The 247,563-nt window shown below is 36.1% G+C and overlaps 25 protein-coding genes, 2 long non-coding RNA genes, 1 other non-coding gene and 1 pseudogene across 50 annotated transcripts; 23 read left to right on the top strand and 6 right to left on the bottom strand.

Annotated features, from left to right (window-relative positions):
• Positions 1-2,349: 2,349 nt before the first annotated feature.
• LOC121255360 (K(+) efflux antiporter 3, chloroplastic-like) lies at positions 2,350-13,479 on the top strand. 4 transcript variants are annotated; one of them, XM_041155637.1, is made up of 19 exons: positions 2,350-2,723; positions 3,587-3,973; positions 4,498-4,599; positions 5,474-5,554; positions 6,626-6,727; positions 7,273-7,350; positions 7,992-8,060; positions 8,197-8,247; positions 8,549-8,662; positions 8,740-8,841; positions 8,928-9,062; positions 9,925-10,106; positions 10,200-10,335; positions 10,846-10,917; positions 11,019-11,120; positions 11,316-11,477; positions 11,763-11,852; positions 11,960-12,121; positions 12,705-12,917. In XM_041155637.1, exons 1-19 carry the CDS (start codon positions 2,697-2,699, stop codon positions 12,795-12,797), a joined length of 2,247 nt encoding a protein of 748 aa, XP_041011571.1. In that variant the 5' UTR covers positions 2,350-2,696; the 3' UTR covers positions 12,798-12,917. The 4 variants fall into 4 exon arrangements, with proteins under 4 accessions (XP_041011571.1, XP_041011572.1, XP_041011573.1 ...); XM_041155638.1 differs by lacking the exon at positions 12,705-12,917 and adding an exon at positions 12,586-12,698; XM_041155639.1 differs by lacking the exon at positions 12,705-12,917 and adding an exon at positions 12,468-12,554.
• A 2,214-nt stretch (positions 13,480-15,693) lies between these two features.
• On the top strand, positions 15,694-22,649 carry LOC121255398 (probable sphingolipid transporter spinster homolog 2). Its single transcript, XM_041155698.1, has 16 exons — positions 15,694-16,168; positions 17,403-17,534; positions 17,941-18,042; positions 18,869-18,973; positions 19,060-19,135; positions 19,716-19,790; positions 20,018-20,120; positions 20,196-20,261; positions 20,513-20,588; positions 20,726-20,823; positions 21,031-21,107; positions 21,242-21,355; positions 21,550-21,669; positions 21,990-22,118; positions 22,224-22,302; positions 22,507-22,649. The coding sequence occupies exons 1-16, from the start codon at positions 16,050-16,052 to the stop codon at positions 22,638-22,640; spliced, it is 1,605 nt and encodes a 534-aa protein (XP_041011632.1). The 5' UTR covers positions 15,694-16,049; the 3' UTR covers positions 22,641-22,649.
• A 2,454-nt stretch (positions 22,650-25,103) lies between these two features.
• LOC121255470 (soluble inorganic pyrophosphatase 6, chloroplastic-like) lies at positions 25,104-29,691 on the bottom strand. Its single transcript, XM_041155816.1, is given in 8 exon segments — positions 25,104-25,279; positions 25,421-25,547; positions 26,289-26,387; positions 27,367-27,548; positions 27,659-27,682; positions 27,685-27,758; positions 28,218-28,378; positions 29,268-29,691. Coding segments are annotated over 7 exon segments (882 nt in total). The 5' UTR covers positions 29,517-29,691; the 3' UTR covers positions 25,104-25,279; positions 25,421-25,454.
• A 111-nt stretch (positions 29,692-29,802) lies between these two features.
• Positions 29,803-45,039, top strand: LOC121255397 (probable protein S-acyltransferase 23). Of its 3 annotated transcripts, none has more exons than XM_041155696.1 (13): positions 29,803-30,344; positions 30,698-30,838; positions 34,088-34,200; positions 34,961-35,040; positions 36,108-36,271; positions 41,979-42,120; positions 42,213-42,312; positions 42,507-42,564; positions 42,948-43,025; positions 43,156-43,254; positions 43,595-43,673; positions 43,768-43,916; positions 44,549-45,039. In XM_041155696.1, the coding sequence occupies exons 1-13, from the start codon at positions 30,114-30,116 to the stop codon at positions 44,735-44,737; spliced, it is 1,623 nt and encodes a 540-aa protein (XP_041011630.1). In that variant the 5' UTR covers positions 29,803-30,113; the 3' UTR covers positions 44,738-45,039. The 3 variants fall into 3 exon arrangements, with proteins under 3 accessions (XP_041011630.1, XP_041011631.1, XP_041011629.1); XM_041155697.1 differs by having other exon boundaries at positions 29,856-30,344; positions 34,085-34,200; positions 36,108-36,245; positions 42,112-42,120; XM_041155695.1 differs by having other exon boundaries at positions 29,856-30,344; positions 34,085-34,200.
• Positions 45,040-46,251: 1,212 nt separating this feature from the next.
• Positions 46,252-49,116, top strand: LOC121255452 (transcription factor bHLH18-like). 2 transcript variants are annotated; one of them, XM_041155793.1, is made up of 5 exons: positions 46,252-46,409; positions 46,540-46,618; positions 46,886-47,428; positions 47,822-48,190; positions 48,476-49,116. In XM_041155793.1, the coding sequence occupies exons 2-5, from the start codon at positions 46,583-46,585 to the stop codon at positions 48,548-48,550; spliced, it is 1,023 nt and encodes a 340-aa protein (XP_041011727.1). In that variant the 5' UTR covers positions 46,252-46,409; positions 46,540-46,582; the 3' UTR covers positions 48,551-49,116. The 2 variants fall into 2 exon arrangements, with proteins under 2 accessions (XP_041011727.1, XP_041011728.1); XM_041155794.1 differs by having other exon boundaries at positions 46,257-46,409; positions 46,540-46,625.
• Positions 49,117-52,611: 3,495 nt separating this feature from the next.
• On the top strand, positions 52,612-52,685 carry TRNAV-AAC. Its single transcript has one exon. It is a non-coding gene; the product is annotated as a tRNA-Val (tRNA).
• Positions 52,686-53,005: 320 nt separating this feature from the next.
• LOC121255416 lies at positions 53,006-55,538 on the top strand. Its single transcript, XM_041155719.1, has 3 exons — positions 53,006-53,234; positions 53,330-53,680; positions 54,540-55,538. Exons 1-3 carry the CDS (start codon positions 53,040-53,042, stop codon positions 55,344-55,346), a joined length of 1,353 nt encoding a protein of 450 aa, XP_041011653.1. The 5' UTR covers positions 53,006-53,039; the 3' UTR covers positions 55,347-55,538.
• A 1,605-nt stretch (positions 55,539-57,143) lies between these two features.
• Positions 57,144-61,093, top strand: LOC121255352 (receptor-like protein kinase 7). The gene is made up of 2 exons (XM_041155624.1): positions 57,144-60,225; positions 60,413-61,093. The coding sequence occupies exons 1-2, from the start codon at positions 57,666-57,668 to the stop codon at positions 60,823-60,825; spliced, it is 2,973 nt and encodes a 990-aa protein (XP_041011558.1). The 5' UTR covers positions 57,144-57,665; the 3' UTR covers positions 60,826-61,093.
• A 10,237-nt stretch (positions 61,094-71,330) lies between these two features.
• LOC121255431 (proline iminopeptidase-like) lies at positions 71,331-78,018 on the top strand. Of its 5 annotated transcripts, none has more exons than XM_041155736.1 (11): positions 71,331-71,517; positions 71,947-72,157; positions 72,670-72,768; positions 72,850-72,960; positions 73,055-73,117; positions 73,190-73,283; positions 73,972-74,069; positions 74,802-74,903; positions 75,147-75,260; positions 76,456-76,530; positions 77,824-78,018. In XM_041155736.1, the coding sequence occupies exons 1-11, from the start codon at positions 71,387-71,389 to the stop codon at positions 77,926-77,928; spliced, it is 1,203 nt and encodes a 400-aa protein (XP_041011670.1). In that variant the 5' UTR covers positions 71,331-71,386; the 3' UTR covers positions 77,929-78,018. The 5 variants fall into 5 exon arrangements, with proteins under 5 accessions (XP_041011670.1, XP_041011671.1, XP_041011672.1 ...); XM_041155737.1 differs by having other exon boundaries at positions 71,333-71,510; positions 71,955-72,157; XM_041155738.1 differs by having other exon boundaries at positions 71,372-71,510.
• A 1,204-nt stretch (positions 78,019-79,222) lies between these two features.
• Positions 79,223-83,580, bottom strand: LOC121254159. Its single transcript, XM_041154115.1, has 10 exons — positions 83,299-83,580; positions 82,401-82,465; positions 82,260-82,321; positions 80,817-81,878; positions 80,669-80,738; positions 80,463-80,585; positions 80,252-80,374; positions 80,090-80,140; positions 79,747-79,961; positions 79,223-79,656 (listed from the first exon to the last, which is right to left on the bottom strand). Exons 1-10 carry the CDS (start codon positions 83,441-83,443, stop codon positions 79,398-79,400), a joined length of 2,175 nt encoding a protein of 724 aa, XP_041010049.1. The 5' UTR covers positions 83,444-83,580; the 3' UTR covers positions 79,223-79,397.
• Positions 83,581-87,410: 3,830 nt separating this feature from the next.
• On the top strand, positions 87,411-91,693 carry LOC121255399 (squalene monooxygenase SE1-like). Its single transcript, XM_041155699.1, has 8 exons — positions 87,411-87,764; positions 88,768-88,879; positions 89,091-89,265; positions 89,625-89,793; positions 89,949-90,167; positions 90,277-90,552; positions 90,788-91,066; positions 91,247-91,693. The coding sequence occupies exons 1-8, from the start codon at positions 87,519-87,521 to the stop codon at positions 91,352-91,354; spliced, it is 1,584 nt and encodes a 527-aa protein (XP_041011633.1). The 5' UTR covers positions 87,411-87,518; the 3' UTR covers positions 91,355-91,693.
• Positions 91,694-94,724: 3,031 nt separating this feature from the next.
• On the top strand, positions 94,725-105,044 carry LOC121255410 (LL-diaminopimelate aminotransferase, chloroplastic). The gene is made up of 10 exons (XM_041155714.1): positions 94,725-94,972; positions 95,179-95,258; positions 95,569-95,636; positions 96,155-96,271; positions 96,770-96,832; positions 97,504-97,608; positions 97,800-97,850; positions 103,625-103,945; positions 104,040-104,246; positions 104,515-105,044. The coding sequence occupies exons 1-10, from the start codon at positions 94,893-94,895 to the stop codon at positions 104,806-104,808; spliced, it is 1,386 nt and encodes a 461-aa protein (XP_041011648.1). The 5' UTR covers positions 94,725-94,892; the 3' UTR covers positions 104,809-105,044.
• LOC121255524 lies at positions 97,860-102,841 on the top strand. The gene is made up of 3 exons (XR_005938783.1): positions 97,860-100,174; positions 100,389-100,597; positions 102,024-102,841. It is a non-coding gene; the product is annotated as an uncharacterized LOC121255524 (long non-coding RNA).
• Positions 105,045-106,236: 1,192 nt separating the features above from the next.
• Positions 106,237-109,039, top strand: LOC121255478 (protein FAM133). Of its 3 annotated transcripts, none has more exons than XM_041155829.1 (4): positions 106,237-106,736; positions 107,275-107,448; positions 108,225-108,480; positions 108,603-109,039. In XM_041155829.1, the coding sequence occupies exons 2-4, from the start codon at positions 107,280-107,282 to the stop codon at positions 108,925-108,927; spliced, it is 750 nt and encodes a 249-aa protein (XP_041011763.1). In that variant the 5' UTR covers positions 106,237-106,736; positions 107,275-107,279; the 3' UTR covers positions 108,928-109,039. The 3 variants fall into 3 exon arrangements, with proteins under 3 accessions (XP_041011763.1, XP_041011762.1, XP_041011764.1); XM_041155828.1 differs by having other exon boundaries at positions 107,231-107,448; XM_041155830.1 differs by having other exon boundaries at positions 106,244-106,391; positions 107,231-107,448.
• A 923-nt stretch (positions 109,040-109,962) lies between these two features.
• On the top strand, positions 109,963-115,899 carry LOC121255446 (splicing factor YJU2-like). Of its 2 annotated transcripts, none has more exons than XM_041155788.1 (9): positions 109,963-110,241; positions 111,147-111,433; positions 112,128-112,277; positions 112,684-112,818; positions 113,052-113,117; positions 113,880-113,930; positions 114,046-114,171; positions 114,835-114,916; positions 115,597-115,899. In XM_041155788.1, the coding sequence occupies exons 2-9, from the start codon at positions 111,236-111,238 to the stop codon at positions 115,830-115,832; spliced, it is 1,044 nt and encodes a 347-aa protein (XP_041011722.1). In that variant the 5' UTR covers positions 109,963-110,241; positions 111,147-111,235; the 3' UTR covers positions 115,833-115,899. The 2 variants fall into 2 exon arrangements, with proteins under 2 accessions (XP_041011722.1, XP_041011721.1); XM_041155787.1 differs by having other exon boundaries at positions 109,964-110,241; positions 115,588-115,899.
• A 187-nt stretch (positions 115,900-116,086) lies between these two features.
• Positions 116,087-121,446, bottom strand: LOC121255461 (phenylacetaldehyde reductase-like). 2 transcript variants are annotated; one of them, XM_041155806.1, is made up of 6 exons: positions 121,068-121,446; positions 120,302-120,471; positions 119,687-119,878; positions 118,292-118,454; positions 116,536-116,722; positions 116,087-116,397 (listed from the first exon to the last, which is right to left on the bottom strand). In XM_041155806.1, exons 1-6 carry the CDS (start codon positions 121,186-121,188, stop codon positions 116,253-116,255), a joined length of 978 nt encoding a protein of 325 aa, XP_041011740.1. In that variant the 5' UTR covers positions 121,189-121,446; the 3' UTR covers positions 116,087-116,252. The 2 variants fall into 2 exon arrangements, with proteins under 2 accessions (XP_041011740.1, XP_041011741.1); XM_041155807.1 differs by lacking the exons at positions 116,087-116,397; positions 116,536-116,722 and adding an exon at positions 116,732-116,907.
• Positions 121,447-128,677: 7,231 nt separating this feature from the next.
• LOC121255420 (DUF21 domain-containing protein At2g14520-like) lies at positions 128,678-133,888 on the bottom strand. The gene is made up of 11 exons (XM_041155724.1): positions 133,329-133,888; positions 132,226-132,302; positions 132,043-132,126; positions 131,619-131,732; positions 131,425-131,511; positions 130,787-130,926; positions 130,601-130,688; positions 129,743-129,816; positions 129,448-129,572; positions 129,098-129,366; positions 128,678-129,002 (listed from the first exon to the last, which is right to left on the bottom strand). The coding sequence occupies exons 1-11, from the start codon at positions 133,504-133,506 to the stop codon at positions 128,922-128,924; spliced, it is 1,317 nt and encodes a 438-aa protein (XP_041011658.1). The 5' UTR covers positions 133,507-133,888; the 3' UTR covers positions 128,678-128,921.
• Positions 133,889-140,144: 6,256 nt separating this feature from the next.
• Positions 140,145-146,786, top strand: LOC121255474 (probable pectin methylesterase CGR2). 3 transcript variants are annotated; one of them, XR_005938779.1, is made up of 8 exons: positions 140,145-140,466; positions 142,289-142,432; positions 142,655-142,694; positions 143,046-143,087; positions 143,987-144,361; positions 145,380-145,435; positions 146,019-146,241; positions 146,659-146,786. XR_005938779.1 is itself a non-coding variant. In XM_041155825.1 (7 exons), exons 2-7 carry the CDS (start codon positions 142,310-142,312, stop codon positions 146,163-146,165), a joined length of 783 nt encoding a protein of 260 aa, XP_041011759.1. In that variant the 5' UTR covers positions 140,145-140,466; positions 142,289-142,309; the 3' UTR covers positions 146,166-146,435. The 3 variants fall into 3 exon arrangements, 1 of the variants encoding a protein (XP_041011759.1); XR_005938778.1 differs by having other exon boundaries at positions 146,655-146,784; XM_041155825.1 differs by lacking the exon at positions 146,659-146,786 and having other exon boundaries at positions 146,019-146,435.
• Positions 146,787-148,771: 1,985 nt separating this feature from the next.
• LOC121255424 (protein trichome birefringence-like 13) lies at positions 148,772-151,694 on the top strand. Of its 3 annotated transcripts, none has more exons than XM_041155728.1 (6): positions 148,772-149,302; positions 149,404-149,581; positions 150,228-150,368; positions 150,594-150,714; positions 151,062-151,196; positions 151,318-151,694. In XM_041155728.1, exons 1-6 carry the CDS (start codon positions 148,885-148,887, stop codon positions 151,579-151,581), a joined length of 1,257 nt encoding a protein of 418 aa, XP_041011662.1. In that variant the 5' UTR covers positions 148,772-148,884; the 3' UTR covers positions 151,582-151,694. The 3 variants fall into 3 exon arrangements, with proteins under 3 accessions (XP_041011662.1, XP_041011661.1, XP_041011663.1); XM_041155727.1 differs by having other exon boundaries at positions 148,778-149,318; positions 149,399-149,581; positions 151,318-151,598; XM_041155729.1 differs by having other exon boundaries at positions 148,996-149,318; positions 151,318-151,598.
• Positions 151,695-151,870: 176 nt separating this feature from the next.
• LOC121255432 (branched-chain amino acid aminotransferase 2, chloroplastic-like) lies at positions 151,871-156,443 on the bottom strand. 5 transcript variants are annotated; one of them, XM_041155743.1, is made up of 11 exons: positions 156,189-156,336; positions 155,986-156,133; positions 154,979-155,054; positions 154,360-154,540; positions 154,008-154,184; positions 153,783-153,914; positions 153,353-153,442; positions 153,135-153,251; positions 152,832-152,927; positions 152,199-152,311; positions 151,871-152,124 (listed from the first exon to the last, which is right to left on the bottom strand). In XM_041155743.1, exons 2-11 carry the CDS (start codon positions 156,065-156,067, stop codon positions 152,010-152,012), a joined length of 1,179 nt encoding a protein of 392 aa, XP_041011677.1. In that variant the 5' UTR covers positions 156,068-156,133; positions 156,189-156,336; the 3' UTR covers positions 151,871-152,009. The 5 variants fall into 5 exon arrangements, with proteins under 5 accessions (XP_041011677.1, XP_041011678.1, XP_041011676.1 ...); XM_041155744.1 differs by lacking the exons at positions 155,986-156,133; positions 156,189-156,336 and adding an exon at positions 156,338-156,443; XM_041155742.1 differs by lacking the exons at positions 155,986-156,133; positions 156,189-156,336 and adding an exon at positions 155,321-155,969.
• An 11,026-nt stretch (positions 156,444-167,469) lies between these two features.
• On the top strand, positions 167,470-168,175 carry LOC121255509 (basic form of pathogenesis-related protein 1-like). Its single transcript, XM_041155872.1, has one exon. The coding sequence runs from the start codon at positions 167,547-167,549 to the stop codon at positions 168,024-168,026; it is 480 nt and encodes a 159-aa protein (XP_041011806.1). The 5' UTR covers positions 167,470-167,546; the 3' UTR covers positions 168,027-168,175.
• A 4,629-nt stretch (positions 168,176-172,804) lies between these two features.
• Positions 172,805-173,330, top strand: LOC121255347 (basic form of pathogenesis-related protein 1-like). Its single transcript, XM_041155607.1, has one exon. It carries the CDS (start codon positions 172,805-172,807, stop codon positions 173,282-173,284), a length of 480 nt encoding a protein of 159 aa, XP_041011541.1. The 3' UTR covers positions 173,285-173,330.
• A 7,623-nt stretch (positions 173,331-180,953) lies between these two features.
• On the top strand, positions 180,954-181,484 carry LOC121255346 (basic form of pathogenesis-related protein 1-like). Its single transcript, XM_041155606.1, has one exon. The coding sequence runs from the start codon at positions 180,954-180,956 to the stop codon at positions 181,431-181,433; it is 480 nt and encodes a 159-aa protein (XP_041011540.1). The 3' UTR covers positions 181,434-181,484.
• A 4,374-nt stretch (positions 181,485-185,858) lies between these two features.
• Positions 185,859-187,869, bottom strand: LOC121255345. Its single transcript, XR_005938769.1, has 2 exons — positions 187,493-187,869; positions 185,859-186,142 (listed from the first exon to the last, which is right to left on the bottom strand). It is a non-coding gene; the product is annotated as an uncharacterized LOC121255345 (long non-coding RNA).
• A 9,200-nt stretch (positions 187,870-197,069) lies between these two features.
• LOC121255344 lies at positions 197,070-197,554 on the top strand (annotated as a pseudogene).
• A 1,259-nt stretch (positions 197,555-198,813) lies between these two features.
• LOC121255343 (pathogenesis-related protein 1-like) lies at positions 198,814-199,740 on the top strand. Its single transcript, XM_041155605.1, has one exon. The coding sequence runs from the start codon at positions 198,935-198,937 to the stop codon at positions 199,457-199,459; it is 525 nt and encodes a 174-aa protein (XP_041011539.1). The 5' UTR covers positions 198,814-198,934; the 3' UTR covers positions 199,460-199,740.
• Positions 199,741-201,105: 1,365 nt separating this feature from the next.
• LOC121255339 (pathogenesis-related protein 1-like) lies at positions 201,106-201,948 on the top strand. The gene has a single exon (XM_041155601.1). It carries the CDS (start codon positions 201,281-201,283, stop codon positions 201,764-201,766), a length of 486 nt encoding a protein of 161 aa, XP_041011535.1. The 5' UTR covers positions 201,106-201,280; the 3' UTR covers positions 201,767-201,948.
• Positions 201,949-229,225: 27,277 nt separating this feature from the next.
• On the top strand, positions 229,226-229,967 carry LOC121255340 (basic form of pathogenesis-related protein 1-like). Its single transcript, XM_041155602.1, has one exon. It carries the CDS (start codon positions 229,311-229,313, stop codon positions 229,788-229,790), a length of 480 nt encoding a protein of 159 aa, XP_041011536.1. The 5' UTR covers positions 229,226-229,310; the 3' UTR covers positions 229,791-229,967.
• An 812-nt stretch (positions 229,968-230,779) lies between these two features.
• On the top strand, positions 230,780-231,667 carry LOC121255336 (pathogenesis-related protein 1-like). Its single transcript, XM_041155599.1, has one exon. It carries the CDS (start codon positions 230,848-230,850, stop codon positions 231,367-231,369), a length of 522 nt encoding a protein of 173 aa, XP_041011533.1. The 5' UTR covers positions 230,780-230,847; the 3' UTR covers positions 231,370-231,667.
• The last annotated feature ends 15,896 nt before the right edge of the window (positions 231,668-247,563 follow it).

The following is a 247,563-nucleotide window of genomic DNA, read 5'->3' as shown; positions in this document are numbered from 1 at the left end:
TTTGTGCTAAGCAGCATATATATATGTATGAGTATCTTAATTCCTGAATAATGACTGTATAAAGGCTCTTCCAATCTCTATTTACCGAGTATTTTCCTCTCCATGGCTTGAGTCCCGAATAGACAGGCTGTCATGAAAATAAAGAAACTTAAAAGTGCAAGAATAAAAAAGGGACATTCTTTCCTCTCCTAAGACATCGTTTGGATAAAGAAATTATATTAATTTATCTTATTTTATTATTATAATTTTTTAAAATTTTTACACAAAATATAATAAATAATTTAATTTTATAAATTTTAAAATAATAATAATATTAAAAAATAATATTATAATAATATTTTATTTAATTCATTTAAAATTATTTTGTTTCATCTCACCATCTAAATAAATGAGTCTCAAGTCCTGCCTACCAAACATGGAATTTTGGGTTAAGAAAAAAAATAAAATAAAATGAAGTGGATTTTATTCCCATTCATAGCATAACAGGTCATTCTTGCAACATATTGAATTCGCCTTTTATAAACCGTCATGTTTTTCATATTTAAATTGTGGGTATCTTTCGGAGCATTTAATTTATTGGTATTTTGATTAATTTTTAATTTAATGACCAATGATCTTATTTCTGATAATATTTACCTTCCTCTTCTTACAAAGCAGTCAGAAAATAATCCTTCTTTTCCTTCTAAAAGAAAAAAAAAATAATGTATAGTTTTTGGTTTTGTTTTTTGGTATTTTTCAGGCTAAATAAGAGAGGATCGTCATTCGGGTCTTTCCAGTTGTCGTCCTTTAATACGCGCCCCACCGGGATGATGCCCAGCTGCCGATTTTCAAGACCATTGAATCTAGCATCTATCGGAGTGGAGCGTTTCCTGCACGCATAGGAAGTAGTTCCGGATCTTGTTAGCGCATGGCCATCACGCACCATCGATGAGCCATTTGCTGGCACCATGCTTGGCTTCTCTAGAATCCGTGACTTCGGGACTTTCAAAATTGATCGTTGGCTTTTCTCGCAGAGTGACTAATGTCCTGTATGCGCCACTGCGACACATTGTGCACTGTTCATCTATTTTCGTTTCAATGTTGTTGTTTTTATGTTTTTTGTTGTTCTGTTTCAATTTTTTTTTTTGTTCCGTTTCAGTGTTTTTTTTTTTGTTGATCCGAGTGAGGTGTTAAGCCTTTGGATCGGATGCAATCTGGCTAGGAGCTATTCAAGAGTGGCGAGCGATGTTACGCCCAGTGGTCTTACGACCAGTGCTCATGCGTAGATGCCACCTGCATAGTGGAGACTATTTTGTCTATGCGTGAGCTGGGTGTTCGTGCCGTCGAGGCTTGAGATGCCGATGCTTGAGGTGTGCGTGACGTCCAGGGTCACACCAGTATTTGTGGTTCTGTAGTTGTTAATGTGTTTTATTTGAAGTTTTATTTGTTATTTTAGTTATTAATAAAATAGAAATAAGCTATTAGATTTGGTATCCATGGCAGTGTTTCATACTCTTCCTCCTTGAGAGGACAGATGGAGCCTTTAAGTTTTATTTTACAGAGTTACAGAATGATTTCTCTGTTAGGAGAGAGTTTGATGAAAAGTTAAGACAATATCAATCACAAAAGAATTTGTGTGTGGGGAAGCCCTAGAGCTGATGTGTAGTTTGACTTATAGTCTGTATTTTCTATATATTGATAAGTCACAGTTGTAATTTCAGTTCTTTAATGAAATGAGTCTGTTTCCATAAAATAATAATAATAATCTCTCTTTCCCATGAACCTTCATGTAAATTTCATTTTTAAAACATCCCTAAATTTCAACTCATTGGCACGTGATAAATCAGTGTTCAGTGTTTCAAATACCGTACCGTACCGGCCAGTACAACCTGTATTTGCCGTACCGACTACTGGTCTGGTATAAGTATTGTCTATATTTCGTACCGACCTAAATACCTGCCATACATGCCTATATTTCGGCCCTTACCGACTTGTATTTTGGCCTTTAATTTTAATTTTTTTTTTATTTTTTTAAACTAGAAGCTCATTTTTTGACCTCCAATTCAGATTAGACTATTTATAATTTATATATATGTATTTATATAATATATATATATACTAGTATTTTAGAATATAATTTATATATATATTTATATATATAGAATTTATTCATATATCGACTATTCTGAAACGATACTGGTATTAAAATATTTCATTTCAGTATCTTAACCAATACGACATCCGATACAGTATTTAAAAGATTGTGACAAATACAAATTGTTGTTTTTGTTTCAGATAATGACATGGTGGAATCACTTATCGCCACGTGGACATTACGTCAGCTTGTAAAATTCAGCCGGAGAGGCTAGTGGCCAAGAGCAAATTCATGCTCCGGTCCGGGCGTGCATTTCCTCCACAAATACGCTCTGACTACAAAAATTCATCAAATCCTTTAGCGTCTCTCTTTCGAAGTTCGAAACTCACAGAGTTTGAACGTGTGCGTTTTTCATCCTCAATTTGAGCCTTTTGTTTTAATCATTTTGGTGGTCGTCCTTTTTTGGAGCCGTATAAATATAGCCAAAGCTTAAATCGTTCCCTTTTCTTCCCCACGAGATATATGCAATTTTATATCTGGGTTTGTCAGTAAAACCGAGCAAATGCACTGTAACTACTTCAAGTTAGGAGTTCTTGCTTCATAAGCCGGAGCAGCGAGCACTATGTTGGAGTCAATTCTTCGTTGCCAGGTACCATATATTACGCCAGATTTTTAACACCTTACTTGGCTCAGTTCCTGTTTAGCATTTCTTGTGCTTTCTTGGCTAGCCATATTCGTTTTCTATGTTTTTTTTATGCTATGATGGATTTTTTTTATGTTTCATGGAGCTTTAATTGAATTTAGAACTATTGACTTTATTCATTCAAGAATAGTTCATCTTAACGTCATATCTGGACCTTAACTACTTCATCAACTTCCCAACAAGCGCCTATAGCTTTCTACTTTTGCTTAAAATTAATTAGAGCCCCTAATAATTTTGATTGGGTGAAGTGGGTAGAATACTGAATATCCGTTGAACTTCTTCACGCCATGTTGTGTGTGTGTGTGCGTGTGTTTTTTTTTTTTTTTTTTTGGGCGTAGAATTTTCTGAATTCTCCATAATTGCAAATCTGGTTCGCCAATGGAATAACTAGAGAATTAACACGGCCACAGGTTTTGAATCGTTGTTTGGAATTAATTTGTAAATGCATTAATTTTTCTTCCTAAATTGTATGTAATTTGGTTTTGGATTGAACCCCGTATTCAATATTTCTGAGAAGTTAGCTAGTTCTATGATGGTCAAAGTTAACATTTTTCAATGGCAAATGTTAAGTTAGATCTCTTTTATGTGCTCGTGCATTTTATCTTTTCTTTGGAAAAATTTGCAGCAATTGGCGCATGATGACATCATGATACTCACTATCTCAACTTTCGTTCCTGATTAACTCTTTAAACGCATTTGATGATTTACACTTGTTCAATCTGAGTAGAATATAATTATCTGTACTCTATCATTATATATAAATGTATTTCGTTAATACTGATCTATTTCAATTGTTTGCCCCCTTGTAGGGATATGACATATTCAAACAAAAGAGCCCAATTGGGGCTTGCTCCCATGCTACTTCACGACTTGGTGGAAAATATATTCAAATGTCTTATTCCCGTAACCAGCAAGTGTGTCTGTCATCATATGCCATCAATTATAGGATGAGTCAGAGTTCTCTTGTTTCAGGATATTTTTTTGGGGGTGTGCATTCATTATTTCCCTCGGTATCTAATTGGGGAGGATTCTGTTTTAACCATAGATTGGCCCCTTGGGAAAGATCCCGGGTATGTGCAGCAATTGATGTTGCCAATGCTGTTGAGGTCATTAATGATTTAGGTTCCGATACCTTGACATTCTTAGCTGTGACTGTCTTGGTTGTTCCGGCCTTCAAGATCATTAGAGCTAGCCCTGTAAGTAAAACTTCAGTACTTCAATCTTTTTCTTTCAAAAATTTTACTCTCTCTCTCTCTCTCGTGCACAAACACAAGACATATTATTTTAAGGTTGAGTTATATTTGACCTATGCTCTTTCCTAAAGGTTTAAGAATATAAGGATAAGCATTGAGAAAGAACCCAGCTCAGCCACACAACCAGATGAATGTTATGAGTGGTTTTATTCTTAAGCAAGATATCTAACATGAATTACTTAATTTGATCTACCGTGGTATACATGTATATACTATATATAGCTATATAGTTAATACATGTATACAAATTACTTGATCAGTCAATATTGCACCGATATTAGAATGTATTATGCAAAAGAATACGAACAAGTAAGCTGCTTAATTTATATGCACATGCATACTTCCTGCAATTAATGGCTTAGCAAAGCTCATATTTGAATAGAGTGTGGTAGAATTAGACAGCTGCAGTAGTTATTTAGTTTATTATTTCAGTTCCCTACTGAATTTTTAGTGCTGATCCTTTGCAGATACTTGGTTTCTTCTTTGGGGGGATTGTCCTCAATCAGTTTGGCTTGTTTAGAAATCTTACTGATGTGAAAGTTCTGTCTGAATGGGGTATTCTATTTTTGGTAAGCTTAATCGCTTTGGGTGCAACTTATAACTTTTAAACAGATTATCACTATCACCACTGTGTTGTAATTTTTATTACTATATTTAACCATGGCAAAATGACAATTTTGTCATCATTATCATTGTCCTTAAAATAGAATAAATGTTCAAAATCAGAATACACTGCATTGGAGCTTTTTGTAGTGTTTTATCATTATCATTGTCCTTAAACTAGTGGTCTCAAATTATGTTTCCATACATGTCTCCTTCCAGTCTTGTGTGATGAAATGCTTATCATTCTATAGCCCTTTCCCCAATAAGGGGAACTTTGTTTTATCCATACTGCATAGTTGAGACCTGAACAAGCAATTTGTTTTATGTCAAGTCAGGGAATGATTCACGTACCATTTAGTTCTTTCATATGCTGAATTTGTTGTTTCTGCTCTTTTTCTTGGTGCAAACTCTCATATGATGAGATTTTAATCTATTGGAAAACATCACTTTGTAATATTTGTTCGATGCTTAACCATGAATGCATCTGCCTTCGAAGTATTTTTTCTTCAGTAGATAATTGCTTGCACCTACCCATTGTACTGAAGGTTAGGGCATTGGGACGTATTTTAGGTCTCCTGTGCTGATTTGTGAGAGCTAATACCCCCAAGAAGATATCTGGGAATGTTTTTAGCTGAAATGTTCATCTTTGTTGCATGACTTTGTGGATATGTATTTCTTGATTCGGATTTTGAACTGTGAGTCTTTTTAGAAGTAATTTTTTAAGTCTGAAAAATTGAAGGCTATAATTTGAATAACAATCACCTTGCCCACTTGTAATAAATACTGTGCCATCTATCTTGATTATCATTGATTTTTTTACCAATAAATGTAATGTTTCAGCTGTTTGAGATGGGCTTGGAGCTTTCATTTGCACGCTTGAAAGCTCTTGCAAAATTTGCCTTTGGCATGGGATTGACTCAGGTATGATATTGACAAAAGCTAAGATCTTATTGTCCAGAGGGTAGAATATTCTTGCAAATCAGATGGTACATACGTTTCTTCTGTTATTTAGCATTATTGTGGAACATCAAACATGACAGTTGTGAAATAATTATTTATTAAGTTTTTGTGACGTACATGATATGAAATTGCTGGAACCTTGAGATTTTAATAGATGCATCAAAGTTTAATTTTGCATATAATTGATTATTTCCTATTCTTGGAGTTTTATTTGGTTGGCATCAACAAACACTAGAAGAGTATTGTGCTTGCATTTGGGCAGCGAATGGCTTTTAAAAACTTGTTGTCAATACTGGGTGCTGTTTGGAGCGAGAAATATATCTTTTTGATAAGATCTGGAGTTGGAACTCAGTTTTCTCATGCTTGAAAAAAAAAATTGCTTTAGGGATATGTTTTTGGTTGAATGTTCTGAGCATTTTTGTTTGGCCATGTTCAAACCTAAAATGCTCAAATTCCAACAAGGAACCAGTGGATATTTGCAATATTGATTGGTTGGCTGGGTTGGATAAACTACTCCTAGAATTGATTATGAAAATTTCTTGCTCAAGCAATTAGCATAGTAGTTTGAGGTCCATATATATAGGTTTCAAGGTCCATGATCAAAATTCTCTCTTTTCTGTTTCCTGTATTTGTATGGATGTAACTATTCAGCTTCCCGTTTACTCTGGTTCATTACTTTTGGAAAATTACGTAATTAACATGGCAGTTAATTTCTTTGCCGTAAGCATTAACAGAAAAATCCCATGAAAGATGAGTTAACTGGGTTCAAAGAAATATTTCATTAATATTATTAGAAGTGTACCAGTATATTGTTCAGTAAAGAATCCCCTTGTCTTAGCTTTGTCATACCGTATTCCATACATGTGCTGTTTCTTGTAAGTTTACATATATAGCTTGCATTTACTCTTTACGGGTTGTTCTTGGAGTTGCGTGGCAAAAATAATCAAGACTTCTATGAATTCTGGGCGAGTCTCTAAATTGATTAACTGATCTTTGTTTACCATTTTGTTTTTCAAATCTTTGCCCTTGAAGGTTGTGTTATGTACTCTTGCTTTCACAGCATTTGAACTTCCTCCGAATGGGGCCATTGGAACAAGAATTTTGGAATTTCTTTTTCACTCAAGGCCTGATTTGGTGAGAACTCTTTTTTGAGATATCTTAATATTTCGCATGTACTCACATTTTTTTTATCGCTGTTGTTTTCCTTTTTTTATTTTCACCTGAATTTCATGACAGGGGATTTTCATGCTGTGACTTGCTCAACTTATTGCAACCTGCATTTGCATCAAATCCATGTTATAGAATAGAATGACAATATTTTGTTTGGAATTGAGTCCATAGGTTTACATGTATAGATGTGATACCCCATTCTGATAAGTGATAAGGGTAGGTGGTGTATGAGATCACACATTGCTTAGGAATGAGAAGTTCTTGCTCTTTATAATGTTCCAATGGGGCTCCAGTTGTGTTATTGACTAGTCCTTTTGGAGTCTAAGCCATGTGACTTGGGCCTTCCATTGGGGTGTTACAATAGATTAGGCGAGTATGTAGTTTTGCTAATTATATGTATCGACCTAGTCGAACAAAAGCCTTGCTACCGTAACTATCTTCTACATGTTCTATAGTACTGCTAAAAAAATGTTGCTCTATTAATATCTAGTTTAACTTTATTGTTACAGGTCAACATCAGAAGCATTGACGAGGCTGTAGTGATTGGTGCTGCTCTCTCTCTGTCTTCCTCAGCTTTTGTTCTGCAGGTATTCCTAGATTAGCTGATATCAGCCATTATGGAGAAAATGTTAATAGCTAAGCTTAGGTTCACATTATGGAAAGGTTCCTATTGAAATTTCTTTTGTCATGATGAAACTTTAAAGTTCCAAAAAGTACAAAAATCTCTTGCATATTCATAAATAATAACAATGGGCACCCAATGGAGCAATTATGTTGGCTTGCTTCTTCTGATATTATGACTTGATTGTGAGCTGGATCATTTGTTAGTTTTTTGAGGCATTATGAATATTTGGGAAATTGCACTACGAATCTTATTTCTTGCTGAAGAATTTATAACCGAAACAACCTTACATCTTGAGAGATGGATCCTTACTATTTGTCCATTCTTGAACTGAGCATTTTAATTACTTTCTCCATGTAATGGGATTTGAAACTGGAGGTTAAGGATGGTGCAATAAACTGCTTCTACTTTTGGTGAGGTGATTTACATGGTGGCAATAAGAAGTAGATTTGAATCTTAATGATCAAGACAAGTTCAAAACATTGATAAAGGAGGTTGGATATGTAATGGATTGTATACGTGCTGACATGTTTTCTGTTTAATGGATATGCATCATGGCAAATGATACTGGACTATAATTTTGATCTTACCTAGTATAGTATTTAGCTTCTTGCAGAGAAAGGTGAGCTCCCAACAAGATTTGGCTCAGCAACTCTTGGTATACTCCTGTTACAGGTTCTACTTCAGACTCATGCCTGGGCTTATGTTCCCTTTTACTTCCCCTTCTGGATTTTGCTAGGGTTGTCTTTGCAAAGTAGACCTCACAGTATGATGTCAATAACTTTTGGACTTCCCACTGGTTGATTTGCAGGACATAGCAGTTGTCCCGCTTTTGGTCATACTTCCAGTGCTAGAGAGCCAGGTACACAGGAACTTACTATGAACTTTAAGCATACAATTGCTTTTAGTTTCGAATACAATTTTCTTTAATGTTCACCGATGGTAGAGCTTTCCTTGTTTGAGATGGATGCAACATATCTTCTATTCTATAAGCCTATTAGTAGTCAGTAATGCATATGGTTAATGAATTTGTTAATCATATTTTCAGGCATATTCCCTTGTAGTTCTATTTTTGTTATTTTATGCTGTGTTTTTATTCTTTTGTATGTTGTCTTCTCACATATAATGCGATTCATTGACCCTGCACTCCGTTGTTTTTGCAGAATCTGGTAGAGGAAAGTATTTGGCCAATGCTTGCTAAAGAAAGTTTAAAGGCTTTAGGTGGGTTGGGTCTGCTTTCTCTTGCAGGAAAGTTCCTTCTCAGACGAGTTTTCGAGGTGTGTTTTCTGTTTACTTATTAAGGACCCTAAACACCTTTGTATCTTAGAGGCAATAATATAGTTTGTCTGATTAGGTTGTTGCAGAAGCGAGAAGCTCAGAGGCTTTTGTTGCTCTCTGCCTACTTACCGTTGCTGGGACTTCTCTTCTCACCCAGAAGTTGGGCTTCAGTGATACGGTTTGATATCGTTACTTAAGCTTGGAGAATTGTTGGGATCGATATTTTCAGTTTCCATCCATTGATAAAGTTTGATCAAACTGCAGCTTGGAGCTTTCTTAGCTGGGGCACTATTAGCAGAAACAAATTTCCGGACACAGATTGAAGCTGATATAAGGCCATTTAGGGGTTTGCTTCTAGGGTTATTTTTTGTCACTACAGGGACATCCATTGATATGCAGGTATAATAGTTATTTAACATCATGATTGTTCCTTAGATCTTCTACTTTCTTGGTTTTTGTGTATTTGAATTGCAATTTAGTAGGATGAGAAACTGAGTACATATGCATAAGGTTTTTGTCTTACATTATGCAAGGTTCTGGGAAGGAATATAATTCATCTGGACCAGATGTATGTGCATTTTGATTTTTATTAACTCATTATGATATATTCTATGGGTTTCATTTTCATAATAGTGAGTGTTATCCAATGGACATAAAAGAGTGTAATTGAAGTGGCTGACATAAATAAAAAGTTTACGAGGCCTTTTATCTTATTCTTTTAACCGTTTAAGTAGCTCTGTTGTCTAGTGGAAGATTGAAAAACATGAAATACATGAGAAGTCATAATTTCCGTTGGCCTCTGCAACAAGGAGACACATTTTATTTATATTTGGCCCTAATATAAGTAAGTTTATTGATGTATTCATATTTTCAAAACTCATAATATCATAAACTACTCCATTATACCGATTATTGGCCGAGTTTGCAGCTCTACAGTGGTTAACCCTATGTGGCATCCTCTCACATCTCCCTTTCTCATTTTTTATGGTTTTTCCAATTTATTTGAATTGTTTAAACATTCATAATGTTGGCCTACCGTATCACAATGATAACTCTCTCTTCAGCCTTATCGCCCACTCTGTCTCATTATTATCAGTAATTACAATTATCAAAGGAGAAAAAAAATGATTTTGGATAGCAAACTTAAGAAACTCTTCATTTCTCTCTCTCTCATCCCTTTTTGACAATATGCTTTAAAGTTAAATAATAAAAAGTTAAAATTTAATGGGGGTCTAAGCGTTGTGCTGCTCTTTCTTTGCAGCTCCTTTTCCGAGAGTGGCCAAATGTGCTTTCACTTTTGGCAGGTTTGATCGCCATCAAGACGCTGATCATAACTGCAATAGGTCCCCGTGTTGGACTGACTATCCAGGAAAGTGTGAGAATAGGATTGCTTCTATCTCAAGGAGGCGAGTTTGGATTTGTAGTTTTTTCTCTTGCAAACAGGCAAGTCATATGTTTGTTCAATTTATACCTATTCACAGACTAAGCATTTGGTTCTCTTTTTTTTCCTAAAATTTTCTGTGTTCTCGGAAGCAGGCTTGGTGTGCTACCTCTTGAGCTTAACAAGCTGCTCATAATTGTTGTTGTCTTGTCAATGGCATTAACCCCATTTCTCAATGAAGCTGGAAGAAGAGCTGCTGAATTTATTGAGGATAAGTCTGATGCAGATGATGTATGTCCAGGTTCTCTGTCAGTATATTGATACAATAGATGACAAGGGGCAACCATGGTGGACATTGATTTTGTTGAATTAAGTTCTCATATAAGGACTGAGATAGGATGCAACTTAGATGCCATGCGTGGACATGAACTAGTTAGTTTAGGTTCCAAACTGTTTGCATTTTTGTGTTCTCTCTTGTATTATGAGCTAGGTGTTCTCTCTTGTATACACTCAGTGTACTTGGTTTCACCTATTGATATTAATAAATTTTTACTTATCAAAAAAAAAAAAAAAAAAACTGTTTGCTTTTTTGTGCATTTTTCTAACCCTTCTTTTCACTCTGTTCACTGCTTTTGCATCAAATAGTTGAAGTTACTAAGTCTTAACTATCACTGATTTGTAAATATGTGTAAATATTCATACAACACCAGTTCTGCTGACTTGATAATTACAGATTCAGTATTTTCCCATTTCTTCAGTAACATTTCAGTGTACCTCAATTGAAATATGAATATTTTACAGAAAGCTGTTGAGATGGGAAGCTTTGATGTCAGTGAGCCCGTGGTCATCCTTGGGTTTGGACAAATGGGTCAGGTAAAATAATGAGTATATGATAATAAGTTTCATTTTCACGGAATCACTCATGATCCCAATGAAAATTTTTTTTGTTCTTATTTTGAAAAATTCATATGCAGGTCCTTGCCAATTTCTTGTCCACCCCATTGGCTTCTGGATTAGATGGTGATGCTTTGGGAATGCATTATGTTGCCTTTGATCTTGATCCTTCTATAGTGAAGGTAAGCAAGATTTGTTAGGCTTACAAAACTGTTTTCTTCAGTTTGACTCAGTTCCTCTTTGTTTTATGTTAATTAAGAGATAGTGCAAAGCAAAGATATCTGGGGTAGCTCCCAGTGTTGATCTGAAGGGCCCTGCCTTGATGAGGTTCCATGTAAAAAGAAGAATATATAATTTTTTTACTATTAAGTTAACAGGCATCCAGAAAACTTGGCTTTCCAACTCTTTACGGGGATGGGTCACGCCCAGCAGTTTTGCAGTCTGCTGGTATCTCTTCTCCAAAAGCTGTCATGGTTATGTACACAGGCAAGAACAGGACAATTGAGGCTGTTCAAAGACTTCGGCTTGCTTTCCCTGTGGTAATCCCCTCTCTCTCTCTCTCTCTCTCTCCTGCATGTGCGTGTGATGCCCTAGAATAGCATGTGTTGGTGAGAAAACCATGACAAACATGATTGGAGAGTCAGGTCACTACAGAAAGCAGAAAGACTGAAAAAAAAAATCCATGCTGGTTTACTTAGGTGCCATATGAGAGTATTTGTTATTGCATAAATTTTATTAAATTACTGCAGAGTTAAAATTATATTTGTGGTCTTTATTTTTGCTGGTTTGATTGTGAGTCTCATAGCAAAAAATCTATCAATCAGATCCCAATTTATGCAAGAGCTCAGGATCTCGCGCATCTTTTAGATCTAAAGAAAGCAGGTGTGACAGATGCTATATTGGAAAATGCAGAGGTATTAGCAGATTGAATCTTTGTTTATCCTTTTGGACTTTTAACTAGATAGCGTTCCTATGGTTTGGCGTGGACAGGCTGACTAAAGTGTTCACATTATTAACGCAGACAAGTTTACAGCTGGGCTCTAAACTTTTGAAAGGACTTGGTATCATGTCTGATGATGTAAACTTTCTCAGTCAGCTTATTCGTGACTCCATGGAGCTACAAGCTCAAGATGCACTCAGAAAAACTGATGATCAAGAATTGGATATCATGAAGCCATTACAGGTACTTATAATATGAAATCTAGCAATTTGGTTCAATGCAAGGTCAAAGAGGTCAGTCTGCAAACAATTTTCAATACAAGGAACTGATCTGTACTGACTTTTCGTCGCGCTGTTAACCATATTTCTAAACAGATGTCCCTGTTTGGGACTGTATTTTCCTTTTCAGTTAATTATCTTGAATTAACATTGGTGACAAGTTTGATGATTTAAGTTTGATATAATGCCGTATGGCTGTTCCTTTTTTCTTAGGCATCAGAAATTACTCTGTTGCTTTAAAATTGATTCTGTGCTACTAATTTAGTTTTGCTTATTATTTATTAGTGGTACTGATGGGTTTGATTGCTAAGGTGAGAGTTGGTGACCTAGTTGGTGACCAAGCACCCATTCTTCAACCACATCTTTCTGTGCTACTAATTTAGTTTTGCTTATTATTTACTAGTGGTACTAATGGGTTTGATTGCTAAGGTGAGAGTTGGTGACCTAGTTGGTGACCAAGCACCCATTTCTTCAACCACATCTTTCTGTGCTACTAATTTAGTTTTGCTTATTATTTACTAGTGGTACTAATGGTTTTGATTGCTAAGGTGAGAGTTGCTGACCTAGTTGGTGACCAAGCACCCATTTCTTCAACCACATCTTTCTGTGCTACTAATTTAGTTTTGCTTATTATTTACTAGTGGTAGTAATGGGTTTGATTGCTAAGGTGAGAGTTGGTGACCTAGTTGGTGACCAAGCACCCATTTCTTCAACCACATCTTTCTGTGCTACTAATTTAGTTTTGCTTATTATTTACTAGTGGTACTAATGGTTTTGATTGCTAAGGTGAGAGTTGCTGACCTAGTTGGTGACCAAGCACCCATTTCTTCAAGTACATCTGAAGACATATTATCAAGGGCGAACCTGAGGGATGCATCTCGTCTTTTGGGGCTTCAAGGAGAAGTAGATCAAGCGACATACAATACTGAGCTCAAGGAGTTTGAAAATTCAGGCAATGGCGTTTTGTATTGTGAACTGGATAAAAGTTCACCAGTCAAGTCTGAAGATGCCGAGGGAGAGAAAAATATAGTGGATCCGTCAATCCCTTGCATAGCAGCTACAGATGAGTCTTAAAAACTTGCAAACTTCAAATGCTCTTGACTCCTCTCGCTCATTCTCTGGTGTAAAAAAATTCATGTTTTTTGGCAAGTCCAACAGTACAGACTCACAGACAGTAACAAGCTAAACATTGTTAAAAGGGACAGGGATTGATCAGGCAAAGAGAAAAGAGAGGCCAGTCATTTTTTGGATGAACCACACCATGTATATTGTGTAATTTGATGAAAATACTCGAGAGTAATAAAAACTTTACCTTTTCGCTTCCTTGCGTGTATCTTCATTTTTTTGAAATTTATGTTCCTTACTAGTTTGGGTACTGAGAATATCTCACTACTATTCATTATTTTATTATTATTTTTCATATTCTTTTCACTACTATTCAATATTCTGTCGTTATTTTTTCACTGCTATTCACAGAATACCTGAAAATACCTCACAAAATAGGCATTGAAATGCTGAAGGAAAAAGTCAGGTACTTCAAGTTTTTGTGATTGAATTCTGCAAGAGTTTCTGAGAACCAAAGAAAGAAAAGGAGTTGAATTGGAAGTAACACCACAAGCAAGGGAGCAAGTCCCCTGATGTGTGTGTGAGAGAGAGGTAGAGGCAGAGAGGGAAACAACAATCAGAAAGGAGACGAAACTACTCGGAATAAGAGGCACAAAGCCTTAGCCACCAACGGTCTCGAACCAAATTTCAAATAATATCCGAATTACTAATATATCCCTGATTTCTTAAATATCAGTCCCTCCCGGTTTTTTAACTGCTGAACTCCAGTAAGGTAAACTCACACGTCTAATTATCACAATCACTCCAAATGACTATTGTTATCAAAAGTAAATCATGTGTTTTCAATTAAAAGCTCACTCTTTTATTGATTGTAATCCTCACGATTCATGCGTAATTGATTATTACTCTTTTAGAAGTTACGGCATTTAATATGATTTTTTTTAAACAAAATATGATTTTTTTTAAACAAAATATGATTTTTAGATAGCGTGTGTATGAATATATAAAGTAGAATACTTAGGAATAACAATATATGACATGACCTGTGAACCCGCCATGAAATACGCGGATTTTGTATTTAATATAAATGAATTTTGGTCAAAATAGATTGACTTGATAAGATACGATTATAAATGGGTTAACCCACGAAATTGACAATTAACTTGTATAATATGAATAAATTATATTATCAAATTTTATAAATGTTAATTTAACATGCATTTTTTTGGGATATAATACTAATATTAATATTTGACTACTTGATATTTCAATTATAATTGTGAATGATTTATATAGTTATCTTTATATTATATATGAAATATATGAATTGAGAAAAAAAATAAATATATGGGTAAACTTAACTCATTTACATGAAGCAAATTAAATGAATTGAATGGGTTAAATGGGTCACATCCAAGCTAATCCAATAAAACTTATCAAATGGGTTAAGTATGTCAGATTGTTCATTATTTGTATGAGTCGTGTTAAAATTTTAATGTCTGGTCTGTTTAATTAATTGTTCGTTATTTATATGAGTTGTGTTAAGATTTTGATGTTTAATCTAATACTCACGACTTAATACGATATGAACGAGATCTGCATACTAGAATTACCATCCCTAATGTTACTCTCCTAATCATAGGCAAAATGAGAGTTTCTCTTTCATACTATGTTTAATGATTTCATTCTCTGAATTTTGGAAAGAGTTTTGTTATGTACAAGTAAGTTTGCGTATCAATCTGCGTATTAATATTGTTACTTTCATATTCTAAATATAAATTAACATTATTTTCAATAAAATTTATTTTATGATCAATCATATTGAATAAATGTATATATTAATGCACATAATCACTTACAATTAAAATTTTTCTCTTGAAAAAGGTAGGTAAGAAATAGAAAGTCACTCGGATGGTATTTGGGGGTTTGGGGAGTTGGGAATTGGGATGCTTTCTTGCAAGTTCCAACCAGTAGGTATACTTCTAAACAAACATCGTTTAAATACAAACCACTACTTTAACAAAGTGCCCGCTTTTGTTTGAAAATACAGATAGATAGGTGCAACAGACACACATTCGACTCATATTAACTTTGTTACTTAAAATAGTTTTTTTTTTTTTGTTTTTTGTTTTTTGTCTGTCATGTGACGTGCATAAAATTAAATTTTTTTTTTTATATAAATCTCATATTTTATTTATTTTTTTAAAAATAATTATACGATAATTACATAATTTACAATTACAAATATCATCTATCATATAATGTTATGATAAAAGTATATTATTATTCGTAACCAATTGGTTAGAATCAATATCGGAAATATCGGGGGGATATTCCTCCACTTTTGTATCTTATTTGGAGATGCTTAGATCAACGGCTGATAATCAAAACGTGGAGGCTCATAACCTAACCTTGTAAACCCTACACCACGTGATTAGAACCGAAAAAGAAATCTAGTTGTAAACAAAGTATCCTAAATCCGTATGTCTTTGGGCGAGAAAGACAGCTTCTACCACAAAGATCTTGATCAAATTGTCCTCCTTATCTTAACACTCCGTTTCCCATCAGTTTTCTATTTTCATATCAGATTGGGAAAGCAATTCCCAGCTCACAATATGTTTGTTTCCCCAGAATTTGACAGCGGAAAAAAAACTTCCGAGGTTTATAAATAAACATAGAAATTCCGGAGGTTGATGCTCCCCTCTTTTTTATTCAAACAAGCACCCACTCTTCCTCTTCCAACTACCGGTCAAAACCCATAATCGAAATAGTTATAACTGTTCATTGTTTTTTTAATATAATTTTTTTTTTCGTTATTATTCTCATTTATGGCACTGGAGAAAGGACAAGCAAAGCCTTCAGAGGAATCCAAGCCTTCGGCTGAAACAGAGATGGCGCAGGGAACTCCTACCACTGCTCCCACCCCTTCATGGTTCACGCCCAAAAGGTATTCTCTTTTTTTCCTTTTTTCTGGGGTACCTCTTTGGTCATTGAGAAAATTGGGAGAAGAAAAGAAAGAAAATTTGGAACGTTTCGGTTTTTTTTGGCGGCCGGGGGGGGGGGGGGGTGTTGTAATGTGAGTGTCTGGTATTCAGGCTTCAAATTTCTTGTGTATTGATTACAGAGAGAATGTAGCAGTAGGACGTGGTTATATTTTATCGGTCCTGAGGTAACAGCTGAAACAAAAAGGATTCATTCATTTGGGCCAAAATTTCTCTTTTGGATTAGTTTTTGTGTTCCAGGAAACCAATGTCAATGTGCAGAAACTTCAAAACGCGAACTTTGATTTTGATGTTTGCTGAAACTGTGTTTGGTTGCTGAGAAAATTAAATAAAAAAAAATGTTTTCATATATATGCCTGTTGTTTCATATGAATTGGAGGAAAAGGATGCGGCATATAACCACTGCGTAATACAGTTTTTTTGGGATCAGTGAATTCTCATATATTTACAATTTATAAACCAAGATGCTGTAGACCTGATATTAAAACTTAAAATTTATTTCCTGTTCAGGCTCCTCTGGTCAAATTGGTCTCTAGGCATTCATTGAATTGAAACTCCGTCCAGTACAATGGAAGATTTTTAAATATACTAATCTTGAAATTGTTCCCTACACATTTATATCCCAAGCTTCACTGAGCATTTGTGTTCTGCATGTTTCGTCTGACCACTTTTTAGAGGTTGACATTGATGGGTTGGAGCACATGTTTCACTGTTTCTTTATTGAGTGTTCAGTTAAGTTAATCGTTGGATTTGATAAAAAGGCATTCTGGTATATCATAGAATGATGCATTCAAGAAAAATGATACTTCTCCTGTACTTAATTGACTGACTCCCCAGCCCTTCTGGCTTGGCTGGGGGTGCTTTTAGGTACTAGTGGCAGAATGATGGCTGTTATGCTTTTGAAGTTAAAAGTAGAAGGCTGATTTATTAGATTGTCAAAATTAAATCTCTGTGGATGTGTTTGTATGTGCAGCCCTGGCTTTTTGTGCCAAAACAAATGGTCGCCCGAAACTTCTTGAAGTTTGTGTGTGGGTCTATATGTACTATTATTTGATTTAATTCCGAGCTTGTGTTATAAAGATCTTGACATTCAAACTTCATTATCCATTTTAAAGATTTCACAAATATCATTTTTGTTGATCTTGTAATATACTAGATTTATTTATGTTGTTTTTGCAGGCTACTTGTTATCTTTTGTGTGATTAACTTGATAAATTATGTGGATCGGGGAGCAATAGCAAGCAATGGTGTGAATGGGAGTCAAGGAACTTGCACAAAAAGTGGCACATGCACATCCGGTAGCGGAATACAGTAAGATTATGCTAGGGGTGCTCATTCGAATCTGTGAAAGTATTCCTTCCTTTAGCATCTGGTTGTGACTGTATATCAAAACAGTTTCTTTTTTTTCCTTCTCCTCGCTGTTGTATGTGATCATTTGACAGCAGCAACATTCATCTGTTTCCAAGAATCATGCTATGCAATAAAAATGAGAAAATTATTTGTTAGTTCAATATTTTGCTGTTATCCTTGTCCAGATTTATGCAGTCTGAAAATTACATCTGCTCACTGTAGCTACTGAGTGATTGAGGTTGTGTGTGCTGGTGTGCATGACTGTGGATAGTCATGGGATGTTTGATTGGGAATTAAAATTATGGACCATCTACTTTCTCAAGAATCTTAAATTTCTTTGCTGATTTTGATTCCCTATTGTATGTAGGGGGGAGTTTAACTTGAGCAATTTTGAAGATGGAGTTCTATCATCTGCTTTTATGGTTGGACTTCTTGTGGCTTCCCCTATATTTGCATCATTAGCAAAGAGGTAATAACCATTTCGTGTTGCATAGTTGGCAACCTATCTCATTATAATTTATTGAAATAGTAATGTAGTTTGAAAATTGGGTTTCTAATATGTTAGAGAGAATTTATCATTCACTGCAAGCATGTAACTCTTTTTTTTGCTTAAAAAAATGCTGCATTATACAGATAATTGGAAACTGATAGTAAATGCACCACCTAAAACAAGGATGATATTTTGATGATTGTGACAATGATGGCACATCATACAAGTTGTTAAAATATGCACTCTAACTTGATCATTGAAGGGGTTTTCAAAATCTACTTATCGAAAAAAAAGGGGTGTTCAAAGTCTAGGCAAGGTTCCTGTTTATCCTCCTTGAGGTTGACATGTCTTATATGTAATGGAGGCAGAACTCTTTCAGCCTTGTTGTAGATTGATAGGGAAGAAGTTTGATTCCTTTTTTGTTTTGGCCTTTTTCTTTTTAACTTTAGTTTTGTTTTGGATTTAAACCTTGTATTACATGCCAAATGACTTTTTTTTAGTGGATCTCTTTCAAGGTTTTATGTTTTAATCAAATTTTGCGGCATAAATTCGTTTAGGGTTATTGAACTTGGATTGTGAATCCAGGCTTTCACTGCAACCATCTGTGCATTTCCGTTAGGTTTTTTCTCCATTGCATATTAATTTGGCATTTTTAATTAATTGATAGCGATTGGAGAAAGAGAAAATATTTGATTCTTTTTTGGGGTCTAAATTTTTTTGCCTATGCCAAAATATATCATTCCAGGTTCTGATCATTAATTAAATTTCTTAAGAATCCTAAATTATTTTTATTGAAAATTTGCAGCGTAAATCCATTTAGGCTTATTGGAGTGGGACTTTCGGTTTGGACTTTAGCTGTTGTCGGTTGCGGTTTGTCGTTTGATTTCTGGTCCATTACAATCTGTCGCATGTAAGTGGCTTACTTATAATTATATGTGTACACACACGCACAACATCAAGTCATCTAATGTACTTTTCATTTCGGTCTTTTTATAGGCTGGTTGGTGTTGGTGAGGCTTCATTTATAAGTCTAGCAGCACCATTCATTGATGATAATGCCCCAGCTGCTCAGGTTTCTGTTCGTTCTTTTTTTCCCCTTTCCCTTTTGAGTATGATTGGCATTGCATGATCTGTGCTGTGTGCTGTACTAAGTTTAAGGCCCTTTAATCTTTGGATGTAATGATTCTGTGGCAAATCAAAGTTAAAGCACCATCTGCAATTGTGCTAACAGTTGCATGTCTTCCAATTTCTTTTATTTTCTGTGATTGCATCCTGTTTTACTGGTCAGCTGCCATCAGAAATTGTGTTGCACTTTCAGTTTGGACATTGAGGCACGAACGTTTTAAATACTTGCCTTTAGACCGAGTTGTTTATTCTGATTAGGAGGGTGGAATTGGGATGGGATAAGATGGCTTCCCTTACTTTTCTTTGTGCTTGAGTCAACACCGTTGTTTTTTGCTAGGTCAAAAACAACATTTTTTTGTTCTTGAAGGTTTGTTGGAAGATTCTTATGTAAAGATAAATTAATTTTGTCATTAGGAGACTGATCATAAAAATGTTGTAGTCATAGTTTTCATGGTCTTACACTCATTTTTTTATTTTACCTGTTTTATCTGCTTGGACCTCCTTCTAATAACCTGTATTTGTGTCAGAAAACGGCATGGCTTGCAATATTTTACATGTGCATACCAACTGGATATGCACTTGGCTATGTTTATGGTGGATTGGTAAGTCCATTTAAGTAATTGCTCTATGATTGAAGTCCACTGTCAAGTTTGAACTCCTGATTAATATTTAATTGTAAAATCATGAGAATTATGTGTGTGAGACCATTTTTATCTCCTACTACAATTCACATTCTAATTGCTGTTTCTCACTTCTTTCCATATCCTTTATGTTGCCTTCTCTGGTCTTATTGAGTTCAATGTATTCGTCTTTTGTTTTTCCTATATAGGTTGGAAGTCATTTCATTTGGCGTCTGGCATTCTGGATAGAAGCAGCTTTAATGCTTCCCTTCGCTATTCTAGGATTTGTGATGAAGCCTCTTCAATTGAAAGGTGCATGTTCCTAATGTATTCATTTATAATCCTGCAATCATTTTTGGTATGTTTCTAAACAACTTGGGGATGCAGGATTTGCTCCCACTGAGTCAAGCAAAGCACTGGCAGAGGTAGAGACAGCAGCCTTGGAGGTTCAAGGTGCTGCATGTTATCGTTATGATGGCATTATCCAGTATCTGCTTATTTTACTTTTCTGTGAAGTACTTCATCCACTGGGTGATGAACATCTTATTCTTACTAGCAGACAAGGATTGTTTCTTAAAGCTATTCATATATCTTATGTAGTGAAATATAACAGGAATCTGCTCTGTTGATTAGTTTTATATATAGAGTAGTTCTCTTTATTAGCTCTAATAATTATTACTCTGATTCTCAATGCATGGTTACAGAGGCTGCAGTTGGTAATGATGGAGCTGCATCCACAAAGGAAAAGTTCTGGGATAAGAGCTCATGTGAACCTGCCACGTGAGGAGCTTCATCCTTAAGCTCACATGGTGTTATTTATTATTGAATGCGATTCATAGGCCTTTATACAACCTGTAATGCATATATACATCTACCAAAATATTTCATATATTGGTTTTCTGATTATTTTATGGCAGGGTGAAAGTTGCAACCAAGATTTCCAATCAAGTTGCAAGATTTATGAAAGATTTGAAAGTGCTTCTGCTTGAGAAGGTGTATGTCATTAACGTTCTAGGTATTTTTTTCACCTGCTTTACAGCAACCTTCTGCATATTTAGTAGCTACTTTCATTTAATAAAGTGTGTTGCTCGATAAGTTACTCCAGAGAATTTCATCCTTGCTAGTAGTGATTTTCATTTTGGTATATTTGAAATGCAATAATTTAACATGTTGCTTTCCTCATTCTTTATATTAACGATCTGAAACTCTGAATGACCCTTAGGTTACATAGCATACAACTTTGTCATTGGTGCATACTCATATTGGGGTCCTAAGGCTGGTAAAAACATATATAATATGGTAAGCTGTTACCTCTTTCATTTAATTTCATAAGATTTGCATAAATAAGATGTACTCATTAAATTTCAACAATGTAGCCCCAAGATGCAACTTGGTGATCTTGCTGCACTATATAAAGTTCGTTATTTTTGCAGAGCGATGCAGATCTGATATTCGGAGGGATCACAGTTGTTTGCGGAATATTTGGCACATTAGGTGGAGGCTTTGTTCTCGATTTTATGACAAACACCATTACAAATGCTTTTAAGGTAGGTGCTTTTGAGTTTAGATTAAAGGTTCTGGGATTACTTTCGTGCTGTCAGGACTCAGGGTGCCTTATTAAAGTTCTACTCTATTTATTTACCATGAGAAGCTGTTAGATACTTATTTCTTTTGAATCACCATGTAAAAATTATTTCAGCTTGCCTCTGCCACTAAATTCTTTACTTGCCAATTGTTGCAGCTTCTTTCAGTGACAACATTTTTTGGAGCTATATTTTGCTTCAGTGCCTTTTGTTTCAAGAGCATGTATGCTTTCCTAGCTTTTTTTGCCGTTGGTGAACTCCTTGTCTTTGCCACTCAGGTATTTTCCTCCTCGATGTAAAATTGAATGTTGGTTGACTCGTTGAATTTGTTCAATGCACAGCTATTACATACTTGCATTAATTACAGGGTAAAATAAAGTGCATCTGATGAATGATTTTTTTTTTTTTTTTATATATATGAGATATTAATGAATGATAAACTATATGATCTGCTGGTAGTTAATTGGTAGCTGCATTCTTGATCTTATGGTTCCTAAGCAAACTGAAATATTTTTTATTGAAAGAATTTCGTCTATATGTCTTTTTTCCCCGACAATCTCTTTATGTACAGGATTTTTTTTTTTTTTTTCTTTTGCAGGGACCTGTAAATTATATATGTCTCCATTCTGTTAAACCAAGTATGAGACCACTATCTATGGCTATTTCTACTGTTGCAATTCACATCTTCGGAGACGTGCCTTCCTCACCTCTTGTTGGAGTTCTCCAGGTTTGTCATATTTGATTGCTACATGTTCTCCCCAATATAACTTGTTTCATTATAGAAAGCAATGGACTGATGCACAACTGGCCTTGCTTTGGAATTATCATGCAGGATCATATTAACAACTGGAGGGAGACTGCTCTTATTCTAACAGTGATTTTGTTTCCAGCAGCCGGAATTTGGTTCATTGGTAAGTTCTTATTAGTTATTTTCCTTTTCTCCATACAAAGGGAGCATTCATATCTACTGATAATGAATGGCGGGTGCGGCACCGAAGTTCCTCGAGTAAAAGAGTAGATAGCATTTTGGTTCATTGGTAAATAGTGGGGTTATCCATCTACAATTTGAAGTTATCTCAATTACATGAGACCAATATGTTCTATTACTGCTGCAGGAGTATTTATGCGCAGCGTGGATAGATTTGATGAAGAAAGCGAGCATCGAGTTATTGCAACTGATAGGACAAACAGAACACCCTTGCTTGAAGGGAAGATGGCACAAACAACACGATCTACAGCTGAAGTTTAGAATTTTTTTTTTTTTTTTTAAAAGTTTGCATTATCCTTTATTTATGCCAGCACTTATGCTTTTTCTTTTATGTAAATAACGACCTGGTGGTTTAAGATGGTCTTTAATCTTGTCCCAGTTTTGGAATGAATAAGAAAGGCATTTGATTTCATAAAAAGAAGTGTAAATTGTAATTTTAAGTTGATATTAAATACCTAGAGCTATCAAGTATCCAAGATGATGTCTTCTGCCCATGAATAGCAAAGAATCAACCTTCCTTGCAATCTTCACATTATCAAATGTCTATAATTGAGGCAGTAGACACATGACATGGTTGATTTGTAGGAGCACTCAATTACAAGGCCACCCCTAGTTCACAAGGAATCAAATGCTTATTAAAAGTTAAGCCAATCTCTTAAATCTACAAAATGGACAATAAGTGGGGGTTACAATATTTATGGTAGTTTGACAGTAATGTGTCTATTGATATTAAAAAAAAAAAATGATTTAATCACAATTTTTTTTTGCAAAAATAAACTTATAAGTTGGCAGTTGACGTAGATTAATGTGGTACGTTAGATTATAAAGTTATTCTTATTGTAAAATAGATTTAGCATATTACATTATGTTAGTTTATAAGAGTATTCTCGATAGATCTTTTAAAAATATATCTAAAAGCTAAATATGTAAAATTTTGTCCAAAAATCAGATCCATTAGATCATGTAAAACTCCTCTATACTGTTCATCCGGTGAATAATTTATTATTATTATTAATAATTTATTTTTATTGTTCATTATTTAAAACATCTCTATTTTCTTTCATTCTCTTCCACAAAATATCTTGAAAATATTTTTGTAAAATGATTTCATTTCGTTATATTTTGATTTTATTTTTAATTTTTATTTGATTTATATATTTTTATTGTGTATAGGACGGAATTATCACATTGTATATAAAAATATACAGCAAATACCAAAAAATATAAGGATATTATAAATTTATTGATAGTTGAAAGAAATATTTAAAAAGAATAAAAAAATATTATTTAAATAATATAAATAAATAAAATGATATATTATATATTATAAAAATAAGTATATAAAATAAAAAAAAGTGAATATTATCGTAAAGGATACGAGCATTGGAATGTTTTTTGAACACTACCATACATCAGCCGCATTGGAACTTTTTTTGAGTTTACTTTTCCATAACATCTCTCTTGCGCCGTGAATTATAAGCAGAATCCGTAGTCCAAAAGCATGCTTATGTAGGATGCTTTATACGTAAGCAGAAAACAACGTACTTCCCGAAACAACGTCGCCCAAAACCACAGGCAACTCTGATATCGGGAATTTCTTATAAATCAAACGCTACGCACCTCACATAGACCAGTGCAGTAGTCGTATGCCAATGGATGATTGATTGAACTATCACCTAAAACCGACGAAGCAACACCCACAGATTCTTTTTTTGCCGGTTTAAGATATCTCCGTCTCTCCTTATGATTCAATCTGTCACCTTCTTTATATATATATATATCTAGATTTTTAACGGTATATATCCATGTATATTTCCGTTGATCAATGGCGCCAACAGCGGCAATGCTCATTCTATGTCACCACGGCAAATCAAATTCCCCTGCATCTCTTCCTTCTCGGCCAGTACCACTACCACCTGCAACATCTTTTCGGCTCAACCTGATCTCGGCACTGAAACGGTTTTCGTTAGAAAAAGTCATCTGCAAAGCAGGACCGGATGACAAACAAGAACATGGTGTTGTAACTGTTGACCCTTCTTCTGCGTCGGAGAATGACTTTGAAGAAGCTCTTCTTCAACTCAGTTGCTGGTAGAGAGCGTTTGCGTACGTGGCCTACCACTTCCAGGTCTGGCTTGTTGGGGGCAAGGCTTGTTCTGCGTACTCAACGATTGTCTGTATAACAAACTTTCTTGCTAAACGTATATATCTTAGATCAGCTGCAGTTTTCTTTGTTCTTTACGAGCTGCTAACATAGCGGTTAAGGTTGCGTTTGGATAGGGAGGTATTCTATGTATTTTATGAATAACAATAAAAAAATAATAATAGAATATTAAATAGTAGTGAAAAGTAAATAAAAAATAATAATAAAATAATAAATAGTATTAAGATATTCTGAAATTCTCAGTACTGTTTGGATAATGAGATATTTTATGTATAAAAAATAATAATAGAATATTAAATAGTAGTAAAAAAATAAATAAAAAATAATAATAAAATAATAAATAATTTTACGATATTAAGAAATTCTCAGTACTATTTTGCACGTAAAGGTTTTTAGATTCTAAAAAATCCCGAATTGCAGGTTGACTCTTCCAAATAAATACTTGCAAACAAAGAGCTTTGGCTCAAACATACGCAAAGTATTCCCTTCCGGAAAGAACACGTGGGCATAGCAATAACCATGCATTACATATACGAGGCTAAAATTTCCAACTGCACCTTTAGTGAGAGGGATCCAGTATTGACCTCTTATATTACTGGCTTCTTCTCAATTTCCCATCAGGTAGGAATGTGTACTTACTGAAACTGAAAAGCAAATTTTAAGGGTGTTCATCCGGGGGGTGGGGCGGATCCGGGTATAGCAGGGTACCCGGATCTGCCTCCAGGTGAACACCCCGCCAGATGTTTCAGAAGATAAGAGAACTACAGATGAGTGACGCATTGTCTCTATAATGGAAAAAATGACCGCCTCAACATAATACTTTACGGTGGGATCGGGAAAATTGACTTGACATGAACATGATACATCACCAAACGGTACACTGTAGCACACCCACTTGCAGTCTGCCAATGTATTTACACAAGTGAAAGCTCTCCAGCAGGAACCGATCTCTCGACAAGTTTAGCCCAGGACTCGTTAGTCTCAGCGATGACTTTAAGAGCATAATCCTGTTTATCAGGCAGAATAATTGACACAAAAAAAGCACTATTATAGTATTATATGATGGGAGAACATGCCATGGTAACATTTATAATAGAGAACTGCTATATACACAAATAAATTACACAAAATAAAACCACAAACTAATGTGGTTTCATGGGATTTGTTAGATCTACTTTACAATAAAAGTAACTATACAATCTGACGTACCACATCAAGTCATATTAGTTTGTAGATTTATTATTATGTAATTTCTTTGTGTCTAAAGTATTTTCCTTTATTATAATAAGAAGGACGATGATGCTATGCACTTAATGTATATTATTATAATGCAATGTACTGACTGTACTCTTCTTATGAATCTTGAAATGGTTTGATCCTGTAGCGTTTTTTTTCAAAGATAAGGTAAAGAAAGGCAGTAAAGCTCATATGAAGACTTGACCAAAATCTGCAGCACCATATTCAAGAATCAGACCAAATCTCGGGCAAAAGGATAACTAACAGCTAGTTCAATTGATAGTCCCTATTATCAGTTACTCTTAGGTATGGGAAGTAATGTAATGACTGAAGGAAAGCCCAAATCTCGTCTAAGCTTCTACTAGAAAATAATTGGTCAATATTATAAACTGAAGCCTCTTAGAATTATTATAAAGGGCAGAAATGTCTCTATCTCATACAAAGTGGGGGATCGCATTCACCACTCCCAGATGCCAAGCATAGAAAACCAGAGAACTAGAAAGAAATAATACCTTGTTAGCTGCCTTGTTTCCAAGACCAAACTTGGTAGCAGGTTTTCCATCAGGAATCTTGTAGTCTCTGAACCAATCCCTAATTGCAGTGAGAGTTCCCTGAAATAACCATCAGATTAGACCTCATAAGTTTTCCTTAATTTGACAGGAATTGTATCTAGGAGACGATGCATCATTTTTTTCTTTTTTTTAATAAGAGACAGGCACTAGTTTTCTGCCTTTTACCCTTCGGCTATACTATGAACGAATGCTTGAAGTAGTTTCATTCTAGCATATAAAACCTCGATTTTTTTTATATCATTAGCAATTTGTTCATAGATAGATGTGTCCCTGAACAACGTGCTGGAGGGGAAAGGATTAACCATGTTGATAGTAACTTCACTATTATGCTTATGAGATGTATAAACCACAGACAAATTAGCTGAAATACTCAACCCAATAAAGCCCGGTTTCAACCTTCTTGGTTCCACAACATGAAATGGTTTACCACCATTCTCCTTCGTATGTCTATATCTTTCTTAAATAATGTTACCTGTATGTAAGCTTTATAATAAACTTGCAGGTCTCAATTTGAATTACAAGAACCACTTTGATGCAATGTCAAACAACTCTGCCATCCATATATAGACCAGCCAACTAGTCAATTGTCGCATCCGCATTTTAAGAAACCTAACTCTCTTCCACACTCATCTAATTTTACAACCTGGATATCCCTTTATCTTCTTGGTGAATAATGATGTATCACCATGAGATTTATGCCAGCCACAATTCATTCTGCTTCCATAGAATGAACAATTAATCCCAATTTTCCACATTGATCCCATACTATTAAAACTTAGTTAAAACTACCTTTAAGGCCATGACTTCTTCGGAAACTTTCTGGTTGCTACCTGATCTAGTTACAGACATGATATTGTTTCATAAAAAGTTACACAATTTATTACCATGGTGAGTCTCTTCTATAAGAAACCTGACAAGGCCAATTAGAGCAAAACTGATGATATTACAACACTGGGCACAATGAGAGAGGGAGGGGCTGATTTGGGAAAATGAGTCAACACTTGGAAAATGGGCATACCACGAAATGCTTCTCAACATCATCGATGTCATTCACAAGAGAAGCTCTTGGATCATCCAACGAAATTGCAATTATCTTCCAGTCAAGCTCACCTTCATCAATCATGGCCAAAGCCGCCAAGGGCTTGACTTTAAGAATTTGGCCAATCTTTCTCTGACTTTCACCAATCTCGACGACATCAACTACAGGTTAAAAGAAAACAGAAAGGACATTAGCCTTGACTGCTGTGTGGGACCAAAGATGAAAAATATACAAGAATAGTCAAACCCAAAATAATTGTGTGGTCATATACCTGGATCATTATCCCCCAATGCCCCTCAACTTCAGAGTTAGCAAAGGATGGGTCTTCCCATGTTTGTGGAAGCAATCCGTAATTCCAATTTATATTGTATCTAACAATCATATAGCAAGATGATTCAGAATTTAGATCTCTAGGGAGTTAAGCTCAATAGTTTCAATGTAATAAAGTTTCTTATTACTTATAAAAAAAAAAAAAAGGATCGGCATAAAGTGATAATAAACCTGAGTCTGGGTGAAGACAGCGGGTTTATAATCACAACTAGCTTATGTATAATCTCTAGGGAGTTAAACTCAAAAGTACAAAGATAGAAATAAAGTCAGGTTTATCATTATCATCAACTTTTTCCCAAACAAAAAACTCTCTATGGAAGATAGCAACTAGTGAGCACTGACACTAGCTGCTTTCCACATTCACAACTAGGGCTTTGTACGCTCAACCAGCAGTTGAGCTTAGATATGCTTGCATGAAAATATATATGACCACAAATAAAAGCACATAAATTAGGATTAGCAACATATCTCAGAAGAAAAACTAAAATATCGAATCTTACGGATAGTATCGAAGCTTTCCCTTTTTTGTATCCTGCTTTATGGGAGTGAATGGCTCATCAGTGGCAACCTCCATCTTTGCACTTGATTCTTTGGGGATTTCAACAATAAAGTTGAAAACACCGTTTCCCAAGTGCAGCGGAATATCATGCCAAGGGGAAACCTGTTACAGAAAGAAATAACTTCTTTAAATATTAGCAGGTAAAGACAAGAAGAAAAGTTGTTTCTCTTTTATCTTACAACAACTTATCATTTATTTTCTTACTCCATCTTTTCCAAACAGAATAAAAAAAGGCTAAAATCCATATCAGAATACTGAATTAATGGGAGACAAGAAGAGAGACCTCAATTCGGGCCAACAACTATATTGGTTATGCAAAAATTGTTGCTTCTCCAGACAAGAAGTACTTAACTTGTTTTCTCTTCCTACTTTTGGCAACCACCACCTTTCATTGAGATTCTAAAGAGAAACCGAAGGAAAAAGGGGAAAGGAAACAACTTGAATATTGATGTTATGTTTTGTGTTCTTTTGCATTTCTAAAACTAACCATTCACCTCATTCAGAACTCGATTATATTTTTCATTTCCTACGTCTTCAAGGTAACCAGAAGCGCTTACAAAGATCGTAAAACTCTATTCCATGTCAAACACCTATGGAGCAATTGGAACCAGAAAATCTTTCTCTTAACAACTACCAAGATAAAGTCATACTATACTTAACTTGCTAGGAAATCAAGGAATTGGAAAAATCTGATACCAAAAGACATAACTTCTCCCTTTTCCTCGTGCATTTTCTCGACAACCAACACAAATATTAGAACGGTAGAATTAAGCAAGCATAAGAGCTAGTTTGTTCAAAACTATAGTTAATCACCCATTTCCCACATTTCCTGTCAACCAATCAATGCGCCAAATGACGGTTCAATAGATGAATATTCAAACTTGGATGGATATATCACAATCGGTTTCCCATAGATTCAAAACTCGAAATTCTTTTTATATTCCGGTTTTATCGGGACCAAACGAGACTCAAGAGAATTGAGAGAAAGTACCTTCTTGCCGGAACTGTCAGAGAAGAAGAGCCTGTAGTCTAGGGTTTCGGGCGGACCCTCCTCTTTGATCTGAACCTCGGGGTTGTAAATAGCACTACGAGTAAGCAACCTCTTAACCGAAGCTACCCTCAAGTTCTTGAAACAGAGGCTGTTGCCGTAAGGCGCATGTTTCAAGAGGAACGGCTTCTTGAAGAGCAAGCAAGAGGCGTTGGCGTTGCTCGCTACGGCAACGGCTCTCGTGGCCGCCATGCTTGGCTTGGCTCTGGCTTGGCTGAGAATCTTGACTGTGAGACTGAAGAGTAGTGAGAGCCACAGAGAAGATGGTCAGCGAGTGAGTCCAAATGATAAAACTTCGGGTTTTACGTTTTTTTAATGGTAACGTGGCACCATCCGATTGGGTTGGCCGAAGACGGTACAGGCGGTGTTTGAGGCCCCCGTTGAACCTGGACACTTTTGTGACTACTGTCTACAGTTATAATCTCGTATTGGAAAAATAAACTTATTGATTTTTTTTTGCGCAAATAAAAAATACTACAATTATTTTTTGCAGCATATAAAAATTAAAAATAATCGATAAAGATTGTTCTTTGACATCCCTGAGATCCGAGATACCTCAGTCTGTCTAATTTCACAAGCATTACTTGGTATTATTTGATCAGGTACAAGATCTTTCGCACACCTTTTGCAATGGCAAAGAAGCTTCTGTAAGTTCGAACTTGAGCAGGAAGACTACGCCTTTATAGCTGATTCGCACAAAACGATCAGCTATAAACCCTAGACCTCCCCAATTCTCGTTAACCCTGATTCTTCTCCCGGTTTATTTGCATGTGGGGTACCTCAAAATAAATGTCTTCGTCCGAGATTGAGGTTGTGTCATCGGACTCCAAAGCCCCGCAAAACCCGAGCGGTGTGGCTGTGATCGACGTTTTCTCCGCCTGCGCATATGGGGATTTTGAGAAATTGAGGAAGTTCGAGGAAGACGGCGCCCCTCTCTCTCAACCCGACTCGAAGGGGTATTACGCTCTCCAGTGGGCCGCTCTCAACAACTTCCCTGACATCGTGCAGTACATCATTGTGGTATTCTCAACACTCCCGGCATTTGTGTATGTATGCGTGTATGGCATGAAAATCTTCTGAATGGAGGAATTCTTTGGCGGTCTTGTTCCAATTAGCTGAATTCGTGTTATAACTGAAAAACAACCCGACCTTTATGAATATATGTGTTAAGAGATGGATTATGTAGTGGTTTTGTTGAGGTTGGTTTGAATTTGGGTTTCACTAGAAAAGGAAGGAAAAAAGATAATTAATTTAGAATAATCTGTTGTGGTTGATAAAACATATTTTATGCATTTATTATTTGGATTGCTGGATTATGGAGTGGGTGGGGTTTGATATAGTTGGATATTCTGTTGTTATTTTTGTTGGTGAAGCATGGTGGAGATGTCAATGCAACTGACAATGTGCAACAGACCGCTCTGCATTGGTCAGCGGTTCGGGGAGCCATTGCTGTCGCAGATGTGCTCTTGCAGAATGGAGCTCGACTTGAAGCAGCTGATGTAAATGGGAATCGGGTAATTGTCTCATTTTTTTTTTAATTTCTTCTTTGGAATTTGGGGTTGGTCATTTTGTGTGTAAATAACTAATGGTTGCTTTGAAATAAGTATTGGAAATATTATACCAGTGAAAATGATTAGGATACATGCATCTCACGTTTTCATAATAGAGTTGTGATGAGATTGTGATTCTGGTTGTCCTGCTGTTATGGACCATCTTTTAATGTACACAGGTGGGCATAATTACAAAAAAAAAAAAAAGAAAAAAAACTTGACACAGGCATCCATGATGATATGGGCATGCACCTTATTGCACATGCGACGTTTTGGTTAAGCTTCACATTGTACATGCAATTAAATAAATAAACAAAACTGTTAGGAGGACAATGTATGAATATTGCTTCTAAGATAATGATGGTTTACAACATGATGAATTGTGATTTTTACTTTGCTCCAAAACTATAAATCCAATGAACTCAAAACAACTTATTGTTCTCATATATCGCTTATAGACCTTCCTTCAACCACTCTTCTGGAGTATAGTGAATATTGAGGATCTTGAAACCTGATTTATAAAGGTATATCATGCTCAAGATTTTTCTCTGGCTGCATGAAGATGAAAATAGAAAGCCTAATGTAGTTGGAAAATCTATATGAAGTTTCCCACTCGCGACTCTGATTCAGCTGAAATTTTCTGTTTTGTGTTATTGGCCTATTACAACCAGTTGAAGCTTTAACATGCAATTTCAGGTTAAATCTTTTCCCCGTTCTTCAGGAAGTTGAGAATTTTGCAAGGGCTAAACGGGATCCTCATGGCTGATCTTTAATAGTTTGGAAAAATGCTTTTTAACTTGAGCTTTATTCCCAATACTTTGATGCAATCTGCCAAATAGGTACCAGCTTTCACCATTATTTACAACCCTGAGCTCCGTGAGTAAGAAGCCTCAACTGTTGTTGAGCATATGTTTTTTTTTTTATAAGTAAGATGAAAATTTTATTGATACGAAAGAAGTAGGCGAAGCCCGTGCACACAAGAAGTATACAAAAGAACACATAAATACATTCTAGGAACCAGAAATTATGAACAGAAAATCATGAACACTAGTTCCGTTAAGCACAATAGCTGAAAACCAGAGCGGTAAAGTGTGTGCAAAAAAGTTCTGAAGTTCCTCCATTTTACACTCCCTATCTTCAAAGCAACGAGTATTCCTTTCCATCCAAATACACCACATAATGCATAAAGGAATCATCCTCCAAACTTCAACCACTTGGGGACAGCCTTGAATCTCCTTCCAACAAGCTATTAAATCCACCACCCTCAAAGGCATAACCCAAGCCACACCAATTCTTCTAAAGATGTCATCTCACAACACTCTTGACACCTCACTTGACACCTCACAATGCAATAATAAGTGATCCACTAATTCTCCATTCTTCTTGCACAAATAACACCACTCCATAACAATGAGACCCCGCTTTCCTCAAATTTTGAGCATATGTATGAAGTTATCTACAAAGTTAATAAATGCATAGATATATTGGTGATAGGTTATGTAAGGACTCCAGTTTGAAAGTGAATTTAAATAAATCAAAGATGGTTCCAATTGGAGATGTTCCTAATATCCGACAGCTGGCTGGCACATTGGGGTGTAAGATAGCTTCATTTCCTTTGACGTACTTGGGACTTCCGTTGGGGGTGGCTACGAGGGCATACTCTTTATGGGAGACGGTGATTGAGAAGATAGAGAAGAGATTAACGGGATGGAAGAGAATGTATTTATCGAAAGGCGGCAGGATCACTTTGATGAAGAGTACACTCTCTAACCTGCAAGTGAGGTAAACCGAATTGAGAAACTCCAACGTGACTTCTTGTTGGGTGGCATGGGCGAAGAGTTCAAATTCCATCTAGTGAAGTGGGAAACGGTCTGTCGTCCTATCTCCAATGGTGGTTTGGGTATTAGAAATGCGAGGATCTTTAATCAGACTTGTGTAGATATAACAAGGAACTGGAAGCCTTGTGGAAGGTGGTGATTGAGCATAAATATGGAGGAAGCTGAGGGGGATGGAGTACTAATGAAGTTAGAGGAGCATATGGAGTGGGGTTGTGGAAACATATTAGAAAAGGATGGGGGGTTTTTACTCCTCACACTTGACTTCAGTTTGGGGGGGGGGGGGGGCTTCAGGATTAAATTCTGGAAAGATATTTGGTGTGGGGAGATCTCCCTACAAGTTGCCTTTCCTTCGCTATTCCAAATTGCTAATGATAAAGATGTTGCAGTGGCGGATGTGATGGGGTTATTAGGTGGACAGATACATTGGGAAATCAGTTTTAGTAGAGCAGCTTAAGATTGGGAGATGAACAGCTTTGCTGATTTTTATAGCCTCTTGTACTCCGTTAAACTGAACAATCAACAAGAAGATGGTTTGTGGTGGTCACCCGCCGGGAAAGGTGCTTTTTCGGTTCGCTCTATTTATAAGGTTCTCACCCAAGAGCCAAACTCTCATTTTCCTTGGAAAAGACTTTGGAGACATAAGGTACCTTCCAAAGCTGCATTTTTCGTGTGGACAACATCGTTGGGTAAGATCCTCACACCTGATAATTTGAGGAAAAGGAGGGTCATCATAGCGGATTGGTGCTGCATGTGTAGGGGAGGGGGAGAGTCGGTGGATCATCTGCTATTACATTGTGATACAACAAGGGCTTTGTGGACTGAGGTGATCGGTCGAGTAGAGTCGGCTTGGGTTATGCCAAAGACTATAGTGGTAGTGTTGGCCAGCTGGACAACTATAGGAGGTTTGCAACAGGTGAAAGCGGTTTGGAAGATGATTCCTATATGCATCATGTGGTGTTTGTGGTAGGAGCGTGATGCGAGGACGTTTGAAGACAGAGGGAGATCACTAGAGGAACTTAAAGCTTTATTTTACAGTACTCTATGTACCTGGGCCATTGCTGTTGATTTCAATGGCATGGACCTACATGATTTTCGTATTTCTTTGGCACCTTCTTAATTAGGGCACTCAATGTCCTTTTATTTGTATTTGGATATGCCTTATTCTTTGATCAATAAAGTTTTGTTTACCTATAAAGAAAAAAGGTTATGTAAGGAACTTCCTTAACCTGCTGAGTATGGGTGAAAGACGTTCAATTCCAATTAACTTGGTGTTTTGTAAAAGTGAGTGCTTAATGTTAATAGCCAATTTATTGCTTGCATGTCATTGGGATATATCTTCAAAAGTGTTATTCATATACTTGCATGTTTACTGCAGGCAGTTCATGTTGCTGCCCAATATGGACAAACAGCTTTCTTGAATCATGTTGTTGCAAAGTATCAAGCTGATTTTGATGTACCTGACAATGAGGGGAGGAGCCCTCTTCACTGGTATGTCTATAAGCAATGAATTGTAATATTTTCATTACGACTTGAGCTTTGCAGTTTGTCTTTGACACTGTTTTCTATTGGGGGGATGGCACAGGGTATTTGATCTTGCGCATTCTTTCTATATATATTTTTGTTTTCCTTCTAAGGTAAATTCAATAAACGAACCTGTACAGTATTCCCCAAAAGGGTTTATGCACTCAACTCGATTTCTGCAAGCACTTGAGCAAGTGAGCTAAGCCTTCAATTTAGTGGTTTCTAGATCATGAAATTTGTTACGTCAGAGTCATGGAGCTAAGTAAAAGTACAATTTGGACCATCATTGAATATTCTATATTATTCATCTTTGTTATGGCGAATCTCCTGTATGATAATTTAAATGCAAGTATTTCATGTCTGGAAGAAATTTAGTGCAAATAAATGGAGGTGTGATATATCATGATAGACGTAATAGTTTTGTACAAACTGGTACTGGGCTGCTGATTTACATGTTTAAATTTTGATTTTGTTTCTTAAAGGTAGGAAAAAATTTGATTGTATTTTAATTCTTAAGGAAACTGAAAAAAAAAAAAAAAAAAAAAAGAAACTATCAAAAACTTCTCAAGGAAACTTCGCATCTGACTGTTAGATCAAGTTTTGGTCAACTGTTCTTAAACATTTAAATTATGAGGTCATTAGATTTGGTATTGTATAACTTGGAAATATAGAGATTTTTCTAAGCTGATTAGGTGAAAATGTATGCTTCTCATGTTTTCAAAACCAGGGCTGCATATAAAGGATTTGCAGATACAATTAGATTACTTCTATTTAGAGATGCATGGCAAGGCAGACAGGATAAAGACGGCAAGTAACTCAGAGATTGATCTTGGAACTGGTTTTATAATTTTATGATTTCTCAATTATTAATTTGATATTCCAGTTCAAATCCAGTTATAGTGTGATTCTGGAAGTTATATAGCAGGATGAGGTAGAATTCCCTGATAATACTATTCCAATTCTTTGATAGCTGACAACATAAAATACCAACAGTGGCAATTATTAATTTATGATAAATCTCTAAATACATTTTCATTAGTAGAAGATATATTATCGTTAAATTGATTTACTTTATATTTATAGTATAAAAGAAAATATAAAACAAAATAAATATCTGTTTAACTATAAATAAATTTATTTGGTATAAAAGAAAATACTCTCTTATGGAAGTTTGATCGAGTTTCTAATCATAGTTCAGAAATGTGGAGGTGACTTTGCCCTATTTCAGGATGAGTGAAGATAGATATAACCAACCACCACCCCCTAAAAAAAGAAAAAAAGAAAATGAGATATTTAGAAGCTCACCTTACCCAACTGTGACATCCTTTCATGGGGCTCTCCATATGTCTAATGACTATTATATTAGTTAACTTTGTTTTGTTTTAGTTTAGAATTTTTGGGTAAGTTGGCATGTGTAATTGCTTTGCGGTAGAAACACTAATGGCTATGCAATTTCCCTGACATTATTGTAGAACTGTATTTTGAAAAAAAAAAGAAGAGGTTTTCCCCCCTTTTTTATGAGTAAAATAATTTCATTCACACACAATAGGAAATATGAATATTAAAACAACGTGGAGAACAGGAACCAAAATCTAGTTACGCCCGATTGTACTTGATTTTTGAATTTTATTTTATTGTAACTCCATGATTCACATAGATGCAAATAAATAATGAAAATTTTATGCTCGAGGTAAGGAAAAATCTTGCAATTGATTGAGTACTTAGCCAACCTAGAATATAAATGCATGGATAAGATATTCCAAGTACTACACCAAATTTCTGTCAAAATTCGTGTTGATCTACATTTCAGTGGCTTGGACCATTTGTAAAAGGTGGCTTCGGAAATTGTGTTAATGTTGAATATCATATTAAAGGTTGTACCCCTTTGCACTGGGCTGCAATAAGAGGAAATGTGGAGGCATGCACTGTGCTCGTACATGCTGGCACGAAACAGGAACTAATGGTGAAAGATAATGCTGGATTTACTCCTGTTCAGCTTGCATCTGATAAAGGTCATCGGCACGTTGCTCTTTTCCTTGTACGTATCTTTGTAGTGATATTGCCCTTGTTTTTATACTCCTGTACAAAGGAATTCCAAGTTAGAGTTTTAGATATGAGTAACTGTGATTATCTGAGGTTTAGTGGTACAATTTTTATAATGTGTTCTGGACAATGAATTATGAAGCTCGCTTGGTAAGAACTACTGGGAGAAAAAGTACCATATTGATCCACATTAGCAACATGTTTATCTGGAAAACCAACACCTGTTATCATAGACATGTCTGTGCTCACCAGCTAATTGTACACAATGCCCAAATTCATTTTTTTTCCTTCACGTTTTTTTTTTTATAGGTAATAAGTTAATTCATTGATAGAAAGATAGGCATAGCCCAAGTACACTAGGAGTATACAGAAGCATACACCTATTTAGGAACTAGAAACAGTTACAAGGAAATCATGGAAGCTGAAACCATTGAAATCTAAAGCTATGGCCCACAAAAACAAAGTCTTCTAGAAAAAACTACAAAACTCTTCCAAGAAACGTTCATGATCCTCAAAAAGTAGCTCGTTTCGTTCACTCCAAATACACCAAAAAATACAAATAGGGGCCATCTTCCATACGCCTGCAATCTATGGTGTCCAGTGATCCCTCTCCAACATGCTAGTAGTTCAACCACGCTGCTTGGCATTACCCATGCTACTCCCAGTTTGCTGAAAAAATAATTTCATATATCTCTGGCAAACTCACAATGTAAAAGTAGATGGTCTGCCGTTTCACTGCTATTTCTACACAAACAGCACCAATCCGTGAGGATTTAACCACGTTTTCTAAGGTTATCAATGGTCAAAATCTTCCCTAAAGCTGCTGTCCAGACAAAGAATGCAGCCTTGGTGGGTGCTTTACTCCTCCATGTGTTCTTCCATGGGAAATTGTGCCTTTGTTGCATGGTAATAGAGTCATAAAAAGAACGTACTGTGAATTTCCCTCTCCTAGAGAGTCTCCATACCATCGCATCTTCAGTTGTGGCCACAAGAGTAGCATTATACAACAAGTTGAAAAAGTCCACCAGGACATTCACTTCCCAATCATGAGCCTCCCGAGTAAGATTAATATTCCACTCATGGGAACCTTGATGAAGTACCCGTAGATTGGCCGCCATGGCTTCCTTATCCTGAGCAATGCTAAAAATTGTTGGATAAGCATCCTTCAAAGTCGTGTCTCCCACCCACATATCCTTCCAAAAGCTGATCCTATTACCATCTCCCAAGCACAACGAGTATTACTAGCAAAAGAGTACCAACCTTTCCGTATGTACTTCCATAGTCTCACTCCATATGTCTCCTGACCCTCTTTAGAACACCAACCCCCACCGTTCACTCCCATACTTCGTGTCAATCACCCCTTTCCATAAAGCTCTATTCTCAAACTTATAGCGCCACAACCATTTACCTAGTAATGCCTTGTTGAAAGCCCTCACATTTCGAACCCCCAACCCACCATCCCTCAAAGGAGAACAAACGTTGTCCCATCCCACTAAGTGAAACTAAACTCATCTTCTATTCCACTCCATAAAAAATCACGTTGAAGCTTCTCTATTCTAGTTGCAATGCTAGCGGGAAGAGGAAATAAGGATAAGTAGTACGTAGGAAGATTGGATAAAGTACTCTTAATAAGTATAATCCGCCCCCCTTTTGATAAATACAACTTTTTCCATCCGGCCAACCTACGCTCAAATTTTTCCAGCACCCCCTCCCAAATAGACTTAGCTTTAAAAGTAGCCCCCAACGGACGCCTGAGCTACTTCAACGGCAGCGAAGAAACCGCGCAACCCAAGATGCTAGCCAACCCCCTAATATTGCTTACATCTCCAACCGCTACCATCTCCGTCTTGACAAGATTAATTTTCAGCCCAGATACAACTTCAAAACTGAGTAAGATGGCCTTCAAAGATTGGATATGTTCTGCATTGGACTCACAAAACATCAAGGTATCATCTGCAAACAAAAGGTGAGAAATAATGGTAGGGCCGTATGAAGCTCCCACTGAAAATCCTGAAAAAAATCCTCCCCCTACTGTTGTCGACACCATCCTATTTAGTGCTTCCATTACCAGGACAAATAAGAGAGGTGATAATGGATCATCTTGTCGTAGTCTCCGCGAACTATTAAAGAAGCCCACATGATCACCATTACCAAGACCGAGAAACAAGCCGTGGACACACAATGCCTTATCCACATCCGCCATCTTTCCCCAAAACCACATCTACTCAACATATATATATATATATATATATATATATATCAAGAAATCCCAATTAACGTGATCGTATGCTTCTCCATATCTAGTTTCCGTTGAACTAGATATGGAGTCCATATCAGGTCAGGGACTCCCGACCTGATTCTGCTATCCAAGCATTCATTGACGATTAGAACTGAGTCTAAAATTTGTCTCCCTCTCACAAAGGCATTTTAGGATTTAGAGATAATCTTTTCCATGACCGTGCTCATTCTATTAGCAAGGACCTTTGAGAATATCTTATACACACTGCCCCCGAGACTAATCGATCTAAAGTCTTGTACCTTTATTGCACCGGCCTTTTTTGGGACGAGAGCAATAAATGTAGCATTTAAGGTTTTTTCAAAATTTTCCATGAGTGAAAAATTCCTGAAAAACCAACATAACATCCTCTCTCACCACCTCCTAACAAGTTTGAAAAAAAGTCAAAAGTGAAACCATCCGGGCCTGGAGCTTTATCTTTATTCATTTTCCTGATTACTAGTATTACCTCTTCCTCTTCAAATGGTCTCTCAAACCACACCATGCTATCTTGATCAATGCCCTCAAAGTCTAGGTCGTCTACTGTAGGCCTCCATGTATGAGGTTCTGACAACAAATTTTCAAAATGGCCAGCCACAAAATCCTTCATCACGACCTGATCAAAGGATGCAACTCCCTCAATGTTCAAGGATTCAATGGAATTAAGCCTTCTATATGCATTAGCCACTTGGTGAAAAAACTTAGTGTATTTATCCCCCTCCCGAAGCCATAGAATCCTTGACTTCTGCCTCCACGAAATCTCCTCCATTAGAGTCAATATTTCAAATTCAGAAACTACTTGTTCTTTATGGTTGTTCTCAACTCCTACACCCTCCAAGCTTTGTAACTCTTGGATCAAGCTCTTCTTCTGTAAGGTTACATCACCAAACACCTGTTCATTCCATGTCTTCAAATCCATATTCAAAGCTTTCAATTTCCAGGCCAACACATTGCTTGGATTGCCCTCAAATAAGTAGGAACTCCACCATTGTCTAACCAAGTCCATAAAATCCTCCTTTTTTAACCACATATTCTCAAACTTAAACGGCCTTCTACCCCCTGGAATACCACCACCATTGAGCATTACAGGAAAATGATCAGAACATATCCTCGGGTGTCTTTTCTGGCTTACATCTGGATATTGTAGCTGCCATGAAGGGGAAATGAGAAATGTGTCTAGTCTTTACCAAGAATAATGATTAGACCAAGTATACTCACCTCCCATTAGGGGTATGTCCATAAGACTTGACTCAAAAATGAAATCCGAAAAATCCACCATAACTTGATTTTGATGTCCCTCCCCTGATCTTTCGCTGGAAAATCTTGTCACGTTAAAATCTCCTTCAATACACCATGGAGCCTCCCACCAAGAACATAGCCCAGCAAGCTCATCCCAAAACATCCGCCTTTCACTATCCAAATTAGGACCATATACCCCAGCAAAGGCCCAAAGGAAACCATTGTCAGGATTTTTAAAGAAACACCCCACCAAGAACTCCCCCATAAACTCATCCATGCTCTCTACCACCCTCTTATCCCACATAACCAAAATACTACCTGAGGCCCCATTCGAGGGTAAGTCCGTCCAACTTGCATATGGGCAGCTCCATATGCTCCGAATAATACTTTGATTGATAAGCTTCAACTTTGTTTCCTGCAAACAAATGTTGTCTACCTTCCGTTGCCTTCATAAAGCTCTTATTTGAAGGCGTTTATTAATCTCATTCAGCCCCCTAACATTCCAACTCAATATTTTGGGCTTCATTTATCAACTGTACTAACCCTCCCCTTGTTTCTTCCATGACTCGCACTCCCCTCCTTTTCATCATAATTAATGGACCACATCAGCCTCTTTAGCTCCCTATCTCTTCTTGACCCTACACCATGTTGTCATGCCTCAATGGCTATAATCAAAGTCTCAAACTGCTCTTCATAGCCCACACACGAGATCCCCATACAGCTCTGAAGTTCCTCTACCTTTTTCAATATCCAGTCCGAGGAAATACTAGGAGGAACCATGCTTAACGGGGTGGGATCCTCTCCTTTAGCCTCCTCCCCCTCTGTTGAATATTTGTAGGTGTCAAATAATGTCAACGTACCTTCCCCCTTGTCTCCATGAGCCAATTCTTCTCTAGCTCTCTCAGAACCGAGAGCCATTTCTTCCCCCACGGCTTTATTTGAATCTGGGCCAAAGATGACTGTGACCCAAGGCTTGCCGTAGAAGACTGAGGCACCCCACGAAGAGACGACCCTCCCAGAGCAACTCCAGAACCATCAACAACAGACCACCACCTGAGACGCCGCAGGCCATCGCCCCTATCTATGCCGGACACAGCTCAAGACTCAAGCCCGATGAGGATGATTCGGGCATCTCTAGCATACCCGAAATCCTGGATTTTGGGCCCTTCTCTTGCCAAACCCGGCGTGGGCTTCTGCTTAGGCCCAGCCCACTTACAACCTTCTTCCCCTTCAGATCAACCTCACCTCCTTGGCCCACACTCCAAGCCTGAGGCCCATTAGTCTGAGCCTGACCCATCTTCGGTTGCCCACTAGTCTGATGCTGATCCTAAGGCCCACTTGGGCCACAACCCACATCCATGCCCAAGCCCACTCCCAGCCCTTTAGACCCCTCTGCGCACCGTGTCATCCAAGCTATATTAGCTTGTAGCAAATCAACTTGGCTTTTCATTTTCTGTAAAGCACGAATCATACTTTCCTCATACAGACCGACAACACCTTTGTCTACCATCCGCGTCTAAGCTTCTACAGAAATGGCGGCAACCCTTTGCAGGCCTACCCTTCTCTAGCCTGCCGAAGTGTCAGAGTAATGGCTAACCCTACCACTACCTATGGGCTGTAGCACCTCCCTGTAAGATCGAGATGGAGGTTGTTGTGGAGGCAGGGAAGAACCTGCACAACCAGCCACCTTTAGCGCCTCCACCATCTTCCTCCACACCCTTACTTCCCTGTTCTCTGGAATGAACAAGAAATTTCGATCCCCCCCCCCCCCCCAAAAAAAAAAAAACTCCATCAACGCCATGAAGCAGCCTCGTGAGTTAAGGCGATGCTGAGCAACATATCCTCTGTCACCATCTCAATGGGCAGAATAATACCCCTGCTTCCCAGCCTTCAAGCTGTCCTCCAAGGCTTTTAAGAACCACCTTGCCGTGCCTATCCCCAGACTAATCTCTTTCACCACCTTCCAACCTTTCTCTGTTATGTGAACAAACCTCCCATCCCTTACTATCTCAAAAGCCTTGGATTCAAGAAACACTAGTTGCGAAGGACCCATAACTCACTAATAGCAAACACTCACTCAAACGTTTATATTGAGTTTACCTTGTTCCAAACTTGGTTGTCAGTCTTTAAATTGTTCATACCTTATAATGCATTGCACATGATCATAATCTTTTTTTTTGGGGGGCAGTCTAATGCACAGCGGACTCACAGCAACAACAACCGTGTAAACAAAATTTGCCATGGAAAGATGGCGGATATAGGTTATGCACCTATTCTATTCTGCATTATAATAATTCTCGTGGTTCTCTTCATCAACTCAGTTCTTGCAGGTAAATAAGCTATTTTTTTGCAATTTCCTTCCAGTTGCAGATGGAGGTATGCTATATTGTCAATCATGACTGAATTTTACTACTTGTGCTAGCTCCTAATCTTACAAAGGTTACTGCTGTTGTTGGACTTTGGGGATGGACTGCTGTTTCTCTAGCGGTTGTTTCACTGATTATGTTCTACAGGTGTAGTAGGTAATCTCGTGCTCTGCCATACGTCTGATTTACCATTAGTAGTTTTTGGCATTTGACAGTTATCTCATAGCGCCGTTTTCTAGACATGGTGTAATACTTTTTTATATATCTAGAAGAGTGCTGCTACATGGAGCTTGTCATTATACCATAAAATCTAAATTACCTATGTGACATTCTCTGGTTGTTTGGTGCAGTAAAGATCCCGGTTATGTAAAAAGGCAGGGAGATGTGGGTAGTCATAAAGATACAGAGGTATGTTCTATCTCTAATGCAGTGCATGTTTCCTATTGTACTATGCGGCGTATTACAATAAAATTGCTTACTTCAAAGTCAGGTTATGTGGATTATATGTGGATTATTCAGATATGTTTAGTTGGATAATAAAAAGGGGATAATATTTCGGGTTTTAGAGTTCACCACCCAAATCTGAATCTATTATTTAGTGGACTTCCTGTCCTGTTGTCCAATTCAATCTGTCTACACCAAAAAGTAAATGATACAGCTGAAATATATTAGACATAAGAGTCTTAAGTTATATTCTATTCTACTTATAAAAAAAAGTTGTATTCTATTCTTTGCTGTGGGACTGTGTGCAGATGTAACTGTATTCGAAATGATATTCTGATCTTCTGCAGGATCTTTTGTTGAATATTGATCTAGACAGTTCCCCTTTATGGACTGGTAATTGGTCTCAATTATGCCCTACCTGCAAGGTTTGCTTGATGAACTTTTTATTTTCCAAGTTGTTTAGATAATACTCTAAATGTTCTTCTATATGCATATAAACGATTGAGTTGCTGTCTTGAATAGTTTTAGTGTATTTTATCAATTCCTTCTTTTCAGATAATAAGGCCTGTTCGATCCAAGCACTGCCCCACATGCAAGCGATGCGTGGAACAGTTTGACCATCACTGCCCATGGATATCTAATTGTGTTGGGAAGGTGAGAAGTTGTACTAAAACTATTTAGTCCAAAGAAAAAAGGAAAATAAAACCTTGTGCTGGATTCATAAGATTGTCTTTTTGTAAAATAGGTAAGATACAGGTATTAACAGTCGTATCAGTAAACTATTCGTATTTTGTTGTCGAAACATCTTTTTTGGGTTTCTTACATCTTCTCAGTTTCATCCATTCCTTCTGTTGAATAAATAGTGCAATAATGAAAAAATAAGAAGCTATATGTGATTCTGCTACTAAATTTGCAGCCTTAGTGTTTCCTTTTTTCTTTTTAATCCCTTTCCTTTCAATTAGCTTCACTATCACCTTGATGATGCATGTTGCAGAGGAACAAGAGGGACTTCTTTGTTTTTCTCTGCCTGGGAACTTTGACATCATTTCTTGCTGCAGCAGTTGGAATTCAAAGTATGGTGTTTTAATCTTAGCTGGTTCATATATTTTGGTATATGTTTTGTCGTTTTCATTTTTGGACTAGATAGCGTCCTCGTTTTTGTCACAGGGATTTGGACGGAGACACCAGTCTTGCCAACTGAAGAAACATGGATTCATCATGTGGTAGTTCAACATCCTGGTGGTGTTGCTTTTTTGCTCGTGGACATTATTATTTTTCTTGCCGCCACTGTCTTAACTGTGTCACAGGCCACACAGGTGATTTAATAAACCATTACCAACAGTTTCTTGAAGAATGCTTATAACAAAATGTTTATATTCTCGAGTACGCTGCCTGGGAGCATGTATGTACACACACTTGTTCATGTTGACCAAAGGATGCCATGGTATGTGGGTCTGTGGAAAATTGACCAACTGCATTGTCTGAGATTGGGAGACTGATTAGTTGAATAAAGGATGCCTAATTATGTTATTGTACAGAAGAAAGGGATGAATAGAAAGATTGGGATTATAAAATTTTAGGTGCAGTACAGTTAAGGCGTGAGCTATTATGTCACAAAATAGCAATTTCTGGTCCTTGCTTAAATTCATGAAGTATCTAACATTTTGGAGTTCTAACATACCATTTTTTACTGTTGCACCCCCCAATCTAATTTTGGGGAAGTAGAACAGTTATGCATAAATTTATTTCTATATTAGTGTCAAATAAAATTTATTTTGATATAAGCATACATGTAAGATGCTAAAAAGATATCTGCTAACTCTCAAAAGTTTCGCCTTGAAGTCTTCATAAATATGAATCTTATGCCATCCTGATGTTTCCAGTTACTGTCTTCAGAACTTCCGAGTGGTGATTAATTGTTAATGGATTGTTTATATTTATAATGCAGGTAGCTCGAAATATCACCACCAATGAATTAGCAAATGCCATTCGTTATGGGTATCTTCGTCGTCCAGATGGGCGGTTTCATAATCCATATAACCATGGGTGCCAAAAGAATTGTGCAGATTTTCTTATTCAAGGCTACACAGATGATGATGAAATTGCTTGGCCACCATTACAGCAAGTTGCTAGGTAGAGTTACTGTCATGATGTGCAGGTTTACAGCCAAGCTTGGTTTCCTAGTCTCAATCATGGTGGCCGCCTCCCTCTATCATGGGTCCTGAATCTGTTGTTGTATAAACCCTTGATCCGTTAGGGATACAACAGTCCAATTTATAGTTACCCATAGGTATTATTGATTACCATCAGATAGAAAAGAAATAGAATATTTTTTATTCTTGTACAATGTTCTATCCTGTATTCCAAAATTGACTTCAAGGAACCTGTTTGTACAAGTTCTTTAATAATGGGAAAAATGAAGAGATGAGTGTAATTTAACAAAGCTCCATTGGGAAACTCGTGTAGTTTTTGAACTCGCAGGTGTTTTGCTTCTTGTCTCCCCAAGCTTTTGGACTTCTAATTCTGTTTCAGCATTTGCTACTATAGTTTTAACATTACCATTATAACCACTGGATCTCTTTTGACGTTTTCGCCCGAAATGAAACACAGATTATATATTACCATAATTGAAAGAAATGCAACACAAGTAGAAAGTCTTCCAAACATGCCTTCGAAATGTAATGAGAGCTATGGGTGGATTAACACGAGTCTTGAAATTTGGTTGATGTTGGAAGTTAGGTTGATGTTGATGGAAGCTAGGTTGCATGCATGGAAGTACTTTCTAGATTGTTGGCTGGACCCTTTTCTCTTATGTATCCTGATGGTGTAATTGCTGAGGGCTCTTGATATCAAAATGCAGCTATGTAGAAATTAGAAATGAAATGGTCGGCCATTTCACACTTTACCAAGTCCACCTTTTGCCAACTTTTGTGGAGGTACTGCCCATATAGCAGATCTTGCGTTTGTAATCAACATTGTCAAACTTAGGCCTCTGCCATTGATCTACCGACTTCAGCAACGTCAGCAACTTTTGATTCCAAGTTTCTCGGATTGTTTTCAAAAGAATATATGTCCCTGTTCCAGTTTGAATTTCTTCATACACCACTATTTCTTTGCATACCTTGTCATCCAGTTTAATCATGAGCCGACCTCTTTATGAGTCGGTTTGACAGGCCACAGTGACTCAACAATCTGTGCACTTGGCCACGAGTCACCACTGTATTGGGTCAAACTATACAAAGTCAAACGAAACTTTTGGAATTAAAACCAATTATTTTGTAACCTATTTTTATAGATGACACGTCTGAAGTCACATGGGATTAAACTGTTATGGGTTGGGTTACCAGCTTTCTGTGTAAACATATTGGCTTTGATTTTGAATGTGAAGGAAGAAAATAAGATGGCGGGGGGTCGGCAGCTTTATGATAGAGACTTTTGTGAGGGGCCACATGTTTAGGATTAGTGTGTAGATTAGCAAAGGATTGAATGAAATTTCAGCGGCTAGTTGGTGAAGCTTCCTCCTAAAAGTCCACAAAACAACAAAAGTGATTTGCTTATGGGTTATGATGAGTACCAATTTGTCAGCTTGAAGTGACCCGCTTGGATATAATAAGTGATTTTCCTATGCATAATTGCAATAAACAATGAGTATCAGAATGTCTATGGCCAATTAACAACCACCCGTGATAGAGAACGTGCAACTATAATCCTCTATATAATGAACCAGAACTGCCAATGTTGAAGAAGCTGACAGTCTCCATCCTCCAGTGGGCACAAGGAAAAAGGAAAGCTTTGGTCATTACTGAAAGGTGAGCTTTCTTATTACCGAGACTACATTCTTAGCAACACTTTTGATGGCCTGTTTGTTGTTATTCGGAGATGGGATTATTAGAATTGAAAACCCAACTAATCAGCTTCAATTGTTGACTTCTCATACAGGCTTCTCCCTTGAGCTCTTTTGATCAATAAAGGAGTTCTTCTAATGGAGATTTCTTCCATAGGAGGGTCATCTGAACTGGTAAGGGGTAATGTGCTTCTGCAATCATGATTATCCATGAAATCTAGAAGCACTTCTGCAACCTTTATGGAGTTCTATGAATAAGGATGTTACTAAATTTTTGTTTTGAACAATATTGTTGGTATTCTATATACTTTGACTGCTTTAACAATTTGGAACTTACTTTGGTTTCTGACATGGTTTTATGAGTGATTCAAGTACTCTGGAGCAATTTGAGCATTTTCCGACAATAAGATAATGATAACGAGGAAAATATCAAATTTGCAGGGTATGGAGGATCCTAGGTTCATCAATCAGTGGCACATGAACTCTGTCGATGAGCTCAGCTTACTGCCACTAGCAGCTACATTTGGAGAGAGTTTGCAACACTCATTCACTCATCCAAACTTCAATCTCAAAAACGCCATGGCAACAACTGAGACTGGTACTGACATACCCATGAAAAAGCTCAAATCCAACGGCTGGAACTCTTACAAACTTGAAGATGCATCATATCCACAACTTCCCCCTACACCAAGCGTTCTATCATTTGCCAATGCGAACTACGCAAATCAAATGGGGATTGTAAAGCCAAAAGAGGAGGCAGTATGTTCCCAGAGCATGAATACCCTTCCTTCTGATATTTTAATTTCTCAAGGTTCCTTGGGGAACCAAAATTATGTATTTAAGGCCTACCAGGGTGGTAAGAGGATTAGCACAAGCACCAGACTTTCTCAAACACAAGATCACATTATAGCAGAAAGGAAAAGGAGAGAGAAGCTCAGTCAGCGGTTCATTGCTTTGTCTGCTATAGTTCCTGGCCTAAAGAAGGTATCAGATTCATTAAAAATTATGTTTTCTTGATGTTGCCTCTTGGATTATTTTGTTCTCTTGTTTATATTTTTATTATCCTCGATTTGATAGAACAAAAAAGAAAATGAGATTAGAAAATAAAAACTTAGCTTTCAAACAATACATATATGTAATTGGACTATACCATCTCTTTGACTACATCCTCTTGGTATCTTATCTAAATCATCTACCAGCCTTGTTAAACCGCCTCTGTATAAAATATATCTTGTTTTCCTTCTCTGTCATTTTCAGTTGTAATTGTTCAATCAAAATCATCTGAAAAAGGCAAGAGATTAGTAGTACATAATTCTAACACAAGTGTTTCTGCTAAAGAACTCTCAATGCCAACTCAAATTTTCATGCTGTTGACAGATGGACAAGGCTTCTGTTCTTGGTGATGCTATTAAATACCTGAAACAACTGCAAGAGCGAGTGAAGACACTTGAGGAACAAACTACGAAGAAAAACATAGAATCAGTGGTCTTTGTAAAGAAGTCACAACTCTTCGTTGATGGTGACAACTCCATCTCAGGCTTCTCCAGCGAACCGCTCAATGAGCATCTACCAGAAATTGAAGCAAGGTTCTGTGACAAAAATGTCCTCATAAGAATTCACTGCGAGAAAAGGAAAGGAGTGCTAGAGAAATCGATCACTGAAATTGAAAAGCTCCACCTAACAGTCATTAATAGTAGTGTCATGACATTTGGGAGTTCTGCTCTTGATATCACTATTATTGCTCAGGTTATTTCTTAAATTCTTCCATGGACCGAATCTGGGAATTTCCAACCACAAATCTTTAAAAGTATAGTAGCTTCTTAGAGTGGAAATTCAATACTTTTTCGTGCTCCTGGCCTAAATCCTACTTTTGGAGTTGCAATGAAAAGATTGTTGTTGTTCATAGGTCTCAAAAATGAAAATATTTGCACCAAATGAAGCCTCAAACACACACACACACACACGACACGCAACCAGAATTTTTCCTTTTAAAAAGTTCTCCCACATGAATGTCCTCTTAACATTGTGCAGATGGATGAGGGATTCTGCATGACAGTAAAGGATCTTGTGACGAATCTGCGCTCAGCTTTTGAACTTATCCTGTGAAACCAAGTTGCAATTTCAGCTAAGATGTGGAATAGACACTTTCATAGTTTCTTTGCTGCTGCTAGAAGCTTCAGAAGACTAGGAATAATCCTCAAATATACAATCGGTCTTTGTCTTATCTTTTTACTTAATTTCTGCTTACAGGGCCTGTAATGGTGTACCATCTTAGACCACTTATTTTTAAGCTTATTTGCTGTGAGGTCCATTTATTGGGTGGGTTTTTTTTTATGTTAATTTTTGCATGGTTAAATTCTTGACCATGTTAATGACCCACCTGTTTCAAAAGAGTGGCATGACAGCTTGTTTGGGCTTTTTTTGTGTGTGATGTTGAAAGAATGTCAACTGAACCTGTGTTGTGTCCCCTTCTCTCCTGAAGTGGTTGAAGAGGGAAAATGGTTTTTTAGTGTAGACCAGCAGGCCTCTGTTTCAGTAGTTGTTGCTTTGTCATGTTTTAGAGGCACCTTGAAAGAAAATTCTTCTTGGACCCTCTTTTCTCCCTTTAATGCTGTAATGTCATTGGATTGTAACAGTTAAGTTGATATAATGCAATAATTGTGACTTTTTATGCATCTTCCCTGAATTATTCATATGTGCAAGAATGTCAAGCACAAACTCGAAATATTATGTAATGGCCATTGTGGAATAAACATGTACTTGAAGACAACAGGTCTTAAGATCTTAATGCTAAATTCTTGAAATGATAGCCATTTCAGCTGGTAAGTTCAAGTTAGTTTTTAACTGTCGAATCTGACAGAACTATAAATCACACACAACTGCCTTCTGCTCTAGTCTCTACTTCTTCCTCCTGATCTCTTCAAATTGTTGCAAAGCTTTACTGAGCTTCAAAATCTCAGTGATCATTGCAAATGTTTGCAGATATTCCTTCCTGGCTTGCAAGTGTTGCCGTGGTACTTCGTGCTGATGATGGTTCACACCCTGCTTCACTGTGTGACAAATTGTGTCTTGGTAAAATAAATGAAATAACTAGGAGAAAATCCATTAATTCATAATTGAGAGGGACAAAAGCATGACATACTGAGGATAGAACATCTTCTCATTTTGACAACTTTTGGAGTATATTGAGAATGAAAGCAATTAATTTGGTATCAATCACACCAAGGTCATCATATCTGTGGAAAAGTAATGAAAATACAGGAAACACAACAAACTTTTCTCCCAACCACTGGCGTTTGGACATAATTCAGCCTATAAGGTCACAAGGGGCACCTAAAATTTAAAATAGAACTTCAAGGTTATATGTATATAATTGACATCTCTTGTCCTGTGTGCTAGAAGATGCCTTTGTACTAAAATCTCTCTGCAATTATTTTCAGTTTCTGTCTTCTTTTTTATAATATGGTTGTCGTGATGACTAAGCTACTTGGGCAACAAAACAAATGAAATGAAATGATATCCTAGTAATCACAGATATAACAGTTGCACATATACGTACCTAGTAGGCCAAGGATCCGGTGAATCATTCATGCCATTAAGTTGAGAACTAGGGTTATTACCATGTTGAGTGAAACGAAACTGAGTTGGTGTCTGATAATGACTTGGAAAGAGTTGACAGTCCTGAAAATATGGAATATGATAAGGGTATCAAAACGGGAATGACTGTTGCTTGCATCAACAAACCATTTTGTGTTGTCTCAGTCCCCACACAAGATTATGATCTTCCTATGACTCTCTCTCTCTTTTTCTCTAACTAAATAGAATTATGTTTTCCTTAATTGGAGAACACTGAGATTCTTCTGAAAATAAAAGGAAAAACATGCAGTCGTGAAGTGTGCAAGAGCCGTGCAGTCGCTTTGAAAAAGAGTTGGGTCCACTATTAAAAAATTATTATTTTTTCATGTGGGTCCCATATTTATTCACTTTTTTCAAAGTGATTGCACGGCGTTTGCGCACTCACGACTGCAACTATTATTTCTCCATTTTTGAATTCTCTTAATACATAGAAAAATACTAGAGCCGTACTGTCATATAGATTGATTACAGATTTTTTTTTTTTTTAAAAATGTATACCTTTCCAAGTGGTGTCAAAAGGATTATAATTCCAAGAAGAAAATATGCATGTCGATTATTTGAAACTTACTGAACATTATCAGCTTTTAATATTTTTCAATGGAATTGGCAAGATCCCAATGAATATGGGACCCTGTTTGGTTGGAAACAAGCATGCCGAAGACAAGAGGATCAAGCAGAACATGATGCCAATACTGGATATATATACTGCTTACAACTAAGAAGAAGGAAAAACATTCCTACGTTAGCATTGACTGTACCTTGAAGCTTGTCTGTTTTGTGTGTGTGTGTGTGTGTGTGTGTATGTGTATTCTACTCATTCAAATTGAAGTTAGATGCGATATTCGACCTTGACCTTGAAGCTTAGACGTTAGACAGTACTGCTGCATGCCGAACTTATACGAGTTCCAGGTCAAGTAGCACTGTAAAACTCCATTGATTTTAGGGTTATGAGCAGTGCCATGGATCGTTTTCAAAGATTTGAAAATCGAAAGCCTGTCTCACTCTTTTCTACGTGGCCTTTTAGCTTTGAATTCTACAACCCAATATATATATTTATGCACCTATTCTTTTGACTTTATTGGGTAGCTAGACTCGATCGTTTAGTATTCATTACTGATTAAGGAAGCAACTAAAATGGGTTTTCAAATCAAGAATCTTTATTAATTTAGTACTATCAACCCTAATTTCCAGTTTTCTTTTGAGTACTGGAAATAATTGGTCATGTGTTCTGTTCCGTTGAGGAATATTAATTGTGGACCTTAATGATCATCAAGCTTTCCTTGGCTGGTTTTCAAATAATTTAATTTTTCTGTATGGATGTATAACAAATCACCGGCAAACTCAGTGGGGGAAAGCTGGAAGCGTGTTGATTTTCATGGCTCTACTTGGGAGAACTGTTGGCTTGGTCTTTCAAACAGGATGTCATAAAAATACATATATATAGGATTGTATATATAATATTGTATACATACATATATATATATATATATATATATATATATATATAATATAGGATCATGCTATAGTCACAGCTTCCAGCTCCCGTTGGGAGCTACCGTTAGTTATGGAAATTTTTTTTTTTTTTCTTTCATACATGTATTTTTTAACACTTTTAAATATTTAAAAATAAAAAATAAAAAATTACAGCAGTAGAATGGAGCGGTGAGAGTAGTATTATATATATATATATATATATATATATATATATATATATTATTCTCTTGTTTTTCTTCGCTACAAGTGTGCTTAAGTGTACTAATTTGTAAGGTTTCTACGTCTTCCAAGAAAAAATAGCGAAAGTATAAAATTGTTGAAAAGGCATGAGACTTAAATAGCCGGAAGGAACAAAAATGAAAAATGATATGAGAGATTCCATCAAAGTAAATCGATAAACGGACATGGTTTGATATGGTATGTTAGATAGCTTGTGACTATAGCATTTCTATAATTCAATGTCTATTATCTTGCACACTTGTTCCCCTGCAAGGTTAGATTAGAGGGGAAAAAATAGGATAGGGGATAGAAATCTGCCACTTTATAGTATGTTTAGAGCTAAGAAATTAACACTAATTGATATTATGCATTTTAATTAGTTTTTTTTATAGAAGTTATTTAAAAATATATCACATCAATTAGTGTGTTATAGATGATCAAATTCATGAAGATAATGATATTTCTATAAAAGAAAATACTCTGAAAGTGGGAATAAATCATCGATGCCAATAAATATTAACACCAATGCAATGCTATTGTAATTTTAACAAATATTTTTCGGAATGAAAGGAATGTTTATATTTGGGCCTGCCAGTTAGAAATCGAGCCTCGGAAGGAGTGACCGGAGAGGCCCATATGGCTGTAGATGGGCCCATTGCAAACGATATTTTTCCTGAATGGGAGGAATGCTATATGAGCCTGAAAATCAGATATCGAGCTAAGAGGAAGTGACCTTAAGGCCCATCTACAGCCATACGGGCCTTGAGGCATTAGTTAAATAGCGTGAAATAAATAAAGCTTTTACTAATCGAACTGACGGTGTCGTGGTGTAGTTGGTTATCACGTCAGTCTAACACACTGAAGGTCTCCGGTTCGAACCCGGGCGACGCCATTTTCTTCCTTTTTATGGCCCTGTTTTGTACACAAATCAATCTGACCCATCAAACGGCGTGGTTTTACATTTTCTCAATGGTCCTCCCTCACCGGCCTCCTAGTGGCTAGTTCGTTACTACCACGTCATCTAACCGATCTTCATCGCACATCACAAAAATAACTTCCTTCCGCCAACAAATCCCGACCAATCACGTTCCTCTCTCGCATCACTTCCTCCCTTCCCATTGGACCACGTCAGCACCCCAAACCGCCACCCCTCTTCCAGAACCATCACTGGCCTCCCGTTATTGTCCTTCTTAATTTTATTTATTTCTTTATTGTCAAAACTTTTCCTAAACATAAAACCCTATATATGCTATGCTATAATTCGCAACTGGAAAAAAGCCTCCGGTGTCTTCGAGAATCAATCCGATCGATCTCTCCGATGGCCTCTAAATCCCTCGCTTTCCTATCAGTCCTCTTCTTCCTCCTTACCATCCCAATTTCGTCGTCCTCGGCTCTGCATGCCTCGTCGGATTTCAATGTTCCCTACCCTAAAGCAATTGCTGTAAGTGAAACACCCCCCACAGAAATGAGTTGTTTAAAAAAAGAAAAAAAAAATTGAATTTTATTCATTTGTTTGTTTATTCCAAATCCTTGTAGGACTTGAAGGAAGCGATCGTTAAGGGACTAGGGTTTCAAGCGGATGATTTTAAGGTTTCCGGGTTCGATCTGAGGGATGCCCAGGTGGGGCATTCGGTGGCGTACGAATTCGACGTGGAGGTTGACAATAAGGTCCTCCCCTTCAAGCTTTTGGAGGATGTGAACCGCTGGGAGTACGTGGATTTGCCGATCTTCCGGGTGGAGGAGCCGGGCCGACCTGTTGCCGACCAGAACGGGCTGGTTGAGAGGGGGAAATCGGATCCCGGGTTGCCAGTTCTCGCTCCGTTTCAATTGGCTGGACCCATGGAGCTCTGGATTCAGGATGCCAAAGATATGCGCCTCTCGCTGCCGGTGAGTTAGTTTTTCTATTTACATTTTTATGTCGATTTGTATTGTTTTTGCGGTATGATCTGTCATTTGATCAATAAAATTTTCTTTACCGATCAAAAAAAAAAAAAATGATCTGTCATTTTAGATTTTCCAATGAATCATGTAGCACAATATGGATGATTGGGGTGGATGAAGGTTTGTGAGAACATCTCTAGTCATTTTTGGAGTTTTGAATAGGGAAAGAATGTAGATCAAATGCTTGACCGAAGTTTCAACATATTTTGATTCCTGCAAGTTTGTATAGAAGGGATGTGAAACAACTGGTGTTCTGTGGTGTTTATAAATTCGTACCTGTCGGCCATATATCAAATATGCATCTCTGATTTTTAAGGGTCTGAATGGACTTCCGAACTTTTATTCAATCCTGCATGTGAGAAAATAAATTTCCATTGCATGAATAGCCTTTAAAATTCTTCTGTCAAATAATGGAAATTCATTTTAGTTCATATTCTCTTCATTATTTATGGCTTTGAACTGCAGTGTGCGTCATATATATTATTGCGAACTGGGATCTTATGGATGTAATATCTAGGGGACTGTAATATCTTATATCTAAGATGGAAAATGTAATATCTTACTTTTCAGATGACATTGAATGATAAATAAAGGATAAAAAGGAAAACATACTTGCGTATTCATAGAAAAATAACTGAGTTCATTTTAGGATCTGTAAGAAGTCCTCTGACACAATCTTTGGAAATTTTGTATTTTGATCGCTAAGTAAGAACTTGATTGATGGGAGAAATAGGCATAGCCCTATTGCACAGGACACAATTTTTGGAAATGCACCATTGATCTTCTTGTTTATTTATTTCTGCAGCATGATGTGGATGCCGGTGTCTTGAAGAAAGTTGTTTTAGCAGATGGTGCAGTTGTTACTGTCAAGGGTGCTAGGTCAGTAAGCCTACGTCACCCACTTGATCTCCCACTCCCATTAAACCGAACCCAAAATGGATTTGCCTCTGGTCTTCTAACCTTGGCGGAACGGCTCCGCCATGCTTCTCGCGCTCAAGGTGCCCCGCTCCTTTCCCTTCGCATTGTTGGTCCTACCTCACTTACAAGCCCTGCCTCATCTTCGTCCTCTTCCAATAACAGGCTCAAGCTCAAGCGCCTTGCGCCAGGGCTTGTGGAGTTATTCTCACCATCAAAGGCCCTTTCCACTATTGATCTTGAAGAAGAAGCCACCCTTCTCACTCCAAGTCATTTTACGACTATGTGGCCTCTTGCTTCTGTCAACGGCTCAAACTCAAACTTGCTTGGTTTTGAGGCATTGCTCTCTTCTGTGCTGGGTCCTAAGGCCCACAAGAAAGGTTCCTTCAGGCTGTTGAAGGCAGACGTGTCAGCTCAGACGTTTCTAAAGATAGGTTTTGGGGTTGAGAAGAAGTTGAAAGAAGGAGATGGATTTGATTTGGTGGATTTCCCCGCATGGAGGACGAAGCCGGAGAGAGTGAGCATGCATTTTGAGGTTCTGGCAAAGGTGGATGGTGAGAAGGTTGTACCGGAGAAAATCACACAAGTTAACCCCGTACTTGTGGAGGACACTATGGCACCAAATCTGGTTGTGGGGAATGTGACGATGTCAAAGACCCCTATAGTTCATCCTCCTCCCGACCCTTTCACCTTGTAAATTTAAGGAGGGGGTTTAATTTTGTCTGTGTTACCGGAAGGAAGTGTAAAGATGAAAGCCTTGATTTTTTTTTTTTAAATATATATATATATATCTATATATATATATTTATATAACGTGATGAGGTAGAATAGACGAGAAGTCAAAACTGTAAAAATTGTTGCAATATGAAAGTTTTTTTAATTTGATCTATGATGGGGGTGAGACACACTTCCAAATTTACTTCCAACGTTACGTTGAGCAATCCACTTCCCCTTCCCACCCACCTTATTCGTTGTCTTCACTAATAAATGCACATGCTGTACAATGGCTTCCCGACATCCTCTGCCACATCTTACGTCTCCACCTCTATCTCCGACCACTCTACCTCACTCCTAGGTCACTTCCACATGCTGAAGATGGTGTTCAAGGATAATGCGTACTTAATTGACCTTGGATTTCCAATTCGCGCTAGTCGCGACACCCACATGCTCTATTTCCTTTCATCTCTCGGAGTCGGGGATTTCACTCTAGGACAGTTGGGCCACTGGCCCACAAATTAGGTCCAGCTTTGACTCTAGGCTGGATGTTTAGACGAACTGCACTGCATCTACATAGTTCCCTGGGCTGTTAAGGACTAGGAAGTAGGAACTCCCCAAGTTACCAGATTTTGACTTTGACTTGTACTATCTTTTTCTTAGATCAGAAAATTCACTCTAGTTCTGGAAAACGAAATGCGAAATACATATCGAATTATTGTGCATGAAATATGCCACTTGTCGACTTACTACGTCATGGGGCCGTGCTCTCGAGAGAGAGGTGTAATGGGGTAGAACTTTTAAAAGTTTCGACATCATTTATTCATCTATTTTTTTATTATCTTCTCATCATTTTATAATGATATGATATTTATTTTATTTTATTTATAAATTTATTATCTAATATCACATTATGAGCTGATGAGAATTAAAATGATGAGTGGCATTACTCTTATAAAAATATTGGTACGCCCTTATCTACCCTATGTACATATAAAAATTATATTTTATTTTAAAATTAAATCATATAAATATAGATTTATTTGACATCGACAACCCTTCTATGAAAGTTGGTGGCATCTGTCATTCACAAGGTGGAGAATGGAGACTCCAATATCAAGAACCTAATAATCCCTTTTATGTTCCTATTCCCGTTTGCCTACCATCCTACCCCAGGAACGTCGTAATCACGTTTGCCTTCCCGGAAATATCTAATGATAGTGATGCTCTCATTTCTTTTTCATTTCGAGATTTCCCACTTCCCATGCATGGTTCATTTACTTGAGATATATGAATACTATAGTAGCAATTTGCTTGGTCAAGCATGCACCCATCTCCGTCTCTATTTAGCATCCAAGCAAAGGCAATGCCGATTGGTATGTGGATGTATGACTTTTCCTAGAAGATAGTTAGTTAAACATCTCCCTAAAAAAATATTCATTGGAAGTCTCGCTTCTTCTGTTCTTTCTCTTTTCCTGAATTTCTCTTTTATGCTATCACCTACCCTGTTCTTACCACTAAAGCTTGTCTACGGTGAGCTTTTTTTCTCTCTCCTTAGTCAAGAGGATCCTGATCACGGTGGGTGCCGGAGTCTGATCAAGATGGTCCAAGGTTGACTACATAACCAATTGCCCAATTTTAGTATTTTACACGTTGAAAAACATACATACTGAGAAGGATAATGATAAATTTATTAATTTCTATCACCTGTTTATTACTCTACCGTCTATTTGAAATTTTTATTTTTTTTAGATATTTTTTAATATGCATAATCATTAAAAAAAATTAAAAATATATATAATTTTATTAATAGTCATTTTTCTAATTATTAAATAAAAATAAAAATAATAAAATTAAAGAAAATAAAGAGAGAGGTAGATGGTAGGAGGAAAGTATTTTTGTTACCACGTAATCACCAGGGTTTGTTACACGTGGCGGCCACGGAGAAGTCGGTCAAACATGGTGGCTTTGGTCTTCCATGCTTTACTCCACCGCGTTTACTTTACTCCACTCACAAGGCAGACAGACAAGCCAGATGAAGAAGTCAAAGATGTTAGGCTAGATTCACAGAAAAATACTAATATACGTATAAAAAAAAATGGACTACGAAACTTTGCGTACCAGAGTTCTCATCTCCCGACTCCTGTTCACGTGTAGAACTTCCAGCTTTAACAACTATACCAACTCTCCGACCCCCAAGTCCTACGTTTCCCTATACCACTTGCTGCTACACTGACCAAAACCAAGACTAGAACCAGCACAAGAACAAAAAACCACCTCCACCACCCTCACACTTCACGGCATGTCGGCCAACCAATGTTTGCAGCAGCGGCCGCCTCCAGTGGTGCTCGTATTTCTAATGTTTTTGAGCCTGATATCTTTCTCCAAATCAGATGAGCTTCAACCACTTCTCGAATTCAAGTCTGCTCTCCAAAAGTCAAATACCAATGTTTTCAGTTCCTGGACACAAGGTAACTCCGCTTGCAACTTCACTGGAATTCTATGCAACTCCAATGGGCTTGTCACGGAAATCAATCTCTCCCAACAAAATTTACATGGGATGCTTCCATTTGATTCAATATGCTCGCTTCAGTCGTTAGAGAAACTCTCTCTCGGGTCCAATTTCTTGTACGGTACCATCACTCAGGACTTGAAAAATTGCACTAGTTTGCAACATTTGGACTTGGGTTACAATTCATTTTCTGGACAAGTTCCTGACTTATCTTCTTTAGGCTTATTGAATTTCTTGAATTTAACCAAAAACGGGTTTTCTGGGCCATTTCCATGGAGATCACTGGAAAATCTTACGAGTGTCGCTTTCTTAAGCCTGGGTGACAATATCTTTGAACCAAGTCCCTTTCCTGTGGAAGTCTTGAAGCTTGAGAAATTGTACTGGCTTTACCTCTCAAACTGCAGCCTCGAAGGACTAATTCCGAAGGGTCTAGGAAACCTTACTCAACTCATAAATATTGAGCTTTCCTGGAACCAATTGTCCGGCGAAATCCCGACGGATATTCTAAAGCTCAAAAATCTTTTGCAACTTGAACTTTACTATAACTTATTGACCGGAAAACTGCCGGTTGGATTAGGAAATCTTACGAGTCTTGTAAATTTTGATGTGGGTCATAACAACCTCCAAGGCAATATTTCGGAGGTGAGATTCTTGACAGGGCTTTCTACTTTACAACTCTTTGAGAACCAGTTCACAGGGGAGGTTCCAGAAGAGCTTGGGGAGTTCAAGAAACTCGTCAAGTTGTCGCTCTACAGTAACAAGTTCACCGGTTCTCTTCCTCAAAAGCTCGGCTCGTGGTCAGACTTCTATTACATTGATGTTTCGGAGAATTTCTTGAGCGGTCCTATACCGCCTAACATGTGCCAGAATGGCAAAATGATTAAACTGCTTGTGTTACAGAATAGTTTCACCGGTGGAATCCCAGAAAACTATGCGAATTGCTCGTCTTTGATTCGGATACGGGTGGCAAACAATTCTCTTTCGGGTGTTGTTCCGGCAGGGATATGGGCCTTGCCCAACTTATCCATACTTGATGTTTCTATGAACAGTTTCGAAGGTCCGGTGGCATCCAATATTGATAAAGCAAAATCTCTTGCACAATTATTTCTATCAAACAATCGCTTCTCTGGTGAATTGCCTTTGACGATTTCCAAAACCTCGGCTTTAGTCTCAATGCAGCTGAGTTCTAATCAATTTTCTGGTCAGATCCCAGCAACAATTGGTGGGTTGAAGAATCTAAACAGTCTACATCTAGATGAAAACAATTTTTCTGGCTCTATACCGGATTCGTTAGGCTCATGTGTTTCCCTCACCGACATAAACCTCTCTGGAAATTCACTTTCAGGCAACATTCCAGCAGGTCTTGGATCTTTGCTTACTCTCAACTCCTTGAATTTGTCCAATAACAACCTTTCTGGTGAAATTCCTACCAGTTTGTCATCACCAAAACTAAGCCTTCTTGACCTGTCAAACAACCAGTTGATCGGCCAGATACCTGAGGCTCTGTCCATCGAAGTCTTCAGTGACAGCTTCGATGGAAATCCAGGCTTATGCAGTCCGAATTTCAAGCATTTCAGGCTATGTTCATCGGGTTCCAGAACAACGAGCCATCATCTCTGGACTCTGATTTCCTGTTTTATTGCCGGAGCTTTGATTCTGCTTGTTTTGCTATGTTTCCTATATGTTAAGCTAAGACATAATAACCTTGATCGTCCATTGAAGTCGAATTATTGGGATATGAAGCCGTATAGAGTAATAGGCTTTGTAGAGAATGAAATCACTGATGCCATAAAAAAGGAAAATCTGATTGGGAAAGGAGGCTCAGGGAATGTGTACAAGGTAGTATTATCAGATGGTAAGGAACTTGCTGTAAAGCACATTTGGATGTCCGATCCAGGTGACCAGAAAAATTGCCAGAGCAGCTCGGCTATGCTGAGAAAAAGGATTTTCCGGTCAGCAGAGTATGAAGCTGAGGTGGCCACATTAAGCTCACTGAGGCACGTGAACTTGGTGAAGCTCTACTGCAGCATCACAAGTGAGGATAGTAATCTGTTGGTTTACGAGTACTTGCCAAATGGGAGCTTGTGGGATAGGCTGCATGCTTGCAGGAAGATTGAGATAGGATGGAAGGTGAGGTATGAGATTGCATTAGGGGCTGCTAGGGGATTGGAGTATCTGCACCATGGGTATGATAGACCAGTGATACACCGCGATGTGAAATCAAGTAACATTTTGCTGGATGGGGATTGGAAGCCAAGGATAGCTGATTTTGGTTTAGCTAAGATTGTCAATCCTGGTGGAGGGGATTGGACCCATGTTGTTGCTGGGACACTCGGATACATTGCTCCTGGTAAGTTCCTTCTCCATTGTTCTTGTTTTGTTTCATGAAATGCAAGTGGATTCAAACTTAATGGGTCAGCTTAGGATGATGACTACTAGGATTGGAAATTACCAGAAACAATGTAGTTCTAGCATTAATTGCACTGCTGATTTTTCATTTGATAATTGATTATTTTCCTTTTACTTTGTTGGTGAAGAATGTGCATATGCATACAAGATAAATGAGAAGTGTGATGTCTATAGCTTTGGGGTAGTACTTATGGAGCTGGTCACGGGGAAGAGACCGATTGAGCAAGACTTTGGAGAGAGCAGGGACATAGTCTGTTGGGTATACAGCCAAATGAATAGCAAAGAGACTCTTCATTACTTACTGGACTCGACCATCTCTGAGGATCTAAAGGAAGATGCAATAAAGGTGTTGAGAATCGCAATCCATTGCACGGCAAGACTTCCAAGCCTAAGACCCTCCATGAGAATGGTAATTCAGATGCTAGAAGAAGCTGAGCCATGTAAGCTTACCAACATCATTGTCAATAAAGAATGCCAAGATAGTTCAGATGAGAGATGGAAGAATATAAGCAGGGCCCGAGCCCTTGAACTTGAAAGTTAAATTTACTCAGAAATTGATATTCCCTGCTCAATGAACAATGAAGCTAGTTCAGAAAGCCGGGATTTGGAGCAGTGCTATCAATTTTGAGTTCAGCTTCGTCAGAGTGCAGATGGATTAATGAGAGCTTAAACTAGGTAAGAAAGTCCGAACAAGAAGTTAAGAAAGGGATTGTATTTATTTTTATTATCTCTGCTCTCGTAAGAGAGAGGAAGGCTTTTACATTGTATATACATGCAATAATCAGTCTCACATCAAGCAAATTATATCATCAAGGTGTTTTCTGCTTGAAAGTTTGATTGGCAAAGTACAAATGTGCTGTCCACTCGAACTACTTGCTTGGTCCAAACTTTAAAAAACCATTGGATATGGCACTACTCCATACCAATTCTATCGATGGTTGGTTCGGGGAGAAATAAGATGAGAATTTTGTGAATGATAGTAAAATAGTTTAAATTGAGTATTTTTTAGATTTTGGAAAATGAGAGAGAAAAATTTAAATAAAAATATTATAAAATTAAAATATTGTAAGAATATAGTTTTATAATATTATTTTTGTTTGGAAATTTGAAAAAGTTAGAATTGTTTTTTATTTTTTATTTGAAAGTTTGAAAAAGTTGTAATAATTAGTTTGAAAATGTTGTATTTAAATTATGTTTGTAAATAAGATAGGGATGAAATAAAATGAGATGAGATGAGAATTTTGTGTCTTATCTGAGGTCCCAAACAAGCCTGTCATCATCTCTTTTATGTTTCCCAACATGAATATCACTGGCAATTATTTGCTGGTTGAAATTCAGTTATAATATGTAAATCAGGTGTACAAAACTAGATGAAAAGAGGTTAGGGGATTATTCTCAACATATCACAAGCAGGGTGTGTATGTATTTCATAGGAACTAAGAGCATCCATAAAAAAAATCAAGTATATATAGAATGTATGTTGGAAAGTAAAACCAAAACACAGGAAAAAAAAGGAGAAAAATAACTTGATTTTTCAGCAAGAATCCTAGAAATAGACCCTTCTACACGTTCTGGTTCTGGAATTATAACTTGCTTAGACAAAGGGCATAATTTGAAACTCGGGCCGATTGATGATTATACCAAATTTTTTCTTGAGAAATGATATTTACAGTCGTGGAGTGTATAAGCGTTGCACAATCATTTTGAAAAAAGAGAAAAAATACAGGATCCATATAAAAAAATAATTTTTTAATAATAAACATCACTCTTTTCAAAAAGATTGTGTAGCGTTTGCGCACTTCATAACTGTATCGAGCGTGCTCCTATTTTCCTACTCAAGATTGGGAAAAAAAAATCCCCTAAAGATCTTATACAATGCATGCATCTCTAGAGCCTTCAAAGAGCATCACTTTTCAAGTTCAATGGTCTTTTCTGAAAGAGTTATGCTATACAACCTCCTATTGTTCCCTTAACCTCCACACACCAGCTTATATGACGTTTAATTTAATTTTTTTTTAACTTTAAATATGCATGTTGGTAGATCCAAATACCCCCCCCCCTCCCCCACGTTCTATAGATCCAAATTCAATTCAATTTCCCCCACCCACCCTCACGTTCTCTCTCCCCCCCCCCCCAAACTTCTTGTTCTTTTGCTGGTCTCACCCTCCGCCTGCATTCTTGCTGCCGACATCATCACCGTTCGTCGTCTACTTCCGGCACAGTGTGGCTCCGCCGTCAAGGCTAACAAAAGTTCGAAGCTTCTCCGGTTTCACCATTTCTACACAGCTTCAGTCCTTCACTGGGATTCTTATTGCCGACACCCACCGTCTGTCGTCTGGCTCTGCCAACAAGGGTAAGAAATGAAAGAAAAGGTTTTTTATATTTTTTTCTTTTCGTTTCATCTCTCAATTTATAGCATTACTTATCTTGTGTATTTTTGTGTTTAATGGATCTGCGATTTTGTGTTTGTTTGATCTGTATTTTGTGGAGTTTTTGGTTGCTAACGTTTTGGGTATTTTCTCATCCGACAATGGCATCAACTGTCCATAGCAAGCATAAATTTCGTATACCATGCCACACAATGCATCAATGTGTTTTTTGGTTCCTAATTTTGTATACCATTCACTGGTTTTTGGGTTGTTGATATTGTATACTATTCACTGGTTTTTTGGTTCCTAATTTTGTATACCATTCACTGATTTTTGGGTTGTTGATGTTGTATACCATTCACTAGTTTTTTGATTGCTAATTTCGCATACCATTCATTAGTTTTTGGTTTGTTGATGTTGTATACCATTTACTGGTTTTTTGGTTGTTGATAACATCTGAAATTGTGTAGCTAATTAAATGTTAAATGGAACCAAGATTTAGTTACCAAAGGAACATGTTCTACTTGCTAAGGTCAACTCTATTGGTGAAAGGAACATCATTTCACCAATAAAATTAGTTAAGTTTAGCGATTTTAAAATTGATTTATGTAATAAAATAAATCTAAAAATGATTAAGACATAGCTACGGTCTTGAAAAAGTTGGACTTTAAAAACTATATAGACTAAAATAATAAACCAAGATATTCATATTCTTCATTTTCAACTTCTCTAAGGCCTTATTGGATGTTGCTTCTGAGATGATGATTAGTCTGTGATTAGTCTAATGCCTCAATTGGATGTGTCTTTTATTGTTTTGCTAGAAAATTCGTTGCTTTTGCATGAAGATACTTAATAAGGAAGTATAAACTTTTTTACTTCAAAGATTGTTAGCCATTAAGTCTTCACAGCCTTTGAATTAAGCATTGATTGAGAATGGAAAAAATATTGATTTGCTTACAAAAGCTGTGCAGCCTAAGATCATGAAGCAAGTGTAAATGAAATTTTTTTAGTGCAAGACATGCCAGGTTTTTTGCCAAAAAGCAATAAAGTTTATGTGTAAGCAGAGTTTCCACTAGCAAGAAATTAGTGAAGTACTTTTTATCCTAGCGGCTGAAAGCATTAATCTTTTTAACCAGTGGTTGAACTCATCAGCTAATTGTCCATTTCAAGATTGGGTATCTCAACAAGTTGTTGTCGTATTCAACATTGATGCGATCTTTTCAACCAAAAGTATTCACAACATGCAATTATTATATGCTGAATTATGTTAGTTTGATCACTAATTATTATTGAATGTGACATTGCGTACTCTTTTACAATTAAGTTGTTTTGGTTGCTGATATTAATTGTTATTCTCAAACTTAATTGAAATAGCGTGATGAGTGAAGAGGAAGATGGAAGGTCACCCATGCCTTTGACATCGATTTTACCGAATCAGGTATGATACATATTGGTTAGTTGAAAATGTTGTTAATGTTTTATATTGCAACATTAAGTTAATGCATTTTTTACACTTTGTTATAGGGATATTATGGTCTACTAAATCCATACTACCCGCCATATATGTTGCCATCAAATACATATCCAAATCTATATACGTACGCTTGGGGTAGCCAGGTAGACATATTTATTTTATTATTTTTTTTAGTTGCATGTATTCGAGTCTTTATAATATAGTGTGTAATTTCAGCCTACAATGATACTACGTATGGACCAACTATGCCTTATCCTCTGTCGAGTAATCCTGAGATTTTGAGAGAAGCTCAAAAGATATTATACAGGTGGTATTTTTTATGTTTTAAAAATGTTTCTTGTACTTGTGTGCAATGGAGTCTTTATAACATAGTTGGGTAATTGCAACATTTGGCAATTCCACCATTTCAATCAACTATGCCCTATCCTCCTTCGAGTAATCTTGAGGAGTTGAGACCGATTCAAGATACGATCAAGGTAGTATGTTTTTATGTTTGAAAAATGTTTTCATGTGCGTGCATGCATTTGATTCATTCTAACGCAGTGGGTATTTGCAGCATCCGACGATGCCATCATGTGGACCAACTAAGCTCTACCCACACTGCCCAAGTCATTCGTCAACTATGTCATTTAGTGTTGAAAGTGAAAATAATGTTGGAGGTACATTACAGTTAAACGATCAAACTTTGTCATATTTCTTTTTGGGACACTTTGTGCCCAATAAGTTAATTTTAAAAGTATATAATAAAAATGCTAATCTGAACGTAAATATTATTTTCAGAAACTTTATCCGACATCAACATAGAGTCGGATGTAATGGAGGCGAATAAAGTATCAGATAATGATGAACGAGTTGAGCCTCCAAAATCTGGTATGGTGTTTACAACTGATAAAGAGGTTTTAAGCTTTTAGCATATTACAAACGATATGCCAAGCAATAGGGTTTTTGTGTTATCACAAAAAGGATGAAGAGAAGTAGATGAAAGGAGTGAAGTATGTGACGATTGGATGTGCACGTGGCGGCAAATATTATCCTAGCCACAATAATTTATCAAAGTTACGACCAACAATTAAATTGGATTGTAAGGCGAAGGTAAATGCTCACTTGATGAATGGGGTATGGGTTTTGACCATTGTTGATTTTGTTCACAATCATAGTACTGTCAGTCCATAAAAATCTAGATTTTTTAGATTTCACAAATTTTTAGATGAATACAGTTAGAGGATGCTCGACTTGAATGACAGAGCGGATATTCGAATGAATAAGAACTTCCAAGCACTTGTGACTGACGCTGGGGTGTTTGAGAATTTAAAATTTCAAGAGAAAAATTGTTGGAATTTTATTGACAAAACTAAACATTTGAGACTAGGTAAAAAATGTGGTGAATCATTGAATGACTACTTTAAGAGACTGGAGGAGATGAATGATGGCTTTGTGTTCGTCATGGATGTGAATGACGAGTACAAATATAGGAATGCGTTCTGGGCTAACACAAGAAGTCGAGCGACATTTGAGTATTTTGTAGATGTTATTACGTTCGATACGACGTACCTAACAAATAGGTATGAGATGACATTTGCTCATTTCGTTGGTATCAATCATCATGAACAATCCATACTGTTAGGGGCATGTTTGATTTCAAATGAGGATACAAGTACTTTCGTGTGGTTATTTGAAGCATGGTTACAGTGCATGAATAGACGAGCACCCAAAGCAATCATAACCAACCAAGACTGGACAATGAAGAGTACTATTGCCATTGTATTCCCGAATAGCTGTCATAGATGTTGTCTCTGGCATATAATGCAGAAACTGTCCAAAAAATTGAGATCCCACTCGGAATGCAACGTAAGGTTAGGAATGTCATTTAAAGTGTACTCTATGATACACAGAGTTGTGAAGAATTTAAGGAGAAATGGGGCCAATTACTTCATAAGTATTACCTTACTGATAATGCATGGTTGCAGGGATTGTACAAGGAGAGGTCATTTTGGGTACCAGTTTACTTGAAGGGTGTATTATGGGCTGATATGAGCACTACACAGTGATCTGAAAGCATGAACGCCTTCTTCAATGGGTTTGTGCATTCCGATACGACATTGGAGGAATTTGTCGATCAATTTGATAATGCTCTAAAGAATAAGGTAGAGGTGAAAACGACAGATGATTTCCAACTCTTGCAGCCAAATGACCCCATGTGTATCATCATTCAAAATTGAGAGACAGTTTCAATCATTGTACAAGAATGCGAAGTTTAAAGAGGTCCAACAAGAGGTTTGGGGATGATTCTATGTACAAGGTTGCATTTCCACATTCGATTGTAAAAATATTCAAGTACTCAGATTACTATAATGAAGAGGAGTGTGAAGTTAAATACACGTGTGCCCTGTTTGAAATCAAAGGAATTATCTATAGGCATGCATTTAAAATCTGTCAAATGAAGTACATTCATATGCTGCCAGAGAAATATGTATTGGATTGATAGAGAAAAGATTTAAAGAGGAGATACACACTGGTGAAGAGTAGCTATGATGACTTGCGGGTCAATGCGGATGCATGCCTATATGACCTTATGGTTAAAAGATGTCTGAGATTGGCGACGCGTGTATCCCCAATTGATGACCATGTGAATGCGTTTTTGCACCATCTGGATGACTTTGAGCACAAGTTTGCAGGATTACAACTTGAGTCTGGTTCAACCAAAGTGAAAGAGAACATAGTTGCCGACAAAGATAAGAAAATATTAAGCTCCCACGTAGTTTGGAGGAAAGAGAGACCGCCAACAAGAAGAAAGGTTCCGATGGTGGAAAAGTTTGGAACAAAGAGAAAGAAGAAACATGTAGAAGGTTGTGTTCAAGTACTTATGTAAATATTAGATTATATGCATATTACTTTCTAACATATATTCATTATTTTTTTGTCAATTTAGACTAGCAGAAAAATATTTGACGACGAATCACAATATGGTAACCTCTCAGAATCACAAGTTTGTGATAGTGTTGACGAGGTTGTTATCCCAATCCAGTGCAGTATTCTAAAACAATCAATGCCACCGGGCAATAATGAGGTGTGAGGTTATTTTTCACCTTTATAAATCTTTTTGAAATCTTCAAATCTTGATGTATTTATTTTAATTTTCTAACTTTACATATCTCCAGGAAATGTCATGCATGCCCCATGGGATTTAGTGCAAATCAGTGGCCAAGTTTGAGCAACAATTGGTTTAGATGAATTGGTGTAACAAATAAGTAAATGTGTATTTGTACGTGGGTTTAGTTTTTACCCATAGTTGCGCACGTGTGACTGTGTATTTGTAAATAGGTTTAGTTCTTATACCTGGGTAAATGTGTGATTGTAAAATGGTTGAATAGGGTATGAAAATTATTTTTGTAATGACTTACTAGAGCGAGATGGTCGATCTTATACATTACGAAATTATGGTGGCCTTGTAAATGTGTAATATGTAAATGAAATTCTATTGATCTTGATCATTTATGAAAGCAGATCAATCTTACAAGTTATGGTTGTGAAGGAGCCCTGAAGGGTGTTAATTTCTTTAAAGATCAGATTATAGTTGTAGTTAATGTTTTTTTTAGTTGAAGAATTGATGCTTGTTATATTGCTGGTGATTTACAATTTATTGGATGGTTATGAGAAGTTGATGGTGGTTATGTTGCTATTGATTTACTCCATGGGCATGTTGCTTTCCAAATATTTTTTTTAGTTGAGGAATTGATGCTTATTATATTGCTAGTGATTTACAATTTGTTGGATGGTTATGAGAAACTAATGGTGGTTATGTTGCTAGCGATTTACGCTTTGTTGGATGGTTATGAGAAATTGTTGTCAAGCTATAATCTTTAGTTCTCATGTGTTCGTATGCAAATTCCTTTGAGGGGGACAAAATCCATCGCTAAGTATATTTGATCTTTACCAACATACTAAGTAGCTAGACAAAATGTACGGCTGGCCTGAGATAAAATGATAAAAAAATAATAATATAATAGAAAATGAGATGGAAAAAAATTATAACTATTATTAAGGATTTCTTTCGCATCAAAACCACTTTCATCTCAAGCTCTAGTTATTGGTAATTGCAGGGATTACGTCTGCACCATGACAACGTTTCATGCCCATCTCAACATTTTAGCAATTGATTTATATAATGCAAATGAAATAATTTACACAACTACCAGACTCAAAATGCCATTATATTTTTGGACTTCATAAATCGAGAGCTGCTTACTTGTATATTGATCACACATATTAGATTACATTAAGTTTAACAAAAATAGATTAGATTACATTTAAAACAATCCTCATACATTCTATAGTCTAATCCAACCAAAAACTATTACAAGAAATACAATCCAGTACAAATAAAACAATATACGTGCACCCATATTCTCTACGATCCGCCTTTGAAGTTCATCTTCTTGCTTGTAAAACTCATTCTCTCTCTATTAGTTTATCTTTTTTTCTTAACTTCATACTCATGCAGCAATAAATCATCATCCATCTTCCGAACTACATTCTCTCTTGTCAGAATTTTTTCCTCTACCAATTGCAGTATATCTGCCCATATGAAGAATTTACATCTTGCATCTCCCTACGTAGAATTCAAGAATTTCAAATTTCAAATATAACAACTTTGTACATGCATTCAAAATCAAGGAAAAAAAATATATGAGAAATTAGTTACCGTGTTATAGTTTGGGCAGATATAAAATTTCCTTCCAGGATTTTTTTCGGTGTGGGAGATCTTTAATGGTGCTTTCAAACCACACCAACAAGTTGGTTTGTCCATTTCAAACGCATCAATAACATATGACAAAGATTGACTCAATGACATAGGTGATCTACATGATGATTGACATACCGAATGCTAACTAGATTTTTCCATCATGAATATATCACTCAAACATATCCAACACAGCCTCATCATTTGAGAGTGCAAGATTTTAAATCAGGCTCATCATATATATTGTTGGACAATTTTTGGAGAATTGGATGTTTTGGCCTCATAAATAATTGTGTAATTGTCTCAAAAAAATAAATAGATAGTACACTTGCAGATCGTGATATCAACCAAAAACCCAAATAAAAGGGGGGGTGTGAGGAGCAAGCCACTATAAAATCTTAGTGGCTTGCAAAAGTTGTAAATGTTGGTTTCTCAAATTATCATCTGGATATGAATCATTTGAACTTTATGTATATTAGTGATGAGAACAAATAAAAATTGGTATAGTAAAGCTTGTCTAAAACAAACTGAGCATGAACATCATATATAAATGAGTTTCATACTTGCCTAATGAGTAATGACTTGGTACCTTATAAAGTAGATGTGGTGTTGAGACCTTTACATCAATTCTCTCGATTGAGTTAATCCAAAGGTGCTACTATTATTCATTCTCAAAAAGAATCTACCTTATTCTCTGTCCTAAGCATCAAGCCCATATCTTGTCAAAGGAAATTCACATGGCTTTGTTTCTTGTGAAAATGATAAATTTCCTCTACTTTTTTGCTCACAATTAATTCTACTGCTCACATACCCATACACTAAGAAGTTCATATTTTCTCCTATGTGATAATGCTTTGAAAGTTATTCACATTGAAATAACTATTGATAAAAAAGAAGCCTATCTTCAAGTGTGGTAGCTTTAATTTAATTTATTTTTTATACTTTTCCTCAGTTGGGCATGAATTTGATTATTATTTATCATTTCCTTTCTGTTTCACAATGCACAGTATCCACGAAAAGCAACTTTCACCAAATTACACAACAACCTCATCCTTGTACAAATAAACTTAAGTACAAATAAAAAACTTAGATAAAATCTACACAACTAACCAAACTACACTATCAATGTATACTAGAAAAAACTTAGACAAAATCTACAAAAAAACAGTGAACAATATTCCTACACAAAATCTACCAAAATAACTTGAGCACAAATAAAAAATTTAGACAAAATCTACACAACTAAACTACACAATCAGTGTATACTAAAAAAAACTTAGACAAAATCTACAAAAATAGTGAATGATATTCCTACACAAAAAACTTACACAAAATCTACTAAAAAAAAACTTCACGAAATTAGTGTTACTGTGATGCCATTGTTGATCTGGGAATCTGAGTTTTTCTACGACGTCTGGATATTACAAGATCACCTCAACCCGTCTGGAGTTTAAGTGCGAGAGAGATAGATATTAAAGGGGGGTTGCGCGCGCCCAAGGCTGTGCGCATGCTAGGCCGCGCACTGGACTGCGTGTAACTACTAACCTCACTAGCCTGCATGCTGGGTGTCCCGTGCGTGTCACAGCACGGGCCAAGGCATGCATGTAAGCTGGCCATGGTGTTGTCCTTGCCTCCCAAGGGTAGTGATCGAAGCTTGTCCAGAGGTCACTTTTCTAAGGATTTTAACACATAGATCGGGTTCGCCACGTGGATGTGTGTTGTGCGACTCATAGACCGGTAGTTGAGTAAATTATTTTTTTATGAAAATTTTAATTTCTTTGGCCTAAACTTCTTAAACTTCAATAATGTGAATTTCCAAATTATTTTAAGCTCAAATGAACAAATTCGTGGGGAGAGTAAAATGATGCTGCAAGGTGCAAAACTTTAAACTTCTAAATAACCAAATTTAAGGGGAAGTAAATGATGCGGCTTCACCCCTTTTGAATAATTATTTATTTCAATGCATAATTTAAATTTGAATAAAAAAACCAACTAATGGAATTTTATGTTTCAATTTGAGATAATTTGTTTATTCTATTTTCAAGTCAGTGTGTAGAGCACATCACGTAAATAGTAAGATTTGATTTGTAAGATTTAAATTTTAAAACTTATCTTATAAATTAAATTATATCACATAAACACTTTTTACTTTGATGTGTTATCTCATCTTATAAATATAATTTTTCTTTTTACTTTTTGAAAAGTTTGAATCAAAGTATAGTCATGCAGAATAACTTTTTTTATTTAGAGGCCTATTTAATTGGTAATTAACTTTTTTTATTTTTGGGTCAAATTTTATATACTAAATAATAAAAAAAAGCAAAGATGCCAAAATATTTGTTTTCTCGTGAATGGATTTGATCGTAGATACATGGCATAGCGCAATTAACATCATAGATAAGACACAGAATAATCCGTACTACGAAGAGACCAATGCAATTGGCCAATGGATTCGAATAATATAAAGACATTAGCGGAGGAACAGCATAATGATCAAAGAGCATGAGCATCCTCAACAATGAAGTTACGATTTAGTCCAAATCCTACCATTATTCCCTCATTACCTTCCACCGTTTCAGTCATTATCCCCAACTTCACTCCACTTCCCAATCCTTCCTTCTCCAAGAATTTCACCACTTCAGGTCTGAGGTCTCTCTCCCTCTCTCTGCGGGTATTTTTTTTTTAAGGTTGATTGTTTGTGTTTTTATGGATGCCCAGATGTATGATAATTCTTCTGAAATTTTATCCTAAAGAGAATATTTTGGTTCCGTTTTAACTCGAGACGCCTGCAAAGGTTTTATCTTCTTTCTTTTTTTTTTTTTTTTTTAATCGATTTCTAATATTTCTACTAACTTCTTGATTAACATATGCCTTCGGAAGAATTTCTATGTGTTATACACATACATACATACCATATCTATGTTGATTGATGTGTGTATTCGTACTCACGCAAACCTGCAATCACAGACTGGCAGACCGCATACGTATGCCTTTACGTGTGTATTTATAGACACTACGGTTTTGAAGATTTTTTTTTTTGTTCATTTGGGTTGTTGAAGTTGCTTCAATATATTTAAGTTGTGCAGGAAGAAAGAATTTAGTGCTCCGTGCGCAGAATTTGGGATATAACGGTGAGCAACAGCTAATTGACTTGATGGATTCTGAAAAGGAAGCTGTGGAACTAAACAGAAACCTTTATCCAAATATCGAGCCGTATAGTATCGGCTTTTTGAAGGTTTCAGACATTCACACGATCTATTGGGAGCAATCCGGAAACCCGAATGGGCATGTGAGTAGCAAATTGTCAATGTTTAGACTCTTACTTTCTTTGTTAACAATCAGTTTATATATTGGATACTTCAATATCTATACATCCGTACTTCGCCCAATAGTTCATAAAAGAATATTATGTTGGTAATTTATAGAGTACGAGTCCTGCCAAGGGTTCAAGTTTTTTTTTTTTTATGAGCTCAAAAGAAAAAAAAAAAAAACTCAGTCGGTCTGATGAAATGTCTAATGATTATAATGCATAAAAAAAATTAATGGCAGGACCATTTTGGGCCTTTCAAGCCACCAAAATTGGATTTTTTTTTTTTTTTTGCATGAGTTCAAATATGACAGTATCAGAGTAACGAATGTTTGGCACTAAATGTTATTATGTACACGAAGTATTGTCTCAAAGATCTTGAATGTCTATGCTGCATCTCTCTACATCTTTATGCTGAGTTATATGTTTGTTCTTCTAATTCTGAGTATCAAAAGAAAAAAAAGTAAGGCTAATCAACATGTGAATCTTTGCAGCCAGTTGTCTTTCTTCATGGGGGCCCAGGAGGTGGAACTGCACCAAGTAATAGGACATTCTTTGATCCTGATTTTTACCGGATCATTCTCTTTGATCAGGTTAGTCTGCCAACATTTATGATAAATGTTACATTGCATTTGAACTTGTTTTTTGATCAGGAAATATTTCATTTATTTCAGAGAGGTGCTGGGAAAAGTACACCACATGCTTGCTTGGAAGAAAACAAGACATGGGATCTTGTTGATGATATCGAAAAGCTTAGAGAACACTTAGAAATTCCAGAATGGCAGGTAAATAGTTCAGTCGATTCTATCCTAAATCAAATCTTGTAATTATTAGCAGATGTAACAAATGGATACATTTCTTTTCTGTGATTTTATGCAGGTGTTTGGAGGGTCATGGGGAAGTACACTTGCGCTTGCATACAGCCAATCACACCCAGACAAGGTGTGTAACGTAATCTCATTGAACAATATATTGCATTTTGTACACTTTTCATCTGTCTGATTTCTTTACAAGGTCACGGGCATGGTCCTCAGAGGCATATTTCTTTTGCGAAAGAAAGAGATTGATTGGTTTTACGAGGGTGGTGCTGCTGCCATATACCCTGATGGTATGCTTCGTACAATTTCTTAGCTGGTCTACTAGATTATTTAGGCCTCGTTTGGATACAAGATGTATCTCATCTCATCTCATCTCATCTCATTTTATTATTACAACTTTTCCAAATTTTCACACAAAATATAATAAACAATTCAACTTTTTCAAATCCCAAAATATTAAAAAATAATATTCTAACAATATTTTATTCAACTTTCATCTCATCTTATCTCAACTCACTATCCAAACGGCACCTTAGTGTATGTGTGATATAAATAATTTCCTTGATGATTGATGATGGAAAGTATTTAAGCACTTTAGGTTTCAATCTCTCCTAATGTCACTTATTCAAAATTAAGAATGTTAATGGCAAATCTATCGAAGTGCTTCAATACCTCAGGGCATACAGCACTTTCCAGATATAGGATATTGCATAATGTTGTATGAGGTTTGTGTAACATTGCTTGGAGCCGTACTAGATAATAGTTTTTTGAGAGATGATAGAACGTAAGGGAGTATTGCTTAGGAGCTCTACAGCTTACTGGGTAGTTTCCTGAAAACCAAATTTTATATTCCTGCTGGTGGGGAGGGAAGGTGTTCATTTCACAATGCGTGGATTTGATGTATTGCCCTTTACTGATTAAACTGGCGTCGAATTTTGCAAGTGGCTGAGTGCTTGTGTATTTCCTCTTCATTTACAGCTTGGGAGCCATTTAGAGATCTTATACCAGAAAATGAGAGGGAAAGCTTCATCCATGCCTATCACAAGAGGTTAAACTCTAATGATATGGAAACACAAGTAAGACTTATCTTCTGCTTTTGGATGTTTGCCATATGTCATTAGCTCTAATGGTTGTTGAACTCTATATAATAGACGTGTATTTTTTACAAGATCTCTGTTGTCTCTCTCAGACCTCCTGCATTAATATGTATTATGTTTTCTATGAATGAAAATGTGGGATTATTTTCTCAAATTACAATAGTTGCAGGTCCTGGGAATTGAGTGTAGCACGGATTGAGGCTTAGTTGTCTAAGTGGATTTTAGTTGTCTTATTGTAGTGTCCATTGAGATCTTGAGCTCTCTCTCATTAACCTATCCATTTTACAAAATTGATCTTTTACCTCATTTCTAAAACTGCTTACTTAAGAGTACTGAAGTTTCTAAAAGATGGAAAATAATTTATGAACTCGTAGATTATCCTCAGTTTATCCATTGTTGGCCTGTGTGGGTCCAAGTAGAGACCATGAACAATAAGCTCACGTATCCCAACAAATTCTGGATTGTGGGGGCCAGTTCATTGTAAACAAGTTAACATTCTTTATGTGCAGCAGTCTTAGTTGAATAGCTTTGAACTGTTCCTGGTTTAAATGTACCACGGCCAAGTGCTGCCAAAGTGTGTTTTTGTATCTTGTCGAGTAAAAATGACCTCCCATGCATTATCCATTTTTTACTTCATTGCTTGTGATTCTGAATCTACTGTTGCATTTGAAAGATTGATAGCATTTTCTTAACTCTATTTGAATCTCTTAGTATGCAGCTGCGAGAGCTTGGACCAAATGGGAAATGATGACAGCCCATCTCCTCCCTAATGAAGAGATCATCAAGAAAGGTGATGATGACAATTTTTCATTGGTAAGTTGATTCAGTGATGATTATTATGGTTTTTGGATTGTTATCTGCTAATTCTAACATTAAGCATTTTCCCATCATATTGATGAATGCATTCGGCTCTCTTTCTGTTATATTTTCTTGGTATCTGCAATTCATGTTCAGGCAGATGAATGATATTCACATTGATATCTTCTAAGCTGTGGATATTTGAATGATTGAAAATTTGCTTGTATTAATTTTTATTTTTTTTTTGGCTTTATCCAGGCATTTGCAAGAATTGAAAATCATTACTTCGTGAACCAGGGATTCTTTCCTACAGATTCGTTCCTTTTAGATAATGTTGATAAGATAAGGCATATTAACACTACTATTGTACAGGTAAATGTTTTATCTCACATGCTAAGGTCATTTTTTGAGAAACTACTGAATTAACATAATCTACTTAGATTATATATCCATGATGTTTATGGATGATTTGCTGAATGATAGATCATGTGCAGGGGAAAAGTTTGATAATCTCTTCCTTTTTCTCCTTTTGGTTTAAGTAAGCAGCATTTTTTAGTGGCTAAGGATTTTTGTGTATCGCACCGTCATATTATCAATGTATCGCTAATCAGCTAACATGGAATGCCTTTGTATCAACTTATACAGAGGCACATGTATCAGTAAGCAGCATTTTTTAGTGGCTAAGGATTTTTGTGTATCGTACCATCATATTATCAATGTATTGCTAATCAGCTAACATGGAATGCCTTTGTATCAACTTATACAGAGGCACACATATACTCTTCTGATATGGATCGGTGCTTATTATACTTTAAGTGAAGGACTATTTACTCAATGGTTTCTTGAAGAACTTCTGAATATTGAGATGAGCTAAATGGATCCATCCATCAACTTTTATTAACGGATAGATTCTATAAGAATGTCTGAAATTGGGGACAACTCACTCTGACTTCAATGCAAATTATTGATTATGAGGACATTTACTTTACTTAACAAAATCCCTAAACTCCAACTAACTGTGTCAACCTAAAACAATCCGCATGTTATGAAATGGTTTCTTACAAAAGCTGAACTCTAATTTTTGAATACCTTACATGCACATTTATATGTGAGGTCCTGGGTTACTTATCTATATATATAATATATATATTTATTTATAGCGTCCTGCCTGATATGCTGCCTCTCTGCTTCTGATTATTTTTAACATCCGTAATCAAGTGATCACATTGTCAAAGTTGGTTATTTACGTACTTGTCACATCTTTCAAGGTGTCAAGGGTACTTTAAGAATTGTTGATATTGCATTGAGCAAAATGCATATCACATGTTGTATTATTTGTACAGCATTAAGCACGTGAAGATTCAATAGAAATCTAAGTTTGATGACCAGATCAGGTCTCAGCTTCCATGATTTCCTTGTAACTGTTTCTAGTTCCTAAATAGGTGTAATCACATGTATACTTCTTGTGTACTTGGGCTATGCCTATCTCTATATCAATAAAATATCTTCTTACAAAAAAAAAAGTTTGATGACCAGATCAAATGAATTTTTATCGTTGATTTTGCAGGGAAGATATGACGTTTGCTGTCCTATGATGTCAGCATGGGATCTTCATAAAGCATGGCCAGAGGCAGATTTGAAGGTAAGAGAACCGTTCAACACCATTTATCTTGCTGTTTATGCAGACATTATTAGTCTTTGATCTTTGGACAATCTAGTTGGACACAACTTTCTACATTTTGAAGAGATGAGGTGGATTAGGGGGAATCCAAACGAGCAGTTGGTGCAAGTGGGCTGCCCTCGACAATATTTTTTTTTTTTTTGGATAAGGAATGCAATTTTGTTAGAAACGTAGAGGGGCGCAATCCAAGGGTGCTTGGGAAAAAACTTTAAGATGCTAATAGTTAATAGTGACTCATGTCCTGCATATTTTTCACAAGGGTACTGCTTTATTTGTCTATAGAGAATCCTGTGCTGTCATTATGTTCTTTCAGACTACCCAGATACAGAAAAGGAATACAACACTGCAATAGTATGGATCATATAAGCCCTAGTGTGCCTTAAAAGTTGCTGTATCTGGGCAGTAAAGCCATCTAATTGCATTTGTTTGATAAGGAGCAATTTTAAAAGCCATTAGTGGAATCCTTTGAGCTCTTTGACTAACTATTGTGGACAGAAACACCATAGGTTTTCTTCTAATAGGTTTAGGTCCTTTAATGGACTTATTTTAAGGATAAGACTGGCTATGTTTGATTAAATCTGATTATTTTAACGTGGGTATCCTAAAACCAGAAGGTTTCTTGCAAAGTATATGTCACCCTAAGGATCATCAAGATCATTAAGTCTCAATCGTTATAAAGATGAAAAATAACATGTCTTTTTTCTCTTCAAATGAGCAGATGGTGATTATGTGGCATGGAAAAGGATTCCTTAAGTTGTTGCCCGAATTTGAGAGCCCCGAGTGGAATAGGGATAGGGAAATAAAGTTGGCCCTACAACATTTATTGCGCATTTAATATTGTCCGGAATAGTTGTACGGACAGTACTAAATATTGTAATGCCTACTTTATGTGTATCTCTATCCGACTCAAGGCCCTCAAATTAGGGCAACAACTCGATTCATGTGGCATTGCTACCGAAGTGATTCATATATTAAGATATTGTCCATATAACAGTGCAGTTTTATAATGGTTTTTCGCTCTCTCTTCATTTTTTATGTAGTATGGTTTTCCACTCAATATTCCAAGTATGAAGAGAAGTCAGGAGGGTGGAACCCTTTACAGTTCTGCATTTGCAGATAGCTAATTAGATCGAGAGAATGAAACTGTTGTTATGTCATGTTAGCACAGTTACTTGCAGTCTAATAATCTTTTGAGTTCTGTTTCACTTCTTTTCTACAAGTAAACGAATTTCTAAATAATGCCAATGTCAACAGGTTGTTCCGAATGCTGGACATTCTGCTAATGAACCTGGAATAGCTGAGGAACTTGTAGCTGCAAACGAGATGCTGAAAAAAAGTATCAAGAAGAATTTACTCTGAGAGGACCGGAATTACACATGAGAAGACGAGTTTCCTGTAAAACGGTCTTGGAGGCTTTTAATGCTATGAAATAAACGAATCCTTGAACGACATGGTTTATGTCGTACTACATTATATTGTTGGTCAGGAAAAAAAAGGCGGTAAAATAATGATTACAAGCTTGGGCTTTGCTAAAAAAATGGATACGCAGTTTGATGCCTCAAACAGCTTGTATCTAGCAAGGTTACATTTTACTGTCAAAAATGACGATTTTACATACTAATTATAAATAATTAAGAGCACTCTCAATAGATTCTTTATCTTATTATTTAAAATATATTATCAAAATTCATTTTTTCTATTTTATATACTGATTTTTATAATATATTATCTATCAGTTTATTTTTTTTTTATATTATTTAAATATTCTTTTTTATTCTTTTTAAATATTTTATTTCTACTAATAAATTTACAATATCTATATATATTTTTTTATATTTGCAATTTATTTTTATATACAATGTAAAATAATTCAGTCCTATACACGTAAAACAAAAATATGTAAGCCAATAAAAATTAAAAAAAAAATCAAATATAAAAATAATTGGTTTAAAAATAATTCCAAAATATTTTTTAGAAGAAAATGAAATATATGTGTTTTAAATGATCAACAATAAAAAGAATTTGCTTACATGATAAAAATCAAAATAAATAAAAAAAGAGGGAGTAAATGAAATATATCAACAATAAAAAAATTTTTACAGGATAAACAGTACCCGCTACATGTAGCGGGGTATTGTAGCTAATTGTATTTTACAATTCATTTTACATAATCGGATGAAACTTCTTTTTAGAATAATTCTTCAAATTATTTACATTTTTTATATAATACAAAAGCCATTGGGAGTGCTCTAATGTCTTCAAAGGAAGTGTTATTTTAGCTGTCTTGTAAAAACTCTGAAATGAAAAGTGTTTTTCAGAAAAATAAAAATATACGCATGGACAAAGAAAAAAAAATCAATTATATCGATTCTCTTGTTTAAAGTTTGTATTCACAATCCATCTCAACTAATCTTAATTTATCTCATTATTATTCATCAACTTTAATTCATAAATCTCACTACTATTCACAATCCATCTCATTACTATTCACAATCCATCTTAACTCATCTCAAGTCATATTCGAATTCAAACGATACCGAAATCTCAAATGTTACAACGATACACTCATTTCTGCTTATGGGAAAGAAAATTATATATATATCGTGAGGTGTGCTGCAGCTGTAGGCTGATGCATAGAAATGCTCTATAGGAAATAACCAACTCCCAAAAGCCAAAAATAAAACATAAAATAAGAATAAAAATAACAAAACAAAGGATGAGCTGCCAAAATGAAACTTAAATAAGTGAATAATAATTCAATGATGCTATTGAACAAGAAGATATCATACACTCACTCAATGAGGTAATTTTCATGGGGGTGATATCACCTAGGCCAGTTTCCTTGTGCAGCTCTTTGGTGTATGGATGCTATGAAAAGTTGGCTCCTTTGGAATTGTCGTAGGCCTTCTACCCCGTGACGATGATCGGGGAGTGGTACGACTGGAAGCTTTAGTTCCGGGGGAAACAGTATTACCGAATGGCTTTGCCACTTGCTTGGTTGTTAAAATCTTTGATGGGTTTTCCTTAATGACACCGAGTTTACCGGGGGTTACGAGGGAAACCGCTTCCTTCCGACTTGACATAACGCTGCAACAGGATCTACTGAAATTAACCTTGTACATAATATCGTTGGTGATCAAGAGCTGGATATTTGATAAAAGGCAATATACTACTTACCCACGAGGCCTTGCAAGTTTTTGTTGCATCATTGGTGATTGAATCTTTTTCAAGTTGTTTTGTTGTTTTTGACATGCTTTGTCTTGTTCCGACGGTGAAGTCACAAGGTTGGATGTGTGGTGTGTAGAAACACTACGTCTATGCAGAGTCATGAGTGATAATTTTTGCTCCACTTTTCCTTTTGAAGCCTTCAAGCAAGTACTTCCAACCCTAATCTGCATATTGTCAGGGCAGCCTTTGATCACAATCTCTCCATGAAAAATGTTCAAACAGTGACAAGTTTTTCTAATCGTTTTCTCACTTTCTGCATTGGTAATCGGTACTTTATGCATTAGAGACTTACAGATTGATCCTCTAGTGTTGTTCTGTCCAGTCCTAGGCGTTTTTTCTTCTTCTGAGGTCAGGAAACAAAAAATATATATATTAATTTTCGGAGCCCCACTTAACACCCCGCCCCCAAGCCCCATGGGGGGGAAATGTCTGAGTTTAATTGTTGTAAACTTACTTGACTTGCATTCTGATGTTTTCTTTGTGAGTTTGTGCCGGGGAGCCCTGGAGCTGTCGTAATTTCTGTCAGAGGTGCTATGAGTTTTTTCTCAAAGTTCGCTTCCTTAAGAATCCCTCTTTCCTGAAACAATCTAGCTGACATCAGATATGAAGGAAAAAAAAAACTTTAAATGCTTCTTCAAGTAAACTAGCCTGTAAAGTTTCAATACATCAGTTCTTAGCCTAAAAGGCTTGGGATTGGTAGGCTTTGGTTTCCTGTGCTTCACCCCTTGAGCACCAGTGGTAGCAGTGAGGGAGCCCTCTTTTATGGCCTTGCCCATTACTCGGTTAATCTGCATAAGTTTTTCAAGCATGGAAGAATATGAGTTTTTTAATGATCAATTGGAAAAATATGAGGTTGTGTTTGAGAAGCCACCTTAAGTGAAATTTTGGAAGTGTCATGCTCCCCCAGAACTATCCTTTCTTGGTGGCCATTATTGTGATTCCTACAAACATTTAACACAAAAACTTACTAATAAAAGAACTGGGAGGAAACATCATGAGCATCAAGAAAATAATAAGACATCATGAAAGCACAAGTTCCAAACCTGTTGTCATCTAATGCTACAGCATTTTCCTTCTCTTCATTATCATTGGCTTCGCTGTCATTTTCAGTATCATCACAAGCCAGAGCATTTTCCTTATCATCACTTTCCTTGACTTCAGGGATTTTTCCCTTCTCTGGACTTGATATTATTTTTTCATCCTGCTCACTTCCTTCACTAGTCCCTTCAGCCACTCCACTTCGAGCTTGGGAGTCGGGACCATCATTTTGTTCTGAATCCCTCTCTTCAGAACTTGATAGGGAGATAAACTCCGGTTCAACAGAATACTCACCTTCCTGTGATTTCACAGTTTTCAAACATTCTTCCTGCCCATTCCTACCACTCTGAGAGGTACCTGGTAGGGAGCAGCCTTCAAGAGAACCATCCCTTGATTTCTCGTCTATATCCATGTCACTTGAATCATCATCCCCTTCACGATGCTTGTGATCACGAGGGGCTTTTATGTCCTTATTAATATTTCTTTTCAAGCATCTTGAAGTTTTGGCTTCCTGAACTTTGCGGTTGTGGGAATGCAAGGAGTCATAAACCCGGCTTTTAACCTCTCGACCTCTAATTTGTTTTCTTGAAGCATCTATGGGCAATGACTTGTTATACCCTAATACATGCTTCTTTTCACTGGTGATCTCAAGCTTCTTCATTGCTGCACATAATGTTTTCACCGGGGTATTCAGTTCTAATGAAGTCTTTGTCTTTACTGCTTTCTTTGGTGAGTTAAAGACTAGAGCCTTAGCCACCACTCTATTCTTAGGCACAACAATGGTTGTTACTTTCGGATTCCGAACACTCCTAAATGTATTCGGATTTGAGAGGCGCTTTCGATTCCTTGGAGTAGTATGAGCCTTGGCCACATCAGAAGATTGTTTTGCCTTTGAACCCGGGGTTGCACTGAGCTTAGAAGTTGGTCTGCCTTTCAATTTGGTATCAACCAGTTTGTGAGAAATTGAAGAAATCAGGGCTAGTCTTGATATTCTAGACTTGGATGGTTTTGGAGGAGCCGTAAGTGGGCATTTCACATTTGCACTAAAAAATATCGAGAAAATAAAAAACGTTGAACTATTAAAATCCCACGTACAGAAATAAGATAAGAGAATAAATATAGATAGAAGCCACTGTTAGGAGCAATTATTTTGCATACATGATATGACATCATCTAGACTACATATCTCCTAAGTCTAAAATAAAAAAGTAGAGAACTAAAAGCAGCCATGTAGTGAGTGTAAAGTGTGCATTGCTACAGTAGCTTCTCTCAACATTACACAAGATAAAATCAACAGCTTAAGTTTAATGACAAGGACTCTTAAAAGTAAAAAAATTAAAAATTTAAAAATTAAAAAAATTAAAAAAAATAAAAAAATAAAAAAAGAAGAAGAAGAAGAGTAACTGAAAGCTTTGCATCTGTACCTTGGAGCTTTTCTATTTAGGGCTTTCCGTAGCCGTACATTGGGACTCCTTGCTGCCATGACCTGTATAATTAAAAGCCATCATCTGTAACCTGGTCCAATAGTCAAACCAATTTCAGGAAGAACCCAAACTGCCACTAACCCGAAGAACAAAATTTTTGTAGATTGCTTCTGAATCCATTTCTTCTTCATGCTTCTGGTCACATCCTGAGAAAAAAAATTAACACATCAAAACGAACTCAAATCAGTAGAATATCTAGCAATGAGAGGTCTCACAGATTACTCAGGGTTGATGGACACACACTGAGTTCGAAAATCAGTTCAAATTACAAAATAAATACGCACGCACTCAAAGGACGGAACTTCAATGCATGATCCATGCATGGTAGTACATACATTTCGTTTCTCTGATGAAATCCTTTACATACAAGGTATTATGCAGAAACCTAGTACAGATTTATCCACTGGGTCCACACATCTTTATAGGAGTCTTGTGCTTGTGCAGTAGTGGGATCCATCAAGTTTGGTTTTCCGTTATCTTATTCAATCAGAAACAAACAATCCAAAACCCCAAACTCAGTTTCCTATTCTTTTTCCTCAGTTTAGTTAGCAATGATACAGGGCACTCATGAAGTAGTTCTGGAATTTTGACTGAAACATAAATAAACGAACACTAACATTATATCATATCAGATCATTTCATCTCAACATGTACTCCTAGTAAAAATTATAAAATGCATATAAACGACAAATCATAAAATCGTCGCAGACGATTATAAATCTAACCTGAACAAACAAGGAGTACATTTGAAAACTAAGGGAGTTAAATGTGAGGTAAACGCTGAATCATAATTTCATTTTAGCAAAAATATAAGCATTAAAATCAAACCCAGGCATGGACAAGAAGAATTTTACAAGAAAAAAATACTAATATTGTCTCTGTTACTGGTACATTAATCACAAATTAATGATGGAAAGGCTGGAATGTAGTTCAGCAAAGGAACAGTATCTCTGACTGAAAGGTCATGAGAGGATCTTACCGACGCGTAAGCAGAACCAGTAGCAGTCGTCGGGGCGGTTCTGATCAGGTGCGGTGAAGTCCACGAACTTGGGAGCTTCGATCTTCTCGTAGAACTCGTCGCCTTCTACTTCGCCGCTGATCTGCATTGTCTGCGGTACCTCCATTTCCCACTGGAAGAGAGAGAGAGAGAGAGAGAGAGAGCTAAGGTTCAAGAACCGAGAAGAAAGAAGAGGAGCGTGGAAAGTGTTACTGGGTTGGGGTACGGGGGTTTGGGGCTGGGAGGAGATTTTTAAATTTGGGAAGTAGCCGTTGGAGAAATGATCTCAGATAGTCAGATTCGGACAAGTTTTGTAAGAGAAACGGCAACTTATGGCCGTTTTCGTAAATTCGTCTCCGCGAGTGCCCCAACCCGAAATAACCGGATGTCAAAGTCGGACAAGTCCAGTAGCGCGTGCGGGGAACCGGAATGGAATGGAGAAGCCCAAGCCCATTATCTTTTTTTTTAATTTCAAAAAAATAGTTGTATTCTTTTGTTAAAAAACAAAATTTCTTAATTAGTGAATTTTCAGTCCGTTGCTGAAAATATCTATTTGCAAACATCTTTCTTTTTTTACGCATTGAATATACCATTGATATAGAAAGCTATAATAAAAAATAATTAATATTTTAATTTTTTTAAATTGCAATGAATCTCACAATAAATAATGTCGTGTCAACGTATTAACTTGCGAATAACAAAAAATTCACACCGTAATTATCCAATATTGATCAAGAATAATATCTATTATGTGTGTATGTATATATATATATATATACATACATACACACGCACACCAATAATTTCTCGATTTTGTGATCATATTATAAATTTCTTATCATTTTAGAAACAGATATTTTTTCTACGAGTGAAAGGCTTTATTATTTGTTTTGCGGTCAGAACTTGCACGCTGCATGCGACCGCCAAAACCACCATGCATGTTGATATTGTTGTGTGAAAAGAAAGAAAAAATACATGTAGGGAGCATGAATGCTGGGCGAGGATAAAATTTTCTTCGGCTAGCTAGGTTTGTCCAGTAGTGTTTAATTAATATATAGTACTATATAGTATCTTATTGTATGAAAGCTAAGCTATATATTCCAATATATCTATGATCTATCATGATCATTTGAGGTTGACTTCAATGAATATTGGCCGCAGATAACAGCAAGCACACCACAGACGACTTTGCTGCATGGAGATCGGTACCGAAAATAGATCATAAACAGCGCGCCGCCCTTCTCGCTCCAAGAACCGCACAGCCATGCATGCATAGGCAACTTACAACTACTACAAATTAATTAATAATACATGATGATGAAATGAAAGGAACAACCAAGCTCATTAATTAATTGCTTAATTTCATCGATTTAATTTCAATTTTCTTCCCGGCCCCTTTAATGCCACGTAGCTAGCTAGCTTCCACCTACGTCCCAAGCTCACTGATCAAGAATATTTGACTAGCTAGCTTTAATGCATGCATTATTTGGCCTGCAAGTCCTTTCAACGTGTACCCAAAATAAAAGAAGTACCAGCGGCTTTCAACTACTACCGAGAAATTGATGGGCATTTATATTGAATATACAAGTTTTGTCTAGTACTACTGATCATATTGATCGATATTATCGTATGTGATAATTATTTTTTATATATATAAAGAGGATATTTACAATGTTAAGGAGAAATTGATGGGCATTTATATTGAATATACAAGTTTTGTCTAGTACTACTGATCATATTGATCGATATTATCGTATGTGATAATTATTTTATATATATATACAAAGAGGATATTTACAATGTTAAGGTAGGTAAGCTGCTAGAGTATTTTTTAAAAAAATATGTAAATTTGAGACGTATATGAAAAATTATATTTTTAATGACGGATCTAGTTTTTTTTTCAAATCGAATGCTATATACACATTTTGATATTGAATCTGACATTACTCATATATATATATATATATATATTACTATATATGTATGTGTGTATGTAAAATAATTTTATAAAATTGAGTACGTATTTTGATTTAATATTTTAGATTGTAAAATTATTTTTATTATAAAATATATATATATCTAATTAAGATATCACGTAAAACTATATCAAGTTGTGAAATTCATTTTATAAAATTGATGGTACCATTTTCATTATCGTGATTCCCATCTCCTTAAACAAATTCCAAGTTGGAACACTCCGACTTAATCAGATACAGATTATTTGTACTATGGACGGACTTTATGCGGTCGGTTTGGTAGCACTAGTACGTAATTCAGCATATAGAAAATATGTAGTTTTAAAATCTAAACAAAAGATAGAAAAAGGAAAAACTCGGTCCAATGTAACATCAAAGTCAACAAACCAAGTTTCGGGCCATTGACATATCAAATGTATAAATTAAGCATAGATGAATTAATTAAGTTGGCAAAATATTTGCTCCCGATTGCTGACTTTAACCCCAGCCTAATATTCTTTCATATACCAAACTTTTCCTCTTGGTAAGTTAAATGGCCACCGAGAAAACTTACCGAGAAATTGTACCGATAATATAAATGTTTTTTTTTTTAAATCACATTTTTATGTATTTTAAAAAAATACAAAAAAGTAAAAAATAAACTTAATACTAAAAAATAAACTTAAACAGTACAAATGATAGGTATATTTTGTCGATGTACCTATTATTTTTCCAAGTTAAATTCATTAAGAAAGTCCTAAAGTTCGATATCGAGGGAGCATATATATATATATATAAATGTATATATAGATACATACGCATGAAAAACCAATTAATAACATCTCCCTAAACAAATATTATCTCCCCAACGAATTAATTATAATATTACCAATCTTCATTTTATAAGTAGTTTGTTACCCATTATAGTACTGTAGCAACCCCTGTTTTCTTCCCATTGTATTCAAAACATTGAAACAATTAAGAAATTAACTTGAACCATATATATATATATATATATATATATAATATACATCATCATCATCATATCCACTTATATCACCAAACTCCCTTTGACCAATCCAGTCTTCCTTGGAGAACCATTCAAGAGCAACTATTTTGACGACCTTATTATAGTTAGTTCACACTGATCATTAATACATACATATTAATTTCTTCTTTTTCAACAGAATATATAAGCATTTGCTGCATTTCTCTCATTTTCTCATTATGAAGTCGTAAAATACTCCCATATATATTAAACATCAATGGTAAGTTATCATTGTTCTTTTCATTTGTCCCTCCAATTGATGAGGTAGGCATGCGAGATCTCATTTTACCTTTTTTTAAAAATAAACAAGAAAAAAAAATTTTGATCAGAAGTGATCTCATATTGCATCATGACCACCTAGCTTAATTGTTATATGATTTAAATGGTAACATATAACTATTTTCCTCTCAATTTTTTCCCCATCTAAAATCATTGGCGTAAAGGATCACCTTAGTTACTCACAATACTTGTGTAAATAACATTAATTACTTGATTAGAAAAAAAAAACATTGATTACTTAGGCTGCGTTTGTATGTTGAGTTAATCTCAGATGATCTATAGATAGTAGTAAAAAAGTAATGAATAGTTTATGAATAGTAGTGAATTATTTGCAAATAGTAGGTAGTAAAATAGTTTATGAGACTACTTCACTTACCAAATACAGCTTTAATTTATATATACACATGAGGCAGGTTTGGAATTTTTTTTTTCTTTTCTGCATAAACTAGGTTTAAAGAAGTTAATTTTCTTCCTTTTTTTGGTGTCTTATTTTGTTTTCCTGATTTGCAGAAAAATAAAAATATAATAATAGTTGTAACATGCGTTACAAGAAAAATAGACTTTTGTGGCTATTTAATTGTGGTAAAAAGATCATTTGTGACTAAAACAAACTCATTTTAGCTATAAATAGTCATTTCGTTAAAATTAACTAGTCACAAATAAACAGTTTTACTGTATGGTGGGCTCAATCTCGACCCAATCAATAAGTAAAGTCAAAAGAATCACCAACGTACGCAATCACACAGTTCTTGACTTAAACCTACCTTATAGATGCCTTGCTACTTAATTTCTATATAAAAGCATTGATACATCCATGTTTACCACGCAAGACATAACGCACGTAAAAAATCAGCGCGCGCTTGCACCACGAGATCAGATATTAGCCCCAGTCCTTTTCTTCATCGTCGTCGAATTTGAAGATGGTGTACCAGTACATAGTCGGTGTTGTTCTAGCTTCTCTGTTGGCTTTTGTTTTATCGTACAGTTTCAGATCAGGAAAGAAGATAACGGCCACCAGAGCTTCAATGGATCAGATAAAAAGAAACGGGTTTGTCAAGACGTTGGAGAACAGCACATGTGGGCCGGAGATCGGCGGAAGTACTACGGACGTGATCATTGTTGGAGCCGGAGTTGCCGGTGCAGCTCTTGCTTACACCCTTGGCAAGGTGATTCTTAATTTACCATGTTTCATCTCTATGGAGTGATTTTTTTTTTCCAACCTTTTTTTTCTGAAGGATCTTGACTTAAATTAATTTTCTAGGATCTCACAGTTCCTGAATCGATCGTCTGCACTGCGCGCGGGCGCGCGCATATATATATATATATATATATATGTGAAAAAAATATATTCATCATCAATTTTCTCATCATCTTATGATGTAGTATTAGATAATAGATTCACAAGTAAAATATAATAAATAATCTTTAATCATCTAATGTCACATCATGTGATGATGATAAGAGAATAATCATAAAAATTGAGATGATGAGTAAAATTACTATATATATATATATTTATATCTTCGTGTAGGTTAATTTATGATCTACACAGGGCCTTATTAAGCATGGTGATAGTTTTTATTCACAGGACTTTATTTTGGATTGAATATGATTTAGTTTACAGTCTTTTCAAATGCTCGTAACTTTCTTTTTCAAAAAAGAGAAAAATAAGAAGTCTTTTTTTGTTAAGCTTCTCTTTTGCTCAAAATAAAAAATTTATCAACAACTAAACGGATCCGTTTAGTTGACTTGATGATCTTATTGCGAATTATTCTTTGTTAATTTCGATTCTGCATGTTTACTGCATGCATTCACATATGTACTTGAAAAATGCCACCTATGACTTACAAACGACGTATTACAAATCATATTAAAATCAAAAGACAAGTCAAAGCTATATTTATTATATTGTTGATGATATATCAATCAAATAAACTATCAATTCATATGTAAACTTTAAAAATAAAATTAATAGTACTATATTTAGCATAAATTATTTTTTCTGTTTTTTTGGTAATTTTCTTGATTGTCTCGTTGAATAAAGCTAGAGTAAATCAAAGTTGTGGTTAAAAACATTATTCCTGTTTTTTTTTTTTTTTTTTTTTTTGTCTGTGTTATATTCTGGTATTGAGTGTGAACTGAAAATTAGTATTCTGCTGCTGATTGTAGGACGGACGTCGAGTGCATTTGATTGAAAGAGACTTGACTGAGCCCGACAGAATTGTTGGTGAGCTGCTACAGCCAGGGGGCTATCTGAAACTGGTTGAGTTGGGTCTTGAAGGTAACGAATTAAGTAATCTGCAGGCATCTGCAGAACCACCTTGTATGAACCTGGGAATTTGTTTATAAATTGGTTTCAAGAATTCTCTATATATAGATGGATGTGTTTTATCTCTATGTTCAATTAATGGAACCTGGCCTGCTTCTTGCTCTTGTCTTGCAGTAGCTGTTCGTTCTAATTGGTAACTAATTACATGCATGATTGGCTGCAGATTGTGTGAATGAAATTGATGCTCAGAACGTATATGGATATGCTCTTTACAAGGATGGGAGAAATACTAGACTGTCTTATCCCTTGGAAAACTTCAGTCCAGATGTGGCTGGGAGAAGCTTTCACAATGGGCGTTTCATACAAAGATTGAGAGAAAAAGCTACATCTCTTACAAAGTATATATTCTAATTCATTTCCCTTGAAACATATTTTAAAGCCAATCCTGTTTCCCAATGCTAGTGATTGGTTATTACAGTGAAGAATTTGACAAATATACAATCTTAAAACCTATATGAGTCAATGAATTTTTGCAAAACTTAGACCGAAAGTCTAAATTCTCGACATTATCCTTTAGCCTGCCTTGTGTGTTGAGTCTTTGGTTTTGAAGTAACTATGCAAACTTGAGGTGCTTGCTCTGTTGTTCGTATGACTACTAGATTCCGTGCCTCATAAAGATGGAATGGCAGTACAATTAATTCCACAATTTCTTATATATTAATGGCTTGAATCGTTTCTCTTTCTTAATTCTATACAGTGTTAGATTGGAACAAGGAACGGTAACAGCTCTACTTGAAGAAAAAGGGACTGTCAAAGGGGTGCACTACAAAACCAAGACTGGTCAAGAGCTGACTGCCCATGCTCCCCTCACAGTAGTATGTGATGGTTGCTTTTCAAATTTACGGCGGTCCCTGTGCAAGCCCATGGTAAAGATGTTCTTGAAACAACAAAAAAACGTGTTTAGATCTTTATATCAAGATTTTACTTCATCGATTAAACTGTGAATTAAGAAGTAATTTACTGATCTGTATTAGGACCTTTTAAAGCTTTTTTTAACGTAGGTCCATCATCATCTCTACAGGTTGATATCCCCTCCTGTTTTGTTGGTTTAGTCCTAGAAAACTGTGAACTTCCATATGCAAATCATGGACATGTTGTTCTGGGAGATCCTTCACCCATCTTGTTCTATCCTATTAGTGGCACTGAGATTCGCTGTTTGGTTGATGTTCCTGGCCAAAAAGTACCTTCAGTTGCTAATGGTGAAATGAGCCAGTATTTGAAAACCGTGGTGGCTCCCCAGGTATCCATAAATATCCTTCTTCCTGACATGTTATTTCAATTAGTTTTTTGCAATTCAATATCTAATTAACCCATTTTTGTTACTAATAAAAAATAATCATGTGTTTCAGGTTCCCCCAGAGCTGTACAATGCTTTCATATCTGCAGTCGATAAGGGAAACATAAGATCAATGCCAAATAGAAGCATGCCTGCAGCTCCCCATCCCACTCCAGGTGCACTCTTGATGGGGGATGCATTCAACATGAGACACCCTCTAACAGGAGGAGGAATGACAGTAGCTCTATCAGACATTGCTGTACTAAGGGATCTTCTTAGTCCTCTGCGTAATCTGAATGATGCATATAGCCTTTGCAACTATCTTGAATCCTTCTACACCCTACGCAAGGTAATGCTGCATTAATGTATATGTCTATACGTATCCTATGGAGTTAGGCCCAAGAATCTTATATCAGCCACTTTCTTCTATAAACTTCAAAGGTTCATACTTTATGACCAGTATATCTTCTAAAAATGCTGATCATATCACTCCACTTAGTAATTATTTAGAGAATTCAGCGTACAAATGTTTGTAGTATTGGAAAATTAACAGATGGGGGATATTGCATGGTTCTGTTTTCCAGCCAGTGGCATCTACCATAAACACCTTGGCAGGTGCCTTGTATAAGGTGTTTTGTGCATCACCAGATCCAGCAAGGAAGGAGATGCGCCAAGCATGTTTCGACTATCTGAGCCTCGGAGGTGTTTTTTCGACTGGACCCGTGTCTCTACTCTCTGGTCTAAATCCTCGACCGTTGAGCTTGGTTCTCCATTTCTTCGCAGTGGCCGTCTATGGTGTCGGCCGCTTATTACTTCCATTTCCCTCACCAAAACGCATGTGGATTGGAGCTAGATTGATTACTGTACGTATTTCTATTTACCACTGTGTTTTCAACATCAGAAATATCCACATGCATATATCTTCCAGATTACATATACTGCATAATCTTATAAATTTTCTGCCTACTTTTTTATTTTATCTTATGTACAAACTTCTGATCTGTATTATCCTTACATCATGCATATTCGTCTCATTTTTCCAGGGTGCATCAGGAATCATTTTCCCCATAATCAAGGCTGAAGGAGTTCGACAGATGTTTTTCCCTATTACCGTGCCAGCCTATCACAGATCAGCTCCTTCTGATCATTAACATATAATTATATATTAATGAACACGAAAATCTTCTGCGTAATTAATAAAAACACTTGGGAAAAAAGAGAGAAGAAATTAGAAACTAGCTAGCACAAGTACTTTTATACAATCAAGATCAGAAACCAACTAATTTGTATAAGCTGTAGCATGCACGCTCCCTTCAAGAAGAACAGAGAGGGGATTCCAGGCATATACGCATGCAACAGCTAATATTATTAAATTAATTAAGTTGTATTATGGATTACGAAATGTATGCTCTTTTATATGGGAATAAGTTTCCCACAAACTTGTAGTACTAAGCAAAATTATATAATAGAAATGAATTAAGTACAAGTAATTTATTTCTAGACGTAAGCAATTCTAATATTCCAGGGCGCCTCTACTACTTGCAGAAGTTTGACATGAATCAAAACTAATCTTGCAAGTTTCATTTCCCCTTCCCCTGCGAACGTGTTTTGCTTTTGCATTGCAGGTCATGAGTCGCTTTCCTTGCACAAAAAAAGATGCACTTTCCTTAATAATTCTATGTAATTGCGATATTAAGATGTGGTGGACATATAGCGATGGGAAATGATATTCGTAATTATAGAGTGTGAAAGTGTCGTATATTCTTTTTAAAAAAAATAAATAAATATGAGATTTATTTGAAAAAATTAATATTTTAATAGTGAATCTTACTTTTTTTTTAGAATGAGTGTGCGACGCTTATACAACGCATGACTATATCTAACATTACTCTGTAAAAAGAAATTTATAAATTTAGAAAACTTATGCAAAGGAATGTTATGTAAATATGATAATTTTTAAAATTTCTCGTAATTTCATTTTTAAATATTATTTAGACATAAGAACCTATTAATTTTAAAATTTTATTTTTATTTTATATATAATCATTATCTAATAATTATTTAAACATAAAAATTAATACAACTTTCTTTATTCAATGTTTTGTCTCCATTTTCTCAAAATTCAATCAAATATATATCTTCACTCAAATCATTTTATTATTACTATTCACAAAATAAAGTTAATGAGACACTGATCAATGCATCTTTATATTAAAATGGCCTAGAATTATTATTCTCATGTTTAATCCATATTATTTCAAAACCTCATGGAAGTACTTACAAAACTTCTTTCCGAATAAAAGACAGAACAGACGTGGACAAACACGGAAACACGCATATAAATTAAAGACAAAACGGTACTAAGGAAAAATATTTACCCCAAATTATATTTAATTTCTTATTTGACCATAACAATATAAAAGCTATCACTGAGTTACCAAATTACCACATAAATTATAAGTTACAATTTACTCTATTAAAGTTTGACTATTAGACATGAGATAAAATATTAAGAAAACGGCCGTCTGGTACATTAATCGTAATAGATGAATTAAAAAAAAAAAAAAAGTAATGCCTAAGTTACATTGCTCATTAACTTTTTCCTATTGACGTACCATATGGCTTATTAACAAAATTAAAAATAAAAATATAAAAAAGTATAGAGAATTTAGGGTTTTAATTTTTATGTTTTTGTATGCCATTTTGTTTTGAATTTGTATTTTTTAGTTTCTTTTAATAAGTCATGTGGTGCCATGTGATTGTAATATCATGTTAATGGAATAAAGTGAGCGGTATAACTTAGGGACATAGTAGTATTATTCTTAAAATATATATAAATTGCAAGAGAAGTGTGATTTTGGGATTAAAATGAGAATTTTGAGAATTTGATGATTATATATCTATGTCTATATTTATATATATGTGTGTGTAATTGATGAAAAAGTCTCCTATTTGGAGGTCTTGTATTTAAGATAAGTGTTACAATTACAAATAGATTTTACAAAAGTAAATTCACAAACTGACATGATTTCATATAATACGTTAAATCTAGTTTATAATAAAAATAACTTTACGATTTAACGTATCACATCAAGCCATGCCAGTCTATGAATTTAATTTTGTAAAATTTATTTATTGCTAAAGATTTATCTTTAATTTATCTTATTTGGGCAGATATCATGGATGATCATCGTGTTTAAATTTTTGTATTCGTGGTTCTGTGTATTCTACTTAAAAATAATAATGCTAGTATGCCTTATCATTTTGTCCTCTCATTTTGACTACTCATGCATTTAATTTTGTTTGTTTAAATTTATTTTTTGCTTACTTATTAAAGTAACTATTAGTGTATAGTATTTTTTTTTAAATGTTAAAAAAATATTTAAAATAAAAAACAAGGAAAAAAATTCAATTTGCATTTTGTACTAGAGGCTGGGAGTGTAATCTGTTTGGTTTGGTCTAGTTTTAGACAAAATTTGGGACCGAACTGGTATGCATCGGTTTTGCATTTTCAAGAATTGATTCCGCACCAATTACCCTTCTAAACCGGTACTTCCGGTATTATAAATTCCGGTCCGATTCGGTTTAGTTTTTGGGTTTTAATATACTATACTATATATTATATAATATATATTATAATATATAATACTATAATGATAATATATTGTAGAATTATAATATATATTATAATTGTATTATAGACTATAGTGATATATTATAATATATAATGTATAGTGATATAGTATTAGTATAACTATTAATACAATAGACTATAGTGATATAAAATTTTGAAATTTAATATTATATTAATTAGTAATTTATCATATAATACAAAACTATTTTATATATAATTATATATTATATATAAAAATTATATACAATATAAAAAATTATAATATATATGAACCGGTCTCGATCCAATCCAATCCGATTTTAAAAAAAGAAAAATTGAAATCAGACCGATTTAGAGCATTAATATTAGATTCATCATTTTCATCTTTAAAAATTGATGAAAAGTACATGTTTTTCATAAATTCAAAACGTCCATATCCATAACCCCACATTAGATTAACTATTGGATTCATCAAAATAATAATATAATATTATTTTTTTAATAATAATATTTTTAATTTATTTTTTTATATTTTATAATTACACTAACTATATGTTAATTAATAATTTAATTTGAAACTTAAATATATTGTGGCTCAAAATTGAGAAATAATAATTTAAATAAATAAAATAATAGTTATAGAGTGTGAATATTAAATTTTTAAATTTGAAGATAAATCAGAATGTACTGTAACTCAAAATTTTAAATTTTAGTATTTAATGAATCTAATATAATGATTTTAAACATACGTTTATTAAATTTTAAAAATTAAACTCATTTAATGAATCTAATGTCAAGTGCTCTTAATTCGATCCAATTTACCGGTTCACCCTTTTTTTTTTCAAGTCGAAATTGGGGAGACAGCGGCACGGTTATTCAAGTTAAAATTTTTTTTAATTTTTATATTGCACGGTCCGTACATATGTATTGCAAGGATGATGATTTTCATAGCTCGCCAATTTCAAGTAAGTTTAAGCTTGAGTGGATGCTAGGGTTTGATAAGGCCGTCATTTGCTAGAAAGGATTCATTGTTCCTAAAAAAAAGGGCATCACCATCCTCTTACTTGAACTGAAAAATGTCTCTACTGCAACACCTCTCCACTGCAATTTCTTCATCTTCTTCTGCTTTCTTGGTCCATTCCAACTTCAATTCCAGGTACCATTTTTTTTGGCTGTTGGTTACTTGGAAAGTTCCTAAAAAATAATCATACACGCCCAAAGTTGTGAACTTCCATTTCCCATCATTAATCACCTCATCACATTTTTTCTTTTTGCAACTAAGCAGAATATTTTCTCTTTAAAAAAATATATATACGTGTAAAGGATCAGATTGAATGAACTTTTATGGTTTGTATGCTGCAGGACTAAGAACGTTTCGCTTCAGGCGAAAAGAAGCGGCATTTGTAAATGCGTTGCTGCGGTGCCGAAAGAATCTCAGACTGGTTCCATTTTTTATCTCCTTCATCTCAATTCTGATTTTGGATATTGTTTTCATTTCTTTCTTTAATTTTGTGTGAAATATTTTCTTTTACTGGGAGTTTGTCTAGCAGTGGAGCTATGATATATGGGGCCAACGTTGTTGCTGGAATGTGAATTATTGGACATGGAAAATTTGTTCCTCGTCATACAAAATTGCCACCTTAGTGAAAAATCTATTTAAACCAGAACGGAATTATAAGCATCTCTTCTTACTATGCCCGTTGTGGATATTTGATATTTAATAATGCTGAAAATGTTCTGTATCTTTTGAAGCATACAAGACAAATGTCTCTCGCAATGGAAACTTGGCCAAACTTCAAGCGGGTTACCTTTTTCCAGAGGTATATAATGCATGTGCACCTATTTTTTTATTATTGTACTCTTACTGTTGATTAAAAAAAAAAACTTCATTCACTTGACGGTGATTACCTTATGGTACATGATTATTTTTTGGTAGAACCATAGAATTATGTTATCAGCTTCTTGACTCACCTTCTTCTTGGATTTTAGTTCATCCAAGATTTAACTCTACTTTTTGGAGCTTTCAAATGTTTCTAGTCTTTGATGATATTCTCTTCTTGGTGATTTGATGATTTTGGGTATACTTTGTGTGTGCATTAAGCCCTCTTTTTTTTCCTTTCTTAGTAATTTTGTCACTTATAAACAATGCATAAAGCCGGGACTTCGGAGGACATTGTTTGTTTGTTGTATTTACGCCCGAAGTCCTAGTGATATGATCTCTCTTTGGCCTCCCCCACCTCTGGTCCTCAGACAACCCACAGAAGACATCTGTTTCATCATTTGCATTTTAAACGGTGTTTTAGTAATCTTATTTTTGTCATATAATTGTTGTCAATAGATAGGCAGGAGAAGGGCTGCACATCTGCTGAAGTACCCTGATGCACAAGTGATAAGCCTTGGAATTGGTGACACTACTGAGCCTATTCCAGAAGTTATAACTTCGGCGATGGGAAAGGTATGACTTCATTACCCTCTTGGAAACTGTTTCATTTTTTTTTTTCATGCTCCTGGTTTTATTCTGCACACTCTCCTGGTGTTGTTCTCCTCTGTTTTTATGCTTCCTTATTTTATTCTCCTTGAAAATATTTCTGTAACTAATTTAGCAAATGGAATCACAAAAAAACAAAAAAAAAAAAAAAAAAACAACAACAACGATGGCAGTTTGGAAACTTGGGAGAGGTGTGATTTATGAAGCTTAACTCTCTCCCTCCCGATTGCTGACTCAAAAATCAAAATTAAGGCTATAGTTTACAACTGACAGAATCCTTGCTTAAATGCTGACCCAAACAACATTTTTTAGGATTGCTATTTGCCTGGCATTATTAAACTGTTCCATGGTCATGTTATTGAATGTCTTTATGAATTTCTGCACATTTTTACCTGTTATCTGGTTTATGATTAAGTAGATCCTTGCTTCGTTGACTACTGAATCAAATTGTTTTCACTTTGACAGAGATCAGAGGAATTATCAACACTAGAGGGTTACAGTGGTTATGGGGCTGAGCAGGGTGAAAAGGTATGGGGCATTCTTGATTTGTGATTGACTGTTTCATGGAGTTGAACTTCATTGCTAATTGTCTATACATTCAGATCTCTTCTGTTTCATCCATTTTGTCTGGATCCTCCTTCTGATTCAAAATTATTAGCTGAAGATGGAGATTTGCCCTTTCTTGTTCATATCATGTCTGAAATGCGAACTCATAGTATATATGGTCACTATGCGAAACCTCAGCACCACATCTAGAATCAAGTGTATAGATTTAAATGTAAACTCATGTTGTTTCTTTAGAAAGTAATTGTAAATGGTACACAACCATTTCATATGGTTAGACATTTTTTGTGCTTCTTATTGTTAATCTATTTACAATACATCAATGACCAAAATATGTTTTTGTGAAGATGCTACAAAAGTAATTTTCAGTTGCCATTCAACTAAGTATTAGAATTCATGCTGATTTCTTATATAGCCAAAGTTTTACTTATCAAAAAAAGTATGGCTGAAGTTTCTACTCTGGCTGTTGACCTTAGGCAATCATCCTCTAGGTTCAAATTGATCCAATTGAACATAGAATTGAGACAACTAAAAGCGGATTACTTGAAGTTTCATATGAGACAATTGAAATTTATAACTCCTTCTGATAACAAACTTCATGATAGCTGAAGACTAACGCTGTTGCTGATCTGTAGTCTTTGAGAGCTGCAATTGCTTCAACTTTTTATAGCAACCTTGGTATAGAGGACGATGATATATTTGTTTCAGATGGTGCAAAATGTGATATATCCCGCCTTCAGGTTTGTTTAGTTTTTACACATTGGTTTTGAGTTCCTTGCATTGATCTTTGCCTATGTTTATATTTGTTTGCTTGTACTGATGATTTTTGTTTACCAGCAAAGTATTCCATTATAAACTTTTTTTTTTTAATTGTAACAACATTTTTTAATTGTAGCACTATCTAAATTTGCATTCTTTCTACTCTTGGCAGGTTGTTTTTGGGGCTGATGTTACAATGGCAGTGCAAGACCCGTCATACCCTGTAATTTATTCTTCTCCAAAATAAGAATAAAATTTATTCTCCAGTTGACTTGTCCCCATTTTTCTCTTTTAATTATCTATTTTCATTGTGATATATATTAAGTGAAAAGTTTGAGTTGGTCTTACAAGTATTCATTTGGTCGTATTTTTAAGATTTTATTTATTGGTAATAATTTGTGATAGTTCTTTTTTATTCTTTTAGCATAATTTTGCATGAAATTGCCTGCCAGTGGTAATAATTTGCAATAGTATTTTTTTTTTCTTTTAGCTTAATTTTTCATGAATTTACCTGCTAGAGGCATACACTTCTCATAAACTAGTATCAGCCATTCTTGTGATATACTTTTTGAAAAAATAAAAAGCTTTCTCTCCGTACAAATAGTAATTCTCTCTCCATATGTGTAACGTTCAATGGTGGCTGGGAGTGTTTAACGGCGAGGTTACTGCTATACTGGAGCTGAAAAATGGGATTTTCGAAACAAATAGTCATTGAATCAAAAGCTTTTGAGTTGACAAGGGATGGAAAATATTTACATGTCATTGAGAGGAGCTGGAGAGTTGTGAAGAAAATAAGGCTGGGGATCTCCACGGTATTTTGGTTTGCCAAAGCTTTGGAGGACTGTTTGATGGGTGAAGGAGGAGAGTTCTATACGGCTCATCAAGAGGGAGATAGAGGGTTCATTGCAGAGAGACTGCAAGAGGCCAGTGTAGCGCGGATGAGGGGGTGTCTGAGTTGTTGGGAGACCTGGAGCATTGCGAGAGGCCACAGACTCCGCCGTCGGAGTCTTCTATCCCAACAGTCGACCGCAGTTCCTTGTTGACTATTGTCTACTATTCCAACGCTGAATTTTTTTTTTTTTAGCCGAGAAACGGCTATCTACTCCAACTGAAAGTGCGGAATTAGTGGGTGAAATGGGGGGAGGTCAAAATGGAAGGAACACTGGTTTTATTTGAGTTTAACAAGGGTGGGGAGATGCAATCATTGACAACAATGGTGGCTGAAGGGAGGGAGGATAATGGGAAGGGCAAGTCATCTGAGGAAGAACCTGTTCCTTTAAATTCCTTTCAATCCCATTGTGTCAGAATGGGTAATTCAAAAAGCTATGGAAATTAAACATTGCGTAGGAATTACATGCGAGGGCTTCGAAGCTGAATTTATGGCGTTACTTACAACCATAGAGGTTGGGGCAAACAATCCAAAGCTGACCTATCCATTAATTCGGCTAAAAAAAGGGGAAAGAGAACTCAAAAGGCTTACGTGGGCTATGAATGATGATGGTGGAGAGAAGAGCGAACAGGGAGCGTGTCAAGGGGAAGGGTAAGGTGGTTGCTTTATGAAGCTAAAAATAATATCATGGAATGTAAGGGGGCTGCATGAACATAATAAGCGGCTCCAAGTTAGAAACTTTCTTCGCCAATGGAATGAGGACATTGTTTGCTTACAGGAGACTAAGTTGGAAGTTATCACGGGAAAACTAGTCCGAAGTTTGTGGAGAGGGCAACATATAGGGTGGTCGTACTTGCCATCTAAAGGAGCATTTGAGGGAGTACTAATTATGTTTGATAAATGAGTGGTGGAAAGGGTAGAGGAATGTGTGGGTGACTTCACTGTGGCTTGTTCATTTATGAACCTATAAGACGGTTACCAATGGGCATTTGCTGTTTATGGCCCAAATATTGATTCGGTTAGAAGACCATTGTGGAAAGAATTGGCAGGACTTCTCAGTTGGTGGGAGTTACCAAGTTGCATAGGGGTGATTTTAAAGTAACTCGTTGCCCAAGCGAGAGGTCGGGTGTGCCCCACATCACTCCCGCCATGAGAGAGTTTTCTGATTTTATTTCAGAACAGGAGCTTATGGATATTCCATTAACAGGAGGTACTTTCACTTGGTCCAACAACCGAGAACTCCCATCTTGATCAAGGATTGATAGCTTTTGTTAACTCCAGATTGACAGATACATTATCCAAATGTAGTACAAAGAATACTACCCCGTTTATGCTCTGATCACTTCCCCATCATCTTAGACTGTGGTGGCATCCAAGGGGGTAGAAGGTATTTTAAGTTTGAGAATATGTGGCTTAAATCTAATGGTTTTGTAGACAGGGTCAGGCAATGGTGGTCTTCTTACAATTTCCAAGGCTCTCCAAGTTTCATAATGGCAAGAAAGTTAAAAGCTTTGAAACATGATTTGAAGCAATGAAATGAACAAGTTTTTGGCAATGTGCTTCAACAGTGACATTCTCTCTTAGAAGAGCTATAGGGTCTGGAGGATGAAGAGGAGGCAATAACTCTTTTTGAATCCGAGAGAATTTGCAAAAGTCAGGTAATGGTGGTCTTCTTACAATTTTCAAGGCTCTCCAAGTTTCATAATGGCAAGAAAGTTAAAAGTTTTGAAACATGATCTGAAGCAATGAAATGAACAAGTTTTTGGCAATGTGCTTCAACAGAGACATTCTCTCTTAAAAGAGCGATAGGGTTTGAAGGATGAGGAGGAAGCAAGAACTCTTTTTGAATTCGAGAGAATTTGCAAAAGTCAGGTAGTTACTGAACTTGAAAGAGTATCTTTGATGGAGGAGATTTATTGGCAACAAAAATCAAGGGCGCTTTGGTTCAAGGAAGGAGATAAGTGTGCGAAATTCTTCCATAGGGTGGTGAATTCTCACAGGAGGAACAATGCTATTGACATGCTAATGGTAGATGGGGCAGGTTTCTCGGATCAGTTGGTCATCAAGAACCACTTCACTCAGTATTATCAACATCTCCTATCAGAAGAGTACACCTGGCAACCAATAGTGAATTGTTTAACTTTGTTAGCATTAGATCAACAGTGTGTAGGATGGTTAGAGAGGCCGTTTGCAGAAGAGGAAGTGTGCAAAGTAATCCGTGGCATGGCTGGAGACAAGGCTCTAGGCCCAGACGGTTTTACCATGGGCTTTTACGAAGCTTGTTGAGAAGTGATCAAGGAAGATCTTCTGCAGGTCTTTCAAGAGTTTCACACTAATGCTAGATTTGAAAAAAAAAAAGTCTTAATGCTACATTCCTCGCACTCATTCCTAAAAAAATGGGGTCCGCAGACGTTAGAGACTATTGCCACATTAGCCTTGTTAATGGGGTTTATAAGATTTTTTTCAAAGTGCTAGCGAATAGATTGAGCTCGGTGATGGAAAAGCTAAATTAGACATGGAGAAAGCGTATGATCATGTCAACTGGGAGTTCTTACTTTATTTGCTTGCAAGATGTGGCTTTGGGGAGAAATGACAAAAATGGGTCGAATTTTGCATCTCTACAGTTCGATTCTCTATCTTGATAAATGGCTCACCGATGGGATTCTTCAACTCCTCCCGTGGTTTGAGATAGGGCGACCCGCTCTCTCCCTTAATTTTTGTATTTGTCATGAAAGCTCTTAGTAAGATGATTGTGGGCCTTGTGGAAGGTGGGTTATTCTTTGGTTTCTCAGTGGGAAATAGCGACCTTGAAATTTCTCACCTGCTATTTGCTGACAACACTCTCATCTTCTGTGGTGCACATCTTGGGCATATTCAATCCTTGCGGGCTCTATTTCTTTGTTTTGATTTCAGGATTGAGAGTTAATCTTTCAAAGTCTGAATTAGTTCCAGTGGGAGTAGTTCCTAAAGCAGAGAATTTAGCTACTCTCTTGGGGTGGAAGGTATCATCTCTACCTTTGAAGTATCTTAGCTTACCTTTGGGTGCCCCCTTCAAATCCGAGAGAATTTGGCATGGTGTAGTTGAAAAGGTGGGACGCAAATTAGCTTCTTGGAAGAGGTTGTATTTGTCGAAAGGTGGTAGGTTGACTTTAATTAAAAGTACCATTTCTAACTTATCCACCTATTTCATGGCATTGTTCCCGCTCCCTGCAAAGGTTGCCAACCGTATTAAGAAGTTACAAAGAGACTTCTTTTGGAGTGGATTGGGGGAAGAGTTCAAATTTCATTTGGTTAATTGGCCAATGGTCTGTACTCCATTTTCTGGGGGTGAATTGAGGATTCACCACTTGACAAAATTTAATCAAGCCCTGCTGGGTAAATGGTTGTGGAGGTATCAACACGAAAGAGGGGCCCTATGAAAGTTAGTTATAGATTCACAGGTTGGGGAGGATGTTGCTCGAATGAGGTACATGGCCCACATGGGGTGGGCTTGTGGAAATATATTAGGAGACATTGAGAGATCTTCCGAGGACATGAACATATTGTGTTGGGTGATGGTTCTCGTGTTAGATTTTGGTACGACAAATGGTATGGTGAAAGAAGTCTCCAAGACACATTCCCGGCCATCTTTTAGCTTGCACGAGGAAAGGATGCAACGATAGCCAACCTATTGGACATTTCCAGCAGCTCCCCTCAGTGGAATATTGAGTTCACTAGGGTAGTCCAAGACTGGGAGTTGGAGACTATTACAGAGTTTTGTGCGACATTATATTCTGTAAGCATGACCGAGGGTACAGCCGATACGATGAACTGGAGCCCATCCAAGAAAGGTAAATTCACTGATAGATCATTTTACCAAGTTCTAACGAGTCCTAAAATGACTATGTTCCCATAGAAGAGTATATGGCAAACAAAAGCTCCTTCAAAAGTAGCTTTCTTCGTATGGACAGCGTCATTGGACAAGATTCTTACCACAAATAATTTAAGGAAACACCAGGTTATGGTGTTAGAATGGTGCTGTATGTGTAAGAAGAACGGTGAACCAGTAAATCATTTGCTTTTACATTGCGAGGTGGCCAAGACCATGTGGGATGATTTCTTCATGAGAATGGGATTGTCATGGGTCATGCCTCATAGATTGGTGGATTTCCTTGCAAGCTGGAGAGGCCTTCATGGTAACTCACAAGTGGCAGCCATCCGGAGAATGGTTCCTATATGTATGTGTTGGTGCATCTGGCAGGAGCGAAATGCTAGGAGCTTTGAAGATCATGAGAGAACAACGGATGAGTTCAAAGTTTTCTTTTTTAAATCATTGATCTTATTGGCATTGGAATTTGAAAAAGTTGAATTGTTTATTATATTTTATGTTGGAATTTGGGAAAGTTATAATGATGAAATGAGAGAGATGAGTTGAGATCGCTTCTCAATCCAAACAGTGCCTAAATGTTCATGACTTTCTCCTTTCGATTGCAAACTATACCTAGGGGCTTCTCATGTATTCTCCTTATGTACTTGGGCTGTGCCTATTTCTATAAATAAAACTTTTTGATTACTATAAACTGTAGTATTTATTTTGAACACCCCTATGCAATATCTTATACAAAAAGTGGTAAAGGTGCATGTGAGAGACATTTACTTGGTTCACTGTTGAAATTAATATTTTTTGGATGAGCAATAATAATTATTTAGAAATGAATAAAGCCAGGTTTACTTGGGAAGTCACCTATAAAAAAGGGTGTTTACTTGGATGAGCAATGATAATAGTAATTCACTTACAGTCCCTCGATAAAACCATAGATCTGACATCTGGTTTCGTTTATTAGGGCTACCTTTCAATTTTGACAGTTACTTAGGCTGGTGGTTGGGTGGTCGTGCCACTTAGCAAGCCATGAAGGATGGTATGCTTGTTTGAGCATGTCACTTACGTAATTTCAAGCATATTGACCATCTACATTTCTTTCATCAATATGGAAAAACAATGTTTTTCATCGATGGCCTAGTCTGTTAGATAAGCTATTAGTAACGTGGCATGGAAAATGTCTTCATGGGGATAAATCTTTTTAAAGGTTTAAGGATCAATTCCTTACTAGAGACCGGTTAAAGTGCAGGCTTATGTGGACTCAAGTGTTATCATGGGTCAGACTGGACAGTTTCAGAAAGATGTACTAAAGTTTGAGAGCATTGAATATATGAAGTGTACTCCAGAGAATGGTTTCTTTCCTGATCTGTCAGGTGTTTCTCGAACAGATATCATATTTTTCTGTTCACCAAACAATCCTACTGGTGCTGCTGCAACCAGGGAGCAACTGACCCAGCTGGTAAAGTTTGCCAAGGACAATGGCTCAATCATAGTATATGATTCTGCATATGCCATGTACATGTCGGAGGACAACCCCCGCTCCATCTTTGAAATTCCAGGAGCTAAAGAGGTAACTTCGGTGATGAAAATTCATCTTAGAGTTTTTTCCCCTTTCAATGCAGCAGACATTTATTTCCATAAATTCATAACTATGCATATTGCAGGTTGCAATTGAGACATCATCATTTAGCAAGTACGCAGGGTTTACTGGAGTTCGCCTAGGTTGGACTGTAGTTCCAAAGGAGCTGCTATTTTCCGATGGATTTCCTGTAGCCAAGGACTTCAACCGCATTGTTTGTACTTGTTTTAATGGTGCATCCAACATTGCTCAAGCTGGTGGTCTAGCTTGCCTTTCACCCGAAGGTCTTAAGGTTTGTTTTCTGTTCTCATTTTCTGTGATTCTTTACCGACAAAAAATGCAATCTTTGTCATCAACTCATCATATGTCCTGTTATTTTTATCCAATTATAGATTTTGTTTCTTTAAATTATTTATTACGTGTATCTGGGTAACAAGATTTATATATATGTATATGTATTTTTAATTTCATTTTTCACGTTCCTCTTCTCTAGCCATACGGCCAGAAAAAATCCTGAAACACTTGCATAACAAGATACGCTGATTTTATACTATTTGCAGGCAATGCATGAGGTGATCGGTTTCTACAAAGAAAATACTGACATAATAGTAGAGACATTTAATTCTCTTGGTTTTAATGTGTATGGAGGGAAGAATGCACCATATGTGTGGGTCCACTTCCCCGGCCGAAGTTCGTGGGATGTATTCAGTGAGATTCTGGAGAAAACTCACGTTGTTACCACCCCTGGCAGTGGTTTCGGACCTGCTGGCGAAGGGTTTGTCAGGGTTAGTGCCTTTGGTCACAGGAGCAATATTTTGGAAGCTTGTAAGAGATTCAAGCAGCTATACAAGTGAAGCTGGATTCAACTGGTTTCTACCGCATCTTTTTTTGGAGCAGAAATGGACACACCCACCTGCTCCCACCATCATTTCCTTCGATCTCTGCAAATTGTTAGACCCAAGCAAGTTTCGGATTTCGGATTCTTATTTGCAGGTTGCACAACCTATTTCATAAGTTGTAGAAATCGAGTGTACTTTGTGATCTAGACTCTATTTTATTCATAATAAATTTCAAGCAAATGGTCTAATAATCTTCTCTCACGGAAAGGTCTAATAATAGTGCAGTCCAGCATAATAAATCTGTATTAGTGAATGTATCAGATCCGGTTCACAGCTAGAAGCCACTTTGAGACGAGGAAAAAGGAATCAAACTCCAATCAAGAAGCTCAAGCTCAAAGCATGGAGCAACCACGTATTCCAAGTGCTTTACACCAGAGTGCTACCATGAACCACCGAGTATTTATATATACACAATACATTACATAATATATTGTATAATAATATTATAAAATAAAAATATTTTTATAAAATGATATTATTTTTATAAGATGTTTTATAAAAATATTTTTTATTTAAAATATAATTGTGTAAAGTGTTGTAAAAAATTTAATACGTAAATCATTTTTTATTCATAAAAGCTCTTTGATACGACAGATTCTAGATTAGGGAGCACGTGGCCAGCAAAAAAAGATAATATAATATTGTAAGGTGAGTTGGGTCATCTCATATCAATTTATCTTAAAAAATATATTTGAATTGTGAGATAAAATGATATAGTTTTAGATGAAAATTAAATATTATTATTATTTTGAGATTTAAAAAAATTAAAATATTTATTATATTTTAAGTGAAAATTTATAAAAATTATAATGATGAGATGAATTAAGATGATATAAAATATTTTTACTATCCAAACCGTACATGGGCAGAGCTTTACATGACATCCCTGCTGCTCCAATATTTCGCTCGTTTGAATTCCGTCATTTTCATTCATCTCAAGATGATTTTTTCAGCTATACCTGCTGGGATGATTTTGTTTTTTTAATTTTTAATTTTACTTAATGATTAAGAATAATATTTTTTAATAATATTATAATTTTTTTATTTTTTTAAAAAATATTTGAAAATATTAAAAAATACATGAATGAAAAAATAAATAAAATAAAATCCTAAAATTAACTGTAGCTCCCAGCAGTGGTGGCTGGCGGGGAATGTAGCATGGTCCTTTTAAATCCTACCCACCACTTTGCTTCTTGGCATACCACCTTTTTTCTGACCAGAAAAGTGAAAACTCATTTCCAAGCTTTCGAGTCAGAAGTCTATGTTTTCATAACCCAAAGTTCTTTGAAGCCCAAGCTCAACACCAGATACAGTCCATTTCATGCCAAAAAGATAACCCAGCCCGCCCCAAATCCCTGCTTCTTTTCCCTTCCCCCGTCCAAAGCCCCAGCCCCCCGAGTCTCTCCCTCTCTCCTCTCCTCCCAAATCCCTACTTCTTTTCCCCTTCCCCCGTCCAGCGCCCCAGCCCCCGAATCTCTCCCTCTGCGTTCACTCCTCTCCGTCGCCGCAATCCCTTGCCTTCGCCGCTTATCACGCCAGTAAGTTTCCGTTCGTCTCTTTCTCTTTCTCTCTCTCTCTCTCTCTCCGTCGACTCTCCCCATCTCAGGGTTGTTCTCTGCTCCACCGCGCCGCATGTAATTCTAAATTGGATTTCCGCCTTGCACGTTCCCTCCCACTAGTAATTCTAAATTGAATTTCGCATGGATTGATGGCCACGCTACTTGATTCTTCCTCTCGGCCCAGTGCGTGAGGGACTGTTTCCTTCTGCAAAACAATTTTCCGATCTGAAGCCGTGAGAGGGTTCTAAATCGACGTATTTGCTCCATTTTGTGTTGGATTTCTACCTTTGTATATACAGTTCCTTTGCTTCATCCATCACTTCGGTGAGTTCTTTTCTTCCTTCCTTTGGAAGGGTATATGTTTTATTTGGTTGAATTTAGGAGAAGAAAAAACTTGAGATCTTTAAACCTCTTTTTTATTTATTTATTTATATATATATATATATATTGCAATATTTTTTCCCGGAAGTTTCTTTTTACTTCTTATTTAAGTGAAAAACCATTGTTTGTGAATAATTTACTGTATGTAGCTGAGAAAACTTATGAGAGATAGAATCCAAAAGGTTTTGTTTCTTCTTGGCCTAGTGGATGATATTTGAAATTGGTTTTAGAAAATTGATGAACTTTTTGTTAATTGCGTCTTTGTCTGCTCCTTTTGGATCATTTAATTGTGGTATGGCCGTAATTCGTCTTCTGTTGACCGTAGGCTAAAAAGGTGCTACTATCTCGAAGTTTTTGTTGGTTCTAGTTTGCTTTGCTAAGTGGTCTTATTTCATTTGAATGATTTGCTTATATTTGGTTTCCTTTGCCTCTTGTAGCACGAGTTATCCTCCTATTTTTCTTGTCATTTGCAACCTAATAGGGCAGATGGATCTTGAGACGGAGAACAGAATAGCTGCAATGCTTATGAAAGAAGCAGCAGATTTGCGGCGACAAGCAGAGAAGGAAGGTGTGCATGCCTATCTTAAACAACCCAATTCACGGTTTCGGCCCAATTCACGGTTTCTAACTGCAACTGTTCTTGGAGTACAACAAGGTTAGTTCTACAATTTCTGTAATAATAATATCTCCGTTCTTTTCGTTGATTAGCATTGCAATGTCTTTTATGAAGGACAGATTTTGTAACGAATTTCAATCCTTCATGACTCATGAGGAAAGATGAGTGTTTGCTATATCAAGTGATACGTACCTTCCTTCATGGAAATCGAGGCACATTATACCTTCAGTTTCTTTACAACTTTTTTTTTTTTTAAGTAAGAAGTAAATTTCATTGATATGAATAAAAGATAGGCATAGCCCATGTACACAGGAGTATACAAAAGAAAACGCCTAAATACATTCTAAAAGAACTACATTAAAGATAAGAAATCATGCACATTGTTTCCATTAAGGACAATAGCTGAAAACCATAGGAGTAAAGTGTGTAGAAAAAAGTTATGAAGCTCCGCAATTGTTCTCTCTCTATCTTCAAAGCACCTCACGTTCCTCTTCATCCAACTACACAATTCTTTACAACTTATTCCTTCTTGACTAACCCAAATAGATTTTCTTATTTATTTGAGACAACTCAGTTTCTCTACAACTTAATCATAGAAAAATAATTCAAAAACTGGTGTTTGCAAAGAGTTGAGGAAAACATAATTCTAATGAACAAACAATTGGTTCCATCACTCGAAGTGTAAGTTATCTTTTCAGTGTGGGTGGGTGGGTTTTGTTTGCCTCTTTCATCAAATTACATTTTATGGTTCAGATTTGTGTACTTCAGCTTAAGGTTTATTTATTTATTTGTTTGTTTTTGGGTTTTTGAAACAGCAAATCGAGCTGTGGAAGTGAATGAGATGTGGCGGGCCCGACAAAAAGAGCTAGAGCTGGATGATAGATGTAAAGGCAAATTTAGAAATGGAAGCAGTGATAGCAGCAGCCATATTGACAATTACGGTGTAAACAAAAGTAAGAGGACTCTTGTAAATGTTAACAACACAAGTGCTTCATGTTCATCAAGTGAAAGAGTATATGAGAGTGGCTCTTCAAGGGAAGATGAAGAACTTGAGGAGTTTCTACACTCGAGGTCATAATTTATGCTCTTTCTCACTTTCTCTTCGGTGCATGTGTGTAAGATCTTGAATCACTCAACTTTAAATATGTCAATTTCATTAGTTTGACATGATCTTTTCGTTTTCCGGATGGCAGGGCCAAACGTGGCAGAGGTGGTGTTGGCCCAAGGATGGATGAAACGGGTCCGTACCTTCCACCTTCTTCGGAGTCCATAGAAGATCGGTCAACAAACCCTGATGTATGGAGACGCCATGTTGTCTATGGTCCTGAGAAACCTTGGTCACTGAAGTCACATGATTCTTCAGAAGAGGAGACTAACGAGGAAAAGCGGAAGAAGTCAAAAAAGCTTCACTCAGGGAGCACCGACAAACAACACTCAAGGAAGCACAGATCCAAAGATAATTCAAAGGATAAGAAAAAGAAGAGAAAGGAGGAGAAAAGAAATAAACATCGCAAGTAATGGTTGTTTTCTAAATTTGCTGGTTTCCCACAAAGGTGACAAGTCATTGTACGTCAATATGAATGAAAAATCCTTATTTACGGGCATATAAAAGTTTTGAATATTAGGCTTCCCTCTCAGTGCTTACATCTTGATTCTTTTCTTCCCTGTTCGTAACAAAACATCTTTTTTGGTACTCTCACTCTAGACTCTGGAGGAGTTTCATGCATGGCGTATTTTGGCATATAAAAGAATAGAGAGGATGTACGTATTATTACTTGATAAAAAATGAATCGAAAGCTGCTGATATTTCTTCTCCTAAGCATCTCTCAATACTGTGGACAGGAATGTATAATTAATGAGAATCCTGTTGATCTCAACCTGTACTACTCATGACCCACTGAATTTCAATTACCCCATCACCAATATCCTAGCTAGATGACCAATAAAATGCCGTTTCCACCTTGGCATATATATATATATATATATATATATATATATATATTTTATTTTTCTCCTAATGAATAGGTTTCTGAAATCTGTTTTTTTAATCCCAAGTACTGATCGTGTGTAATTCATTTCCTTGGAATTAAATTAAAACAATTGGTCAAATGTTGCACGAAAGTTTGACATTAGGCCTCCTCTAAATTGGTCGTTAGTCCTATAGTTTTTCTAATTATAGCTCCCGTAGTTGAGCAATAAGGCAAGTTGCTCATATTTGGTCAGCTGCCCGTGGGCCGTGTTTGTCGTTTCGAGCAACGAGTTCAGGTTACCCTGCCCTTGATCAGACCCACCAGGCCCAAGGAATAAACCCAGCCCGCCCGGTTTCATTAAAAATAAGAAAAAAAGATAAGGTTCTAAACGCTCCGTCTTGTCAATGGGATTCTTTAAGAAGTAGTGCTTGTGCTACGTGGATTTATAATTTTTTATTTTATTAGTTATGTTTTAAATTTTAAATTTTCACGATATCAATATTTTTTTTTTTTTTTACAAATTTTTTCTTCTTTAAATTCTTTTCCCCTCTTTTTCCGCAGTATTCCCTCTCTTTTTTTTTTCTCTCTGCAAACAAAGCAGCAGCCCCGCCTCTCTCTCTCTCTCTCTCTCTCTCTCTCTCCTGCGATTTCGGTATTTTTCCGTTGGACGCCTCACGCCGCCCTCCGTTTCGGGTTTCCGTCGTCTCTCGCTGTCGGAAAGCCATCTATCCTCGGCCGTATCTTTATCTCCGTCTGCTTCTCGTTGCCTCTGCAACATAAGCCGCAATTCCCCCGATCACTGTGTTTGCTCTCGCCTCCGTCCCTGCTGCCGCTGCCAACGCCCTCCGCGACGCCACCGCCGGTAAGTATCCTGGTTTTTTCCGCCTCTCTTCCCTCCCCTTCTGGTCTCTCACTCTCGCACATATCTTTGCCACCGCCTTACACGCACTGGTTGCGCCGCTGCCGCTGCAGCCATCCTCCACGCCGTCAGAACCCGAGACCGGACCGCTAAGCCCCAATCTCGGGGTGGTCGCACCCACCGTTTAATTTTCGTGTCTCTTATGATTGGTGCCTACTGGAAGTTGTCCATGTTTGTATGTTGGAGTTTGTAGTTGAGTGATTTCATGGTTGGTTGATGTTTGGACGGTCCCTTGTTGTAATGTCATGGTTGGAGGTGGGATGGTTGTAAAATGAGGGTTAGGGTTCGGATGTCTCGAGAGTGTGATTGTTATTGGTGAGGTGCGTTGTGGTGAATTTTAAGCAAATCCAAGGAAGTTGGGCTAATCTATTGGTGGAGTAGTGCATTGGATGTTGAACTTGGACCATTATACCCAAGGCACCATGATGGACTATTTTGTTTATGGGCTCGTATTGAGTTATAGTTCGGGTTATAAAATTTTGTTAGGTTGGTATTGTATTGGTATGAGTTATTAACATGTTAGTGATATTTTTTATAGATTAGGTTATAATATTGCGAATGTTTGAGTTCAAGGCTTAGATAGTAGACTGCAAAAGTCAGTAAAGTGGTGCTCCTATGCTACATTTTGTCTAAAGCTGACTGAGGTTGATTTTGTGAATAACCTGCATATTTTGATGAAAATGACCTCGGTTATATTCTGCACTAGTCTCTGTATCTGAACTTTGAAATCTGATGTTTTATCATGATTGGTGTAAACATGAGCAATTTTTGTACACTGTTTTTCTATTGCATAAAATGTGAATATAAATCTGAAACTTTTATCTGATTCTATGATATTCTTTGTTCAGTATACATAGAGTCACGATTCGGAATAAACCAGTGATCATCATCCTCTTGAAGTCTGATTAGAAGTGCTGCTTGGGGAATTTTTTGAAGGATGGGAGAAAGAAAGGTGTTGAACAAGTACTATCCGCCAGACTTCGATCCGTCGAAGCTGCCGAGGGTTCGAAGGCCAAAGAACCAGCAGATGAAGGTGCGCATGATGCTCCCCATGAGCATTCGCTGCAACACCTGCGGTAATTACATCTACAAGGGCACCAAGTTCAATTCCCGCAAAGAGGATGTCATAGGCGAGGTATGTATCCCCTTTCTTTGTTTTAGGGCTTTCTATCTAAATTGAAAGTTTTCATTACTCTTATATGTCGGATTATACTTGTTAACTCTAGGTTTGTTCATTTTATATTATTCAAGTTCTTGTTAACACTTAATTTGTTTGTCTTATATTTTTGTTTTCCTGAGCAAAGAAATTGAAGTTTAGGTTTTTCTTATTTGTATGCTTCAGTTGAAAGTCAACAAAATGCCCTGTATTCTGCATTGGTGGTTGTAAGTTGTTTAATTTCAATTCCCATCATCATTAAGTGTGATGATAGACCTGTCTAGTGCCTTCAAGTGAGGACTATATGGGATATGCGGGCTCAAAAGAAACATGCTGTGTTGCTAGAACATCTTTTCCCCCAAACAGTATGAAAAGTTAAATATGAAGAACTTGTCTGGCTTAAAATGTGTTAATGTTGCTTTTCCTTTTCCAGATACAAGACGTTAGCCACAGATCTATAAGTTTTTGTACCATGTTTTGAGTCATGATATAGCTTGTTTAAAGCAAAGAAAGTGTATTGAATGCATGAGCCCCAGCCTTACTACTATCTTTATGATTAATATTCCCTTTTGGTTTTCTACAGTGTTTTGTACTTTTTTTGCTGGTTTCTTTCATTTGAGATTTGAATATGTGATATTAATGAACAAGATCGCTTATCTTTAATTGGTTGCAGACATATTTAGGAATTCAAATCTTTCGATTCTACTTCAAATGTACAAAGTGTTCTGCGGAGCTTGCGATGAAGACAGATCCAAAAAATTCAGACTATGTTGTTGAGTCTGGTGCCACACGGAATTTTGAACCTTGGCGTGAAGAGGATGAGGTAAAAATTTTAAGCATGTTTGGTTTGAGAAAGGCTTTAGAAATACTTCTCTTTCATCATCACCCAAATATTTTTTTGCATCCCAGTATTTACCTCGTTTTGGGACATAAAAATCACAAATTCACAATATCCAATACAAAATTCATTGCAAGACATTTTTATCATTGCAACTTTTCGTTCTTTTTACCCACTTTGACCAAATTTAACAGAAACATATCATAAAATCTGTATCCAAAGAACTTTGCATTCTATAGAAATTTTCACTCAAAGAATATTCAACAATTTGAGAAATTCACTTACCAAACATGCCCTAGAACTTCCTGTGCACAACTATATATTATGTGGCCAGATCCCTGTCATTGTTATCAACAGAACTTGTTTGTCAATAAATTGTTCTTTTCGTCAGGTAACAGAGATGGAAAGACAGAAAAGGGATGCCGAAGAGATGGGAGATGCTATGAAATCATTAGAGAACAGAACCTTGGATTCAAAGAGAGAGATGGATATCCTTGCTGCGCTAGATGAGATGAAGTCTATGAAGGTACTTTCTTTAGTAAATGGGTTTTATTTAATCAAGTATCCACTTAACAGTGAGAGGAATGGAATCCAGGGCTCAAATAGCTTTCGTAATTGTAGACATATTGCCTTAGATCATCATCATGTTGTCTAACATTATTGCTTTATTAATCAATTAACACCTGGTTTGAACCTGAGGTCAATATGAGTTTGATACTAATCCCCCCCCCCCCCCCCCCCTTTTTTCTTGTCTTGCAGTCTAGACATGCTACTGTGAGTGTAGATGCCATGCTTGAGGCCTTGCAGCGCACAGCCGGGGAAAAGGTATGATTAATGTGCTCTCTGTGTTTAGATCAGTTTTGCTCCTTAAGTGCAGAAGTATATCGGAGCTCTCTGTGTTTAGATCAGTTTTGCTCCTTAAGTGCAAAAGTATATCGGATCACTCTCGTTACTAAATCCCACTGGGCTGCACAGTCACTTTCATTGTGTTGGTTGGGCTCTTTTGTTGGGTGAACAGTTGCATGTTCATCACTTTTCTCATGCATATTGTGAGTGAGTACTTATCCATGGTCAAGCATAATAAGCAAATGGATTGATTTCCCTGTCTAGTATCTTTCTTCAACCAGCCACGGGATCAAATCTCTTCTATGTTGCTTCAATTGTTGGGTCACTGGTTTTAGCTGCCTCGACTGCACCAGTATTCCTGTCTATGAGAAGTTGTTTAGTTAACTGCGACAATTTTATTTACACTGTAAACTTCTTGGGGGAAATTTGTTCACGTACATCCATAATTATTTACTTCACTCCATTCTATAGTAAAATCCACTTGTTCAAACAGTATATAAGACTATTTTACTGTAATTGGTTTATCTTTTGATTCGCATAAACTAATTCTACTGTTTGTCCTTTTACTTATAAAAAATTTCTACAGTTTGTCCTTTTTCTAGAAGTGGAACTTTGGCCTCTTTGCATAAATATTTGTTCATATTGTAGTTAATATTTCTAGGTTATTTTGCTCTCTCTCTCTGTCTCTCTGTAGTATTATCATTTGGTTCTGACTGTATTAATTGATTTTTATGCTGGCAGGAGAAAAGGTTGGAAGAAGAGGATGAAGCACTTATAAAATCAATATTTCATGTTAGTACAGAAATTTTACTTCTATTAGTTACCTCCAATGTCAGCCTCCCCTTCCCCCTCCTTTCTTTTGTATGCAAGATGTTTGCCTCATTACTATGTTGAAAATATTTTGCAGAAGCCAATAGATTATGTTCGAAGAATTCATGATGAAGATCTTGATGATGATGGAGATCTTGACGATGATGGAGATATGATTCAGCTTTCAAGTGGTAATGGTGAAACATCTGGTGATAATCTAAAGGTATGGCGATGCTGTAATGATGGTTTGTGTTTCCTAAGTTTGTTTGGTAAGTATGGATTGAATCTATCATTTTGGAAAAAAAAAAAAATCTATCATTTTGAGTGTAAAAAAACGTCTACCCTTGTGCAATTCTTCGTGATATAATTTGAACAGAATTTTTTTATCAGTAAATAAGAATTTTATTAAAATAGGTGAAGCCAAGTACACAGGACATATACAAGAGCAATACCTATGCATGAGTGTAAAATAATTTGAACAGAATTTTATAATGGGTTCTTTTAGTTTTTCAAGTAGGAGTCATTTGATACTGGAAAGATTTGATATACACTTACAGAAAAAGAAGATTTGATATACATCTTTATGTAACTAGGTGTATGCTGTTTGTATACCTCATGTGTACTTGGGTGCCTATTCACTTCTATTAATAAAATTCTATTTTGCTTGTAAAAAAGAAAAGAAAAGAGAGAGTTGCTATACATCTAAATTGTTTATATTAAGTGGACTATGATTTTAGATTATAGGATGGTGAAGAAAAAGTTACAGGGTTTGTAAGCCAATATCTTTTAGAAGGGGCTAAAACTTGGAAGCTATAATAGTTGTATGAAATTAGGATTATTCTGAAAAGATTTTTTGAACTTGTGTTTGCACACGATTTCAATGCAGAGGAGAAAGGTTTCTGAACAGCCTCTTGGTAACCCAACAGATTCTTTGACAAAAGCCGCTTTTGACAGCTCCACCAACAAAGGTATCAGATACTTTCCCCCTTCCTAGTAGCACGTTACCACTATTATTGACATCTTAATAGCATTGAAGCCATTAGTTCCTAAATGGTATCATTGTTGTCCAAAGGGCAATGTAAATATACTATTTTAGTTTAACTGATGTTATTTTCTTTTTCCAACTTTTCAGTTTCTCTGGGTTTTTTCAAGTAATCTATTTTAGGGATAATAGCTCTACTGGTACCTGGGTTTGCACTAATTACTAATTAGTCCTTGTTATAAAAAATTTTAGAAAAATATATATAATATATTGGGTATGCTTCATTCACTAGTACCTAGATGTAATTAGGCATGTTCATTGTATACTACCGCTGTACTTAGGCAATGCCTTTTATATCAATAAAATTTTACTTTTACCTATTAAAAAAAGTATTGGGTATGCTTCACATAGCTCTATTGGTACCTGTTTGTCACGTCACGACAAATTATATTTGGACAAGTGTTGAAACTGCACACTTAGCGTCTAAAAAACTAAAAAAAATGTCACATGAAAATTATTTCAATTTAAAGAAAAAAATAAATTATGTTTTAAAATATGCCATACATTTTATTTTCAGTTAGAAAAAGGGGGTCATTGATTTGGCTTAATTGCAGTATTTTCCTTTAGAGACTTACATTCATGTTTAATTGTTGACAGAAAATCTAGGTGGTTCAGAGGCTGCTGGCAATACCAAGTTTGTATTCAAGTCTTCAACCGTTAGGATTTCGGTTAGGAAGCCAGCTTCCAATGGTAGTAATTTAGTGAAAATGGAAGGGAACAAACAAGGTGCTAGAACCAATACAAGTGAACTTCAGGTTGTGACCTCCGGAGATAACAATCCAGTAGCGACCTCCGGTGGACTACTATCGCTCTGCCAAAACTATGAAAGTGACGACGACTAGTGATTGACTGGGAGCGTATCTTATAACAATAATTTCTTTTTCCAATATATTTGGGAACTTCATTTAATTTGTGAGTAGGTTTTTAGTTGCATTTTGGGAGCTCGCTCAGTGGTACTAAAACAAGAACAAATGGTGTACCTCAGCAGGAGATCAGTAGTAAGTTATAATTGAACAAATGGTAACTTCAACAATTTTAATGCTTTTATAGAAAATATACTCGAAAATGCATAAATAATATGTTTGGAAAGCAAAAGTGTAGAAGTCACACTTGCTTTATGACATCATTATTATGAAATACATTCTGCAATATTGCAAAAATAGGCAGTCCAGCTGATGCCAGTGACGTTTGAAACGGAAGAATTGAAGGGTAGGGAAAGTTTATTTATAACTACTCAGCATGAGTTGCCTATGTGCCATGCATCAAACATTGAAGAGGTTACTCGCCCTCAAGCTTTCAAAAGTATCCTTTAAAGTCACCTCCACTGGAGTGAAGTTAAGGCCTAAACTTTCAGCTCTCTCCCTGGATACCTTGTAGGAAGATGCAAAAGGATGGTCATCTCCGCATCTGCAACATAAAAAGTGTAGGTCAATTGTGTCCGAATTCTATTACGGTGGTAGCTGATATATGTTACAGAACACACTATCCAATTAACAGGTTGCATAAACCAAGTACAAAAACTTCAAAACAGTCGGATAAGCTTACTTTTCAGGAACGTTTATATCAGGGAAGAGTTCACGCATAAGCTTCACAAACTCAGAAAATTGGAGAACTCTTCCAACTAAACAATATCTTCCACTGGCTGATGGATTCTCGAAGGCTAGTATATGTGCATTAGCAACATCTCTAACATCAACCCATCTGGGAGACATAACTGGAATACTTTCAGCCCCTGCATAAGAGAGTGTCAACTGCTTGCATCACAAAAGATTGCCGTCTTTTAGAAGATGGAATCAGGCAGAACCACTTTCTGGGAGAAACTAACGTTTCTAAAGATTATGAACCGTATAGTTTCCAAAATTACCTTCAAAGGAAATGCATTTAGATCTTGATAACTTCCAATTTTTTGAAACATCCCTAAAGAATGAAATTACCATTGAACTATGATTCCTTCTTTTCAAAAGAAAAAAAAAAAATCTTTAATTTATAACTTTTACAAACAGCTCGAAGCAAAGTCGCATGCCACATAGTCATTGCAAGAGTTTCATCATAATGAAGATGACAAGTAATTCCAATAGATGTGTGTAAATACTAAAAATCGTTCGAGATGAAATATGTAAGATTTTTTTAGCATAAAATTGATATAACTGGGATGTTATGCCGTGAGATAAACCATCTCGTGATAGACTTTTCATTTTTTTTTTTTTTTTTTTTTTCTGCATGTAATACCTGTAGTAGCAGCTACTCCCATACTTTCTGCCTTTCTGGCAAGGCTGTGGGTGAGCATAAGTTAGGTTTTGCCATCTTTACCTTGGCCTTTCATATGAAGCACCGTAAGCATGAGCAGTGATCTTATTCCCATGTAATTGTTACAGTTTCAAATAACTCAGGGATTTGTACATATATTACTTCTAATGACAAATTTAAATCATTTGGGAAAAATAAAGATGGATGCAGGGATGATAGCATGACAAGGATGCTACACTGGAGTACTCAGGATTCAGGAAAACAACATGAGTTCACGAAACAAGAATAAGCAACATGGAAGGAAACAGGAGGCCACTCCTTTCATTAAAATTACTGAAATAATAGCTGATTAAAGCTGATTTATTTTGGCAAATAGTTACTGAGAGTTTGAGTAAGAGCTGCGATTGGATACAGACAACTACTGTAGGAATAAACGTATCATGCATGCTATTGCTATTAATCCTCCTATTTAACATATTAATTTTATTGCTCCTACTCAACTATATAGGACTTTTTCACATGGTTCTTTCCAGCAAAAGAAAGTGAGCCAGCACAAAACAAAATGCAATTTTTCTTTTCGAGGTTTCTGCAGCAAGATGTGCTATCCTACAAACTATGAGAAGAAGAATAGAAAGTAAATCAAAAATTAAATATTTACCCACATAATTCCAAATGATAAATGCTTTAGTCACAAAGAAATCCCACAAAGTAAATTCACAAACTTACATGACTTGATGTGATCTGTTAGATTATAAAGCTACTTTTGCTTTTAAAGTAGATTTAACGTATCATATGAAGCCATTCCAAATAATTGCATACACCTCAAAACAGGTTTCCATAGAGTCATACTTTAATAGGTTAGACCCATGGCAAACACTTTCCACCAGTTACTCGCATGGGGAGCAGATACCATATAGTCTGTGACAGGTTCTTCAATAGATTCTTTTTCAATTAATAAGCACAAGTATTTGTTAATATTCAAATAGAAAGGTAACCGATCAAAAATAATATTCAAATAGAAAGGAAAACAATACTTTCACTGGCAGAAGAATACCTTTCACAAGTTTGAGAAATGGCTCCAAACTTGTATTGAGAGTTGGCTGTAAAAGGGGACCACTCACCCACCCAGGATGCATTGCTACCATGTCAATTCCATTTTCTTTGGAAAATTCCCAAGCAGCCTTCTCTGCCAAGGTCTTTGCAAGCATATACCAAAGCTGAAGAAAACAATTATTTTTAGGAGACACACAGAAAATATTTGTGGCTGCAATATACTAATTAGCCACTATCTAAGACTGCTGCTGATAAATAATGTATGTTACGCAACTAAACCAAATATAAAACATTTGAACACCATATTTACTAATGCAACTACGAGGCATGGAAGGCATGCTTCCGATAACATTCTTCCGTGCCCCCCGCCCAAGGGCAGCGGGGGCAGAATATTTAGGGGCAGTGCTACTCCCACCGCTGGGAGCTCCAGCTAGTGGTTTTGGGATTTTTTTTTACATGTATTTTTTTAACACATTTAAATATTTTTTAAAAAATAAAAAATTCACAATATTATTAAAAAATACTTACTTAATCATTAAATAAAAAATAATAATAAAAAAAAAAAACTCAGCAGTAGAAACAAATGGTAAGAATAGCATTTTCCTTTAGTACATCTACCACTGCTTTACTTTTATCCTTTTTCCCTCAATACATGCTTCTAGAAGCCAATAGAGAATTGGATGTTCGAATTAAGATTCTGCCCTAGCCAACACTTGGCTCCAGTTCAGGGGCAATAGTTCACTTAATCATTCAAATATAGTGACAGAGACAGAAAGCATAAATAAGTTTTAATGGAAAACAAGGTGTTCTTCAAAGATATCAATAACAGTTTAATCGTCGTGGAGTTAGCAAGCGTCGTGTAATCGCTTTGAAAAATAGTAGAGTTTACTATTAAAAAATTAATTTTTTTCATGTGGGTCATATGTTTTATTCATTTTTTTTAAAGCGATTACGTGGTGGTTATACAATTCACAGTTGCAAATATCTTTTCTCATAATCTAATATTTACTGATGTGACCTTTCAAATGGTTTTATACTTATATGACCTAATTCATAGTTATTTAATACAAGATTCGATGACATGGCTGAACAGAAGCAAAGCTCCTGCTTCGAAAATTATATAGCTTATCGATATGAATAAGCTCACCTTACAGGGCTACACCCACAGTCTAAGATGGGAGACAAACGATCAAGAGGAAAAAGGAAACAAAAGAAGGAAAGAACAGACCATATTGTCTGCACAAGATAACTTGTCCCAGGCTTGCCCACATATGCGTACCATTATGGTTTAAGTGAGAAGCAGTCACAAAATCATTTTGAGTCCTCATTTGTAGCTTCAGCAATGAACTTGAGAAAAAGATAATATGTAATAAGAAATTAGCATATATATGTGAACCTTCGATTCCTCACAAAAAGCTGGATCTGAAAACCAAGTCTCATCAACTACCACATCAGGAGTAAGGGGTTTTCCATTGTATACAACCGCTGCCATTGAGGATGTTATAACCACCCTTTTAACAGATGAAACTTTAGCACATGATCTTAGAACGTTAAGTGTTCCCTTCACTGCTGGCTCAATTAATTCGGCCTGAAAGGAATTATAAACAAAAGGCATTTGAATTGGGTAAGTTGATAATGAACCAGTGCATTTAAATGTAAACTCTTGCACAGTATCTGGACAGACTAAGGCATTTTTCCATCTTAAATTTGAATGAGCTCAAAGAGACGCTAACAAAGACTACTTGCATGTGAACATTGGAGAAGGTCTATTGTTAGTATTAATTGTAGATAAAAGATGTATCCAATGAATATCAACAAGCAAATGTGAAAGCCCAAGAGGGTAATTTCATCTGAATAAACCCATGAAAGAATAAAGTCACATCATGGACTACTTCAAATTATAAGGGGACATGAAATTCATCCACTTTTGGTAAACAGCTAAGCATTATACGACCCATTTGCATAATACATGACATTTGCATTGGTTCAATTAGCATGAAACAGAACGTACATGAGGATCGTTGGCACTGAGATAAACAGGAGTGGCTGTATGAAAAACGCCCTCGCATCCATCAACCAGGGAATCAAACGATCTTTCTTCCAGTAAGTCTGCTTTGAACAAATGAAGTCTTTCCTTAGCTCCATCCAGCATAAGCAAGTGTTCTGTCTTCTTTGGGTCATCTGTGAAACACATTTAAAGTTGAGACCATAAAATGTTTACATATACCCCGTTTGGCTCCGAAAAGTCTTTCATCTCATCTCATCATTATAACTTTTCTAAATTTATACACAAAATACAATAAACAATTCAATTTTTTCAAATCTTAATTCAACTTTTTAAAATTCTAAAATAATAATAATATTAAAAAATAATATTCTAACAATATTTTTTTAACTTTCATCTTTTATTTAAAACCATCTCATATGAATCCAAACCAACCATAGTGCATCTCATTTCATCTCTCATCTAATTTCGAAAGCGAAAAATAAATCTTTTCTTAGTGATTATAAGGAAGTTTGAAGCAAAGTGAACTGACAGTTGATCGAAGCTGTTCAACTACTTTAGACTACAAGAGTTGGTTCCAAGAAACTCAAGGAGCTTTTTTCTAAAAACATAAAATATATGTATTATTAGCCGTATCCCTCTCAAAGGAAAATCCTATACACTCCCAACTCAAGGAGCTCAAAATTAAAGAAAACATCGATAATAGAAGAAATCCTTATGTAATCTGATGAAAGAATCAGAGAATATGAGATAGTACTTTTGATCTACTTACTTGGGTCACGAACAGAGGCATTGACAGTGTATCCGCGTTGGAGCAAGAGTTTCACCAGCCACGACGCAATGTATCCGGACGCTCCTGTTACGCACACCACCTTCTCTGCTCCACTACTCATTCTCTCTTTGGTACCTTTTCTGCTCCAACGCTCATTCTGTCCCTCTTGACACAGTCTTTCTTAGAAAAACACTCTTTCTCTGTGTTTGTATCCGGACGCAAGCCATGACGCCATGCAACCTGCTCCAATTACATTGTGATTGACCACCTTCCCGTAATACCTGCTCCAATTTCTTCGAGTCTATCTATAAAAATATAAATATTCATGTCGCCGTCAGTGACGCGGTGTATCCGGACGCAAGCCATGATGCAGCATTGTAACCATGGAACGTAGTGAAATTTTTTATAAAATATTTTTATAGAAGACTGATGAAAATTATTGTTCGATTTAAAACTTTTTATTTTTTTTAGGGTGTAAGACTCTACATTTATAAAATAAAAGTATTTTTATAATAAAAGAATTTTACAGCAGAAAATATTAATCTTACAATAAAAAGGTCCCTCGTACGATTAAAACTTGTGCTTAGACTTCCGTGCTCTTTCCTATGGCCGTGTCTGTCCTGATGCGTACTTCTCATTCCGTCCCTGTGAGGGGGAGGACATGCATAAAAACTAAAATGAGTCGAAGACTCGTAAACATTATTTCATACGGTTAAAATATAATAACATAAGTTTTCATTCATGCATTCATCATTTATACATATTATACTTACGTGCTTACATACATACATGCGTTCTTTTGAAAATGTTACTGGACGGAGTTTTCCTTTGAAAATGGACTTTCTTTTCGTAAAACATTTCTCCCGTCAGTGCCTTCATTTCTGCAAGAATGCGGTGCATTCTTGTATAAGTGTGTTCATTCGAAAACATCACTGGAAGGGGTTTTCTTTCAGTAAAACGTTTCTCCCGTCAGTGCCTTCATTTCTTAAAAGTTCGTGCATTACGTGCATACATGCGTTCATACATACATACATATATACATACATACATTCATTCTTATCACTTTCATAGGCCAGTACACACTGTTACGCCCCGTGTGTTGGGGTTAGCGGTCTTCCTTTTGACCCGGACTCCGCCCTTGGCTACGGGTTGGAAATCCCTTTTCAGTCAGGGGGCAGCACTGGGTGCACTACCAGTACTACTTACCCAGCATTGCAATCAGCCCATTCATTGGTACCATTTTCATTCATTCATGTGGTCGTTACATATCTTCATACATTTCATGCTTTCATTCATTCATGCTTTTCGTTCATTCATTCATGTCAGCTCTAAAAAGCCGAAGCTTTCATTCAGTTCTTTCTTTCCTTTAACAGTCATTTCATGAGAAAATATTTCTTTTCATGAAAAAACATTTCTTTTCATAAGAAAACATCGTTTGGGACGTAAGCCCAAAAACGTCTTTCCTTTTTCAGTTCATTTCAGTTTAACAGTTCGTTCGTGGAAAACATCATTTAAAAACATGCATGGCTTAAACGTCAGCTTTCGTGGCATCCCTAAGTATCACCTTGAACGTCATCTCTCACGGCACCCACGAGCATCACCTCATGGCTCATATGAGAGCGTCGGTTCGTAGGATCCATAAAAGCATCGGTCTAAGCTCGTCTTTAGTGCATTTACATCAGTTCGTGGATTTTCTTAAAAAATACATACAATAGATACAGCGCATAGTCATCCATTCACATGCGTACAATTAATACTTTCGTTGCGTAAAAAGGGGCTGCCAAGGAGGGGCCATACATACGTATACCTTTGAACAATTAGTATTTTCTTTCGTAAAACGTCTTTCGCGTCTTTTCTTAAAGCATCGTGAAGAAAAGCGTTTCGTTTCATTTCTTTATATTTTAAAAAGACTCTAGAAGAGTATGAATGTAACACTTACCTGGACTCCATGCTACTTTCATACCATGCAGTCCATTCATGCACGTGTCAGCTGACAACCTACATACATACACATACCTTAGCATCATTCTCTATCTAATGCATAAGCAACTTAAACTATAAATAGAACTACGTTATACTTGGAACACTCTCCTTCTATCCCATGCACTTACGTGCCCTTTACTATGTTAAAATCTTTAGGGACCACTTACGATCACCACATCTTCCAACTCAACGTCTTGCCTCGAGTGCTCATTCACTAAAGTAAACCCATGATTCACTTTAAGATTAAGACACTAAGACATTCGTCTTATTCTCCTTATTGAACTTATCTTGATGCATGACTCAAATCAACTAAGTCACGCATCTCAATCTTAGACAATACACTCGTCCCTACCTCCATACATCCTAGCCCATACTAAATCTTCATTCTCATCCATACAAGCCACACGGCTCTAAGTCAACTCTGAGGCTTAAGCACCGTGTAACTGTGCCAAGGACAAATTACCCATTACATATGGTGAATCCGTCCGGCACATGTGTTTCACCAAATTACACATATACCTTACTCCTTTATCACCTAAGATCAACATATAATATGTTAATCACCTGCTCGTAGGGATAAGGGCCATACTCCGATACCAACTTTCTCTTAATCTGGCTAGCATGATTCTTCATGCTATCCGTCCCTTTTTACAGTCCATCCCAACACTTAACATGACAAGGCTCCATCCATCATTACGCTTTATGTCACGTCATATCGCTCGAGACTACACCCGAGCTATACCATGACCTTGTCACGTCACCTGACATCCCGCTACGTCATTCTTACATCAACCCTTAACTCAACACGAGTACGGTTCTTCACGTACTCCTATCACATCGTGACATCTTGTCACGTTCCTGCTACGCCATTTCTACAATAACTCTTCACCCATCATAAGCCTGACTGTCAGGAACCATGTCACTTCGTGACGTTGCCCAATCATACTTCCGCTGCGTACTCTTATACTTGTTCTGCTACTTCACGCATATTCCTAGCCATAAGCCCATCACAGTGACACTTGTCACCTCAAACTACAGGCTGCATCATAACTACTTCGGGATACTGTTCCACAGTTTTCGACACTATTCACCACATTCTAAGCCCATCAACTGCACAACCATCCTTTTCTCTGCGACACGCCACACGGAGTGTCGCTGCCTCATGGAGTACACTTCACATTTACTCCATTTTCACATGCTACAACCTATCATCAATATGGCATACTCGCCATACGATGCATCACTCTACCACATGGAGTACACTCCGCGTATACTCTATTCATACACACTATGTCACATCACCACTATGGCATACCGGCCATACAGTGCATCACTCCACCACATAGAGTACACTCCACGTGTACTCTCTTCACACACGTTATGCAACACAGAGTACACTCCACTTATATTTCATTCACACACTACGCCACATCACCATTATGGCATACCCGCCATAGGGTGCATCACTCCATCACATGGAGTACACTTCACGTATACTACATTCACACACTACGCCACATCACCATTATGGCATACCCACCATATGGTGCATCACTCCACCACATGGAGTACACTTTACGTATACTCCCTTCATACACACTACGACCTATCACCATTATGGCATACTTGTCATATGGTGCATCTCTCTACCACAAAGAGTACACTCTACGTATACTCCTTTTTCATACGCTATAACCTATCATCAATATGGCATACCCGCCATACAATGCATCACTCCGCCACATGAAGTATATTTCTCATGTACTCATTTCATACACGCTACAACCTATCATCAATATGGCATACCCGCTATATGATGATCACTCCACCACATGGAGTACACTCCGCGTGTACTTCCTTTTTACACGCTACAACCTATCATCAATATGGCATACCCGTCATACGATGCATCACTTCACGTGTACTCCATTCACACACCACACCATACAGAGTACACTTTACGTATACTCTTTCCATTCCACAATACGCCAGGAGAGTATATTCTACATATACTTTCCTTATCCCACACTACGTCACACTCAGAGTACACTCAGCATGTACTGTTCCCACTACACTACGCCACACACACACATACAGAATACACTTAGCGTGTACTGTTCCCACTCCACATGCTACGTCACCAATACAACATATACTCTGCAACCACATTACACCCCACAGTCCACAACACTGCACAGCATAATTCCCCACTACGCTCCACACTTCACAGTGTACTACACAGATAAGCCCAACACTTCACTGCACAGAATGCCCAACACTTCACTACACAGAACGCACAACACTTCACAGCACAACACATCTCCTTACTACACAGCAACTCTACTAATACTAACAGCACAATCCACAACCTAGTCCACTAATTAACATCTAACATAATTAAACGGGATAGAGAGTTATACCATCGACGGGATAACCCATGGGTTGCCCGTTGATCATCACAGTCGATGACGTCAGAAGGGACGTACAGGGCGGCTAAGCCACGTACGGGGATCGTTTGGGCATTTTGATAGCTAGGTGAGGTCTTGTGAAGGCCCGTGATGGTCTCGTGATGGTGGTGAGGGGCATAACATGGCGGCTCTAGCCGTGTGCAGTGACTGTCCATCACGTGCAGTGGTTACCCACCACATAAAGTAGTAGTTTGAACCTAGGGCTCGGCTAAGGGAGGTGCGATGGACCTCGTGGTGGCGTCGAGGTGGTGCCACGGTGGCTCACTGGGGCGGATCTTGCCGCACAGTGGAGGAGAAGCCGTGGGAAAGTGTGAGAGAGTGTGCGTACATGGGTGACAGATCGGGGCCGTGGGTAGTTGGGTTGGCTTGGTGGTGGCTTGAGGAGGCTCATAAGGGTGGTTACCCGCCATGGGTGGCAGTGCACGATGGTGGAGGGTGTAAAACCCGTGCGTGTGAGGGGGAGGAAGTCGTGCGGTGGAGGAGAGGTTATGGGCCTCAGGTCACATGGAAGAGGAAGAGGAAGGGAGAGGGAGGCTCACGGTGGTGCCTGGTGGCCGTGGGTACTGCGAACGGCAACGCTAGAGGTTGCGCACGGTGAAGCCGTGCGTGGGTCTCTTGTGCGTGCGTGCTACAGGGAAGGTGGCTGCATGGGAGGGGCTAAGTCTGCTGGAGGGTGATGACCGGTGGCAGAGGAAGCTGCTATGGAGGTGGTGGCGTCGGAGGATGGCACACGGCGGTGCAGTGGCCATCAAGCCTGTTTGGGCTTTGCACTTCCAAGGGAGAGGAAGAGAGAGCGTGAGAGGGAGGGACTGCCACATGGAGGTTCGTCGGACGGAGGAGGTGCCGTCGGTGGTGGAGGTGAGGCTCACCGGTGCACGACGGCGCCGGGCTGTGCAATGGGAGCAGCTTCGCCGAGAGAGAGGGGTGCTGCGTACTACGTACGCCGAATGAGAGGGAGGAGAGAGAGAGAGGGCTGGTGAAAAAGTGAGAGAAAGAGATAGGGGGTCTGGGTATTAAATCCAGTCCCTTCGTTTTGGAGTCTACAACGCGATCTAATGAGGAAGGATTAAAATACTGATTTGAAAATGCGTAAACGTTAACTTAATTGAAAACACTTAGAGGAATTAAGGTAAATATTATTTTAAACTAATTTTAGTTTATAAAATAATATTTCTTCATCATTAATAAAATGATGAAGTCTTATTTAATATATTTAAAAGGATGAAACCATTTAATTAATTAAAACTTTCAATATAATTTAAATCCCATAATATTTTAAATAACTGAAATCATTTTAATAATAATGTTAAAATGATTTCTGACAATTATATTATTTTTGGAGCTCTTCAAGAATATTATAGTTGTCGTATTTAAAATCAAGTTTAGTTCAATAACACTGGAAATACTCCTTATAAATATTTTCAATACATTTAAAACACTGAGCGTGCCCTAAAAGTCACATAATATCTTTTGAAACACGCCTTCGAGGTTTGGCACGCCTAACGAGTCTCACAGTCGCTAGATAGAAGGGGCAAATAATCTACAAAATCTCTACCCTTAGAATTTGCTTACGTCATAAAGACGGAACGTACGTCAGAAAGAGAGAAGCGTACATAAGAAGGAAGGAGCAGGGTATTACAAACCAGCTCGACTTGCATCGACAAATCTTCCCCGATTACAGAATTTTTTCCAAATTACTTTCGATTAAATATCTTCCAACGATTAATATTTCTGCATACGTGATAAACACTTTTTTTTAAATTTAATTTAAAAATCACAATTTGTCCGTTGACAATTGTGACTTTTAGAATAGAGCCTTAAAAACATTTTCCATCGGAAAGCTGCTCTTAATTATATGCAATCAAATCGTAACAAATAACAATGTGTGGTTTGAGTTGTGTTATTATCGAATGTGTAGTATGAGTTTGTGTTTAATATATACTAAGTAAAACTATATATAAAGATATCTGATTTATATAAACTATTTATTACTCAGGCATTTCACTGTTTCTGTATCATCCCATTGAATTAGGATTAATTATGTCTTCATCAATGTCATCGGCATCACTTGGTAGCATGAATGCACCCCGATGGTGCCATTGCGCTCAATCCATGGGCACCATTAAGGACATTTTCGACCAATGCCAATCCTGGAATACGGTTTTGACTTTTGAGTTGTGCGTTTTATAATAGAGTAGTGCTACATCTCCCGAGGATGTAGCCCGACAAGGTTAAAAAAAGTTTTTTTTTTTTTTTTTTTTTTTTTTTTTTTTTATATTTAAATATCTTTTAAAAAAAATTCATAATATTATTAAAAAGTACTTAAAAAATAAAAAATAAAAAATAAATACTGTCGGAAGAAATGCTCGGGACCGATTATCGGGATCCCAAGCATTTCTCTTTGTAATATATAAGAAAATAGTATTGAGCTTTTTATATTAACTCTGTACGTTGCTGGGTTATCCATTTTAGATATTTCTGATTTCGATTCTTAGCTCGATCGTATGTCACTGGGTCAGCACAACCGTGGGTTATGGAGACTTTTGGTTTCTATTTCTGGTACGATTCTAGAGATTTTTAATCTAGTTTTGAAAATTTTTGGTTGTCAATAATTGTAGAGATTTCGACTTCATTTGGATGAAAGCTGCTTCTCTTTAATTTGATTTGTTGCATGGGTATTTTAATCAGTTTGGATATATAATATGACATTTTAGCCTAACACGTCTCTTGCGGGAGCACGATCAACATCTGTAGTGAAGGCATTTCAGTCCAACATGACATTTGTAGAGAATTCATTACATGAATTCTTACTAGGTAGAATGTAAAAGTTCTTTTATTACGGATAGAAATAAATCGTAGATATTACTTCAAAAAAGAAATTATAGATAAAGAAGTATATATTCCGCTCCAAAAAAAAAAAAAAAAAATCCAACTCAGAAATGGGTACATCAGACGTAAGTACTGTTGTACACGAAAGAAGAGTGCCGTCCAAAACAAATGAAGAGCTGGTTTTTTGTCTGATAAAGCTACCTCGGGAACACACCGTGGCCATTGTAAGCATAGTGGCATGTTCGTCGAGAATGTCCCACAAGCTACCCTTGTAGTTTTTATGGTATTTTGTACGCGTATTTGATGGATTCGAGTAGGGATATCAGTTCCTCTCTTATTTTCTTTTCTTATGTGGCAGTGTCACGAGGAAACCCCCCCAATAGTTCCAACATCTTTTTTTTCAGGGCATCTTTCACTACCAAGAGTAGGTACTTACAAAACTCATGTGATGCTGGAGTCCAACAAATTATACATACCTTTTTTCTGGCTTCGTCAACCATCAGGGGCTCCTAATAAGAGTGCCTATAGACCATACGCGGATTTAGAAGTTTTAAACTACTACCTTCATACGGCCCTAACGGACAAGTTTTTCGTGATTATCTTGCTGGGGTGAGGATTCCTCGAAATGATGATCTGTCTCATCAAAGATCTCCTCCTACACGATGCCCAATTGATGTCAGATTCCACCTTTCAGAAATTGTTGCAACCAAATAACTGTATCAGAAGTTAACAGAAAATGATCACTTGTACCTGTAAAAGCTCCTCAATGACATCTTCCATGGTTATTATGCCAACAGCTTCTTCTTCTTCTGGGATCTTTGGGAGTTGATTGCCATCTATCTGCAGAATGTCTGAATACATCTCCTTTGTCCACTTCTTACTCCTAGGTCCACCCTTATGTGAATTGTCCGAACTGTTGGGAAAGCTCTTCCACTTCTGGAGTGATATCTTGCTCTTTACAATCTTCTCTTGGGGAGGCTTTTCACCATCAATGAGTATTCTCACGTCATTCGATTGATCTATTTTTAGAGAGAGAGTTATCAACTAATACAAAAGAAAAGAAAATAAAATAAATTCTAAGGTATGAAGTTGGTGCCTACTTTCGGAAGGGTGACTAGGGGACGCTTCTACCGCCTTATTGCACTGTCTTACAACAACAGCCATGTGGCTGTGACCTTTCTGAAACTCATTCAATATGTCATATAAGGGCAAAGTCTCTGGCACTCTGTACCACCCATAAAAAACAAAAAAAACAAAAAAACGATGCTCAATTGCTTCTAGAATAATATCAATGTGAACTTCATCAGACCTAGGCCAGATGTAACCTTGCTTTTTTTGGATAAGTAAAAGGAACGTCCAGATGTAACCTTCCTTTTAATCAATACTAAATAATACCTTGGAATCCTACGTATTGTGACACTCTTTACCGGCATTTCATCTTCTGGGTGCATCGCTAGCAAGTTCTTGACCTAAAACAATTTTTTAACAAGTAAAGGTACCACACATTTTATTAAAAAGCACAATTCTTGACCTAAAACATTAGAACATAAATGACAAGAAAAGCATGTAACACTTTAAAAAGGCATCAAATAGATTAAAGCAATGAAAAAAGTTATATAAATGGATTAAGTGTTAAACTTTCTGTACTAAATTACTGAAAGACCAGAGGACCAATCTCGATGAAGAGGCAAACTCTTTACAATTCCTTCTAGGGAAAGCGACTCTTTACATATCCACAATCTAACTGTTCACCTGACGATCCCTTAATTACCAATAACAGAAGAACCTACATTTCACCTACTTCACTTCACTCAGTTACCTTCATAAATTCATAATAACCGAGCATCCTGGCAACACTTTTCCAGCTATGTAAGGTTTCTGTTCTTTTTCTTTTCATTAGGGAGAGAGAGAAAAGACAGATAATATTTGCAGTCATAGGATACGTAAGTGCCGTGCACTCCTTTTGAAAAAAATGAATAAATATGAGACCTACATGAAAAAATTACTTTTTTATAGTGAATCTCACTCTTTTTCAAAAGGAGTACTGCACGGCGCTTACACAGTCAATGAATTACTCGAGAGAAAAATCACTATCCTCCAAACACTTCTCACAAATATTAGATACTCATAAAAATCACCACCCTCCCAAACTTTTTAACTGACATTTGTGTACATAATTGTTCCATATAGATAAAAACATAAAACTCCAAGTACTCTAAGAAAAGTGCATAAAAAGATTGGTAAAGAGTATACCAAGATAAGTCCAATTATGTTTGTAGATTGTTCATAATAAACTGGCACTCTGCTATGCCCTTTCTCCAAAATTAGATTCATCAACTCCCTGGACGATAACAAGTATTTCATAATAGCTAACTGGTACATGTAATACAGCTAATCCAAGATGAGTTTTCTGTTCTAGAATTTCCAAAAATATCACACCTGTCAAGCTTGCCATTGATATCAACTGCAAAAGTTTCAGATATAGGAGTCATGGCATCACTAGCTGTTTTTTCGGAAAGCTCAAGTGCTCCGGCAATAATTGTAGTCTCATCATGCGTCAACTCTCCACCTTTTCCAGCCTAATACCAGCCAAATATAGGATTAAAAATCAAGCAGTATAGGCGGAACAGAGCAGGAAGATTAGACAAAGGAGTTCAACAAACAAGACAAGAATCACTCAAGATAAGTTTGGGGGACATTTTAACGGAAAAGAAAACTAGCAGAATATTTATGGCATGACAAATAGATTAGCAAATTAAACAGCCAGAGAATATTGTTTGCAAGGATGAAAATATGGACTCAATTGTGAAAAAAAACTCTGTACCACTCGTCAGCTCTCCACCTTTACCAGCCTAATACCGGCCTAACATAGGAGTATAAAGCATGCAGTAAGTGGAACAGAGCAGGAAGATTTAGGCAAATGAATTGAACAGAGGAGAAAACTTAACAAGTGCAGAATATTGATGGCATGACAAGTAGACTAGCATATTAATTAACTGGAGCAAATTGTTTGGAACCCAGTGGTGAAAAGACTTCACTAATTTGAAATTTATATATTGGAGAGTAGTTATACACACCTCGTTGCCATGCAAATCTACAAGTGTTTTCAACTCAGCTCTGCGAAAAAGAGCTACATGCCCATGTCCCAACATAATGTCTAATAGCTGGAAACTCACATCAAACATAAATAGTCAGGAAAATTGAATAATAATCCACAACATATCACTGATGTAAACACATTATGTGGTAGAAACTGCGGAGTGCATACTACCTTGCTGATTGGAAATGCTATAGGATAGCAGATCCAAACAAGAACGCGTACGAATGGTGCCACTGCTGCGCCAATTGCTAAACCATAGCGAGAACAAACAGATTGCGGTATTATCTGCTTGCACAAGTAAAAAAGGGGTAAATTCAGACACACGATGTTGACTGTACCATCAGAAAGAAACATTCGTTTGGATAGGGAAAATTTGAAAATAGCCAGCCTAAACATAAATCCATGTCTTTTTGTTGCTCTTCCTATGGCAATTTTATGGACCACTCTTCACCTACCACACACGAAGGGAGCTAGGATCACTTTTACCCACGTATGCAAGCAACATGTACCAAGAAATTCAGACAAATTAACTTAAACCATCTGTCTTGAATTGCCTTTCTCAAAAAAACAAAAGAACGTCAGATAAGTACCTCACCTCGCCGAACAGAAGAATCAATGTCACTGAAATCAGAATAGCAACCCAGGCTGTGACCAGACCATCAAGAAAAATGGGAAGCGCCTGAAAAAATGAATGATGATTTCAAACATTATCTGATATTTTTTGACATGTCATGCACATGAGTAAAAACCTTGTTCAATAAATCTCATTAATATGTACCTCCATGGCAGCAGCATTGCAAATTAGCAGGGTGCAAAGCAATAAATGCTGCTTTCTGACCACTGGCAATATCTTTGCTATAATTATGAGTTGAAACAAATTAGTATAAGTAGTCTACAACCACCAAAGAGCTGCCACTTGAAACATCATTCAGATGCATTTTATAATGTCTAGTTAAGAAGAACAACAGAAATTAAATTGTCATATGCAGTAACTATAACCACTCTCACGATCCCCCATTTATCATCACGTTTATAAGTAAAATTTCTCTCAATTGTCAGCAGCATTATGGTAATCATATGTCTTTCTCCTTCTTCGCAAGGTTCAGCTAACAGGGGATTTATATGTACAAGGAAATCACATTTCTCTTCTACCAAGATGAGTTTTGGCAAGTCAGTCTTTGTTCTTTCCCTTCAACTGGTGTCATGTTCTTGTAGAGATGACACGTGCACATTCACGACCAGGAATGTATTGCATTTTTATGTTACATACGCACAAGTTTTTTTGACAATTAATACTTTCATTAAAAAAACAGACAGTCTTATAAATACACCTGTATCAATCCTCAAAATGTAGATGGACTATAAATTCAAACAGCAAGAGGACTGATTGTTTTGTGTATTCTAAATTCACACTAATGTTGTTCTCATTCTCATTACAAATACAATTGATCCTCTAGACGAGTGAGAGCATTCAAAGATGCATTTCTACCACCTCAAAGAGCAGTCAGTTGTATCCTAAAAGCAGTTTACACGGAACGCCCATACGCTCTTACAACACCTCCAAAAAAAAAAAAAAAAAAAAAAACAGAGAGGGAGAGAGAGGGAGAAATTAACTAACCCAACCACACACGAGTCGTCAATGTAAAAGTAATCTAAAAGGCCCCCAACAAAAAAAAGAAAGGCAACCATTGAATTAAGCTTCACGTTCGTCAAAATTAGCTAACTCTTAGGTCTCTCACAATCAAAAACTTAACAAACCAAAATTTCCCTTCCGATTCCATTCGTTTACTTTCAGGTCTCCCAGAATTTCCCCAGCAACCAAAACGAGCATAGAATTCAAGCGGGAAAAAAATGATAAGAGGAAAAAGAAAAAGGCAGTACTGGCGTGTTGGCGATGCTTAGGAGTTCCAGACTTGGCGAGGACCTCGAGATCGACGAGGCTCATGGACATGAGCCCCAAGGTGAGCCCTGACATCAGCCCCGCGAACATCACCAACAGTAAGATTATCACTATGTGTATGAAGAATCCCGATTCGCAACATTTGTACTCCACCGCCATTCAAATCGCCTGCCCCCTTCCCCCTCTCTTCAGCTCCACCAAACACAGACCTCGAGCTCAGAGAAAGCAACAACAAAAAACAATCAGAGCGCAACCGTCTCCGCGGCCGAATCTTCTCGAATACAAAGATTCCAGAGAGACAGAGAGAGAAGTTTATAGAATATGTATGTGTAGGATGGGAAAGTATATACGTATATACCACGTGTATATAAACTATTGTATGCGTAAATTTCGGCCACAGAGAGAGAGGAGAGAGACCGCCGGCGAAAGAAAGGGACGGGGAATTTGACGGTGTTTTTACGGGATGGAAGGCAAGAGGGAATGGCTAACGGCTTTGTCCGAATATGCTGTCCTGACTCCTGAATCCGGTTTGTTTGGGAATAGATGTGTTCTAAAATTTTTATCTCTATCTCATTTTTAAATATAATTCAAATATATAAAATTTTAAATTAATCATTACTATTTGTTAAATTTCTTTTTAAAAAAAAAAATTAATTATTTTTTAAAAATTTTAAAATAAAATAATATTATAAAACTATATTCTAATAATATTTTAATTTTATAATATTTTTATTCAATTTTTTTCTCATTTTATTCAAAATCAAAAAATTATTAACTCAATTCCCAAACGAGCCAGCTGCGTTGATATTATCCATCTTCCACCATCGGTACGTAGGCATCGTTTAGATTTATAAATAAAATAAAATGAGTTAAAATAGTTTATAAATAATAATGAAATTTATGAGTTGAGTTTATAAATAATAGTGAGATAAGTTGAGATTATCTCTTAATCTAACATGTGACACTGTTTTGTGACATATAGGTAAGAGAACATCAACACGTGATACTCTCGCCTTGTATTACTACAGTTTCGTTTGGATTCAGAAAATATTTTATTTTATCTTATCTCATCTCATTCAATCTCATCATTACAATTTTTTTAAATTTTCACATAAAATATAATAAATAATTTAACTTTTTCAAATTACAATTCAAGTTTTTCAAATCTCAAAATAATAATAATATTAAAAAATAATATTCTAATAAATTTTTTTAACTTTAATCTTTTATTTAAAATCATATTATCCCATATCTGGATCCAAATCAGCCCTAAAACAATAAATATATTCATCATATTTTTTCTTATCATCCTCTCATCGTCATATGATGTGGTATTAGATAATTGGTTTACAAATAAAATATAATAAATAGTCTATAATTATCTAATACAATATTATAAAATGATAAAAAGAATTAGAATGATGGTATCATTACTCTTATTAAAACCTTAATGTCCATATAGTAACACGAGGAGATATGAAAGTATTTATTTATATTTTAACACTGCTTAATAATTTTTATCGTAAACGATAATGTTCATCCAAACAAGCATATGGGTTCGTAAAGGGTGATACTGTTGGATTTGAATCGTGAGATTTATGAGGATACTTATAATATTTTTAAATAATAATAAAATGATTTAAATAAAAATATTTTATTCGAGTTTGGAAGAAGAGAAAAAATTAATAAATAAAAATATTATAAATTTAAACAATTATTTGAATATAATTTTGTAATATTATTTTCATTTTAAAATTTATAATAATTGTATTATTTTTATGTTTTATTTAAAAAATTTAAAAAATTCTAATAATTAAAAATTATTTCGTATTTAAATAATATTTATGTATAAAATATTTGAGAATACTTATGTTTCTAAACAAAACCTTAATTAACCAAGCATATAGGTTCGTGAAGGGTAACACCGTTGGATATGATTTATTTAATTAAATAACTCGTTAATTCGGGATCGAGTTAATCAAGGATTCTAGTTTAGCTAATGAGAGTACGTCAAAGTACTCTCAAACACTAATATTACTGTTTTTTATTTTATTATTAATTTTTACATATTTTTTTTACTATTTATTATTTTTCATCTATATTTTATTATTATTTAATATTCTATTATTAATTTTTCACTATTATTTATAAATATTCTCAAACACTTTCACTAAATTAAAATAATAAATTAAGCTCGATCAATTTAATTAAACGGATAAAATTCTTAAATCCTAACTTATTAATTTTATTTTTTATTTTTTCATACGTATAATGCATTTTACAGTGATGGTTTTCATGCTTTTTGTCGGTTGATGTTCTCTTATGCTAAAGCCTCATTTGCTTTGAAATATGAGAAGAAATAAGATTTTTTAAGATATTAATAAATAATATTGAGATATATTGAATATAGATAAAATAAGATAAAATATATATTTATTTATAAAGATGAGATGAGATTAATTTGATTTTTTTATGAAATATTTATAGTTGTGGACCCATAACCATTTTGCTTTTTCCTAACATTTCGGCGTTTTCCACTGGGCTGTGTTGTGTTTTGCCACTAAGCAAGCTGTGTTGCGTTTTGCTTTTTTTTTTGCCTCACATTTCGACGTTACTGTCATTGAGATCCACTAATATTTACCACTGGACCCTCATAAAAGTTATTTGCTGTAGAAAAATGAACACAAGACAAAGAAAAAAAAGATCCACTGGCAGCTTTTTTTTTTTTTTTTTTTTTTTTTTGTATATAATACAATTAATAAATAATGATAAAATAATAAAAAATAAAATAAAATGAGATGAGATGAGATAAAAAATAAATATTTATTTTTAAAGAGTATCTGACCATATAAAACTTAAATTTTTTTTTAACATTTTATGTTTCATCGCTCAAAACAAACGAGGCTTAGAGTGCGTTTGGATGTTGAAGTGAGTTGAGTTGATAAAATATTATTAGAATATTTATTATTATTATTATTATTTTAAGATTTGAAAAAGTTGAATTGTTTATTATATTTTGTATTGAAATTTAAAAAAGTTATAATGATAAGTTGAGATAAATTGAGATAAGTTGTATTTCTAAACGAAGCATTTGTGAGCTTATCGAGAAGGAAAAGGGATTATCTCTGTGATTTAAGTTGTGTTTGAATGTTAAAGTGAGTTAAGTTAAGTTGAGTTGAGATAATAAAATATTGTTATAATATTATTTTTTAATATAATTATTAATTTAGAATTTGAAAAAATTGAATTGTTTATTATATTTTATGTTAAAATTTAAAAAAATTATAATGATAAATTGAGATTAATTGAAAGAAGTTAATGATTCAAACAAAGCCTAGTTACCATCGTTAGGACTTGGAGTTCAAAACCATTTCAACTCATTTTGACTTAAGCGACTGTGATAATTAATGCTGGCATTAATCTATTTTGACTTTGTTTACACAGAAGATACCATTTTTCAAATCTTTGACATTTGATAATTAATACAATTAAGGCGACTTGATAGGTAGTGAGAATATTTTATAAATATTAAGAATATTTATAAATAATAAAAAAAATAAAAAATAGTAATAAAATATTAAATAAAAATGAAAAATAATAAAAAATAATAAAAAGTATATAAAAAATAATAATAAAATAAAAAATTATAGTAATAAAAAGATAATAATAAAATATTTAATTAAACGGAACTTAAAAAAATATTTAATTAAACGGATAAAATTCTTAAACCCTAACTTATTTATTTTTTCATATGTATAATGCATTTTGCAAAGATCGTATTCATGCTTTTTGATTAAATCTTTGGTCGGTTGATGTTCTCTTAGGCTTAGTAAGCTTGTCGGCAAGGGGAAGGGATTATCTTGTGATTTTAGTTAGCATCGTTAAGTCCTTATTTGGTTTTTAAAATCATATCAACTCATTTTATTTCATTGCATATAACGATATAATTATTATAATTTTTTTAAAACTTTCAAATAAAAAACAACTAACAATTCAATTATTTCAAATTTAAAAATAAAGATTATATTAAAAAATTATATTATAATAATATTTTATTTAACTTTTAACTCTTATCTTAACTCAATTCACTATCTAAACTTCTTTCTAGTTTGGTTAGATAAATAATCTCATCTAATCTTATATAATTATTATAATTTTTTTAAATAACTCACACATAAAAAATAATAAATAACTTATTTTTTAAATTTAAAAATAAAAATAATATTATAATAATATTTTATTTAATTTTTATCTTATAATCAAACGAGTTCTATCTTTTGACTTAGGAACTTTGATAGTTAATGCTAACATTTATCTATTTTGACTTCGTTTACACAAATGCTAACATTTTTCAAATCTTCTGACATTTGATTATTAATACAATTAATGCTGACATTTCTGACTGGTACGTAGTGAAAATATACGAAAGTTGTTAAAAATATTTATGAATAATAGTAAAAAATTAATAAAAAATAGTAAAAAAAATAGTAATAAAATATTAAATAATAATAATAAATAATGAAGAATAGTAAAAGATAAATAAAAAATAATAATGAAATATTTAATTAAACAGAGCTTAGAAAAATGTTTAATTAAACGGATAAAATTCTTAAATCCCAACTTATTAATTTTATTTTTTATTTTTTCATATGTATAATGCATTTTACAATGATGGTATTCATGTTTTTTGATTAAATCTTTGGTCTGTATATGCTCTCTTAGGCTGGAAGGGATTATCTTTGTGATTTTAGTTAGCATCGTTTTGTTTGGATTTCAAAATCATATCAATTCATTTTATTTCATTATTTATAATTATTATAATTTTTTCAAAATTTTTAAATAAAATATAATTAACAATTCAGTTTTTTCAAATTTTAAAACAAAATTTATGTTATAACAAAATTTTATTTAACTTTTTAACTCTCATTTCAACTCAATTCACTATTCAAACCTATTTCTCGTTTGGTTACACAAACAATCTTATTTCATCTTATATAATTATTATAATTTTTTTAAACTCACACATAAAATACAATAAATAATTTTTTTTTCAAATATTAAAATAAAAATAATATTATAATAATATTTTATTTAATTTTTATCTTATATTATCTAACCAAACGAGGCGTATCTTCTGACTTAGGGACTTTGATAATTAATGCTGACATTTATCTATTTTGATTTTGTTTACACAGGTGCTAACATTTTTCAAATATTTTGACATTTGATAATTAATACATTTAATGTTGACTTTATCTTCTGTACGTTTGGATAGTAAGAACATTTGAGAAGTATTGATAATATTTATGAATAGTAATAAAAAAGTATTAAAAAATAATAAAAAAATATTAAATAATAATAAAAAAATAAAAAATAATAATAAAAATTAGATAATAAATAATAATAAAATATTATAAAAATACCTCGTACTTTTGGTACCCAAACCTGTCAGCTTCACATACAATGATTATGATAAAGGATTGAGATCACTACTAATTTTTTGTTTAACATTAAGAGTCATACCATTATTAAAATTTTAATACAATTGGTTAAGTCTGTTAGAATATTTTAAATATGGGTTTCATTTTATTGCACATTTTATAAAACGGGCTAGACATATATATAGCTCACAATGATATTTTGTTTTAACCCACTAAGTTGAGTGATCATTTAGAGTTTGTTGCACCTTAGTAATATATGATTATATTCTATTTATATTGTGGTATAATTACGTATGTAGGCCTGGAAAACCAAAGGTCTTGATTATGGAATTTTTATAGACCCATATTAATTTGAGTCCTTAATGGGTGGACTCCATTAGTTTTCTTTTATAAGAGGCTAGGTCCCTCCTCCTCTCCATATGTCCATTGGCTTGCCTCATTGATAGCTGATAATTTGTGAGGAGCAAGGAGGAGAAGATCTACCTATATGCATTCTGCAAACATGGCTTCCGCAGGTATATTTTCACCATTTTCGTTTTCAGCATTACTATCTTAGATTTTAATTTCTAGCATGTATTTTCGTGTATTTTTTTCAAAGTCCTCTTATCATATTGATTCCAACAATTGCATAATTATAAATGAAACAGTTTTTGGCTATGCAACGTGCATTATAATTCAACAAATTTGGGAGATTTGGACACATACCTCGCTAATTTTAGGATTTGTTTAATGACTAATCTCAACATGTTATCGTTTTTTATTTTATTTGTTGCTTGAAATTAGTCCGAGTTATTACAAAAATATGCTTAAATTAAGAGGTTAGGATTATAAGATTGAAAAATAACAGTAATTACATTTTTAATAATAGTCATATGTAATGATTTTGGCAAATAAATAACATTAGAAATTAAAATATTATAATTTTAAAAAATTGCTAATAATATTTTTAGTTGATAGATAATATTTACAATTATAGAGTATGTAAGCGTTTTGAAAAAAATGTAATAAAATATGAAATTCATATGAAGAAATTAACTTTTTTATAATAAATATTCTTTTTTTGAAAAAGAATACATATTTATAACGAGCAATGCTACACAACTTCTTCAACCTCTACACATCATTTTTTTTAAATTTTTAAATTTTATAATATTTTTTTAAAATTATTTTTGAGTTTATTATTTTTAAATTAATTCAATTATTCTATTTATTATTTATATATTAAATATTTAATAAAACAAAAAAAATTAAAAAAAATAATGTACGGAAGTTGCTTGAATAGTAATAGGTTGCGTAGATCTACCATTATTTTCAGACGGAGGTTGGCAATAAAACCGCGCGTGAAGCGGCTGAGGTTAGGCCAATACCGTGACCCGAATTCTAACTTGCAAAGGGTTCTGCTTATCGCCCACGATAAACCCCATTGCCGCCGACAGAGAATCTTTTGATTTCCCACGGAAATAAATGCAACTTTCTCAAACGCCATCAATTAAACAAAGAAAAAGAAAAGCCCCCGAAAGTCTTAATTTATATTTATTCATTAATCTAAATTTAAAAAGTTATTAAATTTTCACACAGCTCCCTGCTCCCCTGTATTTAGATCAAGCAGGCAGGCACAGATCTAGATCTTGCTCTAAGAGATCTCTCGGACTAAGCCGCGCGTTCTTATTAGTCCCTGGTAAATCTTCTCTGCTAAATTTTTAATTTTCCAGTGCTTTCAGAGTATGTTTTCTGGATCTGCTTGGATGTATGTATTGCTGTGCCTCTTTTGCGCGCTTGCCCAGAGGTTGATTATTTTAATTTTTTTAATTTGTGCACCATTTGAGTTCTCGTTGTTCTAGTCGTTGTTGGTATCTGGGTGTCTGGATGTTCCAATTCTGGCTCTCGAGGTACAAGAGTTTCCAATTGGAGAAATGGTTTTGTTGAATAACAGAAGTTTTTGTGGAAAAGATAAATAAATGAGGAAGAAATCAATATCATCTCCATTGTAAGAAATGGTGAAGAGAATTGGTAGTGGATGGTGGTTTATGCATTGCGCTTGTAGCGTTTGACTAAGTTAAATGGATGTTAAGTATCTTGGCTACGAGCGATTCGGTTGCTTTGCATTGCGAAGATTTGAGTTGGATTTTTTGTGAAGATTGCGTTGGATGCTGTTACGTTAATGACCAGCAGATTATTGATTACTTTATAACGAGTTGATTTGTTGTTGTCTCCTTTTACTTTAATGCCGAGATAGTGGGCATGGCATCATCGTTCCAAGTATCAATATAACTTAGCGTGGTGGGGCTTCGATACCGATAATCCTGGAATATATGATTAGGTATCATAAGAAATAGAATGCTATAAATAGTATGGTAATTTCAACAGAAAGGACTTGAATGGCCTGAATATCCATGACTTGCCTGTATCACTAGACACTCATGTGTAGGTGTTGTTCTTGTATGTGTCCCATGTACTTGGACCATGCCTATCAATAAAATTTTTGTTTACTGATCAAAACAGTTAAGCATCATTTTATGTCTAGAGGTGAACATTTAAAAGACTGAAAGAATACAACCAATTTCTCTATCTACCCACTTGGCACTTGCTGCATATATAACATATTGATAAAAAAAGAAATATAGAAAGATGAAGAAAAACCATGCTTACCATTTTGGATGTGTATGGCATGTATTTAACACACAGAGATGCGTGCACTCACATACACGCATAAGATGTTTCAAATTTCTAGTTTTTAGGAAGAAGCTATGTGGATGTTGCCACTTTTAAACTTTTAAAGGCAAATGATAGCATGACTTCCTGATTGGTGCTTATTTGCAGAAATTTCAGTAACTGATAATTTATTCTTGCAGTTGTTCTATATGTATCCTTCTAGTATTTGAAATGTGGTTAGGAACTTTTTCTTAGTAAGATAAGCCACGAAGCCATGTCTGGCCTTTTTATATCTAATGCAAAGGTTAGCATCAAGGAGATGGGATTATAAGAAGTATTTTTTGTTACAAAAACTCTATAGACTGCACTTCCATCCCGCTATGATGAGGTGATATTATTCATCAACTTTTATATGTTCATCCTACTTTCATCCCGTTTAGATCTTTCAATCTTATGTTGTGAGGGATGTGACCTATGTTAGGTCCATAAGATACCATAGCTTTTGGTGTTCTAAGATTTTCCTCCGAATAATGAGTAGGTAGTTTGATCCTTTTGATTCTTCTCTTCATAGTAAACTGATGGGGGACGCGGAGCAGTAGGTTGAATTACTATATAAAGAAGAGTTGTAAACTATAGGACTTCTTGTTCGAGTAGGAAGATGATCTAAGGGTGATAAAAGTGTCATATTTTATATAGTAGGATGAAAGTGGGATGAGAGTGTGGTTTGTAGCATTACTCTTTGTGTTAACGAGTATAAAACATTTAAGAAACATTAAAGGAGAGACCTTCTCAAATTGGGAATGCCATTATTGAAAGTTCTATTCAACTTATGATGCGAGGTTTTGCAGGTTTGTAACTGTTATATAATCATGTCAAGGAGACCAGTAAATCCTGCTCGACGCATTGCTGACGATGGAAGCATTCCGTTTATTGGTGTAGTGCAATCCAAATCACGCTCATCACCCCTACTATCTATTGGGCTAGTGGTCGTGGTACTTTCATTTCCATCACAGTCTCCCATTATTATTTTTTTCCTCTGCATCATTAAAGTCTAGCAATAAGTGATATACAAATGCTATTCATTGGTTATTGAGCAAATATAGCTGATTAGATCTGTCTTTTTCTGGTTCTTGACATGCTTGAATTAAGAATACTAGCCATAGCCACATTTCTATATGAAGATTATTAATATAATTGTTCTATAAAAATTTCAGGGTGCAATCATTCTTATTGGTTATTCCTACAGTGGTTCAGGTTTGTAGTTGGTCTATGCACTTGAATACTGGGAACAGAGAGGGCTCATGAATTACTCCTTGCCTGTTTTCTTAATAAACCAACAAATGGTTAAGGCAGTTGGAGATATAACTGCAGGCTCTGGGTCAACTCTTGCCATGAGCTTGAAGCCTTGAAATTACTCTGATAATCAATGGAACTAGCAGCTCGCACTTCCCACTTGGGGAAAAATAATAGAATAACTAAAACAAAAGAAAAGGAAAGAATGTTCATGAACTTATTTTGATAATCTACTTTGTTTTTTGTATCCTAGGTTCAGTTTTACTTTCTATGGTATGTCTTTTGTTCACTTTGCTGTGGTTTGCATGACAGGTAGACCAAGCAGAGATATACACACTCTGAGTGAAATTGAAGGTTAATACTGATGACATTGTTAAATTTTTTTCTATATTTCAATGATTTTGCATAGTCAATGAGACGGTTTAGTATATTCGTTATGTAGATTATATGCATTGTTTCGTGTTTACTGGATTGAATTTGCTAATTATTACCTGTGCTTTTATTTGAAAAATTAGGATATATGGAATGTCCATGGTGTTAATCAACTCCTCAATAACCATCCAAACTTTATCAAATGAATCTGCCAACTTTTAAAACAATAACTCATCAACTTTTGCAGTTTCTCACTTTCCTCTAGCATATGGAATTTCTATTTTCCACTCTATGGTTCCTATTATTACAGTGCTATTCTGAGGTATGTATTATGCCGGAACACTGCACATTTCTCCTGGATTTTTTATCTCTCTCTCCTCCCCTTCTCTCGGTAGTAATCTTAAATGTGGACTCGTTAGAGTTTTCTATTTCTTTTTGAAAGGGAAACTGGGTTCATTTTACTTGGAGGAGTCTCTTACCCTTGCTTCATCCCAATCCGCGGTTAAGAATCTTCTGCTTACTTGGAATTTTTAGTCATTCTTAGAAGTTGGATATACCTGCACAACTTAATTATAGTAAATTCCCTGTTTCTAATGTAATGTATATAGAGTGAAATTCTAAGCTTATTGAGTCAGAACAGAAAAAAGCCATATGTGGTTTTTTAACCTTCTATTTACTACTTTTATGTAGTTTGTGGCAGACAATTTAGTGAGTAATTTTAAAGTCAGTCAATCTTATATGTTAAACACGATTTATCTCATGCCAAGAGACTATCATCTCTAGTACTTAACTTAGGGTGTAGTACTCCTGGCAATGCAAATTTCAAGAGATGGATGGATGGACATTTTTTAATCTAATAAGTTCCATGAACGAATATGCAGGTGGTGTTTCATGCACATTAGAAGTCCCAAGAGCATTACCTATTCTAAAAAAAGCTTATGGTGACAGCATGCGCAAAGTATTACATGTGGGCCCTGATACCTGTTCAGTGGTATCAAAATTATTGAAAGAAGAGGATTCTGAAGCATGGGGTGTTGAACCGTATGAACTGGATGATACTGATGCTAACTGCAAGAATCTTGTGCGTAAAGGCATAGTCCGTGTGGCCGATATCAAGTTTCCTCTTCCCTACAGGGAAAAATCATTTTCTCTTGTTATAGTGTCAGATGCACTGAATTACTTGTCCCCAAAGTACCTCAACAAGACCCTTCCAGAGCTGACAAGGGTATCTGCGGATGGTGTGGTTATATTTGCTGGTAATTCCTTGAAAGGCTTATGTGCTTTATATTGTAAAAATTTTTGTGCTTATCGAAAACTTAAAATGAACTAGAAGTTGACAACAAAATGGAGCCTGGTTCAGTTGACTTTATGTGACCAATAGGACTAGGTTTTCTTAGATGATGGCTGATATACTAAGTTAGTTCGTTTATCGTGAAACTATGGAAGAGAACAATTTGTGAATTTTTTTTTGGTAGTGCTTTCTTGTCATCTCATTCTTACTCTCAGCAAATGAACTTTATGAAAAGTAAAGTATATGCCATATTCTCGGAGTCTTCGTCCTCAGTTGCTACCTACATCTGTTTAAAAGCAGCAAATGATCTTTATGATATGCTCGCTATCACTATGGTTATTCTGAAGAAGTAAACTGTGTAAACAATGACAACATGCTATGCTTTGCCATTTTTACCCTTACCAGAATGCAATCCTTGTTTAGCCACAACAGTAAATCTCTCTGTCCCCTCCCTACAGATTGGGGTTGCTTGATTACTTAGATCAGTTCTTTCTCAAACAACATCCATTGGATTGGCTCAGGTTTTTGTTTTGGGTATATCTGAATTTCTTTTGGGTAGGCCTCTCTCTCCCCCCAACTCTAAAAATGTGGGGTAAATTTTTCCACACTTCCTACCCTTTTTATATTGTTTTAGCTTATTAATTTACTTTCAGTTTTCAGGATATGGTTTGAATGCATCTTACCGTTCTGGAGTTTCCCTTATATTGTTTTCTTTTAGCTTATGATTCTGGTTTTCAGGAGCAAATTAAATTTAACATTGTACCTTCTTTCCCTTCTTGGTCTCTCCATTTATAATCGGTGAGCTGGCCAGTACTATTCTTTGAATAGCAAAAGGAATTGACATAGTACAATAGATGGAGGCCCCCAGGGCCCAAACACAATCCTCAACATAGTGATGCTGTTTTTTTCATCACTCTGAATTTTATTTAACATGAGAATGATTAATGTTTGATATTTTATTGGTTGGTATTTTCTGTCTGTAGGCTATCCAGGTCAGCAAAGAGCTAAAGTTGCAGAGTTATCCAAATTTGGCCGTCCAGTAAGTGATTAGTTTAGTAGGGTTCTAATTGTTCTTTAGTCATTTTTTGTGCAATTTACCTTGACAGCATGTGGATTGGGTTTGGTAGAGGTCATGGATTTGGAAAACTGTACATCATTTGTGAAGCGATTTTGAAAAAGTATCACCGTTGTGTTTGGGTTGATAGTACCTCATTAACAAAAAGTTTTGAAGCCATTTCTTCTTCTACAATTCAGTGCACTAAATGTTGATCTAAATTAAGGTAATATAATTCAATTTTGATACGTGAGAGTTGGATACTTTCTTTGCTAGAATACAGAAAACTAAGTGATTACATATTTTGGATAGGGATTGGAAATGGAGGAAAGCATCAATGTTGATAAAAAATGCTTGATATGTCAAAATGCCATTAAGATCTGGGACTATTTGAATGGTGTTTTTCAAAGATGTCTATAAATTCTACATTAATGTCCGTGCCTTTGTTACTTATTAAAAAAAATTCTGTGCCTTTGTTATGTGCTTGTTATTACTTTGTAGCTCATGTTAAGAAGATTTACAGCATTGACTTGCTAAAGATGACATGAAAATTGTTCATTTTGTGAAGGCAAAACTGCGAAGCTCGTCTTGGTGGATAAGGTACTTCGTTCAGAACAGGTTAGAGGAGAATGAAGCTGCCTTAAAGAAGTTTGAACAGGCTTCAACCAAGAGGTTGTATAAGCCAGCCTGCCAAGTATTCCACCTCAAATCATAAACAATAAAAGCATTGCATCTTCACTTTCTAGCTTGTGGGACCAAGGCATTTTGCAAGCATTTTCAGCACCCAATGGGTAAGCTTTTATTCTGTGGGAATTACAGAGCCTAATTTTGTCTTCCGACCATGAGACAATAGATCTAATAACCAATGTATTTATTGATGAAAGTATGTTATGGCTTCAGAAAAAGGTTTTAGCTCCCTGACACTGGTTTGTAGTATTTCCAATGATAAATGTTTCAGCTGTATGAACTCGCTTTTGTTTCGTAATCATGATATAATTATAAGAGTATACATAATTATAAAACCATAACCTGTTACTTACCTCGTAACATTGGCAATCCTTTATTTTATTTTTTTATTTTTTTTTATCAAGTCTCAAAAAAACCTGTTATACCCTTTGGGGCCAGCTCAAACGATTATTTAATGACTTTTACAATGGGTATGCCTTTTCCCGACTATTTCACCACATCCTCTGGTTCTTGCCAGAAAGTGTGTGGAAAGGAGCTGAATGCTGCTGGGTCAGAGATGAACATGGAGCCCAGGATGGGACTGTCACAGGTTGTAAGAGTTTTGAAGCTTCCCTTTTAGTTGGGCCACTGTTACTGGGGGATAAAATGTTACGTCTTTGCTTTTAATAATAAAGTTATTTTTATTGTAAATTAAATGTAACGTATTATATGAAGTTATGTTATTTTGTGTTTTGTAAATTTATTTTTATGAGATCTCTTTGTGGTTATAACACTTTTAGTTAATAATTAGTTTTACATACTTTTTTTTAGGAAAAAAAAAAGGGAAATGACTGGTCATTAGCAATGGTAATTCGTGTGACAATTATTTTCTATAATGTCAATGTCAGAAAATAAGAGAAGCTAATCAAACTTCGAAATTGCTTGACAATGATCTGAATTCAAGGCAGTTTCTCCAAAAATCTAAAGTAATTATTGTTAATAAAGATTAGCATAATTAGATGTGATATTTGAAAGTAATTGAAATAATTATTACATGATTTAATTTGAAGAAAAATTATATATAGAATTCTTAAATTACACACTTTTACTTAAATCACATGTGAATTGTTATTTTTGCTTTTATATCTTAATATTTAAATATGTCTATATTTAAATAGAAAGATAAAAATGACAAATCACCATTAATTATAAGTAATATTATAGCATTTCTACTTCTTCGCAGAATTCATTGGCACTCTGTTTCATTGGCTGACGTGGTTTCTGACATGCCGTCGCCACTTCAAGGTTCTAGGTGATTGGTTATTTATTTAAAAAAGAAAAATATTAGTGAAGCTCTTCAAATTTACTGCTCAAACTTATTACTTGATTATTTTAATTTTTTTATTTAATGATGTTAAAATGCACAGCAGAAAAGTACCTCAAGCTCAACTTAAAGAATTGCTCTACAAGCTTTTCCAGATTGATAAACTCCAAACGTTTTCTCTTAGTGGCGAAAGTGTACTACGTAGTATGGAACTAGAGTAACACTTAATCAATCCACAGCCTAAATATTTTTATCAAGAGAGAACAAAAAGAGAGTCTTTTTCTATTTTTCAGATGGTGCCAAAAACATAATTGAGGAGGACTATATAATAGTCCTCCTATGCACGGCTGGCCTTAAAGGCCAGCCTTCAATTATGTCATGGAGCGGCAGTAATGCATGGTTTTAAGAAAGTTGTAGGAGGGGGTCAGACCCACGTGTACGCCCCTCCATCTAATAAATGATTAAGAAAGTGATTATTAATAAAGTTGTATATTTTTTTAATTTATTTCCTTAATAATTAAGAATATTAAAAAAAATGTCGAAAAGAAAATAGAAAAAAAGACATTTGAAATGAAAAATTCTTCTAATCAGTTATTTATTCACCACCCTACAACATCCTATGAAAAAAATTCTCATACACTGTGAAAAATACTCCATACTCTATAAAAAATTATAGATATAGGATATGAGAGTGAATAGTAGCTAGGTCTCGTTTGAATTCAAAACCCACCTTAACTCATCTCAACTCATTATTATAATTTTTTCAAAATTTTACATAAAATATAATAAATAATTCAATTTTTCTAAATTTTCACACAAAATATAATAAACAATTCAACTTTTATTTTATCATTCACAAAACATCTCAACTCACCTCTAATGGCTGCGTTTGGATGTTGAAATAAGTTGAGTTAAGTTGATAAAATATTGTTAGAATATTATTTTTTAATATTATTAATATTTTAAAATTTAAAAAAATTAAATTATTTATTATATTTTGTGTTAAAATTAAAAAAAATTATAATGATTAATTAAATTGAATTTAGGTTTCAAGCGTACCAAAATCTAAACCACTCCTAAATCTTATTTTAAAGGAAAATGATTTACCCACACTAGCGGTGCGCCCAATTCATCTCCTCCTTTCTCAACCTTGTGCTTGAATCAATCCCTCCTTCGAGCATGCTTTCCATCGCGTCGAAGCCACAGGCAACGAATTCTCCTCCTCGGCGACATTATCTCTTTCTACAGCGCCATAGTTATCCATCCCTCCTTTTCTCACCACAGCGCCCAACTCCTCCGTCGTTTGAAATATAGTCGGATTAGATTCCTCCATAATTATACAAAAGTAAAGCCACAAATTCACCCGCGTATCTAAACGAACACCTCAGATCTATTTAGGTTCTTGCGCGCTAACGTGCGCCAACTTCCATCACTTCTGTCCGCCATGGCCGCACGAGACGACCACCACCATAACCACGTAAAGAAAATCCCTCTCTTCCCTCTCCTCTCTCTTCTCTGCTTCGCTTCCATCTTCCTCGTCCTCTCTCTCTCCAGGAAAACCTCCTCCAATCCTTTACTCTCCCACCAGAGCTTCCAATTCGGACAAAACCCTGTAACCGACCCCCGTGTGGCCCTGAGTGGATCCTGCGACTACTCGGACGGGGTGTGGATCTACGACCACGAGCCGAGGCCGGCGAGGTATGATGGCTCGTGCAAGGAGATATTCAAGGGCTGGAATTGCATTTCCAACAACAAATCCAACGGTTGGGAACTCACCAAGTGGCGGTGGAAGCCCCGTCGCTGTGACCTCCCGCTGTTCGATCCCGTTTACTTTCTTGAGAAGTACAGCAACACCAACATCGGTACTCTCTCGCTCCAGTTAAGCAGTAATTTCTGTAGCTTTGCCCTGAAAACCCGAGTCATCATGCTACTTGGTAGAACTTAAGAAAGTTTAACAGTGCAGGGTTTGTTGGGGATTCCTTAAATAGAAACATGTTCGTTTCTCTGTTCTGCACTCTGAAACGTGTTTCCAGTGAAGTGAAGAAGTGGCGGCCAGCTGGTGCTGATCGTGGATTTACTTTTCTTCACCATAATCTTACCATCGCATATCACCGCACAAATCTTTTGGCTAGCTACGGTAGGTAAGGTCTCTAATTGCGTGAAGTGCTTCACAATGACATGAATAAAAGCTTTTATGAATGTTAAGGCACAAATGATTGTGTTTTATTTCATTTCCCTAATTACCAGACCCATATAGGGAGATATAAACAACTTCTAGAAAAAGACATGTTATTGAGTGGCCTGAAATAGGAATTTTGGGAATTTTCCCTTAAATTATTTTATATGCTCTTGTAGAAAACTCCCAGCCATCGGTCCTTGCAATCTCGGGATTAGTCGAAACTTTATTCTTGAACACCCAATAAAATAATAGTTATACAGGAATGCACTTGGCAACAATGAGTAGGTTAGCTTAGATTTTATCATTGGTGGTGAAGAAGGTGATGAAAGCGATGCTTGGTTAGTCGGTTGCAATGTGGACGTTCGACTAACTTCTTTTCACGCCTAAACATATATTATATTTGCAGTTACAGATCTTGCAGTTACGGCAGTTATTCATTTACTTTTTTTTTCCTTTTTTTTTTTTTGGGGGGGGGGGGGGGTATTCGTGAATTAAAAGGTGTTAAACAGAATAGTTTGTTTCTTTTATTTAGTTGTTTAGTTGATTTTGTGCAGATTATATTCTACAGTTTTGGGTAATTTAGCTTGCTGTGGTTCTGTTTCATGCAGGTGGTCGGCTAATGCTAATGGTGGTATGTTGGAATCTCTTGGATTTAAAGAGGGTTTTAGAGTCGATGTTGATGTTCCAGAAGACACGTGGGCAGGGGCACCAGCCTTCCATGATATTCTGATTTTTAACACAGGACACTGGTAAATTTATGTCCTCCAAATATCCTAGGGTATTGATAACTACTGGCCATATGACCGTTAAAATTTACCATTGCAGGATCACAGTGCCAGCCAGTGGTGCTGTTGACTCTTCCCCTTATGATTTATGCTGTCCTTATATTTGTTGTTTTTGACTATGGGAACAATTTTCTGAGCGAGAAGACATAACTGATCCTTTATTTGGCCTTTTTTGGTTCTTGTTAATAGGTGGTGGGCTCCTTCAAAATTTGACCCTGTGAAGTCACCCATGCTTTTCTTCAAGAAGGGTCTCCCTGTCATACCTCCAATACCACCTGATGTTGGCCTGGATATGGTTTTAAAGCACATGGTACAGGATTGAATATTTCTTTAATTTAATTCTATGTAATTGCGAATTTGCGAAGAAGATATAGGCTTACACAAAATGGTTGGTCCAACCATACTTCAACTTTATACTTTCTGCAGGCTTGCACATATATAATATTGCATGTGTGCATTGCGTAGTTTTTGTAGCAACTAGTGGTGTGAAAGTCCCACCCATTGGTAACACTACAGGGGACAAATTTTGGACCTAAAATTTTATCCGTGAAGGCAAGACCGAGATAGTCCATGCTGCAATCAGATGTTATATAAATTTGCACATCTTGTGTAATTCTGTAACTACTTGCTCAAATGGTGCATGTGCTTTCATGATAGGTCCTATTCATAGAGAAAAATTTGCGACCTGGTGCTATCAAATTCTTTCGTACACAATCACCTAGACATTTTGAGGGAGGTGACTGGAACCAAGGTGGTACTTGTCAGCGGCTACGGCCTTTGTCGCCAGAGCAGGTGGATCACATGGAACTTGCATTCTTTTGTGTTTTACTAGTCTATTAAGTCCATTCTAGCTTCTGTTGTTTCTCTTTTGCAAGACAACATTAAGGATTGAAATCTTGGTTTACCTTTTCAGGTTGAAGGACTCTTCTCTCTCAAGAATAATGGAACAAATGTGGAGGCACGTCTAGTGAATCACCACCTAAAGAAAGCCCTTGAACAGTCTGGTTTCCATATTTTGGACATAACACACATGAGTGAGGTTAGAGCAGATGCCCACCCATCCACATCTGGCGGAAAAAAACATGATGATTGTATGCACTGGTGCTTACCAGGAATTACTGATACTTGGAATGACCTGTTCATGAAGCATCTAAACAATATTAAGTTTAGAGATTGATATGTTAATTTTATTCATTTTGAGTTTGCATTCTCTCTTGGTTATGCACTATTTTTTGTACAAATATAGAATTCCTTAGGAATGGATGTGTTTGTTACTGTGTTTCGGTGGTATCCTTTTTGGTTCAGGAATAAAAAAAAAAAAAAAAAAAAAAAAAAGGAAAACCCCTACTTGTAACAATTTTGGTCTGGTTTTTGTGGAGAAAATTCTCCTGATTGTTTTTTCCCCAATGCTGTTTCTTCAACAAGGTGGTCTATAATCTTTTCACAAATCGCCAGGAAATTCAGAAACTTGCAATGGATCGATGGCTTTTATTTTGCGTGAGGTAGACAAAACATCTTTAAAAAAAAAAAAGCTATATTCTAGACAACATAGTCTAAAAGAAAAAAGGCAAAACAAAGTTTTGCTGTAGATGAGAGGGAAGAGGCTCAAACAACTTCAACAGTCCATCCTAACTTGTCCTCAACACGGCCTGTTTGAATTCCTGTTAACATTACGTACAGTTTCTGAGACACCGTTTCAGCTCCAGTTTTGTATTCAACCCTGCATGCACATGACCAATCGGTCTGAAACCATGCTATAAACCTAAAAATGAACTAAATCGGTAGTGTAAGCACCTTTTATCCTGGTAGGTTATACAACCAACGGGACTTACAACCACAGCCGTCCCTGTACAGAAAACTTCATCAGCTTCAAGCAAATCCTCCATCGGGATTGTACGTTCCTCAACCTGATCAAATTGGCAAATTCTTAATCAACTCTTGTTAATCAAATTGCCTGCAAAATACCTTCAATCTGATCACAAAAACCAATGTCTCAGAGAGAGACACCTGGTAGAGACCTTAGAAATTAGAATACATGCAACACTACAAAAAAATGAGTATTTGTGACGAATTATTTGCAACAATAATGATTATTTATGACGAAAATAAACTCATTTTAGCAGGAAATAGTCATGCTAAAATGAGTCTATTTTAGTAGGAAATAGCTTACCACAATTAAGTAGTTTTCTTGTAATGACAATGGTAACCCCTAGGAAAATGATACACAACCTTTTTTTACAATCATTTACACAATCTTGTTTTGAATTGGAGGCATTCTTGTAAAATAACTTATAAAAGTAACATCATTTCACATAAACATCCTCAATTTAAAACATGGTTGTATAAAGAGTTGTAAAAAATATTGTACGTATATCATTACTCATCGCAAAATGATCAATTGGCACATCACAATTGAAGAATAATCACCTGGTAACCAAAATCAAGGGCAATCTCAATGATGCTCTTTCGAGTGATTCCGGGCAGAATTGTTCCAACTGTTGCTGGGGTTGAAATCACATCATCCTACAACACAGAGAGAGAATGCAAATCTAAGATGGAAAATATTCAGACAATTAGATCACTGAAAAGTTGAATTCATTATAAATTATATTTCAAATGACTAAGCAAGACATGATTACTCGGACTTTTTGTCAGTAAAGAATTCATGTGTAGTGGCAAAAAGAGGAGGTTATTAAAGGACAAAAGAATAAGAACAAGAATCGGTCGTACCTTGACAATAAAAATATTACATGTTGAAACCTCCTCGATATATTTTTTGGTTACTGCGTCTAGGAATAGGACATCAGAGAATCCTTTGGCCCTTGCTTCAGTTAGTGCTTTGCAAACCTACAGAATTACAACTCTTCTGCATAAAAGACATGATCTGGATCGTATGCAGGCATGACTAACTACACAGAAGGTGCCAGGATTTTTGAAGTACAGCATACCGGTGAGTAGTTGGCGACAGTCTTGATGTCTCCAGTTCCACCCGGAGTAGCACGATGGAGCTTATCCTCGACAACCAAGTTTAAGGGGCCCTATTACACAGAAGAGAACTCATGCAGTACTGAGATCGGTATCCTCCTTTCTCTTTAATGAGCATGGTTGTGGGTTTAAAAAATGAGGAATGTAAAGGGTGTCTAGGCGTGTGCAAGTGCATGCATCAAAATATGTCACTGTGATTAGGAATGACAAGATCTAAACTACGTATTAACACGATGATGAATATGCAAAAGTGTCTGACTCAAATGATGCACCTTGGACAGACACTACCCTGACATTTGATCAAATAAGCTCATGGAAATTATGGTTATATGGTATACCTTTGTTGTATTCAGAAAAGGCACGATAAACATATATAGGGAATAATGACCCCACCTTATGATAATTGCCAACGGGAGAAGCATATATGAGGAATGTGTATTCCGGTGCCGGACACAAACCCAAAACAGGTCCACTTCCAATGAGCAATGGCCTGACATAGAGCGACCCTTTCCCTTGGGGAGGTACCTGTTTCATCCAACAAAAACTTCGTAACATTGAAAAGTTTGCACGAAACAAGAAATAAAAAGGAAGGATGAGAGGCGAGGCTGGTATATATACCCAATGCTTGTTGGCCCTGACTGTTTGCTTTACAGCTTCAACAAATTGCTCAACAGATGGCGATGACATGCACATTCTCTCTGCACCGATCTTCAACCGCTGAGCATTTTGTTCTGGTCGAAACAGCAAAACACGACCATCTTCCTTTCGGTATGCCTTCAGACCTTCAATCAATCCCTAAAGACACCAACCATGCACCTAGTATGTTTTAGTTCCGGGAATACTAAGGATTTCTAGCTGTCACCACCACTTCATTTGCTAGAAAGTTACAGACCAAGTTGTAGAATTGGGCAAGATATAGTTTGATCTTATTAGAACAGTGATCATATATAGAATGCATGCAGGTGCTCACCTGTCCATAGTTTAAGATTCCAGCATACGGGTTCATCTCAATGTTTCCAAAGGGAGTTACGTTCCCTTTAGTAAAACTCTCTCCTTCAGAGGATTTCATGACGTACATGTAATCCGTTGGAACTATACCAAATCCAAGTTCATCCCAGTTGAAATCCGCGTATGTTTCAGCATCAGCAGTGCTTTTTTATTTTTTTATTTTCAAACCAAACACAAACAGAGAGAAAACTGTTACAAATAGAGAAAATATTTTCTGCATATTAATATATATATATATATATATATATATATTATCAATGGAAATGTGAATGTAAAATAACTGCGCATGTCCTCTAGACTTGGCAGGCAAGATCAGATCGAGCAGACCATTGCTGCTACATATTAACTGTGAAACTCAGCACGTGCATGGTCTTTAAGGGACTAGGCATCACATGAAGAAATGCAAGTAAAGAGAACTCCAAGGTATTGCGTCTGGTTACCATTTTGGTAGCTAGCTTCTCTTGAAGATATTGGATACAATATCTTATGTAATTTCCAGTGTCAGCCAAAACACTTTCCAGATTTTGTCAACTTTTCTAGCTAGATGGTCTCAACTGAAATCCATTCATGTAAATTATTACCTGGTACCCGTGGTTTGGGAAATTGTTTGTCCAGTCGGTGGAGCCATGAGTATGATAACAGAGACGTTGGCTTCGGCTGCAATCAAGACTACAATCCTCATGTCATGACATCTTCATGCTCTATTTAAAAAGTGTTAGGTTTACAAATAGATTCTACAGAATATACTTACAAACTGACACGTTATACGTTTGTAAGCATTTGTAAATGCAGGGATGACCCGGCCCTATGCCTAGCAAGACAAGTTAGACAATTGCCCAATTGCCCAATCCCCACCCCACCCACCCCACCCACCCCACTATTTAAGGTCAAAGAAAAAGAAATATTGATCGCAGTGGGAAAACCTTCAAAACGCTCAGGTGCGTATTTCTCATTTACACCCAGCAGTAAAAACCCAACACATAGTAGACTGTACTTACGGTGGGTGTGCATCCAGTTAAACTCCCTCTCCCTTTTTCCTTCTCTCTTCTCTCTTTCCTCGTCTCCCTAGAAGCTTTCTCCTGGCACCAAAGTCATTCTTCTCCCCTTCAGCCATTTTCGTCGGCAATAAACAATACATGTTGAAGAAATTCAGAGTGCCATTAATGCTTAAACCATGTTCAAATCAAGAGCATGAAGAAGGCTTCTGGGTCATTAAGGGCCATTAAGTAAAGATGAGACTAATGTGATCTTGGGGGCAGGGTATCATTTGGTGTTGTGCAGAATGGAGGAAACTGATGCAAAGTATAGAAGAACAAAGAGCCTGACCCTACGATCACTTGGTTAAATTTTGCAAAGGACAAAGAGCATTTCGTCACCCTCACTCTCTCTGCAGTCTGGACTCTGTACCTTTGCGACCACGGCCCCAAAACATACCGCCCACACACAAAGATCTTCTCCATCCAATACTCTCCAGTTTATATTGACTATCCCAACGCAAAGTCTCACATTTTCCACCGTCAATGGCTCACACAAATTGAACAAATACCCAAAAAAAAAAAAAAAAAACTGAGAGTGGAGTCAGAGAGACCCCGTCGCATGACAAGCACAAACGGCAGTAGCACTAGTGAGATCTTCATTTGTTTCACCTCGCGCCTCTCCTCTTCTTCCATGAAGCTCTCCAAATCATTTCTCAGCCCAGGCCGTACCAGAGAACCATCCCAAATCTATCTTTCTTCCTCTCTGAGCCGAAGAATGAGAACCAGTGGCAGCAAGAAGGGTGGTCAGGCTCACCTCTCGTCGATGGCCACATCTCTCTCGGTCCTCGAGGGGAGCAACAATCGGAGATTTGAGCAGGTCACGGGGTGGGGGAGGGAGGGAGGGTGGGAGAGAAAGAGAGCGTCGGACGGTGGGGGTAAGATAGAAGCGAAAATAAAAAAAACCTGTGTACGAGTCTATGTTGAAATTTATTGCATCACAGATTCTGATTTGGTAGTGTAAATTGACACTAATCATCCACCGGTGTGTAGTTGCTCTCGCAGAGAATCAAAAGCATAGCTACGTTGTATATATGTGAGGAATAGTCTAATATATAGGTCCATTCCATCTTGTATTCAATTCAACATGTTTGAAAAAACTGAATATTTCTTTTTTAAAAGAATCCCATCATATACAGCTTTTGAGTAGATAGAATTCTTTTATGGAACACCGATTTATTGGCAAGTTCTTCGAGTGAGTGTTGAAAATAATCAACTAGAAGTAATTATACAGTGAGTGTAAAGTATGCACTGTTTTAATAACTTCTCTCTAATATTACTTGTCTTAGTTTTCATTCCTTTACTTTACTAATAAAACCATCTTATGAAATACCTCGAGGATGGAAAAATTTGTATATTAATTATAGTTCATCTAGGTACAGATAATTTGGCAGACGAATCCGTGCATGAAATTGACATGGCCTACTGTTGTCAGCCTTTTTTTTATTTAAAAAAAGAAAAGAAGAGAAAAACACGAAGAGAAGAAGAAGAAGACCACTGGCTATTTCCCAAATTCATTTTCGTCTCCCCTCCCCCAAATCCTATCTTTGCACCTCATTTTTGTCTTTTGTGGGTGGTGCTCTCTCGTTCATCCCTTCATTGCAGATTGGTCAGTCTCCTCAGTGCGCGACCCACCTCCAAAGCTTCAGATACTGAAGGTTGGCTGCACTTCTCTACGGCTTTGCCACTCAAGTGAACTCATCAGCGTCGTCTCTAGTAGGTGCTTTCATTTCCTCCTATAAGTTTGTTCTTAACCATTAATCTTACCAAATCTAGCTTTAATGGGAAGTTTTAAACTTGTTAAAAAACTTATATGAAGTGCATACCTGGCATTATGAAATAGAGGGAGGGTAAAATTTTAGTTAGTTGATGTTCTTAATGGTTCTTAGGTGCTCTTGTTATGCTCCCTGGTTACAAACCTGCAAATGGTGGGATCTGATCCTGTGGCGGATAAATCACATTTATGCTACTGCTCGTTTCACCCATAAAAGTCTAATATTCCAGTATCTTTTGTACTTTATTTTTAACGCAATAAAAGTACCTTAAAAATAAAAAAGAGGAAGAATGGCCAATGAGAATGTCTCCTTTTAAGGACAAAACTTATTAATTGAAGAAGGAAGTCAGGCATTTGTGGAGGAGACAATACATCTTGCAAAAACCATTTGTAGATAGTACTACATGAGATGGACTTAGAGAGAGGATCATGGCTTTTGAAGGCTTCATGATTCCTCTCCAAATGCTGAAGATGGCTTTTAGATCACTTTGCAAAGTGACCAGTCCATCCAAGATTTGATTATATTTGTCTTTTTTGGGCATTTATGGAGAAAAGGGAGAAAATCATTATTTGTGATGGAGAGTGGAGACAATATCATTCCAAGGACAATTACTAAAGAAATGTAAGTATTGATCATGATTGACATTTCTTTCTTTGATCACTTTCTGAGAGTTTGTAAGTATATATTAGATCGATGCTTCTATATATGACATGATCTCTTAAGCTTCGGGCCGGGTCGAAGTAATTAGCTAGCTTGGGGCCGACTCATGACCGAGTCTGTCTTTCAGATGCATGCATGCAGATCATCGAGAGACAACGTTGTAATTTACATGTAATTTCCACATTGGCTATATATCAAGAATACCTGGCCATGCATTAATTGGACTGGTCAATATATATATATATATATACCAACTTTAATTACACTCAACAAATTAAACTTCAACGATCTCTCGAACTAGACCATGTCAACCAGATCACCAACCTCCAAATTAATTGATTAATTAGTTACTCATGACATATTTGGCATAATTGTTGTATTTGCTCATGTTGGGGAAATCAACACAACAAAAATGATAAAAGCGATAATAAAAGAGTACACTTTACGCACTCAGTGATACCAAGAATTTAATGTGGTTCGACAACTGCCTACATCTACAAAAAAGAGCTTCACTAATAAATAGTGGTACACAAGAAAATATTACAGAGGAGGAGAATCACACTCCACTCAACTCAACTCTCTTCTTTTCTCTCAAAGCTCTCCGGGCTCTCTTTCTTTTCTCTTCTTCTTGGGTGTAATTTGAGACTCTCGTTGGGAGTCTCAATTTATAGACAATCATATATCGCCTACCTGTATGAATGCATTTATTTGCATTTAATTGCTGGGCGTTGGGGCATTGAGCACTGGAGGTTGAGAAGCAAGCAATCATTGTTGACTGCTTGCTTGGGTAGGGACTTCAACAATTCTCCCCCTCCATGCCCATTTACTTAGATGCTCTCCATCCCAGCTATGTCTCTGCATAGCTCAAGTTTCTCACTTGTAACCACCTTCACCAGCATGTCCGTTGGATTCTCTTTCGTATGGATCTTCATAAGTTTCAATAGTTGTTGTTCCATCGTTTCGCGTATTCAATGATAGCGGATATCAATATGCTTGTGCGGGAGTGATACATTGAATTCTTGCTCAAATCTAGAGCACTTTGACTATCACAATGTACCGTGTAGTCTTCTTGACTAACCCCTAATTTTTGGAGAAAACGCTTTTTCTAGCTTCCGCTGCGGCATTGTATTCAGCCTCTGTTGTATATAAAGCAACACACTTCTACAATTTAGACTGCCAAGAAACAGCTCCTCATGCAAAAGTGAAGATAAATCCTAAAGTAGATTTCCTGCTATCCAGATCTCCAGCCATATTTGAATCTGTATAGCCTTCCAAAACTAGTTTAGCTCCCCAAAACACAAGCACATCTTCGATGTACCTTTTAGGTACCTGAGAATCCACTTGACTGCTTCCCAATGATCATTTCCTAGATTTGAAAGGAATTTGCTCACTATGCCTACAACATGAGCAATATCTGGTCTGGTACAAACCATTGCATACATCAGGCTTCTTACTGCTGAAGAGTAGGGGACTGCTTCTATTTCTTCAATCTCTTTCTTTGAAGAAGGACACGAGCCCTTGCTCAACTTGAAGTGGTTAGCAAGTGGAGTACTGACTGGCTTAGCATCTCCCATGTTGAAACGTTTGATAACCCGTTCAACATATTTTTGTTGTGATACCCACACCCTTTTGACTTCCCTATCACGAACAATCTTTATGCCCAGAATTTGCTATCCTAGGCCTAAGTCCTTCATGTCAAAGGACTTGGATAGTTCCTTCTTTAGTTTGTTAATCTTGGACCTATTCTCACCAACAATTAACATATCATCAACCTAAAGGAGTATGACAAACTTGTCATCCTGGAACCTTCGAACATAGACACACTGATCTGAAACAAGTCTCTTGTAACCATGACTCATCATGAATGAGTCGAACTTCTTGTACCATTGCCTCGGCGCTTGCTTGAGGCCATAGAGACTATTCTTTAGCTTGCAGACTAAGTGATCTTTTCCTGGAACTTTAAACCCTTCTGGTTGCTCCATATAGATTTCCTTCTCCAAATCTCCATGGAGAAAGGCTGTCTTCACATTCATCTGTTCGAGTTTCAAATTCAAGCTGGCTACTAATCCAAGTATGACTCGGATTGACATCATTTTTACCACTGGAAAAAATATCTTGTCAAAATCGATTCCCTTCTTCTGCTGGAATCATTTGATTACCAATCTGGTCTTGTGCTTTATCAACTTTTATTGGCCATCTTTCTTTAGTTTGAACATCCATTAGGGCTTTCTTTCCTTCAGGAAGTTTCACCAACTCATAGGTTTGATTTTTCTGCAAAGAACTCATCTTTTCTTGCATTGCCTGCACCCATAGGCTTCTATCAGCATGAGTTTGAACTTCTTGGAAGCTCTCTGGCTCCCCCTCATCAGTAAGCAGAATATAGTCTGATTTCGGATATCTCATCGACGGAATCAATAGGTGGCCTCTTGCCGATCTTCTTGGTTCATCAACCAAAGGAGGTTCATCACCATCTAACCCTTGTGGTGGTACACCGGCTGCTGGTGGAAAGGGTTCTTGCTCCCCCTGCTCGACACCCTGAGCTTCTTCTTCTGCTTCTGGATCTCAATCCTGCATATCCACATTGTCTGTGGCAAACTGCAATGGTGTAGGCTTTGGAGTATAGGAACTAAGCTCTATTGACATCGAGGAAGTTTCAGTTCCTATATGCTGGTTTTCATGGAACACAATGTCCTTACTTCTGACAATTCTCTTTGTCACTGGATCCTATAGCTTGTATCCGAATTCTTCATCTCCATATCCAATAAAGATGCATGGAGTTGACTTGACATTGAGCTTCTGTCTCAGCTCCTTGGATACGTGTGCAAAGGCTTGGCACCCTAACACTTTCAGGTGAGAGTAAGAGATATCTTTTCCAGACCAAACCTTCTCAGGAATTTCAAATTCCAGTAGTGCAGAAGGTGATATGTTGATCAGGTAACATGCAGCACGAACAACTTTATCTGTTACCTCCGAATGACTCTTCTTCCATGGGACCACATACATCAGAGTGTACCAGACTCAACAACTCTGATCTTATCTTCGTAGAGGAATTGAACGAGACTTTGCATTGTTTGCCAAACAAACAGTACTCACAAGGGTTTAACGCTATTCCTTTGGCAACTTTGATGAGTGCCTTCTTCATAAGTGTATTCAACTCTTTCTCACCCATGTGTCCGAGTCTCTTGTGCCACAGATTCGGTGAAGCCTCGTCTTCCGCTGCATTGAGGCTATCAAAACCAATATTCACATGAATTTTGTACAACGTACCGAAAATATGTCCTCGGGCAACAACCATGGCACTTTGTGACAGCTTCCAAGTGTCATTGCTGAAGTAACTGTCATAGCCCTGTCGATCAAGGGCTGTTGCCAAAATCAGGTTGAGCCGAAGGTCAGAAATATGTCGAACATCTTTCAACACCATGGTGCAACTAACGTTGATTTTTATCTGCACTTCGCCAACTCCCACGATCTTCGAGGAACTGGCGTTCGCTATTCTTACCGTACCAAAATCTCCTGTTTTGTACGTAGTGAAAAATTCACTATAGGAAGTGGCATGGTATGATGTTGCTGTGTCTACCACCCATTCAACATCATGGCTTGCAACGTACAGACACGTCTCGTCACTGGTGGAGAGTATTGCCACATCTCCCGAAAGAGTGACAAGGGTTTCACTATCTTCTTTCTTCAGCTTACTGCTTTGACCTTGCTCCTTTAAAAACTTGCGGCAGTTTTTCCTTATGTGGCCTTCTTTGCCACAATGGTAACACTTTATGTTACTCGTCTGCTGGTTCTTACTACTGCTGGACCTTCCACTTGGTTGAGACTTTCCTCTGTTTCTGCCTCTACTCCTCCCTCTATCATCACCTCGAGGCCTTTCTCTACTCTCAGTGACAAGGATATGAGTTTGATTCATGCTTGTCTCTTTTCGTTTGACATCCTCATTAAATAGGGCATCCTTAACCATCGTCATGGTAAGTTTGCCATCTGGAGTAGAGTTACTGAGGGAGACCACCAACGTCTCCCAACTGTCTGGTAACGAACTGAGAAGTAGCAGAGCTTGTTCTTCATCGCCAAGATTCAGGTTGACAGATCCGAGCTGGTTAACTAGGTTTTGAAACTCGCTAGTGTGCTCGGCAACAGAGGTGTCACTCTTCAACTTCAAGTTAACAAGCCGTCTCATCAAGAGGGCTTTGTTTCGAGCAGTCTTAGCCTGATACATATCCTCCAACTTTTTTCAGAAGTTATATGCATTTGTCTCCTGAGCCACGTGGTGAAAGACACTTTGGTCAATCCATTGCCTGATCTGACCGATAGTGTTCTTGTGCATCTTTTTCCATACTTGATCTGTAACTTCATTTGGCTTCTTCCCTTTATCTTCCAAAGGGTCACACATATCTTTACATTTCAAGAGATCATCCATCCGAAGTCTCCAAAGACTGTAGTTTGAGGAAGTCAGCTTTATCATGGCGCCTGATGCTAAATCCTCCTTAGATTTAGACTGATTCTAAATATAAAATACAAGTACAGGATCTTCAAGATGGAATATCGCATAACGGACAGCGCTGTTGCGTCTGGAATGCCTGATTTTGTTAGAAACGAGTCTTGTTTCATCAAAATCGAACTCATATAGCACAAGAAATGAGCAAAAGAACAAAAACAGAAACACTGTCGCGCTTGTAGCGCGTGTTCTTAACGCTCTAAAACCTCGATGGTGCGTGTGGAATGCGTAGGGCGCGTGTAACTCACGCGCCTTCTAGAGTCAAGGGCGAGTGAGGCGCATGGAATTCATGCGCAGGGACCTCTCTGGAGCGCGTGCGGCCCGTGGTGAGAGTGTCGGTCACGCGCTAGCGCCTCTCCTGGGCGCGTGTGGCGGGTGTCGGGAGTGTGGATCACGCGCTTGGGCCTCTCCTGGGCGCGTGTGGCGCGTGCCGAGAGGGGGCTCACTCTCCGATATTCAGACGGCGCGTGGGGAGCGTGCGGCGTCCTTCCGCCTCTGGTTTTCACCGCTTTTCTTGTCTCGATAAGACAAACACAGTGGTATGCTCAAATTTGAAAACTGAGCTACACACTAAAAACGAGTTTTCTATAAAAAAACTCTTCCCAACAAAAGCTCTGATACCACTTGTTGGGGAAATTAACACAGCGGAAGGGATAAAAGCGGTAATAAAATAATACACTTTACGCACTCAGTGATACCAAGAATTTAACGTGGTTCGGCAACTGCCTACATCCACAGAAAAGAGCTTCACTAATAAATAGTGGTACACAAGAAAATATTACAGAGGAGGAGGATCACACTTCACTCAACTCAACTCTCTTCTTTTCTCTCAGAGCTTTCCGGGCTCTCTCTCTTCTCTTCTTATTAGGTGTAATTTGAGACTCTCGCTGGGTGTCTCAATTTATAGACGATCATATATTGCCTACCTGTATGAATGCATTTATTTGCATTCAATTGCTGGGCGTTGGGGCGTTGAGCGCTGGAGGTTGAGAAGCAAGCAGTTATTGTTGACTGCTTGCTTGGGACAGGGACTTCAACAGCTCATGCTCCACAAAAATAAGACCCCACAAAGTAAAATTAAAATATAATCAGGATTTGTGGTATTTGCAACACTCAACAAACTTGAATCTTGGAAACAAAGGGCTGCTTTTTGGAGCACTAAAACAAACAGATTCCAATACAAACACTACGTTCATTACATATTAATATGCTAAACATATCCCACATGTTAATATACTAAACATAAAGACCACGTCCATTAGAACTAAGTGAGCAATATGTTGGTTGAGATTGCAAAGTTTCCGTTCAGTGGGGATTCATTGTGATCGTATCACGTACAATGAAATTAATATAGAAATTACTCAATAGATATGAAGAAGTGTGCTTTCAAGCTGGATGTCTGCTTGTTGCCTTTGAATATTGATTTGGTCGCTGTCGACTCCCAAATCCCTTTTTACAATCTATTCCCCTCTTTTTGAAGTTCTTCCTTCCTTAATAATTCAATTTCTATCTTCACAAATTCTTTCTCTTTCTTTACTGTTATATGCCTATTTGAAATAATTGTAGTATGTTAACCCTTGATTATAAACAAAAAAAAGATAGGTATGTAAAATATCAAAATTTTGTACAAACCCAAATGCACGTCAAAGTGATGAAGATTGTTTCTACCTCTGTATTGTACTTTAGACACCCAAAAAATGATCATTTAGATTTTTGACGTATTCGATGTTCTAAGTGAAGTGGGCTTCCCACAGGTGCACATTGAGTTGTTCCTTGAAGTACGATTAACAAGAGAAGATAAAGAAACTGACGATGACATCTTGTCACAAGGAATTACAGCAACTACATCTAATTTTTTGAGTGAGTGGGCGAATTTTTTTTTATTATCTATTTTAGATTTAACTTTTTCTTTTGGGGGGGGGTGGGGTGGGGTGGGGGCAAGGATGAAATGAATTTACAATTGATCTCCCAAATATATTAGTATTTGACAAAGCAACGAAAACTGAAAGAAATTCTTGCTACCAAATTCCCCTATGAAAGCAAACGAGATTGAGAATTGAAAATCACCACAGTATCCCATAAAGTTAATGATCAAATATGCATCACCTTATCACTATTTCCAATTTAAGCCATGGTTTGCAACATAATTTATCAAAGCAAACCCCTTGTAGTCAAAATAAGAAACAAATTTCAAATATATATATTCCATTTCAACAAAAACATAAGTGAAAAAGATTACTCTTTCTTTCACTGAAAAGTCCTTCCATTTAGTACTGAACCAAACCTTTCTCAGCCATTTACAATGGACCGAACCCCTAATATTACCCCAACATCCGCTACCTTTATTCATTTACACTATTTACACCAAAAGATAATTTTTAGAACAGTTATTTCAAATCCAAACAATGTCAACATACACTACACATTTTCTTTAACAAACATGTTCTCAATCTACAGCCCATAAACAATATCAACAAATCAACCAAAGAATACCAAAAATCTCTACCAACCAAATGCACACATTAGCAACTCAGAATCATTTTTTAAAATTCTCACTATGCTTTTTGTCGAATTGACCTTTGTAACAATTCAAAAAGATCCATAGCGTCGAGATACAACCTAATCTGACCCAAGAAAAAAGGCCAGCACAATATAATATAATTCAAACAACATTGTAGCATCGCCTACTAAACCAATGGACACGTTTTGGGATTAACACAAGTTCAAACCAAAGATAAGAGCTCAATTTGTGCACCTTTAGAGCTTTACAAGTTCATATTCTAAAATGTTTTAAGGTTATGCTTGATGTAGTTAACATTTTAACTATGGCTAGACAAATGAGACTGATAAACAATTTCTAATTTTTTCAGTAAATAAGAAACAAAAACCTTGTACCAAGACAAGCAAATTCTTAATATGGTATTCATCTCAAAAATAGAAGTTAAAAACCTAAGTTTTACATACCAGATCCAAAACCTAAATTCAAAACCTAACTTTTGCAAACAACAAAATCAAAATATATCCACAATACAAACTTAATCAACCTGAATTGATTGAAAATCACAAAGAGAGAGAGAGAGAGAGAGAGAGATACTAATGATTGAGAACGAATAAATGTTGGACTTGACGGACTGGACGAAAAATCACGAAGAAGAGGGAGAGTGAATCTGGGCCTTGTAGGAGGTTAGGGTTAGGGTTTTGAACAAAAAATGGGGGTTAAACAAAAGAAGAAGAGGACGACAGCTTAGGGTTAGGGTTCAAAACAAAAAATGGGAGAGAGATTGAAACAGAACTTGATACGAAGAAAGTGCAAAAGTAGATCCAGTAAATGGCTTTCGAGGAGCCACAACCTCCACAAGAGTTTTTTGAAAAACTATTATGATGATCATTCATGTAAAATAACTAAATATATAAATAAGGCTCAAATGCTAGCCCATGACTGAACTGCTTAGCTACGTACTAGCCTAGTTGGCCCATGACTCAATTATGCTTAAGACCCGGTCCTACACAATAGAAATAAATAAATAGCAAATGATTAACTTGACCTTTCTTAATGACCAATAAACAAAACTACCCTTACAAACCCTAAATATAAAAGCATCTCTTTCATTCTTCTTCAATCTTTTCAAAGCTCCTTATCTCCTTCCTCTTCTCTTGCCTCCTTGGTCTGAAACCCTAGTAGAGATGGATTTAAGTGGAGGAGAGAACAAGAATCGATGAGTAGAATGGAGAGAGAGAAGGAAACGCAGAGAACAGGAGAAGGAAGGCTCAGTCGAATGAAACGCATCGTTAATTTAGCTTCCCATCCTCCAAAAAAACCGTTTCATTTTAGTTGCACCTCTCCCTTTCGTTCTATCAAATCTTGCTTAGATCCTGTTTCATTTTTATACCCTTCTCGCCCAAAACTCAGTCAACTTTCACAAGCAAAATGAACCGTTTCATTTAACGAGCCAGGTAGATTCGTACTTGGATTCGTCCTCAAATAGAATGCATTTAGCTTTTTCCTATTAATTATATAAAAAAGAATCATGGTTTCTCCCAAATGATTAGAACCTTATCATTGGGCCCAAAGACATTTGAGTTGGGGTGGGCTTAAAACTTGGGCCCCAGTTGAAGTGACATTATCTTTTCGGTCTTTGCAAGAAGCCCAATTCTCCTTTGGTTTGAATATGAAACATGGGCTCAGCACTTCTTCTAAGATAGGCAATAAATTAACATATCTCTAAGTTTTAAAGCTGACATGGCGCCTAAACTCACGGTGGAATCCGTGAATGGTGGGCCCCTACATGTTCACGTGACCTCAGTACTGTGACAAGTATGAACGTAGATTCACGGCTGAAATGAAGCTTCGACGTGACTTGTTCACCATATCATTAACCTCGATTGATCTCATTTAATTGTTTACCTTACACGTACGTGATAATGGACCAATAATTTCTTTACGGAAAAACATTCTCTGAAATTTGGGTATATATAATTTGAGAATTTCCAGAGAGAAAAATTAGATAAATATACGAAATGAATTTTACAATATCTATTACTGCTAGTATAAATTTATTTATAAATATTATATGAAAAGTATTATAAGATTTATTTATGCATTTATTTCTCTCATTTGATACCTTCCTATCAAGAGACGTTGATGTGTTTGCATGAATACAAGCCAAAGACATGATCACTGCATGTTCAGCTCATCACGTGGATGGCAAGCCCTACTTTTTGTTGCAATTGCGCACATATAGATCATGCATGCTTTAGGTAGGTTCCATTTGGAATGGGACCATTAATTATAAGGTACATATCCTTATGTTGTGCATGTGAATTCGCGATTCATGTCGTTTTCTTAACGGAAAACGAAATAAACCACCCCGGCCCCTTGTTTTGTTATTATTTGTTTTTTTTTTCATTATTTAATTTCTACTGACTTTCGCAATGTTAAGGTATAAACTAAATAATAAAATCTATAATTTTTTGATTAGTTTAAATTTTTGAGATAAAGTAGTGATTTCAGACCAAATAACTCTCCAAATAATAAATTGCCGACCATATACTCTAGTTTACCTACAGTAGAGGGATAACGTTCCCTAGATTGCCTATAAATACCTAAACCATATCATGATGCCTGCCGCATTGACACTTACAAGAATCATAAATCTATCAACTGCCTGCCTGTGCCTTGAAAATGGGGCTAAGCAAGTTTATGCTAGCCATATGCTTCGCGGGGTTAACCCTAACTCATGATCTTGCCCTAGCTCAAAACTCCGACCAAGACTTTTTGGATGCACACAATGCAGCTCGTGATGAAGTTGGTGTTGGTCCTATTTCTTGGGACGATACCCTTGCAGCCTATGCTCAAAACTATGCTCGTGAGAGGAGGGACTGCAACTTGGAGCATTCCATGGGACCCTATTCGGAAAACATTGCTGCTGGCTGGAGTGGCTTTACCGCAATAGAGGCAGTGAAGATGTGGGTAGATGAGAAGCAATACTATGACTATGAGACCAACTCGTGTGTTGGCGATGAGTGCAGACACTACACTCAGATTGTCTGGCGCGACACAACGCATCTCGGCTGCGCCAGGGTCAGGTGTAACAGTGGTGGGATATTTGTGACCTGCAACTACGATCCTCCGGGAAATAACGACGGCGAACGTCCTTACTAAATGGTTTTAGGTACAAATCATTGTGTTAAAGTATGTTGCAGTGTTTGTATGTGCATGGTAGTTATTAATTTTATACATATGTACCGCTTTCGATGGATTTAGTGGAAAATGATGGTAATATTATAATCCTGAAGAAGAAAATTTTCTCATCACTGCTTTAATTATGCAGTGAGTACTCTAGCTTCAAGCAGTACCGGATCTGACTGCAACTTTGACAGTCCATGTTATTATTATATGCGTGAGAGGGCACCCAATTCCCTAGAAAAAAAGGGTACGAATGAGGACCAAGCTTCATTAACAAGTAGATATGCTGATGTGTGTATATATATATATATGTATATATATATATATATTTATATATTTATATATATGTCTCCATGCACGTTGTTGGCTGAGTTCGATTGTCCGACTGAAGAAGCGCATGTGCAAGAGACAATTTTGATTGAAGTAATTAATTACATTTTTCTTGTGCTAATAACTTAATTGATCATATATAATCGACATCGACCGTTGATACTTCTCTTGAAAAAAGCACATTTTAGTTCTTCATAATTACTTCCAAATTAAAGAAGGCAATCATTTATAAGGGCATCTATATAATATATATTCTGTGGAAATTGCTTAATTAATTCCTGGCCATATACAAAGACAATGTCGATGCGTACGTCTTATTCAACGAACTTTACCTTCTTGTTCATATCTCCGTTGTCCTATATATATTGCAAACTTAAGGTGTGGTTTGGATTCAGAAATGAGTTGAGATGGATTGAGATTGTTTGTAAATAGTAAAATAAAAATTGAATTATATATTCTATTTTGTGTAAAAATTTGAGAAAGTTATTTTGAGATTTAAAAAAATTGAATTGTTTATTATATTTTGTATAAAAATTTAATAAAATTGTAATGATAAGATGAGATGAATTGATATGAGTTTTGAATACAAATAAGACTAAATGGTTCCACGTGTGTGTTCACGGGTGATCGGCTAGCAATACTAGTAGTACATATATTCTCTCATGATCAGCATACAAACCTACGTTTGTGTCGTTTTTGGGAATATTATTATTACAAATATGCATGCGTCAATCATTTAACAAAAAAACAAAAGAAAAGGCGTGAGTGTGACTTATATATATATATATATATATATATATATATATATATATATTTATTTATAGGACTTAATTTTTAACTTTAGACGGTAAAGGAAATTGTTTGAGCAAACCCTAATTAAATAATTTTTTAAAAGCAAAATTGTATACTAGAAAAATCATTTTTAAAAAAGCAAAGTTACATAAATTAGGACTTATATACGTCGAGTATGAGGGCATCTTAATTTGATTTAGGAACAACTTTTTAGTACCATATTTTATTATAATAATAAACTTAATTAATGGTGTCATCACTGTCACTATATATATATATATTATTGCTATCTCCACAAAAGAATTATACATATAAAAATAATTTTACAAATTGACGTGACTTTATCTGATTCATTAAATCTATTTTATAATAAAAATAATTTTATAAAATTACTTTTATATAATTTTTTTTATGACTATAGTATTTCTCATATTATATATACGTTATATATTAAGTTATTTATCTATCAATATTAAGGAAATTAGGGCCTCAATTTTGTGCAATTGTCGCCTCATCCGCGTTTACGAATGCGCGCATTTAATTAAGGAATGAAGTGATCTCCTGCTTTTAATATAAATCCATTGCCGTAACACGCACAACTTTTTTACATGAAAGAATATTTCTCCGTGAACAAGAGTGGCCCTGCATGCATGCGTCCATAATTCAATACCAGCCCTGCCACATGACCTTCTGCTTCTAGCTAGCTAGCATCACGGGTCGGCTCTGTTATTGGCAGCATCGCTAGCTAGCTAGCTATAGCCTATAGCCAGTCTCTTTCTGTACGTTGACACGAAAGCATTACTTATAAACTGCCCTAATTTATTCATTGAAAATTATATTCAGCTAGCAAACTCTAGCGAGTCTCTTTCATTAATGAACTAACTATTTACATACATATATATATATATATATATATATATATATAAATATATACCACTAGACGTTCTTTGCCCATGAACTACTCTTCTCATCTCGGTCGATCCGTGCGTTTGTGTGGGATTTTATAAATAATATCACGCTTGGCCGGGTCTCTAGATCACTTAATGCGGTAGGAACCCAGCAAAGCACTCCTTCAAAAATGAAATGAACGTTTGCAGAAAAATTATATTCATCTACTTCCTTAATCACGAACTAATATTTTTTATTTTATTTCGTGATTAAGAAAATACTTTTTAATAATATTGTGATTTTTTATATATTTTCAAAATATTTAAAATTGTTAAAAGAATTTATATAATTTATATAAAAAAAGAACTAAAAAAACACATGCAAACACATGCTAGGGATCAGCTCTAGCATTATTATTATTTTTTTCGTGTGGTATATAGATGATAAGTAAAAAATTTTAATTAGTTTAAAAAGAATAAAAAAAATTAAATAAAAAAATAAAATATATAATATGTAAAGATGATGAGTAACAAAACTCGATCATGACTAACTAGCTAGCTAATTTTGTGTTAAGCAGGTGGTATCTGTGATGTATAGTAATTAATTTGCAAATTTTAACATGAGTATTCATTCATATAAAAGAAAATTAGGAAAAATAATTTTTTGTTTATGAGAAACTTAAGTTTTATGTCTACGTGACGAGAGCTCGAATATCGACCCTATCTTAAAAACTTGTTAAGACAGTACGTACCATCGAATGACACGTGATAGATTCTAGCTAGTCCTAGTTGTGTTTATTTTCAACATATATAATTAGATATTTGAAACGGTTCAGTTGATGATCAGAATATAATGGAGAGAAACACCGATCCGGCCACTACTTACTATCCAAATTATTTAGGGTAATGTTAGGTAATGTGTAAGTTCTGCGTACCTTTTTTTTTTAAAGAATGAGTTCTATTATTAAAAAAATGTGTAAGTTCTGCGTACTTTTTTTTTTTTTAAAGAACGAGTTCTATTATTAAAAGAATAATTTTTTTAATATGAGTTCTAGATTTAATTATTTTAAAGGAAGTGTGCGGAGATTATATATTCTAGAACTGCAACTATTATTTCTCAATTATTTATATATATTTTTCAAATTGATGCATGAAATATGGATCTAGATTTTACATTGATTACGTTGAATTATTTTAAGAAGATGAATTTGAGCAATTATGGTAATAAAAGATTAATCTTCTTTGGATCGGGTAATATCAGTTGTCTCTTTTAAAAATATTTCGTTTCAACTTTTGGAAGTAATTCTCATTTCGGTTTTGATCAAAATTTTGATAGGATTCTTGTTTATTTATGTATTTTATTTTTATGCAATAATTTATTTTATCCATTTTTAAGAAAATTCTCACAATTTCCAGTTTTGAAGCTATTTAAGCCGATGATCAACTTGTAGGCTTCCTGAAACAATTTCTAATTTTATAATTAATCATTATTTTTCAAAGTTTTCTTTTTGTGTAGTATCTTTCTCAATGGAAATATATATCTTGTCTAATCAAGACTCGTAAGGCACGTTAAATTAGTAAGGTTGGTTAATTAGTTATTTAATTTATGATTTTAGTAACCGGACCATGCACAGATCGAAGGAAATTAGTATTCATTTCAAGGTTAATTAGTTGAAAATAAAAATTAAATGCTACATGAAATACGAAGTACAAGTTAGTGGTATTAATGTAGAATAATGCTAGATACCGTCCTAGAATTATTGCAAGTCTATCCACTCCCTTTGAAAAAATAGTGAGATTCACCATTAAAAAAATAATTTTTCATATGGGTACTAGATTGATTCACTTTTTTCACAGAGAATGTACGAGATTTACACACTTTACGAATACAAATATCATTTCTCGCATTACGTACACACAAATCTTCGACCTCTTATGACTTCGATAATTGTCATATATGAATGGTGAATGTATTACTACGTACGTGGAAAATAGATACCTTATATATAAAGAGAGAAATGATATTTGTAGCCCTAGAATGTGCAAAGTCTCTTTAAAAAAAATAGGTACGTAAATCTACATGAATTTATATGAATTTTTTTATTTTTAAAAATTAAATGGACTCCAATACTTTTTTTAAAAGGGATGAGTAATGCTTGCACATCTTAGAACAGCATAATTACTAGTATCTTGATTCCTAATTAAATGAATCCAATTTCTATCAAGATGTCATTGATAAAATAATTATAAAAATATATCACTTAATAATAATAACAATGTATAGTAAGAAAAGTCTACGTACCCGACTATTTCTTTCTTTAGAAATTAGGAGTTATTTGACAGATGACAAAAGATTGTCCCCCTTAATTCATTTTCAATAAAAGGGGTGAAAGACGTTTAAAGCGTGAGGGGGAAAATATATATTATCAGTTCATCATGAAGACATAATAGGTAAGTGTATCACTGCCCATGTACATAATTAGATCATATATATAAATATATATAATATATATATATATAGGCCAGGATTAACAACGTTCGTTCTACCTAATTACTTGTAATTAAGTTGAGATTATAACGGAGAGATCAAATTGAGAGATACGGCCACTGATATTCACTAGCTATCGCCATATATAGTATGTAAAGCTAATCATGCAGATCAAAGCGTCTTATAAAAACCGATATCATATGCCCCATTTTTCCCACCAACCACCACAAATCTATTAACTTGAAAAGCCTTCTAAAATGGGGTTTAGCAAGTTTTTTCTAGCAATATGCTTCATAGGGTTTACCCTAATTCAAGCCTCCCTGGCCCAAAATTCCTACCGAGACTTTCTCAACGCCCACAATGCTGCTCGTGCCGAAGTCGGTGTTGCTCCTCTAACGTGGAACCACACGTTGCAAGTCTATGCCAGGAATTATGCTAACAAGAGGAGGGATTGCAACTTGGAGCATTCCAATGGACCCTATGGGGAAAACATCGCTCTCGGATCGGGTAACTTCACCGCACTGGAGGCTGTGAAGATGTGGGTTGATGAGAAACAATACTACGACCCCAAGTCCGGCTCGTGTAAGGGTGAAGGGTGCGGGCACTACACCCAGGTTGTCTGGCGCGACACCAAACGTATTGGGTGTGCCAGGGTCAGGTGTAATAAAGATGGGTGGATTTTTATGACTTGCAACTATGATCCTAGCGGTAATTACTATGGTGAACGCCCATTTTAAAATATTGGTCATGAAGCCTATGAGGGGTGTAATTTGTCTAGTAAAATTATAATGTGGGTGTGGTTATTGTTCTTCCTATGTACGTTTTGATGGGACAAAAGGAGGTTTAAAATAATAATTAATAAGATCGATCATATTAATATTTATGTTGTTCGTTAATCTCTATTACTGGTATAGAGAAAGAAAAATCACAAGATCAGTATCTAATGATAATAATTTCTAAAATATTTTGTCTTTCCTCGATACTTAAGATAGAGGATCGAGCTTGGCTTTCTATGATTATGGAATATTCATTTATTTGCAGCCGGTGAAGGCTGGAATAATCAAATGGTATCATTATTCATTAATTTATTCGTTTGAGCATCTTGTTTGATCTCGATAATTACCCATGGCGAATCCCGGAGGCCTCCTCGGCCGAAGAGGAGAGGCTCAGGATGCTCCTCGAGCTTGGGATTAAATACGTCGAAATGGTCAAACGGATAAGCATGTCATCTTCGATGGAACAACTGCTCACTAACATGGACCTGCCGTATAGCGCCGAAGTAATGACGGTTTCTCTCCCCCCTGAGATTCAAAGTTCGGTAAGTAGATGCGTACAACGGGTCCGGGTCCAAGGACCCTTTAGAGCACTTGGAGACGTTCAAGGCTGCACGGGTTCCCAGGAGAAGTCGCGTGCAGAGCATTCCCCCTCACATTGAAGGGGATAAGGCTTTGTTAAGATCCTTGTAGCCTGGTAGTATCGACACTTTCATCGAGCTGGCCCGTCACTTCTTGACACAGTTCATGACAAACTGGAAGAGGAGGAGCCCTACCGCCCACCTCCTGACGGTGAAGCAGGGAACGATGAAAGCTTGAAGTCATACATTTCTCGGTGCAATTGGGAGAGTATGACCACAGACAACTAGGATGAGAAGATTACCCTCGTAGCCTTACCCGGGGGGGGGGGGGGTATTTGGCCCTGAAACCCATTCATGACCTAGATTGTCCAGAGAACCCCCATGACACTAAGGAAGTTTATGGACCAAGCCGAATGTTTCATTAATGCTGAAGATACCCGTAAGGCGTTGACAGCTCCTCGAAGGATCGAGCTAGAGCAACCGGGCAAGAAGGTTGTTGAACAGAAAGGCGGGCCTAACCACAAAGGGGGCAAGAAAGGAAAACAGGAGGCCAAGAGAAGGGGTGAAGCGTCGGCTTGGGTGCGTGGCGAGCCTCAAGCACACATGAGCCTGGCCGTAGAAGGCGAATGCTCCCCGAGCCGGTAGAAGGAGCCAAAGAGGGGCCAGGGGAGTCGCAAGTACTGCACTTACCACCAGACGGACCGGCACAATGTTGAGGACTGTTACACCTTGAATTGTTGGAGGGCCTGCTAGACCAACGGTGGCAGACGATAGACCAATGGGAATGTCTCGAGGGCGGACATCCGAGGGCCCGACGAAGTGAGAGCCCAAGGAGACGAAGGCCAGGGAGAGAGGCCCGAGGGAGCCAGTGATGCCGGAGCCCATTGAAGGCAAACATCTCGGTGGGTGAGATCCATACGATTGCGGAAGGAGGCTCCATCTCATCGGCTCGGAGGGCCCACGCTCGAAGAGCCTGATACGAGCAGGTTTTCACAACAGAAAGGGCCGCAGGGTTGAGGCTGGGCTCAGAGCATCCAGAGCTCTGCCCACATGGCCATTTGGATACAAGTTCCTAGACTTGCCAAGACTCGGGCCTAACAAAGCCAAGTCTCTAGACTCACCGCGGAGTTGAGGTCGGGCTCAGAGCATCCTGAGCCCTGCTCTTGGTCGAACCGTGCATTTGTGTGGGGTTTTATAAATAATATCACTCTTGGCTGGGTCTCTAGATCACTTAACGCGGTAGGAACTCAACAAAGCACTCCTAATTTAAAAATGAAATGACGTGCGTTTACCTATATAAAATTGTTCGCATAAAAATATATTTGCAAATGCACATAATCGTAACAAGTAGTAAAGTATTTTAAAGAAAATGATTATCAAACCTACAAGGAATAATTATGTTATTGAGTATTGAAATTAACTAAATTAATTACTATTTGAAAAACTGAAATTTGAAGAATGATTTATCTAAATTAAACTAAAAAAAAAAACATTAAAATTAAGATTTAAAAAAATAATAAGAATAGATCTAGAGAATTTGACTTCATTTAGCAAATCCCACACAATTATTCTTCCTTGTTATAGAATCTCAATTATCCCAAGTTGATGATAAAAATTTCTTTACTATTCAATATTTTCTCTCGAATAATATAAAAAATATATTCAACTAATAACTCCATATCTTTATGTGAATTTAACTAATTGGAGATTCATTAAGTTTTTTGGATTTTTCTTAAAAATACACAAGTCCTAGTACAACATTTTTGCTTTCACTCAACTAATAGTGTTTAATGTTAGAGCTCTAATCATAAATCACTTCTCAGTCTCATTGCACACCAAAAGATCGAACAATAGTTAGCTTGAAAATTGTAAGCATTAAGAATAAGGAATAAACACTCAATCATGAAAATATTGAAAATAAAATAACTTAGAATATAAACTGTGTTCAATGCTAGGCTACATAAAAGTTTTAGAAAATAAAATTAGTTCATAATGAAAATGTGTTCTTCGTTGGAGTCAATTGATGAAACATGTGGCTCTCACTTCTGCTCCTCCAGATCTGTCTCCTTGAAAGAAAATCAAATAATAAATTTTAAACTCTCAAAATCTAAACTCAGACTCTTTAAAACTCAAAACCCAATAAGACCCCATATTCATCACGCAAGACGAGATTAAATAGATGTCAAAGCTCAAATCCAGAAATAAAATAGATGAGGCTACAATCTAGCCTAAAAATATGGGAAATAGTTTCTAAAGATAGATGTTAACATAAAAGGAAATTATCCTAAGAATATCAGAATTATCTAAAATGAAAGATTCAGTGATATGCGGCTTTATTTGCGGAGTTCAGGAGGATTGAGGCGAGTAGATTGATTTCGGAACTTGGAAGGTGGCAGCAGCAGATTGATCCTGTCGGGAGGAATTATCCCACCGAGTAGATGTTGTATGCGCTAAATATAGCTGGCGTGGAGGTCACAAATGCACCAGCATGGAGGTCATAAAGACCACACAACCCTCTCCTCACCTACCGAGGGGAAAGACTCCCGACCGGGATGAAAGACGCCTCTCACATTTTCTGGTTGTTGCCCATAATGTCGTTTATGTTGGTCTTTTAAGTTGGTCGTTAGACTAGTTGCCTAATCTAACTGCCTAGAGCCTTGTCACCAAGTCTTCGCGCCTTCTAGTCGTGCCTTCTGGTCACAAGTTTCCTCGCCTATCGAGAAGTAAGTCTTCTCTCCTTTGGGCGAGAGAAATTTCTTTGCTGCTTATGGGACAAGGCTCATCTCCCAAATCTCATCGGGCTTTCTTTAGATCTCGCTGTCTCTCATCGTTCTAGATCCGTAGTCTCTTCTTTGGTACTAAAACGCCCTCATTTTGCACTAAATCTTTTCATTCCTTCAAATCCAAGAAGTTAAATAAAAATATGTAGAAATAAAATAAAATTAATAGTATTGAAGGAAAAATGAAACTTTTCATAAATAAAAAAGTGATAAAAATCACATAAAAATAACATTTATCAATATTCAAATAAAAAAGAAATTAATTAGGAGAAAAGAAGTTGTTTGCTGATGCAATATTAATGGCCAGATCATGATCGACTAGCTAGCTAGCTAATTTTGTGTTAGGCATGTGGTATTTGTGATGTATAGTCATTAATTTGGAAATTTTAACAGTAATCATTCATCTTAAAGAAAAAGAGGAACAATAATTATTTGTTTTTTAGAAACTTATGTTTCTGATCATATATACGTGACAAGAGCTTGAATATCGACCCTATCTTAAAAACTTGTTAAGACAGTACCATAGAATGACGTGTGATAGATTCTAGCTTGTCCTAGTCGTGTTTATTTTCAACATATATAATTCAATTCCGCTATGTACAACCATCCCTCTAGAACCGCGCCTGTGTAACCGGCTGCAGCACCTGACATAAATTTAAAAAGAAAATGAAAATCGAGAGATTGCATAACCCAACGACTGGAACCTAGAGTGAAATAAAGAAGGAAGGATCACGAGTGAAGTGAAATGTAGAAGGAAGAAGGAAGGACATAAAAATGCATTTTTGTAGAACCCAGCGACGGAACCCAGCATCTCCTTGTCCCCAAAACCCATTTTTGCAGAGCATTTTAAGTGATTGAAAAAGGCCCAAATCCATTGCTGCAGATGATCATATCAAGTGACTAAATAACGCCCAAACCAGTGCTCGACTGCAGAGCATGTCGACTGAAGTGAGGTACCATCTGACTCTACATTTCAATTTTTGTTCTCCCAAACCTAATATATCCTTCAAAAAGGCCAACTTTTATGCGTCAGAAACCAGAAGGATAAAATTAAGAATAGAGGGAAGTTCATCAGAGAGAAATTGAAAACCCTAAAGATTTTGTAATTTCATTGTACACTATTTCTAGATCACTTGCATTGTGAGACATGCAAGAGAGGTAATCTTTATTCCAATTCTTTATTAGTAGTACTCCATTATCACACAACCTCAGAGATAGTTGCCACCGAATTTTTTTCTTGGGGGAGGTGGGGTTTAATCTAAGTAAATTTGTAATGGACTGTTAACTTCCAGTGTGGCAAGGATTTACAACCGTCTTCCTCGATGGGGGATATCTGCTTCATGAGAGCAAGCCAAAGCACCCATCAATGACACTCCATACTTCCGGGACAAATTATCTAAGTGGAAGGAAATAAGTACAAGACTTGAGCATAAGCAAGCCCCTACACAATTACAATTATCGTCATATCCTCCACCAAAAGAACTAAACCTTACCAGAGGCTCTACCCAAACTATTCTCAGGTTCCTCCCTGTGAGATGCCAAAACTTCTCCCTGATACAAGCTTTTCAAGCACACTGAATATTCTCCACTAAGTTTTTTGAGAGCTATGTAAGTGAACTATCATTGCCAGCCTCATTAAGGAACCATGAATATTGAGCAATGCTATATGCAGTTATGGAGTGCGCAAGCGCCGTGCAGTCACTTTAAAAAAGAGTGAAATCTATTATTAAAAAATTAATTATTTTGTTCATGTAAGTTTTGTATATATTCACTTTTTTCAAAGTGATTGCGCGGTACTTGCGTACTCACAACTGCAACTATCATTTCTCAAAAAGAAAAAAGAGAAAGGAAAAGGGAAAATAGAGAATAACGGGAAGTAGCCCCAAATGAGAGAAAGTCAAAACGGTGTGTTTAATTTAATTGAAACACACCGTTTCACTCAATTTTACCTCCTTGAATGACACCCAGCGATTTCAATCCCCATTTTAAAAGAAACACCGGTTGCACAACCGGTTGCACAACCGGTTGCAAGAAGAATTTTTCTATATAATAGATATTTGAAACGGTTCAATTGAGAATATAATGGAGAGAAATAACGATCCATGCCACTTACTATCCAAATTATTTAGAGTAATGTGTAAGTTTCGAGCACTTTTTTTTTTTTTCGTTTTATAAAAAATATAGTCTATTATTAGAAAAAAATATATTTTTTCATATGAGTAACATATTTAATTAACCACTTTTCTAAGGAAATGCGCGGAGCTTACACATTCTAAAACAACAAATATCATTTCTCAATTATTTATGCAAGTTATCCTAATTGATGCAGGGAATCTGGATCTAGATTCTACATTGATTACGTTGAACTACCTTAAGGAGGTGAAACTGAGCAATTATGGTAATAAAAACTTAATCTTCTTTGGATTGGGGTAATATCAGTTTTTTTTTTTTTTTTAGAAAATATTTGGTTTCAAGTTTTGGAAGTAATATTTATGATTTCAATTTTGACCAAAGTTTTGATAGGATTCTTGTTTACTTATGTATTTCATTTTCATGCAATAATTTAAAATTTTCATTTTAAAGAAAATTCTCACAATTTTGAATTTTGAAGCTATTTAAGCCGATGAACTTGTAGGCTTCATGAAACAATTTCTAATTTTATAATTAATCATTATTTTTCAAAGTTTTCTTTTTGTGTAGTATCTTTTCTCAAGCTCAATCCATATATAGTTTCTTTTGATAATTAATTAACTAGCCTGTCTGGAGTAGATTATGTGTTGCAGATGGGGAAATATATACCCTTGTCTAACCAAGACAGTACGTAAGCCACGCTAAATTAGTAAGGTTGGTTAATTAGTTATTTAATTTATGATTTTAGTAACCGGACCATGCACAGATCGAATATTTATTTGAAATTATATTCTAATGCTATCATGCGAAATTAGTATTTATTTTAAAACTTAAATTAATGGAAAAGACTCTGAAGGTTAGTTGAAAATAAACATGCTACATGAAATACGAAGTACAAGTTAGTGGTATTATTAATGTAGAATAATGCTAGATATGATCCAAGAATTTGTAAGTCCGCTCACTCACTTTGAAAAAATGGTGGAGCCTATCATTAAAAAAATAATTTTTCATATGATGAGTACTAAATTTATTCACTTTTTTTAAATAGAGCATGTGAGATTTACATACCTTACGACTGTAAATATCATTTCTCGCATTAAGGTATGATTTTACACGCAAATCTTCGACCTTTTATGACTTCGATAATTGTCTTATATGAATGGTGAATGTATTACTATGTACGTGAATAATGGATACCCTATATATAAAGAGATAAATTATATTTGTACTCCTAGAGTGTACAAACTCTTTTAAAAAAAATAGGTACGTAAGTCTATAACTTATATGAAAAAAATATTTTTTTAAGAGAAAGTCTACTTTGCCTCCCTAATTTGACACCTCTATTTGACCCCTAGTCAAAATTTATTTTTTTATTTTATTTATTTTTTACTTAGTGGTTGAGAAAGTGATTTTAAGTGTATTGGTGTATTTTTTTTATTTTTTAAATATATTTAAATATGTTAAAAAAATGTGAAAAGAAAAAAGAAAAAAAAAAAAAATTTACGCTAGGCGGTATGCCCAGTGGTCAAATTATGCCGCCCCCTTTTTTTAATAGTGAACTCGAGTATTTTTTTTAAAATGAGTGAGTAATACTTGTACATCTTAAACCTGTATGTAACATTATTAGGATCTTGATTCCTGTATCCAATTTTTATCATGGTCTCATTGATAAAATAATTATAAAAATATATCATTTAATAATAATAACAATATATAGTACGAAAAGTCTACGTACCCGACTATTTCTTTCTTTAGAAATTAGGAGTTATTTGACAGATGACAAAAGATTGTTCTCCCTTAATTCATTTTCAATAAAAGGGGTGAAAGACGTTTAAAGCGTGAGGGGGAAAATATATATTATCGGTTCATCATGAAGACATAATAGGTAAGTGTATCACTGCCCATGTATATGATATAGGCCAGGATTAACAACGTTCGTTCTACCTAATTACTTGTAATTAAGTTGAAATTATAACGGAGAGATCAAATTGAGAGATACGGCCACTGATATTCACTACCTATCGCCATATATAGTATGTATACCTAATCATGCAGATCAAAGCGGCTTATAAAAACCGAAATCATATGCCCCATTTTTCCCACCAACCACCACAAATCTATTAACTTGACAAGCCTTCTAAAATGGGGCTTAGCAAGTTCTTTCTAGCAATATGTTTCATAGGGTTCACCTTAATTCAAGCCTCCCTGGCACAAAATTCCCACCGAGACTTTCTCAACGCCCACAATGCTGCTCGTGCTGAAGTCGGTGTTGCTCCTCTAACATGGAACCACACGCTGCAAGTCTATGCCAGGAATTATGCTAACAAGAGGAGGGATTGCAACTTGGAGCATTCCAATGGACCCTATGGGGAAAACATCGCTCAAGGATGGGGTACCTTCACTGCACTGGAGGCTGTGAAGATGTGGGTTGATGAGAAACAATACTACGACCGCAAGTCCGGTTCGTGTAAGGGTGGTGAGTGCCTGCACTACACCCAGGTTGTCTGGCGCGACACCAAGCGTATTGGGTGTGCCAGGGTCAAGTGTAATAAGGATGGGGGGATCTTTATGACTTGCAACTACGATCCTATCGGTAATTACGTTGGTGAACGCCCATTTTAAAATATTGGTCATGAAGCCTATGAGGGGTGTAATTTGTCTAGAAAAATTATAATGTGGGTGTGGTTATTGTTCTTCCTATGCACGTTTTATGGGACAAAAGGAGGGATAAAATAATGATTAATAAAATCGATCATATTAATATTTATGTTGTTCGTTAATCTCTATTACTGGTATAAAAAAAGAAAAATCACAGGATCAGTATCTAATGATAATAATTTCTATAATATTTTATTTTTCCTCGATACTTAAGATAGAGGATTGAGCTTGGCATTTTATGATTATGGAATATTCATTTATTTGCAGCCGGTGAAGGCTGGAATAATAAATTGGCATCACTATTCATTAATTTATTCGTTCGAGTATCTTGTTTGATCTCGATAATCAGCCACGGTGAATCTCGGAGGCCGCTGCGACCGAAGAGGAGATAGGAAAAAAAAAAGAAGAGAAAAGACGAACCCCATTAAATAGATGATAGGAATGGGCTAAGGCAGTAATCTTGACTGAGATTAGAACAAGCTTGAGTTGAACCTGTCTTGAATTATCAACAATAGTCAACCTTTTCTAATTTAAATCAGATGCTTGATCGTAGAAAATTCATGAAGACAATTTTTAGCGCTGTCATTGCATTTCGATTCTGGTAAGTTTTTCTGTGCAGCATTTTGTGTTAGGGTTTGGAGCAGGTAACATTTCCTTTAGTAATGTATAATTGTGAGAAGTTACATTGGATTTGTACGTACAACCATTAAAAATCAGAATGCATTTTAGTGTAGACTTTACTCAAATGTAGTGCAAGGAAATTTCTGACTGCCAAGTGAACTCAAACTGTAATGGCTGAGCAAATTTGCTTGTGATTTGCTGAGTTTGGATCAAAATTATTGAGTCGTGACTCTTGGTTATTTTGAAAAAACTGAATGGATTTTGTTGGGGGTTGAAAAATATATCTATGTAGAGAGAGAGAGAGAGAGAGAGAGAGAGACAGATGAAGTGAGAACTTTTGTGAAGAGGGAGAGAGATGGAGAACTTTTTTAGTGAAATATTCAACATACGATTTTAAAGGAAACACTGCCCCCAGAATAATCCATTTGGGAGTCTAAGGTTGAGATTTTGTCATATCAACATTATTATTCATCCTTTACAACATTTATCAGGTTAGTATTTACCAGATTATCACATTTTAAACCTAACTTTTTCTAGTTATATTTTTTCTCTTGTATAGATCCTCCGTACTGGGGTAATATCCCTTTTGATTGAATAAATTGTTATCTTACTAGTAAAGAATTGATAAATACTTTTGTTGTAAAATATCAACTATTTAATTCAAAAGCAATAGTTTAGATTTGAAGAAATCTACATGATAGAATTAGGCTTACTCATAAAAATTAGTAAAAAATTGTAATGGTGCTACTTGGAGGATCCTGATGTAAAAGTGAACTTTGCCTCTAATGTTGTAACTAAATGGTCTTGATGCCCATTATTTGTTTTCTAAGGGTTTTTTGTGTGGTTGAATCCCTTGGAAACATAATGGTCTTGCACCCTGGTTGCACTTTTGATGGACAACTACTTGTCAAAATAGAATAAGTTTGTTTTCCTTCCTGTCATCTAATTACTTGATATTTTATTTTACATTGGGGATCTTGTCATCCATCAGTAATGGAAACACAAAGCCAGGTAGAAGAAGCAGAGGAGAGAAAGATGCTTCCGCCCACATCTGGAACTTTTGAAGATCGTGAAGACCTTATTAAATACGTTTGTGACTTTGGAGCTAATCAAGGATATGTGGTTACTATCAAGAAGTCTAGGAAGGATAGAAGAGTGATCCTTGGTTGTGATAGAGGAGGTGTTTATCGTAATGAGGTTTGCTACATAGAAACCACTGTAGCAGTGCACTCGTTGCACATGCTACGTGGCTCCTTTCTTTTTTTTTTTTTTTTTAAATCAAAATGTTCAATTTGAAAATGGGTTTCACTTTTATCCCCATTCGAATTCTTGCCGCTAAACACCTTCCTCCCTCGCCACCCTTTTCAGCTTCCTCAATCCAGCACCTCCCGACGACGCCGTCTCTCTTGTTAGTGCCACTGAGCGGCGCTCCCCCGTCTGCCCAAAGCCTCCACTCTCTTGCGAGCTCGTTGAACGGAGTAAACAAGATTTGAATCCCGCGAACCCTCCTTTCATGCCACGTACCCGCGTCCGTCGGCTTCCTCTTCTCAGTGCCCCCTCGCGACGATGTCTCTCTGTTCATGGCCAACTCGCAACGCTCATACGTCTGCCCAACGCCGCCACTCCTTGCGAGCTGATTGAAAGGACCAAACCAACGAGGTCCCAACTGCTCTGTTTCGCCAAATGGTTTGCTCAGCAGGGTAAAGGTAAATATTGTACTATCATTTTCCTGTCCATACATGCTATGTTCTTCATGTGTAAATCGAGATTTAATTTTTGTATTTTCTGAGATGGGTATTGTGGCTTAGGGCATGGAGAAATTTCCAGAAAATACTGTATCTGTAAACTGTTGTTTTGAAGACATGATTGTGGTGTTCTCCATTTTGTGCATTAGTTTGAATAGTTGACCCTACAAGAATCCAAGAGATTCTTTGAATTTTGTAAAACAAATTTCAGCTACATCTTAAGAGGACCAGAAAATCCTCTACTTTTCATACTCCTGAAAATACAGTAATTTTCTTGAGAGGAACTCCAATAATCATCTCATATGGTCACATACAACTGTCATAAAACCCATCTCTTTGGCTCCTATTTTAAGTATGCTACAACTATACAATTGGGAAAAAAATACAACAGGCATATTTACCTCAAACTTTGTACAAACACTTTGATTTGGGGATGCCAATGCTGTTTGGGCCAAATGGTTTGCTGATTTCTGTGCATCTGTCGGTTTTATGTTACTCTATGATTTCAAACGTTAAAGAATTAATTAAATTAATATATAATAGTTTAAAAGCCTTGAACTTCCATGCGCCATAACGTCTCAGAAATGGAGCTCGCTGACTTCCAACAAGCCTGCTACTAGGTAATAGTGTAAAAGGTAGTTAGACTCTCTGTTAACAAAGATTTCAATAGGTGAATTATGGATTGGTATTGAGAAGTTTTGAAGGTCTCAGCCTTTCTTCAATCACAAATTGACATGTACTGTAGTCTGTCAACTCTCAGTTAAACAGGTGACAAATACCCTCTTGATTGCATTCACATGGTTTGCATTCACTGCCCTCTTGATTGCATTCCAATCCTGTGCACTTTGACAACTGCCATCTTGATTGCATTCACATGGTTTGCATTGCAAAAATACGATTTAGGGGACATCAATGAAGTGGGTTGGGTGCTCTGGGCATGGTGTAATATTGGTGGTGCCATGCCTGCAATATTGAAGAGCGACTAAGTGATACTCAAGTCTAATTATCTTGAATTGCCGGCAATGAATTCTTTTATCTTTATGTATATAATAATCTCATTAACTATTTTATTTAAGAGAAATTGGAATTTTAAAAAATGAAAGAATAAGCATATGCATGTAAAATTAGAGAATGTTTAGATACTAGTAAGCTTCGTGAGCATTGCTGCTGAAATTAGAAAGTTATTGATTTGGCATTCATGAAATGGCTGGTATGGATGACAATGATGATTTTAGTGTGGATGTATTGCTCAAAGATATAAATTCGGCAACATAGAATCAGCTAGTTCATTCATTAGCAGTTTTAAAACATGGGAAAGTATTTTCTTGGACAGGTCATTGGTAGAAAGTTTTGAAAGTCGGTTTCATTTTATGTGATTTCATTTTATGGATTGGTCATTATTCCAAAAAGAATTGCTCACAAAACCAAACAAATTGGTTGCCAGTGACAAATACTGTAAGGGTTGCTCTAGAGTCTACTAATTATGGTTTCTTTTACATTCTCTTCTTTCCTTTCTCTTCTTTATTTTTTTACTAAACTTCTTATATTGAATTCTTTTTTTTTTTTTGCCTCTCTTCCAGTGTAAGCATCAGTTAGCTGCAAGACTAGCTCTGTCATTTGGAGCTTTTATTGAAGTTAAGGTGTCTAATAAGCAGCTAGCAATACTGCTATCAAAACTCTGAAGTCCTTTGGTGATAGCCACTTTTGCATTGAGTTTGATGTGGAGCATAAGCAAAAAATATAGTTGTTGTGTTTAATCAGATCTTGGTTGTAATTGTGGACAACTATTTTAGAGTGTAATTTTGGTATGCTCGGCTGTAATGCTTGGCTGTAATTGTGGACAGATCTTGGTTGTAGTTATAGACAAATATTGTCAAGTGTAATGCTGCGGACAGATTGGTTGTAATTCTAGAAATATTTTGGTGGTTAGTGTATTTTTTGGCACAGTTTGGTTCTAATTTTGGACAAATTACCATATAGTCTTGGACAGATATTGTTATCATTACAATCATAATCAACAGAGTGCAATGTAAACAATTAAATTATAAACATGTTTTTGTAAGTAACATTCAAAGTTACATTCCAAAATGTCTTACAAACATTACAACATTTCAAAAAAATATTAACTGAATGAACATTACAGCACAAATCACAACAAAATAATATCCAATCCAGCTTCGTCTTGAGTTTATTTGCCTTTCATATTGCTTGATTCTCGTGCAACTATTTAATCATGCAAAGGATATACAGCCAGAATATCTTGAGTCCTAAGAAATCAGTAGTTGTCCGGCTGCTGCTCTCGTAACTCTGTAAAAGGAAACAAAAAATTAATTAATTTTTCTTGTTGGAGCTATTCATGTCAATCATGTAAAAAACATGAGTTCAAGCAATGGAAGTTATATTTGTGTCTTCATCGACAGTTCGACATCGATATATTTCTATAAAATGTACTATGAGATTATTCTTTTTTATTCAGATCATTGAATTTAACCAATTGCAATTAGTTTTGTTTTAGAATCCCAATTAGTGGAGATGTGGGATGCAGATATTTTTCTTCAAGGGTTCAAAACGATTGACCACTGTCATGAGATCAACTATGGTGATGAAACCAGACTTGTGTACTTTATAAACTTGGAAATTAGATTGAGCAGGAAACCCTAATTAATTAGAAATACAACATATCCTTCAACTACAGGATACAACAAACTTTTTTTTTTTTTTTTATAAGTAGGATACAACAAACTAAATTAAACTATGGAGTAAACAATCCTCCAATTCAAGGTTCATAGTCATTCTTTTATTCCAAACGAATAAAGAGGATGAGAGTATTGATGTGAGGTGAAGGTGGGAAAAAATCATAAGCAACCATTATACTCAAAGAAAGTAAATCGAATAAACATGTTATGAAAAAATCAAAAGAACATGATCTCGATCATTCTTCTCATTTTCAAAAAATGGAAAAGCCAATGCAAGTAAACCATACTACATTCGTATATGAGAACAAAACTTCAAAGTCTCACTACATTTTCAGGCAACCAACAATGAGCTCATGACAAAAGATCACTCAGATTTGAAAAAAAAAATGCAAATGTTAAGCTCTCATGCATATATCGCCTGCATAACATAAAATTCATGGAACTCACGCATGCCACTCATGACATATATCATTTAGTAAAATCTAGGGCAATCAATTTGTTAGTTCATCAACACTAAAGAAAACGCATGTCTCTCTAGTTGTCTATAAGTTCCAGGGTTTTCTTAATCACTTCTTGTCACACTCCTAACTTTGTTAAAGGTAAAATAGGAAGTTCACTGTGATGGCTATCAAACCGTAATTTCCAACACTGAAAAAAACCAACCATCCTTTCCAAGCATCACGCATATTAGCCCAAAAGACTATAAACAACTTGGCATAACGTGCTAGCTACCTCACGGTGGAGTTCATAATGGGGTTTGTGACAAGCAAACATCTCCAACACTTATAAAAGTCTAGCAACCTTTCCAGGCATCACCCATATTAACCAAAATACAGAGAGAACATCTACAGAAGCCATGAGAGGCAACATCTACAGGAGGTACCATTAGTTTCTAGCAAATACAGAGAGAAAAAATAGATGAAACAGAGAGAAAAAAAAAGAAAGTAAATGTATGCTAAACCTCCCAAAGATCTGAGGGCAGCTTCGCGTCGGTGGACTGAGGGCGGCTTCACGTAAGTGGATTGAGATGGGACCGAGAGCTTCGTCGTTGGTGGACTGAGGGACCGAGGGCTTCGTCGTTGGTGGACTGAGGGACCGAGGGCTTCGTCGTTGGTGGACTGAGGGACCGAGGGCTTCGTCGTTGGTGGACTAAGGGATTGAGGGCTTCGTTGATGGACTGAGGGACCGACGGCTACGGGACTTATCTCCTCGGGAGGCTGAAGGAAGGGAATGAGGGCTGAGAGGTTCGAGGGCTTGGGGGCAAAATGGAGGTTCGGGAGGGCTGGCGTGCTTCGATGGCTAAGATTCGGGGGGGGATTCGAGGGCTTGGCATCGAGATGGAGGCGGAAGGCTTGGGGTCTGATATGGAGGTTCGGGAGGGGGCTTCGAGGGCTTGGGGGACGAAATGGCAAATGGGAATGAGGCTGAGAGACGAAATGCCTCAAACCGGTTCAGTGTCTAAGTGAACCCGGTCTACAAGTCATGTGTGCAATGGATGCACTGAAATAATGGCTTCTGTGAAGATTTTTCCTATCGTAATAGGCGTAAGATTGATGAGAGTAAACGCAAGAGAGAAGCTAGTTCACGCCTTATAAATTGTCCTTTTGAAGCCATAGGTAAGAGGGAAGATGACGTCTGGGTACTAACCATAAAAAATGGGGAACACAACCATGAACCATTAAAAAACATGTCAGAACATCCTTATAGTCGTCGCTTTACTGAGGAAGAAGTCAGGCAAATCAAACTCATGGCAGAAGCTGGTATTAAACCTCGTCAAGTGCTTAAGACTCTCAAGCAAAGTAATCCTGAGCTGCAGTCAACACCAAGACATTTGTACAATCTCAAAGCTAAGATCCGCCAAGGAAATCTGTCAGGTCAGAAATTTACTTAAGCTTTTTAAATCAAATAGATCATGCAGAGGCTGGGATTTGTAGCTTTGTGTGGAATGCATCATGCTGAATTGTAGGTTCTGTACTATCAAGGCCTCATGATTGGAAAGTAGTGCCCAAATCTTTTTTTTTTATTATCGGCACCAAGTGTTCATGAATAGTGTCCCGACTAATCTCGGGGGTGCACAGGCCCTTGGCTAGGAGTTTCTCACAAGTGCACATCGTGTAATTGAAGAAAAAAATCCCCCAGTCCGATGGCCCGTAGAGATTGTTTGCACCCAAGGAGATTTGAATCTTAAACCTGGGGGGAGCATACCCCCAAGCCCAAGACCTTTATCACTTGAGCCAATCCCTAGGGGTTAGTGCCCTAATATGACTGTAGGTTTAATGAATATGATCCATGTTGGGGGATAGGTGTGGATTGATTAGGAATTAAATGGCAATATTCTTTTTTAATTGAAGGGAGTAACTTGCAAGTTCAGTGAAGCTAGATAAATGATTCATAGTACGCTAATTTTTTTTCGAATGCCTAAATTGATCGCACTGGTGGGACTTTTTATGGAGGGTCCAAGGTTCATCTTCTTCATTTTGGTTGCATAAACTAAACGGCCAAATGGATAGGCACGTGGTCCTCGGTGGAACATGTGCTCACTAACACGGACCTGCCTTATAGCGCCGAGGTCATGGTGGTTCTTCTCCCCCCTGAGATTCTAAGTTCTGCAAGTAGATTGGTACGACGGGTCCAAGGACCACCTCTCTCGGTGCAATCGGGAACGTATGACCACATACGACCAGGATGAGAAGATCACCCTGGCAGCCCTATTGGGGGGAGGGGGGATTTGGCCCCGAAACCCGTTCATGACCAAGATTTCCCGGAGAACCCCCACAACACTAAGAGAGTTTATGGACAGAGCCGACGACTTCATTAATGCTGAAGACACCCTCAAGGCCTTGACGGTTCTCTAGAGGATTGAGCTAGAGCAATCGGACAGGAAGGTTGCTGAACAAAAAGGTGGGCCGAACTGCGATGGGGGCAAGAAAGGAGCACGGGAGGCCAAGAGAAGGGGTGAAGCGTCGGCTCAGGTGTGTGGCGTGTCTCATGCACACATGAGCTCAGGCCGTAGAAGGCAAACGCGCCCCTTGCCCTGAGCCCGAAGCCCGTAGAAAGAGCCACGGAAGGGCTTGGAGAGCCGCAAGTACTGCAATTACCACTTGACATATTGGCACAGTATTGAGGACTGTTGCACCATGAAGCGAAGGAGGGAGGCATTAGAGGGCCAGTTAGACCAGCGGTGATAGACGGCGGACCAACGGGAACGTCGCGAGGGCAGACATCCGAGGGCCTGGCGGAGTGAGAGCCCAAGGAGACGAAGCCCTAGGAGAGAGGCTCGAGGGAGCCCGCGACGCTGGAGCCCAGTGAGGGCAAACAACTCAGTGGGTGAGATCCGCACAATCGTGAGAGGAGGCTCCACCTCGTCGGCTCAGAGGGTCCACGCTCAAAGGGCTCGATACGAGGAGGTGTTCACAGCAGGAAGGGTCGCAGGGTTGAGGTAGGGCCCAGAGCATCTCAAGCTCTGCCCACATGGCCGCTCGGATACAAGTTTCTAGACTTATTGAGCCTCGGGCCCAACAAAGTCAAGTCTCTAGACTCACCGCAGAGTTGAGGTCAAGGCTAGAGCATCCCAAGCCCTGCTCTCGGTCGATCTATGCATTTGTGTGGGGTTTTATAAATAATATCACTCTTGGCCGGGTCTCTAGATCACTTAACGTGGTAGGAACTTAGCAAAGCATTCCTTCTAATTTAAAAATGAAATGACGCACGTTTACCTATATATAATCAAATAAAAAAGAAATTAATTAGGAAAAAGGAAGTTTGTCGATGCAATATTAATGGCCAGATCATGATCGACGCAGGTGGTATTTGTGATCTATATTCATTAATTTGCAAATTTTAACAGTAACCATTCATCTAAACGAAAATGAGGAAAAATAATTATTTGTTTTTTATAAACTTATGTTTCTGATCATATATACGTGACAAGAGCTTGAATATCGACCCTATCTTAAAAACTTGTTAAGAGAGTACCATCGAATGACACGTGATAGCTAGATTCTAGCTAGTCCTAATCGTGTTTATTTTCAACACATATAATTCAAGAGTACTGCGATGGTGGCTCGAGCTATCGTTGGCTCTAGCATGTATTTCTTGATGTGTTTTTTTTTAATTATTTTTTAAAGAAATATTTTTAATATTTTTAAATATTTTAAAAAAATAAAATATATTTAGATTATTATTAAAAAATACTTCCTTAAGCATAAAGTAAAAAAAAAAATCATTAAAAAATACTTCTTTAATAAAAAAGTAAAATAAAAAATGATTTTACTTCGTGATTAAGGAAGTATTTTTTAATGATATTATGAATTTTTCAATTTTTTTAAAATATTTAAAATTGTTAAAAAAATCTATATAAAAAAAAAAAAGAAAAAGAAAAAAACACACAAAAATGCTAAGTGGTAGCTCCCAGCGGGAGCGGGACGCTTAGCATTTTCCATAATTCAATTCTCCTATGTACAACCATCCCTGTAGAACCGTCGTGCAATCGACTGTAGCACCTGATAGAAATTTAAAAAGAAAAAGAAAACCGAGAGAAAGCATAACCCAGTGACTGAAACCTAAAGTGAAAGAAAGAAGGAAGGATCGCGAGTGAAGTGAAACGTAGAAGGAAGAAGGAAGAAGGAAGAATTGAAAAATGCATTTCTGCAGAGCCCAGAGATTAAAAATTGGTCAATCCGGTGCGGTACAGTGATGGACCATTTTTGGTCCATCATTTCCAGACCAGACCGGACCAAATATCTATAGTGACAGGATCGGACTTGACCGGTAGCTATCAATCCGTTAGATCCAGCCTAATTATTTTTTTTATTTTTTTATTTTTTGAAAATCAATTAATAAAAAAATTTATTTAAAATATTAAAATAAAATTAAGTGACTAATTAATGTGGATTATGTAACTAACTCAATAGGAAAATATTTTATATGGTCAATGATAATAAATTAGATGAAAATTACATTATTAATTTATATAACTACTATATAATTAGCTAATTGATATTATATATTAGTTAATTGATAGAATATTAACAAGTGTTAATAATATTTTTAAAATTTCATATTGTTAATGGTGATAGGTTAGATAAAAATTATATAATAAATTGTACAATTATTATATAAATAATACATATAAAATATATTTTTTATTTTTATTTTTCATTAGGTCCGGTCTTGGGTGGAAAAACCCTAGATTGGGACTGGATTGTAACTTTTAGGTCCTCTAAAATATGGACCCAAACCGACCGGTCTCAGTCTCAGTCCGGTTTGGTCCAGTCCAGTCCAGACTGAAACGAATGGTCCGGTCAGTTTCTCCGGTCCAGACTGACCGTTTATCACTCCTACCAGCAATGGAACCCAACAACTCCCTGTCGCCCAAACCCATTTTTGCATAGCATTTCGAGTGACTGAAGAATGCCCAAATCCATTGCTGCAGATGATCATTTCAAGTGACTGAAAAATGCCTAAACTAGTACTCAACTACAGAGCATTTCGATTGAACCGAGGTACCATCTAACTGTACATTTCAATTTTTGCTCTCCCAAACCCAATATATCCTTCAGAAAGGCCAACTGTTATGCATAAGAAACCAGAAGGATAAAATTAAGAATAAAGGGAAGTTCATCAGTGAGAAATTAGAAACCCTAAAGACTTTATGTAATTACATTGTACATTATTTCCATATCACTTGCATTGTGAGACATGCAAGAGAGGTAATCTTTATTCTAGTCCTTTATTACTCCACTATCATACAACCTCAGAGATAGTTGCCAATGAATTTTTTTCCTTTGGGGAGGTGGGGTTTAATCTGAGTAAATTGGTAATGGACTGTTAACTTCCAGTGTGGCAGGGGTTTACAACCGCCTTCCTTGATGGGGGATATCTCCTTCGTGAGAGCAAGCTAAAGCAACCATCTCCAGGACAAATTACCTTAAGTGGAAGGAAATATGTACAAGACTTGAGCATAAGCAAGCTTGTGCGCAATTACAATTATCATCATATCCTCCATCAAAGGAATTGAACCTTATCAGAGGCTCTACCCAAACTTTTCACAGGTTTCTCCTCGTGAGATGCCAAAACTTCTCCCAAAAACAAGCTTTTCAATCACACTGAATATTCTCAACTAAATTTTTTGAGAGCCACGTAAGTGAAGTACTATCATTGTCAGCGTCATTAAAGAACCATAAACATTGAGTAATGTTATATGCAGTTGTGGCGTGCGCAAGCGCCATGCAGTCATGGAGTGCACAAGTACTGTGCAGTCGTTTTAAAAAAGAGTGGGGTCCACTATTAAAAAATAAATTTTTTTATGTGAGTTCTGTATGTATTCACTTTTTTCAAAATGATTATGCGGTAAGTGCGCACTCAAGGCTACAACTATCATTTGTTAGAAGGAAATATAAGAAAGGGGAATGGAAAAGGGAGAATGATGGGAAGTAGCCCCAAATGAGAGAAGGTCAAAAGGGTGCATTTCACTCAATCTTACCTCCCTGCATGACACGAAGAGATTTCAACCCCCCTTTAAATGCAACATGATGTGGCGATTACATGCCGGTTGTACAATCGGTTGCATGAAGAGTTTTTCTATATAATTACATATTTGAAATGGTTCAATTGAGAATATAATGCTAGATAGTGTGTAAGTTTCGCGAACTTTTTTTTTTTAAAAAAATTGGTTTATTATTAAAAAAATAATTTTTTTTTCATATGAGTTACAGATTTAACCACTTTTTTAAAGGGAGTGTGCAGAATTTACACATTCTAGAACTGTAATTATTATTTCTCAATTATTTATACAAGTTATCCAAGTTATCAGTTTTGTCTTTTTAGAAAATATTTCATTTCAAGTTTTGAAAGTAATTCTGATTTCAATTTTGACCAAAATTTTAGAAGGATTTTTGTTTACTTACGTATTTTATTTTCATGCAATAATTTAGATTTTCAATTTTTAAGAAAATTCTCACAATTTCAAATTTTGAAGCTATTTAAGCCGATCAACTTGCAGCGGGCTTCATGAAACAATTTCTAATTTTTTAATTAATCATTATTTTTCAAAGTTTTCTTTTTGTGTAGTATTTTTTTCTCAATTTCAATTCATAGTTTTTGTTGATTAATTAATTGGCCTGTCTGGAGTAGATTATGTGCTGCAGATAGGGAAATATATTATATCTTTGTCTAATCAAGACTCGTAAGCCACGTTAAATTAGTAAGGTGGGTTAATTAGTTATTTAATTTATTATTTTAGTTACCGGACCATGCAGAGATCGAAATTTATTTCAAATTATATTCTATGCGCGCTATCGTGTGAAATTAGTATTTATTTTAAAAACATAAATTAATCTTGGAAAGGACCTTGAAGGTTAGTTCATGGAAACCAAAATAAAATGCTACATGAAATACAAAGTACAAGTTAGTGGTATTAATGTAGAATAATGCTAGATACCGTCCTAGAATTATTGCAAGTCTGTCCACTTTGAAAAAATAGTGGAGTCTAATATTAAAAAAATAATTTTTCATACGGGTATTAGATTTATTTATTTTTTTCAAAGAGAATGCTTGCGATTTGCATATCCTATGACAATAAATATAATTTCTCGCATTACACACAAATATTCGACCTTTAGACTTTGATAATTGTCATATATGCATGATGAATGTATTTTTACATACGTGGATTGTAGATATCCTATATATAAAGAATGAAATGATATTAGTAGTCTTAGAGTATGCAAACTCCCTTTAAAGAAAATGGGTAAGTAAATCTGTGGCGCCCCCAACCCCCACGTATGGAAGCTTGAGAATCGAGACGCCTGGATGATGACAACACGGTCACGTATCTCAATGATAAGTGTCAATTATGTGTACATGCAACAATGTACAATAAACAAAGCAGCGGATAATTTAAATAAGTCGACTAAGTACCATAATTGTTTAATATAAATTTACTTAAATAAAACATTAAAAAAAAGTTATACAATTATCCCGAAAAATATAATATAGAAACCGAATACATAAACGAGTGATCACATATTACTCCTTCGGCGGAGCCGAATCCTCAGGCTCAACATCAGCATCATCTACATCAAAATCTATGATACCGTATAATGGTACCGCAGGTAAGTAATAATCTAAACAACTCATGAGATAAAAATGCATTAATGCAACCAACAATTATGCATGCATATGATGAAATATGCATTAGACCTAAAACATCATTTTTCCTAAAAATCAATATTTTCAACGCACGCCAAAATCCCATTTTGGCTCAAAAGATATCCATAAAAATATTTCTCACCATTTTCCCTGAAAATGGCCCAAAACAATAATCCACCATTTTCCCAAAAAATGGTTCACATATTCATTTATCAAAAACTGCCATTTTTTTTTTTTTTCAGAAAATGACCCAATATCCATTTTAATCGTATGCACCATGATCTCCCCTAGGGACTATCCGTACACCCTGGATCCCTTCGTCATACCAAGAGTAACGACCATGCGAGTGACTTCGTAACGAGTGATGTCCAGTTCATCGTCTAGCGCGTTCATGGCCAAGCATCCTCTAGCCCCCGCCAGCAAGAGGGGCCACAGAGTCAGCATGAAAGCGTTACCATCCCGTCCGATCCCATTGTCGCCCAACGACAACCCAGGAGACATCACTCAGTATATTCCGATCCCGAATGACCAGAGGAGCTCCACCGAGGTCATTCAACAACCAACAAATCTCAGCATAATCCAATCACATAAACAGCTTCATCCTCCAATCCAACTGACCTTTTTACTCCTTGGACTCAGTTCGGCACAACCAAACCAGTTCACAGTAAATATGTATTAGCGCAAAAATATATTTAAATTTCAAAAGTTATTTGAAAATATACTTACAGTGCTATAATATAATTTTCAAAAGATCATGGAGGTGCTAGAAGTGGCGGCACAACAGTGTAACAGTGCAAAATGGACAATGGTCGTGGGTCTCAAAAACTCAACTTTTGAACGGGAACCAACGAAGACTTGGAATGACTAGGGATGAGCTTAAGGGTGTTGGTGAAGCTACTAGTGGTGGTGGTTGGCCGTGGATGGCAGTTGAAAGCCAAAACACCCAAATCAGAAAATGAGTTAAAGGAGCTTCAAAGGTGGCGGATTGAGGCTGAGCTTGGGTGAGTTAGGTAGCTGGGAGGCCACCGGTGCTATGGTGAAAAGATGGTGACCAATGGCGACGCGACGACGGTGCTAGAATGAAAGAGGGTCGCGGCTTGAAGCTACGCGTGGGGGCGATTAGCGGCGAGGGAGGAGCTAAAAATGGATGGGTGAGGTTGCCGGCCGGTGATGAAGAGAATGAGATGGGTGGTGACGGTAACGGACGGCGCTGTTGGTGGAAGAAGAAAACGGATGGAAGAGAAGGGAAGGGTGTCGCATGCGGGGGAAGAGAGAGAGATGCAGTGGAAAGGAGAAAAAATAAATGAAAGAAAAAGAAGAGAAAAAGAAAAAGAGAAAGGAAAAAACGAGAGAAAGAGATGAGGTCTAATCCTCACAACTTGGGTCACAAAATTGATCAAACGAAAAGAATTTCAAAATAGTAAATTGGATAAAATAATTTAAACGTAGCTAAAATAAATAATAATAAAAATCCAACAACACAATAATTCTAAAACCCACAACAAATTAATTTAATTAAAGAAAAATTTAAATGAAAAACAATAATTAATATTAAGAAAGCATATCAAAATAGATTTTACAACTTAAGAATCATAAAAATAAACCAACAAGAAATCCGATGAATTTAAAACAAGAGAACTAATATTTAAATTAATTAAAATACTTATTCAATTAAATGCACTAAAATACGGGATATCACAAAATTTACAACCTATATGAAAAAAATATTTTTTAAAAATGGACTCTAGTACTTTTTTTTATTAAAATGAGTGGGTAATACTTGTACATTTTAGAACTGTATATAACATTATTAGATCTTAATTCCTAATTAAATGTATCTATTTCTATCATGATCTCATTGATAAAATAATTATAAAAATATAACATTTAATAATAATAGCAATATATAATACGAAAAGTCTGCGTACCCGATCGACTATTTCTTTCCTTAGAAATTAGGAATTATTTGATGATGGCAAAAGATTGTCCTCCCTTAATTCATTTCCAAAAAAAGGGGTACTGAAAAACGTTTAAAACGTGAGGGGGAAAAATGTATATTAGCAGTTCATCATGAAGACATAATAGGTAACTGTATCACTACCCATGTATATAATTAGATCATATATATATATAGGATAGGATTAACAAAAAAAAAAAAAAAAAAAAAAGGGCTAGGATTAACAACGTCCGTTCTACCTAATTACTTATAATTAAGTTGAGATTATAACGGGGAGAAATTGGGAGATACGACAACTGATATTCACTAGCTATCGCCATATATAGCATGTACACCTATTCATGCAGATCAAAGCGGCTTATAAAAACCGAGATCATATGCCCCATTTTTCCCACCAACGGCCACCACAAATCTATAACTTGACAAACCTTCTAAAATGGGGTTTAGCAAGTTTTTTCTAGCGATATTCTTCATTGGGTTCACCCTAATTCAAGCCTCCTTGGCACAAAATTCCCACCGAGACTTTCTCAACGCCCACAATGCTGCTCGTGCTGAAGTCGGTGTTGCTCCTCTAACATGGAACCACACGCTGCAAGTCTATGCCAAGAATTATGCTAACAAGAGGAGGGATTGCAACTTGGAGCATTCCAATGGACCCTATGGGGAGAACATCGCACAAGGATGGGGTACCTTCACTGCACTAGAGGCTGTGAAGATGTGGGTTGATGAGAAACAATACTACGATCGCAAGTCCAACTCGTGCAAGGGTGGCGAGTGCCTGCACTACACCCAAGTTGTCTGGCGCGACACCAAGCATATTGGGTGTGCCAGGGTAAGGTGTAATAAGGATGGGGGATCTTTATGACTTGCAACTACGATCCTATCGGTAATTACGATGGTGAACGCCCATTTTAAAATATTGGCTATGAAGACTACTGGGGGTGTAATTGTCTAGTAAAATTATAATGTGGCCGGGTGTGGTTATTGTTCTTCCTATGTACCTTTTAATGGCCGGACAAAAGGAGATATAAAATAATGATTAATATTTATGTTGTTAGTTAATCTCTATTAATGGTATAAAGAAAGAAAAATCACAGGATCAGTACATAATCAATGATAATAATTTCTAAAATCTTTTATCTTTCCTCGATACTTATCGTGCGAGATAGAGGATTGAACTTGGATTTTTGTGATTATGGAATGTTCATTTGTTTGCAGCCGAAGAAGGCCGGAATAATCGGCCACGACCATGGGTACTCAAATAATCAGCCACGGTTGGGAAAAGTAATGAGTTATTTGCAGCGATTTATTAACTTTTTTTGACGATAAATATTGCTGGGAATAGTTTTTCTCAACAATTTTAAAGGTAAAAGGGAAAGTCATTTCCGTCAAATTTTAGGACATTTGTGACAGACTAAAATCGCCGGAAATAATAATTTTTGGTGACGATTTTTGCCTATCGTTAAAATTGATCAAAAGTGGTTTTAAGATTTTGGTGAACTTGCAGCGATTTATAAATCGTCAAAGATTATCAAATGCAGCGACTCTTAAGGGCATTTGTAACGATTTTGAATGTTAAAAAAGGCTTTATTTCTTATAGTGATACCCACCGGGAGCTGTGGTTCTCGTGGAAAATCCCAAATATCGCCACGGGCCAGCCCGTCATGCAGATGGTCACCCTTTTAACCGTGGCGTTAAGTTGTACTGGCCGGTAATAAAAGGTATAAAACTTTACCGATTAAGCAATGATTATAAATAATTTAGAATCACAAAAAATAAAAATAAAATTGCAACTTTGTTATTGGAAAGGAAGCACTTGCGAGTGGAAAACAAGACAAGTTCGCGATGGCAACTTGTTCTTTCTAAAATAAAACAGTGCCTAGCCTACCATGAACTTTATCATCCAAAATGATGGAAATAAAGGGTGCACAGACTTTATAGAATTTGTCTTGTATACGTTATTTATGTAAAACAAGGTACCTTTATAATTTTATACAAGGAAAGTCAAATTTGATCAAGCTAGTGCCACTAAACAATCTTATCTTTAAGCTACCCGAAGGCGATGGCTATTAGATTTATGTCCAAGGGCCATGCATGTTTCTGGAGGCTACATTTTTTTAATGCTCTTCAACAATCATGCAGCGGCCTTTATAGACTTGTTCGGATAATCTTCCACTCTCTCTCTCGCTGATCTCGCTCTATATGTATATATACCGGCCTGCATCCATGTCCTTCTTTATCCATCAATTGTCTAAGATTTTGTTTTGCATTGTGCGTGTAATAAAATAAACCAATATGATGATGTTCATGAGGCTTTCTCTAGCAGTTGTTTGTGTCGTAAGCTTGGCCATATTCCACGTCTCCCTTGCCCAGAACTCCGCACAAGACTACCTCAATGCGCACAAGGCCGCTCGTGCAAGCGTTGGTGTCGGGCCAATGAGATGGGATGCGAAGGTAGCTTCTTATGCGCGGAACTACGTTAACAAACTCAAAGGCAGCTGCAAGCTTGTGCATTCGGGAGGGCCTTATGGCGAGAACCTTGCATGGGGCAGTGCTGACCTTAAGGGCACAGCTGCTGTGAACATGTGGGTGGCAGAGAAGCCAAAGTATGACTACAACTCCAACTCCTGCGTCGGTGGGGAGTGCCGCCACTACACTCAGGTGGTTTGGAGAAACTCCGTGCGCTTGGGGTGTGCTAAAGTGCGATGCAACAACGGGGGCACCATTATCAGTTGCAACTATGACCCCCCGGGCAACTATGTCAATCAGCGTCCCTATCTAAGAGTTCTTCAACAACCTCTGCGCGTTTTTGACGTTTAGATCAGTGCTAGCTAGCTGCTGCATGTTTATAAAATTCTAAAACGCACTCTGATGATCAACTAATTAATTGCGAGCAAGGCTGTTCGGTTTCTCTCGATCTGCTAGCTGAACGGCCCGACGTGTTTACGATTCTGAAATGTGGTAATTTCTGTCATGTAGCTAGCACCTGGTTACTCATGCATGCGCTAGCTAGCAAGCTAGCTTTGTGATCATGTCCGGTGTTGTTTTATATAATATGTGTTTATGCAGTCAATTAATAGTTATGACCCCTTAATTTTATAGAAGTCTGCCCTCCTTCATTTATAGTAAGGAATATCCAAACCGTACGTGGGTCGATCGATGCCAATTAGTCCATTTAGTCCGTCCATCTTATCTGATCTGATCACAATGCTTCCACTGTTTTAATTTCCTTAATTTACGTCTTTCCCCCCTAAAGCCACGGCCTGATCGATCTCTTTTTAATTAGACAAGACCTTTAAAATGAAAAATTAATATTCCATATATAAGAATATATTTCGAATCAGCTTGTGAACATTTCGCGATTCAATTATTTATTCAAACGACGTCAAGGAAGATGTTCGCTATCCTAAAGAAGATGCTTGCTTGCCCTAAAAAAAAAAAAAAAATGAAGAAGAAGAAGATGCTTGCTTATGGCTTAAGACGTGGAAAATAACCACTGGCTAGGGCTTTGAAGAGAGAAGCAGACAATTTGAAAATTAAAGCGTAATGCTAGATTTTAGATATGATCAGTTTCAATTTGTCATCTTCAATTAATATAGTAGTCAATGACTGATCAATATAATGTATAAGTAGTTCCTACGTTAAATATCTATACAGAAAACCACTTAAGGTTATGTTTGAATGCTGAGAAGATCTCAGATGATATGTGAATAGTAATATATTGTAGGTTCCTGCATTGGAATCATGTGTTTAAATGTATGAAATAAGTTGAGATGAGTTTAGCTTTTTTATAAAAAGTTGAAAAAGTAGTGAGTCCTATCAATAATTAATTTGAGATGGGTTGAGGCCGTGAATTTGTATTCCAAACATAGCCTTAAAATATGATAGCCTTAAAATGTATCATACCAATGATCAATATGTTCATAAATGATCAAATAAGTTAAAAATGAAGATCGACAACAGTTTTCACTAATAAAATAAATTTGTTCCAAGTTGAAGAGAAACAGATCAACCTCAAATAGCCCCAATTTCGTTTTTATGTATTTTCTTTTTTCTTTTTGACAAATTTGGAGATATTATTGCATGATGGGAAAAAAATACACACTCAAGAGACAATATCATTGTACTGCATGACTTGCTTTAGAGATATTTATTTATCGTAAGGCAGACTATCTATAAATAGCTAGCTAGGAGCAGGCAAGGAGGGTTATCATGTAAAGGTAATTGCAATAACTATATATATATATATATATATATATACACACACACACCTAGCTCTTTCTTTGTATAGTAGGTTAGACTTTAGTAATCCCGGAAGATTAAGGAGCTTAATTAATTGGGTCAGCCGACGATATAAAGACTTATGCGTGCGAGTCCCTACCACGATCGAGTGATTGGAATGAAGTCGTGACTCGTAACCTACACGCCACGGCGAACGATGAGAATCTAGAACGTGCAAGAAAAATATCAATCATTCATTGCTGCACTCGCTGCGGAACATTAGCCCTTTTGCAGCAAAAAAGTATGGAATAACGTACGTAGTCTAAACTAACCCTGTTTTGAATTACTTTTTGAGTCATCCAAAGGCAACCGCAAGTCAATTTCTCCCTTCTTTCTAAGGTGGCCGGGGGCAATACTGCAATGGGTAACATTTCATTAGCAATTGTCTGTGTCCTGGATTATACCATTATCCATCTCTCCTGTCCCCAGATTGATTCATCATCACAGGAGTACGTCAACGCTCACAACGCAGCTCGATCACAGGTTGGAGTCGGACCTATTACTTGGGATGCTACCGTAGCGGCATACGCACAGAATTATGCTAATCAACGTAAGGGTGATTGCAGACTAGTGCACTCGGGTGGCCCTTACGGTGAGAATATTGCATGGAGCAGTGGTGACCTCTCGCGAACGGCTGCCGTTAACCTTTGGGTAGGAGAGAAGGCCGACTACAACGCAACCACTGGATCATGTGCTGCCGGGCGCCAGTGCGGCCACTATACTCAGGTGGTTTGGCGCGATTCTTTGCTCTTGGGCTGTGGTAAAGCTAGATGCAACAACGGCGGCACCTTCATCACTTGCAATTATGATCCCCGCGGCAACTATGTCGGGCAGCGGCCGTACTAATTAATAGCTGTTGCTTATGGGAAAAAATGATCATTTTTCCTATTATATTTAGTAGCAATTGAATTTTTCCTTTTCATTTCGCTGAGAATGAATATGATAGTACCATGATTGATCTGATCTCCCTCCTCCCAACGAGCGTTGTTATTTTACAATATTAATGAAATCAGTCGTTGTATTTGAAACAAGTTGATTCATTTCATATGTTCGCCTCTTGGGCAGATGACCCTAGCTGCCACCAGTCAAAGCAGGTGGAATTCGCCCCACTCCCAAGCCTTATCTCACGGAGAATTTGGACAAAAGTTTTAGGAGATTCTCATCCATGAAATATTCATTAATTTGATACCAAAAAGGCCGAATAAACCCAAATGGACCGAATAAACACATCGCAGCACTTTGGGCATTTATTTCTGAGCCCACTTAAGCATTCTACATGTGGTTCTTGTAGAAAAGTTCAAGCATCTCCGTAGGCCAGCCCCCATCGTGCATCCAGGATCCATGACCACGCCCATCACCTTTCTTTAAACTGTTAATTAATTTTACTGTAATTTCATGAAGATGGAGAATTTCTCGATGAAATAAAAGGGATAAAATTACAATAGTTTCAGAAGATTAACAAATGATTATATTACTTTATAATTATTTCTTTTTTTAAAAAAAAAAGAAAGAAAGAAAGCAAAAGAAACCAACATGAATAATGATGCGTTCATAGTAGTTTGTTGTGTCGTGGGCTTAGCCATATTGGTCCATGTCCATGTCCATCTTCGGTTTAGCAGATTGTGGTGTGTAGAGATGACGAGTAGTAAAACTCTTAATCCAATACTCTGTCATGAGCATAATATAAATTAAGAGTTAAGGAAAAAAATAAAAAAGATAAAAGAATAAATATAAGTGTGTGATATAGAAATGGTAATGGTAAGTAGACTTTTTCATAAATCAATAGTAATAAGTTTTCACCTGATCCCAAATATCCCATGAGAATATCCATTGCATGTTGAATTGCTTCATGCTTGTATGTATTCATAATTGACACATGGGTACTCCATATTTCTCGCACCAATTACGGGACCAATCAGAAATTAATAAATAGCTTTCGACTAATTTGGTAGGGGAAAGTTGTAGTAGTTATCCTAAGGAAGCCATGCGTGGAAATGTTTAATTATCGCTTAGGTCGTGGAAATTAAGGGTGCGTATAGACGTTGAACTAAGTTGAATTAAGATGATAAAATATTATTAAAATATTATTTTTTAATATTATTATTATTTTAGAATTTGAAAAAATTAAATTATTTATTATATTTTGTATTGAAATTTAAAAAAATTATAATAATGAATTGAGATGAATTGAGAGAAGTTTAGATTTCAAACGAAGCCTAACCACGAGGTTTTGAAGATCATCTAGAGATGAAGCAGACAATTTGGAAACTGTACAAGATTTATTGACGCTAGCTAGCTGAAGATCAAAGGCAGCAACCGATTTAATCAAATTTAAAGAGAAATGATTTGTACAAACTTTAAATAAATAAACTTCACACAAGTCTTTGTAAAAAAGTAGATTCATTTTAAAAAAGTGTAAAAAAATTATTCTTTATTAATGAGACCCCCTAATTCTTTATAAAATGTTTGTATGATACTTATGTTTATTTGAGACTTATATCTAACATTAGAACAATATAGATGCGGATGCTACTGTCATAGACAAAGTGTACCGACACCTTGTACACAGTGTTAAAGCAATTTTTTTTAAAACAGTATTTTTTTTGTGTATTTTAAAAAAATATTAAAAAATAAAAAACACAATACTAAAAAATAAACAAATATAAATGCTAAAAGAATGCATCTCGATATAAATAATCGGTGGATCTATCATTTTTCTTCGAGGAGTGCTACATGAGTCATAAAGAATTATACAAAAGTAATATTATAAACTGATGTGTTTCATGTGATCCTTATAAAAATTTATTTTACAATAAAATTAACTTTATAATTTGATAAATAATATTAAATTACATCAATTTGTGAGATTATTTTTATATAATCTCTAACTAGAGTATTTCTCTTTTCCTTTTAAAATACTTCGTAACTATGAAGCGTAATTTTCTCTGAGCATATTGCTAGCTACTGTATATTTATCCGGCGCCCGTTTGACTTACTTACCCACATATATGTATTTATATATATATATATATATATATATATATATATATATTATATAGTACCGATCCTTAATTAGGGCTGATCATGAACACAGCTTTAAAGTAAAATAAGGTTGTGCTGAGAATTCATGCATGAATACGCTTTCTTAATTTGTATCGTAGGTTCAGTAGTCCGCACCAAAAAGTAAGGGCATCGAATATTCTGAAACTCTGCCAACATTTTCCAGCAGAAGAATGAGAAAATAAATAGAAAGAACAACCAACTAATTAATGAAAGAAAAATGTTACTTTCTCCATTTAATTTGTCACCTACATCTTATATATTTTAATTTTTTTTCTTTATTTAATAGTTAAGGAAGTGACTATTAGTGTATTGATTTTTTTTATATTTTTTAAAAATGTTTAAAAATGTAAAAAAAAAAAATGAAAAAATAATTAAAAAGAAAAAAAAATATCAATTTGGCCTAATCCTAATGCCTGAGTAGCACCGCTCTTAATGAAAAGACAAAGTAAAGAGAGTGATATGCAAGTCCCTAGCTACCAATGACCATTGGAATTCCGTGACAGTTACCACATGATCATGAGATGATTCTAGAGAAAAAATGGGGAAAATGATGCATCACTTTGGATTTTTCCTTTGCCCAGCGAATGAGGAAGGCAGTCTACACTTGACCCTATTTTTTAGTCATCCAAAGGCAGATCAAGCAAATGATTCTTTCGTTCTTAATTTTCAAGGTGGCGGGGGAAGTCTTTGCAAATGGCTAAAACTTTCTATCCATAATGTAGATGCAAGAGTTTGGTTAGGACTAAGTGGTTAGATAAGTTTGGATAGGACTAGGTGACTAAGATGATAGAATTTCTCTTATTTTTAGTTTTGTAATTTAGATGAATGTAAAATACTTTGACTTTATCTATAACTATTTTGAGTTTATCTAGAAATTATTATGAAGTGTTTTAGATAAGTTAAGAGTGTGAAAAACGAGTTCCAATGGTTCTGTAATTATTTATAAAAGAGTTTGAATGAGAAACTGCTCCTGCTGAGAATATTAAGTACCAGATGACAGCATCCCGTCAAAAGAGTCCCTCACGACATGAAGAAAGCTAACTAAATTGTGTACCTAAAAATTGTGTACCTAAAAATTTTTATTATATAATTATGAAAATACTTGAAGCTAGCATATAATATTTGTCTATTTTCATTAGAGTTCTTTCAACCTTTTTCTTTTATTACCTTTAGAATATCTTTTCTACATAAGTACATGAAGAAACTTTGCCATGATTTTCCTTGAGTTATTTTTTTTAACACTTTTCTTATAATGAAAGCTAGCTAAACATGTTAGTTTTCTGCTAGCTAGAGATCATAAAACACAGCTTACCGGCCTGTCTTTGATTCTTATAAACGCGTGTCATATATAATGATCCCAAAATTGATATTATGTTAGTTCTCTCTCTCTCTCTCTCTCTCTCTCTCTCTCTCTATATATATATATATATATATATATACACACACACACACACACGTTTTATTACAGGTTAAAAGGCGCATATAGATCACTTTTGCCATGCTAGCTAGGCAACTTAAATCACCGGCGGATTCAAGAGAGCAGACTGAGGCAAATTAACCATTTTTCCTTCATGATCTAAAATAATTAACCCGTTCAAGTACTTATATACCCAAAATATGGTTAGTAATTGTTTTGTTGAGAAAACTTGATAATTGATATATATTTAGTTCTTTTTTAAAATTAAAAAATATATATAACCCCAATAAAAAAATTAAATTCTTCTTAAATAAAAACTTAATTAAATTGTGGCCCCAAAAATTTTTATTGTATAATAAAAAACAAAAAAAAAAAAAAAACTTGAAGCATGTAATATTTGTCTATTTTCATTAGATCAGACGTTCTTTTAACCTTCTTTTTTTTTTTTTTTAATTTTCTTGTAGTGATCCTAACTATATCTAACCAATAATGACATGACATGATAAGCATCTATCATGTGCTCTGAAAATCTTATAAAAGGTCACTTTATAAGATGGAAAGGGGACAGAGACGAAGGAAAGAAAATGCTTTCACTCACTCTCTCTTGAATTTCACTAGAGGTAAGAAAAGAGTGATCGATAACTTAATCATTGGAGTATCCGGCTAGGTCCTAATTTGGGACCCAGTGAAGTCCGGCGACGATTTTCTTATTTTACAAAATTAAGAGTTCAAACAGTAAGCAAGAAATGAGATCGGGATCATCCGACCATATTGTTGGTATTGATCTCCCTTGACTGAAAAAATGCACGAACAGTGATTTGAATTCACAATCATGCATGGCATCCCTTTCTCTATTTAATTTGTAACTCTGTACTTGAAAACATGCATGTACGTGTTATTGACATGAATTACAGCCCTGCCCTGTCACTTGAAATTAACCATATTTTTTTTGTTCCACTAATTAGACCATATGCATGTATGGTTTGATGAATACGCGGGGTACGTAACACAAATTATATATGTAGGATTTTAACATAATTTATGGCCCTTAATTGTACGTACGTATAGGCTCATTGTCTTGGATAATTTATTTCATCTATATACTTTTGAGAGAATATTGTAGGACATAGAGATTTATATGTGTTTTGGTCAAACATAGAAAAAAATTTAGTTGGAGGGATGACTATATTAAATGTGCTACATATGGCCCAATGTATCCTGATCGAGAAGAAATATTCAATCTACAGCGTGCGTGATCACGGGCGGGCCTATTGGAAGGCGCGCGTTAACATGACGGTCATGAAATTCATTGGCACATAAAAAAAAAGCAAGAAGTCTTCCGGCAAAAATATTGGAGAGAACAATTTGTAATCCTCTTAATCAATTATAATACGGAGATCCAAAGGGGCCGTAATTTGTACTGTCATCCAGCTTAATTAGTCGTTCTTTTTTAGACAATTTTATTTTTATTAAAAAGAATCTCATTTTGGAAAAGGAGTCCGGCCTTCATTTGGATGTGTGCACCGCCTTGATCATCGATCTCTAGTTTTCTCCATTCTAATTAAAACTTATCTGGAACTTACCGCAAAGTGTTAATGCATGTCCATGGGGGAAGTTTCTAACTCTAAGTTGCTTAAAATGGCGACAATTGGCCGTAACTTATATAAAGTAGTTAATAGAAAATTCATAATTTCTCCTTATATATAGCCACTCATGTATTAATGGCACACTTCTCATCCACGCAGCTAGCGCCTAGGATTTTACCTTACCTTCAACACGAAATTACAAACATGGGTTTGTCTAAATTTGCTTTCCTTCTTATTTGTCTTATGGGCTTAGCAATGGTTCCCCCTTCTCTTGCCCAAAACAAACCACAAGACAACATGATTGATGCTCACAACGCTGCTCGAAAACAAGTTGCTGTCCAAAATATGACGTGTATTGAGGAAGAAGAGAAGGGCCAAATTAAATCTATCAAGACAGAGGCCCACAATCGTGCACAAAGCAAAAACATCACAGTAGCCACGACAGATATCACGCATGCACAACAGAACATGGAAGCACAACAGAGACTAAACTCTCAAAGCAGACACCTCACATACACAACAGAGAAATAGTAAATCTTCTAGAATTGTAAATATGGGATAGGTGTCAAATAATCCTATGTAATTCTGTTAGCAGCAATACTTGTCTATATATAGATTGTAAATTCACGAAAGGAGAAGTGAAAAACAGAGAATGAATTCATTACATTTTCTCCTGGGTATTGTATCAAACACTTAATATAAATTATGGAAACTTATTTCATTATGGTATCGAGAGCCTATTAAGACCAATGTCTTTTTTTTTTTTTTTTCTTACACAGCCATATGGCTTCTGATGAGTCTTCTCCTATCTTTACTACACAAAATTCATCTCCTAATCCCATCCCCACCATATTCAACTCTGCAAGTAATTTTGTCACTATTAAACTTACGGTAGACAACTTTCTCTTATTGAAAGCACAGATGGTTTCCTTTCTAAAGGGCCATCAACTATTTGATCATGTGGATGGTGTTGAATTAAAACCACCCAAAATCACACCCAAACACAAGATAGAGACAATATGTAAGTGGTTCGGCAACTTGCCTACGTCCACTGGAGCGAAAACAATAGATTTCAAATATTTGTACAAAATATACAAACCTCAACCAAACTATCTTTATCTCTACAAATGGCCTGTGTTCTATGTATTTCCCACACTACCATTCCGTTTACAACTGATCTCCTTTTATAGGAGAAGGCTCAGGAGACAAAATCGACTAACAGCCACTTTCATTGACAATTGAGGGATTGTTAGTAGACACGTCTGATATTTTGGAGACAGACTTAAATGCATGGAGACAAGCATGTTTCTGGAGTAGCTATACAAGATATTTTCACATTCATATTCACACTTGGGTTGATATTTAACAATCACCCCATCCACCCATGTGTGTCATATTCAGCTGCTGCCAACTATTGCTTCCTTCAAATGATTTCACCCCCTCGTTGAAATACTCGTTATATCTGCCATGAGAGATTTCCGCTATAAAATGTGCCCTAAGGCACCAACGCACCTAAAGGTGCTCAGCAGTGTGAGATATTTATCAATCCCAAACAGTGTTAAAATTTGATCCCTGTGACGACTTTCGCCAACATATATGCTGGATTGTCTTCAGTGCCAATCTTCTGAAGTAGAATGTCCCCTTCATCTAATATCTCACGTATGAAGTGAAAGCGAACATCTATATGCTTTGTTCGAGAATGATATAGTTGATTCTTGGCCAAATGAATTGCACTCTGACTGTCACAGTAAACGATAACCTCTTACTGTTTAAAGCCCAAATCTGTTACCAATCCCTATAACCAAATGGCTTCTTTCACGGTTTCTGTCACAGCCATGTATTCAACTTCTGTTAAGGATAGTGCAATTGTAGACTGCAAAATAGATCGCCAACTAACTGGTCCCCAAGCCATAGTGAATACATATATAGTTGTCGATCGTCTTTTGTCAAGATCACCAGCATTGTCTGAGTCAACATATCCAGTTACTAGACTATCTTCACTCTTCTCGAACTTTAAACCAAGATCTACGGTCCCTAGAATGTGCCGTAGAATCCATTTAGCCACATGCCAATGTGTCTTTCCAGGATTATGCATATATCGGCTGACTAAGCTAACGACCTAGGAGATATCAGGTCGTGTACACACCATAGCATACATTAAGCTTCCCACAACACTTGCATAAGGGACATTTTTCATATAGTCCCGCTTTTCATCACTTTTAGGAGACTGCAATGCACTAAGCTTGAAATATAGGGCCATTGGAGTACTTACTGGCTTCGTTTTCAAATTCATGTTGAAGCGTTGTAGTACTCTTTCCAGATACTGCTTCTGAGTGAGGTGAATTATGCTTTTCACCTTATCTCTATTAATCTTCATCCCAATATTCTTCGGGCTTCTCCTAGATCTTTCATTTCAAACTCTTCACGCAGTCAAGCTTCCAATTGATCTATCTCCACCTTGCTTTTACTTGCAATCAACATGTCATCAACATATAAAAGCAAATATATGAAATATCCATCTGCAAGTTGTTTGAAATACACACAATGATCGTATTGGCAATGGTGTATTTCAAGTCAATTATGAAGCGGTCGAAAGGTTTGTACCACTGCCGAGGTGACTGCTTCAAACCATAGAGAGATTTCTTCAGATTACAAACCACTTTTTCTTTACCAGCTTCTTTAAAACCTTCCGGTTGAGACATATAAATCTCCTCCTCCAGATCACCATGTAAGAAAGCTGTCTTCACATCAAGTTGGGCTAACTCAAGGTCATATTGTACAACCAAAGCTAGCAATATCCGAATTGATGAATGTTTCACAATATGAGAGAATACCTCACTATAGTCAATTCCCTCTGTTTGAGCGTAGCCCTTGGCTACCAATCTAGCTGAATCGCACCCCACATTTAGCAGCTTGATCATCTTTCTGATTGAAAACCCACTTACAACCAATTGACTTCTTTCCATTTAGAAGCGGCACAAGCTCCCATGTCTGGTTCTTATAAAGAGACTGCATCCCCTCGCTTATTGCGCTTTTCCATTCAGTCTGTTCACTAGACTGTATGGCTTCTTTGTAAATGGTTGGGATCTGATCTCCTTCAGTTGGTAGTGCATACGTCACAAAGTCTGCATGACATGCCGGTAAACGTGTCTCTCTTCTCGGCCTGTTTGTTGCAATTGATTCAGGTTGGCTTGGAGATATCGTGACTGGACTATCAACTTCAAGTTGTCCATGCTCTCCATTAGCGACTCGTGATTCTTTTGGCGTAATAAACTTCACCTTCTGCGACTCACAAGGTGCTTTGCTATCATGCTTGCCTTCATGGGAATCTTTATGCTCATGTGACTTGAGCATCTCAAACTCGTTGAATGTAACATCTCTACTGACTATTACCTTATTTGACTTTATGCACCAGAGTCTATACCCTTTTACACCAGTACTAAAGCCTAAGAATTTTGCTTTCTTAGCTCTAGGATCAAACTTACTTTCTTTAGCATGATAGTAAGCTGGACATCAAAAACTGTGTAAAGAGTCATAATCAGTAGCATGTGTACATTTCTATATTTCAATGGGTGTCTTCCCGCCATTGGCAGCTGCGAGTAATAGGTTGATGAGGTGGCAGGCATACATCACAGCTTCAGCCCAAAATTGTTTACTGAATCCAGCATCCAGTAACATACACCGTACTTTTTCTAGCAAAGTATGATTCATCCATTTTGCCACACCGTTTTGTTGCGGTGTTCCTCGTATAGTGAAGTGTCTAACAATTCCCTCTTTCCGGCATACTTTCATGAAGGGGTCTAGAGTGTACTCACCTCCATTATCTGATCTGAGCCGTTTGATCTTCCTGCAGGTTTGAGTCTCGATCATCTTCTTCCAATCAAGGAAGATATTCAACACTTCATCGTGTATACCATACACGACGAGAATAATCATCAACAAATGTTACAAACCAATGTTTACCTCCCAAAGATGCATTATTGGTAGGTCCCCAAACATCGGAGTATACATAGTCAAGTATTCCCTGTGTACTATGGACTGCGGTTTCAAACTTGATTTGCGTCTGCTTTCCTAATACATAATTTTCACAGAAAGACAATTTACCAATTTTGGCACCTTTGAGTAAGCCTTGCTTTACAAGTGTTTGCAAAGCCTTTTCTCTGGCGTGTCCCAAACGTATGTGCCAAAGCCTGGTGGTGTCAGCATCAGTCTCATCTAACTTCTCACAGATTGTGAAAACTCTTCCACTAACAGTACTTCCTTGCAAGAAGTACAGATTTCCTCACCTTAAGCCTTCCATAGTCACCTGAATTCCCATTACCACCTTGAGAATTCCATCTTCTATAGTGATTCTGAATCCCTTTGAATCCAGAATTCCAAGTGGGATAAGATTCTTCCGCAAGTCTGGAATGTACCGAACTTCTGTCAATGTCCTGACGGTTCCATCATGCAGCTTTAGCCGAATGCTACCTATTCCCTGAGTCTTACAGGCATTATTGTTGCCCATAAGAACTGCTCCATCACTTTTTGTGAAGTCAGTAAACCAGTCCCGATTGGGACACATGTGATAGGTACACCCGGATTCCATTATCCATTCATCAGAATGACAAATGAATGATAAACCTGTTAAGGCAAGATCTGCATCTTCATCTCTGTTGGCAACATTCGCTGTGGAGGGTTGGTTCTTCTATTGCCCCTTTAGCTTGGGACAATCCTTTTTCCAATGCCCTTTGTTGTGACAAAAGGCACATTCATCTTTGGCAAGTCTTCTGTTGACTGATGAACCACGTGATATGGCCTGTGTTCTCGATTGAGAATCCTTCTTCTTTTCTGGATACCTTGACTTCAGTCTCCCTCTTGCTATAAAGGCTTCATTGATGTATTTAGCTGTACCTCCTTATCTTTTATGCGGTACTCATTATTTATCAAAACACAAGATACATCGTTAAAACTAATATTTTCTTTTCCATACAGAAGTGTGGTAATCAAATGCTCATACGTATCAGGCAAGGAATTTAATAAAAGTAAAGCCTTAACTTCATCTTGGATTTCTACATCCAAATTTTGCAAATCAACAAGTATCTGATTGAAACTATTGAAATGTTCGGACATAGACATACCTTCTCGCAATTGGAATATGAAGATCTTCTTCTTCAAGTATAAGCGACTCTCAATACTTTTTGTCAAGTATTTTTCTTCTAATTTTTGCCAAAGTTCACTTGCTTTTGTTTCTCTCATGACAAAATACTTATGATCTTTGGCAAGGCACAAACGGATTGTACCACAAGCTCGTCGGTTAAGCTTATTCCAATCCCTCTCCGTCATGTCCTATGATTTCTCCTCCGGCATAATATCCAACTCTTGTTGGATCAAAATGTCCATGACTTCACATTGCCACATATCAAATTTATTAGTTCCATCAAACTTCTCAACTTCAAATTTGGCATTTGACACCATGGATCTATGCCCAGAGCTACTAGCACCTGCAATTTCTCCTTCTGATTCCATCTAAAAATTACTTACCTTTGGAAAATAAATTTCAAAATTTCAACCATATGGATGAGTCCAGAATGATCCAAATAGTTGAAAAGCACTATTGGATTATTGAAATTGGACTTTGAATGGCTTAGATCAAGCCCAAAACAGATCTGAAATTTTGAACGGTCCAGATCGAACAGGAATAGCAGCGAAGCGCGTGGCGAGAGTGGGGGAGCATGGGCGCGTGTATCTCATGCGTCTTCAACCTCTGGTGCGAGTGGGGCACGTGTTCAGCACTCGTCTTCAACCTTTAGACGACCGTTGGTGCGTGAATCACACCTTTTGACCTTCTAGGAACACGTGTAAGCTCCTCCGACATCCGTTTTCGATGCCGTTTACGGCAGCATGTTCCTCTTGTCAAGACGAACCTCCTGACGTGATCAAAAGTTGATTTGGATCAACTTAAATTTTCTGGGTAGTGCAAAACGAAGCTTTGATAAACGTCCACTGGAGCGGAAACAATAGATTTCAAATATTTGTACAAAATATACAAACCTCAACCAAACTCTCTCTATCTCTACAAATGGCCAGTGTTTTATGTATTTCCCACACTACCATTCCATTTACAACTGATCTCCTTTTATAGAGAAGGCTCAGGAGACAAAACCGATTAACAGCCACTTTCATTGACAATTGAGGGACTGTTGGTAGACAAGTCTGATATTTTGGAGACAGACTTAAATGCATGGAGACAAGCATGTTTCTAGAGCAGCTATACAAGATATTTTCACATTCATATTCACACTTGGGTTGATATTTAACAGATAGTTCGGCTCCCAAACCTCCCCCATGATCGATGGCCAGCCCTGCATTGAATACAATCAGTGGCTACTACTAGACCAGCGTATATTGTCTGCCATAAATTCAACTTTATATGAGCCTATCCTCGCACAAGTCCTGGAGTGTGCTACGGCTAGAGAGGTCTGGGATACATTGACTACCCTGTTTGTTTCTCAGTCTTTTATGCACATTATGCAGACCCAGTACAAACTAGCCACTCTAAAAAAAAGTCCCGAGTCTATAACAGAATATTTCAATAAAGCTAAGACTCTCTCCTCGTCTTTGGGTGCGACTGGGCAGCCGTTATCCTCCTCTGAGTTTTTGGTCTACCTGCTTGTAGGGCTTGACACTAAGTATGATGCGCTAGTCACATCCCTTACCACCCCTGCTGACCCTCTTTCACCACAACATATTTATAGCTTTCTTTTAAATCATGAGTCTTGACTACAACATCAAACCAACACTCTTCTATTGGTCTTTCATTCGCTGCCCATTTCACTACCTCAAAACCGACACCAACCTTTAATGGTTCTAATCATGGGAAAGGTGCTAGAGGTTTTAGAGGGAGACGTGGAGGAGGTAGGCCGAACTCTGCCACCTTCTCCACTCGTCCAGATAATCGCCCTCATTGTCATACTGTCACAAGTTTAATCACAGTTATCAGTCAGCTCCCCCTCTCTCTTTATCTGCTAATTTGACCACCACGGCTTCACTTGCATCGTATATTAATTCTTGGTTTCCCGACACTGCTACCATTCACCATATTACATTTGATTTCAGCAACCTCAACTTGGATTCATCATCATATCATAGCTCCGACCAAGTGAGCATTGGAGATAGCTCAACCATGCCCATACAGCACACTGGTTGAGCATAGCTTCATATTCCTTCTGGCAATTTTCTTCTTTCTAAACTCTTGCATGTTCCCTCAATAAAAAAAATTTGCTATTTGTGCGTCAGTTTTGTTCTAATAATTCTATTTAGTTTGAATTTTACTCTGATTGTTTTCTTGTGAAGGATTTACAAACTTGGGGGGTTCTACTTCGGGGCACCACAAACAATGGTTTGTATGTCTTACCTACGGAGGCCACTACTTCATCTTCAGAATCTGTCTCCCCAAGCTTTCATTGGTGAATGAACCTCTTCTTTTCAATGGCATCTTCGGCTAGGACACCCATCTCAATGTGTTACAAACTTTGTTATTCATAGTTTTAATTTACCTACTAGGTCAAACGCACCTGTTCATCACTGTAATGCTTGTTTACAAGCCAAAATTCATGTACTTCCACACCCTTTAACTACCTCACGATCTATCAAACCATTGGAGTTGCTTTTTCTAGATGTGTGGGGTCTGGCCGCAACTTTATCCACAAACAGTTGTAGGTTTTATCTTTCCATTGTCGATGATCACACTAAATATATTTTGTTTTTTCCTATTCAATCAAAATCAGATGTTTGTCACATTTTTATTGCGTTTTTGCGTTATGTGAGTAATTACTTTTCTTTAAATGTAATGGTTGTTCAATCTGATTGGGGCGATAAATTCAGACCTCTTAAAAAAATTCTTCAAACTTTTGGTATTGCACATCGTATTATATGTCCCTATTCACATGAACAAAATGGAACCATTGAATGTCGTCACAGGCGTATAGTGGAGACTGGCTTGTCGCTTTTAGCTCAAACCTCCATGCCTTCTCAATATTTGTTAGACGTGTTTCAAACATCTATTTTTTTAATTAATCGGATGCCTACACTTGTTTTAAAAAATAAATCCCCTTTTCAAATGCTTTTAAGAAAAAAATCCTAATTATAATTTTCTTCGCATCTTTGGCACCGCATGTTGGCCAAATTTATGACCTTATAATAAACAGAAAATGGATCTTCAATCCACACTTTGTGTGTTCATGGGCTATAGCCCTGATCACAAGAGGTATAAGAGTCTTCATCTACCATCGGGCCGGATCTACACATCTAGGGATGTCATCTTTAATGAAACCCAATTTCCTTTTGAATTTCAGCCCAACGACTCAATCTAGAACCAACCTACGGTTTTACCTCACTTAAATTGCACTCCTTCCACACATCTAGGGCCCATTCCTCTACACCGTACCACTCAAACCCAACCACGCTTAAACACTCCCTCTTCTCCTGAGCGAAACACTCCTTCGCAGCCCATTCAATTTAGCACTCGGCCTAGTCGTCCACCGAAGATTCAAAGCCCAACTTCACCTCATACACTTACCTTAGCTTCATTTCCCGATTCAGAATCTTCCCCAAATTCAGAACTCCCTCAATCCCTGGATTCAACTTCCCCTCGTTCAGCTGCACCTGTACATTCATCGCCATCTCCTCCAAAGCTAAACACCCTAAAACCTTTTCTTTGCACAGATGGCATGGTGTCATGGCCTACACGAAAACCTTCACTCTCATTCACAATTTCAGCACCTACACCAGTTCCTGATGAACCCATCTCTTACACTGAGGCATCTAGGTCAAACCGAATTTCATACACTTTTTCACAATCACATGTGGGACTTAGTTTCCCCATCGGATTCATTCAATGTTTTGGGACCTAAATGGATCCTCAAAACAAAATGGAACGCCAATGGTACACTGGAAAGGCGTAAAGCACGCCTAGTAGCTAAAGGACAATGAGACTTTCTCTTCTGTAGTCAAACCGACCACAATTCGACTCAACTATCCTTAATTAGCAGTTTCTTATGATTGGCCATTGCAACAGTTAGACATACAAAATGCATTTTTACATGGTGAACTGGAGGAAGCAATCTATATGCAACAACCTCAAGGTTTTGTTCATCCTGATTTTTCCCTTCATGTGTGTAAACTGAAAAATGCCATTTATGGCCTAAAACAAGCCCCTCGGGCCTGGTTTTCTAAACTGAGCACCAAGTTATTTTCCCTTGGTTTTCAAGAGTTGAAATATGATACTTCTCTCTTTATTTACCGTAATGTATCTCATATTATTATTGTTTTGATATATGTGGATGACATTATTGTAACTGGTTCCAGCTTTCAATTTATTAATGAGTTTATTTTTGACCTTGGCATGTCGTTTGCTATTAAAGACTTAGCACACCTTCATTATTTCTTAGGAATTGAAATTTTTAGAAATAATCAAGGCTTGTACTTATGTCGATCCAAATATGTGTTAGATCTTCTCAAAAGAACAAATATGCAAAATGCCAAATCAGTTTCATCTCCAATGTCATCATCACTAAAACTTTTGGCCTTTGAAGGAAACTCCTTTGAGGACCCACATCTCTACCATAGTGTTGTTAGTAGCTTACAATATATGTCTTTCACTCGTTCTGACATTTCATTTGTCGTCAACAAAATTTGTCAATATATTAGGGCTGAGCTCCGACTCCGACGGAGTCGGAGTTGCCTTTTCCGACCTTCGACTCCGAACTGAAGTCAAAGTCCAAATCCGATCGGAGGTCGGAGCTCTAACCTCCGATTGGAACTCCAAACGGAGGTCGGAGCTCCGACCTCCAAATGGCAGCTCCGACCTCCGTACGTGCATTAATATATACCGTGCATTAATATATAGTTAATGAACATTTTGTAATCATCACGATTAATTGGACGTTTGAAATTTGAATAATACCATTCTTCATTTTAAATTTAATCATCTCTAATTATTTATGTCAACGCGTAACATTTTAAGTAGTTTTATATATCTATTACTTGAATGAACATCTGCTTAAAATATGTCGTATTTTTAATCGTGACTATGTTTAATTACAAAATCTAAAATAAAGAACATCATTTATCATGTTTTAGAATATAATAATGAAAAAAATATGAACTTTGGATTGCATTACATATGAATAGTTACAATGTCGATCTCTAGATCATGATTGTTGTATGAGTGAGTATGTCATGTCATGGTTAAGAAATTCTTGAATTCTGCATGCTTTATTTCCTTTATTACTTTTTTCTAGCTGAGGATTTCCGGAACATGATCAGGGATGCAATCTAATAGAGAGGATATAAGAAGATATTTTGGTTTGATATTATCTTTAGGAAAAGCTCTTTCCGCTGGTATCTCAGTGGGCTACTTATCCCACGTCTTTGCTCGGGATATAACTACATAAATATAACTACATAAATATGATCACCAAAGTCAAAGTCCAAATCTGTAAGAAAAAAAAAATCTTAAATACAATAGTTTAAAAAGTAAATAACATGTATGATGTAGCAATAAGTTATAACAGTCTCATTTATAATGTAATAACAACATTGACTTAGTCTTGAAATATAACTACATAAAAATTAAACACGGATTTCACTCAAATGCTTTTTGTTCCATTGGTCATGCCTGAAATGAAGATAAAAAGTTACAATCAATAAATGAAAAAAAATTGATAATAAAAAATTGAACACGGTAAAAGTATAATTTGATTCTTACCAGGAGTCTCAAGGGGGGTCCGTTCCAAACTCTCAATCATCGATAATTATTTTAGGGTTCACAATAAATCTATAAAATCATAAAAAGTAAAAATTAGAAACATTAAAAATAATTACATCATCATTTAAAAGCATATAAACTTACCCGATTCAAGGCTATAGCTCTCGGCATCAACACCAACGGTATCTAGTCCAATGGGTGTTTCACTTGTCCAATTCTGTGTGCAAATGAGGGCCTTCACGGTTGACGGTGACAATGAACTCCGAAAAGCATCCAACACATGACCTCCAATGCTAAATGCCGACTCTGAGACAACCGTAATGACAGGAATGGCTAGCACATCTCGGGCTACAAGGGAAAGAACTGGATACTTGGTGGAATTAACTTTCCACCAAGTTAATAACTGAAATACATCACTAGGTGCCTTGACAGCTTCCATAAAATATCGTTCAACCTCAGATGTACAATGCATAATATTCTTTATTGACATAAGTTGATGATACTGCTGTATAATACGATGACCTCAAACCCCTACAGATGGGTTAGTATTGTAACAGCCCACAAGAAATTCACTGGTAGAATTTCTTTTGACCTTAGGAACCTCATGAAAACCCATACGTTTTTACGAATCGACCAATCGCTCAGGTTTTAGTCTGTCATCATAATCAGTGTTATCACTCACTATGTTGCTAAATTTACGAGTTTAATTATTTGAGGTAGTTAGAAGTGTTAGAATGCATTATGGTCTAGCATTATGGTCTAGGCCATTAGACTCAGTGGATTATTTAGGATTTTATGGCGCAATAGCCTATTTTCATAATTCCGGACGAAACGTCTGTTGAAAATTGTGAAATTATTTTTAGGGGTACTTCGGGGTTGAATTTCGGTAAACGATTTTCACTATAGGTTAATATGAATATTTAGAATTTTTCAGTACTAATTTTATTATGCAATTTTTTGGAGTGAATAGTAACCTCGATAAGCGCACCTAGTGCAGTGCTTGTAAAATCACAGTGTGGAATATCCAAATTAGGTTAGGAAAGTTTTATTTGGACACTCGGCAAGATCTTAGCCACACATAGTGAATAGTATTAGACACTTGGCACCATGAGGAGCCATTAGATGGATTTGTGAAGGAAATCAAGGTGTGAGATTATGCCACCTAAGCAAAACCTTGTTTCATCTGTTCAACCAAATTGTGCCAGACCAAAGAGGGTTTCAACCCTAGCAAAACCCTAAATGGCTGGAATCCAATTGAAACCCCAAAAGCTTGATTGAAACCAAAATCCTAAACGGTTTCCCCAAACCCTAAGTTGGCCTCTAAACCCTTTTTAATCCAATTTCTAGCATTGTGTTTAATCACTTGATTAAATCACTTCCACATGCTATTAATTAATCTAATCCTTATCATGACATCATTATCCAACCTTTTAAACCTTGGAAATTTGATTGGGCCAAGAAAAATTGGTTTTGGGCTTGATAGCATCTCAAACCCTAACCAAACCCCCTTTAAATCCCAAATTGAAGCCCACTTGGTTGGGGCCCACCAAGGCCCATGAAATTGGCCACCTTGGCAAAGCTTCTTAGAGAAGTTTCCTCCCCCACATGACAGACCATCCACTGCCATTGGCTGCACCCAATAGTGCATTGATGTGAAGGAGAAATCCACTCCATCAACCTCCATCTCTCACAGCTGCTGCAGGCAGTCCATGCCTCTCACTATTCTCTACTTTATGTCACATAGCCAACTCCAATCAAGGGTCTTTCAAGTCCATAACTTCCCCTTCCAGGAGTCTAAAGTCGTGCAAGACACACTTCTCTCCATTTTATCACTTCTTTCCCCCGTTCTTAGAGAGAAACCCAAAAGCGCTCTCTCGGGCAGATTTCTGTGTATTTTTGCGTGGTCATTTTCGACCCTTTGTAAGTATTTTCGCATGATGTTTCCTTCATCTAAGTTTTTCGTCTTTGAGTTTAGTTTCCGTAGATATCTTATTCGTCTCAATCCATGCTCATTTGGTTAGTAAAAAGTATTTTTAACCATGGAAAGGTCATTCTGGGCGTGAAACTGGAGAGTATGATATGTTTTGGAATTTTTGACCAAGCTAATGGACATATCTTGGTCCGAAAATTTTATGGAGTATTGTTAACATGTTTTTATGAATGTTAATTGAGGTTTTATTGCATGACTAAAGCTTTTGATGATAAATTTCTTTAGATTTAGAAACTTGAAAACTAGAGGTGGGAAAACAGTTTTTGTTTTGTGAAAGTTTAAATATTTCGTGGTATAATCTTATTCCAAAGGCTTTGATATTTTTATATGATGATCCTAAGCCTCTTATATACATTTTAGGATGTTATTTCGAAGATATTTAGTATTATTTTTAAAGATATGATTTTTCTATGTAAGAGGATTTCGGTTTGGCCTAAGATTTGATGTTTTTGGGTTAGATCCATGTTTTGTTGAATTTTAGCCATGTGATTTTAAGTTTGATGGTTAGATATTCTTTAGGACACATTTTTAGACCATGTGATGTTTTAGTTTGAAGATCACATGTCTTTAAGCCATGGATCAAGAGATTGATCAAATGTAGTTGAGAGAAAAGTTTCTGTTTTGGACTATGTTTAAAACCAAAAACTCCAAGTGTTGTTTTGTAATTTTTGGTGACTTTTGTTTGATGATTTAAAGCATGGTTGATCTTAGAATGATGCTATGAATATGTTAGAGGTAAGATTTGATTTTTTGGAATTCTTGGAGATGTTTTTATTAAGGTCAAAACTTGTGATTTAAATGGCTTACTTTTTGTTAAAAAGTTTGGGTCTTTTTACAAAAAGTTTGGTGTTGATGAATAGATTTTTCCTAATGGATATTTTAAGTGTGTTTTTAAACTTAGGATAGGAAGATCTTTGTTACAAAATTTTGGTTTAATCATGAGTTTTGAATTTTGAAAGAATTGAACCAAAATCAAGAGAAATGGCCTAAGTAGGTTTCGGCAATAGTGAGTTTTCCATAGTTGTGAATGGTTTTAAATTTTTCTGAGTTGATATTTGAGTTTAAGACAAAATTTACATGAGGAATGTAAATTTTGGTAATTTTTGGAGAGAGGATATGAAATCCTTAAGTTAGGGGTAAAATAGTCATTTTCCCACTTGTAAAGGGTAAAATGGTAATTTTACTCTAAGTTGCCTCTTTTCACATTTCTAATTGTTAGTAATTAATTTCTAACTTTTAGAATACCCTCTTACAGTTCCTCGTGTTTCACACTTATTCTCGTAGAACGCGACTATCGAGGTAAGTTAGCTTTTAACTTACTATCAGTTTAATGTGTATGAGTGATAAGTAAGGGAACTAAAGTGTATGTATGCATGTTATCATATGTTCCATGCCAAGTCATTACATATTTATCTGTTACACAGTATTTATTCTATCACGAATTATTCATCTGTTACATAAGATATTCTGTCACGTATTTCTATACATTGCTATGCATTGCAAGTATGTCATGTTAAGTTAAGTATGCCATCTGTTACATGTATTTCATTTCACGTAATATTCATTGTCATATGTTATACAATGTTACGGAATATTGTCTGTTATATATTATGCCATGTTACAAAATAATATCTGTTACATGTATGCCATGTTATAAAATATTTTCTGTTACAAGTAAGACTCAAAGTAAGTCATGTATGTCATCTTCTGTTCACGTCACGTTACGCTATGTCAGGACTTCTGTCTTTTCATATTCATGTCATTCCGTCTTGAATACAGTTTGTGTATCTCGAGAACAGTCTTGTTAAGTTATTCATGTCAATCACGACCCTAAGTGCAAGGATGGGATAATATCCTAGTGAAACTGGTTGTTCACGCTGGAGTGTCTAAATAGGTGTGAAATTCCCTAAGTTGACGAAGTACAGTCAACAGGTTGCGAATGGGGCCTAATTAGCTGGCCACCGGAGCGCGCCAGGCACTAACGCCGATGGAGCCAAACTTTATTTTACGTGTGTCCACAGCAAGTGTGGCACAAACAATTCATGGGGCCACAACAACTGTGGAGCATGAAGTATGGGGCCACAACAACTGTGGAGCATACACTACGTGAGACACAGCAATTGTGACACGTAGGATATGTGGGGCCACAACAACTGTGGAGTACGTATTAACGCACTCACCGCTGGTATAGACACCTGTGTTGTGATGCGGTAATCGGCAGGGACACACGGCTCAAGGGGACCTGTGTAGCACCCGTATGGTCACTTTAATGATTAAGTCTACTGAATAAGATTCCAAGTTCATGTATTTCACGTTCAAGTCATGTTTCACGTTATGTTATGTTCAAGTTTACGTTCATGTCAAGTTTCAAGTTTATGTCACGTCAAGCTAAGTTTCAGTTTCAGTTCAAGTTATGTCAGCTCATGCCATGTTATGTCAAGTCATGCTATGCTTATAATTTCATACCATGCTATGTCAAGATATGTTATGTTTACTATTGACTTTGATTGTGCATTTATGCCTTTATTGCCATGCATGCATCATTAACCTATGAAGGTTTTTTGTTAACTTGCTGAGATTTGTGTGGTAGTCCCAACTACCATTCCCCCCGAATGGTAGATCTTATTACAGGATCTGAAGGAGAACTAGGGATTGACCAGCTGGAAACGGTCGACTAAGCGACGGTGTGACTTAGATGTAGTTACCTTAGATTACTACATGTATTTTGTGGAGTTAAATCTCCAGCACTCTTTTGTTCACAATCATTTTGGACTAGTATTGTGATCTCGGTTGTTAGTATGCCTTTATGTATGAAGTATGTTTTAAGTATTTGGGATATTATAAGTTTGGTGCATGGTATTGCCAAAAGAAAAAAAAATTATCCGCTGCGAATATTGCATAATGCTAGACACATGTTAGGAACATTGCATCTTATATGTCATGAACGAGGGCAGGTAACCTTGTGTTGCATGTCCCGACGCTTCAGATGTCCGTCCGATCCCAAGTAGAATCTGTGAGCGTCACAAGTATCACCTGAGGAAACTGTCGATCCAGTCGGCCTCGAATGTGAGGAGCTACTAGCTGCGGATGAAGGCTGACAACTATTACTGTAGTGATTATATAAGTCATCAATATCACTTCTTAGCAATGTAATAAACTCTGTAGCCTTCACTGCCCAGAGGATGAAATTTACCCAAAATTCTAAAACGGCCAACTTAACTCGGGGGTCAAGGATCACAGCCACAAATAGCAATCTATTTATCTTCTCAATATTCTCCCAATATTTATCATATTTGATCTTCATCCTCGTAGCCATAGTAGATAACAATCCACCAGAGTCAGTACAACTATTTTCCAACTGGAAGTGAAGCTCCTAGAGCTCGCTGAAGAATGAGTTCGCAATCGTATATTTGGATCCAGATAGCCGCATGGTTATGTCATAAAAAATTCTTAAAAATTTAACAAAGTAGCTCACATTGGTCCAGTCATGTGCGTCCGGCGCACCGAGCCCCTGTCCTGCTGGCTCCAACAAAGCATACCTCAGGCCCCCATCCTCGACCTCCATCCGCTCGAATGCTTTTTAGTACTTTTGTGCCACATCCAACATCATGTATGTAGAGTTCCATCGAGTCGGAACGTCCAAGCACAACATACTAGAGCATTCAATCTTAAGATCTTCTACAATTGCCTTAAACTTGGCAAGCCTTTGAGAGGAACCCTTCACATATCGTACAATGTTGCAGACTCGGGTTATGGAATCATCAACCTCTTTTAACCCCTCAACAACTATGAGGTTAATGCTATGAGCACAGCATCGAACGTGAATAAACTCGTGGGCCCGAATGACATCATCTCTCACCGTCGTGTTCCGCTTAAACCATTCAATTGCTGTTTCATTGGCACTGGCATTGTCACTGTAATACACATCACTTTTTGAATTCCCCAGTCCTTTAAACAATCATTCATCTTCGCCCCAATGGATGCACCTTTATGATCCACAATATCTTTAAAGCCAATAATTTTTTTATGCAAAATCTACTCACTGTCAATGTAGTATGCTGTGATACACATGTAGCAGACGTTCTGTATGGACGTCCATGTGTCAGTCGTAATGACACTCTCTGACCAATGGTAATAAACATCTTCCTCATCTCCGCCTTGTCTTTCGCATGCCTCTTCATACAATTTCGCATCACTGTATACCGTGATGGAATGAGAAATCGTGGCTCAACAAAGTTTAGAAACTTTCGAAAGCCTCTTTTCTCGACTGTGGTAAATGGCATCTCATCAGTAATTATCATCTCTGGAAGCATGTCCCTCAACATCTTCTCACTGTATTGAGGGATGACCAATTTCTTAGTCTGTGTACCATCAGTGGCTATAGAAGTTTGGTAACTGAGGTTGGTCTGATCAGTGGCCGCCAATCCATTCGCTATCTTATATCGTTGGCAACCATTTAGATGTCCTATTAACACACTAGTACCTTGCTTCTTCGAATGGCATCCACAAAGTGATCCACAGTAATGGCATCTTGCTACCGAGTTTGCCACATCACCAGGAATTTTGGTGAAATGCTCCCATGTCCATGACTTCTTTTTAGAAGACCGTGGTGGTTGATCTTACTCAATGGACATCTCCTCCTCTTCGTTGAACATATCCTCATCCTCTATATCAATTGGGAGTGGGAGTCGACTACTCGCATAAGATGTAGCTGCTCTAGATATAGCTGCCCTAGATGTGGGTCTAGGGGTGGAAGTACCCACCGGTGTAGGAGTTGTAGCATTGGCATCCGCCACATCCCCTTGTGCACGATCATCTCCACTACGTGTAGGATCCATATCACAATCAATGAACCTGAAAAAATAAATTAGAAGGAAAAAATTAGTTTAAAAATAAACTATGCAAAAAATTAGTTTAAAAATAAACTAGGCTATATCAATGAAGCTGAAATGCATCTAGTTAGTTAGTTAGTTAGTTAGTTTGTTTGTTTGTTTTTCAAACCTCAATAAAAACATATAACACCACCACAAATAAAAGAAAATCAGAAAAAATGTCAAAATTTATTCAAAAAAAGAAAATGAAATACTTTTGTTTCTAAATAGGCTTATTTCCTAGGCATAAGCATTTTTTTTTATAGGTAAATAAGATTTTAATGATCGTAAGAATAGGCAAAAGCCCAAGTACACGAGACCTAGGTATAAGAATTAAAAAGACCCATACGCCCAATGCATAGAGTAGGAAAAAAATAACCGTTGAAGACCTCAAATAGCTTGTAAAACAATATTAAAATATTTATGGTAGTTCTGCAATTTTTCATAACAATTCAGCACAAAATAAAAGGTTGAAAAAATAGAATTTAAAAGCCCACCTAAAAATAAATCTATACTAGAATATTTATTTTTTACATAAATGGTAGGATTACAGGCAATATTGTGTAGCTCAAATGATTAGCTACCTTAGCGAGGTCTCAATTCAAGTTTCTAAGAAAGCACACTCATTTTGGGACCCGATCAATAGATAATAGTTCACCCTCTCCATGTGCTTACCATTTCACGTTTCTCAGTTAACAGAAAATATATTCCACTATCCAATGCTTTAAGGCAAAATACATCTCAATCATCTCAATAAGTTTTGCATAAAAAAAAAAAAAAAAGCACAATTACAACTGAAGATATTCAATTTAAGAATGTCAAGGACCTGAAAAATCCCAAAGGAAAGATTACTAATTTCCTCCTAGTCTTCTAGTAGAGAAAATAGTCTTGCATACATATCCTATTTTATTCTAATACAAGGAAATACCAAAAGCAAAAGAAGCGACCCCACACCCACAAGCAGACACCAAAAATACCGAAAAAGCAATCAAATTTGGATTTTATGCCCTGAAACCATTAACCACAAACTATTACTGTCCAGCAGAACATTTAATAAAAACCACACCCAAGCGTAATTTGTGATGGTTTTCGCTTCTACTACTTTTCATTGACCTGCCAATAAAATTAATGAGATTTTGAAAGGTCACCTTGCGGCTTGCATGATATTAATGCAATTTCGACAATATAAAGCTAAGCCTGAGAATTTATAAGAGAGGCAACTTATGTACACTTTTAGTTTACGTATTGGAGTGAAACAATGACTGATCTTTACCAAATAGACAAAATTGATAGCCCATTTATATCTCTTGATTCTTTTGTACATTTTATCAAACACATTGCATGCATACAACAAAACTTACAAACACAACATACAATTCATCAAACACATTTCCTTACTACAAATTTACAAAATCAATTCACAAGAATCACTCAAATATCCAATTCATAAGAGATGAAATGAAAAAAAAATTAAATTGCTAGTGATGGAATTTAGGGCTTGGAACCCCTTATTCTCACTATAGGCAGAAGCTGAACAGAGGAGCAACGAGGAACGGCGACACGCCGACAACAGAGATCCTCGATGTGAGACGCGAGACACTTTAGCTGCTCATTGGTTCAGACTTCAGACTCTGTGAGACGCGAGAGAGAAGGGAGAAGGGAGACCAAAGAAGGAAGGGGGGGATTCGGGAAGGGGGGTCCTGCGTTTTGGACCCCCCAGTGTGATGAAATGACGTCGTTCCACATTAAGTGGAAAGGCGTCGTTTAATTTTTTTTGAAAACCCGGCTGTAAAACGACGTCGTTTTACAGCTGGGTTTTTGTTTTTAAAAAAAATCAGAGTCGGAGTCGGAGCCCCAGGGAGCTCCGATTCCGACTCCAACTCTGATCATCTATTAGGAGCTACTCCGAATTTCGACGACTCCGTCGGAGTCGGAATCATAGCGGATGTTAGGCGGAGTCGGAACTTTCGGAATTTTGCACAACCCTACAATATATGCATAGTCCAAAAATTCCACATTCGCAAGCTGTCAAACGTATTCTTAGATATCTTAGACAAACTCCCAACTTACAGCCGTGGAAGGAAATAAGTACAAGACTTGAGCAAAAGCAAGCCCGTGCGCAATTACAATTATCATCATATCCTCCATCAAAGGAATTAAACCTTATCAGAGGCTCTACCTAAACTTTTCACAGGTTCCTCACCATGAGATGCCAAAACTTCTCCCAAAAACAAGCTTTTCAATCACAGTGAATATTCTCAACTAATTTTTTTGAGAGCCACGTAAGTGAACTATCATTGCCAGCCTCCTTAAAGAACCATGGACATTGAGTAATATTATATGCAGTCGTGGAGTGCGCAAGCGCCGTGCAGTCGTTTTAAAAAAAATGGGATTCACTATTAAAAAATTAATATTTTTTCATGTGGGTTCTGTATATATTCACTTTTTTCAAAGTGATTGCGCGGTAAATGCGCACTCAAGGCTACAACTATGATTTCTCAGAAGGAAAAAGGAGAAAGGGGAAGGGAAAATGGAGAATGATGGGAAGCAGCCCCAAATGAGAGAAGTTCAAACAGGTGTGTTTTAATTTAATTGAAACACACCGTTTCACTCAATCTTACCTCCCTACATAACACCAAGAGATTTCAACCCCCCTTAAATGAAACATGATGTGGCAATTACACGCCGATTGCACAACCGGTTGCATGAAGAATTTTTCTATATAATTAGATATTTGAAACGGTTCAATTGAGAATATAATGGAGAGAAACAACAATCCATGCCACTTACTATCCAAATTATTTAGAGTAATGTTAGATAGTGTGTAAGTTTCGCAAATTTTTTTTTTGTTAAAAAAAAATTGGTTTATTATTAAAAAAATAAATTTTTTTTTCATATGAGTTATAGATTTAACCACTTTTTTTAAAGAAAGTATGCAGAACTTACACATTCTAGAACTGTAACTATCATTTCTCAATTATTTATGCAAGTTATCCAAATTGATGTAGGGAATCTGGATCTAGATTCTACATTGATTAAGTTCAACCACTTTAAGAAGGTGAATCTGAGCAATTATGGTAACAAAAACTTAATTTTCTTTGGATCGGGGTAATATTAGTTTTGTCGTTTTAGAAAATATTTCATTTCAAGTTTTGAAAGTAATTCTAATTTCGATTTTGACCAAAATTTTGGAAGGATTTTTTGTTTACTTACGTATTTTATTTTCATGCAATAATTTAGATTTTTGATTTTTAAGAAAATTCTCACAATTTCAAATTTTGAAGCTATTTAAGCCGATCAACTTGCAGTAGGCTTCATGAAACAATTTCTAATTTTTTAATTAATCATTATTTTTCAAAGTTTTCTTTTTGTGTAGTATTTTTTTCTCAATTTCAATTCATAGTTTTTGTTGATTAATTAATTGGCCTGTCTGGAGTAGATTATGTGCTGCAGATAGGGAAATATATTATATCTTTGTCTAATCAAGACTCGTAAGCCACGTTAAATTAGTAAGGTGGGTTAATTAGTTATTTAATTTATTATTTTAGTAACCAGACCATGCACAGATCGAAATTTCTTTCAAATTATATTCTATGCTATCGTGTGAAATTAGTATTTATTTTAAAAATATAAATTAATCATGGAAAGGACTTTGAAGGTTAGTTGAAAACAAAAATAAAATGCTACATGAAATACGAAGTACAAGTTAGTGGTATTAATGTAGAATAATGCTAGCTAGATACCGTCCTAGAATTATTGTAAGTCTGTCCATTTTGAAAAAATAGTAGAATCTATTATTAAAAAAATAATTTTTCATATGGGTATATACTAGATTTATTTACTTTTTTCAAATAGAATGCATGAGATTTGCATACCTTATGACAACAAATATCATTTCTTGCATTACACACAAATCTTCGACATTTTTTGACAATGATAATTGTCATATATGCATGGTGAATGTATTTTTACATACATGGATAGTGGATATCCTATATATAAAGAATGAAATTATATTAGTAGTCCTAGAGTGTGCAAACTCCCTTTAAAGAAAATGGGTCATAAATCTACAACTTATATGAAAAAAATATTTTTTAAAAGTGGACTCTAGTATTTTTTTTTTAAAATGAGTGAGTAACACTTGTACATTTTAGAATTGTATATAGCATTATCAGGATCTTGATTCCTAATTAAATGTATCCAATTTCTATCATGATCTCATTGATTAAATAATTATTAAAATATATCATTTAATAATAATAACAATATATAGTACGAAAAGTCTACGTACCCGACTATTTCTTTCTTTAGAAATTAGGAGTTATTTGAAGATGACAAAAGATTGTCCTCCCTTAATTCATTTCCAATAAAAGTGGTGAAAGACGTTTAAAGCGTGAGGGGGGAAAATGTATATTATCAGTTCATCATGAAGACATAAAAGGTAAGTGTATCACTGCCCATGTATATAATTAGATATATATATAGGCTAGGATTAACAACGTCCGTTCTACCTAATTACTTATAATTAAGTTGAGATTATAACGGAGAGAAATTGGGAGATACGACAACTGAAATCCACTAGCTATCGCCATATATAGTATGTACACCTATTCATGCAGATCAAAGCGGCTTATAAAAACCGAGATCATATGCCCCATTTTCCCCACCAACGGCCACCAAAAATCTAGCTATTAACTTGACAAGCCTTCTAAAATGGGGTTTAGCAAGTTTTTTCTAGCAATATGCTTCATTGGGTTCACCCTAATTCAAGCCTCCCTGGCACAAAATTCCAACCGAGACTTTCTCGACGCCCACAATGCTGCTCGTGCCCAAGTCGGTGTTCCTCCTCTAACATGGAACCACACGCTGCAAGTCTATGCCGAGAATTATGCTAACAAGAGGAGGGATTGCAACTTGGAGCATTCCAATGGACCCTATGGGGAGAACATCGCACAAGGATGGGGTACCTTCACCGCACTAGAGGCTGTGAAGATGTGGGTTGATGAGAAACAATACTACGACCGCAAGTCCGGTTCGTGTAAGGGTGGTGAGTGCCTGCACTACACCCAGGTTGTCTGGCGCGACACCAAGCGTATTGGGTGTGCCAGGGTCAAGTGTAATAAGGATGGGGGGATCTTTATGACTTGTAACTACGATCCTATCGGTAATTACGATGGTGAACGCCCATTTTAAAATATTGGTCATGAAGACTATGAGGGGTGTAATTTGTCTAGTAAAATTATAATGTGGCCGGGTGTGGTTATTGTTCTTTCTATGTACCTTTTGATGGCCGGACAAAAGGAGGTATAAAATAATGATTAATATTTATGTTGTTAGTTAATCTCTATTAATGGTATAAAGAAAGAAAAATCACAGGATCGGTACCTAATGATAATAATTTCTAAAATATTTTATCTTTCCTCGATACTTATCGCGCGAGATACAGGATTGAACTTGGATTTTTGTGATTATGGAATGTTCATTTGTTTGCAGCCGGAGAAGGCTGGAATAATCTAACGGCATCATTAATTTATTCGTTCGAGCATCTTGTTTGATCTCGATAATCAGCCACGGCCATGGGTACTCAAATACATATATGCCCACTGGGAGATCATGTGGTTCTCGTAGAAAATCCCAAATATCTCCACGGGCCAGCCCGTCATGCAGACGGTCACCTTTTTAACCGTGGCGTTAAGTGCTACCGGCCGGTAATGAAAGGTATAAAACATTACCGATTAAGCAATGATTATAAATAATTTAGAATCACAAAAAATAATAATAAAAATTACAACATTACCGATGGCAACTTGTTCTTTCTAAAATAAAACAGTGCCTAGCCTACCATGAACTTTATCATCCAAAATGATTGAGATAAAGGGTGCACAGACTTTATAGAATTTGTCTTGTATACGTTATTTATGTAAAACAAGGTACCTTCATAATTTTATACAAGGAAAGTCAAATTTGATCAAGCTAGTGCCACTAAAAAATCTTATCTTTAAGCTACCCGAAGGCGATGGCTATTAGATTTTTGTCCAAGGGCAATGCATGTTTCTGGAGGCTACATTTTTTTAATGCTCTTCAACAATCATGCAGCGGCCTTTATAGACTAGTTCAGATAATCTTCCACTCTCTCTCTCTCTCGCTCTCGCTCTATATGTATATATACAGGCCTGCATCCTTGTCCTTCTTTATCCATCAATTGTAGATTTTGTTTTACATTGTGCGTGTAATAAAAGAAACCAATACGATGATGTTCATGAGGCTTTCTCTAGCAATTGTTTGTGTCTTAAGCTTGGCCATATTCCACGTCTCCCTCGCCCAGAACTCCCCACAAGACTACCTCAATGCGCACAAAGCCGCTCGTGCAAGCGTTGGTGTCGGGCCAATGAGATGGGATGCGAAGGTAGCTTCTTATGCGCGGAACTACGTTAACAAACTCAAAGGCAGCTGCAAGCTTGTGCATTCGGGAGGGACTTATGGCGAGAACCTTGCATGGGGGAGTGCTGACCTTTCGGGCACAGCTGCTGTGAACATGTGGGTGGCAGAGAAGCCAAAGTATGACTACAACTCCAATTCCTGTGTCGGTGGGGAGTGCCGCCACTACACTCAGGTGGTTTGGAGGAACTCCGTGCGCTTGGGGTGTGCTAAAGTGCGATGCAACAACGGGGGCACCATTATCAGTTGCAACTATGACCCCCCAGGCAACTATGTCAATCAGCGTCCCTATCTAAGAGTTCTTCAACGACCTCTGGGCGTTTTTGACGTTTAGATCAGTGCTAGCAGCTGCATGTTTATAAAATTCTAAAACGCACTCTGATGATCAACTAATTAATTGCGAGCAAGGCTGTTCGGTTTATCTCGATCTGCTAGCTGAACGGCCGGATGTGTTTACGATTCTGAAATGTGGTAATTTCTGTCATGTAGCTAGCACCTGGTTACTCATGCATGCGCGCTAGCTAGCAAGCTAGCTTTGTGATCATGTCCGGTGTTGTTTTATATATGTGTTTATGCAGTCAATTAATAGTTATGACCCCTTAATTTTATAAAAGTCTGCCCTCCTTTATTTATAGTAAGGAATATCCAAAATAACCATATGTGGGTCGATCGATGCCGATTAGTCCATTTAGTCTGTCCATCTAATTATCTGATCTGATCATGATGCTTCCACTGTTTTAATTTCCTTAATTTACGTCTTTCCCCCCTAAACCACGGCCTGATCGATCTCTTTTTAATTAGACAAGACCTCTAAAATGAAAAATTAATATTTCATATATAAGAACGCCGCATAATCGCTTCGAAAAATAATGGGGTCTACTATTAAAAATTTAATTTTTTTTCATGTAAGTTCTACATTTTATTCACTTTTTTCAAAGCGATTACGCTGCAGTTGCACAATTCACGGTTATAATTATATTTTCTTTAAGAATATATATCGAATCAGCTTGCGAACATTTCGCGATTCAATTATTTATTCGAACGACGTCAAGGAAGATGTTCGCTATCCTAAAGAAGATGCTTGCTTGCCCTTAAAAAAGAAAAGAAAAAGAAGATGCTTGCAGCTTATGGCTTGGGACGTGGAAAATAACCACTAGCTAGGGCTTTGAAGAGAGAAGCAGACAATTTGAAAAGAGTAATGCTAAATTTTAGCTATGATCAGTTTCAATTTGTCATCTTCAATTAATACAATAGTCAAGACTGATCAATATAATGTATAAGTAGTTTCCTACATTAAATATCTATACAGAAAATCACTTAAGGCTGCGTTTGAATGCTGAGATGATCTGAGTTGATATGTGAATAGTAATATTTTGTGGGTCCCTGCATTGAGATGTGTTTGATTGTAAATAAGTTGAGATATGTGTTTAAATGTATGAAGTAAGTTGAGATGAGTTTTAACTTTTTTATGAAAAATTGAAAAAGTAGTGAGTCCCATCAATAATTGGTTTGAGATGGGTTGAGTTGAATTTGTATTCTGAACATAGCCTAAAATGTATCATACCAATATGATCAATATGTTCACAAATGATCAAGTAAGTTAAAAATGAAGATCGACAACAGTTTTCACTAATAAAATAAATTTGTTCTAAGTTGAAGAGAGAAACAGATCAACCTCAAATAGACCCAATTTTTTTTTTTTTTTTTTTTTTGTATTTTTTTTTGTATTTTTGACAAATTTGGAGGATATTATTGCATGATGGGAAAAAAATACACACTCAAGAAACAATATCATAGTACTGCATGATCACTTGCTTTAGAAATATTTATTTATCGTAAGGCAGACAATGATCTATAAATAGCTAGGAACAGGCAAGGAAGGTTATCATGTAAAGGTAATTGCAATAAATATATATATATATATATATATATATCTATATCTATAGTTATTATATAAGTGGGAATCGGCGTGCTACAATATCTACAGTGATTTTCCATTCCATTTTTTTCTCCCGTGTGTGTGTTTTGTCTTTTTTTGCGGTTTCATTTATGCCCTTTGTTTCCGTGTATTGGGGGGATTTTTTTGTCTTTTCCTTGGGTAGATATTTAGGTGGGTTATACGGGTGCTTTTCATCTTCTCCATTCGGTCATCTCTCTTTCTTTCTCTTGCCTTCTCCCTCTCTGCCGTGGGTTTGTTTGGATGCTTGAGTGGCTTTTGATTTTGGCGTTTCTTCCGTTCATTGTATTTGGTCTTCTGTGTCTCTTTCTCTAGGTTTTGTCTTCTCCTTCTCTGCTGTTCTTTCCGTGTGGTTTTTTGTGTAGGTTTGTTTTTTTCGGTGGGGATGTTATTGTGGGTTGAAAATTGAGGTTTTTTTTGCTGGTTTGGGTTCAAACTTGAGGTTTTTTTTTTTTTTTTTTATTTTGGAAGAGTTTGAACGGTTTCGGATTTTTTTGGGTATGTATTGTGCCTTTTTTTGGGATTTTTGGTGGTGCATTTTGGTCGGTTTGAAAAAGTTTGGAACGTTTCTCTTACTTCTCATTTTGTCTTTCCGTTTTCTGCTTATGGATCTTGGTGCTGTGTGGATTTGTTTCGGACGTCTAGATTTTTATTCATTTTGCCATTTCCATGGTGCTTGTCGAAAAAAAGAGTTTTTCCGAAAGTTTAGTTTATTTTAGGGTTGAAAGTTGTGCTTTTTTGTGGGTTCAAAGTTGCGGTTTTGTTTCTGTGGGGATGTTGTTGTGAGTTCGAAGTTGAGATTTTTTTGTTGGTTTGGGTTCAAAGTTGAAGGGTTTGGGATTTTTTGGGTGTATCTTGTGTGTTTTTTTGGGATTTTGGGTGGTGCATTTTGGTTGGTTTTGAACGTTTACCTTGGTTTTTATTTTGCCTTGCCGTTTTCTGTGATGGCTCTTGGTGCTGTGTTGGTTTGTTTGGGACGTTTGGGTTGCACTTTCGGTGGTGCTTGTCGAAGAGGAACGGTTTTTATGAAAATTACTGTTTTTTGCGAGTTGAAAGTTGCGATTTTTTGTGAGTTGAAAGTTGCTGTTTTGTTTCGGTGGGGATGTTGTTGCGAGTTTAAAGTTGAGATTTTTTTACTGGTTTTGGAAGAGTTTGAACGGTTTCGTCTTTTTTTGGGTGCGTCTTGTGTTTTTTTTTGGGTTTTTGGTGGTGCATTGAGTTTTTTTTATTGGTTTTGGAAAGGTTTGAAGTTTTTTTTTTTTTGTTTTGATGTCGTGGTCAATGATGCGCTTCGTTTGGTTTGTTTTAGTTTCAGTAAATTTACATTTTTTGTTATTTTCGTTTTGATTTCGTGGTCGATGATGCACTTTGTTTTGGGGAAGAGCAATTCGTGTTCGTCCTGTATTTTATCCGTCCTATTATTGTGGTGGTGGTTCAATGTTGTTTTGGGATTTGCTCTATTTGCTTATGGCTCTGAGTATTGATTTCGTGGTCAATGATGTAATATTTTTTTTCAAGAATTTTTATTAAAGTTATGCCTTTTGTTAGTATTGTTATTTGTAGATTTTAGGTAATTGTTTTAATTCTGGTTTTTTGTTTTTTTATGGTTATATGTTTACCTATTACATATATACGGAGTAGGGGTTCTATTTTAAATGGATGTGGCATCTTCTGGTCAATGCATTAATGGTGCTCTGATAAGTCCGCTGGTTACTGTTGGTGGCTTCGAGAATTGTATTTTTGAGATTTCACCTCAATAATCATGTAGATATTTTTTATGCAGTTTTCAAGATTTTTTTTTTTTATATTCGATTTGATAGCTTGTTAGTTTCTTGGTTCCTTTTCTTTTGTTGGTTCTGCTGTTGTTTTTTGGTTTCCTTTTCTTTTGTTGGTTCTGCTGTTGTTTTTTGGTTTCCTTGCCACATTCTGATTTTGAACGTTTGTTTTTTTTTTTAATATTCCATTTGACAGCTTTTAAGTTTCATCGTTCCTTTTGTTTTGTTGGTTTTACTATTCTTTTTTGGTTTGGTTGGTGCATTCTCGTTTCATTTTTATATGTACGTGACATTCAGTTTCTAAATTTGAGTTCTCGAGGAAGCTTCTGAAATATCTTTTTGTCGTTTTCTAGATCTGTCTAAACTGTTTGTCAGCTTTGGAGTTTTTAGTTTGTTGGTTCCTTTTGTTTTGTTGGTTCTACTGTTCTTTTTTTGTTTGGTTGGTATATTCACATTTCATTTTTATATGTATGTGACATTCAGTTTCTGAATTTGAGTTCCTGAGGAAGCTTCTGAAATATCTTTTTGTCCTTTTATTGATCTGTTTGAACTGTTTGTCAGCTTCAGAGTATGGGTTGATTGTTTGGGTTTTTGTGTCGTCACTGTATTGGAGATGGCAAAAAGGAGATTTGAATCTTTGATTTGTATTTTCTGTGCAAAAGTCTTTTCTTGTTTTATTACTTTTGTTTCTATGCGTCCTTCCTTCTGGATTCTTACTTTATGGCCACACTTCTATAAACTGCTATAAATCCTTTATCAAACACTGCCTCACTTTCTATTCTCTCATGCTGTTTTCTTTTTGATCGAGTATACCAAACATAACCTCGCTCTTCTATTCTCTCAATGTTTTCTTTTGGTCAAGGGTTTTGTATTAAAAAATAAAGGTTGGATTTGGAGTTTTGAAGTACAATGTCGCCACAGTAATTTCCCCCCCCCCTCCGTTTTATGTTTCAGTGCAATTTGTGCTGTGTTTTTTTGCCGTTGGATTTATTACGATTTGTTTCTGTGCGTTGCGGATTGTATTTATTACCATTTCGTATTTTTAGTTTCATTGTGAGGTCGATGATGTACTTCCTTTTCGTGAGAAACTGTATATGAAATTGTCTTTCGGTGATATTTATATATTTTTTTTCGCGATATAATCTTGACATTCATTTTTACGATACCTTATGTTGTTAAATGTACCTCCATTTTGTTGTAATATATCTGTTGTGTGGAGTTCATTTGTAAATACTTGCAGTTTTAAGAAACAAGTTTTATTCATCTATTTTTTCCTTACTTTCCATTCTTTATATGTAAGACCACGGTTTATCTGTGTTGTTTTTTATGTTGCTTTTTTCTGAGACCACTGGTCATTTGTGTTATGTTTCTCCCTTCTGTCGTTAAAGTTGTTCAGTTTTTTCTAACATTTCTTTGTTGTGTAGAGTCCGTTTATGCTTTTTGTTTTTTGTTTTTTGTTTGTTTTTTTTTTTTTTTTTTTGCATTCCATTGTTTGCTGAGATCATAGTTTATCTCTTTTCTTTTGTGATATAGTTTCTGTTTGAGACCACAGGTTATTTTTGTAATGTTTGCATACAGTCCATTTCTAAATAGTTGATGTTTTCAAAAACGAAGTTTTATTCATTTTATTTTACATTCCATTTGTTGTCTGAGATCACGGTTTATCTGTTATTTTTTTTATGTAGCTCCAGTCTGAGACCACGGGGAATTTTTGTTCTGTTTTTTATTTGTTATATTGTTGCATTTGAATATTTTTTTCTTGGTTTAATGTTTGGTGTTAATCTGGTTATTTGTGTTATGTGTTTGTACCTTCTGTTGTTAAACTTCCTTGATATTTTTTTATCGTTTGTCTGTTGTGAATAGTTCGCAATGATTCCTTGCAGTTTTGAAAAACGAAGTTTTGTTCAATTTTTTTAAGTGTTTTTTTATTTATATCTGAGGCCACTTTTTATCTCTTCTTTTGTCAAACAATGTTTGAAACTTCCTGTGTTGTAGGCAATATGGGAGAATTATCTTGAAAAAATATTTGTTAAATTGCTTGACTCTCAAAGTCTCTCCGGCTTTAAGAATTGCCAAGGTCGGAGAGTTTGTGACAGTTAAGTAATTAGGCTAAAATTTAGAGATTTATTCAAGATCATTCTCCCTTATTATCTACTCATGATAGGAAAAAGTTATTTGTGTTGTGTTTGCACTTTCTGTTGTTAAAGCTCCTCAATATTTTTTGTTGTTTCTCTGTTATGTAGAGTTTATTTCTAAATACTTACAGTTTTGAAAATTGAGGTTTTATTCATTTTTTTTATATTCGATTATTTATATGTTAGGCCACAATTTATCTCTTCTTTTATGATATAGCTTCTGTCTGAGACCACATGGTAGTTTTATTGTGTTTTTCATTTCTTACATTTTTGCATTTGAATTTTTTTTTCATGTTTTAAACATTTAGTTATGCTATTACATTTAGATTTGTAACATCTTTCAACATTTGTTGTGTTTTTGTTGGTTGAAGATCTTTGTGGATGTTTCTATACATTTTTGTTGTTTAGCATCTTTGTATTGTTCTTTTTGGCTCGTGCTGACTTGATTCTGAAATTTGCTTCCTTTCTTATCTGCTTTTAATTGTTCTAATTTGTTTATCTTTGGTGCAGGCAAGATTGAAGTACTGTTTGCGTGGCCTGTTCATTTAAGGTTTGTGTTACATTAGATATTTCTTTAATTGAACTTAATTTTGGTTTAATATTTAAACATATTAGATGTTGTTGTTATGTTGACGTTGGTGTTTTTGATGTAGATGTTTCGATTTGAATATACTTCAGAACCTACAGTGAATATTATGTTTTTATTGTAAATGTATATATTGTAGTTATTCCTAATTTTTAACTATTTTGTTTGTTACTTTCTGGTTTAGTGTTGAAATGATTTTTCTGTTTGTATATATATATAAGTTTCATTCGTTGGTGTTCTGAATACTTTCTGGTTTAGTGTTGAAATGATTTTTTTGTTCGTATATATATATATATATATATATATATAAGTTTCATTCGTTGGTGTTCTGATTTTAAGTTTTTTTTTTTTTTTTTTTTTTTTTTTTTTTTTTTTTTTTTTTTGTCTAGCATGGTTGGAAGTTTTGTATTGTTGAATCTCAATGTTTTTATTTTTTTTATACTCACTGCTTCTAAGATTGTATGTTGTTGGGTTTGTTTGTTGAGAACAAACCATTGCTTCCATCTTATATACTTTCAAAATATTAAAATCTTTTATATTATTTTCTTTAACTTTGTATCTATAGTTCTATGATGCAAATATGTTTTAACATATTATATAGTTTTTCTTTGTTTTATGACCTTTTATGATCAATGGTTACAAAAGATTATGTTATCTAGAAGGCATTGCCTTTGTGTAATTTTCTTTACTTTACATCTTTAACTTGCTAATATCCAGTCATGACGTTCCATGCCTTTGTGTACTTTTTCATTAAACCTATGAGAGAAGACAACATTATAGTTTAAGGTTCTGACTGGATTGTTTATAAAAATCATGATTATTTAACTGTAGCAAGAAATAAATGATGTCAAAAAAATCATATCTGCGCAATGATGCCGGGTTCAATGAGAGATTTTTATATAATAGCTGAAATTAAATGCTCAGCTTTTCCTTTTTATTTTATCATCTATACTCCTAAAAAGCCATATCCTAAAATTTTTTTTATACATGTCCAAATGTTCAAAAAAGGCATGAAAGAAGCGAATACTAATTTTTGAGATTTTGTCTATTTTGTTTTCCTATCATTGATCCCCTGCGTCCTTGGGTAGGTAAAATCAGTTTTAGGCATTATTATTTATGCCTCAGTAATATAATTGTGATTTTACAAATCTTCAAATTACTGGGGTCTTTAAGTTGTAATATACTAATTTATGGCATTCTGGAAAAATGTATAAACAATCTGACTTTTATGCTAGATAAGAGATTGTTTATTTGGTATTTTTATGTAAAGGATTGGGTTGCATAGAAGAAAACCTGGCTGCAACTGTAGAAATTTAGGGTGTTTCAAATTAATATGTTATCAATCTGTAAAAAATCTGCTTGGTTATGTTTTTTACTAAGCAGATTTTAGAAGAAATATCTATTTTATTATTTGTAAGACTGTTATATTAGTTATACATTATGATTCAAGAGTTAATGTTATAATGGAATTACTTAAACATTTGGGATGTTCCTCCATTGCAAGAATATGTCAAGTAAAATTCCTTTGTTTATTCACTTGTAAACTCAAATTGACACTCGTCTTGCTGTTTAGAACTATCACATAACATAGCTAAACAGTTTTCATTTAGAGGTTCATTTTCCTGCAATGGAGGAATGTTCTCAGTGTTTTCTGTAATGCAATTATAATGATTTTCGTTGCAATGGAGCAATTGCTTCTTTTGTTCAATGCATCTATAATGTTATTTATTGGTATCGTTTTAATTTTCTGTTTTTACAGCCCAATGTACCAGATGGTTTCGTTTTTCTTAATTTCAGTTGTATTTCTAATTCTAATTAGTCATTGGTAAACATCTTTAAAAAAATAAAAAAAATTATTTAATATTTAACTCTATTCAATTTTGATTAAAATTTTTAATTTGTCAAGAATATTGTTTTTAATCATTTCTATGTGGAATCAACAATTTACAAATTATTTCAAGTTACAACTTTTTCTTCAACAAACTTAAAATTTTGTTAATGTGAATTTCGTACAACTGCTTTGGAAAAGTGTGGTTTATGTTACACTAGGATGAAAAAGTGATACTAAAACAAACATCTGGTGAAACTAAAATGTAAATTCCATTATGATTTGCTCCCTGTTTCATGTAAATTTCATTAAAATATTTACAATTTTCTTTTTTATTTTCATAAAAAGATTTTTTAACATTTGCAAGAGTAGGCCAAAAAATTATTTTGCATAGATCATTGCTTGCTTTATTTATAAAGCACTTCTGCAATTTGTATAGTCCTGAACTATCTTATTCACTTAAACATTTTTCTATAACCTGTCTAATTTTGGGTTTTGAAATTAGTCCCTCCATCAACTATTCATGCCACTTAAACATCTCACAATTTTTTTTTGTTTTTTTTTGGTTCATTCTTTGACTTTACAAATTCTTCTTAACAAATTAAAATTAAAATTTGTAATAGACTATTGACACTTTTATTTTATAAATTTTTTTTTATTTAGGACAAATTTCATTTTGTTTTAAATTGGAAAGTTTTATGTGACTTATTTTTAAGAGTGGACATTATGTATTTTTATGTGACAAAATTATGAAAAAACATATATACTTTCTTAAGCATATATAGGTTCTAAAGTTGATGGTTTCATGAAATAGGTTTTTTTTTTTTTTTTTTCATTCATTTTCCAACTGGATGAATTGATTGTTTCTAACGTAAGAATCTATTTTCAACAAACATATATACTTTCTTAAGCATAATTTTGTGAATTTTATAATCTGTAAGAGGAATTTAAGATAACATGATTAAGGTGATTTTTCCTCGTTAAAGTTAAAATTGTTGGGGAAAGTTAACAAGTTTTAAATCTTAATCCTATATTTTGTGCTCAACGGAAATTTTTTTATTATTTGGAAGACAATTTGTGGAAAGTTATATTTCTGTTGCTGTATAATTCTTATTTTCAATTATACGTTTATATCTTAGAATTTTGTTATGTAATTCTTATTTTCTTTTTGGCGTTTATATTTTACAACTTTGCTTGCGGCCAATCTTAACAACTTCTTTACCAACTTCTTTACCGTTATCAAGCCATAATAACTCAATGGTTAAAGACAATTTATTGATGTTATTGGTATAAAATTAATTTATTTAAACGAAATGTATTGATCATAGTTAAAAATCGAAACAAATTTAAATTCAATGTACAAAATGTGAACATCTCAACAAAGCAATATATTTTTATTATTTACTGTCATTTGTAATAATAATAATTTAACCGTTTACATGTTTAATCCCAAAATTATTTTATTAAGTACATGATCAATTTTATTTTTAAATTATTTTTAATTTTCATTTATGAACGTTATCAAATAAGTTGTATTTCATAAAAAGTTTCACATTTTATAAATTTAAATCATTATTACTTCATTCTCAAAAATATGGTTTATTTTATTCTTGTCATTAGATATTTCAAAACATAAATTCTTTTAGAATTTTTATTTTTTTATTTAATTTGAAATTCTTTTAGAAACATGTTTTTGAAGCTTCTCAAAAACAATCAACAAAAAAAATCCCATATAAAGATTTTCTGAAGAGAAAAAAACTGAACTTCAACAAAAAGCTAGAGAAAGATATGCTCAAAGGAAAGCTGCTAAAAGAAATGTGATTGAGCTGAAAGATTCAATGACATCTGATGCTGATCAAATGATTATATCAATTGATGGTATATCAAATGATCATCTTCAATCTATTAGTAATGATCAAAATTATAATGTTCAACAATCTCATCGAAAAAGATACCGAATTTTCAATAAAGATGTTGACATTGTTGGAATGACCTCCTCACAAGAGCCAAATGTTCCTCCAGATGTCAATATTATTGGAACAGCTTCATAAGGATCTACACAATTAAATATTTTATTGGATTCTTCTACCAATTTGAATTACTCTGTGAATTTGTTGACACGAAAATCAGCAAATGCCTTGACAGAAACAGTAGAGGTTTCTGAACAACATGCAATTTCATAGGTTTACTAATATAAATCTTTTTTACCGTATCTAATCATATTCTTTCTATTCAACAATAATTTTTTCTCCAAAATAGGTTCTTTCTGTTGATCAAATCCAATCACCTTCTCAAAGGACTCGATAAAAAAGTCTTTTCAGTAAGGAATCAAAATAGAATTGGTTTATTTATGACATTGTGTTCTTGGTTTTAACCATACTTAAATCATCGATCCAAGCAAAAATCATTCATCTAATTCTAATCAACTTTATTCCATTGTCTTCATTTTATCACAATTTAATAGGTGTATCACGTTCTCGTATTGCTGTGCATAGACAAATATTACAGAATATTCCGTATGAAGATAATTATTTGCCGGATGTGCCACATTGCAAGCATTGTAAAGCAAAGAGATTCTTTCATGAGACAAACAGTTTTTGTTGTACTAATGGGTCAATTTCTTTGGTTGCAAATGATGTTCCAGATCAACTTTATAGTTTGTTTGTTTCAAACACTCCTGAATCTGTACAATTCCGAATATACGTTCGAACATACAACAACAAATTTTTTTTCATATCGTTTGGAGTGAAATTTGACAAATATTTATGTCGAAGAAATAGTGGAATTTATACATTTCGAGCTCAAAGTCAAATCTATCACTACCTTTCTGATTTGGTTCCTTCAAATGGTCGACCTTCTAATTTGCAACTGTATTTCTATGATATGGAACATGAATTTGAAAATCGCATTCTTGATTCAGTTAGAATGGATTCATCAATTATTGCTCAACTTATGAATATTCTTCGTGTAAATCCATATTCCATATTTTTTCGATCTATTGGGAATCAACTAGATTTAGAATATCAGAAAATCTGTATAAGATCAGATCCTGGATTAGATCAACGAGTATTTAATGCCTCAACATCATCAGAAGTTGCTACAATTTGGGTTGAAAATGATGATTTAGAACAGTTAACACCTCGTGACATTTTTGTATTTAACCATGTTGGTGGGAGTCATATTGTTCAGTATTATTTCGGATGTTATGATCCGCTTCAATATCCATTGTTATTCGCCTTTGGTGATATTGGATGGCATCAAGGTATACAAAGAATTAACAAAAAAAATCCATCTGTATCTACTGATAATTGCACAGTCCAATCAATTGATCATCATCAATCAACATCTGCAGAAGAATTACTTACAAGAGAACAAGAAGGTTAAATTTTTTACATTACGTTTTTTATATAACCTGCCATAAAATAAAACAAATAATATAAAATAAGCAAACAAGTAGTATACAATAAAATAAATAAAACCAATAAAAACAACATACTTTAAATTAAATAATTTAACTTACAACTTTAAAAATAAAAATTTTTGGTACTTCACCTAAGGGACATGTGGGTTTACCCAGAGCCGAACTGCTCGGATACCACCTGTGACGCCCCGACTCTCACGTATAAAAATACTGGAATCGTGACGTCAGGATGATGACAACACAGGTCACGCATCCTAACGAAATTTGCTCAAATGTGCTCAACATGCAAAAGTACACAATAAAAGTCGCAGCGGATCATACAAATAAGTCAACTAAGTACTAGAATTTTAAATACAAATATTCAAAATAAATCATCTTTAAAAAAAGTTATATAGTCATCTCAAAATATATTACAAAACAAATACATAAATAATTGATTAAGTGAATCTCGATAAACGGGACAATCCCAGATCACTCCTCCAACGAAGCCAACCTTAAGGCTCGTCATCCTCATCTGCATCAAAATCTGTGATACCATAAAATGGTACCACAGGTAAGTATAAACCAAACAACTGTGGCGCCCCCAATCCCCCTTATAAAAATACACAGGGATCGAGACGCCAGGATGGTGACAACACGGTCACACATCCCAACGAAGTGCCAGTGTGTGTACATGCAACAGTGTACAAATATAATAACGCAGCGGATAGTCAACTAAGTACCAGAATTTAAATACAAAATTTAACACAATTTATCTTTAAAAATTATACAGTCATCCCAAATATAATACAAAAGGTAAATACAGTAATTGATAAAAACATAACTCACTAAACAGGAGCAATCCCAGATCACTCCTCCACCGGAGCCAAACTAAGGCTCGACATCATCGTCTGCATCAAAATCTGCGATACCATAAAATGGTACCACAGGTAAGTATAAACCAAACAACTCTCGGGATAAAAATACATTAATGCAACCAACAATATAGCAAAATACAGTTAGCCATATAATACCATTTTTTCCCAGAAAAATGATTATTTCCAACACACGCCAAAAATCTCATTTTGACCCAAAATATCCGTAACACATTTTCCCATAAAATGATTCACACAGACAATCCAATTATCGGACACTGTAGGCGGGAATCGCAGGCGGGACTCTACCACCGTCCCTGCTTACCACCATCCCTACCGCGTGCACCGTAGGCGGGAATCACAGGCGGGACACAACCACCATCCCTGCTTACCACCATCCCTAACGCGTGCACCGTAGGCGGGAATCACAGGCGGGACTCTACCACCATCCCTGCTTACCACCATCCCTACAGTTCCTTTACACACAATAAATACTTAACGGAGCACTGTAGGCGAGAATCACAGGCGGGACACAACCACCATCCCTGCTTACCACCATCCCTACAGTCTCCTTTCCTTTTACTCACATGAAAATCCAAATCCAATAAATACATGAATATGTATGCAATACACGAAAACCCAGTTTTCTTTACAAACATGATCATGCATGCAATATGCGATGTACATGAACAAGCCGTAACCAACAACCACAACTCATAATGCAAACAAACACACAACTCCGTCCACAATCCATCCGACCCCCGAAACTCCTCGGACTCAGTCCGGCAAAACAACCCAATTCACAGATAATATGTGTTAGTGCAAAAATATATTTAAATCACGAAAGTTCTTTAAGGAAAATACTTACAGTGCAATATAATAATTTCCGGAGGATCTCGAAGTTGCAAGTGGTGATTTCTGAGCAACACCACAGTGTAAAATACACTGTGGCCGTGGGTCACAGATACCCACTTTTCAACGAGGACAAACGAAGACCCAAGATTGATAGGGTAGGGCCTAGGGAGGTCGGTGAAGCCAATGGTGGTGGTGGTTTGCCGTGGGTGGCGGCGGAATGGGCGGTAGAAGACCAAAATGCCCAAATCGGAAATGTAGTTGGTGGAGCTTCACCGGTGACGGATCGGAGGTGGGGTTGGGTCCAATGGGTTGCCAAGAGGTCGGGGATGAAGTGGTAGGAAGATGGTGGCCAATGGTGGTGCGACGGCGGCGCAACGGCGGAAGGAGTGCCGCGGCTTCGAAGAGCTACTGGTGGTTAACGGCGGCACGGATGGAGGTGAGATTGGTGGGGTGAGGTCGCCGGCGGCTGGGGAAGCTAACGGGCTTGGCGGTGAGGGCCACCGCCGGCTCACGGCGGCGCTGGCGTGAAGATGGCCCGCGGCTTCGTGGGGGCGTGTGGGCTACCGGCGGCGAGGTAGGGGCTGAGGTTTGGGAGGTGAGGTCGCCGGAGGGAGGGGGAGCTGGTCGGCTGGGCGGTGTCGCGCACGGCGGCGCGACGGCGGCGCTGGGAGGAGACGAAGGAAACGGGCGGAGGAGAGGAGAGAGAGAGATCGCGCGGGAAGGAGAGGAAATGAGGAAAAAAAAAGAAAAGAAAGAAAAGAAAAAGGAAGGAAAGAAAAAAAATGGAGGAAAAGAAATGAGGTCCAATCCTCATAACTTGGGTCACAAAAATGATCCAACGGAGATGATTTTAAAACCACAAGTCAAATAAAATAATTTAAACGTAATGGTAAAGTCAAATTAAAATAATTAAATCCCACGGTAATTAATTTAAATATTAAAAGCAATTTAAATGCATAACAATAAATAAATATTTAGAAAGCACATAAAATTAATTTTCACCAAATTAAAATCATAGAAATAAACTTACTAAAAATTCAACCAATTTTAAAATAAGAGGATAAATTTTTGAACAATCAAAAATAATCCTTCAGTAAAAATACACTGAAATACGGGGTGTTACAACAACTCTCAGGATACAAACATATTGATTCAACCAACATGGATGCATATGACAAAATATGCGTCAGATCCAAAAATATCATTTTTCTTGAAAATATATATTTTTCAACACACGCCAAAATCTCATTTTGGCCCAAAGATAATAACCCGTCATTTTCCCAAAAAATGACTCAAATCAATAAAACATCATTTTCCCAGAAAATGAATCACATAAAATCATTTTATTCAACACACGCTATTTTCCCAGAAAACAGCCCATTAATCTATTAACCAATGCACCATGATCTCCCCTATGGATCATCTGCACGTCCTGGCTTCATAGCGATACTCAGTTCCGCGCCTAGTGCTTTCGTGGCCAAGCATCCCCTAGCCCCCGCCAGCAGAAGGGCCACAGAGTCGGCACGAGACCATCTCGTCCGATCCCGTTGTCGCCCGGTGACAACCTAGGAGACGTCACTCAGTATATTCCGCTCCCGAGTGACTAGAGGAGCTCCACCGAGATAATGCTCCATCTCGGCTTGGGATCGTGATACACACGCACCCAAAATCCTTTAACATATGAAAACCCAGTTTTCAATAAACACATGAACATGAATGCATGTACACGAAAATCCAGTTTCCTTTACAAACATGATCATGCGCGCAATATGCCATGTACATGAAAACCACCATACCAACAACCAACATTTCACAATACCAACCAAACACACAACTCCGTCCACAATCCATCCGACCCCCGTACTCCTCGGACTCAGTTTGGCATGACCGACCAGATCACAATAATATGAGTTAGTGCAAAAATATATTTAAATCATGATAGTTCTTTGAAAAAATACTTACAGTGCTATAATATAATTTCCGAAGGATCACGAAGCTACAAGAAGTGGCGGCACAGCAACGTAACAGTGCAAAATGCACTATGACCGTGGGTTTCAAATACTCATTTTTTAATGGAGACAAAGTAAGACCCGAAATTGATAGGGTATGGCTTAGGGATGTCGGTGAAGCTAATGGTGGTGGTGGAAAATGCCTAAAACGGAAATGTTGATGGTAGAGCTTCACCGGTGACGGATCGGAGCTAAGGATGGGTGCTTTGGGTTGCTAGGAGGTCGAGGATGAAGTGGTGAAGAAATGGTGGCCGGAGGTGGTGCGACGGCGGCGCTGGAGCTCAAGATGCGCCGCGGCTTTGAGGAGTTCTTGGTGGCTAACGGCGGCGCGAGGGAGGTTGAAACTGGAGGGGGTGGTCGCCGGAGGGAGGGGAAGCTAGAGGGGTGGGCGGTGCCGACCACGGTGGCGCGGCGGCGGCTAGGCTGGGAGAAGAGAGAAACGGGCGGGGAGAGAGGGGAGAGAGGCCTCGCGGGGAGAGAGAGAGAGAGAGGAGAGAAAAGAAAGAGAAAAAGAAAAGAAAAGGGAAAAAGAAAAATGGAAGGAAAGAAATGAGGTTCAATCCCCACATCTTGGGTTACAAAAATGATCCAACAAAAATGATTTTAAAACAGCATCTCAATTAAAATAATTTAAACGAAATGATAAAATAAAAATAAAATATTTAAATCCAACAATCAATTAATTTAAAATAAAGAGAGATTTAAATGCATAACAGTAATTAATATTAAGGAAACATATCAAATTTAATTTTCACAATTTAAAGATCATAAAATAAACCATTTAAAATATCCGATAATTTTAAAACAAGAGAATAAATTTTTGAATTATTAAAAATAATCATTCAATAAAAATACACTAAAATACGGGATGTTACATTCTCCCTCCTTAAAAAAAAATTTCATCCTCGAAATTTGTAAGGCCATACATCACGCTAAAACAGAATACAGGATACAACCAGAACACGCTTGAGACAACATACCATCACCAACGCCCAAAAGCGTAAGTAATGCTCTCTCAAGTCTACTCCCATAGACAATTCCATCATACTCACATTAGACTTCCAAGGCACATCACACCCAATATTCCTAGGGTGACTATGTTATCCAA

Source organism: Juglans microcarpa x Juglans regia, chromosome 3D (assembly GCF_004785595.1).
Source record: "Juglans microcarpa x Juglans regia isolate MS1-56 chromosome 3D, Jm3101_v1.0, whole genome shotgun sequence".
Classification (NCBI taxonomy): Eukaryota; Viridiplantae; Streptophyta; class Magnoliopsida; order Fagales; family Juglandaceae; genus Juglans; species Juglans microcarpa x Juglans regia.
The sequence above is the reverse complement of the archived record's forward strand: the minus strand, read 5'-3'. Positions and strand labels throughout refer to the sequence as shown.

Excerpts from the sequence above, each read along its gene's own strand:
- LOC121255461 (XM_041155806.1), bottom strand. The coding sequence starts at position 121,188 with ATGAGTAGTGGAGCAGAGAAGGTGGTGTGCGTAACAGGAGCGTCCGGA. Across the intron at positions 118,455-119,686 it reads CTTTTTGTGAGGAATCGAAG|CTTTGGTATATGCTTGCAAA; the intron begins GTTCACATATAT and ends TGTTTTCTTCAG. Across the intron at positions 116,398-116,535 it reads GATATAAACGTTCCTGAAAA|ATGCGGAGATGACCATCCTT; the intron begins GTAAGCTTATCC and ends TTTATGTTGCAG.
- LOC121255446 (XM_041155787.1), top strand. The coding sequence starts at position 111,236 with ATGGGAGAAAGAAAGGTGTTGAACAAGTACTATCCGCCAGACTTCGAT. Across the intron at positions 112,278-112,683 it reads CTTGGCGTGAAGAGGATGAG|GTAACAGAGATGGAAAGACA; the intron begins GTAAAAATTTTA and ends TCTTTTCGTCAG. Across the intron at positions 114,917-115,587 it reads TGACAGCTCCACCAACAAAG|AAAATCTAGGTGGTTCAGAG; the intron begins GTATCAGATACT and ends AATTGTTGACAG.
- LOC121255336 (XM_041155599.1), top strand. The coding sequence starts at position 230,848 with ATGATGTTCATGAGGCTTTCTCTAGCAATTGTTTGTGTCTTAAGCTTG.
- LOC121255431 (XM_041155736.1), top strand. The coding sequence starts at position 71,387 with ATGAAGTTACGATTTAGTCCAAATCCTACCATTATTCCCTCATTACCT. Across the intron at positions 72,158-72,669 it reads CCGGAAACCCGAATGGGCAT|CCAGTTGTCTTTCTTCATGG; the intron begins GTGAGTAGCAAA and ends GAATCTTTGCAG. Across the intron at positions 74,904-75,146 it reads ATGATGACAATTTTTCATTG|GCATTTGCAAGAATTGAAAA; the intron begins GTAAGTTGATTC and ends GGCTTTATCCAG.
- LOC121255509 (XM_041155872.1), top strand. The coding sequence starts at position 167,547 with ATGGGGCTAAGCAAGTTTATGCTAGCCATATGCTTCGCGGGGTTAACC.
- LOC121255478 (XM_041155829.1), top strand. The coding sequence starts at position 107,280 with ATGGATCTTGAGACGGAGAACAGAATAGCTGCAATGCTTATGAAAGAA. Across the intron at positions 107,449-108,224 it reads TGTTCTTGGAGTACAACAAG|CAAATCGAGCTGTGGAAGTG; the intron begins GTTAGTTCTACA and ends TTTTTGAAACAG. Across the intron at positions 108,481-108,602 it reads GAGGAGTTTCTACACTCGAG|GGCCAAACGTGGCAGAGGTG; the intron begins GTCATAATTTAT and ends TCCGGATGGCAG.
- LOC121255340 (XM_041155602.1), top strand. The coding sequence starts at position 229,311 with ATGGGGTTTAGCAAGTTTTTTCTAGCAATATGCTTCATTGGGTTCACC.
- LOC121255346 (XM_041155606.1), top strand. The coding sequence starts at position 180,954 with ATGGGGCTTAGCAAGTTCTTTCTAGCAATATGTTTCATAGGGTTCACC.
- LOC121255347 (XM_041155607.1), top strand. The coding sequence starts at position 172,805 with ATGGGGTTTAGCAAGTTTTTTCTAGCAATATGCTTCATAGGGTTTACC.
- LOC121254159 (XM_041154115.1), bottom strand. The coding sequence starts at position 83,443 with ATGGAGGTACCGCAGACAATGCAGATCAGCGGCGAAGTAGAAGGCGAC. Across the intron at positions 82,466-83,298 it reads CTGGTTCTGCTTACGCGTCG|GATGTGACCAGAAGCATGAA; the intron begins GTAAGATCCTCT and ends TTTTTTTCTCAG. Across the intron at positions 80,739-80,816 it reads GGAACTTGTGCTTTCATGAT|GAATCACAATAATGGCCACC; the intron begins GTCTTATTATTT and ends AAATGTTTGTAG.
- LOC121255410 (XM_041155714.1), top strand. The coding sequence starts at position 94,893 with ATGTCTCTACTGCAACACCTCTCCACTGCAATTTCTTCATCTTCTTCT. Across the intron at positions 95,637-96,154 it reads CGGGTTACCTTTTTCCAGAG|ATAGGCAGGAGAAGGGCTGC; the intron begins GTATATAATGCA and ends TGTTGTCAATAG. Across the intron at positions 96,833-97,503 it reads GGGCTGAGCAGGGTGAAAAG|TCTTTGAGAGCTGCAATTGC; the intron begins GTATGGGGCATT and ends GCTGATCTGTAG.
- LOC121255397 (XM_041155695.1), top strand. The coding sequence starts at position 30,114 with ATGTCTTCGTCCGAGATTGAGGTTGTGTCATCGGACTCCAAAGCCCCG. Across the intron at positions 43,255-43,594 it reads TATCTAATTGTGTTGGGAAG|AGGAACAAGAGGGACTTCTT; the intron begins GTGAGAAGTTGT and ends TGCATGTTGCAG. Across the intron at positions 43,917-44,548 it reads CTGTGTCACAGGCCACACAG|GTAGCTCGAAATATCACCAC; the intron begins GTGATTTAATAA and ends TTTATAATGCAG.
- LOC121255360 (XM_041155636.1), top strand. The coding sequence starts at position 2,697 with ATGTTGGAGTCAATTCTTCGTTGCCAG. Across the intron at positions 8,248-8,548 it reads TTCCAGTGCTAGAGAGCCAG|AATCTGGTAGAGGAAAGTAT; the intron begins GTACACAGGAAC and ends TTGTTTTTGCAG. Across the intron at positions 9,063-9,924 it reads GGACATCCATTGATATGCAG|CTCCTTTTCCGAGAGTGGCC; the intron begins GTATAATAGTTA and ends CTTTCTTTGCAG.
- LOC121255452 (XM_041155793.1), top strand. The coding sequence starts at position 46,583 with ATGGAGATTTCTTCCATAGGAGGGTCATCTGAACTG. Across the intron at positions 46,619-46,885 it reads TAGGAGGGTCATCTGAACTG|GGTATGGAGGATCCTAGGTT; the intron begins GTAAGGGGTAAT and ends TCAAATTTGCAG. Across the intron at positions 47,429-47,821 it reads TAGTTCCTGGCCTAAAGAAG|ATGGACAAGGCTTCTGTTCT; the intron begins GTATCAGATTCA and ends TGCTGTTGACAG.
- LOC121255424 (XM_041155727.1), top strand. The coding sequence starts at position 148,885 with ATGGCCGCACGAGACGACCACCACCATAACCACGTAAAGAAAATCCCT. Across the intron at positions 149,582-150,227 it reads CTTTTGGCTAGCTACGGTAG|GTGGTCGGCTAATGCTAATG; the intron begins GTAAGGTCTCTA and ends TGTTTCATGCAG. Across the intron at positions 150,369-150,593 it reads ATTTTTAACACAGGACACTG|GTGGTGGGCTCCTTCAAAAT; the intron begins GTAAATTTATGT and ends TCTTGTTAATAG.
- LOC121255339 (XM_041155601.1), top strand. The coding sequence starts at position 201,281 with ATGGGTAACATTTCATTAGCAATTGTCTGTGTCCTGGATTATACCATT.
- LOC121255420 (XM_041155724.1), bottom strand. The coding sequence starts at position 133,506 with ATGGCGGTGGAGTACAAATGTTGCGAATCGGGATTCTTCATACACATA. Across the intron at positions 131,733-132,042 it reads TGATTCTTCTGTTCGGCGAG|ATAATACCGCAATCTGTTTG; the intron begins GTGAGGTACTTA and ends TTGTGCAAGCAG. Across the intron at positions 129,003-129,097 it reads TCATTGAGGAGCTTTTACAG|GAGGAGATCTTTGATGAGAC; the intron begins GTACAAGTGATC and ends GGCATCGTGTAG.
- LOC121255474 (XM_041155825.1), top strand. The coding sequence starts at position 142,310 with ATGTCAAGGAGACCAGTAAATCCTGCTCGACGCATTGCTGACGATGGA. Across the intron at positions 142,433-142,654 it reads CTATTGGGCTAGTGGTCGTG|GGTGCAATCATTCTTATTGG; the intron begins GTACTTTCATTT and ends TAAAAATTTCAG. Across the intron at positions 144,362-145,379 it reads TGGTGTGGTTATATTTGCTG|GCTATCCAGGTCAGCAAAGA; the intron begins GTAATTCCTTGA and ends TTCTGTCTGTAG.
- LOC121255416 (XM_041155719.1), top strand. The coding sequence starts at position 53,040 with ATGCTATGCTATAATTCGCAACTGGAAAAAAGCCTCCGGTGTCTTCGA. Across the intron at positions 53,235-53,329 it reads CCTACCCTAAAGCAATTGCT|GACTTGAAGGAAGCGATCGT; the intron begins GTAAGTGAAACA and ends AAATCCTTGTAG. Across the intron at positions 53,681-54,539 it reads ATATGCGCCTCTCGCTGCCG|CATGATGTGGATGCCGGTGT; the intron begins GTGAGTTAGTTT and ends TTATTTCTGCAG.
- LOC121255432 (XM_041155742.1), bottom strand. The coding sequence starts at position 155,408 with ATGCACACCCACCGTAAGTACAGTCTACTATGTGTTGGGTTTTTACTG. Across the intron at positions 155,055-155,320 it reads CGCACCTGAGCGTTTTGAAG|CCGAAGCCAACGTCTCTGTT; the intron begins GTTTTCCCACTG and ends TCTTGATTGCAG. Across the intron at positions 154,185-154,359 it reads GAATCTTAAACTATGGACAG|GGATTGATTGAAGGTCTGAA; the intron begins GTGAGCACCTGC and ends TGGTGTCTTTAG.
- LOC121255352 (XM_041155624.1), top strand. The coding sequence starts at position 57,666 with ATGTCGGCCAACCAATGTTTGCAGCAGCGGCCGCCTCCAGTGGTGCTC. Across the intron at positions 60,226-60,412 it reads ACTCGGATACATTGCTCCTG|AATGTGCATATGCATACAAG; the intron begins GTAAGTTCCTTC and ends TTGTTGGTGAAG.
- LOC121255399 (XM_041155699.1), top strand. The coding sequence starts at position 87,519 with ATGGTGTACCAGTACATAGTCGGTGTTGTTCTAGCTTCTCTGTTGGCT. Across the intron at positions 87,765-88,767 it reads TTGCTTACACCCTTGGCAAG|GACGGACGTCGAGTGCATTT; the intron begins GTGATTCTTAAT and ends TGCTGATTGTAG. Across the intron at positions 89,794-89,948 it reads GGTCCCTGTGCAAGCCCATG|GTTGATATCCCCTCCTGTTT; the intron begins GTAAAGATGTTC and ends TCATCTCTACAG.
- LOC121255398 (XM_041155698.1), top strand. The coding sequence starts at position 16,050 with ATGGCACTGGAGAAAGGACAAGCAAAGCCTTCAGAGGAATCCAAGCCT. Across the intron at positions 16,169-17,402 it reads TCATGGTTCACGCCCAAAAG|GCTACTTGTTATCTTTTGTG; the intron begins GTATTCTCTTTT and ends TTGTTTTTGCAG. Across the intron at positions 19,791-20,017 it reads GCTATGTTTATGGTGGATTG|GTTGGAAGTCATTTCATTTG; the intron begins GTAAGTCCATTT and ends TTTCCTATATAG.
- LOC121255343 (XM_041155605.1), top strand. The coding sequence starts at position 198,935 with ATGATGATGTTCATGAGGCTTTCTCTAGCAGTTGTTTGTGTCGTAAGC.